The sequence below is a fragment of the Pararge aegeria genome, chromosome 14 (assembly GCF_905163445.1).
Source record: "Pararge aegeria chromosome 14, ilParAegt1.1, whole genome shotgun sequence".
Classification (NCBI taxonomy): domain Eukaryota; kingdom Metazoa; phylum Arthropoda; class Insecta; order Lepidoptera; family Nymphalidae; genus Pararge; species Pararge aegeria.
In genome coordinates, this window is record NC_053193.1 from 10426881 (window position 1) to 10715238 (window position 288358).

The 288358-nt window shown below is 35.1% G+C and overlaps 15 protein-coding genes across 21 annotated transcripts; 10 read left to right on the plus strand and 5 right to left on the minus strand.

The window, feature by feature from the left end:
* The first annotated feature begins 21166 nt into the window (after positions 1–21166).
* LOC120629238 (ribosomal L1 domain-containing protein CG13096) lies at positions 21167–23696 on the plus strand. The gene is made up of 5 exons (XM_039898108.1): positions 21167–21663; positions 22281–22419; positions 22547–22973; positions 23078–23246; positions 23522–23696. The coding sequence occupies exons 1-5, from the start codon at positions 21308–21310 to the stop codon at positions 23583–23585; spliced, it is 1155 nt and encodes a 384-aa protein (XP_039754042.1). The 5' UTR covers positions 21167–21307; the 3' UTR covers positions 23586–23696.
* LOC120629237 (nibrin) lies at positions 23597–25761 on the minus strand. The gene has a single exon (XM_039898107.1). The coding sequence runs from the start codon at positions 25626–25628 to the stop codon at positions 23748–23750; it is 1881 nt and encodes a 626-aa protein (XP_039754041.1). The 5' UTR covers positions 25629–25761; the 3' UTR covers positions 23597–23747.
* Positions 25762–26131: 370 nt separating this feature from the next.
* On the plus strand, positions 26132–37204 carry LOC120629322 (intraflagellar transport protein 140 homolog). The gene is made up of 12 exons (XM_039898234.1): positions 26132–26149; positions 26377–26534; positions 27031–28251; positions 29161–30720; positions 31476–31650; positions 32077–32255; positions 33383–33568; positions 34279–34521; positions 35002–35074; positions 35571–35663; positions 36528–36644; positions 37080–37204. The coding sequence occupies exons 2-12, from the start codon at positions 26388–26390 to the stop codon at positions 37172–37174; spliced, it is 4089 nt and encodes a 1362-aa protein (XP_039754168.1). The 5' UTR covers positions 26132–26149; positions 26377–26387; the 3' UTR covers positions 37175–37204.
* A 403-nt stretch (positions 37205–37607) lies between these two features.
* On the plus strand, positions 37608–40007 carry LOC120629345 (protein SDA1 homolog). Its single transcript, XM_039898268.1, has one exon. It carries the CDS (start codon positions 37743–37745, stop codon positions 39945–39947), a length of 2205 nt encoding a protein of 734 aa, XP_039754202.1. The 5' UTR covers positions 37608–37742; the 3' UTR covers positions 39948–40007.
* A 2852-nt stretch (positions 40008–42859) lies between these two features.
* Positions 42860–43474, plus strand: LOC120629257 (ragulator complex protein LAMTOR2 homolog). Its single transcript, XM_039898137.1, has 2 exons — positions 42860–43022; positions 43110–43474. The coding sequence occupies exons 1-2, from the start codon at positions 42955–42957 to the stop codon at positions 43417–43419; spliced, it is 378 nt and encodes a 125-aa protein (XP_039754071.1). The 5' UTR covers positions 42860–42954; the 3' UTR covers positions 43420–43474.
* Positions 43475–50645: 7171 nt separating this feature from the next.
* On the minus strand, positions 50646–69837 carry LOC120629528 (ubiquitin carboxyl-terminal hydrolase 7-like). Of its 4 annotated transcripts, none has more exons than XM_039898483.1 (23): positions 69619–69837; positions 69409–69538; positions 67442–67554; positions 66159–66487; positions 65794–65957; positions 64871–64988; positions 64328–64469; positions 63982–64156; positions 62863–63055; positions 62151–62304; positions 60555–60691; positions 59545–59641; positions 58592–58828; positions 57518–57791; positions 56579–56670; positions 55622–55779; positions 55043–55150; positions 53969–54131; positions 53714–53835; positions 52938–53073; positions 52204–52362; positions 51868–51961; positions 50646–51549 (listed from the first exon to the last, which is right to left on the minus strand). In XM_039898483.1, the coding sequence occupies exons 2-23, from the start codon at positions 69485–69487 to the stop codon at positions 51449–51451; spliced, it is 3345 nt and encodes a 1114-aa protein (XP_039754417.1). In that variant the 5' UTR covers positions 69488–69538; positions 69619–69837; the 3' UTR covers positions 50646–51448. The 4 variants fall into 4 exon arrangements, with proteins under 4 accessions (XP_039754417.1, XP_039754416.1, XP_039754413.1 ...); XM_039898482.1 differs by having other exon boundaries at positions 50646–51564; XM_039898479.1 differs by having other exon boundaries at positions 50646–51564; positions 55622–55767; positions 69619–69704.
* Positions 69838–71225: 1388 nt separating this feature from the next.
* LOC120629604 (protein asunder) lies at positions 71226–87580 on the plus strand. Its single transcript, XM_039898581.1, has 13 exons — positions 71226–71570; positions 71922–71996; positions 72582–72727; positions 73225–73371; positions 74083–74173; positions 75301–75429; positions 75899–76009; positions 77322–77482; positions 80099–80239; positions 82606–82756; positions 83748–83890; positions 85227–85378; positions 87222–87580. Exons 1-13 carry the CDS (start codon positions 71355–71357, stop codon positions 87455–87457), a joined length of 1899 nt encoding a protein of 632 aa, XP_039754515.1. The 5' UTR covers positions 71226–71354; the 3' UTR covers positions 87458–87580.
* Positions 87581–91567: 3987 nt separating this feature from the next.
* On the minus strand, positions 91568–101034 carry LOC120629359. 2 transcript variants are annotated; one of them, XM_039898287.1, is made up of 6 exons: positions 100749–101034; positions 98071–98167; positions 96917–97228; positions 96124–96313; positions 94855–95005; positions 91568–92527 (listed from the first exon to the last, which is right to left on the minus strand). In XM_039898287.1, the coding sequence occupies exons 2-6, from the start codon at positions 98113–98115 to the stop codon at positions 92413–92415; spliced, it is 813 nt and encodes a 270-aa protein (XP_039754221.1). In that variant the 5' UTR covers positions 98116–98167; positions 100749–101034; the 3' UTR covers positions 91568–92412. The 2 variants fall into 2 exon arrangements, with proteins under 2 accessions (XP_039754221.1, XP_039754220.1); XM_039898286.1 differs by lacking the exon at positions 100749–101034 and adding an exon at positions 100285–100539.
* A 13866-nt stretch (positions 101035–114900) lies between these two features.
* Positions 114901–135872, plus strand: LOC120629391 (mitochondrial uncoupling protein 4). Of its 3 annotated transcripts, none has more exons than XM_039898322.1 (7): positions 114901–115207; positions 123416–123565; positions 128303–128379; positions 130487–130682; positions 133009–133185; positions 133669–133891; positions 135062–135871. In XM_039898322.1, exons 2-7 carry the CDS (start codon positions 123463–123465, stop codon positions 135234–135236), a joined length of 951 nt encoding a protein of 316 aa, XP_039754256.1. In that variant the 5' UTR covers positions 114901–115207; positions 123416–123462; the 3' UTR covers positions 135237–135871. The 3 variants fall into 3 exon arrangements, with proteins under 3 accessions (XP_039754256.1, XP_039754258.1, XP_039754257.1); XM_039898324.1 differs by lacking the exon at positions 114901–115207 and adding an exon at positions 115356–115375 and having other exon boundaries at positions 135062–135872; XM_039898323.1 differs by lacking the exon at positions 114901–115207 and adding an exon at positions 117073–117141 and having other exon boundaries at positions 135062–135872.
* A 1055-nt stretch (positions 135873–136927) lies between these two features.
* Positions 136928–160515, minus strand: LOC120629274 (growth factor receptor-bound protein 2). The gene is made up of 6 exons (XM_039898165.1): positions 160210–160515; positions 160027–160124; positions 159600–159719; positions 150546–150711; positions 143016–143126; positions 136928–139413 (listed from the first exon to the last, which is right to left on the minus strand). Exons 1-6 carry the CDS (start codon positions 160285–160287, stop codon positions 139351–139353), a joined length of 636 nt encoding a protein of 211 aa, XP_039754099.1. The 5' UTR covers positions 160288–160515; the 3' UTR covers positions 136928–139350.
* Positions 160516–161391: 876 nt separating this feature from the next.
* On the plus strand, positions 161392–165274 carry LOC120629530 (40S ribosomal protein SA). Its single transcript, XM_039898488.1, has 7 exons — positions 161392–161548; positions 161741–161868; positions 162166–162399; positions 162956–163120; positions 163430–163591; positions 163887–164048; positions 165132–165274. The coding sequence occupies exons 2-7, from the start codon at positions 161770–161772 to the stop codon at positions 165222–165224; spliced, it is 915 nt and encodes a 304-aa protein (XP_039754422.1). The 5' UTR covers positions 161392–161548; positions 161741–161769; the 3' UTR covers positions 165225–165274.
* A 1071-nt stretch (positions 165275–166345) lies between these two features.
* Positions 166346–179746, minus strand: LOC120629469 (SUN domain-containing protein 5-like). The gene is made up of 7 exons (XM_039898410.1): positions 179656–179746; positions 175152–175379; positions 171737–171827; positions 169333–169385; positions 167772–167961; positions 166727–166844; positions 166346–166537 (listed from the first exon to the last, which is right to left on the minus strand). Exons 1-7 carry the CDS (start codon positions 179744–179746, stop codon positions 166346–166348), a joined length of 963 nt encoding a protein of 320 aa, XP_039754344.1.
* A 720-nt stretch (positions 179747–180466) lies between these two features.
* On the plus strand, positions 180467–181093 carry LOC120629102. The gene has a single exon (XM_039897864.1). The coding sequence runs from the start codon at positions 180467–180469 to the stop codon at positions 181091–181093; it is 627 nt and encodes a 208-aa protein (XP_039753798.1).
* Positions 181094–181582: 489 nt separating this feature from the next.
* Positions 181583–182794, plus strand: LOC120629635. The gene has a single exon (XM_039898628.1). It carries the CDS (start codon positions 181624–181626, stop codon positions 182470–182472), a length of 849 nt encoding a protein of 282 aa, XP_039754562.1. The 5' UTR covers positions 181583–181623; the 3' UTR covers positions 182473–182794.
* Positions 182795–197306: 14512 nt separating this feature from the next.
* Positions 197307–198431, plus strand: LOC120629537 (formin-like protein 5). The gene has a single exon (XM_039898494.1). The coding sequence runs from the start codon at positions 197922–197924 to the stop codon at positions 198429–198431; it is 510 nt and encodes a 169-aa protein (XP_039754428.1). The 5' UTR covers positions 197307–197921.
* Positions 198432–288358: the final 89927 nt, after the last annotated feature.

The window sequence follows — 288358 nt, forward strand, 5'->3', positions numbered from 1 at the left end:
AAACAATCAAATCTTTATTCAGTTTAGGCTATAGTTACAGCACTTATGAACGTCATACATTTTTTTGTTTTATAATTATAATAATAACATTTATATTAAAAAAAACTATAATGATCACTAGTAAATAATTTAAATAAAGTATAGTTTATGTTACAGATGATGATTATGTTACAGATATAATACATAATAGATGTTTAATACAATTTAGTTCTTAATCATTAATTAATTATTTGTTAATATGATAACGTTATCATAGTAAGGCGTAAGTAATACTATAATTATATATAATAAAAACCTAGTTATCTAAGGTATCCTAAATTTTTACAAGCTTTAAGGGAACTTAAAGGTGGACTCATCATTTTAGTGAAAATGGGAGAAAAACATTAGAGCATCCGTGACTATTCCGTCGTCTAAGATGTTTGTTCAAAACACAGGTATGCTCGCACAGACTTTACTCCATCCTATTCTTGATTATGCTGACACAAGGTATATTGACATAACTCGAGACTAGTTAAATTAGTTTCAGAGACTTGAAAAAATTCAGTTCATATTTGGGTTACACAAATATGACCGTATTTCAATATTTCGGTCTCGTCTCAAGTGGTTACCTATCCGAGTTTGCCAAAACGTGCACATCACCTCTATTCTGTACTGATTTTTATATCACCTGCACTTATTCAATGAAGACATTTGAATCAAACTTGTAAAACTCCAACGAATTCTACAAGAAATTTTAATCTTAAATGTGGATGGGATTAGACCCTTTTTCTTCAACAGATCTTTTTCGGTTCAGACTATTAAACTCTGGAATGATCAGTCATTAGATATCGGCGAGCACCTTTAAAAAATAGTAACGGGTCGCAATTTGTCACAATCAATCGGGCACTGAACGGAAGCATCGCTGTTGGACTACTGGTTGGACTTTGATATCGGTGAAAGACGTTAGACATGGTTTGCTAGAGACAGAGAGGGCTCACATATGCAACGTAAGCTTGCTGTTGCTTGTGTGCACTGCTGTGTCCACTTGTCCCGTGTATGCAACTTAAATTGACGCTAATGTAATTATTTCAGAAGTCTATTTACTAGTAACAACGTGCTACATCTAAATCCTAGAAACACATTGATCACACGCGTGGGCGTATCAGGGCTATCACTATAGAAACATCGTATCTCATCATCTATCATTGTATGGTTGCAATATAAATGATGTTTCTATTGTATAGATTTTCATACGAAATAAAGTTTCTAAGTAATGCGCTGTATGCGTTGCGTGCGTGCGATCAATTTATCTAGTGTTGTGTGTCTTATGAGTTAACTTGAAAGAAAGAAATTAAAATATTCAGTGTAATAAAAATTTGTTACATAAAAGCCTCCTCAGTATGTCTAACTGCACAGTTAAAATCGCAGCCTACTTACAGCTTGCACCTTATCTTTAATATCGCCGAATCCTCGTACACTAAAATTGTTCCTTTTTTTCTTTTTTTTTTCTTTATAAAAATTTATGCATTCAAATGGAGCGTATTCTTAGTGACATCTTTATGATACAAAGTCAATTTTGACGGCCGATTGGCGCAGTGACCCTGCTTTCTGAGTCCAAGGCCGTGGGTTCGATTCCCACAACTGGAAAATGTTTCTGTGATGAACATGAATGTTTTTCAGTGTCTGGATGTTTATTTGTATTTTATAAGTATTTATGTATATTATTCTTAAAATTATTCATCAGTCATCTTAGTACCCATAACACAAGCTACGCTTACTTTGGGGCTTAATGACGATGTGTGTATTGTCGTACTATATTTATATTTATATTTATTTAATTTTGTAACCTCAGGTTTGACATCTCTTTAACTTCGATGGCATTTGTGATTTGTGTATAAAGAATAAAGAGTCGTAACCACCGGTTCGTATGAATTTAATCACGAAGCCGTGGCAAATAAACTTTGAATAGTGCAGGTAACATTTACACGATGCTATAAAAGACACCCTCGGTCACCTTATATTTATAGCTCATCGATTCAGGTCGCTTTTATAGCCTCACTGCGGTCTAGATTAAACCTCTGACTCCGTTCTTTGTACGTCCTTTATATGCCGTTGCAAAACCTGGGATCTGTCTAGATATTTGAAATGATCTACAAGTTTCATTCATGAATATAGTGTATTCACGAACTATATGAAATTTCAAAGTGCAGACCTCAAGTACTGTACATAGAGTTTTGGTCTTGTGTCACCTGTACACAGCGGCTTCCTGCGACTCGTTTGGTGTCGTCCGTCCAAGTAGTTGGAGGAGCCTACAAACCCAGTGTTATTTATTGTAGGATTTTCATATAAGCACCTTTAAAACTATAGACCTCATTCTTAATTTAAGCCTTAAGTATAAAAAATATCATTTGCTTTAACGGTGATAGAAAACATCGTGAGGAAACCTTCATGTCTGAGAGTTCTCAATAATGTTCTCAAAAGCGTGGGAAGTCAAACAATCCGCACTTGACCAGCGCGGTGGACTAGGCCTACACCCGTCTCGTTCTGTGAAGAGAGTTGATACCCGTGCCCTTTAGTGGGCTGGTGATGGGTAACGATGATGATGAAAATGATGATTTCGATTCTTCGCCAACTCAGTGGTCCGAGCATAACATATTTTAAGTCATATTGTAAGTATTTAATGAATTTAAATGAACTGAAACTGTACTTTTTCCGTCAAACTCATGTAACTATAAGTTTTGCACGCTTTTACTACAAATATCTCGCAGTCAAAGTATACATAATAACCTAATTTTACATTTTATATTTCATCTGTTGGTTTGAGTTATGTTTATTCTATCGGGTTGTAGGTATGTGTTGCGATTTTGAAACAAGCTCTCTGATATAAAGGTTTCAGCTTGTTTGATATCCGGGTAAAGTAATACACGAGGCGCTCTTGCCTGGAGCTACTCGTATTACGGCATCTCACACTGCTGCCACTTTATTATATTATAAACGACAAAAATTTGATGTCTAAGTAAGTAAGTAAGGTCTAATTATGAAAACATGGTAATTTTGATTCATTATTACGATTGTATATAATATTATCACATACAAAAAAATACAAGTGCGAGTGAGGCTCACGCACAAATGGTTCGGTACCTTGGAAGGAAAACCTCAAACCGCATAAATAAGTTTGTTTGTAAAAAGATTTCTAGAAATACTATGGCATTAAGACGTGATATCAATTTTAGGGTATATTTTGGTAATTTTTTGTGATTATGCCAAAACTACACAGCTAATAATATAATAATGGAGTATGATAGTGGGAGTTAAGTCGTAGCGTTCGTTATTACCATTTTTGTAAGGAATCCCTAACAAATACTATTTTATAGGATGCAATTTTAACGAAATAATTTAAAATCATCGAGTACTAAGTAAAAATTGACCTCGAGTATATAGAAAGTTTTATTTAATTTAATGTTATACCTGAATGAAGTTTGTATGTGTACCAACACCCGTAAACTTTACGGTCGTCCATAAACGTACATTAAGCATACATATTATATTTCACCTGTCTGCTTGGGTCATATTATTTATTGTGTTCATATTCCGTGATGTTGGGGATATTGATAAATGTTAAACTTCTAATTGGTAGACTGAACTGATTTCATCAGTTCATTTGTTTATGTTGTATAAACCAGTGATCGAAAAAGTTCTAACAGTTCTACGATTGTAAGACTTAATGTTCCAATACATACAAGTTTACAACGTGCCTCCTTTTCGGGGGGCCGAATTCGAGCCCGAGCAAGCACCTCTAATTGTTCCGAGTAATGTGCGTTTCAAGCAATCAAATATAACTTACATAAACTGTGAAAGATAACTCCGTGGGGAAACCTGCAAGCCTGAGAGTTCTTCAGAATGATTTTAAAGGCCTGTGAAGTCCAGCAATGCGCACTTGGTCAGCGTATGTTTCTGGTAGTACGAATTTACATAGTTCAATTAAATCAGTTACTTACCTTAATAAATATTACCTACTTTGTAAGATACCGTAATATGATTTACAAATTTTCATATACATCACTTATTACCGATCCATGTTCCAAATGTCCGTAATGGCGGCGATGAGAACTTATGTATATCCGTGCTAGCCGTTCTCCGCAGTTTTACCCGCGTAAGTTTCGATTCCCTGAGAATATCGGGAAGAAAGAAACACGTTAATTAATAAAACTACGCATTTGAATAAGAATTATTACGACGATACCAACATTTCTAAGTTTAGTTTTTACCGGCGCGCGATCTTATTAAATAGAACACAAAACTGCTATTGTGATTTAACTATGTCAGTTATATAACTACCAGTTTATTAAAAAAAAATATAAATATTCAGCCTATTTATTCTGAAACATAAACTATAGACTATAAAAGTCAAGCCTGAACCACAGTTCATACGGTTGAAAGAAATCGTGTCATAGCTAGCTTATAATACATTCCTCAGGGCCGTAAAGGGGGTGATACCTGTTTCTATGTATATAAAACATATGTATATATACATATAAAACTACAATGAAACATGGTTTGTACAGGTGAGATTATTTAAACTATTTGCGATCTTGTATAGAAGCAGGCGTTACTTTGCGGAAATCCATGATATATTATGAAAATTAAGCTTAATTAGCTATAATCCGCGAAAAGCAGGAAAATCTGTGTGGTGTAATTTATAATTTCTTTAATCCTTATTCACCAAACCGACACTTAAGTCAACATAGTAAAGACAAAATCTCCTGAGGATGCTCCGGTTTCGGAGCGAAACGTGCGTAGAGGGTACATTGCCGAAGATCTGTTTGGTGTGGAGTATAAGGATTGAAGAAATTATAAATTACACCATACAGATTATCCTGCTTTTCGCGAAGTATAGCAAATTAAGTTTAATTTTCATAATATATTTGTGATCTTACATCTTTTTAAAAGAGCTACGAGCTGCTTAACAGCACCTTTTTGAATCTATATAATATGTTCCTATGTTTAAATATTACAGCATTATAAAAAAAACACTACTACTTTTTAATAGATTATTGATAACTATGATTCTTAGCATATTAACTAGTTTATTATACTTGTCTAGTTTGACATGTAAATATTAATATTAACACAATAGCTATAGAGCAACTGCATCAATTGTGTTTTTTATTTACAGTCGAAGTTAGCTTCGGTAAAATCGTTAATAGCTCCATAGCCGTTTCAAAAAAATCTGTAATACATTTATTTAAATTAGCTAAAGTTAAGTTACAAAAACGACACTTATTCAATGGTTACCTATAAATATAAAAAAACAGTGTTCTTTTATGCCCCTTCAAGACACGCACGTTTTTGTCGGTAAACAAACTTTGTAATTAGCCACAGCCGTAGCCTCCCACTAAGACAAAAAAAATGTGGAAGCTATCTTTAATTCGACATCAATTTCAGGGAATCTTATAGGATGATATGGGTATAATTGCCGAGTGCTTTATATACGGAATGCTTTATGAAGGTCCAATAAATAATACTCGATGCTTGTCCTATATTGTTTTATAAAACGGGGTAGCCACGATTCGTATGCGCAGTTCTACAAATGTAAGGCAAATGGAACACACCCCCGACGAAGACCCTAACAAATCTATATCTGCCCTAGAACAAGTAGGTACCTGTCCTCAGCGTTCAAAGGAAAATTGAAATTCAAAAATTCCTTATTCATATAGGCCTATCCCTGGCGTAGATGGAGCGCTCATACATATTTCTCTAGTTATTGCACGATGATGATGATAATTACATTAGCTAAGAGTATTCTAAACGCTATCTGGGTCTAAGAATATGGGTTTCGCAGCCAGTTACATTTTGTTGCAGAGGGACGGTTTTCTACTAAGTATGTGTTAGATATGACAAAACACTTATCATGGACTATTGAATAATTGAAGTATTGGTGAGGTGAGATAGAGACCAAATAATATTAATAAATAAGAAGCTAGTATTTTTTTATAGTGGGTATAGTGGTCGTAGCCATTTTCGACATCGGAACACTAAGTCCTGGCTTCCATTTCCGAAAGTTTATCTGTCAAGAAATTGTCAGTGTCAGTTCAGAGTTCTACTAAAAACAATTTTCGGCACCAGCACGGAGTTAGGAAGATGGCAGTTTCAGCCCCTGCGCCCGTGTTATCACTCAATTGTGTTGAAAGTCGTTTTAGCCCACCAACCTGCATTGGAGCAGCGTGGTGGCTCTGCTGTTTCCTGTGAGACAAGAGGCCTGTGCCCAGAAGTGGGATATTGATAGGCTGCTGCGGTGCGGTTAAACCATGTAATTAATCTCATCTCTCTACAAAAATAATATATTTATAATCATTCGAATTACCTATTTGTTCCCTACTGGATATAGCGTAGAAGGTCTAGACCCAAAAGCCCACTGTCCTATAAGAATCGAGGCCAAGTCCAGCCGTGGAACAATAATAGGCTAAGAATGATCATGATGTAGCCATATTATAATATATCTCATCTCACTATATTTATAATCATTCGAATTACCAAGAATATTTGTCCTCCTTAGATGTTGAAAACTAAATATTCAAGAAGAAACACGAATATCACTGTAATTAATCCGTTGACACTGGAGTTCCTTTCAACTTAATCTCGGCGTCCACTCGTCCACTGTTGAGTGGACCAGGTCGCCAGCATTAATTGATATTCTTTTTTATCGCAGGTAATATTCAATATGATTGTGTCTTTGTGAATTATTTATTTGTGTCTTTTCCAAAAAAGATATATAACGAGGAACGACGTCTTGGCTCGGATGTATAGGGGTTTAATTAAAGCATTTGAAATTCATTATTGTCTTTGGTTTTTTACTCGCATCTATGGCAGTTTTTTTTTCTTATAACATGTGTATTTGAGAATGTACTCTGTAACATCTAGCCCACTTATTTTTTAAAGTCATGGCTCTTCCAAAAGGAATAATAAACAAGAAGGGACGTGAATGGGATATACCGGGGTTTAAAAGCGTAGAAATAAGTAAATTAGGTCTATGGTTTAACAACACACCACCTTTCACAAAAATAAAGGGCGAGATAAAATAATATATAACGAGCTGCGATACAACAAACCCCAGAAATAATGTAAAGCAAATATAAAAATTACTTGTTATTAACGTCGACGTACGTAGCAAAAGCTCTGTTATTTTTGTTTCTGTAGGTACATTTTCTAATTCAAATTCTAAATCATCAGTTCAGTATAAGACAATTAATTTAAAAAATTACAGCACTTCTTTTTTCATATTTCCTAATTCAAATTGGATATACACAATCATCTGGTGTTCATGTAACCACCCTATATCGAACTAATTGTTCTCATAAATTACAAATATTCAACTTCCGTATTCAGACTTAATATAAAATTACTACAAATTTTCCAGCTTACTCGTAGTCTAAGAGCTAACGTCCTAAGATATTTTGATCCATCTATTACCTGCAGAACTATTTTTCGGCAAGTGAACTCCGATCAATTATAAATAGATTCCCGATAAGCGCTGTAAAACAGCCCGAAGAATGAGAGCACAAATACTTTTGCCTTATTACAAACTAAATACTAGTGTCAAATTATAGCCAAAGTTATTAGTTATTCTAATTAGATAAAGTTCAATTTCAAATAAATATTTTTGATCTGGGAAATTAATTAATAATCTCTATCTACATAGCCATAATATCTTAAATACGAATATTTCGCATTCGTTATTTTTCATCATATCCTTGTGAATGTGTTCGCTACCTGAAGGTGTTCTTTTGATAAAACTTTTTTCACATTCCGAGGAGCAGTCCGAATTATAAATATGTAAGTGTGAAAACTTGACCACTTGACTCCATTTCGTGGGCTGAGTTCCAACTTCATAAGTTATCTGCGTTTTTAATTTAATCTAAGCAATTATCACTTTCTTCAACGGTTAAAGAACATAGTGGGTAAACCTGCGATTCTAAGAGGCTTCCGCAAAGTGCTCAAAGGCGTGTGATGTCTACCAATCCGCACTTGGCCAGCGTGGTGTACTACGGTCTACGCCCTGAATCCTTTTCTGACCCGTGTTCTGTAGTCCGGTTGTGTGGCTATGTTTACTATTTCGTATAAACGAGAGTGAACGACATCAAGAGTTATTGCAATCCACATAGAAGATCGTCGATGCAATCAGCATCGAGATAATTAATCTGTCACTTCAGTGCCCTTTGTTTTCACGTAAGCAAATGTCAGATTCAAGATTAGAGAAATCTGACATTTTATACGAAGGAACAGACTTGGAACTAACATGGGATTACGTAAATTCAAATCAATTCCAAGCTCAGGTTCCATGGGACCAATTGACATAATTTGAAAACTGCATTGTTTGGCTGATTAACGTTACTAGGATGTTTCATTTTACTTACAAAAATGATTCTTAAAAATGTTTGTTTGTTTGTCACATTTGTTTGTCAGAATAATGCAAAATATATTAAGTATGAATGATTCATATGAGTATGTGATAAATAGACACAAATTTTTTTGATTTGATTTTTAAATTACATAAGAACGTTTAGTTCGTTTCAATTTTTTTTTAAACATTGGTTTGAACGCCAAAGATAACAGTATTCTTGCACTTTCTCTTATAGCTTCTTGCGTGTTAAAAGTATGAACTCATAGTCCGTCATACACAGTTTTATAGACACTGCTCCTAGATATCTTGGCATAACAAATTAGTCTTGGGAACGGAGCAATTTTGTTCTACACATCCGGCCCGATTTTTAAAGGTAGTAAAAGCTCCTCGCACTTAAATATTTAAAACATGAATACTGATCCAAAAGGTTGGCTCATAAAATATATAATGAAACAGTTTTTTAGGAGTAAGATAATATTTTTGTATAATATTGTATGGCGAATGATGTGACACATTTATTTACGAGTATTTTCTATTGTTCTATATTAATATTATAAATACGAAAGTTTATCTGGTTATTTATGTTTCTGGGTGTTTGTTGTTGTTTCTTAACTATAATTGTCTTACCCAAAGCAGTCTCCTCACTCCCTATACAAAAGACCAGCAGTGGACGTCTATCCGTTGAGGTGAGACAGGATGATGATAACACAACTTCAACTTTTATCTTTAAAGAATTTTTTTTTCGTCCAATTTTGCCATGCAACACGTACGGCAGGCAAAAAATTAGCATAGAAGTGGTTAATGAAATGATCGTGATATATTAGTGGTGAATAAAACACGAGTGTGAGTTAAGAGAAAAGTACTAACTTTTCACTTGAGTGTTTTAATATCCAGTACTGTGCAGTTTCCTACATTAAGTATAATCTAAGCTAGTGCATTAGATAGGTCAATTCACTTAGATAACGTTTGCCTCTGTGAGAATTTTTCGATTTTCCTAGTAAAAGATTGCTCGTCTTTAAGAAATACTTTCTGTAAGGTGTAGTTACATTCGCATCAATATTACCGTCTATCAAACATATTTACCTACCTAGAATTCAACTTTTCGCGTATATTCCATAGCAACATATTCCTCTTCTGACATTTCAATATTATTATAATGTTGTTGACGTTCTTGTTTCATCATAATTATTGTAATCCTATTTGGGTCATTAAAAATTGTCCTTGAAAATTGCCCCATAACCCATGCAATTGGTACTAAACGTTTAAAGAGCAAAAAGCAGGTTCACGAGATAACCTGGTATTACTAACTTGACCGGAGCATTAAACTGATTACAATAAGCGATTATCCTCACCTGTTGGTAGGTAAACTAATAAACAGATATTCGTAAATAGTCTAATACGTTTTGAAATATGAATTTCATAGACAAGTTTATTGTGATAGATCCTCACCTGTTGGTTGGTTTACTGGTAAATAGTCATTGGTAAACAATAAAATAAATTTTAGAATATTAATTTCCTTGACGAGGAATTAAAAATATTCTTTTCGCAGGACTATAACAAAGATCCACCGGTTATATAAAAACGACTTATGAATGATAGAAACTGCTACGTCTAACACTGATCCATGTATTCTAGCGAAAAAAATATTTGAACAGGTACTTAATTCGATCAACCTTTTTCAAACCTTCATTCTCTATTGACAGCAGCCTGCGTAAGTAAAGTCTAGCTGGAAAGGTGCCAAGATTCACAAAAAGGGCGTTAAAACGCCGACTCTTTACATTGCGGTTTCCCTGACTATTCGTTTGTTTGGAACCACAAATATTTTTTGCAACGTTTTTATTATTCGGATTACATTACTTATGGATAAGTAATGCAACCAAAATCCTCAGACAATTCTTGTCAAAATACGCAAATTAAAATCAACCAGAAGCGACGCTTGTTAAAAGCGTAGTTTATATTCTTATTTTCACAGACCTTATATCATCAGGCCAGTATTAAAATAATTGAACTGTGATAGTATATTGTATTTTAGTAGTATATTGCTTTTTTTCTAAATTCTAAATTCTGTGGCTGCGTATTACTTAAACCAAACCGAATGATATCTGATTCATTTAAATATTGCAACCCATTTTGACAATTGTATGTAATATGAGTTGCAATTCCTTTAACAAATAAAAATGCAAAGTCTAATATAAAAAAAAAACTTAAAATCTTAATCAGGCCAATGTAAATGAAAATTATATAAGTTTCTTCAAATTACTTCTCTTTTATTATTTTCTCAAAAAAAACTCTCCGTGTGAGTCTTTACCGACGAAATAAGTGAATTGATGTCGCGTATATTGAGAAATATAACTTTAGTCACGTAGTTACAAAGTAATATGTTACGTTTCTGATCCGAACTTCTATTAACAATCTAGCTCTACTTTCGCGTACTATTTATACGTGATCACGTCTCAACATCATTGGTTTCTATCTCTTCTATTTATAGTATATAAGCACTTCACCAACTTCTTTATAGATTATACTTTTTAGAACTTCTCTATAATTAAATACCTAATCAACGAAAAATGTATTTTTCTAGGAAAATAATAATTACAAACTAAAATTAATATTTACAATAAATATAAGCCGTACACTACACGATTTTGGGTATCTTTATTATATATTTCAACAGCATTTATAGAATAAACATTTATTGTAATGGTTTTAATATCAGTAGGTTATAAGTAAGTAAGTAAGTAAGTAAGTAAGTAAGTAAGCTTAGTTATTCAATCTAGGTGTCTTCAAAAAACATTGCTATTATATTTCCAAATAGCTAAACAGCAGGTTTATATTTAGCTCATCTCTGCTCAATCAACATGTCAATTTAACTAAAAAACCATCTGCACTCGCTATATACCTGATAATATTTTATTCTGGGTTCCTAGTATGTGACAGTAGAACTAAAAGCGGTGATAGCCCAGTGAGTAGGACTTCGACTTAACTATCGGGGGAGCGAGTTCGAATCTCGGCACGCACCTCGACTTTTTTCTGAGTAATGTGCGTTTTAAGAATTTATAATATCACTTACTTTAACGGTGAAAGAAAACATCGTGAGGAAACCACTAATCCTCACTGGGCCAGTGTGGTGGACTACGGCTTTAACCCTTCTCATTGTGGGAGGACCCCCGTGCCTTGTAGTGGACCGGTAATAGGTTGGTATGATGACTTAGTAGGTATATGATGTTTAAATTAGTGCTTTTTCATGTGGCATCTAGTATAGGTAGGTTAATCTATTTTCACTCATTCGCTGGAGACAACTCCCAGGAATGAACCACTCTCGAGTGCAAATAAAACCACTCAACAGAAGGGCCTGCGTCTGAGGCAGTAGCACTCAACAGAAAAAACCTTAACTATACATCCTAGTGCAAGCGCTTACGGGGCACTGTGGGCTGCAGGACACAAATCTATGTAGACTCTATAAAGAGGCTGCGGAGACGCCGCTGCACTTAATCTGTACCTGCCCCGCGCTGATGCATAAACGCAGCACTCTTTTGGGGAAGTATATAATACAACCAGAAGATGCTAAACTTCTTCAAGCAAGGAAAGTGCTGCTATTCCTGGCGGCGACCAATGCTTGCTGGGAGATCTAGACAGCGGCGTCACAATAGATCGTAGCCGGTCGACGTGACACCAGCGACCAGGCGAACCTGAGCCGCAAGCAGAAGAAGAAGAAGAAGAATCTAGTATAGTGGGTCAAAGTTTCATTAACAGTATCACAGTCACAATCTCCATCTACTATCTCGCTGCTACATAAATATATGTTATCACTCTTGTAGCTTTATTGCGAGAGAAATTGGATTCCCGCCTTAAGCTTTTACCTTTTGCAGCTGCTACCAAAGTATCGGACTTTTGACAGTATTTAGGTTGCTTCCTAATAAACTTTTGAACCAGTGGTTCACGTTGAAATTATTATTCCTCGTACCTACATAACGTTAAGTAAAATGTATTTGAAGAAGCCTTACCCTAAAATCACTTTTACAACGTCAAGCTTGTTTGTTTTTTTTTGTGATTATATCAGAAAGATAGACAGATAGCATAGACCTTGGGACGGAATAAACTACTTACTTTGTAGCCCCCAATGTGCGTTAAAAAAAATACCTATGCTCAGTTTAAAAATGCTTTCTATTGATACTCAAAAAGATATATGGTTTATATAGAGTACAAGAAAAAATTTAGAAATCATTTATTATGTACTTATGTCCAATAACTATAGGACTTTGATAGACAGACAGACGGACAAAGTGCATATAGACTAAATATCGTTTTATACATCCTGCCAATGGTAGGAACCAATATTAGCAGTCCGTGTGGGATAGGAATTATTTAACAAAATATAATTTGTTTTGCCGGTGTAAACGAATTATCTCGTCTAAAGAGATGCTATTTATGTGGTCCATTATATTTACATCAGTTGAGTGGTAGTCACAACTTGTAGGTGCAATGCAAGGAAAAAAAGAGTGCTTTTTAGATATAAAATTGTTTTACATGACACTATCGATCAAAGAGACGTAGGTACCTATCAAGATATATTTGTAAAGCTCCAATTACATCGCGATAACGATGACAAATTCATAACGATATATTTTAAAGATGAAATATTATCTGCAATTTGTCTATCTACAATCTGAAACTTAAAAACAGTGTTTTTTTTAATTGCAGTTTTCTTCGTTTCGGCTTTTTCGGTTGAACATTTACGAATTACTTCATTTCAAAAAACTTGCATGATAACAAAATAAAGTTCTAAAGGTAAGCTATTAATCATTTTCCTATCTCTGATACAAGAGCACGAGAGATGAGCTAGTTTCTCAAACTTAAATTGCAGTTTAGTTTGAAACTTCATTTTGAAGCTTGGAATTTTTTGGGTAACAAATATTTAAGATTTTAAAGAGTTCACAATTATTAGGCATTAAGTAAGAACTTTGGCTTAAGAAATCCATTATAGTTGCAGAAAAATATTATATTTTGTATTATTTTATTGTACCTAAAGTAGGTACCTAAGGTTGTAGGTACCTAAAGCATAAAAAGTTTAAAGGAACCTTTTAAAAAGAATCTGACTGTTTATTTAATTTTAAGAAACAGCAACCAGAATTTCCTTTATGCCTTGATATGTTGAAAACACAAAGAACAGCGTAGCAAGAAGTGCGTAGCACTGCTACGCGATCATTAACTTGTAATTTATCATAATGTTTCCCTGCACTTAGATGTATATGGATGTGTGGAGGTTTGGATGTGAAATATACTGAATGACTGTGAATGTTAGTTAGGTACTTAATAAACGGCTAATCGGACTTTTGAGGACATCCAGATGAAGCGATGATGGCCTAGTGGATACGGCTTCAGCTTCCCCTTCGGTGGGACGGAGTTCGATCGCCCGGCACGCACCTTTGCCTTAATTTAAAACCACATAACTTTTTCGAGTTATGTGTTTTTGTAATTTAAGCACTAAGCTGATGGAACGCATCGTGAGGAAATCTGTAGGCCTGCAAGTTTTTTATGTTCTCCAGGGTGATTGAAGTCTACCAATCCTGATTTGGCCAGCGTGGTGGACTACGCCTTGAACCCTTCTCATTCTGGAGGAGGTTGTTATGAAACACAATGATTGGTTGAAAAATAGTAAAAGGAAATAAACGGCAAAAAATTTGTGTTTTGCACGCCTCATAAGCGAAGCGTTGAGGTGGGTATTACTGTCAGTTTAAGTACATCGAGTGATTCTCCACCTTAAAATGTCACTTTTTTTATAAGTAAGTGAATATAAATAGACAAATGTTGAGAAAAAAACACTATTTTTAATACTCATGATATTTTTAAATCTCTTTTTATTATTTAAACTAATTAAAAAATTGTTTAAAAAAGTACTGTCTTGGACGTCCATGTGTGTGCCCTTATCTTATGGTCACGATAACCGATAATTATAGGCATCAGTATATTGGGGAATAGAAGCCTATTACTTTTAACGGTATAATAAGGTTTAGTTTAATTATTATTTTATAAATACTTTTAAAAATTTACAAATAATATCAAATTTATTGTAATGAATGAGATTATGAGGCGTGCACTTTTGGATTTTCCAACTATTTAACAATTGCGGAAAACCCGCAACAAAAAAAACATAATCGGATTAAGTGATTGTTTTATACGTAAATACTGTCTAGATCTTCAGAACTAAAACTATTAGAACAGTTCAAAGTAGCAATAGCATGTATCGGCAGGCAGAGCCTTTTAACATTAACTTTTACTGCAAGCAGTAGTGGATAGCGAGTGAGAAGCATATTTTACGACGTATAAAACTGATATAACTGAAAGTGCATTAATGTTTTATATGCAATAAACTGTCCCACCTACCTTTCAGTTATTTCCACGTTATTTAATTTATGGAACATGCAAAATATTCAGGAAATGGCTTTAACAATTTATACAGATCGAGTTTTTGAGACAATTATAGTAGAGCTATCTTAACCAAAAAAGATAAAAAAAAACCCTAAAAACATTTTAATATTTAAAACCATTTTTTCCAATATGATACCTATTTATTTCTATTAATTTCTCAACTTGATGATGTTCTTTTTTCAACGTCTTGGTTTGCTACCATAAGATGCCCCTCCCAACCTCATCTTGTTTGTTTTTATAGTAACATAAGTAGTATAAAAAGCTATTCGATGGAATTCAATTAAGCCGTCAATTTTATCCTTTAATTTGATTATTAGATAAATTACAAATTTTCCTATTAACTTAATATATTAAACACCATGTAATTTTATGATCAACCTTTTAACGTGCTCTGCTGGGAAAGGGCCTCTCTTTCTAGGACAGATGGTTTTTAATGCTTCGCCCTACCACTCTACTCCAATGCGTGTTAGCGGGCTTAACCAACTGTTATATGTATTAGTGAAAATAAACGGGACCGACCAAAAAACTAAATTTCTTGAAATAAAAAACAAATGAAAGTTTCGACCCGAAGCGTGACACGAGAGTCGAATCCAAGACATCGCCAGCCGTAGTCACACAGTAAATGTAGCGGTTTGTAAACCCCTACATTATACACTAACGAGGCGGTTAATTAATGTCAATTTATTTCTTTTCAGAGAATATTTATGTAGAAAGGAATGTAAGAAATATAAATTCTAAAAATTCTGTCCGCTAACGGAGCAAAATCTTCAAGTTTTTCAACGCAATAAAACTTTTTGTTAGGAAAGGGAGTGGTTTGGAGCCGAGACATAAGACGAGTAATAAAAGACTATTGACCATGTTTTGTCTCTAAAAGTTTTGTCACGTACCTCCGCGTATAGTTTTTTAGCTTTCAACTTTTACCGCCTACATACCTACAACTGCATACTAATAAAACTTGTTACTTTTTTATATTGAGAGTTTAGGCAGTTATCAGCGCTGTGGTCTTATAAAGTGGGGGCTCCCAGGTTCGATTCCTAGCAAGAACAATTTGGGAATTTCTATTTTCTTAATTTTCTCTGTTAATTACCACCCTTCCGACTAAGATGTGCAAGAGAAGAAAGCGATAAACGTCTCAATACGATGCTGGGTAGAAACCGTGTAGGGTAGAGTATAACAGCCATATCTCTAACAGTTTAGCGCGCTACCATCTCAGACTGCATAACTTATCAGGTAAGATTGCATTCAAAGGCTAACTGCTAGTCGAATAAAAAATTTAAATGTCCTTCCCTCTACTGAGAAACTCGTGTTAATACTAAGCCAGACCAGACCAGACCAGACCCGAGAAAATTCAGAAATTATAATATTGCTTAGGGTGTTTATTTTGTCCACTCTTTATTTTTAAAATTAATATATCGTCATTTTGATTTTTTTCTTTTTTTTCATTTCCTTTTTCTTGTTATATAAATTACATCTTTATTTAGCGTCGTCGGTTATAGTTATTAACCATGTTGTAACTACCTATAAGTTGAATCATATGTATATCTAGTACCTAAGGCTATTATCATGCCAATGGTGTTTGTGTTGGTGGTGCTTTGAATAAAAAAAAATCCCAAATACCCCTGCGCGGGATCGAACCACATACTTAAAACCATAGCGCTAACCGCTGAGCTAAGGAGGTACTCAAGTAAATATAAGTAACTACTATTGCTTACTTATACGTATACATAAAACCTACTATAGATTAACGACGCCAACACAAGCTACGGCTGTTGAATAAAAATACGGCATGAGCGTGTGTATACCCTCAGCTGAGGCGATTACCTTACCCTTAATAATTTATTTTCTCTAGCTTACAAAGTAACACAAAGGCCAGTTTAATCTCTTAAATAAAACATTTGTCTGTTACAGTTGGGAGAAAATTGCGAACTAAGCATTTTCTTCTTACGTATAAACATATTTTCTATACAGACTTGTGTGAAGTTTTATTTCTCCTTTTATGTAACTACTAATTACGCCGTGTGGTGACGGTAGGTATACAGATATACAATTACCATATTAACAGATTGGAGCGAACTTAAGGATAGGCATTGTAAGAGTTATAAAAAGCATTTATAGCTTTTTTTAATTATTTATAGCTCGTTCTGGGGATTTTCCTTATTTTATATCATCTCCATACCCTGTGCATACCCTCTATGCACGCTACTGGGTACAGCGCTTGAGCCCGAGCAAAGAAAACAAGCAAGCAGACATTTTATAATATTACTACGGATTAATTCTGCCTGCTACTTTGCCTGCGTGTACTTTACACGCAGGCAAAGTAGCAGCAGCATGCGTCTAATATTCCATACTTCGCTAATAATGTTAGAAATGCGAAAGGCGCTGCGGGAAATAATGACAAACCGACAAAGTCACTTAAAATACCTGGTTTATTCGAGAATTTTGGTACAAAAGAATCCTATTCTATGTCCTGCGTACCTTTAAACCAAATTTCATCACAATCTTTTCAGTCACTTTAGCATGAAAATGTAGTTCCAAAATATGATTTTTATATCTATTTCACCCGAACCCCTTTACTTAGAATCCGTTTTATTTTTGCATTAAAAGTAGTTTATGCCAATCTCTAAATATTTAAAAAACCCCAACCACATCTCGATTCCAAAAAAAAACACCAAAATACTTCTCTCGGTTGATGCATCAAAGATGAACATATAAACTAAACATTTTTTCGCAAAAAAATTGTAACTAAACGCACGCAAGTATTTATCTACACAAACAATCCAGAGAGATTTGAAAATACTATAGTGCACAAGTGTGCGCGCAAACACAGGTGTACTAATTTCACCTATTCCCTCACTTTCATAGTCCGATCAGGCGCATTACCGAACGCTTAACGCGCTCTCCGAGACACGGGGGTGACTCACCAAACTTAGTACCACTAAGAATTTCTTCACTGGCCCTGGCATCGAACTAAGTTGATCCGCAGTCGAACATGCTCAGCATTAGACCAACAAGGCAGTAAGATAAACATGTATCACACATATAATATACCTATACACATAAATGATAAAATATGAGGTTGGTCGTATAAGTACTTGCCTACTCATTAAATCAATAACAGTCAAAAGTCAATGTACAGCTAAGAGGTGTTTTAATAAAAAGGCTGAATTTCAAAAAGAATGTCTAGGTTGGTGGCGACATGGATAACAGCTTTGGCAATTAGCAACTCCTTAGCCACCTTTAATTAAAAGCTTTCGCTTATTGCCTCCAGATTCTTTTGAAGAAATCGTACAATCTGCATCCGTAGACGGGTTTTCCGCTATACCACAGTGAACTTGCATTAAAAGGTTCTTATACCGCAAAGCGTAGCTCGAGTTATTTATAATGTTATGCGTAATTTTTAAACCAAGTCATTTAAAAGTCTGGCGTTTTACCAACCCTCGAGTCTGTACAGAATTTCAGACAAAATAAATTTAGCACGTAGTAAGTAGTGTTTTTTTAAAGTGAAGCTTTCTGGTATCACACTTACATAGGTTTAAAAGTGTAAAATAGATAAACCTATCTACAAATTGACCGACCTGATGCATCCAACATTTTTTTTTCTAAATCATATATAATATATTTATTATATAGGGTTGCGCTGATAGCCTAGAGGTCACGACTTTACTTTCGGGCGGACCAAGTTCGAACAACGGTACACACATCTATCTTGTCGGTGCTCTGAGTTCTCGGGCCCCGTTATGGATTGTTAGATGCGTTTTGCGAGTTAGGAAATTGGTGATATACACCTCTGTATCTCGGAGAGCTCGTTAAGCCTACGGTCCTGGTTATAATTACTATCTAAACAATGTAACTGTTTTAAAATAAAACTACTGTTTTAATATAAATATATTTATAATAATATAGTCTTTACTAAACAAAACATAAGTAATTGTAAACAAAAAATAGATATAAACAGTCGACTAACTAGAAACGGACAAAAATTAGTGATATCTGCATATCGTCTGAGAAAAGTACAGAAATCCTTTGTGGGGATGGGTATATGCTTTTATGCCATGATACCGAAGGTATTATTAGATCTACCTTTACCTAAGTTTAAACAATATATTAAAACAAATTTAACAAATCGTGGTTACTACACGATTGATGAATTCCTTAACGACAAGGCTGCTTGGAAGCAAGTCACTCCGCTCTCATCTCTCACAAAACGGAAAAATTCTAAAGATTGTTAAACTTTAAAATTGTGTTGGAAAAGAGCAATATGCTGAGTTTCTTTCCGGCTCTTCTCAGTAGAATCTGCCTTCCGAACCGGTGGTAGAGTCACAACAAACAGACTGACTTGACGTTTCAAAAGTGCTTATTAATTAGGCCTACTTGAAATAAATGAAATTTGAATTTGAATTTTAAACGTTGACCTTATGCCTTAAAGATAAGATAGATATATTGAATATCCTTAGTAGTTATTATGTAGTATATTGTACCTTTATTTGACCTATACCACAATTAAATCATCTTACTCACATCCTGGGGTAGCTGGAAGAGATCTCTTATAGAGATAAGCTTTCCTTTGTACACTTCATGTATCTTATGTTCACAATCACAATTTATGGTACATAAATAATGAATAAAATAAGAAGCCTCGTTTTGGGATGACCACCTTGCATGGTACGATTTACTTGGAAAAGCTATGTACCTATAAATAAAAGTCTTATTCAGTGGTGGACGCTTGATTATAACCTATGTTATGATATCTACGTAGTACTAGTACTTATGGGTCAATTGAGAAGAAGAATAAAAGCAATTTATGCCGGAAAAGTAAAATCAATACACGCCGCAATGTTTTGTTTGCAGCTTTAATTTGATCTTAAAACTTTAAAGCGCTCGTAGTTTAACATGAGAGCAAGCAAAACAGTCCTCTAGCGCGTTTGAAGTAGAGTCAACAAAAAACAGCGGCCCGCCGCAAAGGCCCACTTGCCCTGTGCGGCGGGCGCCCCAATCCCAAACTGTCGTCGCACACTACAAAAACTCAACGAGAAATACTAACATTTTTAGCGTTATGAAGAACGCAACAGGGATGTTGACAGTAATCAAAATGTTCAACATTTACGAGTATGTTCATTACTCATTACATATAATAAGAATGGCATCTATCCAACCGCTGGGCAATTCTCTCTCAATGCGGGTTGGTGGTTATAATGACTTACTTTTTTTTTTTCTTGTTCGACAAGAAAAAAAAAATAAGTTATTATATTATTGTGCTATAGTAGATAAACCAAGATTAAGTTTAAATAAATAATGAATTATCGGTAACAACTTAAAGTGATCTCCGAAGTACGAGGGTTGAAAACGCCTTCAAGTAAATACCAAATGCCATTATTTTATTTAGGTTTATATAATCACTATTTACTATACATATATAAAGTATTTCTGTGTGATTTAGAAATAATAAAATCTTTTTTTTGGTTATAATAGTTGACGGACCATGCAGATGGCCCCGTGAAGATGCCCAAGTAAAAACCATCGCCAACAAAGCAGCACTTCGCAGGGCATGCAAGAAACACATCCTGCAACATGCTGTCACACACATAAAATCACATTAAGGGATAGATACCTCGAACCCTAAAACTCAAATTTAATTTTTTTGCCATAAACTCAATTTTAATTTTGTTGTTCTGGTGGTGTGGGCTATCCTGTTTTCGGAATTCCTTCTTCCCTATGTTTCTTAAGCAGGTTATTTTTAGGATGTAGGCATCCGTTAGTCTCTATTTAATACGATATATTCTATGGAGATTAAGAACTTTGCTTACGATGTCATGCATCGTCGGCAAAATCTCTGTCTTGGTTGTCTCAACATCAAAAGCTGAAAGCAACTAATTTAAAACGCCTTAAAAAAAACTTGAAAAATTTAATTAGCTTTTCTACAAATTTTATGTTATTCATTATAACTAACCTAATTTACGGTCGCGATATAAAATTATTATATGCTCGATTTATAGTATTCCTTATTTTAACGTATTCCGTTTTAAAGCCAAGAAATCCAGAATACAATTTTTTTTATATAGATAAATATAACATGAAAACTCAGGTAAAATTGACGATTTTATGCAAACTTTTGCCTATTTCACCCGTACGTTGTATTTATATTAGTAATATTTTTATTGTTTAGTACGTAAATTTTGTGGGGTATTATTATGTATTATATTATTATGTTTTTCCTCGTAATGATGTTCATAAATCGAATATACGGGAGGAATTCGTGTCATCTTTGCTCTATACTATTTGTTTTGTTTGTGGGCTCAAAAATTGTGGCACCCGGAGCCACATAAAAATTAAATAAAGAAAAAAACAGTACTTTGACGTTTGTGTACCACATTTAGTTGACATTTCGGATTTTAAGGTTATTTTTATTTCGTCTAGTTGTATTTTATCAAAAAAAACGTGATTTCGAGTTCTGAGCTGAAAACCAATTATATATGCGATAATTCATAAATACCAATAAAAATGGTATCTGTTAAAATTCCCCAACATAAACCGGAAAAGGAACAAGTAAAAACTGGAAAGGCCAAAAAAGCTAAAACTTTGAAGAAAAATAAAAAAATATTACAGAAACCACCACCAGCACCGACCATTAATAAAGTAAAAGATAACTCTACCAATATTGTTAAAAGGAAGAAAAAATCCCATTTTAAAATGCCATCGAAAATTATAACAGAGGATCTAGTTACTTCTTGTTTAGTTGCTTTAGAAAAGTTAACTAATCATTATGACAAAAAGAATGCAATTTTCGGTGATGAAACACAAATATTCATAGAGATACGCTGCATTAAAATCCCCAACACCAAGGGCAACATAAGAATGTAAGTAGCTATGCGATTAATATTATACTAAGATCTATTATCTTCAGTCTGTGAAAATTTCACTGCTGGCCTGCTCTCTTAAGAAACAAGAATTTCATGTTCAAAGGCTACTACTACCCTTGCTTAAAGCAGTGTTATTTTAATATTGTTGATAATCTTTTTTAGCATTATGATCCTTTTTTTTAACAATGACAAGGTATATAATATATACCAGTATTATTTTAATACTATTCATTTTAAAATAATACTGGTTCAAGTGTTTTTAGTAAGCATCCAAATCCGTTATTAAAGTAGGTCCAATATAATTTGAAATAAAACCCCCATAGAAAATATATGATGAGGTATTTATGGCAAGATACAAATATGATCATCATCATCATCATCATTAACAAAATGTTAGCGACCCACTACAGGAAATGGGTCCTTCTCTCAAACATACTGTAGTTATGGGGCTGTATTCCACCACACTGACTAAGTATTTGTATGCTTCACATGCCTTTGAGAACATTATAACTCTCAGGTGTGCAGGTTACCTTGATGTTTTCCTTGACTGTCCGAGAGAGTGATACTTCAATTCGGTTTACATAATTAACATGTTTATTAAAACATAATTTCAGTGTTCTACCACACTCTACTTTATCAAAAACTGGTGAAGTGTGTCTGGTGACACCAGATTTAAAGAAAGGAAAGAAGATTGACCATGATCCTACAATAGAACACTGGGAAGATATGTTAAGAGGAGCTGGAGTTACTACTGTAAGTTTCTATAAATTCAGTTGAATAGTTAACTTATTTTAGCTACTGTGTTCTGCTCACATATTTTTTATTTAATTGTGTATATCTTGATATTAATAAATTAAATAAATTATTCTTTTATTTTCAGGTTAAGACTGTGCTGCCTATGCGACAGTTACGAGTAGAATATGATCAGTATGAACTGAAACGTAGATTGCTCACTCAGCATGATTTTATTATGGTAGACAATAGGGTATTGAATCATGTATCACACATTTTAGGAAAAATGTTTTTTGCAAAACATAACATGCTAATACCTGTAAAAATAAATGAAAAAAAAGATTTAAAGAAGAATATTCATAATGGTTTACGCACAGTTATGTTGCGCATTAGTGAGGGGCAGACATCAACTGTTCTTGTGGGTCACACAGCTATGTCACAGAGCAATATAAAAGAAAATATTTTGGCATTAGTACAAAAATTGAAAGATAAATTCCCTGGAGGAGAGGCAAATATAAGATCCCTCTCAATAAAATTGCCACTATCATTGTCACTGCCATTATATCTTACCTTACGTAAGTTCTATTAATTTTGTATATATAACACAGTTTGTTAAACAAGACCAAGATATTTAATTCATAATTATGAGTTTAATTATATACTGTTCAATTTTTTACAGGACCATCAAACTCAATCTCAGCACCTAGAATAAAACAAAATAAGCCTAAGAGCTTTGTTATTTATGAAGATGAACTTACAACCACACCAGGAAATATTGTTCAAGTAGCTCCAGATGGAACAGTTAATTTGAAAAAAATAAATAAGAGAAAAAGGGCAAAGAATGACAGGTAATTAATTTTATGGAACTTAAACATTTATACAAATAAGTCTCAGGATGCTACTACTAAACCTAAAGCTTAACTACCAATATGACTGCTGTTAAGAAAATAGGTATGGTCGCAATAGTATGGGTTTAATTAACATCCATAGGGGAATGCCAGGTTATTGAATTTCCATCAATTGCAACAAATATAATAGTTGGAAGCAAGCAGTAGTAATAGTAAATAAATTTATTTATATTTATTTGTAAGGTTCAATATTAATAACCCTCAATATTTTCCAGTGATATTGAAGAGAATGAAGATACTGAAAATGAAGACATATTCTCTAGTGATGATGATGAATAAAACACAACACATTAAGAAAATTTGTTCCTTTATTTTAACATAAATGAAATATTCTATACATTGTGTCTCTTGATTGTTTATTTTAATAATAATTATAATCATTGCAGAGTACATAACAATTTTTTCATTAATTGCATATTGATATTGTCAGTTTATTTCCTTCTAGGAATTAACTGTAGTTTCCCCTACTACATTTGAATCAGTCTTGTTGATATTAAGGGATGACCGTGGAACAACAGTAACTTGCATTTTGACGGGCCAAACCTTTTTAAATTTCTTGAAATTTTTCAATCCACCCTCAGGAGATATTACCTGTATAGGCTCCTTTTTTACAATCAAATCTGTTTTTATTAAAACTGTTATGGTTCCTAAATCAATGTTGCTAAACTTGCTATCTAATTCAGAAACATCTTCTTTCTTAATATTCTTGTTACATGGTATGTCTGCATTAATTTTCTTTAATTCCTCTAATTTTGATCCCCGTAAGCTATTTATGTCAACTTTATCATCAATTACAGTTTTGGGTTTGTTTATTGGACAGACTTCATCTTCATCATAAGGATCTAAAATATTGCTGCTAGCTTCAACAGCAGCTTTTTTGTTGCCATTATCAACAAAATTAAACAGCTCATCTTCATCCATATCTGTACTATGCTTTCTCTTTAATGGCTTTGATAAGTTTAACTTCTTGTTTTGATTCACTTCATTTGAATCTTTAGCAACAGGTTTTAAGAAATTAAACATATCATCCTCATCATCATTCCCAAGGGCCATTTTCTTAGATGGTTTGTTTTCCAAATTATTCACATCTTCACCACATCTCTTGTTAGAGTTATTTTGCATTGTGACAGTGGTTTCAATTGCCAGTTTTTTTTTCATATTGGATGTAACACTATCATCATCTTCGCTGAGCTTTCTTTTAGAAGCTCCAATACTGTCATCATTTGAGGAATGTTTAATTGTCAAGCTTTCATCAATAATCACATTTTCTTTCTTATATATTGCCTGGGAAGGTTCTTGAGACTCTTGGGCCAATATGTTTTTCTGAATATCTTGATTGGGCACCTGTTTTATAACTTCAGAGGAGAAATTAAACTCAGGATTACAGTATTTCTTTGTAGAACAGAATAATATAGCCAGGCCAATTTCAGCATCAGCCACAACCCTTTTCCCCTTACTTTTAAGATAGTTAGATATTTCCTGAATTTGATCTTTTTGGGACTGAGTGTCTTGACCTGCAAAATTCAAATTATACTGAATAACAATAACATTGTTATCACACAGACCAGACTTTGTCATTTTTGTATCGCTCAATAGCAAAGCTGTTGCAGAACTCTTCATCAATACCATCTTATACATCTCCAATTGCCGTCTAGAAAAGAATATCACTGTTTTTCCAGCAAATAAAGAACTCCTATCTTTATTCGGAAGAAAAGACACATTTTCTTTGTTGAGTGTGGATTCTAATATTTGAGGTGTATAATCACTTGCATTTGGCAGTGGGTTATTGTTAATGGCTGCTTCTAGGCACTTATTCCAATATTTAACTGTAACAATGTTTGAGTTCTGCACTAATGCCAAAACTACTTTAATTGTCAATGTTATTGCAGGCATTGTTAAATATGCACATGTATCATCCCATTCGCCCTTTAGAGTTCCTCCCAATGAAGTTATTAGTGTTTTAAGGTTTTGTAAATTTTCTCCTTTTAATGTGGATGTGCATGTGGTAAAATTTATTTCCTGGACTTTCCAAATGGAACCTATTTTGCCAAACTTGACAACATCGGTTGAATTGAGTTTTAACATAACGTTTTCTTCAATTTTTTCAGAGTTATTGACATAAGTTCCATACTTAGAACCTAAGTCTTTTATATACAGAGCCCGTTCTGATATAAATAAAGTAGCATGTTTTCTACTAATTGATTGGTCATCTGGTATAGCAAAATTGCAATTTTGCGCGTCCACACTCCTTCCAATTATGATATTTTTGTCCGGCAAAACAAATATGACCCTTTTATCACTTTCCGATGTTAGGTACCACATCTTACCACCCTCTGAAGATTGGTCTATATAATACAACTAAATGTTTTCATTAAATTTACGAACAAGCTTTCAAAACCGTAGATATTTAATAATAATTTTAACTTTTCTTTGACGACAGCAGAAAGCATCAATCGCATTTACACACAGACTAAAGATCACAGACCAATAAATAAACTAAAGATAAAGCATAGACTAATAAAATTTCAAAGAGTATGTTTTCATGCATGGGAATACTAAGGCAAGAGAGCCAACTGCCTAGCGGCCAAGCTTCAGCCTATCACTGCCATGACTGGCAATCTCTTAGATGAAGAACATTGAGTTGAAAGCTTTTTTGGACACTTGCTCTTTCTACCTGCTTCCAAGAAGGAAAAGAGGGAAGGAAAAATATTTTTCTCTGGACTCAAAATTGGCTAATATAATCTATGTTCTTTTCCGCCTATGCCTTTTTCTAGTCTATGGTTTGCGCCTGAGTTTCCTAGTTCCTATAGCAACGGAGGAATATCAAAACAAACGGCTTATAGGTCAAAACATTATAATAACTTTTTGATTTTTGCACTATGCAGTAAGCTTAAAAGTTCGTGTCTTATAACATTGAATATTTGCCTGTCCTGAAGGAAACAGACTAGCACTACAAACAACCAATAATATTTGGATATAATAAAGGACTTAATGCTGTTTAAATAAAATTAATTTGTACATTTAAAGTACCTCTACCCTCCATAATTTAAAGTTAGAGATTAATTTTTAGGAATAAGTGACATGACTCTCTACACAGATACAAGACTTAATTTTATTGATAATAATGTCGTCACCACATTAAGCTCTTGGCATCCTGTACTACCATTTTTAGCTGTTGGCTCTTATAACCAGGATAAAGGTGGATTCGTTACCATTTTTGAAGAAACTGTAAGTTAAATGTTATTCTTTACAATCCTAGTTTATTCTTCGATAACTTCTAATTATTTGAGTGTCTTCTGTGAGACAATAGCTTTGGTTTATTTTTGTTTTACCCTCAGAACAGTCCTGCAAACTGAACTGAACTTTTACATGGCTGATGTTCATGAATAAATATGAGTAAACTATCATTAAAAAAATATCAGTGGCTTGTCTGAACTTTTATTGCAAGGAAGAATTACCAGAATATATAAGGTTCATAAGAGATACCTACTCTATTTATTTACTTTTCGGATACTCTTGACCTTGTAAAGTGCAAAATGTATTTTAAAATATACAGCAGTATCAGATGGATTAAGTGAGGTTTTGTTTTATAATTATATTGTTGCAAAATTGGGTGAACAGTCAATGTCATACATTGGGTGTCAAGAAATTATCATATCTTATCCTTCTCTTTGCCAAATTTTACTTCAGAAGCAAAGTAATTATGTTATAACCATTGTTCCAGGGCCATGCTTTAGAGGGTTGTGATTGGCCAGTGCTGTTATCAAACCAAGTGACAGCTTTAGCTTGGCACCCTGTAAGAAAATTGTTAGTTGTGGGTTGGGATGGAGGTGAATTGTATATCTGGCTTGAATACTCATGGGCTAGACTGGAAGCACCACACAATTCAGCCTTAACAACAGTCACTTTTAGTCCTGGAGGTGGTAGGCTCCTGGCTTCAGATGCTGCTGGCTCGTTGTCAGGATGGCAGGCAAGTTCTGGAGCTCCTTTGACAGCTTTTCACCATCAATTGGGTGATATCATAACTCATGTAAAATTCTGTGCTCCTCATCCTACATCAGAATCTTCCATAAGAGGCTTGGCAAGAGCAGCAGTTGCAGGTGATGAAAATGCCCTGGATGCTCTGGCTGCTTGGCGACCTCGTACCACAGCCAAGCTGAGAGAAGGAATTCAACCTGATAACCATGCCTGCTACGCTGCTCAGGATAATGGAGTTATATTATATATTGATCATGCTGGAGCCTGTTCAGAAGTTTTAAATTCCCCAGGCAATATAGTATTTATGGATATTCTAAGCACTGTATATCTGCTTGTTGCTTGGGAGACAGGTGGTGCTCTTAGCCTATCTAGATTTGCTATATCAAATGATGGTTCATTGGCTACAGATACTCATGTTAGAATGACTGCAAGGAATGGTCAATCTATAGTGCTAGCTGGAAACTTTTGTGTAGCTGTCATCACAGGAGACAACTTAATTAGAATTTGGGATAGTGAGACTGGAGACAATGATGTTTTACCTAATGAAGGTGATGAAACTATCCCAGGAGATGTGTTTACAAGTATAAGTTATTGTAATTTAAGTGATACATTATGCTGCGGTACCTCACAAGGAAATTTGTACTTGTGGAGACGGGACCATAGAAGTAAGTGGAAATTAATCAGTAGCACCTCTGTCAAAGGTACAGTAAAAGAAGTAACCTGGGGCTCAGAAGGTTTAATGAACCCATTACTACATGTTAACTGCATTACTAATGCATTTATACTTCGAGAACAAAATGTTTGTTGGGGCTATTCCAATAATACTTGGATGGTACAAAAATCTGCTCAAGAAGTTGCTATTACAGGAAAAACTAATATATCATCAAGCATAAATACATCAATCACGATAAAGGCATTTGCTTTCAAAGATAATTATGTTGTTTTAGGTGATGGTAAAGATGTACAAGTAAGTAAAATGTTATCAACTTAATTTATTATGAAGTAGTTATAGTCGTAAAAATATAATAGGCCCGTTTTGACACTTGTCATCGCGACGTAACTAGTTATGGAACCATAAGACTGTACTCGATACTCACGATAAATCAATTCAAGTTTGTATCAGTACTTGATTGATATTATTAAGTATTGTAAAGTGTTCGTTCGTTCAAAGTATTCCTTTAACTTCACAACCAATACGCGTGACTGGCTGTTGACTATACGTCCACTTTTCAACATGTTGAAACAGAGTTAGTACTATATAACAACAAACACAAAAATCGAGTCAAATCACTATGTTTAAATTAATGTCCAAAATAGAAGAGCCATAGTTAACGTAATAGTAAACAATATATATCAAACTTAAACGAGCGCACAGTCAACTTTACAAGATGAGGAACGAAAAACTGCGCAGTGCGCGCGGGGACGCTTCAGTCATGTGCCGCTTGGTCAGATACATCATCTCAGACTCATTATTTAGAACCCATTTTGAGAACCAAGCTCATTCTTTGCAGTAAAGATAACTACACAATATTTAATTTCGATATTCAGTAAAAAAAATGGTTACAGCTCTATTATAAAAAAAAAAAAGACTGAGAACGTAACTGTTTTTGGAACGTTTCGCAACAATTATAAATTGCATGATACTATGAAGTAAGCGCAAAAAGAATACTCGCGATATATTCTTTCATATTATTTAACGTCCCAAAAAAATTTACTTATTTTTTAAAACACTGTATGTAATTGATTTTAATTTTTTTGTTTCTTTCATTTTTGTTCCAAGTTACATTCTATGGTCTTGCACAAATGTCAAAACGGGCCTATTACATTTTTACGACTATAGGTACTTAATTAACCTGACTTAATAAATATTTTTTAGGTATGGATGCGCAATAAAGATAATGAATACATGTTTTCGTTAATTCGTACATTTGCATGGAAAACAGATGTTCTTATATTATATAATGATCTGATAGTTGGTATTGTAAGTCCTCATATTGAATGCTTCAGCATTACTGGTAATAAAATAGGAATACTTCCTACTACCGAAGGAGAAGGTGAACCAATTGCTATAACAAATACAAATAAATACATAGTTATTGCTACTATTGATGGGACAATTAAATTAGCTGAAATAACAAAAAAGGGCTTAAGAATGCCATTCCCATCCAAAAACTGCTATCAGATGATTGAAGATTTTGGCGAAATCATGAGATCATCAGTTAATGCTTCAGGTGTTTTTATTTGTTTGAGCATTGCAAACGCAGGATTGGCTCCTGATCCCAGGATATATTTATGGGATGTAGCAAATGACGTGATCAGTAGCACCCTATTAGCAGATGCTAATTCAGCTCCATATCACAGTGTGCCTATTGCAATATTATGGGATAATAATGACTCTCGTCTTGTAGGTGTACATATGCGTTCTGCGGATTTAGATCATATTCATCTATTCTTTTGCCATGACAGTAAACTTTTTGAGTACAAAAACTGGTGTCCCATCTCTGAGGATTACTTTTTATCTGATTTTATATTATGTACTGTTTCTACACCTTATGTTATTATTTTAACACAACAAAATATTAAAAGAATATTAATGAACGAGTTCGAAGACTCGAATGGCTATGAACAAGCCAAAGTGAAGCAAGTGATTAATTTTATTTATTACATGACAACAGGGCATTTAGAAAAAGCTGTTGTTATGGGTTCCAATATCACTGGAAGCAAAAACTCCGTAGTATGGGATAGCCTTGCTAAAGTGTGTGTATCTTTAAAACGAGCGGACGTTGGAGCTATTTGTTTAGGTAAAATGGGAAATATAAAAGGAGCCTTAATGATGCGCAAAGTTTTAAGCGACGATAATATGGACGATACATCTAGAGTCGGAGTCCTGGCGGTTCATTTAGGCATGATTGAAGAAGCAGAAAAACTATTTCGTGAAGCTCAGAGGCCGGATTTGATCACACGTCTTGTGTCGGCAAAAGAGGGAGGATTAAATGAAATAATAAATGGAGAAAAAGATGGAGAAAATATGCTTCTAATAAAAAGTGCACAACATAAACTTGCAAAAGTTTTATGGGCAAATGGTGAAACTAGTGCGTCGCTGAAGTTATTCGAAAGTGCTGGTACCATTGTGCCTCACGTGCCTAGAATGCTTATAGCTCAAGGTCAAGCTTCTGTTCTAGCTCAATATGTTGGTTCGTCGACCGATAGCAACTTAATTACGTGGTGGGGACACTATCTTGAGAGTATCGGTGACTTAGACGGTGCGTTAGAAGCCTATACGAGGGCAAATGATTTCGGAGAACAAACTAGATTGCTGTGTCACATGGATAGGATAGATGAAGCGGAAAAATTATGTTTAAAAAATTCGTCATCTTTATACCAAATGGCTCGTTACTTAGAAATGAATGCTAATGAAATGGAAAATGCTGTTAAGGTATGAACTTTCGAAAATTCTAATAGTCTATTAAGTCCTCCCCTAATTGGAGTTTTAGGTTCTTTATTCTAGGTTTCTCTTAATCTTCTGCGTGGATTACGAATTTTACATTTTTATATGTAGATAGATATCTCTATTTTAATTTGTCTCCTCATTGTAATTCTAAGACTCATTGAATACCACTGTGTTTGACTTTGTCTGTCTGAGTCAAGCGACCCAACCAACCCATTCGTCGGTCGGTAACTTTTATGGATTTCCTCCTCATTTCTGATTATGTGATCAAATCCAATTTTTATGTTGTTTTGACAATTATTACTTGAGAGAAAGCTTTCCTAGAAGATGGCCAATCAGTCTTGATTTGAAATTACTCACATTATAGACGGTGGCGAAAAATTAAACAAGAAGGACAGTCCAAATGTAACGTGTGCGCGTATTAGAAACGAAAAACCAATGCATAAATCTTTCATATGGTAGGGCAATCCCAAGATGCGAGCAGTATTCTATGCACCATCGAACATGAGCTTCGCACAAGGTGAAAGGCGAAACTATTCGGGCGTGAATAACGGGTTGTTCAGTTTGAGATTGCAAGGTTTCTTGCCAGCTGTTCTTATCTAAGATTCAATGCATTGTACGAAGTTGAATTTCGACGATATTGTATATATCTAATCTTCTCATAATATCGGTAATTCGAACGGAAATACTTCGCAAGGTCAGAGCCATGGGACTCCTTATGTGAGTTTTCTTATATATTGCAGATGTATATAAAGTGCGGGGCTATATCATCTGCTATACGAGTAGCAGCAGAGGCTGGTGCATGGAATCTCGTTTGGCGTGCTGGTAGTTCATCGGCGAAGCACGCACTGTACGCTGCCTCTATTCTTGAAAACGCTGGCCAAAATGAACAAGCCATTGCTTTATATCAAAAAGCAGGTATAATTAATTAAACGCAATCTTAATCTTTTTTAAAAGAAGCTGAGTGAATAGAAAGGTCTGGGAGTTATGTTCGCAAGAAACAAATTTGTCGCTACTTTAATCTCTAAATCTAACGAATTGACGGATTTTGTTTTCATTGATCCTCATCTAAGATAACACCAGTTATCTTGTTTTTGATAATTTTATAAACAAACTAGTTAAATCAGATCTATTCTCATCTTCTCGAATAACATTCTTCCGCTTTCAAAATAACTTGTATCAACGATTACGGCAATTTGTTATTAGCAATGAATATTATTTCCGTTGTTACCATAACACATCTAGCGGTTTTTATGCACAAATATGCAGGGCACATTGCCTTTACAACAAGCCTCGTATGAGTGTATAGATCAATTGATCGTGCATTAATATTAATATTTTTAGGAAAAGCTCATATGGCGTTGAAATTAGCGCTCAGCAGTGGGGATACGAACGCAATGGTGGCTGCCGTAGAGTCGCTTGGAGATCGAGTTGATCCCGACCTGGCACAAACTTTAGCAGAGCATTTAAGACAAGCCGATCATCATTCGCACGCGGCTGCTCTGCTGGCTACAGCGGGAAATGTAATCTGACCTTTTATATTGATAGGTTATTATTTATAAGTGCTTCGGTCTCGCGTTTAGATCGATCGATCGAGAAAGGGATTTAATCAACTGCCATGCCTCCCTAAGTTAGGCCACTATCATATTAGACTGCATCATCACTTACCAAGGCGAGCCTAGGGGTCACTTTTAGCGGAAAAGGAAAAAATGCAACGAAATTTGTCAAGGACAGGGTATTCCTTCCCCTTGCTTATATCTATCTGCACGTTAGCATAGGCATAAAGAGACAAAAATCATATCACAAATACACACGGGTGTCCAAGTATACAAATAAAATACAAGTGTAAAAGAAATACAAGTGTCCACCTGCCAAATCACGGTAACCGGGAATAGAAGAAGTTTATTATAACACTTATCAATAGACTATAACGGTCCACTGCTGGACTAAATGCCTCTCCTAAAGGGAGAGTTTACCCATATAATCACCACGCCGGGCAGACGATTTGGCGATCGCAGAAGATGGTAGTGATAGCGCAGAGTAGACACTACTGTGCCAACTCTGCTGTCCATTCTCCGTTAAATTCCCTAAGTCGCCTCGTACGAACTCGCGAGAAATGAAGGGATGGTGACAACTGTATGTGGATCTACCGTCACCAAATGGCACCAAAGTATATCTTTTTCACTATGTTCTGCATGGAAAATGATAGCTTTTACATTCGTAAATTAAACCCAGCATCTGTCTAGAATTGAATTGCGTACAAATTAGAAAACTTTAAAGAAAGTTGATAAGATACATTTTTGTCCTTTCCTATTACACTTTTTTATGCTAGCCGTACTGGAGTCTATAATAGTAACGATGCTTGACGTGATTAATATACAATTGATGGATTTGTGAACGACAAGGTTGCTTGGAAATAAGCCACTCCGCTTTCATCTTTCACAAGATAGAAAATTCTAAAGATATTAAACTGTAAAATTATGTTGAAAAAGAGAAATCTGTTGAGTTTTTTGCCGGGCCTATCTGCATTCCGGACCGGTGGTAGTTACTACAAACAGACTGACTTTAGATTTCAAAAGGGTTTATAAACTAGGCCCACTTGAAATAAATGAATTTTGACTTTTGACGATTATTTTGTGCATTTATACAGTACGAAGAAGCGTTGGACATAGTCGAGCAGTCTTCGGCGCCATTGTCCGAGGAGTTGAGTGAGAGGCTCGCGGCGCCGGCGGGCACCTCGGGCAGGGACGCTCTATTGCGGCGACTGGCCGATGTTCTGGGCACGCGCGGCCTATACCACCAGGCGGCTAAGCGACTGGCGCACATTGGAGACAAGGTACTTATGATAAGTCGCAATTTACACTGTATTGTTAAAATTAGTCACCAGTATTTCATGGTGCCATGCAGCAATGTTATTATAATATCGTTTAAGTTTAGTTTCAGAATTATAGTCCTTATTTTAACGAGGTACCAAATAATGGAATGTCAATTATCTTGTATAAGTATATATATATGATCTCAGGAACTACTGGTCCGATTTGAAAAATTATTTCAGTTTTGGATAGCTCGATGGAGACTATAGGCTATATATCATTTTATTATTGTTTACGCTAGGAGCATAGCACCATTGAAGAATGTTTCAAAATCAGGGGTGTTTTTTTTTATATTTTGAAAGATCCCGCTACGTGCGCTACGTAAACGGATAAAGTTTCGGTAAAATCATGTATGACAAAGTTGTTCCTCTTTAAAAGATCTAAAAAAAGTCAGCATATGCCTATCTTTTAAGATTGACTTGCTACCGCGACTATCTCAAAACTTGTAAGATAATACCTACAGTCAGTCCGTTTCAAAATTTCTCCGCGGAAAAGGGGAGCAATATTGTAATGGCGTTTTAGCAAATAAATAATTTAGGTAAATTTGTTGACGCAATGATACCGGAACTGAATAAAGACTTGTACAATGGTCAGGTAACAGAGTTTATTAATAAGTATTCATTAAAGAGAGAGAGAGAGAGAAAGAGTGATCTAGTAGATTAACCTTTTGCAGGCAGGCGCGTTGCGTTGGCTAATGCGTTCTGGCGACGCGGACCGCATCGCAACATTCGCTGCGGCCAGCCGCGATCGCAGCACTCAGCTCTTGGCCGCAGACTACCTGCGCAGGCGCGCCCCTTGGCGCACCCGCCCCGACTTGGCGCGCCACATCCTGCACTTCTACACGAGGGCGAAGGCCTATGGGAAGCTAGCTGCTTTCTATGCTGAGTGCGCCAAAATGGAAATCGACGATTACGAAGTGAGCCGGGGATAACATACAGAGTGCCATTTTTACGTGGACAATCCCCGTGAATGCACAGGTGCACACATGCACACGAACCGCACACGTGGAGGTGCGTTAATTATGTCGGACTCTTACCGACTACACCCACGGTGTTTGAACTCGCCCACGGGAAAGCATTCGCACATATCCGCGACCCAGCCATGGGCATCTGTTTAGTCGGACCCTCCTCCTCTTTTTATCGGTAGGGTGGGTAAGAAAATTTAGAAATTTTAAATCCTTCCTACATATTTCCTGGGATCCCGACACCTCCACAGCGCCAGGGTGGTCGTAGTTGGAAGGCAGCTACTTCCAATCGCCTCCGATGTCGAAAATTTCTAGACAAAGCCTTTGGTTATAATGATGATGATTGAGTTACGAGTTTACTTTCAGATTATCTACACTTTTAATAATGCATTTAAGGATTAAAAAATTTGAAAGCTACTGTTCATTTTTCAGAACTATGAAAAAGCGTTAGAAGCTCTTAAGGAAGCAACCCGATGCGTCGCGAAGTCATCAGATGATGAAACAAGTAACAAGTTATTATTAATACATTGCAATAATTATTGTCGACACCAGAGTTGATTAAGGTGAAATCGACATCTGTCCATTCTTCTTTCACTCATTCTGTCAGAGCTCTATATTCTTAGCATAGAAGAACATAACAACTATGAATTCACAAATCTATATCTATTTTTTAAAAAAGCTAAAATGTTTTTCACAAATCTATATCTATTTTTTAATAAAGCTGAAAGGTTTTTTATTTTTTTAAAGAAAGTCAGGAATTAGAATAAAATTAGGCAGCGTTGCGACGCGGGTGTTCTTGTAATTAAACAACATATTAAGTGTAGGTTCTTTTTGCCAAATTATCAAGTATGTATCAAGTATATTGCCAAATATCTAAAAAGTATGTTAAAATGTACACGATAAATCGAAAAAAATCTTGACCTTTGATACCTTTATGTAATACAAAGTTCACCTGATAATCATAATATTATTTTTTAATTTGTTTAAATTTCTGTTATTAGGCGCACAGACGATCGCACTTCAGGAGCAGAGTACATTTGTCAAACGATTCCTTGACGTGAAGAAAGCATTGCAAAGTGGAGAAATCAATACAGGTTTTAATATGACTACTTTAGAATATTAGGGTTACAGAACCCAATTATGGAATATATATAAATGTATAGTAAAAAAAAATTGCTTTTGCAGGATATATTAGCATTAAGGAGTGTTAGCAAATCTACTAAAATTTTTATTTATAAGTTGAGTTGCGACCCCGCCCTGGAAAGTGCAATGTTTGTAAACCCCCAAGCTGTGTATAGACGAGAAACGAGTCTCAAGGAGTCGCTGAATACAAGCACTATATTACAGTAGAAAATGAAAATCCCTACAAAAGCTCTATGCTCTATGGACGTCTTTTACAAAAAGAGCATTATTTTATTTTTTAAGAATAAACTAATGCCAATTCAGATGGAACCAAATCTCTAGGCATATGGCACGGTCATTTGGTTCGCCTTTGAAGGCTTAGTCTACTTCTTTGCTACTATAGCTGTGTTGTATTATTAAGGAGTATGCTGGCCATATGGTCGGATAGATTCAAGGTCGCACTCCTTTCATTCAAAAGAAACACGTCAAACTGATGGCGTGCAGTTCCGATACTGTTATGGCAACCACACAAAAACTGCTCCAAAAATAACATTTGCAGCTAATATGCAGTTCTAATGAAGGCATTTAAGTACTGTTGTAATTTTTAATGCTTTAACTTGGCCCTTAATTCCTAAAAAAACTTTGCCGTATGAGCTATTATGATCTTCTTCTTTTTACTCTTTTTTACGATATACTTTTAACTCACGTTATGTGGTCAGCGGTCGGCACAACGTTACAACAAACAAAACGGCACAACAATCTTCGAAATAAAAAGGTTGTCGTTTCGGTTTTGGCATAGCTAGGTTTATTAATGTAAACCATTATAATATTTCCAGGAATAACAAGCGGTCAGCAACTCATTCACGCGGTAAGCGGGAGGCCCGGATTGATTTCGGAAGAAAAAGTCCTTAGGCTACTGGTGCAATATTCCGCCGAACATCCTGATGGAGAAAGTATGATGTTTTATATTGTCAGAATTAAATGTTTAATCAGATTCTTTACGTGAAATCATGCATCCCTCTAGTTCGGTTTATCCTTAATGGTTAATTAGACATGGCTCAGGGGAATAGTATATAGGAGAGAACAGAGGAAGAACAGAAAAGAAAAAGAGAGAACACGGAGCATTTTAAGGTATTTAAAAAAAAACTTGCGCGCTTTGATAGCGGCCACCAGTTCATGCTGAAACGCGGGTGTCGGCTATTTAAAACACTCTTCACGTAGGTACTGTTAATCTTCAGTGTACATTATTGGTGGGGCGCGACTCTGAGGATTCATATAACTACTACTTAATAAGTTGATTTTCTTTTAGAATGTATATAATGTACCTACTACAAAGTATATACGTGTATCTATGTTAGGAATAATATAAAGCATTGACTTAATTTCAGAATTGGAAAAACAATTGAATGTTTTGCAGCAACCAACTAAGGAAGATCCTGAGATGACAGATTCACCCGAACAAAGTATTGAAGAAGTTATTTGAATACAATCCTTGGTTAAATATAAATAATAATTTTTTTGGTTTTATTTGTAAAGTAGCGACCCGCCCCTGAAATGCAGGGGTTTAATACTGCAGCAGTGATAAATAATATGATTAGAGACACCTGATTAATAATAATCTAAATATATAAAAGGCAAAGGTAACTTTACGTTCATATTTTCTATTAGCAGCAAGATATTTTTATAAACCTTTGTAGTAAAAATTTACCAAATCAAAAATTGAACTTAACGTCAGCGAAGCCGCGGGCAAAAGCTAGTATAACAATACATCGCTGACTTTTTTATCGTCATTTTTAAGATATACCACTTTTTGGGCCATTGAGGAATAAAGTGTTATACAGTTTAATTATAATTTTTATAATCTGTTTAATTTCCAAAGACAATAATTTTTAGAGATTCATCAAACGTCATTGTCAGTGGCCAATAAATAGTTCGCTCAGTTAAACACACTAACGTCTACCATGATGAACTTTTAGGTTATTGAAAGTTAAACACTTCACATGTGTTAGGTACTTATAATTTATGTTTTTCGTGTAATAGTTCCAATTAAAATGGTGAGACATAATAATCAGTTACCGAACAACCTAACCCAACTCCAAAACTTAATAAAAAGGGATCGTGATTCTTATAAAGATGAATTTCGCCAGCAGCTTGCGCATTTCGAAACTACACTGGAAATATTTAATTTAAATCCCACTGAGTATAACAAGAAGTTGGATGAGCAAGCAATGTTTTTGGCTCAAGTTACACAATGCTACCAGAACGAAATGAAACACTTCCCACAAAAAATAGTAGATATTTTAAAAATACATAATACTGCTATGCACCACGAAATGAGGCTTTCATTATGTAAGTGTTTAATAATGCTTAGAAACAAAAACTTTATCACTGCTTTTGATCTGCTGGAGTTGTTTTTTTCATTGATAAAATGTCAAGACAAAATTCTTAGAGAATATCTTAAGACGCACATTATAAATGACATTAAAACTATGAATATGAAACACAAGGATATGAAACTAAACTCGACGCTTCAAAATTTTATATATTCAATGTTACGTGACTCAAATACTAAAACAGCAAAACTCGCAGTTGATATTTTGATTGAACTTTATCATAAAAATATATGGAATGATCATAAAACTGTTAATATTATTGCTGATGTGGGATGTTTCTCAAAAGTTACCAAAGTAATGGTTGCTTCGTTGAAGTTTTTCTTGAGCCGAGAGGAAGAGGAAAAAGTGGAAACAGATAGTGAAGATGAAGTTGACCCGAAGGATACTATGATTGCAAACAAATTTAATAAGAAAACTAGAAAGAGGGACAAAATGGTTGAGAAAGTAAAGAAAATTGCGAAGAAAATGAAAAAGAAGAAGCAGAAAGCTCCTATATTTAACTTCTCAGCATTACATTTAGTCAATAATCCTCAAGGATTTGCTGAAAAACTTTTCAAGCAAATGGAGTCCTCAAATGAAAGATTTGAAGTTAAGTTGATGGTCTTAGATGTGGTGTCAAGGTTAATTGGTCTACATAATCTGTTTTTGTTTAACTATTATCCTTTTATAGCCCGTTTGCTTATGCCACATCAAAGAGAAGTTACTCGGATATTACAATTTGCAGCACAGTCAGTGCATGAGTTAGTTCCTCCAGAAGTGATTGAACCTGTTATGAAAGCTATTGCAAATAACTTCATTACTGAAAGAAATTCTACAGATGTTATGGCTGTTGGTTTGAATGCAGTCCGTGAAATCTGTGCACGTTGCCCCTTGGCTATTGACGAAGATTTGTTGAGGGATTTAGTCCAATACAAAATGTATAAAGAAAAATCTGTAATGATGGCTGCAAGATCTCTCATTCAGCTGTACAGACAATCTATGCCTACTCTTTTACACAAAAGGGATCGTGGGAGGCCATCAGAAGCATCAATAGAACTCAAAACTAAAAAATATGGTGAGGTGGACACAAAAGATTATGTACCGGGTTCTGAAGTGCTGTTAGAAAAGGAAGAAATTAAAAATAAAGGCAGTAAAAAAGTAAATAAGAAAAATAAAAACAAAGCAGATGATTCTGACGATGATTGGATTGATGTAGGGTCATCAGATTCAGAAATAAATATTTCTACTGATAGTGAAAATGAAGATGATGAAAATGATGAAGAGCAAGAGGAACAAAGTGATGAGGATACTGATGATGAGGATAATGAAGAGTTAAAAGATAAAGATGAATTTAGTAACAGTGTTGATACCCCAGAAGCTGATTCTTTAACAAAAGACAACGAAGCACCAAGAAAAATCCTTAAAGCTAAAAAATCTAAACAAAATGTAGATGAAAAAATAAAAGTAGCCCGAGAGATTGCCATGGACAAAATATTCACTGATGAAGACTTTAAACGTATTGAAGCAGCCCAGATAAAAAAGTCCATAACAGGTGTCAAACGAAACAGAAGTGTAGTAGAGGAAGAAGAAAATGAATCTACCGAATTGGTACAGCTGTCTGCTATTGAAAACATTCATAAGAAAAGAAAGCACGACAAAAATGCTAGACTGGAATCTGTACTCAAAGGAAGGGAGGAAAGAGATAAATATGGCTATAAAGATCGTAGGAAGAATGTCAATTGTTCAAAAACTAATAGAGAAAAAAGAAAGACTAAGTCTTACCAAATGGTAAAACACAAAGCACGAGGAAAAATTAAGAGATCTTTTAAAGAGAAACAAATAGCATTCAGAAATTACCTGGTCAAACAAAAGAAAATGCGCTAAATGCACCAGTAATGTTGTTATATTTTAAAGCTATTGTAATAAATTAATCATTACAATAAGTGTACCTATTTTTTTCAAAAACCATGCATCCAGTTGCAGACGTTTCAAAAAAAATAATTATTAAGTTTCAATCCAATCATGATGATTTATGTAAGATTATGTACAACATGAATACTAAAAACCATAATCTTATATCTTTAAACGACCAATTCTTGTATATATATTCATTTTTATAAAATGTCATTTTATTCGTGTTTTATCAATAATCAACTTAAACATAAACTAACATGCTTCTTTTGATTTAGTATTTTACAGGATGACTCCTTATGAATTATCCTTATGCACCCTTAAACAGTATTTCGTAATTCGGTTACACGTTGTTTTTTTGCCCAGTAGGTACGATTCAAAAAAACTACGTTTTTTATCTGATTTATTGAGGTATGTATATACTACGCAGCGTCGCGTAATTTATGCGGGCAAAGCCGCAGGGCGCATCTAGGATTATTAATATGATGTCAAAAGTGCTACCACACCTGACTGATCGACTTCGTATTGATTACCTTATCTAGCTGATAAAGTCAGACAAATTTGATTTAGGATATGCAACTTGTGTAGTCTACAATTCTTATTACAAAATCAATTTAATTACTCAAATTAATAATATAATAATAACTGTACAATTATGATGCTATAAAAGATTAGTATGGTACCACGGTTTGAGATTAACTGAAAGATGGTAACCAAATAAAATTTTAAAATAATTATAATAATAAAACACCACATCTCCGATAACCTTCCACCTTTTAAAAGCTTGTTTATAATTATGGCTTTAGTTACGAATACAAAATTACAAAGACTACGCAACGAGCGTATAATTTTGCAATCATTGGAGTAAAATTAAAGTTTAATACTTTACTGTATGGACTAAAACTACGGTCTTCACTAAGTTATAACTAACTAGTAACTATATGTTATAATATAACATCATGTCAGTCAGTTTATTTGTTATTATTTTTTTTAAACGAGGTAACTTTTTACATTAAAGAAAAACCAAAAAGGGATTTTACAGAATCAGGAAAGGATGGATAGTTCCATCCTTCCATCCTTATAAAATGATATACTTAAACTAACTACATATTTACTACCTAAATATCATATAATGGGATAAATGAGGAAAAAGTTTATATACACAAGGCTTTTTATAGACAAGAGGATGTCAACGGAAGTAGTTAGTGGGATGTTTAGCTGAATAAGACCCTGGTAAAATGAAACCCGGTTATATTTTGGCCATGATAAAAATATGTGGTTCAGGTCACCTACCTCACCACATTCGCACAACTCACTAACCGCAATTCATCCAAAGCAATAGGTGGTAATTTCTAATTTCCAGACTGACATGCTTGGGCATTTCCCATTCTTACTCCTTCGTATGACGACACCTTGTTTGCGGTTTCGATCGTTTACGTTCTTAGAGCGAACAAGGCCATCCTCAGTGTCCATTGATGGATCATCGATGATAATGTTATATCCTACAGGATGTCTTAGACCGGGTCCGGACCGCCGGGGTTATCCGGGAGATCGACCCCCATATAAAGTAAACAAACTTACCGGATCCCAATAATTAATATCTATACTATATATATAAAATGATAATATAAATATGCAATATTAATTGTTTAACTACTTTTAAACTATGAATTCCTCAACTGATCCATTTATTTCAAAAATTAATAATTATCTAAAGACCATGTCCGCCAAAATCAGTTTGCCGCGCTTTTAATTTGTTCAATTGCTGAATTGTACGCCTGAACAAGTATTGTTATTTCCGTTCAAATTATGGAGGGTAGAGGTAAGGAGGATCATCTGTGTATATGAAAAAGTGTCGTCAAAATGTATTAAATTAGGATGGCGCCACATTTGCATCAGGGTAACTCTTAAAAGAAGCGCCAAATATAAATATTGTTAGAGTAGGCTTGAAAAATAAACAAGGAAGTATGGAGATACAAGGAAGTAAAGTTATATTTACCACAATATTTTGTACAACGTAAGTTGTTGAAATTCTCAATAATTAACTACTTTAGTCGATAATGACATTAAATTTTTTAACTCGGCATACTTCATCTACGATTGCTACATTCATACCATACCCTGTGCATCCACCAGCGCCATTGTGGAGGATTTTTGAACTGTTATTTAGCGCATACAACTGGACACTTTTTCAACTTTTCTCCCATATAAGATGACTCTCCTTACCTCTACCCTCCATAGTTCAAATAGATAAATATTTATAATCTATGGCAAGGGTAACAGAAGAAGCATAAAGGTAGCAAAATATCACCAACTACAATCTGTCTACCAAAGACTATTAGCTCTACTTGACACTGGCAAAGTACATTGTGCTGTTTTGGCACTACGAAAAGCCATAAATCAAAAGAAGAAGTATGGAGGGTAAAGGTAAGGAGAGTCATCTCATATGGGAGAAAAGTTGAAAAAGTGTCCAGTTGTTGCGCTAAATAACAGTTCAAAAATCCTCCACAATGGCGCTGGTGGATGCACAGGGTATGGTATGAACGTAGCAATCGTAGATGAATTGAAGTATGCCGAGTTAAAAAATTTAATGTCATTATCGACTAAAGTAGTTAATTATTGAGAATTTCAACAACTTACGTTGTACAAAATATTGTGGTAAATATAACTTTACTTCCTTGTATCTCCATACTTCCTTGTTTATTTTTCAAGCCTACTCTAACAATATTTATATTTGGCGCTTCTTTTAAGAGTTACCCTGATGCAAATGTGGCGCCATCCTAATTTAATACATTTTGACGACACTTTTTCATATACACAGATGACTCTCCTTGCCTCTATCCTCCATAAGAAGAAGACTATTAACTCGAACTGTCAACTTGATTTGACAGGACAGTATAATTTTTTTAGTGTTATTGTACTGAAACAAAAATCATAATATTTTACAAAACTACCAATAAGTATTAATTTTGGAATCAAAATGTTAAAACCGAAAGCTTTGACGCAAGTATTGAGCCAAGCAAATACTGGCGGAGTGGAAAATACGTTGTAATAATAAAATTTTGTGTTGTTTGATTGTTTTGTAAGTTTCTTGTTTCCTTCGTGCTGTTTTATAATTATTCTTATAATTTACAGATTACTTAATCATCAAGGGGCGCTGTTGGCATATTCTGGATACAACGATAAAGACGCAAGAGTTACTGCAGCTATTGCGAGTAATGTATGGTCTGCATACGAGAAAAATGGCAGAAATGTTTTTAAGGAAGACAAATTACATTTAATATTAGTAGATTGTTTAAATGGTAAAATAGCAGTTACCCAAGTAGCTAATTTGCTGTTGTGTTTATATGCAAAAGAAACTGTGGGGTTTGGAATACTCAAAGAAAAAATAAATGCTATTGCCCAATACTTAGAAGGTCCATTGAAGCAGGTGGCTAGTTCATAATATATTGTATTATTTATGTTATTTGAAATCTAAATAAATTTGATGTTTCAAAACAAAAAGCATATATATTACATTATTACAGTTGTTAAAATTCTCTATAATTTTCATTTATAAGTTTTTTAAGTACATAGGTACCTAAAAATATATACATCTGCAAAAGTGACTATCAATCAATAATATGTCTGTAATAGGTTATGATTTGCATGCTGGTTATATACACTTAACAAAATTGTACATAAATTTGTAAAGATTTGTGATTGTATTATTCAGGTACCTAAGATGTTTGAAGTTCAACTCAGGGTTGCAATGAAGCATTAGAGTAAGTATCTAGTGATCATAGAAGTTGGACAAATTAATAAGTTCTTCATGAAAATAAATATATTTTTGACTTGTGGAACCAATCATCATTTTAGATTGTGATAACTTACCTAACAATTAAAGATACTGTACACAATCTGTTATTTTGCTAGTCTGGTACCCAGAATCTAATGTTATGCTCTGGAGCAGAAAATTAGGTTACCTACCTACCATCATCAGTAGTGTCTGCACCTGTTGTCTTCATCACGCCTGTCTGCAATAGCATGGTGACAATGTCACCTGAGATGTGACACGCATCTATTAGATTAATATTGGATAGTTGTGAAAAAATGTCACTCTTTTTAATAACTTTGATGCCCAAAAAAGAGGTAGGTATAAAGCTCGAACAAATCGCTATTTGCTAGTTGTATACAAGGCTATTTAGGACAGGGAACTAAGGGTATTTTTATAACTTTTTCCTAAAAAAGTATTGATGACTTCCACAATTTTTTTCTGGCTTAATACACCTACACAGTTTAATGTCATATATAATCTAACTATTATAAGTTGTTTTAATAAAAGGCATTGACATCCATAAATTAGCACTTTTCATTCAATGAGGTCAATAGCAAAAAGCTTAAATTATGTCTTAAATTTACGTTCATATGTGTAAAAAGTAGCCAGTGATGACGGCCGATTGGCGCAGTGGGCAGCGAACCCGCTTTCTGAGACAAGGCCGTGGGTTCGATTCCCACAACTGGAAAATGCTTGTGTGAAGAACATGAATGTTGTTCAGTGTCTGGGTGTATATATGTATATTATAAATATTTATGTATATTATTCATAAAAATATTCATCAGTTATCTTAGTACCCATAACACAAGCTACGCTTACTTTGGGACTAGGTGGCGGTGTGTGTATTGTCGTAGAATATTTTACGCTTGGCAAATCTATGTGCCTTGCCCATGCCAATAAAGCTTAGTGACTCATCTCATAGACTCCGAGCTTTCTTAAGAGCTAGCTAGCTAGCTAGCTTTTGCTAACATTGGATGCTTTAAGATGCCTTCGTAGTCATAAGTCAACTACTTTAAAAACTGATTTTACATTAGCTAGTCGAATAGGCAATTCCAGTGACCTTAGCATATGACAAGTAACATCGAATCGAAGGCTTACGCTAAGTCCACCAACGCTCAGCAAAGTGGCTATGGATATGGATATTGTATGGAAGCCTTTTTCATACAACTTTCATGATGGTATACACTAAATAATATACATTTTAAATCATGATAAATAATCATTCGTTAGTAGGGCAAGTAAACAAGAATGTTATTGTAACTTTAAATTTTGCGCCTCTTCAAAGGTCTACGATTCAATCAGGAACGCAATAATTCAACTGCGATTTCTTAAGTTACTTTAATTTGAAGCGGTATATAAAAATTATATTATTATTAAACGCTTTTGTTTGAGGTAAGGGATTGCGCTAGACGTCACCTTCATGCAAGGGTGCACCTTTAAAACAAACCAAATTAAACAAATATAGGATTATATTCAGAGAAAACATTCAAAATCCAACATTACAAACATTGGAGCAAGTCCCAATAGTTTGTGTACAATCTATGTACTCACCTTTACATGGGGTTCTAGATGGATCAATAGGTATTCAGCTAAGTCTATAATCCCATTTGCCCTATTTATTAGGTTCGGCAAGTTATTTAAGCCACTATGTTTCTATTTTGTCTCACAATACCTCAAACCTGGTTAATGAAATAGCGCAACCGACACACATTGTTAAAATAAAAATAATTATAAAGCATCCTTCAAAATGATGCACTAAAAACTGTCTTTGACATGAGACATCTCTTATACAATGTGAATAAGTTACTTGTTTTGTCATAAAAGAAAAAATAAAGGGTATAAATTAATTATTATCGCAAATCACTAAAAATGTCTTAAAACTTCTAAGGCATCTTTACGAAAACTTACTGTATTTTTCTTAATTTATTACATCATATATATACATAATTTCGACATAATCATTTATTAATAACGTAACATTTCTCTGGCAGGTCAAATAAAAAAATTAAATAGTAACATATTAATATACATGTTCCAAAGACGAATGGCGGCTTAAGCCAGGGTTAATGTTACATTCCGTATATTGAGTGAATGTTTGCAGCGATACATCGATTTAATTCCCGACTGTCACACTGCATGATAGTAATTCCTTTGAATGTTTATAATATTATTTGGTAATTCGACAAACAATTTTTTTATATTTTCATATATATGATTCACAATTTTTCTATTTACAACAAAAATATAGGATTGATTAGTGTTAATTACCTGTAAGATTAACTTTTATAAAACATCTACAGAATGATTTAGATTACATAAAACACTGCCGCTATATACAAGCTCCTCTAATTGATATCACAATACAATTATTTTATCAAAGATAAAACAAAATTTAAACTATATTAGGGATGTAACTTATTAAAAGTGATAATCGCTGCTACTTTGATTTTGATTGAAATAATTAAGTGTGTGAAATTTGACTCTTCTAAGTAAATAATAACGAATACTTCGGTCGCGAAGCAAGAACACATTCTGTTTAGAGGCGGAAATATCTATATCTCTTTAAGATTTCGCAACCTGCCCGTATCCCCATATAATTATTATCATCGGGTGGTTACTACTAAGTAGATCGTAAACTAAGCTCATATCGATTTTCCTCTTCATAATGTACAACCCTTAAACCAAACTAAATCATATATGATAACATTATATTTTCTTATGAAAAGGGTCAACTAATAAATTAGAAAATTCTGATAAAACAATAGTTCCTGGGTCTATTCAATTAATGATTTCGAAAGAAAGTTTTAGTCTATATTAATATCAATAATTTTCGCCATAATAAGTTAAGTTTAGTTTAAGCTGCTGAAACATCACCTGTCGCTCTCGAGTATAATATATTCCGCCCAGCAGGGCTAGCACAAGCGGGAGATAAAAATTATATCCCCTGACAAGGGATATAATGAACGTGCCCACCTGCTAAATCAATGAAACATGGAATAGAAGTTTACCCCCGTTTATTAATACACATATGTTATATGGATATTATTTCCACTTGTGCGCCAGTGCTCTGGGAGTTGATAAAGCTGTGGGAGAAGATAAATTCATATACTTTCCCCGGGGATATAATTGTCTCCTGCCCATGCTAGCCGTGCTGAAATGACAAATGAAATTTAGTGGTTCTTAGCTGCACTCACGGGTCTGGCCGTTGAAAGAATGCGTTCTTGATGTAAGTCAGTTGGTGGTAAAAAAAACTACAATAGTGAAATTTGTAAGTTTACATCCTCACCGATTAGTTTTTAACAGACTTAAAGGTAGTTCTCAATTCGACTGTTGTTTTCTATATATTTGTTACTTGATTACTCCCCCAATTATTAATTGACTCTTTTTTTTATTAATTATGATTTCTTTTTTGTTTGCTATGCCCAGAAGTTGTCCCGTTTTTATTTGATGCAAGATTTTTTGAGGGATCCTGGAGAAATCTAGGGAATTCTTCAAATATAATAGGAACACCTATAGCAATTTGAGTATTTTTTGCAGGAACACGTGCATCTTTCGTGGCTATTAAAACTATGATAATAGCTAAAGTATCCACTAAAGAGTAAAAAAAACCCTTAAAGTCACGCTTTTTAGTATGTGGGATAGAACTCTGTCCCCAAAAGTGATGGTTCAAGTTAAATCGCCCGTTCGCTCACTACCTGCCCAGAACGAATTCTTTCAACGGCCAATCCGTAGGAGCTACCGGCTCTTAAAGCGCGACCTGGTTCTTGTTAAAAATACTACGAATTCTTTAAATTCCAGAGTCCGTATACAATAGTGGCTAATTAATGAATAAAAACTTCTGCGCCTTAGTCATGCGACACTAATAAGCATACACATTAAATCAACTGTTACTATTACATATTCACAATTAGATATAAGTATCATATTAAAACTTTTGTTATGAGAGCATGCATACAAACTACGAACGTTTACTTGTCGGACATGACAGGAAGCACACCAGTGGGCCATATGGAAAAAGATCTGAAAGGCCAACGCACACCGGAGGCGGCAGGGCAAAGCATTTTTATCTTACGCAAAAGGAGTTTGTTTGTAACTAGAGATAACAATAAAAAAAATCCAATATTTAGGACCGGCCTGGGAATCCTCTTTTGATGCCTTCAGGTGGTTCTCTAAACATTGTTTTCTTTATCTTGTTTTTACTAGTCACGTATGAACTTACGTAGGGTAACGGAAAAATGCTTGTCCTAAAAAACCTCTGGGGTACGCATGACATAAATGTAACTGTTATTTTTAATCTAATTAATAATGTTTATATTTTAACAATACAAAGAGATTTTACGTTTATTTCAACGACATGATACTTTATTTAATATCCTTTAGCCTTTTGCATTATTTGGCGTATGGTATACGCAAGAAATTGGCAAATCTTACAAGGGATTTCATATTGCGCTAGCCGGCGCAAGATTCTTCTAATGCCTACAATTAGCTGGTCTACGCCGTCAATAATTTAACGTAATTTAATTATAATTAAGTCACAATTTAAAGGCCAAGCATCTAGAGTAAACACTTAAAAAATCTCATAGCACTGCAAAAAATCTCATTAGTTATACAATTAGTATTAAAGCTAACTTTATGAAATAATGCCAGTTTAACAATACTTATCACAAAGTCACAAGTACCGCCGTTACCATGAGAGTCACCTCATCATTAATAATACCATCTTGATTAACCAAACAGCAAATTTTACCCATTTACACTATTACACAAGGTTACAAGAATTAAAAGGTGAAGAGTGCAGTTGTATTAGTTGTATAGTTATTATTATTTGTAATGCTCATCCAAAAAAGTCAGTCGTTTAATCTTGAGAGGGCTAGGCTACATTTACGATTCCATCAAAATTCCAATAACCGTAACGGAAACTATTCAAAGTTATAGGAAAGCCCGTAGTATTTTTTTTTGTTATCCATAATCGTACTTACGGTTAAAATAAATTATTTAGCTGGTTAAAATATTATTTATATTTCCGCCTCCATATCCAGATTTAATATTCATAACATTCCTAATAAAGTTTTAAGTGCATACGATAACGGCGGCATACAAAATCAAACGGGTAATCTCGGAACCATTTTCTGATATTGAACACAGAGCAGACTACAATTTATAGTGGTGGATTTCGCTAAAATCTAAGAACGCCTCCAATTAATCAACCTGATAAGAATAAGACCAATATTTTCGGCATACATTGCCAAGTATAATATTTAAAAATGTTTTTTTGCCGAATTACCATAGCCACCATTGGAAGCATAATATGTAGCCGTTAAAACTTGGCACAGCGTAGCAGCACAATATGTTAATAAATTCCAGTCTCAAAAATTAAAAAGCCTTTTTGGGGGCGTTCATAAAATACGTGAGATGTCAAATCTCGGCAAGTATCACGCATTTTTTTTCTTAATAAAAAATTATACTATTTTGGTCCGATGGTCTAATAAAATCTCACCGGGGGAGTTAGGAGAGGAAAGGACAGAAAATTTAAAAAACACCTCACGTAATTTATGGACGCAAAATTCATTTTTGTATCTTTCTAAAGATCATTGCACAATAAAGCCTTTGCTCATTTATCGACTCAACACCACTTCAGCGCCGGTTAAACTGCAACTTACAACTCACTTGCAACTTGTCGATAACGAGTGGGTAATGCGTCTTTAACGAGTCTACAACTTAGCATCGACTGTCACTCCTAAAGCTCGGTTAACACTTTAGTAACGAGTTGGAAAACGTATTTCCATGCATCCATGAATATTGAGTGAAATAAGTAACTAGTCGAATATGTCAAGCGAAGGCCTTAATACACAGTACAGCCACAGTACAAAAAAAAATACTGGTGGCATTTCCAAAGCTAACCATTTTATTTTTCGTGTGCCTACCTACCTGTATAAAAATGTTCACTGGTTAAGCTTGAAGGCAAACATATTATATAAAAATGAGCAATGTTTAATGACATTTTAGTCACTGATTTCCCAAATGAGGGTACATAAAAAATAATTTTACACAATATTGCTGCAAGTTAGTGAAATTCAATTTAATATTTACTAATAAAACATATGGTTCCTGCTAGCTGGACTATTGTATGGCAATATATAATTAATAAATGGTGCCACACACAAAGAACAAAGCTGTAAAAAAGTCTATTAATGGTGTTACGAAGTACATAATATTATTGTGTATTAATTTAAGGCTATTTTTGTAAATTCATAAGGACCATGACAGTAAAATACATTTTTTTCTTACAATTTCTTCCGCAGTACTTATTATTAAATAACTTGAATTTTATATTACTATAAAAATATTTATAATAATATTTGGGCGTCACCAAATCTTCATGACAATAAAATATTTTCGGAATATTATTTGAAAATAACAAAGAGAACATAGACTTTTCAAGCGGGAGAGTGGTTCGTCCTTCTTTCACGCAGCAACGCGGTTTTTGCCTAGATATAGCTGTAGGAAAGTGACATTTCCACGAAAATTCAATGTACAGCTAATACAAAAAACGTTGTCAGATTTGTTTTTCTTTACCTAAATTTTTCACAATGTTGCTGATTGTTTTCAAGGTTACAAATAATAATCCAAGTACATCGTAATAATAAAAATGGACTTTGCATGGAGCAAGCTAGGATTTAGTTTTCAAACGATATCAATTTGTGATGCAAAAAAGCAAGGGACGCCACGCATTTTGAATCAAATAAAAGTGTTTTGTTAACTTGACAAATTGCAGACTAACAAGATCCTATTTTTTTTTTACTCAGTACGCGTGGCGTTAAATAAGATGAGATCATTAAATGATAAATCATAAATTAATGTTAGTTTCATCATTTATACATTCCACATTATTTAAGATAATTAACAAATCATTTTTCGCATTAAAAGTTAACACTTATCAATTCCTGTACCTAAGCCTAGGTCTTTATTGCTTTTAATCATGATCATTTAATATCCGCGTCAATTTTAGAAACATACAACACTAAAATAGTCTTGGTAAATAAATGTGAAACCTCTCCTGATAAATTCCCTTCAAATAAGTTAAGAATATAAACAAAAATACATTAATTACAATTATAAAAAACTGGATACCCACCTTGCATAACGCATAAACTGCCTAACTAAAAGTATAAATCTTTTCCAATACTTGCTGGGAGCACAATCTAGGATTCAACCTTTGCTCAAACAAAACGAGCTATTAAACGAGTATATTTGCTCGAAGAAAACGAGTGCTCGAACGCAGTGTATGCGTTTGCGCAACGATGGTGTTCGCCGATTTGAACAATTACAGCGCTACGGTAACAGATACGCTTTTGTGTCTTGTGTCGATTACAAGCTACCTTTGCGTATTATAATTTTATGCAACAAATTAGTACCTGCGCTGATGTAGACACGTGGGTGTCCAGTTGTTTTCAGTCGACTCGATTGTAAATTATTAAAGTGTTCAATTGAAGCAACTAGACACTAAAGTGTTTGCTCAAATACTGTGGATAGCCAGCTCTATAAATTGGTCAGTGAAACGACGAAATACTTAATAAATAACTTAGTCGAATGAATGCAGCAAAATGTATTTTACTAGTCGTGCCTATGAGGGTGGTGATGATACGAGGGGGTGTCTTCAATTGTAAATCTTGATTGCCTTCTCGAGGTAGTTGACGCGCGAGCGTTTCGGCGTTTTGTTAATATGCTCGAGGCCGAGCCAAGGCCGCCCCGTTGCGTCTGGAAGGGACAGATCTTTATTAAATTTTAGCGCGAGTTCCGATGTGGATGGAGTCTATACGATAGTTGCGAGGGACTATATTTATGCATCTCCATCTCCTCCGCTTTTAAGATCAAATCAATTTGTATTCATTCTTCTTATCATGGTAGCAAGACACATTAATAACTATTTAACTCGTTATTACGAGAAATTCAGTCAATCATAACTTAAATGAAGTGTAATTTCATGGAATTTGGGTATATTTTTTGGGAAAAAACTTTTAGCGCCCAAAATTTTTCACGGGCTTAGCTTTTTCAATAAGGTGAATAAATACTCACTCGCACTACTGTTTGGCCTGAAGTCCAATATGTTGATCGTCGCTCCTTCGCTTATATAATTAGGTCTGCCATTCGTCACAATAGCAAAATTGTACTGAAACAATAAGGCACAATGATCTATTACAAAAAATTCCTTACTACGTATATGCAATGATTCAGTAGCGCGAATCGACAACGCGCCTATTTATCGCTACTGTTTGACGTTTGCTTCCCCTTTCTATTCCATTCGTCTTCCATTTTACTTTTACACTTCTTTTGTCTTCTTTTTTATCAGGCAAAAGGTAAATTGCAATAAATATAATTGGCTTAAATGTAATTTATTCATTTTAATTGTACCTTTTCCCACTCCTTGTCTGGTATGTCGAGCTTCTGTTGAAGGCGGTCTTTGAGCGCCTGGAAGGGCTCGTGATGTTTTACACGCGCGTAGAACGGAATGCCAAATGTCGCGTACACCTGCTTGTGAAAGTGTGCACACGGCACTAGGATTTCGTCCTCCTGAAAATTTAACTTAGTATGTTACCTCTGCGAATTAAAGCACATTAAGTTTTATTTATTCAACCAGCAGTGGCGTGACATCTAAACGTTTTGAAAAACGTATAGGCACCATCCCAAATTTAACACCTGTAAAATGTATTTGTAATGGTAATGAAAATCAAAGATCCTATTTGGGAGCTTTTGATTGATTTACATTGATTCAACATCATTAGGCCCAATAAATTAAAGTCCCAGTCTCAACTTGTATTAGTTTTATTGTCGTAAATAGTATTACACATTGTAACAATATTCTTAAATAAATTATATACTCATGACCGGAACAGTTTAATACACTGCATCATTGATTTTGTGAATTAACTTCTGGGAAAACCTGCATTGTATTACACAGTGCATTAAATAAAGGACAACCAGTCTTAATCTTACCCACCAATATCTTTGAAATTAGGCTAAACAGGATATTTAAAGTTTACTTATTACTCATAATTTATGGAACTGTCTACTGTTTAGTATTTACACTGGACAGGCCACATCAAACTTAGAAAAAGTGTTGGAAAATAATTCTATATTATACGTACCGATAGGTTGACCTCATCCCGCGGTATCTCCTCTATTCTGTACAGTCGGGGCGGGGATATGGTCACCTGATCCAATGTCAACTCCGGCTCCGGGCCTGGTAATACTTTGTGACACGACACTTCCACGATTCGTAATCTGACGAGATTAAACAATTATAATAATTGTTTAAACAGCCAATTGAACAATATTTGCTAAAGTTATTCAATTCTAGGTAACATAATTCTGGATAGCAAGACTCTTCAAAGAGACTTTGACAACCCCATCACATATCATCTCACTATCCTGCATAAGCATTTTATCTATTAACGAAACCACATTGAAAAGCCGGAAGGGAAGCAATAGGTATAGCTCCCAGCCAAGAAATGTTACTGTTCTAGTGATTTTTTAGACGTGTTTATATATATTGGCACTATAGTTTTTGATAAAATACTCCTCAAGTAAATTTCAACGAGCTACGCTGCAGATCCTAGAATATTTAAGTATCTTAACTATCTTGCTACGTCATTGGAGTTTCAAAGGGAACATTTCCGTGGCTTTTTTGATTTATAATTGATTACTGTAAATAATGACGATCCATTTTGTTACATTTTCCAAATGCAGTTAAACCGAACTTATAATCAATATAAATTAAATTCAACTTTTAGACATTTAAAGCTTATTATAGTCTTACTCCTGAATAAAATCTTCCTCTCTAATGGAGAGGGATCTATAGCATTTGGATACCCATAGTATTTGAGTTTTAAATCTAAAGCCAAAATTGATAAGCATTACATACCTTCCAGAACCTTCTTGGGACATATCCACAACTTTAGCTGCTTCCTCTAATATATCTGCCACTTTGCCACCTTTATTAGGATATAAAATTAATTCTTTATCTTCCTTATAATTAGGACCAACCTAGAAACAATAAAAAAAGTTTAGTTAACAACAAATTATTTCTCAGTTCACATAAATTACGAAATATACGCAAATGTGGTGCTTCAGATGTCGTACTTTTGTGTTCAATAAAAGTAAATGAAAAATAACTTACCCATAAACATTTAAATTGCTTCTTGTTGTCTAATTCGTTAACTTTAATAGATAAAATCTGATAGAACAATTTCTTAGGGCACTTTGGTTTACAGTACACTAGCAAATCCTTAAGTATTCCATCATACGAGTACCTGAGGGGCAAACCTGGAGTATCTTTATAGCTGAAACGAATATGAACTATTTAGTATATTTGTCAATATAATACCGATCCTTAATAAATGATACAATCATATACTACAAATAATACTTAAAGATTATAGGTAGACTACAGGCTGAGATGTATTAATTATGTCATTCTTACTGTTTTTTAAGTGTGAGGTGAGGCTTTGTACCGCTTAATAGATCGCCTCAGCTTAAAAGTTAATTTAGTTCCAGATGCTAAGCGTTTTGAGACTAAAATATAAAATTATGACTACAAGCGTTTATCTTATAACAAAAACAAAGGCTAGCCAGTAGACACATAAGACAATATGAACGATTTGTCAATAACAAGATTACCTGACGATGACCCATAGATGAAATGGGTTAAGCTACATCTAAGAGAGACCAAAGAGTCTCTAGACTAGCTTAAGATAAAACGCGCTTGCCTCATTATCATCATCACTTCAGCCAATTGAAGTCTACTGGGATATATGTCTCTTGTAGGGAGTTCAAAATCCACGGTTCTGAGCCACTAGCTTGATGTCGCCTGGCACACTTCGTTGGGGGCCGCCCACCCGTTTACCTGTGCAGGGTCGCCATTACAGCGCCTTGGAACCCCTAAGTCTTTCGGTTCTCCTCGCTATGTACCCTGCCTATTGCCACTTCAGCTATGCGACTCGCTGTGCTATGTCGATAACTCGGGTTCATATATGGATCTTCACATTTCTAATTTGATCACGTCGAGTAAATCCTACTTACGCTTGCCTCGAAGGTGCCTATTTACTAGTTTTAAAGAGTCTTCACATTTGGAATTATTGTACACAATTTATGGTATCTAGAACCAGTTTTCTGGCCGTCGCACAACTCATTGACTCATTTCCTATAGAAAAGAGAAAGCTATATATTGGGGTTTATACAAGCATATACTTACTTTTGACATTTGAAGAACTGTATTAAGAATGGATCTACATTTAACCTCTGCCCCACCGCTCTCGCCATTTGATCATATCGCATTTGCATTGACAACTCCATTGTGAATCTGAAATATTTAACAAATTTACAGAAAAATATTAGTTTATTCTTGATTGTAAACAGATATTCTTGATTGTCAAGCATTTTCTCAAGATTAGTGTAAAAAAACACATGCAAACACATGTGTTTTTTAAGATTTGGCAAATTGAATGTGAAATTATATCTGCTTAAAGAAATATGTTAATACTTTTTTCACACCGAAGAACTGAATACTGAGAAAGATTAAATCTAAATCAATGGAACTGACCAGTATTTAAATTATTTCATAAATGATAGCCTATTACTACAGTCCACGGCTGGCCTAAAGGCCACTCCCAGACGCACGCTGTAGCACAGAGCACGCTTCTGTCCAATCTCCCTAACATTCGCCTAGTCGGCTTGAACGACACCCTCGGAAAGTGGAAGGATGGTTACAACTGTATTCTGATCTCTGAGAACTTTATCCATCAAAAAAGATTTTTAGGTATTGTAAACTGACCCGGGATCGTTCGGCACTGTCTTATCCACGAATTGGACCTCCACCTTGTAGAAGATGTACTTGAAGTAGTCTTGGCAGGTCGGCAGCTCCATGTCTTCATGGCGGTTGTCAGCTCGCTCGAACACAATGATGTCGCCGTCCATCAGCTCGTCCAATACCTGGCCGCGTGCACACGACTCAACCCAAGGGGCGGTGGCAATATGCGACCGCCGCCAATGTTTCTTTCCCTCTCACACTTACGCGACCAGAGCGAGATAGATACATGACGTAGATGCTACCGGAAATACATCAAACAAGACTACCAATCCTTGGCAAAAAAGTTAAACACTGACAGAGCTTCACAAAGCGGGAAACATGAAGTTTAGATCACATTAAACTGGGTTTTGATATTGAAGTACTAAATTTTCAACTTGTATTGTAGTTATCGCTCTGATTGCGGTAGTATGTATGATAGGGACTGAAATCAGACGGAGAAACAAACTAAAAACAGAACTAACTGACTTTCATTCAACAATTGTTAATCGAAAACAAATATATGTATTTTCATATACTTCCAGAATATTGCCAATATATAAAAAAAAGAACATTTTTTAAAATAAATTTAATCCCTATTCCTTAATTTACTAGATCTGATTAAACTTAGGTATATAAGAAATATTTATGAATTTTAGTATAAAATGGGCCGAAATTAATTGATTTTTTACTTTAAATCTCAAATTATTATTTCGGACAGGCCAAATCCTAAATCCCTATGATTGTTCAGAACCAGAAAAACTTGATGTAGCATATGTTATATGTCAGGTATTTACTGAAAATTGTTTTGATTTCACTAAATGTAAGTGAGTCCCAGCTTACAATATTCATAGTTACACATTAACAAATAGAATTAATAGTAAATTTACTAAGCATAAGTTACTGAATAATTCTAGTTTCCAGAGTAAAGCTGATTAACAATACCTTTTCAAGAGGTTCATTGTAGTTGTTAATCTTCTCCACGAAGTCGGGCTTGATCTCTTCATATAGAACTAGGGGCGTGCCAGGCGGGAAACCTAACAGAAAAATGAACTATAATTTGGAAATCCCACATCTCTTTTTTGGCACAAAATCCCTTTACACAATAATGTGATATTGTGATTTCCCAAAAATATGTGTGTATATATTTATCGTTTCCTTCTACAGCACAACAACAAATTAAAGAAGAGCAGTTCTCACTACTTGTCGAAATGTTGGGTTATATTTCAAAGATATATATTATAATTACGATTCAAGACAACCACTGCAAAAATTTCCAAGATTAAAAAGCAACTCTGTGATAGATTTAATTAAAGCTTAATAGTTGAATTTTCACCGAAAGCGGTGATAGCGTAGTGGGCAGGAACTCGACTTCACTTTCGGGTCGAGTTCGAATCCCAGCACGCACCTCTAACTTTTCTAAGTTATGTGCGTTTTAAGTTAATAAAAATATCGCTTGCTACGATGGTGAAGGAAAACATCGTGAGAAAACCTGCATGCCTGAGAATTCCACATAATGTTCTCAAAGTTATGTGGAGTCCACCAATCCGCACTGGGCCAGCGTTGTGGACTACGGCCTTAACCCCTTCTTATTGTAGGAGACCTGTGCCCTGTAGTGGGTCGGTAATGGGTTGATATGATGATGATGATGAGTTAAATTTTAATCACCGCAAGGTTACGGAACTACTTGTCAGAATTAAATAATCTTTTTTGCATTTGATAGCCTAATTGTTAAGGTAGGTTATAGGTTCACGATTAGGAGCCGAGCAAACGATTGGTAGCAGTATTTTGTTTAGAAATGTACGAAAAAGTTTAGGGAAAGAGGTAAAGTTTGATGTCATAAACAAAACTTAATTAGGCATAAAATAGGTGTGGAATGCTCACCAGCCCGTTTGTTGAGTATTGGTATGAGATCCGCAGGCCTGCTGGCTATAGGAAGGTAGTGGTGCCCGCAGTAGTGTATCCGCTTCTGTTTGGGATCGTAGAACTTGAAGAACAGAACCACGTCATTCTCCTTGTCGAAAGGCGGTAATAAATTAAAGCCGGAGTCAGGAGGTAACATCTCTAGGAATATGTTCCAGGGGTTCATGTTTTCTGATATGTCTGCTACTGTCTTACTTTGATCATTCGTGATATCCAGACAGGTTGGACGACATGTCTGTGGAATAAATAATTATATTCAGAGAAGTTTAAAAAACTATCACTATATCCCTATGCCGTGCTAATCTGAGAAATTTCTGGAGGTCTAAAACAAGAGTATCTAAAGCATCTTTTTTGGCGAGATCTGAAATCGTACGAGAACAATCTACTGTTTAATTGATCCTTTTTAATAGTTACATAAAAAAAATAACCCTGGAATCACTAAAAATTCAGTTTATGCTACCCGCACGAAATAGTCAATCTTCCGACAAATATCTAGACTATGAAAATCTATTTACTACGTGCTACTTTCGCGACGTTATCTGTCTTTTGTGAAATATCAACAGACTGCAAAAATCTTTTTACTTTGCGCTAAGCGCGATTATTAACTACTAGCCATACGCCTTGGATGGCTAGTAGTTAATAAAACGAACTTAAATCCATTTTTTCTTTCACTTTCTGTTTCTTTCGCTGTGTTGCTGTTGTTGATAATTCATCATCATCAACAGTCTATTACAGTCCACTGCCAGACTAGGGGCCTCTCCCTACTGAAGGATTTGCCCATAAGCCCCACGCTGGGCACGCGGGTTGATCGCAGTAGTTGGTAGAAGTAGCACAGAGGACGCTTCTGCCCGCTCTCCGTTATATTCCGTTAGTCGCCTCGTACGATACCAGCGGGAAGAATGAGGTGGGGGTGGTGACAACTTCTTTTCTGCCGTCACCCAACTGACTATGCAATAAGGCATCAATGGTAGATTTCTAGCATAAACACAAACATAATAACGTAACTATAAACATACGATTAATAGTAGTTCTCACCTGATTAGAACGTGCACTGAATGGCCAAGGACGCAAGTGCGATTGTGGATACCGGAAGTTTTCAGCCAACATCTCCATAAGTTCTGTTGCAGTAGCTTGCTTGCGTACGCGGAACACGCGGTAGTGCGCGCGTTCTGGATCGTACAGATCGTTCCCTTGGTGGCCGTCGAACGCTTCTTCAAGAACCACGTTGACGTTCATGTACAGATGCGCTTCATTGCGCTCCTTGCGACGTATCTGTTGAAGTTTTCCAATTAAGTTTGTTTATTATATATTTGTGGAGAAACGGTGATAACATAGTTGTTAGGACTTCGGCCTCCATGTCGGCGTGGTCGTATACCCGGCATGTAACAGAGTATTTTTGAATACCACTTGCTTCACTGTTAGGTTAGGAAATCTGCATATCACCCATACGCAGCAGTCCAGCGTAGTGGACTAAGGCCTTAACCCTTCTCATTCTGAGAAGAGACTGGTGCCTTTAAGGTAAGTGGCCCGGTAATGGGTTGATAATGATATTTTTTGCACTACAATGCAACCACATTGTCGTACGAAGAAAAGGACTTCGGGCGGTAGCGATAAAAAAACGTGCTAATAATACCATCTATATCGAAAGAAATTATTAAAACAATAACTGATCCATTTATTTCGATCGTTAGTGAATCTGAATCCATTTGAACATCATGCGACGTGATAACCGCAACCTTTTTTTGAAACCAAAACAGAAACTTCACTCGTTTTTATTATTATAATAATGTAACAAAACTTATACAGGCTTTAATCTCAGCAATTTAGAAATTATGTTTATTTATTTGCTTTAGTATGTACTACGCGTAAAATATTCTTTATAATTAATGTAACAAAAGAACTTTAAATATTTTAACGATCGACGATAAAAGATCTCTAAATATTTTAACGATATAGACCTAATCGGTTATCCTAATATTACGACATACAGTTTCGATTCTTTTCTCTTCAGCAAGCCGCTCGCTGAGTTCCGTTGGTATGTCTGCTTGAGTCACTTCTTGTAATACAGTCTTCAGCTGGGAGTCTCTGCAAAGTGATATTACCCATTTTATTTAAACGTCTATAAAAAAAAATATATATACACAACATAAATGAGAATTGCTGGAGTCGCCTGTTAGAAATCCAATCAGTAAATTAAGTCAATAGTGTACGCCTAATCTGGGAGAAATGGGATCATGTCATACCGTATACTATTTATGCTCTTCACTATTGCGAAAACAGTTCAAAAGACGCGATTGCGATTGGAACGAAAATTCTTTGTTTTGTTCTAATTCTGCATTTGAATTCTTCCGCAAGTGAAGTATATTCTGTGCCTTCTGGAAGCCCGCATACATCCGTATACCAAATCTCTTTGTTATACATGTCTTTTCAGTCCACCCATCACAGTGAAGGCACGATTAAATTTCATTTAATTATTAAGGTCGCGCGTTTTATCATACGCTATCCCGTTTATTAAAACAATGAAGACTTTAATCAATTAATCAAACAGTCCATAGTAGCTAAAGGTATTGCAATCAATTCAAACAGATTTAACTGCATATTCACTAAAATACAATGTGCGTAAAATTTATTTTAGAAGAAGTATAATGTGACGACTGACGCTGAAAATAGGGACTCTTTTAGGGATTTCCACTCGCTACGGTTTTGTACCGTTTCTATACTGCGAATCCTAATTTTATGTCCTCCGTGCACCCTACACTGCAACACTGCACCTTGGGACCCAAACGTCCATCGGTTTTTTAAGCTATGTTAAAATACGCAGATCAAAAACTATCATTTGAAATGTGGTATGTAGGGCAATATCACATGTCAAAGCCCCTGCATCCCAGACCTGCTGTGTACTTTTATAGCTTTATTAGTTTAGCCCGGCGCCATTTTTATTGCTGGTAATAATCACGTATCTTTCTACTCATGAAGGTTTTTTGTCTATGGCACTAACCTGATATAAACAAGCATGTAAGCATTGGTGCAGTGTCGCACAGTCAGGGAGAGGTCATCGTCGTGACCGCCGTAGTTGTACTCGATCGCCTCCTGCTTCGTACACCGGGACACCACGTCATCGTCGAATTTACACCACTGTACAGAAAGTTATTTGCCTCAAGAATATTTAATTAATGAACGCCCTGGGTAGATAGAGGTACTCGATGGTGCTTTAGTTATGATTCTAGTGTGTTAAGTGTACTTTTATATTATTAAGATGGCGTAGCGCACTTATTGTTTGCGGAATACAATCGTAACATTGTACAACATACGTATTTTTTCGAGAACTTCATTCTGTCCAAGTTATACTCACTAAATTCTCAGCTGTTTTAGTTTGAGTTGTCTAATTATTTGCAAATAATGAAAAAGCGCGTTGTGAAATCAGATGAGAGTCAATTTGAGTCCGAATGAAATAAAAGCGCAGATTTAAAACACCCCGATAGATGATGCAGATTTTAATCACTTTGTTTTTTAGTTCATTATATAAGCACTTTGTGTTACTTAAAATTTTGTTTACGATTTGTATCTAGTTATTTTTATCTTTGTGTATATTTCTTGTGTGCGTGTGTATGTCACTGAACTCCTCCTAGACGGCTGGACTTATTTGAATGAATTTTTCGGTATGCGTTTGGGTGGCACTCTGGATGGTTTAGATTCACAAATAAACCCGACAGATGGCGCTGGGATCAGCTGGTAGGTTTATAATTGTTTTTTCTCGCTCATGGTGTCCTAACCCTAAGGTTGCCTGGCAGAGATCGAAGCGGTCTAAGCAATCTTCTTATTTTCTTCGATATCGATAAATACGTAGTCGTGTACAACAAAAACTCATCAATAGCCTATAATAGTCCACTGCTGGACTAAAGGTCTCTCCTAACAGAAAGGTTAGCCCTCAAGCACCATGTCGGTCATAGTTTGATGATCGCAGTATACAGTAGTAGAAGACCACAGGGGCCGCTAGTCACTGTTCTCCGTTTTGATCCCTTAATCGCCTCGTACGATACCCGCAAAAAGTCACCACATATCACAAATGCAGAGTATAATGTGTTTAAATCCTAACTAATCTTACAAACGCGTCACTGAATTTGTTGGTTTGTCCTTCCTTCACGCCTTAACTAAGCAACCAATCAACTAGATTTTTTGTTGTAAAAAGACGTAAAATAAAATAATAATTGCAAGTAATTGAGTATTATGTAAGTTTATAATAGTATAAATATATATCATAAATATCTATTATAGTATATACATATAAATTTTTATCGGTAGTTTTGTATGTAAATGTAGTATGTATGTTCATGTAAGTTTATTTTATTTTTTGTTACATCCTTTTATGCACCACCCACTTTCCACTTTCTTATCGGTTTCGAATGCTCAGGTTGCCTTTAAAAGATCACTTTTAGTGATAAGGCCGCCTTTGCACCCTGGCACAAAGTACTTTTACTGTTTTCCTTGTTTTTTTCCTATTGTGTTGTGTTGCAATAAAGTTTTTCTATTTTATTCTAATAAACGCGAACGAAGAACGCGGGCAAAAGCTAGTAATAAATAAAATAACCGGTACCTTGCCATCGCCTTTGGGGTTGATGAAGACAACGTAGTGACCGCCGTGGTTGTCACCAGAGTGTACAAGTACGGCGTGGAGCGTGTAATCGGCCGGCGTTTCAGGCTTCTCTTGCAGGTACGCGTCTAGGTTAATGTGCTCGTAGAACTCGAATCTATCCAAATAAAACATTGTTAGGGCAGCGGCAAATATAAAATCCTATTAGGGCCTTATTATTATTAATGAACGAGGCATAACGTCGGAATAGCAAATTTGACTGCTTTTTATCGTCTCAAATGAACTACAATGCAATTTAAAGCCAAATATAACTATATATCGACATGATTTTCAGTATTTTACAAGAAATTCCATAATTTAATTGAAATAAATAAAAATGAGCCAAAAAGCTCGTTTTGGTGGTCACGTGTCTGCAATGGCGACACAAGTCAATAAAAATGTAAAAACTGATAGTAAACTGTAGTTTCGCTTATTAAAATCTATTTTTTAGAGGTTTATTAAGGATAAAAAATGGTTTAAAACAGTTTCTGTCTATATGAGAAATCTTTTAAAAATATAATATAAAAAATATATTTTAAGTATGTTCCGAGAATCCGGTAGACCCTACGTTGTCAAGCACGTTTATGATATTGAATAAAGAACTTAATTACAATAGCAATTCAAAGACTGTAAATAGTGTCAACTAAAGAGTTAGCTACTTATCTATTAGAATTACCTATCATTAAATTTGACTGAGCTATCTGTGATAGGGTCATATTGGAAGCGCATGAGATGCAAATGCAGTACTGGTGGGAATGATGCGAATATAACTCCTTTTTCAGCCTCCTGCAAACCATGTTCGCCTGCATCATATTTGTTTTCGCCGTCAAGAGTCTCCGTGTTTATATAGTCTTTGAACGACTCGTCAACTGAAATCAAACACGATTATTTATATTCCTTTCACTTCATGAAGTTCATATTTAACCAAGGAATTACTGTATCCACGAAAAAAATCTGTTGTTTTAAGTTTGGGGTGTGGAAAGGGCCCTTACTGGGGTTGATAGTAAAGGTTGGACCCTTACTATTAAGCCCGGTAAGTGCCAATAGACTATTGCGATACTGTCTGTCTGTACAGCTACATTTACCACGAGATCAAAAGCGTCAAATTACTTTATCTTTTCTATGTACCGCAATACAAACTTTTTACGATACTTCGACGTCGATGCTAGTTAAGTAGAGAATATACGTAGTACTCATAGCGCATTTGTAGCTTTGGAATATGTCGTTTGTTGCTTATTAATTGTTTAAATAAAAACTTTAAACCACTGGCTCAATATGATAATAGTAAATAGTGCAAGCAGTGTCTACTTGCCAGCTTTAATCAAAGCAAATTCATTACATAGACAGTATTTGTACAAATATCATTCAATAATATTTTATTAATGGAGTTGATATTTTTAGATAATATTGCTTCAAATTGGATCAACTCTATTATTATCAGAATTGGTAAAGTTTGACGACGCGCCAATATTGGGAAAGCTGTCATTTCCTTGGAATTGAAATCAAAAGACGCCTTATTAAACTTTCATTCAAGTCTATAAATATCATTCAATAATAATTACATATTTATGAATGAAATATTTTTTGATAAAATTACTTCAAATTAGATTTGCAATAATTATCGGATATAAGTGATAACATCAGCAACGCGTGGCGGTTTAATATGGCTTATAATATCCCTTAATTAATTGCAACTTACTTAAAACTTTGAAAAGACCTTAAAACTACATATAACTTTACATCCATGTACTAATAGTAACCAGTAATTACACTGTTAGTTATTTGTAATACATACTGTTTTTCTTTCCCTTTATATTAAGTTGTATATCGTAGAAGGTTTCAACCCTGGTGCTGGATACATTGACATTCTTGCACTTGATATATGAAGTCATTTTACCCTCAAACAACCTTGGTACTGTTCCTTCAACACATGTCCCTTTCATCTTACTTTCCAACTTATCCAGAAGTACCTGAATATAAAGCGAAATGAAACCATTTTTGATTACAAAATATTAACAGTCACAGCCTGTTTATAATAGATAATGAAAATAAGGGGACAGATATTTCTGTAGTATATTTTATAGCATCGGCGTAGATTTTCATGTTGTTTTTTAATAATAAGAAAGTTTTATATCATTTACCCGTAAAAATTCCTGAACATCATGCTGCATAAAGGAGTCAAGTGTCTCCCAACCAAAACTCTTCGTAAGTTTCTTAGTGCCTACAGGTTTATCTGAGAACTGTAATTCGTAGAACACTCGTTGCAATGCTAAGGCGACCGACCTAAACAAAAATAACTTGTCAAGTGCATATAAGACAGAGGATGTATAAAAGTCATTTTATAGCTTATATATGAAATTGAATAAGCTAATAAAGGAAGCTAAATATTTTCAAGGTATTTTGATTTTAAAACCAAACTATTAAACCGATTTTGAACTATGCAACCAATCTGAAGTATATTATGTAATGCAGATCAATGGCATTAATGCGCCTATTTGAATTAAGAAATATTTTTGTCTTTGACTTTTACTTTGCAGTTAGCTAACAGATAAGATAGTATATGCAGACAGGACGAAAATATATGAACAACAGAACCACCACAGAGAGTTATGAAATATTCCTATCAGGCACATCTATTGCTTAAAAATAGAAGCTAGGGCCATTATTATTTTAAATATATATACCTGGTTGAGTCATCCGATTCTGTGGGCATTTTATAAACTGCCTTTCTCAATTGATTTGTAAAGTATAACGTTTGTAACAATGAGTTCATATAACATGTTGCACCTTGGTTTTTCAAACCTGAAAATAGATAAATATATGGTATAACTACATAATTAATTAATTTTCTAAGTAGATAATAGTTGTTTAAGCCTTACAAAGCAGGTCTATCCTTATATGATATATTATAACATATAACATTACATGTTATATTATAAAATGTAACATAATACTATCTTGTAAACTCTTACTTTCAACTATGACAGTAGTGGCACGTGAGTACATTTTATTAAAAAGTTATTTTTAGTTGTAAAACCCAAAGCCACATTTTAAGAAGCATTTATGCAATCACGCTTCATACGTAATTGAAAGTCAAAAAAAGAGTTTAACTACTATTGGTCACCAACTTTTGAACTGACCTATGCTATATCGTAGGGACCGTTTTCTGGGTATGTAAGTTTATTAAGTTCCTGAGTTGAACATGATTCTGAAGAATGGGGTAGTTCCAATACAAAAGAAGCAATTATTGCTCATTTTCTATTTGCTACATTTGTTCCATACATTTCTTTTGATTAATTTATGAAGTAGGCGTAAGATGTTGCGTCAATAGGATGAAAATTATTAAATTGAATTGTGACGTTTTAAGACAGGTTTTATTTATATAATTATATTTCTGTGCCTGACGCAAAATTATGTAATACCTTTGTATGTTTCTCTAAAGATATTTGAAAACCAATGATATTGGAAGATACTACCACAACAGCTATTGGGATGGTTTTCATTGTACTGCTGAAAAACTAACAGACTATTCTGCTGACAACATTTAATTATTTATGAAAGCAAAAACGATAGGACTTATTAAAATGGTAAGAAAATGTACACTTACCAACATAGCCTGTGTGCTTCTTGGAGTCCCAAGAGACGCCGTGCGGAGCCTCTGCTGTGACGTGGACTTCGAGGGTGATTGAATCATCCTTTATGTATCCCTTTTCACTGTCTAGCACATCAGACCACGACATGAAGTGTGAGAAACCCCAATCGTTTTCCTTACTGCAAAAATATATTATTTTAAATCACATAGACATCTTCAAATTACTTCACTATGGTGGTATGAAATCTAAAAGTTTCAGAAAGGATTTATAGGCTTATGTATTATGAATAGCCATATAATTGTGATGAGTGAAATTATTTTTTAAGCTTATTTTGAATAGCCATGTAATAATTAAAAAAACAGCAAATTCAAATACATACCTATAAAACAAATGCTGAATTTTTCTATAAAACGGTTCAGTCTCTGGTTTGTGAGAAATGAGCCTAAGCTCAGCCATTGCATAGCAGGACCAGCTTGATGACTCACTCTCACCATTACACTGAAGAAAGAAACCCAAAGACTTCTGCTGCTGACGATCAGGCGATGGAGCTTGTCGTGGCATGACCATAATCTTCCAGGGCAGATTGCGGACATAACATGGTGGTGAAAGTACAGAATCCTTGAGACTTCTGAAGTTAAGTACTGTAAACTGGAAGGTTGCTTCTGAGCGTGCTTCGTCATCTTCCATTTCAGCATCTAAGCAAGCCAACTGCAAGATAATTAAATTAATAAATCCTGACAACCTGTATTTGTTATACTTTTTTGTAATAATTTAAGATTAAAATAAATTCGTATTTACCCATACACCCACTGCGTTAGGGTAGTAATAAAAATTTTAAAATATGTTGATACATCGTATCGATAAATAAAAACGAAATAGTTAAGTTTATAAAATTCACTTTTTAATTTAATTCTAGGTCAAGTTATTGTTAATTTTTAAATTTTTTTATTTAGAATAATGCATGGCCGCTTTTTTTTAAATTGAAAAATAAAAATTTCGGACTGAGGAGACCGCAGGTAAGCTCCGTAAAGGCTCCATACTACTTCCCTTTTTTGGAAAAGTAATGTTTTTTTAACATTTATTATAGGCACACACTTGACCACAAGCAAACATGATGAAAAGTGATCTTATGGCCCAAGATGGAATGTGTTTACCTTCAAGATGCCTATTCTTTGTTCCTCTGGACCTTTCGAAGCTTACGTAAGATACAAAGGATCCAAACGGTATCTGATTATCATCCCTTTACAAAATTTAGTAATAATAGTATATCATAATATGATTTTTCAATAAATTTACGATTTATGAAAACTTTGAACTTGCTAACAGAGATCTCCATTTTCAAGAGCTAATTGTAAAAATAGTTTATCGGGTACATAAACAAGTGCCAAATTAATGAATTGGTAAATTATAGGTTATATTCTTAATAAATATGTTTTTGAACTATTTCATATTTATTTATTATCAACACAATGTATCAATATATTTTTACATTTAATTCCTACCCTAACAGAGTAGGTGTACTTGTAAATATGAATTCTCCTCACACCCACGGGTGGGGGAAGCTAGTAGGTGCAAGGTTAGTGCCCTAAATTTGCTCCGTCAACCAGCAAGATTAAAATTACAGGTCTATTAGATGGCTTTCATAAGAACAAATAAACTTACAGGCATATCAGATGATGAGGTCTCCTGGTTTTTCATAACATCATTCATAACAACACCGCCATTACCCTTCATGAATTCTTCAACCCAAATCTTGTCTGTTTCTACAGTCTCCACTAAAATGAACAATTACTTCTTAGTATGCAAATTAGGTTCCACTTATGCTTAATATAATTTAATGTATTTATATAAAACCTTACTTATACTTATATTAGGATAGTAGTAAATTCATACAATGCTTTTAAATCAATTGATAGAAACTATAGGGTAAACAATATATGCATAATCCAATGACAGTAATTTCAAAAGTTCCAGTCAAATTGACAAGCATTGATAAACTACCTCTTTTTTCACTTGTCCAAAAAACACAAGTTGTGATAAGTTTATATTTGATAATATGTAACATAACATAACTTTCTAATTATTCTGTTATAAGTTATTGCGGGCTTATCCTAGAATAATCATGGATTTAAGAAGCTAATTAGAACTTATTGAGTTAGATAGTTTAGCCATAGATATATATGATAGCTATTGGTTTTGTTATCTGTCTAAGGGCCAATTTTTTAATTCCTATATCTTTATCTGGGGAGTGAATTTCATTCCCCAGATAAAGATATAGTCTACCAAAATCTACCAAATTTATATCTTAATTTCATTATCTAATGACTGAAAACTCAGCCCTGAAATATATTTATTATATTCACCTATTACTAGCTAGGTAATCTCTCTTAGTAGCAATGAGAACATAACATACATATTATAATATACATAATAACAGTCTAAAATAATCATTTTGATGATGATCACATTTCTGTTACTGATTAATGACAAGTGACCAAAAAGCTTCACATGAAATGTATTATATTATTATTTTACCAATCATTGGGAATTTCATATTAAAATACCAAAAATCAAAAATTTAAATAAATTATTAGGTAAAAAAATTGAGGTATAAGAGTTTCAATTCTTAGAAGAAAATACAGCTGAAAAACAGCTGTCAATATTGAAGTTGGTCTGAAGATGTAGTTATTTTTTAAATTTATAAGCACAAATTGTCTTCATTTTTAGATATTGACATTATGGGAACACAACTCTTTGAACACACAAAAAAAACCTTTGTCTCAATCTACAATTCTAAATGCACTAAGAGAATAAGAGAACTTCAAGCTTTATCAAAAATATAAATATACTATGTATTTAATAACCGAAGCATAAGTAAACTGGTTTAAAGATTTTAAAACTGGTTCAGAACAACTATTCCATACAAGTACCTCACTTAGAGTGATGAATTAAGATGTTTCACCGTAGCTGACAATGAACACTAAAGTAGAGTAAATATTAAACTTAAAAAATCAACAATCTTAACAATGACCATAAGGCAAGAACATTCATATTAAAAACTAATAGGATAGTGTCAGTACAGTAAATACCCATAGATATAACAAAATTTTCAGATTCTGACAACCAGGATACACATTCATACAAAAAAATATGAGTACTAGCTAAGTCTCATTTCTCAGGCTTCTTATTTCTATGTTTAAGCTATTCACAATAGATACCTTATCTGATTGTAAATACATCAGTTTTATTCTAAAACAAAGTATTCTAAATATAGATTATGACAACTTGCACTTTCACAACAAAGAAGATGTGAATTTCACTTTACAACCTTCACTTTAAAAACTAATGAATACTTTTCAATTATTGTCAAACTGAAACTGACAATGAAAATCTATTGTCACTTCACAAAAATTGAGGTTAAGTGTAAAAATACCGACAGAATATTTTAAATAAACTGATCACAAAAGACACTAAACACCTGATGTCACGATGTCATAACAAATTTATCAATTACGACTGGTTTCGTGTCAATGAACGAAAAAAAAAAACACATAGATGTAGCACTTGGAACAAAGCTGCCCATATCGTATAATTGATGGACTAATGAAAGATAAGAGGGCTGAACTCACCTTCCTGCGTTTCCATCTCCTCAACTTGGTTTACATTAGGGTCGTGCTGTTGCCTGTCAGGTGCAGGCGTGTGATTCATGTTATCCGGGCGCGCCACCGGGGACTGTCGCCCACAACTCTTAGAAATTTCCTAAATAAATGTTTCACTTTAGCAAATGACCAATAATTGCACAAGTCCTAATAGTCTGACGACTATTGCTCTTCACCTACCTTTATCGCCACGGGATTGCTCCCTCTGGACTTGCTAAATATTCGCTGAACGAATTTCAACGGACCCTTATCATCGACTCGAGCACCCTGCGCAACCGGGCTTTTACTTTTCTTGGAAGACAAGGTGTTAATTTTCAAAGAGTGTTTACTAGCGGCGCGGCCGATGTCTGCAGTTTTCAACACAAGGGCCTGATAGCAGTGTACGCTAATAGCACATTCCTAATCTTATAATCATTGCCAGAAGTACATAATTGACGTGATATAACGGCGAAGTACAAAATTTCACGATCGTATCCGACTTATAAAATATTTTCGCAAAAATAAACAAAATGGTGGATGTCTAATTTAATTTCTGGCTTCGAACTTCGAATGTGTGGCCCGGTTTTGAGGATCGACGAATGCACCATTTTATCCACAGACTACATATACGTTCTCTATAATTTCTATAGTTGGAGTACCAAAGAGGATACTAACACGAGATGACTCTGATATAAATTACTCATATCAGAGTCATCTCGTGATACCTATTTCTATAACCTTAAATTGGTTTCCACGAAGATATTAGTTCCAATCGTTATCAAGCGTTACGGCTGCCAAATTGTGCACGCTACTTTGTGTTGTTTTTCTTCTTATTTTTTGGACATTTCTTTGGTTTGCGTGTATTCATTCACAATTGATTTATTTAAATATCGAAAACAACATCTGTTTTAAAAAATATTTTGTTTATACTGTATATCTGTGTATAAGATATCTTACAGATATACAAAGACATATAGTCCCAACTCGCGTGACTACTATAGTTTTTCTCGCTCAGATGTTAAGGGCTGCCAGACCTTATTTGAGGATATAAAAAAATATATTCTTGTCTAACGTTTTTTTGAATAAATATAAGTAAAATAAAATACCTTGTGGTAGAGTCACTACACACAGACAGACTTGACGTTTCAAAAGTGCTTATATTAGGCCTACTTGAAATGAATGAATTTTGAATTCCACACAAGACATTTATAACAATTACAACCAACTACGTGATCAAATGTTCAGAAATGAGGAGAACCATAGTTCAAGGCAATCATTGGACGGGACACAGCTCGGAGAACCGATGGACGTTGGGGTCTCAAGGTGTTGGAATGGCGACCCCGCACCGGTAAACATAGCGTTGGTCGACCCCCAAAAAGGTGGACAGGCGTTGGTACGCCCTACAGAAGACCTATGTCCAGCAGACCACGTTAATCGGTTGAAGTGATGGTGATGAAGTTTACAACGGTTGATTATTTTCGTTAACGAATCTGAACCTAACTATTTAATTGTGCAAGTATGTTTAGGTACAATAATACCTCATCGATATTAATAGTCATTTTACTTGACGTCGCGCGCAAATCTCTTTCTTAAAGGTCCTAAAAGACCGAAACCGCAAACAGAGCTACCGAGTTCATAGACTACAGAATTGATAATTTTGATTTTCGACTCTGTGTTTTCTAATCTGTGCCCTGTGGTACCATGACTCAGATAAAGGACCTATAATCATGAGTTTGAATCTGATTAAACTGCTATATACAATCTGTTAACCCTGATCTGTCAAAACAATGCAGCTTTCAAATGTGTTCATGAGCTCAAGACCGCAAGTTTATTTTCAGTTCTTCTGTTGAGTTTAAGTTTTTTGAAGACTGAATTGCTTAGTACGATAGTAGTATCACTATTAGTTTATATATTTTAAGTCAAACTGTAGGATAAACATGTTCCCAACTAATCATAAAACTATATTTGTGTTAGACCATACTCCATACTTTGGGATATCTTCAGACAATCCCATTGATTTTGATGTCTCAAAAAGCCGTGGTCCAGGTTATGTGCCATTGCCGTCAGTATGTAAATCTTTGTGGACCTGCAGTGTTGAGGCAGCTGTTGAGTACTGTCGTATAGTTTGGGATTTGTTTCCTGAAGGCAAATTAGTAAGTGCTATTTAATGTTTTATCAGGGTACCTAACAAGAATAATAACTTCAAATAATTTTAAACGTTAAAAAATCGCTTGCTGTAACAGTGAACAAAAACATTGTGAGGAAACCTGCATGCCTAGGTCTCCAATCAACACTTGGCCAGCATCTTGAACTAATGCTTAAACCCTTCTCAGAATGAGAAGAGTGTCATTCTGAGGTGCCCTGTAGTGGGCCACTAGTTTTGATAAAGATGATGGTGATGATGATGATGATGATGAGCTAATTATATTATTTAAAATATTCCGTAACTTTGATCTTTTGATATGATTATGACCTTATTTATTTCAATAACTATTATGTTTCAGGTTAGATTTGTTGTAAGCGATTCAGCTGCTCATATATTAAATACTTGGGCAATAGCGCAGCAAAATCTTACACATGTAAGTATTATATATTAACATTTATAAAAAAAATCTTGTTTTAGATCAAAAGTATACATAAATATGTACACTTTTGATCTTGGAAAAGTACCCCGTTCCTGGGTTTAAAAAATCACCTTTTTCTGCTGTGTGCTGATAGCAGAAATAATCATCTTTAAATTTTGCTGAGGGAACCTGGTAGGAGGCATAACATGTTATCAAGGAAGATAAATTGTTCTAGTGGAAGTTTTCTAAAGATAGTGAAGTCACTGGCTTCATTATTTCACTATATAGTAGGAATAAAAGTGAATATTTATGATTTTAATACTTGGGTACACCATTAGGTGCTTGGAAGAGGGCCAAATAGTATATGCTGTCTTGAGTTGGTTTCTAATTGTCTTGTACTTTTGTTTGTGTGTATTAAGAGTATATTCTTTCATTAATACATTCCATCATTCATTCATTAAGTTAAAGTTTGATATAACACTGCATAAGTATTCCAACATTTATTGATAAGGAAAAGGGGAGTAGAATTTAGGAAACTGACTGTTTCTTTGCTATTCGACATAAATATCTAATACTCTAATAATGTTGTTACATTTTTAGGTTCTGAATGGTTTATGTCTAGTTGGTCCTGTTCGTCGTGGGGCTGGTGGAGATGTGGTAGGATTGTGTGCAGCTATTGAAGCTCTTGCTGAACCTTCCCCTACACAAGCAGCTCAAAGACCTACAGACATGCTCTTTCAGAATCGGTAAAATACTTGCACATCAAGTCTAAATATTTGAAAGATCTGAAAAGGGCTATCCATTTCACATTATTAGCATGTCACTATTTATTGAGCTCATTTAAAGTTAACTACTTCCTGTATTTGAGCTCTGAGGAATCTTAATGAAAGTTTGGTGCCTCAGAACTTGGTTCCTTAAAGCTCGAGAGCAAGACTAGATCTTTCAATTAGTATTAGGTCTTATCATAATGTACTTATTATTTCTTTCTCAAGATTGTTTTGTGTACAGAGAATTTACCACCATCATTTCTAAATTGGGAAATAAATACTAATTTGAAGAACACAATACAATCATACTTCATAGAATTTATGCCTTTTATGTCGGTTCAATTATTCTTACCTATTTATTTCCAATATTTTACTATTGTAAAGTTTAGCCTTTGTGATGTCAGCATAATATTGTATCATAATTTAATACTATCTAACATTTTTGTAAATAATAAGGGTTTTTTATTTGTTGCCAGTGGTCGAATAATTTGTATAACAAGTGCCAGAGATGATGATTCGATTCGAAGTCTTGCAGAGATAGCACTTAATACATTGATCCCACAAAACAAAAAGGCATCTACAGTACAGCCACCAACTACCACTGATGCATCAACTAGCACACAGTATGTACTATTTTTTTTTATGTTTGCAGGTTAAACATTGCATCTTTCATTTAAGTTTTTATGTTGAATATCTACAATTTGTACTTACGTCCAGCTAGATGTAGAGAGTTCCAAACCATGGTCCTAGGCCACTTGATACCAGCACCTCCCAGCGATTATCTTGATGATGTATGGCCAAGCTATGTGGCCTGCTCATTGCCATTCAGTTTCGCGATATCTATCATGTGAACTTTTGAAATGCTTTATTCTAAATATCTTCTATGAGTATGAGCACTCAGTTGTATTGTATATAACTGTATGGAGCGTGTCACACCGATTGCATTCCGAGCCCAGCGCATGCTATATTGTACAACTGGTTATGACACTCACAAGTGCTGCATACATACTCAGTGTGTTGTGTCCTTTAGGGTCCTCAAATATCAGCCAATCCATGCTTGTTATTACACTAATGCAATATCATTTCTTGTGTTTTTTGTCTTTCTGATGTTTGTCCAGTCTATTCTTAAACTTATTCAGTGATACTGCATAAGAAACTATTTTAATAAAAAAAAAATTACATTATTAATTTTAAGTTTAGTGTAGTTATCGCCATCATCTTACTACCATGCACAATTTTTTTATGTAATGACATCAAAAGTGCCATATATGAGCAGGTTGATACAATTAACGAACTAAAAGAGTCACTTATAATTTGAAATTTTTTTCTTGCAGATCTTTAGTAGTACACTATTGTCACTTAGTAATAATTAATGTTACACCAGAAAAAGCAGATACAAGAGTAAACAATCAGCCAGTTATTGAGGTAAATAAACAAAATATAATAATTACATTTTTGATAGGTACCCCCACAAAGATTGTGACCATAACTGTGTGAAAATAAGATTTACTTAAATACCTCCTCAAAATAAATATTAAAGTTCTGACAGAAAACATCAACAATATTAACATAAGGCCAAAAGTACATCATAATCAACAACCCATGACCAACCCGCTACAGGGCATCTTCGGGTCATCCTCAAGTGGGTCACCTTTCAGACTGAGAAGGGTTTAGTAATGATCTGTAATCCCCCACGCTGGCCAAGTGCGGAACACGCATCTTCGAGAAAATTATAGAGAACTCTCAAGCATACAGGTTTCCTCACGATGATTTTTTTCACGGTTGAAGTAAGTATTATTTAATTGCTTAAAACGCACATAACTCCGAAAAGTTGAGATGCTTGCCGGGGATCAAATTCAGTACCAGCCTAAGGTAAGCCCAAGCTCTAACCACTAGGCTATTACCACTTGTACATACAAGTACATATAAGCTAGTAATCCGGATTATAAAGATATTATTTATATTAAATGCTAGCGGTCCCTCGTAACGTCTAATCGTACGTAAAATAGTACGCCGTACGTCGTTAATCTTAGACATATGTTGTCGCCGATTTTTGGGGAACCACTTTGTCAAACATGATTTTATCGAAATTTTAACCGTTTACGCAGCGCACTCAGCAGAAGCTCTCAAAAAAAGAAAAAAACCCCGATTTTGAAACATTCTTCATTGGTGCTATGCTCGTATTGGGCTCATGATGATATATAGCCGATAGCTTTCCTCGATAAAAGAGATATCCAACACTCGAATAATTTTTCTAGTCGGACCAGTAATTCCTGAGATCATCGGGTTCAAGTAAACAAACGAACAAACAAACATTTTTTTTTTAGAACTACCCATCATATTTTGTATGTAGCTTTAAAAATACTTACGTGTATTATAATTCCGCGCGCTGAACGATAAATACCGATTAGGTTTTTGTTACGCCGTAATAGATGTTATTATTATTTTAACATAAAAATGTATATTTTTCATTAAATAAATAAATAAACTCTTCGGCTTTATATATTACTAATAAGATATGAAATAAGAGATAACTTTATTCCTTATTGTAGATGGGCGGAGGTCTGATGGGAGTTGAGGTTATTGTCTGTCGTGCAAGTGCGTTAGCCAATCTATTGGGTCGTCTTGTATTACCACATTATAGACTGGTCACCACCACCGTCACTGGAATACCTATGAAGGTACATCAACAACAACGTTTCTAGTTAACTTACAACTAAGTTTCTGTTAACTGTTAAAAAGAGGCGTGATATTTCAAATCTTTGCCTGTCTGTAGGTTACTTTTAAACCACCCTTAAAAATAAATAAATAAATATACTACGACAATACACACATTGCCATCTAGCCCAAAGTAGCGAAGCTTGTGTTATGGATACCAAGATGACTGATGAATATTTTTATGAATAATATACATATTAACTTTGAATATACATATAAACACCATTTTCCAGTAGTGTTTACATTGGTTTGATGTTTCACAGTGTCTGGGTGTTTATCTGTATATTATAAGCAAATATGTCTATTAAATTCATAAAAATATTTACCAGCTATCTTAGTATTTATTACACAAGCTACGCTTACTTGGGGGCTAGATGGCGGTGTGTGTATTGTCGTAGTATATTTTTTTAATGCATAAAAAACGTTTTACAGGAAGAACAAAACGCAAGTTCGAGTGCCAATTATGACGTGGAAATAATACATTCTGCTGAAGCTCATGCCGGTCTCAGAGCGCTGCAAACAGCCGCAGAATCCACTGAATCTGTAAGTATGAAAAAAAAAACTTTTACAAGTACCGCTATGCCCGTTTACACTAACGATGCATAAGGCGATGTCTTTGTAAGTAACGCCTGCTCAAAGAATATTCCTAGACATACATGTACCTTTCACCAATCGACTTTTACTTATAATAATTTAATTTTAAAACGGAACATTTTTCATATGTCAAGTGTCCGTTAAGAGTCCCCTTAATATCAGATTGAGCTGCATTAAATGCGTTTTTCCAATTGTTGGCCTTAAAGAACTGTATCATCGGCAAAAGTTATTATTTTTCCTTTTTCCAGTTGTAGGTCGCATAGGTCATTAATGAATGTAAAAAATAGGGTAGGTCCAAGGAGGCTTCCCTGAGGAATTCCAAAATCATTATTTAAGTCATTACTTATTGTATTACCGATTATATTTGTTAAATAGTCACGAAACAGACTAAGCTGAGCATCTCGAGTACCGAGCCTTTCCAATTTGTGTGCTAAATGATCTCCGGAAACCGTGTCAAAAACCTTGGCCAAGTCTAAAAAGACGGCAATAACCTTTTGCTTTCCATCTAGGGCTTCTGCATCAGAAGTGGACCGGCCGTGTCGCAAACCAAACTGATTATTCGAGAGTAGATTTTTTGATTCCAGATAATTGATTAGTTTCTAACATTGTGCTGACGTGCGGAGTTGGCTACGTAACATATGTTAGTGATAATAACAGTGCCCCCCGAGGCACGGGTGGCCAGTTTTGAAACTACAAATAGATATAGAAATAAGCACAGAATTAAGAACGTACAGTAACCGTTCACAATAAAATGGTTTTTTTTTGACCTACTAACATTCCTCGAGTGTAAAGTGAGAGGGGCGCGGGGCGTTTTCTTTGTGTTTGGACACATGCATACAATAATGGCAGAATGAGTATTCTGTATGTTCTTAACTCAAAGGACATAAGTACCTACTCACACAGTACACAGTACATTAGATTAGAGTCTAGTCAAGGCCAAATGCATGGATAAAGGCGTGCATAGAGGGTATGCACAGGGTATGCACATGATAAAATTAAGAAAAACTCCAGTACGCGTTATATAAAACTTAAGGATAGCCATTGTAAGAGTTATAAAAGCCTTAAGTATTTATAACTCGTACTGGAGTTTTTCTTCTTCATTTTATATCATCTGCATACACTGTGCATACCCTCTTTACAGACTTGACGTTTCATAAGTGCTTATTAATTAGGCCTACTTGAAATAAATTAATTTTGAATTTGAATTTTATGCACGCCACTGGATAATGGTAAGGTTTTATTATCTTGGTAATCTATTTAGGTAGTTCTACGATGGTGGACCCCCAGGGGAGCTGAGGGCGGTGCGGGGGGCTGCAATGGCCCCCTGTGGCGAGTGACGCCAGCCGATGTTGCCTCTCGACCCTCCGCCTGTCTCGTCAATTTCCTGCTCAACGGTCGGTCCGTAACGCTAGAGGTGCCCAGGTAAATCTTACAACTTACTAGCAGTTATGTACAGTTCATGTCATGTGTGTTCAGTTATGTGCAGTTAGTTCAGTTATGTACTACCTTCGACAGGATTGACGTAAGAGTTCCCGGGTTCGATTCCCGGCAGGGGAATGTTGGGAATTTATAATTTCTGAACTTTCTCTGGTCTGGTGGTGGCTTTGGCCGCTAAGCGATTAAGTGTTCCTGTGCGATGTCGCGTAGAAACCGATAGTAGGGGAGCCCACGATGCTAAATGGGGATTAACTCGAGCGTCGCAGAGACCTATTGGGATGCAAAGCTTAGATGATAAGAAGAAAAAAATGTTATATGATATATACCTTTACATCGGTGGGGGAAGCGGCTATAGATTTTTAAATATGTAAAAAAAAAATGTTGCATGGACATCCTCGAGCGCGTCAGATATTGATAGCATCAATGTCTTACGTATTTTTAATAATGTACGTATGTTAATCGTTTGCATGATGCGGGTATTAAAGGGTTGAAAATGAAAAAAAAAAATTTAATCGAGCGCGTCAGATTTTCTAAGGAAGTGTTAAGTTAACCAAAAAAAAGCTCTCATTCACTAATCTGACGATTTCGATGGGACGCAAACTCGCGGCCATTTTCATAATGTGCAAAAAAAATTCGCCATTTTGAAATACTCAAGCGCGTCAGATTAAGATATATATCGTTCATCTTTAATTTCTAAACGTACTGTCTCATTATCTGACGATTATCTAGAGGGATTCGCCTGATCTGACAAAAAAATATTAGAAAAACGGTTCACCTTAAAGGCCATTCCTGCAACTTCCCGCTAATTCCATTTCTGGGCGCTTAAAATTGTACTTATGACATTTTTGAGCTCAAAATATAATTTATGTGATATTTTGAGCTCGCTGAGTTGAAAGAAATAATATTTCTATGCATTTGAGCTCTCCCAGCTCGAAAGTCTGATAGAAGTTTCATAGAACACTATTTTTGGAATTTTCGAACCACAATAACTACTTAATAACCTCAGTAGACAAAGAATCAGCAGTACCATATGCTTCGGAACACTCTCCAGAATCAGGAGCACGTGTTTCGGAGCTATTTCCCGAAACTTCCGGTGTATTGTCATGTTCCATTACACTTTGTAAATACTGAAAGCCTCGCGGTATTTTAATTGCAGTAAATAATTTATAACACTGTGCGTGATATAAATCATTTAATGATGATTCCATTGACAATTCGAGGTTATCATATGTTTCTCGAGACTTTCGGATAACCGGCTTGCTCCGATGATATTCCAAAATATTTACACATTTTTTTAATGTTTCTACCGTAAATTTAATTGTTTTTTGTAAGGTACTTTCACCACAAAATACACATTTCAAATTAATATCACTCATATTAAATATTTATAAACATTAATTTACACAAATAATATTAAACTAGCATAAAAAGCCAAAACGTTGGAAACACGTTGTAAACGTCGACGTCGTCGTTGTACACGTCGTTTATGATCAGCTGTGATGGCGTCATGGCAGCAGAAACCAGAGTGGGGACGGAGTGAGAGAGTAATAGATAGAGAAAGAGTGAGAGAGGAATAGAAAAGCGGAGAAGGAAATGTAGGCATCACGCTGCACCCATTTAACTTTATCGACGAAAATTTGTTATTTCGGCTTGCAGAAATCGTCAGATTATATATTTTTCATTATTCTTGAATTATTTCCTTCAAAATAAAAAAATATTTAGCTACGCTAGAGAATGTCGAGATGACTTTTTTTTTTTTTACAATTTTGTTGCTCTCCCCTTTTTTTACGTCACTCTCAAATTGTCAGATTAGTGGAATATACACTTGTTAGGATGTAATTTACTCGCCCTACCTTAATCTGACGCGCTCGAGAATTTCTGATGGTCAATTTTTTTTTACTAGTCTGATCCTGTATCCTTCACGGGCGGCCTTATATATGGGCCTCATGTTTTGTGGAGGTACTTAACCGGGTATAAGGTATCCCCCTGTATATTAATCTGCCGCGCTTTAGTAAATCCCGAAATCCCCGCTTGGGCTCCCCTACTACGATCAGGGGTATGACTACCGTACTACCGTAATAGGTTAGCCCGCTACCATCTTAGACTGCATCTTCGCTTACCACCAGGTGAGAATGCAATAAAAAAAATAAGAAGTATCTTTGACCGCGTTTCTTTCTTTCTGTTTTTTAATCCGGCCCTAGATAAGGATGCATACCATTACTACGGAAAATGATGTTTCGATTAGTTTAGCTGGTATAGAATTAAACTACGCCCATACATCATTAGACAGCCGGTTGGCGGTTTGGCGGTTTGCGTCCAAGGCGGTGGGCGATTCCCACATCTGGAAAGATGTTTGTGTGATGAACATTAATGTTCTTCAGTGTCTGGGTGTACATCTGTATATCATAAGTATTTGTATTATATTCATAAAAATATTCATCAGCTATCTTAGTACACATAACACAAGCTACGCTTACTTTGGGGCTAGGTGGCGATGTGCGTATTGTCGTAGTATATTTATTTATATATATTTATTCATGACTTTCCTGTTTACGAAATAGGATTGTTTGGATTAAATTGATTGAATTTAACGTATATAAGGAAAGGCGGGGGTCGATCAGCGTCACATGTGTTAGCGGCGCAGGGCGGTGAGCTGTGGATTGGTGCTTTGGGCGGCCGGACTCCGTATGAGGACCCGCCAGCTCTTTCGGAAGGTGCCGGCGGACGGGTAACGGATTACAGGTAACATATAACTGAGTATATTTATTCGTAGAGTATCAATATAGTACACTATATTGATATCATGTCTTTTATAATGTTTAATGTCATCTTTCATTTATTTGTCTTATAGTTATCCATACATTATGTAGATCACTTACACTGACTAGATTAGTTAAACAGCAGGAAAATTGCATAAATGGCAAAAATCCTCCTACAAGAGCTATATATAAATTTTAGGGTATGAAGTGCTTTTGTGCATGTATAAAGTGCACGCCACTGGTCGTACTAACAAGATGTAAAATAAATAAATCAATAATAATTAACTTGCCACAGGCAGACCTCTGTCACTCCGTTAACTATTATTGCAAAAATAACCATTTGTTTGTTGAATCCTCGTTTTGCATTCAGTGCATTTTTTCCAAAAACAATGAAAACGCACCACGCACGTCTCACTTCACACCCGCAGACGTTTGCTAGCTCACAAACTTTCTCCATTTTATGGTAAACGTTTCGAACATTAGAGGTAAAATAATTACTATTGACTGCTAAGTGGAATGAGGTCACTAGCTGTGACCAGTGGCGTGCATAGATGGTATGCACAGGGTATGCAGAGATGAAGAAAATCTCCAGTACGAGTTATAAATACTTAAGGGAAGGCATTGTTATAGTCATAAAAAATGACTATAACAATGCCTAACCATATTTAATATTTATACATAAATTATGTCGTTCTATTTAATTAGTGTAAGTAGCCCTGCCGTACTAAACAGATGTAAAATAAATAAATAAATAATACCATTAACTAGGTATGATTCGTATTAGATTATTGCCAAAATAACAATTTCCATAGAACTTAGAATGTACAGAACGTTCAGCCATTATTGCATGCACAGCATTGTGCATGCAATGATGAAAATATTGGAAAGATAAGGCACTATTTAAAATAAATTTACAGATATAAAGTTATGAAAGATACGGAACTGGAATAAGTTCATTTATAACGCTACTTAAGAGGTGGCTTTAGTAATTTAAATTAACAAAATTACTTCGGACAGATGACATCAATACATCATCGTCGTCATCATCAATCGTGAATTTGGAACTCATAACAAAATTCATCTTGAATTTGGCACCATATATGTCTAGCAGTGGGTGCCCGCCCATTTGTTGACGTGATAATTACTTAAGCACTACCTTATGAAATTTTAGGTTAGGTGCTTCCGAATGAGCGCAGTCGAGAAGTCTAAGAACTAGGCAATACCTAATATACTTGTGAAAAAGGAAATATCAGATATCACTGCTGTGTCCCCTCTGTGGATAAGGAAATCAGAAATCATTGCATTAGAGTACAGATTTATGTACGACAAAATTGTTTGATTATTAGCGTAATTTTCATGAAAAGGTTGTTAAGGATTTATCTGAAGTGCATTATACGTCTTTACTATTTTATTAAATCAATGTATTCCCATTTCATTCATAAAAAAATCTAAAAGTGCGCGCCTCATAGCGGTCATTCACATTTAAAAAAAAATCTTAAACCAAAAACTCAAGTTTTAAAAATGAAATAACAAATAAAATTAATATTTTTATGTCTCACGCGATTTTATGAGACGAAATTTACACAGCGCATGCGCGAATCTTGATTTTCCACATACTCTTGCATATAGAAAAATACAGTCATATTTTTTTTTACTTTCTTATAAATAATAAAAAAAAATAGTGGCGCCATAATTCTAAGGTGGGAAAAAAATATACTAAAAAAAAATACAACGCAGTCGTATTTTTTTAGTTTTTGATAAATTATAATTAAACGATAGTACTTAGAACGCTAATATTAACTAGGAATCAGCACAGTGCATTACTTTATATAATAAAAAAATAATATTCCGGTAAGATAATTTTTTCGTCCAATTTCTCTGCCACATACACGGATCCGTAAACACATACACACGGACGTCCAAGAATGATTAGTTTATATATATTATATATTAGTTTATTAGTTTACTATATTGAACAAGAATAATTGCTTATAAAATATATATCATATGTGCTAGACAGATTATTTAACTTGATGTTAGTGCACTCATATTATCGTGTAAGTGTTATACTAATAAAAAAAAACATCATTTAAGTTTTGAAAGACTGGGTTTATTGACATGTCGAGAGTAGAGCATCACCTCACGCTCCGCTTATGAGGCGTGCAAAATATAAATGTTACCTGAGAAAAATATGGTGGCAGTACTGCCCTCTAGTCGTCAAGCCTAGAGCATTGCACTCGTTCAAGTCTACCTGTCGTCGTGGAGCTACTCCATGGCGTCGAAACGTGCTGGCGGCTGTCGCCTCTATTACTGAGGTTACTTATTGTTTTTTTTTTCGTTTTCGTTCAGAATAAAGGAGTTCGGCGCACTGATGCAGCAGAACAAGTTGCTCCCACTTCGCGGACCAGGTTCAAACACGAAATCTCGGGCGCGTTTGCAGAGGCATACGACTTACTGGCCACTCACCATATCTTCCACACTCATATTTAATTTGGGCTCGGTGAGTTATAAAAAGGCGGTGAAACGGTTGAAGAGGTGATAGCTCAGCGGTTAGGAGCTTCGCGGGGCCGAGTTCGAATCCTAGCGCACCTCTAACTTTTCAAGTTATGTATTTTTCAAGTAATTAAAATATCACTTGCTTCAACGCTGAAGGAAGACATCGCGACGAAACCTGCATGCCTTACAGTTCTTCAATATATTCCCAAAGACATGTGAAGTCCACTAATCTGCACTGAGCCAGCCGTAGTCCACCACGCTGGCCCAGTGCGGTTTGGTGGCCTCGACACACCTTTGAGAACATTACGGAGAACTCTCAGGCTTGCAGGTTTCCTCACGATGGTTTCTTCACGGGCCGAGTTCGAATCCCAGTAAGTGTTGTTATTACACACACATATTGTACACCAGTTTATGTAATAGTATGTAGTTATTCGCATGTATGTGTTTTAATAATTTGTACCACCAGCAGTCTATTCTCCTCTTCTTTTTTTTCCTAATTCAAAGGTTGCCTAGCAGAGATCGCTATTAAGCGATAAGGCCGCCTTTTGTATTCTACTTTATGTTTCTGTTTTTATTATATTTTGTATATGTTAATGTTGTGGTATACAAATAAAGACTTTAATAAATAATAATAATAAAGTAAAAAGAAGAAGAAGAAACACTTTATTGCATGTATAATATACATGTAGGAAAAGAAACATTAATGAAACAGTAAACAATGTAGACATGCAAAGGCGGCCTTATTGCTGCAAGCAATCTCTTACAGGCAACCTTTGTAGAAAGGACTTAGAGCAAGAGAGCGGAATAAACAACAAACGCGGAAAGCGGAAAACATAAATACCAAAATGTATAGATACTAATACATAGATAATTTAAATACATCTAATTAATATATAAGTATAAAATATACATAATATATATAAATATATAATATACATAATATATAAAAGTAGATTTTAATAGTTAGATATATATGCTATAAAAAAAATTCACAGGTAATTGAGCCGTTGACCCGCTTAGTAGTCCAGGAGACGTTAACAGAAGATGAAGTGGACTCGTGCAGGGGTGTGCTGTTGTCCCTTCTAGGAATGGAGTCGCGTCACGAATTCCCGACTTCGCAATTGCCTTCTAATTTCAGGTAAGTTTTATAAAATAAAAAAACATATTTTGTTTCACATAGGATATGCAGATGATGAAGAAAACCTGCAGTACGATTTATAAAAAACTTAAGGTTAGGAATTGTAAGAGTTCTAAAAAGCCTACACTCAAGTATTTATAACTCAACTTCGACGGCCGATTGGCGCAGTGGGCAGCGACCCTGCTTTTTGAGTCAAGGGCCGTGGGTTCGATTCCCACAGCTGGAAAATGTTTGTGTGATGAACAGGAATGTTTTTCAGTGTCTGGGTGTTTATATGTATTTTATAAGTATTTATGTATATTATTCATAAAAAAATATTCACCAGTCATCTTAGTCTCATACTGGATATTTTCTTCATTTGATATCATCTGCATACCCTGTGCATACCATCTATGCACGGTACTGGGTCGAAGGGCCGAGTATAAGATTCATTACCTACGTTTTATTAATTCGCGTTAAAGTTAACCTAGAATTATATGGTATCGATAGAGCGCCGATTCTAAACACTAGATGGCGCTCTATCGATATCATATAAGCCCTAGTTAGGTTTCACGCGAACGTATAAGTAGACGTAGGTAGAGAATTTCACATTTCGCACTCTGTACTAAAATGGGAATTACGTTGTCAACACAAATCGACTACTGCCCGATGCTAATAATTAATCTAATCCATTATCTACAGGGATTAGTATGAAAAGGATAGCAATACTAAATTGGGGTTATGTTATGCAGTGGGGTTTTTGTGACAGAGCTCCTATAGGAAAGTTTAATAATAATATAATAATCATTTATTTGCAAAAAACATGTGAAATTATAGATGTTACAAAAAATGTTTCTGGGTGTGCATTTGTATATTATAAGTATTATGTGTAATATATTCATAAAAAACAAAAAAAAATATTAACAATAGGCCAGCGGTTGACGACAATCATGCCCGTTAGAAAGCAATTCTGAGGTTTAGGTTGGAGCACGCTTGCCTAGAGTGAATAGACTCTTTCTAGAGCCTATTCACTCTAGCTTTGAAGGTACTCAATTTATACGTGGCAGGAAACACAGTTGCCGCGAGGGCTTTCCACATCTTAGCGACAACAGCTATCTTCTTGTTTTTCTTCTTCTTCTTTTTCTGTTCCTGGGCCTTGTCCGCACTTGGTTGGTCTGGGACCGTCCGTTTTCAACAGCTATCTTAGTACCCATAAGACAAGCTACGCTTACTTTGGGGCTAGATGGCGATGTGTCTCGTAGTATACTTATTTATTATTATGGTTATTATTTCAAAAAATCATTATTGAGAACTCTTTCTTTGTAGTACTATGTAATGATTAAAGAAATCTTTGCAGAGGCAAGTCGTCCGGACGTCGCGATGAGCAATGGCGACAAGTGTGGGGGGAACTAGAAGCACTGATACGCGCGCATTCCGCTTCGCCCGCACACCGTGCTTTATTGCGTACGCTGCTCGAATGCCGGTCGCACAATAATCACAACACTGAGGGTAAGATACGCTTTTTTTTTTATTTTACTAAGTACAAGTTAGCCTTCGACTGAAATCTCACCTTTTGTTTAGTGATGATGCAGTCTAAGACGGTAACGGGCTAACCTGTTAGTACGGGTATGGAAGTTATATTAAACTCATAACTCTAATCGGTTTCTGCGCGACTTCGAACCACAAGTCTGAATCGCTTAGCAGCATGTTTTTGTCATGGTAAGTAGCCATGGCAGAGGCATCCCACCAGATCAGCATAGAAGATAAGAGATATTTATATTTATAATTTCTCAAGTTTTCCTTGCCGGGAATCGAACCCGGGACCTCCCACTTAAATTTACAGCGCTCACAGCTGCGCCAGGGAGGTCGTCAGAATATATCTTAATTTTATTTACTATAGTTTTAAAATATAGGCGAACCTTTTAAATAAGTCTTAAAACTCTCGATCCGATAATACCTGATAAATGCTAATGCAGTAGTCTAAGGTGGTATAGGATTAGCTTGTTGGTGGTATGGCAGTAATATAAACCCATACCCTTTCTCCGTTTCTGAAATCACCGCAAATATCTGAAATGCCCTTACGCCTTTCCTATTATCTGCATCGATCGTTTCTAAAATTCTCTCAATATTATTATTGCCGAATATATTTTCTTTATATTATATGCTTGTGGATTGCAATTACATGAAGTGCTAAAAGTTTGTTTGTTGAACATTTGTTTTATAAAGTGCATATTATGTCTCAATGTATGTCGTGGAATATTGTCATCTTAATTAATTTAAAAAGGCCCATTAAGAATATTTTAGATGACCAAAATCTTCTAAAAAATTAAAAAAAGGAGATTTAAAGAACACCCTTACACTGAAATCTTACAAGTTGTGTAATTGATATTGAGTCATTAACGGATGTATGTTTTAATGTTGGAAAATCCGTCGACATTAATTAGTGTACTTTACAAAACTTCATTAAAGCTTTTAATGTAAGTGGCCCATTATCATAAGAAATTTAAAGGTCTCAATAAAACATGTTATTTCACCTCAAGGCTATAGAAAGTTTATATTAAGAAATTATTGCAAATCGCAAACTTAATGGCAACCTGGGTAGGAGAACTATAAAGCTGTTGATAAATAACTTTTTATTAGGTCTTTTAAGATACATTTAGTAGTAATACTGATTTTTTGTGTAGTGCTAAAATTATATAAGAAGCAATAAAATTAAAGCTGTGATTACACTAGTATTTTGTCAATTGCAATCGTTCCCTAATAGTTCCCTTGATGAAGCTTCTAAAAATATGAGATACTTAGCTCTAATCTCTCTACATAGCTCTAGATAGCTTATTCAATGCGTAATAAATAGAAAAAATATCGAAAGTATATATTAGCACATATAAAAAATGCAATTGTTATTAACAAATTAAGAAAAAAAAAGATAGCATTTCGTTTCTTGTTAAAAGTCAAAAATTATTATAGTTTAGAAATTTAAATGTGCTAATATAACACTGACCTCTATTATACTATAAAATATATTATAGTATAATAGAGGTCATCATTCTATAGAGGTCAGGTTATAGTGTATATATTCTTTCAATAATTTTTCTTGACAGAATTCCGCGTCTATAACAATGATTGAATTAAATATAGAAAGAAGTTAATCTGTATTATCACATGTTATATTTGCGATTCCTATAATTGAACTATATTATAGAATTTTAAAATAGATAGATGCATTCTTTAAAAAAAAATAGAAGTTAATCCCCGTAAAAACAGTATTAAATCAAAGTTTGTAGTAGTAATTGCAGAAATCGTATCAAATGGACTTTAATCTTACGATTGCTTTACGTTTAATTAATTTTAGGAGAATCATCGCGGGCGAGTGTCATAAGGGCAACGACAGACTCGCCCCTTTCACCAGTCGGGGCCGGTAACGGTAACAGCAGTAGCGACGTATGGGCGCCTCGGAATGTTCTAGACACTCTCTTAGGAGCCCCGAGGCCACCTCGTAGGCCGGACTTCGCGGGACGTATGGTAGCCGGAAGTCGCGTGGCCACACTTTATCAACATTTACAGCAGGATGTGGAAACTCCACATTGATTTAATTAACCATGTGGGAACAATTTTAAATAATAATAAAAGTATTTGTACATATTATTGTGTCTAAACTAATAGGTATTACGAAATAGAGTTCTGTTATGAATAAATAATTTTTTTCTAATATCTCTCTTTTCTTTTATTAGTTTTGATTGTAAAGATACTTTCTTACTTACCTATATGTTATGTTATGCTTCACAGTTGGGTGTTTCTTTTATTTTCGTATTAAGGAGGTTCCGCTGAAGCGGAGCGAGTGGAGCAGAGCAAAAACGGGAAGGTCTTAACAATCGGATAATTGACTAATGATGATGAATGTCAAAAAGCATCAAATTATAAGATGCATTGATAAATTACTAGCTTTACATAGTAAAACTCAATGTAAATTCGTTATGTGTGCCTTTCCTTACTGTGGCACATTTAGTTCAAAGCAGAATGAACATATTTATAATTTAAATTTATTAATTTATAACCTGACATGCCGTCATAGTGACGCAGTTTTTTATTTTGACATCAATAAATCCATGTCATCCCTATTGTCTAGAGATAGTTTAATTTTATCTAAGAAAAGTAAGCATCACTTGGCATCTTTACTAGCTTACAACTTAAATGATACTGTTACAAGTATTGTAACTAAGTCTATTGACACCTCTACATATTGTACTTCAAGTACCACCAATATTTCTAATATTGACCCTAGTACTTGTTCTAGTACTATAATAAATAGTTATTTAAACTAGACAGTGAGACAACGGGGAAGCTCTGTAATATGAACATTGTACATCAAAACATACAGAGCTTCACCGGCAAAGAATTAGAAATAGAACTGTTTGTTGAAAAATTCAATATACACATATTGTGTATAACTGAGCATTGGCTCACTGGAGCACAAATAGCAGTTAACATCAATAACTTCAAAATGTCAAGTGTGTTCTTTAGAAAGACTGCTATTCATGGTGGATCCTTAATTTTTGTACGCAATAATATAACATGTAAGGAGCGAAAAGATATAGTTAGTCTTTCTGTGGAGCGCATAATTGAACTGTCTTGTGTGGAGCTGGAGCGTTTTATAATAGTGTGTGTGTACCATCCCCCCTCAGGTGATTTCAACCAATTCGAGGATGTAATGGAAGATGTCCTTAAGCGATTGTGTATGTCTACTAAAAATGTAATAGTATGCGGGGATTTCAATGTTGATATCTTATTACATAATACTACTACGACTAGGTTGTTAAACTTATTTAAATGCTTTAATTTGAATAATGCTTTCGATGAACCTACTAGAATCACAGCAACTTCAGCATCTTGTTTAGATAATATTTTTTTTAACTGTGATATCTTAGGTAAATCGATATTAAACAATTTAAGGTCAGATCATTGTGGCCAACAAATTACTGTTGTTGGTACAAATAGAAATAAACATATTGTTAAGTACAGGCCGATAACTCAGAGTAAACTGACGCGATTTGAAGGTGAAATATCAGCCAAAATTCCTGCTCTCTTTTTTGAAAACTGTCATCCCGACAATCTTTATCGTACGCTTTTCAATGAAATAGAAAGTGCATTTAATAAAGTATTTACTTTTAAATACATAGATTCTAATAAAAAAATGAGGTTTAGTGATTGGGCGACAATAGGCATTTACAAAAGCAGGGATAAGTTGTATGAGCTATATGATGAAAAACAATACAATCAGACTCCAACTTTCCTTGAATATGTAAAAAGTTACTCCAAAACATTTAAAAATGTTTGTAGACAAGCTAAGTCGCTATACATTAAAGATCGGATAGTAAAATCTGAAAACAAAATACAAACAACCTGGAAAATTGTTAATAATGAATCTGGGAAAACTAAATCTCGAGACGGAAATTTTGAATTAATTATTAATAATAATATGGTAACTACTGATACAGAAGTTGCTAGTACTTTTGAAAACTTTTTTCAGAATGTTCCTATTTTGTTAACAGATTCACTAAATTCCTCACCTACTGCAGCTCAGAATTTATTAAGAGGCAACATTAATGAGTGCAAAGTTTTATTTCATTTCAAACATATAGATGCATCGGATATCAGTAAAAACTTCAAGTTGTTAAAATTAAAGAAAACAGGTGATATATGGGGAATGTCGGTAAAGGTAATATCTCAAATTATTGACGTCATTGCTCCTCTTTTAGCCATAATTTTCAATGAATGTGTTGATTTAGGTACTTTCCCGAACCTAATGAAACATAGTAAACTCATTCCTCTATTTAAATCTGGTAATAAAAATGATATAAACAATTACAGACCTATCTCAATCTTACCAGCTCTTAGTAAGATATTTGAAAAAATTATATTAAATCAACTCTTATATCATTTTAATGTAAATAACTTACTACACCCTGAGCAGTATGGCTTCACTAAAGGTCGTAGCACAACGGACGCAGGCGCTAAACTTATAAAACATGTTTATGATGCCTGGGAATGTTCACAGAACGCCATGGGTGTTTTTTGTGATCTATCTAAAGCTTTCGATTGTGTTGATCATAAAACCTTGCTTCTTAAGCTAAGCCACTATGGTATCCAAAACGTTGCACTAAATTTGGTTGCCTCTTATCTCAGCAATAGAACCCAAAGAGTTTGCATAAATGATGCAAAGTCTCAGGGTTCAAATACCTCAATGGGTGTCCCACAAGGCTCGATTTTGGGTCCTTTTCTATTTTTAGTGTATATAAATGATCTACCGTACCATGTCAGTGGAACATGCGACATTGTATTGTTTGCAGATGATACATCTCTAATTTTTAAGACTGATAGGAGTAAAGATAACTCTGACGAAGTAAACCGTGTTATGTCGCATGTGTCGCACTGGTTTACAGTTAACAACTTACTTTTAAATGCAAAAAAAACAAAGTGTGTCGAATTTATCTTACCAAATGTAAAGAAAATTGTTAAAAATATAATGATAAATGGTGAATCACTAAAAATAGAGACTTCCACAGTTTTTCTGGGCGTGACCTTGGATAATAAGCTACAGTGGGGTGCCCATATAGATTCACTAGCGGGTAAACTAAGCTCGGCTGCCTACGCAGTCAGAAAAATTAGACAGATTACTGACGTTGAAATAGCTAGGCTAGTTTATTTTGCGTACTTTCATAGTGTTATGTCCTATGGAATCTTGTTATGGGGTAAAGCAGCTGATATCGAAACTATATTTATATTGCAGAAAAGAGCTGTACGGTCAATATATAAACTTAAATCACGCGAATCCCTCCGTGAGAAGTTTAAAGAAATAGGCATACTTACTGTAGCTTCACAATATATTTATAACAATATAGTATTTGTAAGACAACATATTAGTCTTTATAAACAAAAAGTGGACATAAACAGTCGACTTACAAGAAATGGTCATAAATTAGTGTCATCTGCATATCGTCTGCGTAAGGTACAGGGATCATTTGTGGGATTAAGTATACGCTTTTATAATATGATTCCTAAGGTGATTTTGGACCTGCCAATGCACAAGTTTAAAGAATTTGTTAAAACACATTTATTAGAGCGAGGTTACTATACAATTGATGAATTTTTTAATGATAAGGTTGCTTGGAAGCATCCGGCTCCGCTTTCAGCTCTCACAAGATAGAAAAATGAATGTTAAAATACAAAATGTAAATTGTTGATGTTGGAAAAGAGCAACTTTCTTGCCGGCTTCTTCTCGGTAGAATCTGCCTTCCGAACCGGTGGTAGAATCACTACAAACAGACAGACTTGACGTTTCAAAAGTGCTTATATTAGGCCTACTTGAAATAAATGAATTTTGAATTTGAATTTGAATTTGAATATAATTTTACTACGTTATCTTCTTAATAATATGATTGGATGCCCGGACACCCGGACGGAGTTAATATTTATTGACAATATTCTGCATATTTTTAATAATATTGACGGTGGACTTATTAAAGTATTTAGGTATTGGTAAAAAATTCTGTCAATAATATTAACTGTGTGCGGGGAGCCATTATGATTACTCTGTCTTGACATAAATTTCAGGGTCCACTGAAGCAACGACGAGTGATTAAAACTGCGATATTATAAAATTGGGAAAGGAATAAGGCGGAGGTAATTAAAAATGCGACATTATAAAATTAATATCTTATATTTGTTCAATAAAAACTACATTGTGGGCCCGTGTGCCCGGCGCCCGGGTAACACGACCTTTGTATTATCTTGTTGCATATAAACTCTGCGGGCAGACTGTGTCATAAGGCAATGGAGTGACGGCCTGTTCGGCCACGTCAAGGCATCTGGTCTGGAGCTTGCGGCGACCCCCCCCTGTCCAAAAAACCCCCCTCCCCCCTCGCCGCCTAACTTTACACTTATTGGAATGTCACGCGGGATGCGAACTTTCAAACATTAAACATTACAAACGAAATCTAACACTAGGCCCTGTCGCGAGCCGCTCCGTGATTACGCTCATGCCAATATTGTAAAATCTCATACTCCTGTAGCCTTAGTACAAAATTTGCTCGCAATCGAGAGTAGTTTTTGCATATCAATCTCTGTATCGTCGAAGTAAAACAGATCCCATATAACTCGTATTAGAGTCGGAAATCCTGTACTTCTGATTTTCGTTTTTCAAACGTTCCGTCAAAAGCCAGAGCTAAAGAATTGTAGGCAAATTTGAGCTTTAACTCAGTGAATAAGATCCATATTTTTATTTTACTGAGTATTTCTATGATCGAAAACAACTCGATTGCAAGCAAGCAATTCCTGTACTTAGGCCACCGGTGAGTCCGTCGAAGTCGAAACGCATCCGAAATATTAATAATAATACCCTATAAAAACTTACAAAATCGACCGGTCTTAAAAACTTAACGCTAACATTTAAAATTAAACGGAATTGAAAATAAATTACCTAGGTACAATATTTTAGACTAAGAGCTATTTATAGGCGCACGAGGGTTGGGTGGGGTGCGCGGGTGTCAGTGGGTGGCTTCTCTCAGCTTCTTGGCGACCGGCGGTGCGACCGCCGCAACCGCAGCGTCTGCCGTCTCTCCTAGCGAACTCTCCTCAGCTGAACTCGCTTCTTCTATTTGTCTGTAGCAAGAGAAACATTTATTAACGAACTTTATTTATTTGTAGACTTCTTTTTATTTCTTTACTAGCCGTAGCCCGCGTACCTAGTTCGCGTTTAATACGAACCCCGTCGGAACCGTTTCTTACAAATAACTGTGCCAAAATTGAAGTCAAATTGTTGCATAGATAGGGCGTTAAGGAAGAACAAACAATTACACTTTCGCATTTATTACATTAGTATGTAGTTTTTAGATGCCATCTGTCGGGCTGATTTGGGAATCTAAACCATCCAGGGTGCCACCCAAACGCATACCAATATAATTCATTCAAATCGGTCCATCCGTTTAGGAGGAGTTCAGTGACATACATACGCACACGACAAATATACATATAAAGATTATATCATGCTTATTATTTGTACAATTCTTTCTTCTTTTTGGCATGTTTTTTTTATTTAGTACATCATATAGTATGTAGTTTTAGTATGTAGCATTGATTAAACTACAAGACAGCCCTTGAAAGCAATCTGTGGTGGTTAGTGACGATGCAAACTAAGATGGTAGCGGGCTAATCTTTGGGGGGGGCTAATCTTTGAGGGGCATTTAAGGCATATGAATAGACTTTTTAGAACTGCAATATTAAATTTTATGTTGACTTATAGAGGATGATGTTTGTTCCAAGAAAAATATCTTCAGATTTTTTTTATTATTCCACTGCGTTTGACTGTATCTTACCTCTCTTCCCTTATTCTATCAACTTATACTGCATAATCATTTATTATCGGATGAGAATTCAGTCAAGGGCTCCCTTGTTATGTTATGGAGTTACTTTTATTGCAAGATAACATCTGCATCAAGTTATATAAAATTTAATAATACAGTCCAAAAATGTTTGTTCACGTCCCACGTTATACTTGAAATAAAATATAATAACTTTGTACCCTAGGACGTCGTTTTCGTGATCGAACTATATAACGATAAAGTAAAATAGAAGTAATGGCAATCCTATTAGAGAAGCTAATCCTGTAATGGTGATTTTCATTTTACCAAAAAGTCCTAGCCGAAGAATAGTGGGCAAATTTGAAGCTCTAGCTTAAACATTGTAGAAATTTGAGCTTTAAGAGTATAAAAATAAGTTTTACTCTGATGTTCAAGTGTTCCTACTGTCGAAACGAAAACGATCAAATCTTTTACTAATGGTAATGAAAGCAGGTGCGACGAAACTCGCGGCCGAGCTCGAAATTTCTCACGTGACATGAATACACAAAATTAAGGTCTGTATTGCGAATCGCGCATAGTTGTTCATGGATGGTTAATTTAATACAACTGGTCGTGGATCTTTACAAGCAAATTCGTAGTGTATCACTGTCAATGAAGACTTAAAACTGGCCGGTGGTTTAAAAAAGTATCGCTAAGGTGTGGTTTGACAAAGGAAACCATACGTTTTAAGCTGTCTTTAACGATTTTCTTACAAAATTGCAAATTTCGAGTTCCAAGTGATTTTTTTACTGCTTATTGACTGAGATAGATGTGTCAATGCTGGGCACGGGCCTCCTCACTCATGTAAAGGAAGGATTAGATCCATAACTCAGGTTTTATGTATATATTTATAGTTTATATATATATATTACTCCTATCAAACTCATAAGGGTTTTTTACTTTTCAATTGGTTTCGTTACTATAAAGGCTTACCCTTTATTACTACTCGCATGGTATCATCTAAAAGGGTAAGTATATAAATACTTACCCTTTTAGATGATACCATGCGAGTCGCTGGGAGGGTAACAGGTGGCATAACATTGCAGTGCAGAAATCCCTACGAAAGACCTATATCCAGCTGCTGACGTCCATCGGTTGAAATTTTCATAATGATTCTATTCAAGTCAAGGTAGTAGAGTACTAGTAATTAACTGTACTACCGATTCTTACGGGCTGACGGGGTTAAATATGGCATGAAAGCTTGTATTAAATCCCTCAAAAATTTTAAGTTATATCAGGGATACTTGGTATCAGGATTTACAAAAATATTCCAAACCCAAAAAGGTTATTAAAGGATGTAAGTTTATTTGTTAGAACAACGTCAACGCAGGAAATATCAGCCAGATTTCAGAAAATCTTGTTTGCATTTGCTAGTCCAACACTTGAGGCAGGCTGGATGACGAGGCGACGCGGTTGCTCGGGGCTTTATTGTATAGGAAAGCGGAAGAAAGTTTGTATAGGCCACTTAACAGAAGCTGTACAAGGACGAAGTCGTGACCGCTAGTTACATAGGCTTACAACTATCGACAGCTTTTCTTCTGCTGAAGATGAGCATACCCTATTATTTAATGCACAAAATCGTTTAATTACCGCTTGGCGCGTGGCGTACTGAGAGCGGAGTCAGAGTTATCGGAGGGTGAGGCAGGCGTGGCTGGGGTTGCAGGTGACGTTCCTTTCGCGTCCATCGAGTCTTCTGTGCATGACGTTGTGTCATCGGTAACTGATTCCACACCTAGTTTTCCTGTAACAAATGTTTTAATATGTACTTACTGTACTACCAAATATCCAAATCCCGGCCCAAGGTCACTCATATAACAGTTTTCAGTGCACATGTAAAAATAAACATCAGCCAAGACTTCTAGCCTAGCATAAGTGCTATTTATTGCAAATAAAGGAGGTAAAGAAATTAACAATGTTAGGTGATCATTTATTATTTTAATTTTTTATGTGTAGGTACAATATGTACCTATTATATTAGGTAGTTATAAGTTTTAGTGTGGAAATCTTGTTTACTTTAAAATTAAATTGTCATCACAAATTCCTTGTTAAAGTTTGGTACTTTCTATAAAAAAATGTTGGTAAAGATTGAAGATTGGACAATCTTGTGACATTCCTATTAATATACAGGCAATGACACTCAACTTATATTCTCGACTGTTGAGGTGCAATGAATGTCATCCTTTGCGCATTATTTCATAGCGGTAATAAAAGAATAAGTATGTTGAAAAAACCGTGAGGTTTTTCAACATTATCTTTTTTGGACTCGAAGGGATATTTTAAGATTAATATATTCGATTTGTTAAGCATGGCATCGATTAAGCGTTGTTTGACAAAAAGTATGATCATATAATTCATCAGGCGAATCACGCAATGTAATTAAAATAACAGATTTATAGGTGCGTCGCATGTAGGTTTAACGATATTTGGTCATATGACTCTACATTTTTTGTTTTTTGCGGTATTTGAAAGAAACAATAAGTGATATTCAGGTATATCCGGTTTAGATTTTGTTGAATCGTAAATTCTTATGCTCCGGATTCTCAAGACAGAGTCTCAAGACTGATACTTGCAAGATGAATAGAAAAGAATTCAAGATTTTTTTCTTTACTCGCTGATGAAATTTTTAAGCTACGTGTTTGTATTGACCAACAGTGTTTATTGGAAGCATCTATTGATAATTTGAGATGGCAGATCGAAATATATTTCAACTGTTTTTGATGTCAACTTGCATTTAATCTAGTCGAATGCATTTCAAATAATCCTTCTTTTATGACTTAATAAACTTCATTCAGACATGAATTTAGTATCGCAGTAACTATGAAATATTTTACCGTTAGTAATTAAATATATCTTACTTACCGTTACCATTCGTCGAGGGTGGTTCAAGATTGCTCTCGTCGCTGGGCAGTGGGGATCCTCCGTTTATAGGTGCAGTAATTTTAGACTCCTTGCCGAGTAACTCTGGCTGAAGATCCGAGAGTATATTGTGTGTCCATAGCGAGAGTTCGACCATGTGCGGTGACCATTTTTTTCCACAGCCATTTTGTTCCTGTTAATAACATCATTTGAACTTAGTATATATTTTTTGACACAAGACCGCTAAATTCTTAACGTGCATTTTTCGAAGTGGCACATCAAAATTAAGGAATAACTGGGGATGGCATTCATAAAAGGAAATATTTCTAATGAATTTATCTTATTATTTTTCATTCTTCGGAAAGGAGATTTAATCACGAATACTGATTTTGCTTTGCAATATAAATGAAATGCCTTATGTTTAATGAAAATTCTTTGTTATTGACGTGCTCTACAAGTATCCATAAGTCGTTAACGGCAGGAAAAAGTAAACTGCAAAGTTTGATTCATCGCTTTGTAAATATTCTTCACAGTGTAGCTAAAGCTACCCAATGAAACCTATTTTTGGAGTCTAGATAACACATTATCTAGCATTTTTGGATTTTTAGTGGTTATACAATTAGCACATTACAACCTCTTTTTTGATGATGAAATACTCTATTCCACCCAAAGTAAAGCAGTGTAGTTTATTGAAGAAACATTTACCTCATATGACGGAAACTCATTGTCAAGTGTTGCTATCTATGACAATTAAACAAGTTAAAAAAAAAATTGTTTGTTTTATTTTGATATCTACCTTATTTAATCTATCACAGACGTTTTGAATATGTTTAACAAAATTGAGGTATTCCTTGGCAGTGTAATCGCTTCCTTCCATTTCTGGGATTGCTTGTATACATTCGTCAGCCATGAACGGTGCAATTTCTGGGCTAGCAGCAGCAAGGAGAGCTGATGCTGTGGCTGTTCCCACTCCCTTTAAGCTACTGAGAGCTGTCATCGCTGATTCAATGTTGGGCAACTTCTTGAACGCCTTCTTTGTCACTTGCATTACCGCTCTTGGAGTATTCACTTTTATGAGGAATGATAATTGGGGATAAAATTTCCCCCTCTGGAAAAAATATTTCAAATTTTACCTATGCATAATGAATATTTTCTGTAACTTTGAATATAAGCTAAAATAACTATGCAAGATTATTATAAACCTTACTACAATTTTTTCTGGTATATTTTTTTGTGCGAAAGGGTCAATCGCTACTATACCTACGATACGTCGGTAAGGTCATGAAACTTCTAAAGAATGTCATTAATCCATGCGTTTATTGCATTACGTAATATGGAATAGTTAATTCCATATTTGAAATTATTTAATATTTTTTTAACTTAATGGTTTTCACTAAACTTTTGTCCAGTTTTAATAAGGCTGTTGATAATGAACGTTAGATTAGATTTTTTTTTGTATTGTAATTTTGTACTGCAATAATGTCAAACAGAAAATAGTTTTTCCGCCAGTTATATAATTCGAAATACAAAAACATAAATGTTTGAAGCTAATGAAGTTTGTAAATTACTGTAAAGTCACAAAGAAAAAAATTGTTGTATCTGAAGTGTATGACCAAGAGGTAAGTTATTTGGTCATTTTAGACGCCTAAATATTATTACTACTAAGTAAATTTTAGTTTTATCGGATCGACAAACATCGGATTTGGCATAACACCTGCATCTTTTCAAATTCTCGCGTTCCACGTTTATATTTCTTCCCGCATACTGCTCAAGTTATTTTGTCTGTCAATTATTAAAGAGTTCCCCTTGCCTTGAAGTTTGATGAAATAGTCTAGATAAGTGAAGTAAATAATACAGTCCCGAACCTTTGTCAACAGAAGAGTAGACATCTTCTACTTACTAAGTTATTTACATAATATCCAAATTAATGTACTTGTACTCATTACTTACACCTTGTTTCCATTTCATGAGTTGCACCAACTCCTCGTGCACCATATGCGCTTCCTTGCCCCTTGATTTGATTTTCTTTGGTAATTCATTCTGGTACCTGCAATGTCAAGAAAAATATGTTATTGAAGCGATCACTTAAACATGTGTATCGTATATAATAATAAAAAAAAAATATGTTTTTTTTCAAATTCCACTACAGCACGGTTAGCATGGGCATGGAGACAATTATATCCCCGGGGATAAAAATGTATCTTCTTCCACAGCTTTATCAACTCTCAAAGCACTGGCGAACAAGTGCCACTAATATCCAAATAATAAATGTGTAATAATAAATGGGGGTAAACTTCTCCTATTCCATGTTCCCGTACTTTAGCAGGTAGACACGTTAATTATATCCCTTATTAGGGGATGTAATGTGGGGCATATAATTTTTATCTCTTCCCCGTGCTAGCCCTGCTGGATGGCCCTTGGCTGCAATCTCACCTGGTGGTAAGCGAGTCTAAGATGGAAGCGGGTTAACCTGTTGGGAGTATGGCAGTCATACCCTCTAATCTGCTTCTACACGACATCGCACCGGAACACTTAATCGCTTAGCGGTACGACTTTTTCGGTAGGGTGGTAACTAGCCACGGCCAGAGCCTCTCACAAAAAAAAGTTATAGTAGCTACAGATAAAAATAATTTTAATCTCTCCGAAAGTTAGAACTAACGATTATTTTATCGATTTTTAAATGTTAGTATTCATTTTCAGCAAAATGCTAAAAATATAATATATTTTTTTATTTACTATTTTCTCTATATTTTAATGTTTTTCTTTTTAATTTATGTAATTGTTATATCAAGTGTATTTATTTAAAATAACCGAAATATTATTCTTTATTATATGTGGGGATTTTTTTTTTCCGAAATACCTAGGTACTGAAACAATGTTAAAAATGAGTCGTTGATTTAAATAAATTATGCTTACATGCAAAATTGCAATATGCAATTTATTTATGAAAATAGATTGCCGAACAACTTATATTAATATGGTAATCAGGACCATATAAAAATATTTCATGATAATCAAAGTCCACAAAATTAACAAACTTGCCATTTACATTAACGCAGTTGCAACATACCTAAATAAATAAATAATGTATAACAAGCTATTTCTTGTTTCTTGTATTTTAAAATAAAAATGTTATATAATTTCTTACAAAAACTAGGTACCTATGTTCTGAAGATAAAAAAATAAACCTCATTTAAAAAGATATACCTAGGTACGAACATTTTTTCGTCAATTATAAAAGAATTTAGAAAACTGAATTTTAGTAATCTTCTGTGTATAAATCTTTCATTCATTACTATGAGACTAGACGCGACGTAAGCACATGGAACAAAACACGCGTGAAAATAACCGTCGTTTTACTCAAAACAGATGATGTAAAATTAATTTGAGTAAATTGCAGAAGCCCTTAAAATATATCTTGACCTTGAAAATTGTTATTTAGTAAAAAAAAGTATTTAATTGAAAATGAAATAGTACCTAGTATAATATTTCAAATAAACAGAATTGTACGATCAAATATACGGTTATAAGCCATAACTAGTAGTTGAATTGCGACAAGTGTCAAGTACCAGCTTGATGACTCATTGTTTTTTTAAACATTATGAAAGAAACTGTGTATGTTCATGCAATAAATGCATACATAAGGGATACCACTAACGTTCTACATAAGAATAAAAAAGATTTAAGACGATGTAAAAATAATATTTAAACGCTAAATGGCAAGTCACCATTTTGAACGGATGTGAGTTGTATTCAACAAAGCATTGTATTATCTAGCCTCAAATAGTTAGTAATACAATAACGTTTTAAGTGCATTATTAAGAATAACATTTAGTAATGGAATCCTAGGAGTTTGTGAGGGAACGCTGTAAAACGAGTACATAATAAATGCATTTTACGACCGATGATACGTAAAGGACAGCCACCATTTTATAACGCCTAAGCGCGGCGATATTTTCCCTTACACTGGCTTCAGGAAAACGATAGTGTCAATTTGACATCGATCCCACGTGACGCAGTGATTTTAATGAGCAGTCCGCGGACTAGAGATGCAGTCCGCGAGGGGAGGTAGCTATCAAATCAGTTTGCACGGATACACACACAATACAAGTTCATTGACACGCCACGGCCGCATTTTCTCCTCTGAAAGACGTTCGCACTTACCAGTTGTCCAATTTTATGAGTTCCTCGGGTTTCTTTGTTTTCTGTTCAGCTTTCAATTTAATCGCTTGTGGGTATAACTTTAATACGCTGTCGAATTGTTCTGCGTCTGCCTCCAGAAAGAAAGTAGACGTGTCTTTCGCAGTAGCCATTGTGAACGTTCTAAATGTACAACACTGTGCTCTGCGTACCTATTTAGTTAGCTATAGCGCCGAACTCGACGCGGCGGCAGCACCTGGGCAACTGGGCGCCCTCTCCCCACTAGTCGCCATCTTGTCGACTGAGCCTCGTTATGACGTTCGATATTATTACAACGAACATCCATGTTATTTTTTGGCCTATTTTAAGTTAATATCTCGTATTGTCTTACATGTAGAATGAAATGAGTATCTAACATAATAATTCATATAGATTTGTGGACTTATAACGTAATTTTGCTACGTGCTTGAAATAAAAAGTATACTCACCTAACGTAGCAAGGTTATAGCGGACACACTTCGAGTCGTGGCATTGTACTGTAATCAGGTCTCCACAAATGTTATCGGGATGGGGAGAAATTGATCCCATTTTGTAAAACCACACAACTGCACTGATAAATAACTAGGAGATTTATATAATTCGCAACAAATAAACGTAAAGTCACAATTATGTTAGTCACGTCGACCTCGGCGCACTATCAATTTCCTTAAACGTGACGCAACACACGACACCGTTCTACCGAAACGACTTTGGTAAACACGCATATTTTCCGTTGCAATGCAGTACACACTGAGCTCGGAGTAGTCATGAAGTAGTAACTAGTGGTGTACATAAGGCATTTAGGTAGTACGACGTACATATCACCGGGGTGGAACGTCACCACACCAATCGGCTTTGTTGTTTTGATAGATCGCCACGTGCTTTGCTCCCTCTTTTTTTAATTTTCGCTTATCCGTTTCGTTAAGATAAGCCGCTGAGCCATTGTTAAGCGCACTTGTTAGTTGTAATTATATCTTCAAGCCACTGTCGTGTTACGTCTTTCTGATGAACGATTCCCGTTTCTTATGTTACTTTCAATGTTAATGCCATTGTAAGATGTTTTAATTTTTTTACTGATTCTAATAAGACCGCATTCATTCAACTCGAAACTACAGAATATGCTGTTTCAGATTAACAATTTGTGCGAATATCAATAATTATGTTCTGATAATAATTAGTAACTGAAATTTTATTACCTATCAAATTAAATAAATAAATACCTTGTCTTTTAACTAATTCGTAGGAAGCATGATTTCGGCTTGTTAACTGCCTTTTATATCTGCAAAAAATGACTATTCCCAGCATCAGATTCGCGATATGTTCATCAAAATTGGTTTAGGTTTATAATTTATGGATTACATATATCAAATTATAGAATGGATACTATTTAACTTTAAACTCAACACAAGGTCTTTGTGCCGATATATTTTTAATGCCTTTTTGTGTAAAGATTTTTACCTAGTCAATTTAATAGATGAAGCGGTGATAGCCCAGTGGGTAGGACTTCGACTTTACTTTAGGGGGGGCCGAGTTCGAATCCCAGCTTGATTCTGAGCGAACGCACCTCTAACTTTTCTAAGATATGTGCGTTTTGAGAAATTAAAATATCATAAGTATTCTTCAACGGTGAAGGAAAACATCGTAAGGAAACCTGCATCCCTGCGAGTTCTCAATAATGTTCTTAAAGGTGCGTGGAGTCCACCAATCCGCACTGGGCCAGCGTGGTGGACTAAGGCCCTAACCTCTTCCCATTACAGGAGAAGACTTTCTCATTACCCAGGGCCCCGTGCCCGATATAGTGATAATGATGATTACGTTCAGAAGAATCAAGATACTCTGTTGCCCGCGTTCTTCGTCCACAGTTTTGTTGTTCTGGGATCAAAGTAGCCTATGATACTCTCCGACCGTTCAACTAACTCTCTGCCAAAAATTAAGTTAAGTTAAGGCAAACAAACAATTTGGCATTTATAATATTAGTGAGGATGAATAATCTATCAATAATGCAAATAAGCTATGAGTTAATGCGTACGTACAAATAAAAGCGCTTTCATAGAAACCATTAGTATTTTAGCTAGATTCATATCTTAGGTCTAGATTGTGGGAAGCTGTTCGGGCGAATGTTTCGCGCGGCTGCTCGTCTGGAAAGCGCCTCGCTCGAGGCAAGCACGAATCCTGCATTTAAACCCAGTTAATCTGTTTTTCTTTGACAAGACTGTCTACAGCTACATTAAGCGAGCAACCTCGAGAGAATGGGCTCGCAGATGTTCGGGTGGTTTAAACGTGATTTGATTGCTATCGAAATCCAGACTGCAGGGATCGGAAATGAATTTGGCGTAGAAGCGCATGCGTTGCGCTAACTAGAACCGAGTTAAATCTCATTTTCCTTACCGAGACACTCACCAAGCGAGCAAAATGGCGATGCAATGTGCTAGTAGCCTAGCTGGATCGGCCGGTTTAGACGTAACTTAGCCCGAGGCAGTCTATACTTCTTTGTTATTAAAAATGCGAAAGTGTGTCTGCAATACAATATTTTGAAAAAAAAACCTTTTCATAGAAACTGACTTTATTCCGGAAAAACATACAGCAACCGTATACTTGCGGGATTTTCTAATTTTCGGCTTAAATAACCAAGCCGATATGACGGAGCTTTGATTAGCGAAAGCTTGTAGTTTTTTGAAAAACGGAAGTTGGGTTATAAAAATCTTGTGATGTAATAAACCTTTTATTATACCCTAGAACTGTTCAGAATTTAGATACTTTTTTTTGGTTAATCTCTTAATGCTTTATAACAATAATTAAGTCATTAACGATACTGATTGATTACAATAAAGATCTGCACCAAATTAAAATGGGGCCACCTCTGAAGTATATGACATACCAAACCAAAAAGGAATCATCAAAATCGGAGAATGATTGGCGGAGTAATCGCGTAAAAATATACAAAAAAAAAACAGTCAAATTGAGAATGTCTTCCTTTTCTTTTTCAAGTTGTTTGAAAATCTGAAGTATCGTTAATTTGAATACCTGTTTGCTGAGAAATAGCCTAACTCGAATGACCCTTCAAAAATTTTCCAGCTTTTAAATAAAACAACGCTGCAGCAAATTAATATTTATTCAAAAATTTTAACTGTAAAATAAACATGGAATTTATAAACGTACCATTAAATGCATGAATGTAATAAACTTTCCATTAGTATGTAGCTTGATTACTTTCGAGGTTATTAGGTATGTATGTAAATTTCAGCTGAATTGCACGCCGGCATGGCAGGTGATTGAAAAACAGATTATCAATTGCGAACTGGAAAGCACATGTGAAAAGAATGTTAAATTAAAGGTCGTAAACCAGCGAACGAAAAAAGCTTTTTTCGTTCGCTGTCGTAAACAAATTGCCATCTGAATTTTTTTTTCGCTCTCTTAAATAATTGCGATATATCCATGTTAAACCTGCAAGAGGAATTTATGTTCCAGAACCTAAACCTGGTTACTTTTTTAAAATTCTACCTATCTTTTGATTTTCAACTCTATTCAGCGTTTGTTCTGATCGTTAAGTCCTTGGAGCCTTACTTTAATCGCTTAGCTTCACAAGCAGTAATATTATTATATTAATTTTCGTTTTGTTTCAGAAATATAATTCGTATGTTTAGGAAGGAATGTGAAGGAATGTCAAATAGCACGAACGACTGACGAACGAAGAACGACTTTTACAAGCGATGATAATAAGGCCATTGATGGTTTTAGTTTAGTTTTAGATGTGTGTATGTTTGTTTTGTAAAATCCGCCATAAAATGTAATTCACATGGCGTCATATTCGTACGTTAATTACCTCGTCGACGGTTAGTCTAAAGCGATCGAACATTAAATCGCTATTACCTACCTAGTTCAGTGAGTTAAGACGAAGTACGCCGTAAGTTAAGACAATATGATAGTATAAATTAACTTAAACGCAACTTAAATCATAATCCTCTACTTTATTATGATAAAAATAACATTTTCTTTACTTTTAATGTGAATAAGGCTTTTGTCTAGAAGACGTTGCTTTAAAATACTTAAACTGTTTACTTTTGACCAAAACAGACAATCTTTCTCATATCATTCAAATATTCGTTCCAAGAGTAATTTTTAAACTGAACATAACAAGAAGGACCTATATTCAATTGGGACCTCTAAGTATCTTATTGTTGTTGCAAACTCATAAAATATAATATTTTAAAAATCTTTATACCTGTACCTGACTTTAATTGCCTACTAGACCCAAAACCTTTATGCCGTTTAATTTAGGTCCGAGAACAAAAGACAAATGCCCTTAATGTTTCGTCAGCTTATAAACTTGCTAGCTTGTAAGATATTATGGTATTGCAAATAATATTATTCTGCCGAAAGCGCTTCTTTATACCTGTACTTGACCTAAAATTGCTTACTAGACCCACCAACCCTTTATGCAGTTTAATTTAGGTACTGGGAACAAAAGACAAATGCCAACAAGGTTTTGTTAGCTAGCTTGTTAGATATTATTGTCTTGCAAAGAATATTATTCCGTCGAAAGCGATTAAGCATCCCTGCTGTCCCCTTTACGCTTTACAAAGTGCCATTTCTATGGTAAGGGGTGAGACTAACAGGCACGGATGTGGCGGTACAAAAACGGGTCCCAAAAGAAGTAAACTAACGTTCGAGGGTTGCTACACAAAAAGTATGAAGGGACGAGCGAACGCGTCGAGGGCTCGGTATTCGGGGTTTAATTTTTTATGGATTCTTATCATGTGCAACGGAAAACGTGTTGGTCTCGTTTAACTTTGAACTCTATTTGAAGTACGTTAAGATTTAAATTTATGTCATAAATTTCGGTCACTGAGCAGACTGCACGCTGAGAAACCGTTTATATGAAAATGGGTTTGCCTAAATTAATGGTAGCAATATGTTTCATGTTGAAGCTATTATTCAAAAAAAAATATTACATAATATAACAATTTTGGTTTGGTTTAGTTAAAGGTTTTCGGTGAATTGTGAAATGATTAAACTTTTATTTTCCAAAAAGAGTTTTTTTAGGTTTATTATAAGATCGATCGAAGATTAGCTATGGCGATTAGGGGTAAAGGCGATTTGTGAGCATTTTTGTACAATTATTATTAGTTCTATATTTTTTTCATCAGAGTGGAAGGCAAATTTGTACAAAGGCAATATTTAACAATTCTGAATCTCTAAAATACTTTTCGTATTCTTTTGCTTGTACATTCAAATTATCAAGTTCTCAGAATTTGATCTCGCCTTATTAATATTCTCTTGGTTAATAAAAACGCCGCATTGGGAATTAAGATTGTTTCTACTTCTTGCGCCAAGGTCGGTGAGTTGACTTGACTGGCTATAATCATGACGCCTGGCGAGGCGAATGCGATAGCGTTCCAAGTTGTACTAATTTGCTAAATTCGTTTTTATCCGACTGGCATAAAGTCGAAAATTCAATGATCCAACGATATTGGTGTGCGACGAGATGTTGGTACAGTCCGCGACACATAATACAAATGGGTCATATATATATCTTAGTCATATCTATAGTACCTCGCGGTGACAGATCGTTGTCGATATTAACTAAACCGCAGACACTTACCAGTTTTACTGCGGACTAAATATGTGAATTGATAATCTGGAATCAAAAAATTCTCAAATAAGCACTATATCATTATAGGAATTAAATCGAACCGATTTGATTCCGATGATATTGCTATGAAAACTATTCATAAATCAATTATGTATTAAATTTTTGATTTTTTTTAAGCTTCTTTGAATTTTTGTTTAAATTATCCGAAGCAAGAATAGTGCGTTGTATGTGCAAAACAACCATTTAATGTGCTACAAATGGAGTTTAATATTAAATGATAGGTATGCCTGAATATATTATACAGATTCCGAAAATAAATGTACCTTTACTTAAATCATTAATACCAGGGAATCTATTTGTTTGTTTTTTTATTTGCCACCAATGCCCGGCTCTACAGCTGAACAGACCTTGGCGAACATAATATTATGATGATACTTTACATCTCCAAAGATTAGAGTCTATCAAAGAGAATATCATTATTCAAATAAATGACTATTCAAACTTGATACCTTTTTTTTAGTACTACCATATATACTGTAGAGTAATATGTACTGCGGGGGATAGACCATGATGAATTGGCGCTCTTTATTGCTGGTGGAGTAGACTTCGGTCTGCTTATATCAAGATAATATATAGTCCTGTAATATATTAGTAAGTGCTTTAAGTAATTTTCGATATGAAATGTTGTTAACTGTCCGTTAACAGTGGATAGGTGTAGCTTTAGATTTCATTACTGCATAAGATCGGCTTTTATTTAGATATGTAGATTATGTTATGTGATAAGCTTCATACATTTAACTTCAACGACTTCAGTTTTTTATTTCATTCAGTCTAATGATACGCTTTAATCGGATACTAACTGTACCGAGACAAAGATAATAATATTTTATCTTTACGGCACACAGCGCCACCTAGTTTGTGATTCCAAAGACTGTTATTTGTTAAAAGAAATTCTACAATCCCTTAATATGTTTACTTCCTAAAACCACAGCGGTAAATAGGTCTGTTGTCTTTTTTACGGCTGACTCTTTGTCCTTTCAGATCCCGCAATGTGCGTTTTAACGTATAAGGCATATTTATATATTTTAAATTACATGCTTGGTATAATATCAGTTAAAGTTTTATTCTCGGTTAAAGCTTTTGAATTTCCGCTGCTTTAAAATTTTCAAAGTTTGTGGTTTGAGGACAATAGGTCATTAAGGCACCATAAGCGTACCTAATGATGATGGAGGTGGGAGTGGAATAGCAAAGCCGTAAAACCAAGGTAAATTATTTGCAACAAATCAACGAAAATTATAGTATTATTTTTTTGTACATAGACATATAATATCATCATCATCATCATCTCAACCAATTGACGTCCACTGCTGGACATAGGTCTTTTGTAGGGAGTTCCACAATGCACGGTCCTGGGCCGCTTGCCTCCAACGGTTCCCAGCTACTCGCCTGATGTCATCTGTCCACCTCGTTTGGGGCCGACCTACGCTGCGTTTACCGGTGCGGGGTCGCCATTCCAGCACCTTAAGACCCCAACGTCCATCGGTTCTCCGAGCTATGTGCCCCGCCCATTGCCACTTCAGCTTCGCAACTCGCTGAGCTATGTCGGTAACTCTAGTTCTTCTACGGATCTCCTCATATCTGATTAGATCACGTAGATACACTCCTAACACAGCTCTCTCCATCGCCCGCTGAGTGACTCTGAGCCTTCTTATGAGGCCCATAGTTAGCGACCATGTCTCTAACTATGGGCCTCATGGGGGGGGTGTAAGGGGGAGGCTAGTACCAGTCAGCCTCCCAAAATGCCAACCTCACCTGCACGTGGTGCACCCTGCCGTCTAACCGACGAGGCTCTGGCGACCGACAAGTGGCGGTATAACTACTTCAAATTGGCTAGACTGAATAAATGGCACAGACCGGTGCCGGGCAGCAGCGACGCCGGTGCGATCAGTCTAGCCCTGCGATGACCAACCCGCCTGCCCAGCGTGGTCATTACCGGGCAAATCTTTGTATGAATGGAGACATATAATATATCAAATATTAAATGAGTTCTACTATAGGTATAAGATAACTTAACTAGAATGTAAAATAGTTTGTATAAATTCAAAAATTATTAGTATTTCACACGAATGTTGTTGTTACTTTCGGTTATTAGTTTTTTTTAACTTTCTCCTTCAGGGATTTAGGTTCCTTGAAATAATTGTTATTATCGATAAAAAACACACGTTTTAGAAGAAACATAGTGTATAAATTACGTATAGGCAGTTTTCGGAAAATTTTACAATCAATTATTTGGTAGCAACGAGGTATATTGGTAGCGAGTACCGCTATAAAAACTATTGAAAAGTAAGGAAAATTTGGAAGGCGACCGTACACCGAAAGTCTATAAGTATCAACTCATTCCGGCTTTATAAAGTCGGAGAGTTTCGTGCTTTCATCTTATAAATAACTGAGGCAAAGGCAGATGAAAAGGACATGAGAAATATATTATATGCTGCCAATAGGTTAACATACTTACTAAAACTATAGGGGGGTAAAACTTATATGGAATAATGTAAAAGTTGTAGCTTTATTGGTTCGCTGTGTCATGGTTTAATGCCTTAAAGAATTAATAGAAGACTGCAGTAGTTTAGTATTGTGCAATAATTCCATGGTCAGTGTTTGATGTTGCCACATAACTGAGCTCTCGAAATAATAGAAGATTTCTGCATAACGAACGCAAGTTTTCAAAAGTTCACCCTCTGTTGTCGGAGTTCCATTCAGTTTTGGTCATTCATTAATTATTGTAAAGTCGTCGAAGTTTAGCTTATAGGTAGGCGCCCTTGGGCTTGCGACCCATTTTGCTTCCACGATCCCTTAAATACTGCCCTGGGGCTCAATTTTGGCAGCTCTCGCAGCTATCTACCCCGATTTTGTTTACGCTGTAGAAACCCTTAGGGACAATATTAATGTTATCTCTAAGGGTTCCTACAGCGAGTAGCATACCGAATAAAAAGGCTTGTAGAGTTGGTCCCAAGAAGCATACCGGATAAGGCTTTTTGACTTTGTTAAGACGCATGACGACGACTATTTTTTGTCTTTTATAAACTAAACAGAAGATTTCCTTTGCCAAAATAATTGCTAATCGAGAGGATTTCAGAGATAACAGTCGCTTCCACCATATTAGTGATATGATTGCTATAAGTTTTGATTAGAATGCTTTACTTTACTAGCGGTTCCCAGCTACTTCTGATAAATAGATGTGGCCCATAGAAACTTATTCTACGACCCACTGCGTTGCATCGTTGACTCATAAGGATCGCAGCGGGATGTTAAATAAACTCGTACATAACTTTCCTCAACAATACAGGGTTATTAAATGACGATTTTTTAAATTCGTCTGTTAGTTCCAGAGATTAGCGCGTTTTAACAAATAAATAAGCACTTTTAGGGAGAAAGCCAAAATACGAAGTTCTCAGAATTTAACTAAAAAATGCAGGATTCAATTATAAAGTTTCATGCCCTATTTAACAACAGCGATAATTTGTATTCATGTGAAAATCCCCACTTAACGCTCTAAAACGTGATCGTGATCGTGACGTGACAAGATTTATAAAACTTAAAAAATTAATCAAAAGCGAATCCACAAAGCGAGAGCGAAAAATACAGGACAGAATATTAAGGGTAGTTTAATTTCCAATTTCATATTAAATGGACCTCATTTAAAATAAAATTGGTTATATTATGGTTCAAAAAGTAATACATATTTAAATTTTTATAGTGAACTTTGACATCCATAATTTAAAATAAAATCTATAAATCTGACTTAATGTTCATTTAACGTATTAATACGAGTACGGGTACGATACGTCTACACTACAAGGAATTATAATCAAGGATACGAAATACATTTAAAGTGTCGGAAAAATAACAAGTTTTACTGAAACTCAACATGAAAATATTAGGTCGGAGAAAGATTTTTACGTCTCCTTAAATATGAAGTATGTTAGGTAGGAAGGTGCTTTTCTGAAAATAAATCAGATTATTCAACTAGGTATGATAACTTGTCATACGATACTATATTAAGATAACACGTACGTAGTTCCGTGGAAGGTCCGTAGCTACTGAGGAAGCCGGTGCTGACAGGGAGCCGGTCTACTTCCCAGTCGCCTGACGAAACGCTATTAGATATAACTATTTAAGCTGAGTAGTAAATCATATGAAATGGGATTAACTTAATTGTCGCATATACGCATATACGCAGATATGCAGATACGCAAGTTCTAAAATAGTTGCTCCGGCTACTTTTTGAAGTATAAGTACTTAATATAAGATAACTGCCAAAACAACTTGATTCTTTGAAAATTCTTGGTTTACGGTTGTCCCGTTTTATCTTATATCTTTAAACGGGCAATTCTTGTATATATACGAGTATATAATTGGAATCTCGGAATCGGCTCCAACAATTTTCATGAAATTTAGTATACAGAGGGTTTCGGGGGCGATAAATCGATCTAGCTAGGATTCATTTTTAGAAAATGTCATTTTATTTGTGTTTTATTTAGAAGTTGCACGGGTCAGCTAGTGTGTGTTAAACATCAAACATTTGCCTGACTGTGTGCTTCTTCCTTTGACTTATAAATTAATAATGCTAATGCTTTGAATACCTATGATAAAATGATTTCCTATGGGTATTAACCTATAGAGCGAACATTCCATTTTATTAGTAAAATTATTCGATATTATTATAGATCGTTATTTATCGTTCTATAACACGTGAAGCAATTTATAAGAACGATTGTTAGGTGATATGTGATAACCTTCGCTGGTTAGTATCAGACTGTTAAAACTGTCAATAGAACCGTGCGACCCGTTATCATGTCTTGGTATGCATTCAATGAACTGTGTGAATCTTCATGCAGGGGTCGTGGCCCAACTAGTTAATTTAGGGGCATACTGTAGAGGCAGTATACCAACTATTTTTTTAACTGATTTACTGTGGATGGATGGAGCAAGAAGATGATAGCTGGTACCTACTGGTATTGGTGGAGAGGATGACGATCTCTACGTTACCATGAGTGATTTTTGTTTGGAAGCACACTCAAGACTGCAAAGTCATTTTCATCTTTATAGAAACCCTTAATGTTTTTGGTCTATCTTTATCACTATCTTGTTTCCACTACGTACGTATGAATTTTCTTCAAATAACTGTGAAGTGGTAATAGCCCAGTGGGTAGGACTTCGACTTCACTTTCGGAAGAGGCGAGTTCGAATCCCTTCTCTAAATTTCTAAGTTATATGCGTTTTAAGTAATAATAATAATAATATTTTTATTCGTTTCGTGAAGAAAAAATTTTCAGCTCTACCTTCTAATTTTGAACATAGGGAGAGGCCCTATGTTCAAAATTGTCAAATACATCGTTTTTTTTAGTTTCTGCGTGTAAAAGTTAGATTGAAAATTTTACTATTTAAATTCGCGTTGAGGTTGACTTCATACAATTGCGAAGTGGAGCGAAAGCAATGGAACGTTGTGATTCATAACATGAGAAGTCATCGTCAACAAACAACAAACTGAGCTGTGTGCGAATAAAGGTATCGCACGTGCGTATATTCTTGACTTAGAGTTTAAAACGCCCGCTATTTGAAACCTTCAATCACGTAAATAATGGCAATCCCCCTGGGACCTACTCTAGTTTACCTCCTATCTCATTCAAAAATCACGTGGATCCGTTTATCTTTTGCTGCGTGAACGATGACAAACAATAAAACACAAGTTTACATTAATATTATTTAAAAGGATGAGAAAAGCATAATCATTAAAGGTTGTCTGAAGGAGATCGCTTAAAGACCGCCTTTGGGCATTTTTATTTTTCTAGTATTTATGTTTTCAATATATATTATCTTTATCATTTAATTGTGTGCAATAAAGAATTTATCTATCTATCTATATATCTTTGTACTACAAAAATATTTATCAATATTAATATAAACCCAGTATAAAGATTATCATCGTCATCACTATTACAAACATCACCGGACCCACTAGAGGCCCTTCTCTCAGACTGGGAAGGGTTTACGCCGTAGTCCACCATGCTGGCCAAGAGCGGATTGATAGACATGCCTTTTCGATTTTTACCGTTAAAGCAAGTGATATTTAATTGCTTAAAACGCACATAACTCCGAAAAGTTAAAGGTCCGTGCCGAGGAACGAACTCGAGTTCTCTGCAAGGCAAGTCGAGCCCCTAACCTCTAAGCTATCACCACTCAAAGTCTATAAAATCGATTAATTAACTTGCAAACGGATGCAGCTTGCCCCATCTGGCGCTGGCAGACGCGTAACGATATAGTTATACATTATACAATAACCTTATTCGCTTCGACTACCAACATGTATTCCCACTATAATATAGAATTATATTAACTTTATATTATTTATGTTATTCTTTGATCCCTGAACCACAATTAGGCAAAAAACATGTCGATCTCCTGATCTGGAAATAACTAGAGAGAGCTATGCTACGAGTATCTCTACGTGATCAAATCAGTAATGAGGAGATCCGTAGGAGAACTAGAGTTACCGACATAGCTCAGCGAGTCGCGAAGCTGAAGTGGCAATAGGCAGGGCGCATAGGTCGGAGAACCAATGGACGTTGGGGACTTAAGGTACTGGAACGGCGACCCTGCACCGGAAAATGCAGCGTAGGTCGGCCCCCAACGCGGTGGACAGATGACATCAGGCGAGTCGCTGGGACCCGCTGGAGGCAAGCGGCCCAAGACCGTGGATTGTGGAACTCCCTACAAAAGACCTATGTCCAGCAGTGGACGTCCATTGGTTAAAATGATCATGATGATGATGAATCTATCTAACGGGAACCAGTTTTTGAAATAATTATTTTAGGGATAAAAAAATGTTAAATAATTATTTTCGGGAATAATTTCTTAAATAGCCTATGTGCTATTTAAGACTCTAATCTATCTCTTTGCCAAATTTCATCCAGATCCGATTAACTGTTTTGGAGTAATTCAATAAAAACATCATTACAAACTTACGCATGTTTAATATGTATAAATAACGTAGCAATTGGCATCATGCATTTCACGAAATAATTAGAGCAGCGTCTATGCTCTAAAACCGTCTTTGCTATGAGAGACAAGGCTTTTGCCCAGCGGTGGGACGTTAATAGGCAGCTAATGATGCTGTTGATTTTACGAATGGAAGGATCGATGTAAGTATTAAGTAAGTACTCTTCTTTAATGTTATACATTACATTGGTCTGACTTATTCTTATTATAATTAAGGCTCTAGATGGGCATTAGCTAATTTAATCAATTTCTCAATCGGATACCGATGTGATGGCAGTAAGAGGGGGAACGTTTAAAGAATGAGGATCGCATACAAATAAGAGAATCTACAAATAAGCACTATCCAGTCCGATGCACCGATGACGATAAAAATAGTTGGCGAGAGTTGACTGGATCAGTAAAGCTGTGGCTGGTTCCGGTAGCGCTAGTTGAAAAAACTGATAAATCGTAGACGTCCGCAAACTGCAATTATGATGAAAGCATGTGCTTTTTAGCCGTAATTGTCGGCTTTCAGCTAATAAACTCTTAATTGGGCTGCCGATGCAATATTTATAGTACATTTGACCTTGGGAAAATGTCCTATGTTGACGGCAGATAAGAATATAGTTGCCACTACTCCACTTCCCCTAGGTGTCGCACGAGACGACTAAGGGAATATAACAGAAGGGGAAGCAGAGTTCTGTGTGTTCTTACTATACCATTTACTGCGATCACCAACCCGTCTGCCCAGGTTGTTATGGGAAAAAATTCCTGTTGGCAGAGGCCTTTAGTTCGGCAATGTACTGTGATAGGCTATTGAAGATATTGATTATAACAGAGAGGTTATAGGTTGTGACCGCTGTGACTGGACGTCTGAGTATTTGTGTTACGATCATCGCTTCTAGGATTGGAACGATTTCTGTTCAACAGTTTGAGAATTATGAGTTAGCTCGTTTCGTCGTTAGTGTATATACTCATACATTTGATATTTAAACTAGATTGTTCCACTGATAATTAGTACACTATGTAATTATATTATTACCCTGCAATCATATCATTACCGGGTTATTACGGGGCACCTCTTTCAAACTGAGAAGGGTTTAGGGTCTTGTGGCCAAGTGCAGATTGGTAGATTTCACAAACCTTTAAGAACATTATGGAGTACTCTCAGGCATGCAGGTTTACACACGATGGTTTTCTTCATTGTTAAAGCAAGTGATATTTCATTGTTTAGTTTTAAAACGCACATAATTCCGATAAATAAGGGTTCGTGCTGAGGATCGAACTCGGTCCCCCAGAAGTGGACGCCGAAGTGATACGTCTAGTCTATCATCGCCTCATCTGGTAACAATCTATGGTAGAAATAATGGACAGTCATCCGGAGTATGCAACTCTTTAACAACGTATAGCAAAAGGTTTTGTGTTTGGGCTCTTTAAAGTTGTCTTAATAGGCAGAAATATTTAAGATTTAAAAACACCAGGGGAGTTGCAGAAATTTGTATTTGTTTGTATATTTAATTCTTTACTTCATTTCTCGTTACTGTATAAAATATTATTTAAATGTTAGACGAGTTAACACAATACTTTTGTCATTCAAACAAATGTGTCGTGGGCCGCAGCATCACGCGGTTCCAATTAATGACTGAAATTTATTTTAAGCTCACATGGTACACAAGATTTAATTACAATTTTAGATATGTGATGTTAGTTTTATAATTGCTAAAATTTTATTATGAAATAAATATTTTATCAATAACTTTTACCTACTCAGATCTCGTTTACAGCATCGCTAATAATAATCTTTACCGTTTACGCACAGAGGTGAGCGTCATCAATGAAAGTTTTGCGGGAGTTTTCTTGAATGGAATGACGTCATTGCATAGTACGGAGGTATTCTATATAGGAGGATTGTACATGTAGATAATTATTGAGGTCTTTCTTTTGGCGTCGGATATTCTGCGGTGCTGAATAGAATAGTCACAAGTCGGTAGCGATGTGAGTCGGACGGCAGCAGCTGTTCGGTTCTCGTCTACGCGCTCTTTCGCGCCGCGCGGCAGGTTACCACGAAATTGGACCAAACGCGTACTTTGCACCCTTTCTAACTCGCTCTTGCCCGCATCATTTATCCTTCTCCGATATTTTCCTTCGTGATAATATAATATAGCTTGTCATTGATGCAATCAGTTCAATGTTTACATTGTGCCGTATCAAGCGATGAAAATTCATAACGAGTTTGTAAATCGTTAACACCGCCGGCTGAGATAGTGTTTTTACGAGGTTGGTGACAAAAAATATATTTCATTAAAAGCAACATTGTGTTTATTGTTTTGAACTTTTTTCAATTCATTTTAGCAAGAAAGCTGTTATTGACCTGTTATGAATAATGAAAACGTTTTTTCTGAAAATATTATTCAAACATTTGTCCACACCATTTTTGCAATATAGGTAGGTAATTAACTTTTAGTTTATTCATTACATACTAGTGTAGCTATCCTCGTTGGGTCCATACAAACATATTATAGAACAAAATTGATTTGAGTTTCGCGCCGCTTTTTTTTTTTATCACTGATATCTATACCAATCCACCTTAAATGTAATGTCTTGTTTGTTTTAATAGGTTTATTTCAACTACAAGCTTTAGTTGTTCTGGTCACGTACTTTTCTTCGTACTTCATAATATTTCCAAACTTGTATAAAGAGAGATTTCTGATTTCACAATTTTTTCGTTACATTCTAGAGTACAGTTTATTTACAAATATTAAAAATAATTAACTAAACATTCATGAGGATATCTCATACTCATTTATTTGAACTTTTTTTACGAACTGAACATTTAACGACACTGATAACACAAAAACAGATCATAGACAATCCAAGACCGTACCGTTCTCGTTATCAAAAACAAATAGTATGCCGTATGTTTTAACAGCTTCTGTCGTAAACAGATTCCTTTTTATGGCTTAGTTTCACGCCCATTAAATTTTAATAGGCAATTTCAGTATGTTAAGTCCTTTAATAATTGTTTTATATTTATGGAATAATAACACAATTATTCATACCAATTGCAGTTTCGATTAATTCCACAAGTACGTTTTATTAATGGATGTAGGCAATGGCTGTGTACAAGTAATTTAAGTGAATGAGAGACAGTCGGGGCCAAATTATTGAACTTCAGATTTCAGAGCGTCTGCGCGCGAAAAGTATATTGTTGGGATGTAAGAGTATGTATGTAAAGAGGCTTTCTTGCGATGGAGTTTTAAAAGACGGAAGTTTATGTTCGTCATAGATTGAAATAAGGAACTGTTGATCATTATTTCAAACTGATATACCGAATAAAACCCATAGAAGGCAATAGCTATTTGGAATTGAAGTTAACTGATCCAATTAATCGAAACTATGTAAACCTTTAAACACTAACCTATTAAACTTATAAACACTAATATTAATGAGAAAACGTGTCTGTTTGTTTGTTACTTATGTTCGGCTCAAAACAGCCTCTTAAAGTTGGGATTGGATTTAAAATAAATAGCCTTGTTACTTATTCACAGGTTTAAGTGTAACCGATCTTGGCGAAATTATGCGTAGATATGCGTTGGAAACTGCTTCATCAGGGATAAGGAAAGTTAATGTTTCCGGTGAATTTTTAGAATACTGAAGAAGACAGGTGCGAAGTCGTTACAGCTAGTTTGATATAACATGGCAACTTATAAATCGTGCAGAATTTTATTACAATTAAATAGAAAAAAATCAATAGGTTAGTTACGGAGGAGATATAGAGACTAGGTTCAAAGAGGTAATGAAAAGGCTGAGTTCGTTTCAAATTTATTCTATACATTATAATAATGTTAAGAATTAATTCTGAATTCATTCTTCTAATTGTTGAAAACGTTCATAATAATGTATGTCATTCACTAAAAAGAAGGTGCAAGGTTATTTAAATCGGGCAATTCCTATTTAGTACAAAGTGTTTCGTCATTTTCTGACAGTTTAATGTATTTTTAGCACGTTTCAATTAGCAATCATTTAAACTAGGCAAATTTAACTGCATAGTCTGTCGTACAAAATTCAGTTTTGTTGTAAAAAGACGTTTTCTGTTTCGTTATGTGTTTTAAAAATAAGCTCAATAAACGGTCAAATCTTCAATAAGACAAACGTATGGGTACGATACTCAAAACCTATTAAGATTTAAGACTTACCCAATAATTACCGACGTAAGTATTTGATATATATCCACACTATACCTACTCTAAATAAGCTTAGCCTTATTAGTCCATAAACGCTTCATAATAATTATTTAATAGAATATGGCGAAAAAAAAACTCATCCTAATTTTAATTAGTTTCTTTGTATGATAATGCTATGAGAGTCTAAAATTTAAATTCTCGTGATAATTCAAAATAACAAGTCTAACGCTGAATACCTATAACATAGTTGAAAGTTACGGAAAACTCGTGTGAAAAATACCTGAAAACCTATGAAATATTTAATGACTAATGATTGGAGATTTGCCAAAGGCGCATGTACTCGAATGTTCAGGGACTGTTATTTTATAATATTTCATAGTTTTGTATGAAACTAGGCAACCAACCAAGTGAAGATGAATATTTTTTTGTATTTTTTCGACAGTGAGGTGAAAAGTTGTAATGTGTCACATGAGATTAAAGTATTTGTTTTGTGCATTTGAATCCCTCACCATTCTAAGGATTCTGAACCGCTACGCTCGTGATTTGAATGCAGGATCCTTCGTTTCTTCTCGTCATTCAAACTCTGAACAACTTAGCTTTCTTGTTGAACATTTAACTATTTGCATTTTATTAATCTACATAGTTTATTATAACTATAAGTATAAACGATATAGATATAACCCCCAAAATTATATTATATTTAAATACATATATACAAATCCTATAGGCTTTGAAGATTATAAGTATTTTAAATTTGGACTATTTCCTGAGATTACTTAAAAAAAAAAATAGGAAATAATATTAACATTGCAAGTATAAGCAGGTTCCTACCACCTACGTGCTTTATCCGAGAAAGTTGTTACTGTTTATGAATAAGTGATCTAATTGACTCTCTATATTATATCATATCGTTATTAGCTACTTACATCGTAAATTATAAGGGAATAAATAATTATTGTAATTATTATTATTATAATTATTAATTATTATATACAAACTTACATATATATATATAAAAGTTGTAGAGTTTGTAGGCAGGTATGTTTTAACATGTGCATGAAATTCTATTCCGATTTCAAAACTAATTCTCGTTACAAGTAAGTTTTATGGGTGACAAACTTGATTTTGAGTGCAATTAGGTATTCTATGAGTTTATAAAATTAGCTGAATCATACTTTTAATTTAAAAAAATATTTTTTAAGGCAGGGTGCCTTAAAAATGCACTCAAAATCTAGCTTGTCACCCATAAAACTTCACTGTCGATTATTATTGAATATAGACTCGGTCTTAAAACGTCATTGTCGTTACTTTCAGATCATATAAATTAAAACAATATGGCGTGAGTAGATAAAGTATTATCAGTTGTTTCTTTGTAGGAACCAGTCTTTCTCGTGTTTTGCAATCTTATTAAAAGGTATCTTCATTCTTATATTATACTTAATTGTGAAATTAGCTAATAAATAATTACTTAGTTAATTTACATTACCTAATTGTTAGGGTATTAGGTAAAAAGTTTAAGTTAAATATGCCTTCGTTATGTTGAGTTTTTTTGGCTCTAGATTCTTTAGTTAATATAAATATTACATGGGAAAACGAAATTTACATGATAAAAGCTAAACAAACACCAGCGTCTGGCTAGCTTCCAAAATGTTCAGGGTTCAAGACACCCTTTTGGTATGAGCCAAATCTCCATGGGACTGGATGACAAACGCTTTGACTACAAGCCGATAACATTAACAATATACGAAATATATAACCGCGATTCAGGCAAATCTCTTATGATATAGCGTGAAGTGTCAACGTAACAAAACATTTAAAACCGTTTCTATCAAGTCACTAATCGGATAATATATGTCGAATATAGGTATCTCTGTATATAATATAAACCTACTTAAATTTTACATACCGAAGCGACACACCGTTTTATTTAAGTATTGACTTGGATAAAGTATTGTATCATCAATACATTGATATCTGTAAGCCTATTTATTGAACTACTTGCGATAATGATATTATCATAATGATAAAGGTGGTTGAATGTGCTGTTATATCTTGATATAAAAACGCAGTGGTACTGAGTAATAATTATAACATAATGTCAACATTTCTGAGGAAGCCGAACGCGAGGTAAGACGCGCTCAGACCTAAAAATCGATGATGCCCATCGCATGATAAAAAGTATCCTTTATTACTTCTAACACTTCCAAGAATATGTGTACAAAGTTTCATGAGGATCGGTTGAGTAATTTTGCCTGAAAGCGTAACAAACAAACTTACATTGACATTTATAATATTAGTAGGAATGTAGGTACCTGTGTAAGGCACCTTTCCTTCAAACCAAATTCATCAAAATTCGTAGAGGTAAAACCAGAACGCGCTTTAGGTAGTTTTATGCGCTATAGCGCATAGCTATAATATACCTATGCAAAGAATTAAAGTGAGCCCGATGCTCCGTTTCTGCCTAAAATAAGGACAAACAAACAAACGACAATCTTTCACATTTTTAATACTAGGGAATTATACTTTTTTTGAGATATTATGCTTAGAACCAGGTTAGAACATGTTTCAAACCTTAATTCCAGCATTGACAAAGTAAATGACGAATCGTTAAAACAAAATCATTCGCAAACAAAGAAAACGTACTATTATATATTAGGTATACAATGTAACGTTTTCTTCCACACCCCATTTCTTCCAATAAATAAATACTTATTGTGAATGAGACTAACCAAATATATCTACACGACCGCATGAGCATTGAGCATGACTTGGAAAACTTGGAGTGCCATTGGACTTTGGTTCCGATCGATATGTCCTTTATTTTCCTATTCCACCGTATGGTACTCTATGATAAAATGATTGAAAATACAGTGTGAATTATTGCGACGACATTGTATATCAGTTACCGTTAGAGATTGAGAAAGATTTGAGGTTCTCTAGAAAAATTTGGGAAATTATTCGGGAAATATAGATCGATAAAACGTCGATAGACGCTTTTTTTAAAAACCAAATTTGCTGCTTGCAATTGTACTTTATTGCTAAACAAAAGTTGCTACAGGTGAATAAAAGCTAATTTTTCCTGTATACAATATATACCGCCAAAGATCGCCGCAAAGTCAAATTCTCTCTCAAGTCAAATAGGAATTGCGGACATCCCGAAAGTAAGGTGAGATAGGACCTGAGAGGTCCTATCCTCACCCCGTACTTACAGCCAGTGGTAGCTCACTCTAGATGGCTTCGTCCGGCATCTGCAGGCCAAACTTTCCCGACTTTGTGGCGTTGCTGTAACTCGAACGATAGTTTTAAAATGAATCTTACATAATGATAGTAACAAACAAGCTTAACAATCTTCTTAAATCCTCCGCCATCGTATTTCATTAATGGCGCATTAATGGCGTGCACTGGGTTTGAGACCAAGACGTAAACAAGGAAGAGGGCTAAAAAAGAAAACTCCGCCTTCTATACGAGTTATATACGCTCTTTAGGGTAGGCATTGCTTTTTGGCACGCCACTGTGATTAGTAAAACTGATCATTGCGAAATTTTGCATATCGAAAGTTCGCGTCCTGGAGCCCACATTGGATACTTACTATCCCGGGGAAATAAATGATTCCCGCGGAATATTGATAAAAAAACATATCAAACGTGGAAACAAGGTCCCGGGTGATGGAATGTTTTGGTATGTACCAACGATGAATACATGTTTTTTATCATGATAACTAAAAGTATACCTATCTATCGTCATTTAAAACCGTAATAATAATATATGTATTTGTTTACCTATAAATATCGAGGTTAAGTGACTTCGACCCGTATCAGTTATTGGCTGTGGAAAATGAACATGACAGGGTTGCACATTGGACGATCAATTGATGTGACCTCGGTTTTCAATTCCGCGTGACGGAATGTTTTGATAATTGATTGATACATAAATGATAAAATATGATATCAATTTACACTATTTATATTACTTCGGCACCTAATGCTTATAAGTGGGAGGTCCCTGGTTCGTTACCCCTAAACTTATAGTTTCTGTATTGTCTAGTCTGGTGGGAGTCTTCGTCCGTGACGATAAAGACAAGCGGTTTAGCGGTTCCACTACGCGTATTAACCGATTAGGGGTATGAGTTTAATATAACTGACATAGGTACGCCTAACCTGCTACAATCTTAGACTGTACTTACAATCAGGTGAGACTTCAGATAACGCCTGAACCGTTTCCCGAAAATATCATCATTATATCAACCCATTACCGGCCCACTACAGGGCACGGGTCTCCTCCCACAATGAGAAGGGGTTAAGGCCGTTGTCCACCACGCTGGCCCCATGCGGTTTGGTGGACTCCATACACCTTTAAAACGCACATAACTTAGAAAAGTTAAACTAGGATTCGAACTCGGTGACCCCAAAAGTGAAGTCGAGCTCCTCCCCACTGCGCTATCACCGCTTCTGTCATATAGCACAACCCCGTTTTTAATCTATCTGAAGTAACGTAAGTCGGATAATCTTTAATAAGGCAGGATTTTCACAGGCCGGTAGAGGGATATACACAATTAGATGATAAATAGCAGTGAATAGTTAACTATCTACATTAAAGATAACGAAGATTCATAAATTTTTCATATCCACCTCTAAGGAGATGAAATTATTTGTAGGGACGTTATTATTTCACTCAAGAATAATACCTTGTTGGTAGGTAAGATAATATTTTACGGTAATAATATAACGATTGTAATTCGAGTGATTTGTGGTTAGCGTTAGCGTTAGTTACTATAAAGAACGTTGTTAATTTATGTGATGAAATTTCAAGTGCTCTAACGGTGAAGAGAAACCTGCAAGCCTGAGTGTTCTCCATAATGTTCTCAAAGTGAAGTTTACCAATCTTCATTTGGCCAGCGTGTGTGAATACCAACGACCTAAAGCTTTCTTATTCGAAGAGAAGACATGCCCTGCCGTTGATAATAAAAATAATTATAATAAAATTAATTATCTTTGGATAATAACTACATCCTTTCCTTTGTTATATCTGCGAGCGTTTCATTTGGAAAAAAAATCTTCTCATCTGATTTTCATAACGAAATTCAAAAGAAGAATAATTTCAATTCTACATCAACAACTCTCTCACAGATCATACTCGTATTGAAGAATAGGGTTGACATAAGACCGTAAGACGCGTTCAATACACAATGTTCCTGAGTTAGTCTACTCATGAATGGCCAGAATGCCATTGTTAAAGAAATTGTATGGAGCTACGAGTAAATGTACGTGTTTTCGGAATTATACTGCGTATTTTATGCTCATAACTTAAGTTTGTAATACGTACCTACTTAGTACGTTGATCAATTAGGTATTTATTCTGTCCTTACTAGTCCATACCAGGTATATACTATCCTTATCAATATTATAAATACGAAAGTGAGTTTGTTGGTTTGTATTTCCTTCTTTCACGCCCTAACTAAGCAACAAATTGACTTTATTTTTGTCATAGAGTTAGTTGAAAGGACGGAGAGTAACATAGGGTACTGTTTATCCCAGGAAAATAAACTGGATTTGTATAAAAATTAAACGTGGACGGAAAAAGTGGGCAACAACTAGTAATATATAATTAAGTAAATACTTTATTCATTTCAGAGAGTTCCGTATTCATAAGTAACGAGCAAACTTACCCAAAAGGTAGTCCAGTCGATCGATTAAGTATATGTATCGAGTCGCCTTGACTCTCAGATATCGATGATAGGTCAAACTAACACAGATCAATAGTACTTACCTATTCTTATTCTGACCATGTCAGCATTGTCGGCTAACGGCAATTTACTCCGCTAATACATTGTGTACATCAAACATTCTTGACAAAATAAAGCACCTGAGAACATCCAGGGTCAAATAAAAATCAATCAAAGTGAAGTTACATTCACAGTATTTTTTATCTGTTTTTAAAATACCACTCCTACCTGCAAAATTAATATTTTAGGGTGAAAAGTATCGGGAACGGATGAAGATATATTTTTTAATGGAAAATTTTAATAAAAATGGTTAGCGTTATGTAATTTTTAACAAAACAACTATATTTTATTTTATCTCAAAGTCTTTATAAATAAATAAGATTAAAAATATCATTAGAGGTAACTTTGTAATTTTTTTACTATAGAGAAAATTGTACTGAATCGTGGAAAGTGGACAAAAATTAAGTCAGATATGCTCAAGATTAACGGTTAGGTAGATTATGATTAATAGTTTAAGTTCTTTCAACGTCATTTAGCAGCAAACGGTACATTCAATTCATTTTTTTTTTCATTCGGCAGGTATTATGGGCAATAAAGAGCTGATAGCGAGGTGATAAAATAAGAAGATGCCCGTACTCCGCAACGCCGACCACCCCGCGTCGAAGGCCACCGACTCCGTGGCCGCTCGATACGGTGTGGCCGTTTTAGGGTCCTGGGCGGCCGAGACAGGTATAGCGATAACAACGCGAAAATAATATGTCATATAAGTAACCTAAGCCCTATTACAGTATAAGGGACTAACTAATAAATAAAAATGCTTTCGTGTGAATTGTTGCTCTAACCAGGTTGCTCTTCCAATAAATTTACACCTTCCTTTGATAACATAAAAAAAACACCCGGCTAAGTTCTTTGTGGGCTTCTTCTTCGACCAGGACGCGTTTGGAACACTCGTAGCTTTAGTTTTAAGTTTACGAATGTACGCATCAAAAGTGCCACCTATGGACATGGGTACTTTAATAAAGATTTTTTTGACTTTGACTTTTATCTTGAACCTAAGTGGGACCGAGAAAATATGGTACTTACAGATGAATAAGTGCTCCTCTAGTGTTTTGAGAAACTAGGCTAGGCATTTAATGACAAGGCTCCAAGGAAGCATACCGCTCCCTTTTCATCTCTCACAAGAAATTTTAAAATGGTGTTGGAAAAATGCAAGTACCGAGTTTCTTGTCAGCTACTGCTCGGTAGAATCTGCCTTGCGAACCGGAGTCAATACAAACAGACATAGGTACTTGACGTTTCAAAAGTGCCTAATGGCCTACTTTAATATTTTTTTAATCTGCAGGTCAGAGATTATTACAGTTTACTAGTTTTGTCTGCGGCTTGTGGTGCCACAGCTGGGCAAAGGCCATCTTTCTCAAAGACGGAATTAGAGCTGTTACACAACGCTGTTTTAATGCGAGTTAGCGGGCTTCTTAGATGCTAGTATTTATAAACACGATCGAAGGCTTACTGTGCTCTTCGAGGCACGGAAATGAACAACGCCAATTACCTATAAATAAATAATAATAAATAAATAAATAAACTACGACAACACACACATCGCCATCTAGCCCCAAAGTAAACGTAGTTTGTGTTATGGGTACCAAGATGTCTGATAAATATGTTTATGAATAATATACATAAATACTTTGAATATACATTTAAACACCCAGACACTGAAAAACATTCGTGCTCATCACACAAAAAATTTACAGTAGTGGGAATCGAACCCACGGCCTTGGGCTCAGAAAGCAGGGTCGCTGCAACCTGCGCCAATCGGCCGTCAAAAACTCGAAGTGAAAAACTAATTACCGTTTATTTACCTTACCCGAGAATCGTACCAAGGACCTCGTCATCCTTAGTTACCGTTTGGCTTTCACATAACAATGATAGAATCAAAATAAAAATTAGCCTGGGTGTGATTAAAAAATTTAAGTCGATAAATCGAATAGAAACGAGTCAGCCATTTTATTTCAAAAAGGGAATAACAGAATTACGTTTTAGATAGGTAATATATCCTATAGGAACTGAGCATTGTTTCGTATCTAATACAAATAAATTAAATTGAAATGCTTGTCTGTGATTATTCCTAATATACTTCGGTGAATGTGCTCAGGAACTTAACAAACTTGTTCCTCCTTCCCCGTTCTACTACTCACAGAACAGCAAGATACCGTGAGCGGTGGCATTCTTATGTGGTTGATATTCCATCAACACGCACGAAACGTTTTTATCCACCTTTCTGATATGTACCGCTAGGATGTGAAACGCCCTCCCGGCAACTGTTTCCTGCCACGTATAATTTGAGTACCATCAAGGCAAGAGTGAATAAGCTTTTTCTAGGCAAGCGTGCTCCAACCTAGACCTATCTTTATCTATCTATTAACTGCCTCTTATTTAACGTAAATGCATGAACGTTAGCATAACCCAAACAAACGTTACAATTTTTTGTCCGTCTATGTGAATGGGACAATAATTGAATCGGATTGGACCTTCACAGGCTGGTTGTGGATTACAACGCCGAAAGCTTTCAGCCTCCACTGCGATTTTTAAATTAGATCAGAAATATGAGCTGCTTAGCTAGATTACTCGTTTTCTTTATATCAGAATATCTCTGTTACCTTTTTTCGAAAATCAGGTGTGGAATTTCGTAAGGCAAAATTTTACTCATTAGAAATAGTACGAGGCTTATTGTAATTTGCGGTAAACGTTAGCTTGTGATATCTACTAGTACATATATTACAGCCAGAACTCCAGGTATTAGCAGTATGTATTTGATTATCGCACATGCAACGCTTACACGCTGACTTCTTTTCGAACCCTTCAGTGTTTTCTTAACCTTATATTTAGGATAGCGTAAGCTTAGTTTACGGACTATAAGTATTTTTACTACATGACGAAGTCGGGGGCAAGCACTAGTCCTGCAGCGATAAGTCCACAGACGCGAACGAACGTCTATACATAAAAGAGCTTCACTTATCGCACAAAAGCATTACTCTGCTTTCAGTAGGTATTTCAGTTTTATATCGCCTTCTTATACTTTAAAAGCCTCTTATTCGTCTTTTACTGAGATGATGGTAAATATTCTGGAAATATTACACATAAGTGGAACAGTCCGCTATAAAGGTATTGACTTAAGAAAAAAGATTTAAGATTTCGACTATAATTTTGCGCGAAAAAATATTATGTTCCACCGCTGGCCAATGGCCATACGCATTCTCTCTTTTATGAAGGAGAAGAGAAGATAAATTTTACACATCGTTTATAGCCCTCCTATTAAGTTTACGATTGTAGTCATCGCGATCACCACAATACTTAACGTGTGCACATTTTTAATGTAATGTACTCGTACCAGAAAAAAATGGTATATAATCTATCTATACGCCTATTTACATAGCGAAATATTTGACTTGACTTGACTCAGACTTTGAATGATATATCTTAATATTTTGGTATCATCATTATATGAGTACTAACAACATGAGTACCTTCAAATCAAGAGTGAATAGGCATCTTCTAGGCAAGCCCCTAGCGATCTTCTCCACCTTAGGCTGCATCATCGCTTACCATCAGGTGTTAATGCAGTCAAGCGCTCGTCTATAAACAAAAAAAAATATATATCAACCCATTACCGCCTGACTACAGGGCACGAGTTTCCTCCCACAATGAGTAGGGGTTAAGGCTGTAGTCCACCACGCTGGTCCAATTCGGACAATTCAGTATTGTTTACTGACTGAAGTAAGATCTGAGATGCTTACCGTTTTCATCTCATGCAAGGCCAATATACAACTAAGTACGTTGATGGCATTTCATGTCCTTCCACACATATTTCGGGCTAAAATCCATTCTAATATCATAAACGTGAAAGTGTGTCAGTTTGTTTGTTTATATTTTCGTGTGTTACTTATGTTCAGCTCGACCGTTGGACTTATCTTGATGAATTTCGGCACACATGTAGCTTGCATCTTTGAGATAGACCAAGGATAATATTTATCCCGGTAAAGCTGCTGGCAGAAGTTACCCGCGGGATTTAAAAAAAGCATTTGTTACCTATGCATGGCTTAATCGATTAACTAGTCTTGATGGAATTTGCATGGATATAGTTTGCATACTAGAGACGACAATCGAGACGTCTTACCCAGAAAAATATACAGTTCCTGCGGCATTAAAAATGTCGTGGGCATAAGCTAGAAAGGTGTATGAACCACATCAGATGTGACCGAAACCCTCATATAATTTAACCTGTATAAAATAAGACAGAACCAGAAACAACGTATTGCGCAATATCTACGTTATATATTTACATACATATCTAAATATGTTATTATAGGCTTTTGTAATCTCGAAACGGGAAAAGGTGTGGTTTGTGTTCCCCTCCATACGTTCCGAGAAGCCTTGCACGTTTTGTTCTCGATGATAAGTTTATTAAATAGTTCCTGCATTACAAAGGCTTCGCGAAAATTATTGCCTTCTGTTAATCGCTTTTTGTTCTTTCGTCGTTATTTTATTTTACAACTAAAAACGGCTATGTGGGAGTTGCACTTGCACGCAAACGGTTCCGTACCAAGGTTCAATATCCAATAACTCATATAATTATAATATTAAATTAACTGCGACTATTTTATGTATTAGCTACCATAACACACTGTTTTTGTATGGCCAATGGCCACGTTTCATGTTATGTCATAGCTTTCAAATTTTTACGTATCACGGTTTTGAGATACAGCTTGCTGACAGACAGATAGAACGACTGGCAGATGGATGGCGAGGGCCTAGTTATAGGGTTACTTCGGGTACGGAATCCTAAAAAGCGATTATAATTTCTGTACTTACCTAAATAATTATAAATATTTTTATCAGGGTGTATGAACTAGGTATTTAGGAAAACGGCTTGGCGGTATAGCTTACTGATAAGGTATTAAACGAAATTGCGTACATACAGCCGATTGGCGCAGAGGGCAGCGACCGTATTTGCAGAGTCCGAGGCCGTGGGTTCGATTCCCACAGCTAGAAAATGTTTGTGTGATGAACATGAATGTTTTTCAGTGTCTGGGTATCTGTATACTATAAATAGTGTTCATAACACAAGTAACGCTTACTTTGGAGCTGCATGGCGCTGTGTGTATTGTCGTAGTATATATTAATTAACATAAGAGCGTTGCAGAATAACATTACAGCACAAAGTTAATAATAAAGAGATGGAACGTAGGTATAACGTCACGTATGGGAAGAATACATCGTATTCGAATAATGCCAAGCTCTCTACAATGTATAGTGCTTATGCCAACCCCAAATTCCAAATAACTCGACTTTATTTCTGAAAAAGATACATTTTCATCGCGCCGCCATGTTTTAATAATTAAATTGGTCGACCGTTTTCAATTTCTTGCTTTTATAATTATAATTTCCATTTATATTTTATTCCAGCTACTTACCCGTTTGACCTAACAAAAACAAGGCTACAAATACAGTCGGAAGTGGCCTCCGCTAAACATGGATATAAGGTAAACACCCTCCTATTTTCCATTAAACTTATAAATGGCTTGAGTTACATTGTCTATTACAGAGGTTCCAAAACTTTTTTCCTAGTATCACTTTAAAAAAATCTTGTTTCAGTAATGTAGTGTGCGGTTGTTCATTCAATACCGTGATCGAATCTTGCATTTAAACGATCATAAAAATTTAAGCAAAAAAAAAGAGGATACATTAGAAGCATTACGAGCATTTGTAGACGAAATACAGGCTTACAAATATCACCGAAAAATTTAACTTCACTTAATTTTTTTTGAAGTATTATCTACCTATAGCTAAAGCCAAGCCATCATTTCTGTTCTTTACTATCGAAACTATAGAAAATGTCACACCATTCTTATTGCACGCCAACAAAGACCCCCGCCAAGCATACGTGGACGCCATTGCTCTGCATAGCTAGCACAGGCCGGAGGCCGAAATTATATACCCCGATTATATTCCCTGACTAGGGATATATTTAACATGGAATAGGAGAAGTTTACCCTGTACACATGTATTATTAGAATAATATTTCCACTTGTGCGCCAGTGCTCTGAAGAGTTGATAGAGCTGTGGGAAAGAATAAACTTTTACCCTTTCCCCGGGGAGATAATTATCTGCTGCCCATAGACAAAAATAAATCCCCCGAATTTATCCCCTGACAAGGGATATAATTAACATGTCCACAGCACGGGAACATTGAATCGGAGAAGTTTACCCCCGTTTATTATCACATATTTTATTTGGATATTATTTCCACTTGTGCGCCAGTGCTCTGAGAGCTGATAGAGCTGTGGGAGAAGATAAATTTTTATCCTTTCCCCGGGGAGATAATTATCTCCTGCCCATGCTAGCCGTACTGGGGTCCGTTAGCACGGCTAGAATGGGCTGGAGTCATTTTTCGAGGAAAAGACCAATGTTTATCCTCTCCGATAATTTTATGAACTGTCCGAGTGGAAATAATATACGTATAATAAACGGGGGATTATTCTCCTATTCCCTGTTGCCATGTTTTAGTAGGTGGACTATATTTTTTGTCTCCGGCCTTTGCTAGCCGTGCTGAGCCACTTTTGGTATCACTGTATTCAATACTAACTATTTCAAAGTGTACATTTTATTCATGAATACAATGTTGAAGCAATTGTATGTAACATCGGAGCTGCATGCATTTCCTTTGTGACCTTTACACTTGATACATTAAGTGTATCGTTTATCATACGTGTGGCTTGCCAGCGGCAATTTCCACATATTAACATGAGCAACAGATTAAATATCTCAATTATTTTTTCATTATGTTTTAACATATCGTTTTGATTACTTCTAAATGACGAAGTAATTTAAAATGTTATCTATAATATGTTACATACATAGTATATAAAGATGCAAAATCGAATATTTACTTAGGATTAGCGATTCGATTTGGGCTGAATGAATGAATTTAATACAACTGCCATACCTGTAAACCGCCAGGTAAGAATACATCAGTCAAGGGATAACTTGAAGTGGATAAAAAGAGTTAGGTATTAAGAAGAAGCTGCAAGTTTGGTATAAGTAGTACCTACCTAAATAAATCCGCATTGGAGCAGCGTAGTGGGTCTATGCTCAAAAACCATTTCTCCTATTGGAGAGCATTCCTAGCAGTTGGTCATTAATAGGCTGCGGATAATGACGCATTTTTTATCAACCCTTAAGTGTGTAGTTAGTATTGCGGTTAAATGTGTAAATTTTACTTATCAGCACGGTTGTTCGCGACTTTATTCGCTACTAATACTGATAAGTAAGATTTAATTATACAATGTAAAAATGAAAACCGAAAAAATACTTCAGAGGCTGCTGAAAGATATCAGAAAAAGCCTAACTAACAAAACATGTAAAAATAAAATCGTCGCGTAGCGTAGGGACTACGCTCCTTTATCTTCAATAGGGTTGTCATAAGTAAACACTTTGATGGTATGGAAAAACAAATATGCTTCTTTGGATTTCATATTTTTACAGGGTGACTCCTTATGAAATTTACTTATGCACCCTGCAACAGTATTTCGTTATTCCGTTACACGTTGTATAGTGAATAATAAAATAAAACACGAAAAATACTCACAGTTGGAGAATCTCGGGATGATAAAAACCGCAGTTGGCATCGCGAAACAGGAAGGCGTGCTGAAGCTATGGACGGGTCTGATGCCAATGTTCCAACGTCACGCAATCTACTCGGGTTGTCGGCTCATCTTGTACGAACACTTCCGTGACGCCTTGAAAGATGAAGATGGTAAAATGTCTTTGGGGGCCGCATCTATAGGTAAAAATATAGTGCTATAATATTTTTTTTTGTAGACTTCCCTGGCACAGTGGTGAGCCCTGTAGTTTTATAGGTGAGACATCCCGGGTTCGATCCCCGGCGAGGACAACTCGGGACTTTATAATTTCAGAATTTTCTCTTGTTTGGCCTGGTGGGAGGCATCGTCCGGGGCTGTCACAGTACAGTTACCACACTGTACCTCTATGATGTCACGTAGAACTTGCTATGTGCGATCAAGTTGAAACTTGATCGCACATAGCAAGTTCTGCAAGTTAAACTTATGGAGAAATTTCAGGCGTGCAGGTTTCCTCACCATGTTTTCCTTCATCGTTAAAGTTATATAAATAGCAAGTTATTTTCAATTTCATTAATAAAAATGCACATAAACCCAGCTCATTCTGAGAGGCGACCCGTTCCCAGGAATTGGCCGGTAATGGGTTGATAATCTGATAGAAGTAACACAAGTAAGTCATCATCAGATTTACTAGTGTTAGGCACTTCTAGCAGACAGGTTGTAAATGATAATTAAAGATTTTTAAACTAAGATTTTCGTGGTTAATCAACATGCAACTGGGATATCGACAAATCCAAAATATTATCGTGGTATATGTGGATATGTACCCGTTGAACTATATTTAAGAAATATAAATGATAAATTAAAGAAGTTTGTTCACCTCAATAATTAGAAGGTCAAGTTAACGCAAGGTTACACGCGCCGAAACGAATCTCGGAATTATTACATAAAGGTCTTCTATTCTTATTGTTTCCTTATATAATTTTGTCAATACGTACAGAATGCCAAATTTGTCATGCTGTAGCTAATCCTAAAGCAATTTTGATCGATAAACTATTTCTTATTATAGCCGACCTTGTGACAAGGAAAAATCAAGTGGTCAACCATTAGTTGCCAAAGTTTCTATTATATGGTGTCACTTGGTTGTGGAAATATTGCGGTCGTACGACCGACATAGATTGGCTAGACAATGACTGCGTGACAAAATGTTTCTATAGCAGCAGAGGTAAGAAAGTATGCCGACAACTAGTATGAAGGAATGTTTGTTTAATCTTTGTTTTAAAAGTATTAACTTTGGGTTCTAGCATATACGTATTTTTTTTAAACTTGCTCAATAAACACCCAGACTTTTTATATTATAGAACTTTGAGTTGTTTGTAGTTGTTATGATTAAGTACAGTTTTCTATTTTTGGTTTAACTTTTTTTCTAATATTTTCTAAAAACCTCATATTTTGTATGAGGTTCTAATCTACTTTTTAAATATGTTAATAGGTAGGTATATAGGTATACTTTAAAATACTTAATTTGTCGATATTGAGTTTCGTCGTGACCGAAGTCCATCATGTAACTGGGTCGACATATTGACAAGTTAAAAAGAAATAATAATTATAGGTAGATAGATGTGTCGATCATTACCATTATTTTTAGGAAAAACAAGTTATGGTGCCTATCTATACCCTTATTTGATTAATAAAGTTGTGTTGCTTGCGTCCAGCTTTCTGCGACGCGCTTGATGTCGTCTACCTCGTTAGGGGTCGACCAATGCTGCCCTTACCAGTGCGAAGCTGCTATTTCAGCACTTTGGGACCCCAATGTCCATCTGTGCTCCGAGCTATGTGCCCCACCCATTGCCACTTCAGCTTCACGATTCGTTGAGCTATGTCTGTAACTCTGGTTCTTCTACGGATTCCTCATTCCTTATTCGATCACGTGGAGATGCTCCGAGAATAGCTCTCTACATCGCCGGCCGAGTGACTCCGAGCCTTCTTATGAGGCCTATAGTTAGCGACCATGTTTCGGAACAAAGGTCATCGCTGGCAACACGCACCGCGCGTAGACTTTTTATCTTTAGGCACTGAGGGGTTGGGAACGAAAAGTCACGAAGTTTCCCGAACACTGCCCATCCGAGTTGGTTTCGGCGGTTCACCGCTTTCTCGAAATTGGACCTACCTAACTGGATCCTGTTTATAATCTGTCCTATTTATAACGTATTCGTCGACAATTTTGAGTGCAGTGCTCTCAACGATAACTGCTTGAAGCGGATATCAAAGTGTAATGTTTGCTTTTTCTGTATTTTTCAAATAAAGAAAAAGGTTTGGGCTTGGTTTAAAATTTCAGTTGTTTTAAGATTTGTTAAAACAGAAAATCTTGCAATGCAGTGCTTCTTTCCTCCAAAATCGACGTTATAGTATTCCTTAAACCCTTTATAACCGATTCCATAAACTATTGCACAAATTTTCGACTCCATAAACGTTTTCAAAAGGGAAACCTGCATACTTAGATGAAGTGAGTAATTTGAAGGAGATCTTCAGGCGGGCTGGCGGCGGGTTCTCTGGCGCAGCTGATCGCGTCTCCCACTGACCTGGTGAAGGTCCAGATGCAGGCAGAAGGGCGACGGGTCCTGCAGGGCAAACCTCCACGTTTCACCAATTGCCGACAGGCCTATAAGCTATTGTATTCTGAAGCTGGCTTATTAGGCTTTTGGAGAGGTAAGTGAGCGATTATACACCATCTATACATACTATATACACTATAAAGTGACTTATTTTATCGTGGATCATACAATCTCTTCTATCTACTCGATATACTGTAACTCTAAAGCGTTATTCAAAATAATTGAAAACGACACCTATAATAATAAAATAAAATTTGGAAGCAGGTTCTAGAGTCAAATATTGTTTTTAATTTTTAGATTGTTATTATATTAGATTTATAGATAATAATTAATTGAATTGATCCCGACACTACACCTCCAAAACTCGATATAGGGTGCTTTTTTACACCAAACTATCGTTAAAAATGAAAAAAAAAAAAAAAATAGTAAGTAAATATGTAGTTATTCGCATGTATGTATTTTAAAAATAAGGCCGCCTCTTATATTCTACTTCTTTCTTTATGTTTCTGTTTTTATTTTATTTTCGTGTATGTTAATGATGTGGTAAACAAATAAAGAGTAACGATGATTATTTCAGGTGCTATACCTAACGTACAGCGTGCGGCATTGGTCAACATGGGAGATCTAGCAGCCTATGACTACAGTAAGCAGTTCCTGATACGGGAGTTCGGTATGGCAGACACCCTGTTGGTACACGCGATGTCCGCCTTTGCCGCCGGTTTCGTGGCCGCAGTTGTGGGAACACCTGCTGACGTGCTAAAGACTCGGCTAATGAACCAACCCGTGGGACCAGATGGAAGGTAAAAGCTTTATTGGCTAGGATTTTGATCACTGTGTTCTTATAAGAGTTCCATCCCGGGCGGAGACTATTAGAGATTTTATGATTTTTTATATTTGCTCTACTCTGGGAGGCTATGGCCGTGGTTACTAACCCTTCCGACGGAAACGTGCCGCTAAGCGATTTAGCTTTCCGGTGCGATGTCGCGTAGAAACTATACTCCTAAAAGGCTATAGCCTAAGAGCCCACGACGGCCAGACCTTCGTTATTTAATAAAAGCTGAAAGTTCTTGTGTTCGTGTACTCTTACTTGCTTTTATTTTATTACTTAATATGTTTTTATAAAAAAAAATGGAACTTCATAACAGATAGTTTCGTTTCGTAGAAAGTTTTGTGATCGCTAAACATTTTAAGGATGTTAATATTTTGACGCAACTGCCAGCTGTACGCCGCCGTACGTAGCCAATAAGTAGGTTGTGTGTTCGAAGTGCGGTCGAGGTCAAACAATGAGGTCAAAGTCGGGACCCGCGCACGCTCGATGAAATGAATCCTTTCCCTTTCTATACAAATTCAAATAGGTACCTACAGCAAAGCTTGCAATTAGAAGTCCTTATTAACTTCTATGACATCATTATTTCCTAGTCATTAATAATAGCCAAGTATTTAAGTATAGTTTAAAGAAATACTACATACGTTTTAAATAAGCAAACTAAACAAAACGAATTTATATTCAACAACAAAATTAATCAAACAGTTCGTTTGAAGTTTTTTTTTGTCTTTTTTTACACATCAGTCTTTTAATTCAGAAAACATTCCAACAGTAAGACTTAACTTAGAGCGGGCGTTTTTAAATTTCTGCAACCTCACCAACAAAAACAAACCTTATGAGAGGGTTTTTAAATATAGTAACTGTGTACACATATACTAAGGTACTTTATACTTATTTTTGACAAATATTTGCTCAGTTTCACCAGTTTATCGTTATCTAGTCACTAATAAAAAACCTGCATGAGATGAGAAATGAGTTTGCATTTTTGATTGCTTGATTGCAATTAATATTTGAAGTTACCGGTTAAACTTTAAAAACCTTTTTTTTTCCCAGATATTATAAACAAAAAGAAAAAGTCAGTCTTGCACAAAATAATTCTATACATTTGCACGTGCAACGGGAAATAACATACTTTATTTTTCAGAGGCACTCTATATCGTGGCATGATCGACTGCGTCCAACAATCCGTGAAAAATGAAGGTATACTATCGCTGTACAAAGGTTTCCTCCCGCTTTGGATGAGGCTGGGTCCGTGGGCTTTGATCAACTGGATAGCTTTTGAGAACATCATGCTGGCCATCGGAGGACATACATTTTGATTTCCATATTTTATTATCCTGGAATATTTTGAACAGGGCCATAATTTATTCAATTTAGATGGAATTGGGATAATGTACAGGGGAATATGTGCAGTTTAAGTGTGAGTTATATCAGGACTTCCTGATTTTTCTTGCTTTTAAAAATATAATTTCCTGTATAGAGAAACACCAAAACTTTCACGAGTAAAAGACGTAAGTTTTAATGTGATATGTTATCTGCATTATTGTATGTTTAGTAATATAGAAATATATTATGGCAATGTTACATTTAATAGCATATACATATTATGACATTTTATTATAGTTATTATTACAAATGGATGGGTATAAAAACGACAATACTTTAATACAATTAGTATTTTTTATATATACAAAAATAACAGTTCAAATGAAGGAAGGATGTTTTTACCCCAAATTAATAATAAAATTATTAATGTTGCTCTACTTTATATCTTGTAAAGAAAACGTGCTTTCATTATTAGTGTAAGAAGCAGTAAGCACAAAATATGTTTTTTGAATGTGTTAATTTAGTGAGACGGTATTTAAAATACTCAATAGCACAAGTTTGATGTATTTCATAAGTATAATCGCAGCTATAGTGAATTTAATACATTGACTTAATAAAATTTCACTTATTTTAAATAACAGAAGACTTTTTATATATTTCAATATTATATTTTTATTTGCTTTAGTTTGTGTAGATTATGAAAATGTTGATGTTGCTAATTTTAAATTTGAAAAAATTGTGATGTTATTGTAGTATTTTATAGGCATATTAAATAATTTATTGTTGAATTAAATGATTTTATTTGTTAGTCTCTAGTTAACTTGTCCTATAACCACAAAATGCAGTGTATCAGATAGCTTGAACTGACAAAGGCTTCCCGCAATAATATGCACAATATTTTTAAAAATAGCGTATTGAAGAGTTGAACTCATCTCATCATCTTTACGAGTCTTACGGCCCACTACGAGAAGGGTGTAGGCCGTAGTCCACCACGCTGGCCCAGTGCAGATTGGTGGGCTTCAAACGCCTTTGAGAACATTTTGGAGATCTCTCAGGCATGCAGGTTTTGCTCACATTGTGTTTTCCTTAACCGGGAATCACACTTAAAAGTGATATTTCAATTGCTTAAAGGGTACATAAATTAGAAAAGGTAGGTAGGTAGCTGGGATTCGAACTCCGCCCCCCGAAAGTAAAACCGAAGACCACCAGGCTATCACCACTTCCAGCTACCATAATTTTAGTAAATAATGTAGCGAGCGAGATATTTATTTAGGTGATCCATGAGTCTGCGTGCTTGCTCATTCAGCTGTCAAAAAGAAGAGCCAAAGTCAACTGTCATTATTCGATAGTCTTTCTACACCATTCAACACCAACTCAAAACAAAATAACAACATTATCAATCTATCCTGTACAATATAGCCTGAAATAACAGCGGTCAAGCTCTGTCACAAAAAACTCCCTCAGTAGATCCCTCGTGAGGAGATAAGCGTCCAGAGTTGTCTGTGCTACTACGGCGGTTCGTAGAGACTACTGAGCAGAATGTCCGGGAGATTCTGCTTTGGCGAGAGTGGCTGAGTGACACTGGACGCTGGACGAGAACAAAAGGTGTATCTAGACCGTCTATAGACAAATCGCGTAATATACTTACGTAAACTAGGCTAAGGATACAAATCAAACTCCAGAATTACAATATTAAATTTATTAGTAAAAAATATTATACATCTTCCACAATATTGGAGAATCATAACTTAACTATTTAAATATTTGATTATTATAGATTATAGCACTAAAATGATTTATGGATAGTTATCTCATGACAAACGCAATTGTCACAGCTTATAGCGAGTTGGGATCTCTAACCGACTTTACAGATCGTGAAAATCACATGTGCGTTGCGATACCAACTTATCTCCTATAATACACACAGTTAAATGCTTCGCTGAAAGGGAATAACTCTCATTAGAAATTATTTTTCCATTAGAAATATTATTTATTATTTATTGACGCCCTACGTTTTTTTTTCTATTAAGTTTCAATTACGATTAATTCCTATTACGTTTCGATTAATAAAGGGCTATTTTCGATTACATTACAATAACAAAAATAAATATCTACATTGGATTAACGAGCACTCAAAGTTATTAATTCCAAAGTCTTGACTATAATTGTTAAACGCTAACTAAGTACAATGACACTCGGGTGCCACGGTGCGAACGCTTCCAAGGTAAAAATTCTCCGATTAGTTTCGTAGTTACGAACTACGCCGTCCTTATGATTATTCACGTTAAACAACAATTGTTATTCACGACACTTCGATTGTCATATTTGTAAAACACTAAAACGGGTAACAAATTCCATTCAAATAAACACATCAAAAGCCTTTCCACTAAGCACAATGTAATTAATATACATGGATCGTAAATATTGTTCTAAAACACCTCTGTACACTCGTTCTATAAAAACATTGCCAATATAAAAAGGATCACTGATTATAAAATATATAATATTACAAACGAGTTTCTTTTTCGCTTTGTGCGCAACACAAATCGTCGATCTAGGCCTACGACTAAGGAAAGCTAAGCTTAAGAGGACGTTACGATTGATATGACTACCGTACCAGATTATATGATTGTTTATCGAATATGCATAATGAAACCAAACGAACTTAAAACTAGCGCTTAACTAACAAGTAAAATGGTAAATATTTAAAAAAATGAGCATTATACACTATAAACGGATAAATATTCGTCATATATATAATAAAAAAAAAACAATCACATTATTTTGAAATCTGTTTCAGGGAATATCAGCGATATCGATGTACCGATCGACCCCTTTCGTAATTTTTATTACTAAGCATATATTAATTAATAAAAAAAAACTCTAAAATAATATTCTGGCACGTTTAAGCGAACGATTATAACGTTCATCCGTCGAATTGACATGACTACAAATAAAATAAATTCGTCACAAATTTCAATAATGATGGACGCGGCATGTATAATTTCTTTTTGTACTGCATAAATTGGTGTTGCACTCGCAATGAGCTAAGGCGGCTTAGCCATTATAACAGATAGCTGGGCCAAGGCTGAGTTTACAACTGTTTGTCTGTGGTCGATCAAAGACAAATAGTACTAATGAAAAAATAAATTAAAACATTTATTAATATTAACTGTGGCCATGTAGTGACAACTGAACAGAATACAGCAGTACAAGATTTACGAATCGAGGAGCCGTTTTCGAGTATCAAACTCTGTACCGTCAAAGTAAAATGGACCTGATGACAAGCATTTTGGAGTCGCAAACCCAACTTCTAATTCTTGTTTTTCAAACGTTGTGCGAAAAGTCCTACCTAAAGAAATGAAGGCAAATTTGAGCTTCAATGCAATGCATATAAGATCGATTTTAAAGCGATTTTCGAGGTTGTTATAAGCGAACATCGACTCTTTGATTGCGGATTGGACCCTCCCCTTCGAGAATGGGCAGGAGCGTCCTTTGTGCTACTACTAACATCTACTGCGATTACAAACCCGTCTGCCCAGCGTCGTTATTATTGACACACCCGCCAGTTCGGAGAGGCCTTTAGTCCAGCAGCTGAACTTTTATCGATGAATATTAAACAATTTGTCAATAAATACAATTTCCGTTTCAACACTAGATAGACAGCAATGCGTGTTTACTTTGCGCTCGTCCATTCAATTATTTAAGTAAAAATGGGTGCATAGCTTTTCGGAAACATGCTGCAAACAAATTTCTTTGTTTATCTGTTGCAAATAATAATTAATTTTTTTTATTATGTTATTCGGTTCATAAGTACTTTTTTGTGATCGATCGAGCACTGAGACACAATTATTGTAACAGCAGACTTAAGCATCTGGTCATAAAGCACCATAAAACATGTAAGGCGATCCCTCGACTGCGGGCCGTTTTTTTTTATAATTATTGCTATAAGTTTAATAGTTTATCGTCATAATCTAATACAAGTGAATATAGGTTTACCGATTTGTATGTGAGGTTGATGGGTGAAGGTGGGTGTCAGGAGCGAGTGGGGCGGGAGGGGATAACGGGCGCGTTTGTTGGCGGTGCGTCGCATCGCACGCGCGGGCACTATGAATGGTACGCAGTCACGTACGAGGCCGGGAACAGTCCGCGGCGGTGCGCTATCTCCCCCTGGAACAACAGATAGGAAGAATGAGAGAGGTAAACATGAGAATCGTCTTCAAATTCAAATTCAAATTCAAATTCATTTATTTCAAGTAGGCCTACTTTATAAGCACTTTTGAAACGTCAAGTATGCATGATTGTGTGACTCTACCACCGGTTCGGAAAGCAGATTCTACCGAGAAGAGCCGGCAAGAAACTCAGTAGTTGCTCTTTTCCAACATCAACATTTACAATCATTTTGCTATCTTGCGGGAGATGAGAGCGAGGCTGGCTGCTTCCATTCTACCTTGTCATTGAGGAATTCATCAAATGTATAGTAACCTCGCTGTACTAGATGCGTTTTTACACATTTTTTAAATGTATGCATTGGTAGGTCAAGAATTTCCTTAGGAATCATGTTGTAAAAGCGTATACTCAACCCAAGAAAGGAGTTCTGCACCTTTCGCAGACGATATGCAGATATCACCAATTTATGACCGTTTCTGGTAAGTCGATTGTTAATTTCAGCTTTTGATTTATAAAGAGTAATATTTTGCCTCACAAAGACTATATTACTATAAATGTATTGCGAAGCTACTGTAAGAATACCTATTTGTTTAAATTTTTCACGAAGCGATTCGCGTGATCCAAGTTTATATATTGATCGTACGGCTCTTTTCTGTAGTATAAATATACTTTCAATATCTGCAGCTTTTCCCCACAGCAAGATCCCATAGGACATAATACTGTGAAAGTATGCGAAATAAACAAGCCTAGCTGTTTCAACATCGGTAAGCTGTCTAATTTTCCTGATTGCATATGCAGCTGAGCTGAGTTTACTCGCTAGGCTTTCTATATGGGTACCCCACTGTAGCTTACAATCTAAGGTCACTCCTAGAAAAACAGTGGAGTTTTCTATTTCAAGTGTTTCTCCATTTATTATGATGTTTTTATCAATTTTTTTTACGTTAGGCAAAACAAATTCCAAACACTTAGTTTTTTTTGCATTTAAAAGTAAGTTATTAACAGTAAACCAGTCTGACACATGTGACAAAGCACGGTTTACATCGTCAAAATTATCTTTGTTTCTATCAGTCTTAAAAATGAGAGATGTATCATCTGCGAACAGTACAATCTCACAAGTGCCCCTGACATGGTGTGGCAGATCATTTATATACACCAGAAACAATAAGGGACCCAAAATTGAGCCTTGTGGGACACCCATTAAGGCAGATGATCCCTTAGACTTTATGTCTTTTACGCATACCCTTTGAACTCTATTACTTAGATAAGAGGCAATTAAATTGAGTGCAACGTTTTTGATGCCATAGTGGCTTAGTTTTAATAACAACGTTTTGTGTTCAACGCAATCGAATGCTTTGGACAGATCACAGAAAACACCAATGGCATTCTGCGAACGTTCCCAGGCATCGTAAATATGCTTTATGAGTCTTGCGCCTGCATCCGTTGTACTACGACCTTTAGTGAAGCCGTACTGCTCCGGATGAAGTAAGTTATTTACATTAAAATGATTTAAAAGTTGATAAAGTATAATTTTTTCAAAGACCTTACTAAGAGTTGGCAAGATTGAAATAGGCCTGTAATTGTTAAGGTCATTTTTCTGACCGGATTTAAAAAGGGGTATTAATTTACTACATTTCATTAGGTTCGGAAAAATACCCATATCAACACATTCATTAAAAATTACAGCTAGATAAGGGGCAATAACGTCAATAATGTTAGAAATGACCATCACCGACATACCCCACAGATCACCGGTTTTTTTCAACTTTAATAACCTGAAATTCTTTACAATATCTATTGCAGATATATGTTTAAAATTAAATAAAACATTGCACTCTTTAACATTATCTCTCAATATACGCTGAGCTGCTATTGTTGAAGAGCTTAGAGAATCTGTTAACAAAATGGGAACATTCTGAAAGAAGTTTTCGAAAGTATTAGCAACCTCCCTGTCAGACGTCACTTTATTGTTATCAACAATAAGTTCAAAATCCACATCACGAGATTTAGTTTTTCCTGACTCGTAATTAACTATTTTCCAGGTTGTTTGTATTTTGTTATCAGATTTCATTATACTATATTTAATGTGTAGCGATTTCGCATTAGTGCAAACATTCTTAAATATTTTAGAGTATTTTTTTACGTGTTCTACGAAAGTTGGAGTATGATTAAATTGTTTTTCATCATACAGCTCATACAACTTCTCCCTACTTTTATATATACCTACAGTAGCCCAGTCACTAAATTTTAATTTATTACTGACATTGATGTGCTTAAAGTTGAATACTCTATTAAATTCGTTGTTTATAGTATTAAATAGTGCACTATAAAGACTGTCCGGATGAAAATGTTCGCACGCAATACCAGGGATTTTCGCAGTAATTTCACGTTTGAATCGCATTAATTTAGTCTTAGTTATTGGCCTACACTTTATAATTTGTCTGCTTTTATTGATAGTATTTAAAACAGTAATAAGTTGACCACAATGATCTGACCTTAAATTATTAATTATTCTTTTATCTAAAATGTCACAATTGAAAAAAATATTATCTAAAAAATATAATCTTGTGCTGTATATGCGGCATCAGAAAGAAACGAACTCTTATGTGATGTCTATCAATGTTAGGCGCGATATAAAGTAACGACACCGATCCGGCGGATCTGTGAGTGTGAACTGACACTTGACAGATGAAAAAAACACAAATTAGTTTTTTTTTTTTTTAATAACGTTAAATCCATACGAAAAATATGATAATACAAACACAAAATATCACACCTTGTGGCAACAACCGTAGATAAGTAAGGTTATATGAGTTGCCTAGTGAAAATCGATTGGTGAAAGGTAAATGTATGCCTAGCTATCTACTTTGTTTAGGCGTTGCTTAGGTATTACTTTGTCCGTCTTTACTGAAAACAAGCAGAGAAGAAGCACCTAGCAATACCGATCTGGCACAGCGGTGAGCGCGGTGGTTCTAGAGGTCCCAGGTTCAATGACACGGGGGGATGGGCAATGAGACAAGCCCAAAACAATCTCATCCGGAATCTTCAGATGAAAGAAGAAAGCGTGACATGACCTGATCCGTTTAAAATTTACCTTTTTTATTGGCAATTTCCGATTATTTCCATGAGTAATCGAGTTTGGTATAAATTTATGTGAGTTCTTCTCGTCCGGGGAAGTAGTACCGTTTTGCCGCCAAGCAGTATTGTTGTGTTCCGGACTAAAGACACGAATATATATATACTACGACAATACACACATCGCCATCGAGCCCCAAAGTAAGCGTAGCTTGTGTTATGGGGGGTACCAAGATAGCTGATGAATATTTTTTTATGAATATAATACACATAAATACTTATAATATACAGATAAACACCCAGATACTTAAAAACATTCATGTTCAACATATAAACATTTTCCAGTTGTGGGAATCGAACCCACGACCCCACGATCTCAGAAAGCAGGGTCGCTGCCCACTGCGCCACTCGGCCGTCAAATGGACATATGACGGCATTTTATAGGACGCGTTCTTTGCATGTCCCGCGAATAGTTACTAAACACTCCAGCTAACTACTAACTAACAACCAGTATAATATTCATCACTCACCTGCCACCAGTGCTGGTCGGAGCGGTCGGTAACGGTGATAACATCACCGCGCCTGAATTCTAGCTCACCCGCCTCTTGAGGAGTAAAGTCGTACAGCGCTTGTACCAGCATCTGAAAACCACGTAACATTTCGGAATTATTTTTGCGAATTGTTTTAGCTGGTTACTAAAGGGTCCCTTTCAGCGAGTTGGGAGACTGTTAGATCCAGAATGTAGCTGCATCAGCAAACTTACGTACAACATAAATATATAGATCAAGTGCAAAAACCGACCGCAGGAAAAGGATCTTTTATTTAATCATATACTATTACTCGAACAATATTTTTTTGTATCTGTAGATCGCGCGGAAAGTTGCATTTTTCATACGAATGTTTTTTAGTTCTCCCTTTTTAAATAATTTACTGTTATCCCAGCCATACATCTATCCAAAGGGATAAGCTATAAGCACTAATTAATATCTTTTATAGTTTCAACAACTAAAAATATGTTAAAAAGTGCATTTGTTTAAAATATTAAAATTGCATAATTACTTTGCTTATTAAAGGATTATTTTTCGTTAAAATTGGTTGGAGTATGGAGGCTGGAGGACGAGTATTACGAATGAGTAGGCATTATGCAAGACCGCGAGCTGAAGAAGCTTAGTACTTCTTTAGCCTATGGTCTTTCATATTACTTTATGGCATTGACCGTTTTTCGCAAATGTATTAAAAAAATCATCGTTTGATACATTTGGCGAACTATAATTTCACACGGGTCCCGTTGAACCAGGACGAGTGCTACTTTCCGCATTTACATCAAAATGAACTAAATTTCCTTACTTTTTGGACTAAAGTAGGTTTTGAATATAGAAAAAAACAAGTACGTTAAAATCAGAATAATAATTTAATTTTATATATTTATTTTATTATAATAACATCAAAAGAGATTTGTTTAGTGAGTATTGTGTTTTTTTTTATTTTTAAATAAAAAAAAACTCAATACACACAGAACGGGTTATGTCCTTTACACGGGAGCAAAATATTTTTTCTTTTTGTAGAGCTAAGGTGCACGAGATAATTTTGTTTATCAATTACCTAGAACTTTCTGATACAAATAGGACGAGAAAAAACTAAACAATTATCTCGTAGCGCGCACTTTAGCTCTACTGATCCAAACCAACTCCTATATCTGTCTGTGAAAGTCTCGTTAGAAAACAGTTCAGCCGTTGCAAAAATAAAACATATAAACGGATTCGGGGTTTAACATGCAAAAACTATAAGGGGTAAAAACAGTGCAGTGGGGTTTCGATATAACAGACAGATAACAGAATCTTAACGATTGTGACGTCAAACATGTACGAAGCGACACACAGCCCGCATCATCGTAGGCTACAACATCACTTACCACCAGGAGTATGCAGTCAAGGGCTAACTTGTATTGGAATCAAAATAAATAAAATTAGTAAAAGAGTTGACCATTCCTAGTACTCTTAGAAGAAAAGCTGTATCTTATAATAAAAAAAAAAAAAAAAAAAAAAAAAAATCTCATTAGGTTCATGCGTATTTGTTTCGAGGTATTTTTCTCATGAAATAACTATTGAACTTCCGGTTATTAAATACGCCGTTTTATATATTTGTATTACTACGTGTGCTTGTCTACTGTTTTCGGATAGTGCCATGACAACAGCTAACAGAAAATGTCGTAACTCTCATTGACTTAACTACACTAATACGCGAAGATTTATGCAAGATTTTATGTGCTACAGGATGATATTAATTCTCATCACTTAACTTTATTAAACTAAAGTATAACAGAAGTCAGCATGTTTATTTAGTGATATTAGAGTCTGCAACCACAAAATTATAATGATATAAGTGTTCCAGCTGATATATAGATCGTATATTCCTCAACAAATTAGTTTTACTTTTTGAATACATATTTACGAAATACGGTAACAAATTTCGCTAAAATTTTCGAACAAATATAACATCATTTCAAAAATGTTCAAGAGGGTACATTTGTTCATATTAGAATGGACAATGTACTTCCTAAAAAATACATTACGCGCATAGTCAAAATTTCCGTGACCAGTACAAAATATACTAAGATATCAGCCGAAAAATACGATGTGCTAGCTCACTGGAATATATATGTTACAAAAGTGCGGTGATCTAGAAAAGCAGACTGGTTGCTTCACTGATCCTACAAACTATCGTTATAAATAGAACAAACTATACTCGATCAAACAATTTGTATTCCATAGCCGCGTATACGACTGCGTATATTTGCTTAGTAACCAGAGATTATAGGAACTCATATACTGAATGCAAGCTGACCGAGTTATTTTCGCTTCGTTATCACGGTCACAAGGTATTTACACAACGGTGCGGTTATCAGGGATAATATATTGAACCTGTACATTTGACCTGACGGAAATTGGACGGGAGGGACTCCACTCCACCCCAATTTAACCGCAATTGGCTTCAAACCAATTTATCACAGTGCATTAATAGGGTATTTCACTCTAATCAAAATGTTGATACTGATGTTCATTCCCGAACACAGACAACTATATATCTATATATATTTTTATGGTAATAATTGACGGTCGGACGGATATGCCTCAGAGGAACACTTCGCAGAGCATGAAAAAAAATGAAATTTTCATTTATTTTCATTTTCAAAGGAACTAGCCTGAAACGTGCCTCTGTGTCCATAAGCCTGAGGAAAATATGCCTCATGTGCCTATAATTACACCGGCAGCCACGCCCTCCAGACCGGAATGTACAACGCAACAATGCTGCTTGGCGGCACAAATAAGCATGGCTATAGTACTTCCTAGGTCGAGCTCTGCTACACAAAACTCTCTACTACTACCACAATTCGGATATAAGAGTAAAATGAGAATTAAATAAATATATAGTTTTGGAGTCCGTAAAAAACTAACCTTTCTGATTAATTGGTAAACATAATCGATTAAATAAGATGCTATTTAACCACATTCAAAATAAAAGCTAAAGTTGACAGAACAAATTCTTTTAACTGTCGTAAAACAAGTGCAAGGCGTAAACTTAAACAAAATAGTTTTGACAAAAAATCCAACAAACAAAAGGCGATCTAAAAAAATTACAAATATTTCGAAGTTGTTAATTCCCCAGTTTCTTATGTCCACACGTCTTCAAACTACTTATTTTCACTTTTTAGTTACTTTTGAATTCGACAAAGCTAATTTTCTTTAATTTATGTCTGCCATGCAACTTAATCACTTCTCAGTCTGCATGTTAATAATAATAATAAATAATAAATAAATATACTACGACAATACACACATAGCCACCTAGCCCCAAAGTAAGCGTAGCTTGTGTTATGGGTACTAAGATGACTGATGAATATTTTTATGAATTATATATACATAAATACTTAGAAAATACATATAAACACCCAGACACTGAAAAACACTTATTGCTCATCACACAAACATTTTCCAGTTGTGGGAATCGAACCCACGGCCTTGGACTCAGAAAGCAGGGTCGCTGCCCACTGCGCCAGTCGGTCTGTTAATCATAATATTTAAAAAAAATATATGAATCAACACTCATTTAGGAATGGCGAAATTGTGTATGAAACCAGTTTCTAATGAATTCGGATCAATAATCGGTTGTAATACCTTCGAAAGGAATTTAATTTTTGTCTTGTGGCAATGACGTTTACAACATTAGTGACGGTTTAAGGGTATTCCCGATGTTTCAGTAGGCGCATTGCGAATAGGTATAATTATAGCATGAATTTGGGAAAGAATATTAAGGAAAACGGGAGTGTAGTTGTTGCTGTATGAACGCTTCATAAGTGCCTGTGATAGGAATGAATAAAGAATTGTAGAATTGGTTTATTCAGGATGAAATTCTAAATTTGAATTTGATGTTAGTTTATATGTATAGCTACCTGTATATTAGTGTCTTTTTTCAATTTCAAGAAATTTTCATCTGTACTGTTCCCATATCTACTCATTATTACCTACATGTACAATGGATGCACGGTCCAAATTATCAAGAACGATATCTTTTCTTATATTATTGAAAATAGAGACATTAAATACTCTTATCGCGGTTTCAATTAAAAATAAAATCAATTCAATTTTAAAATTCAATCAATATTAATAATAACAAATCTATTTGTCCAGAGTGAATCACATTGATTCTTTTCTAAACATCATTATTCAGTTTAACGACAGTGAAGGGCAGAGGTTGAAGTTAATGCAGTGGCGCTAACAGATAACAGTTCATTTATTCATTATTATCAATCCATAACCAGCCAACTACAGGGCACGGGTCTAATCTCAAATTGAGAAATTTTTAGGCAAAGTTCACAAAGCTGGACGAATGCGGATTGTTAGACTACACATGCCTTTGTTAACGTTATGGGGAACTCTTAGGCATCTCGCGATGCTTTCTTTCACGGTTAAGCAGGTGATATTTAATTTTTTAAACCACACATAACGCTGAAACGTCTCACGCTCTTGTACGTACCGGGATACCTTCCTGGGGACCGAACCCCCTGATAACAAGGCTATCAACACTTCGTCTATATACATATATACAATACTAGTTACAAAGGGGTAATAAATATGTACTAGGGCGTAATAAAATGTAAGACTGAAGCTAGATTAAGAAAATTATTAATTTCTAATACAGCATGTTTCGATTTTCGTATAAAAGTAACAATCACAATAGCTAAATCAGTGATTGATCGTTGGAATCCTAGTGGTTAGGACTATGGGATCTTTTGGAGTGACCGAGTTCGATCACCGGTATGCAACTATAACTGACGGCCGATTGGCGCAGTGGCCTGCTTTCCGAGTCCAAGGCCGAGGGTTCGATTCTTACTGGAAAAATGTGTGTTATGAACATGAATGTATTTCAGTGTCTGGATGTGTATCTGTATATTTTACAAAATTATGTATGTCATTCATAAAAATATTCAGCAGTCACCTTAGTACCCATAACACAAGCTAAGCTTACTTTGGGGCTAGATGGCGATGTGTGTATTGTCGTATTGTGTTGTTTAGTTATTTTTTTATTATTTAACATTCCGAAGTTATGTGCGTTTTAGAAAGATCAATATCACTTGCATGAACGGTGAAGAAAGGACGTATCAATGATGATGATGATACTATTAGTCATAAAAAACCTAGCATACTTACTCATCGAAGCACGGCGGTATTATTTACTAAATGTACTTAATCACAATAATTATTTATAGGAAAATAATAGAAACCGGATATATCGGATCAAAATGTACGGAAACATCTAGTAGTAATCAATAAGTTTGCATATAATAATTAATAATATAAACTCGGTAATTTTTCCGTCGGATGGAAATCATTTTAGTGACAGTTTTATTCTATGAAAATAAAATTGTCAATTTTTTGTGTTCGCATTGGAGTGAAACAGGTATATTTGGTTTTGTTTTTCTTTGATGGATTTTTATCCCCCGTTTGACCCCAATATGGGAACATTACGGAACAGAATAATTCTATTCTTAATTGGAAATAGCTTTGACATCAATGGGTCCAGATAGTAATATATTAAATCTATGATTTGGACAGAAACGTGTAATGTCTGAAATCTAATAATAATATATTTAACCTTATTTAACTTATTAATGACAAAATTGTATTTGCCATTACATAATATTAAACATTAAACATTATGGAAAACATTTTCCGGCTGCGGTTTTGATATATTTACAAACAATACAAAAATATCATTATACGTTTGACGTTTCAGATTATAGTTAATGAATAGAACGAGGCTGAGATAATGAATCAACTGCTTTCATCAAATATAATAAGCCGTGCCAGCTGAGATCGCAATTTAACCCGACGGAGGTCACAGCAACGTTTTAATTATATCGACTTCATGAACTTAATACCTGAGTAGAGTACACTACACTACAAGTAATGCAATAAAAAAAAACATGGTGAAAACCAACTTTAAGATATTACATATATATATATATATATATATTTATACATAATTTTAAACGAAATCTCGAAATTAAAAAAAAAACGCATCAAAATAGTTTTTTAAGGAAGTGGAAAACTAAAAAAAAAAAAACGATTGCAGTGCCCCCTTGTGGTCTACAGCCGTAAAACATACCTAAAGAACCTGCGACAAGTAGAAAGTGCAAAAAGTCGCATTAGAATCTGTCCGTCAGATAGACAGACACACAGATAGACAGGCAGAGAAAGCGGACATTTAAACAACACCGCTCTTTTTAAGTCTGTTCCAACCTAACTTAACTTTATGACATGAGGCACTATTCTACATCTCCTCATTGAGGTTACTCAGCTTAATAATAGCAATGAAATCGAAAAGACACAGGAAGTGCTGAAACTTCGCCAAGAAAAAAAGGGGTATTTTTGCGTGGTAAACAAAATAAAGGAATTATGGTATATTTATACTCCATATATATATATATATACATAGAGTCCATGGTTTACCTGCTTAGAGGCCACCAAATAACACCAGTTTGGATCGTAGCAATATGCTTTCCCTCGAACTTGTAGGCCCATAAAAGAGGCAATATATTACTTTCTAGTGCAGGAATGCTAAATAATACGAAGCGAGGGATGTATGTCAACTTACCAATACCGCATCGCACAGACAAGAACATAAAGTGTGGGGGGGGGGTTTGGTTTGTTGTTACAAATATATAAAGCTATGTGACCAAAGTTATTATTAGGGTGAGTAACCTCCGGACATTAGGCACTGTTTAAGTTGAAACAGACTTAAAACAATCATGAGATAAAGCTCTGAATAAAATTAAAAGCAACCTGCATCCTGGCCTCGCCCGGCGGCATCGACCGGGCGGATTAGGCCGCCGCCTTTGGTATATGCAATCATAATTAATTAATTAGTCTACATTTAAAACATAATGCAGTTTTATTAATATATAAAATATTATCACGAATGGAAATAAATACCTAGGCCCGCCGCTTGCACACATTGCATAGAATCAATTGTGCAAAGAATGTAAAAGTGATTGTGCTAAGTATAATTAAATTTGTACAGACAGGCCGGACAACTCAGAAGAATAAGTATAGTTTCCAAGTCATTTTATTTCGTTTCAGAAGTTTATATGGACTTTTTCTATCAGCTTAACTTTTGGATAACTTAATATAGGGTTTACGTTACGATTGAATGCGTCACACGTAAAGTTGACGTCACCAGCTGTTTGCTAAATATATTGCATGGAAGCAATTGTGCAGATAATAGAAAATAGTGATTATGCTAAATATATTAAAAAAAATAACTTGGTACGAGACCCGCAGGACGATTCAGAAGAATCAGAATAATTGCCAAGTCATATCATTTCAGAAGTCGTATTTACATAAGCTTAACTTTATGATATCTTAAAATAAGGTTTGCATTACACAGAGTGCGTAACGATTGAATATGACGCCACTTTTTAGCGTTTATACGTTGTACTCTGAAAGAATATATTAGACATATTTTACGTAGTTTTGCTTATTGCTAGCACTGGTACTCACCTCTTCAGGCACCACATCTCTAAGTTTGACATCTTGGAGGCGGCTAACAGAGGCCGTGCGGTGGTAATCGACGAGTTCGTTTAACGAGTTGAACTTCACCACCCATAGGAAGAATTTGCTTGACGCGTCGCGGAGCACCTTGAAGTGTTGCACACCATCAGGACATCTGGAGACAAAAAATATTGCCTTATGAAGAGAAAAAAAAAAAAAAAATGTTACTAGTAATTTTGTTGTTTGCAGCAAAATAATTTTCAGACTGCTTGAAAATCAGGAATCTTGTCATTGAGACATTTAGTTCTAGGGCGCAATCCACACTTTATTTTTCGAATGGTGCAATATTTTAAAATTAGGCCCAGACCAGTTTATTGGTACGTTATTAATATTATTACCTGCAGAAGTTTTTGACAGCATATCGCCTAGAAACTTCCCAAAAACAAATACATATTTATGAAAGTACAAGGCCAGTCGCTCGCTGCATTTAATACGTAAGTTGATTGACCTATTCATGGGGATAGCTTTTGACAATGTATTTTAACGTGGTGCCCACACATTATGTGTTTTAGTGTGGGAATGACATCAACAAATTAAATAAAATATATTTTTCAAAGACTATTCTGAACAATTTCTGAAAAATTCTCATCGTTCGAAAAGTAGCCCCTATATGATGACGCCTAGCGCCGACGCCATGGAGTTTCATTCATATTTTATACAAAACATATGGAAATAAGGCTAATTTAAAACACTTAGATTCGCATGTTGATAAACCCTCTCCGCGTTAAAAACGTTTGTGGTTCGCGTGCATTAATAATTAACATCACACACAATGATCAGAACCAACGACTTACCTCCGCAACACGGGGGTAGGTAATTCTTGAGGGAGGGTGTAAGCTCGTAAACATCAAACTACTAAAATCGCAAAAATCAGTATTATTTCAAACTTAGTTTTAGTTGTTATTAAACTGTCCTATGAATAAGACATTACCTCGAAATCCTAAAATAAGGATTACTTCGGAAACAAAATGGTAACACTATTTATATATTATCTACTGCTTTTAACGGTGATGGTATTTCACAGTACCTACGTGCTTGAATGCTTTTCATTTTATGGTTCCTTTTAACTTTCGTGAACATCGCCTTTAAAATTAGGGTTATGTAAAGGTATCTGCTGAAATTATTTATTCTGAAAACTACAAATTTAGAAAAAAGGTTTATTTTCAAGCCGGTGGGATTGATAATAGTTATTCGTTGTGTTTCTAATTAAGTCATGAAAACGGTGTTTAATAGTTTTTAAACAAACAGATAAGATAATACCATCTGATTTTATGAGGTATATTTTAATTAAACTTATTTTTAGTTATAAGTTATAAAAATAATAAATTAAAAAAAATCCCTGTCAGTGTATTCTGTCTGAAAACGTAGGATAAAAATATACGATTTTGAGGTAAAGCATTTGCCTGGAGCTTGCTGGAGATACGTACGCGATCCCAGTTTTTATTATTTATTTCATGGGAAATCAATAATTCATTACGGACGGGGACGGTCGGGGCAACAGCTGGTATTATTATTAGCTGACCGTCCAGTCCGTCATAGTGAGACTTCACACGCGTTATAACCACAACCGCACAGAAACAGGTTGATATGAAAAATGTAACGTCCTGTTTTTGTAACGTAATTAATATAAATTAATTATTTTCTGTACTATATCCATTGTACTGCCTCGTTGGTGATGTAGATAGTAAAAATTCTAAATTCATTTATTTCAAGTAGCCCTACTTTATAAGCACTTTTGAAATATTATGTATGTTTGTTTGTTGTGACTCTACCACCGGTTCGGAAAGCAGAGTCTACCTAGAAGAGCCAGCAAGAAACTCCGCAAGAAACTAGCCGGCCGGTAGGTTCGACCGGCCGGCTAGTTTCTTATTCATTAAAATATCCCTATCCCTACTAATATTATAAATGTGAATGTAAGTTTGTTTGTTACGCTTTCTCGCAAAAACTACTCAACCGATCATCATGAAACTTTGTACACATATTCCTGAAGGTATAAGAGGTAATATTGGATGCTTTTTATCCCGAAATTAAGCTCAGTTCTTTTGGGAGAGGCGACGAAAGTGTTTGACGATTTTACACCATACCGCAGTCAAATGATAACCGATTTAAAAACCTAACCTAAATTGAATGCCAAATGTCTTTCGAAAAACAAAAAACAAACGCAGACGAAGTCGCGGGCAACAGCTAGTCTATCATAAAAATATCTTAAAACCAGAGAATCAAGAACATCCAGAATCTTCATTCAGCCGTTATTGCATGCAGTGCATTGTGTCAAAAACAGTGAAAACGCACTGCGCAGGTCTCACTTTAAACCCGCGGAATATTGCTAGCTCACAAACTTTTCCCATTTTCCTCATTCTATGGTAATCGTTTAAAATATAAGAGGTACAACAATTGCTGTCAACTGCTAAATGAGATGAAGTGATTAACTGCCTGTTCGAGAAACACTACTAAAGTGGAGTGGTTTTTGATTATTTTATATTAGCCGTGTACACGGTTTATGTATGTTCTTAATTCTGTGCTTGAAACCATAATAGCGGCATTCGGGTTCGGTTTCTTTTCAAAGAATAAGTGAACAATCAATCTCTAATGCAATGCGAATGGAGCCAAGAAATAAAATGAGTTAAAATTTAAAAAGCAAGACCGTAACAACCATCGTGTTTTTAACTGATGACATTTGGTATGTGCATACCGCAGAACAAGAATAGATTATCCAGCTTGATTTGTTTGTTTGCCGATCTAAAATAATAACGATTTAACGCCGCGTAAGATGATGTAAGTAAAAAAAACACCTCTATATAGTCATCGATTTTTTAAAGATTGTATCCAATTTACAGTAATTTATTTGTTTATCCGTTGACACAGCCCAAACAGAACATTCGGGTAGATTGATTCTGAATGTTTGGAAAAAAATACGTTTACAATAACGTGTGGAATCATTACATATAAAAAAAACACCAAACAGATTTCTATGTGCATATTATAAACAAAATTATTTGTTTAAACAAAATTACAGCCGCCCATACCGTTGCTTAAATTTTTAACTTACTTTAATATTTTTAATTTAAAACTAGCTTCTGTCCATGACTACATATTTGATGATTTAAAAAAAACTTATCGAAAGTTTTTTTTTTATTCCACTACAAGTTAGCCCTTGATTACAATCTCACATGGTGGTAAGTGATGATGCAGTCTAAGATGGTAGCGGGCTAACCTGTTAAAGAGTATGGTAGTCATACCCCTAATTGGTTTCTACGTGACATCGCACGGAAACATTAAAACGCTTAGCGGCATTTTTCGATATGGTGGTAACTAGCCACGGCCGAAACCTCCCATACCAGACCAGAAATAACCATAAAGTTTTATATGTACCTACGAAGAAAAAACACGGATATGACATACTAACCTTAACGGTTCCATAAATGGTAACATAAATAGTTACTTCAAAGATTCAAAGCTTAACATTCACAATTAAATAGCTTTTGATTAAATTGTTCGTGGTACTTATCGATAAAAAATGGTATGTCAAAAAATATTTTTTTCTGTCTAAAAGGAAGTAATTAAAAGGCGCACCTAATGTTAACGGACAGACGGCGGACGGGCGGCTAACGTGACACATCTTTTTTAGTTTTATTTTAATTCTACTATAAGTTTGTCCTTGACTTCTCCCCTGTACGGCTAGCACGGACAGGAGACAGAAATTATATCCCTTGACAAGTGATAAAATAACGTATCCACGTGCCAACAAGAAATAGAAGAAGTTTATTATTTGGATATTATTTCCACTTGGGCGTCAATGCCAATACCATACCGCAATGGGCCAGCGTGGTAGACTACGGCCCTAACGTTGTGGGAGGAGACCCAGGATAAAGCTGTGGGAGATGATAAATTTTTATTCTTTCCCCGGGGAGAAAAATGTCTCCTGCCCACGCTAGCCGTGCTGGTGGTAAGCGACGTTGCAGTCTAACGCTCGCAGTTAAAAATCAATCTTAACAAAAATCTACAGCTAGCACAATAAATTTAGTACTCCTATCCGGAACTACAAAAAGAGTAGGGCAAGGATAGCACTAGTCAATTCAATCCGTGCTCTGAAGATCGTTAAAATCAGAAACAAAACTACGTAGTTTCATGTATCGCTTAGTGGAAATGCACCTAAATTGGACCATCGCTAAATGCTGATCTGCCGTTAAGGTTCCTGAGATAAGCGCGTTCAATCGAACTTACAAATAAACTCTTTAGCTTTACTAGATTTGCATAAGTAATATAGATATCAGTTACGCGGTCTGGATGTATCATCGACGATAAGTAAGTAATTTGGAAAATGTGTAATTTGCATATTAAGGCCGCCACGCCCAGCTGTGAGGGAATAATGATATTAAAAGTTTGTTGTTCTACAATTTGTCCTTGTAAAAAATCGCTGGTCTAAGTACTCTTTTTAAAATAAATATAAGGCCTCAACATAAATCGATACTGGTAAAGCGAAATTACGTATGAATCACCAATAGACGAAAACTGGTTTCAGCTCTCACGTAGGCTGATTCACGTAGAGCGATACAGAACGGGTTGAATTCGTACTGAGAAAATTGTATGAAGAAAATACTCCTCTTAAAAAATGCGCACCCGATGATTCACAAAGCTGAATGCTTCCTTATGAGTATTTAAAAGCTTTTCTACAATATATTTATTTTAATAAAATACCGCAGAAAAACGACTTTATTGAGGAAATTTCCGAACTGTTAAGATTACTAAGCCAGTATTGCTGTACGGGAGGATGGCGAAGGTTTCCTATAGTTAAGTGTTAGTTTGTGAAAGCGGGGATATCCATGTTTGGTTATTTCGTAAATATAATACATATATTATCAAGTCAATTTTAGAATTGTCGAGAGTCGAGACACCTTATACTTCTTTATCCTTATCTTCAATATCAAAAGATGATATTAGAAAATAGTAGCGCATTGATTTATCTCTCAGAAAATAACGTCTTATTTTATCCGAGAACATTATTCCAATAACTTCTTTGGACTTACAGATTATAACGTCTTTTATTTTCTGTGATATATATTTTCTAACATTACCTGTGCTTTTATATATGAACGCGCAATCTCAATCTACCTACTTGTATAACGACTGATTTGTAAATTTATTTTTCATTGCTCGTTATTGGGGCGACCGATCATTGTCCTTTGTTAATTATCGCGTGTGAAACCGCGGAGCACAGGTAGTTATTCATATAAAAACTTAGAAATTCAATCATCACAAAGAAATAATATTGCAACAAATTGGTGTGACTCACATAAAAGCGTAGACGTCAACTTTTTATCTGCTAATTTAACGGCCGATAGAATTGTCTGCGAGGCGGCGTACTGCCGGGGAAGATAAAGTCTTTTTTCAACCTACTTTTACGCCCGTTGTTAAATGGTTTTCAGGGCTGAATATGTTATGTATACTACATTTCCCTTATTTTAAGGCCTTTGGTAAAAAAACATCCTAAGAATAATCTCCATGTACCTATATTATATTTTCCAGACCATTTTAATAAACATAGTCAGAAATTCAGAAACTGTAATAGGTAACTTTAGACCTACAGGGGATAGTAGGAAAAGGATACAACTATTAAATTCTATCTGCCACCATAAGATTATGGATTAGATTATTAATAATTTCGGTGGTAGTGGTCACTTGCTGCCCTACATGCTTTCTTATGGCCATTCAAATAGATTTTTTCTCCTGATATGTTTTCCTTAATCAAACAATTTTTACATTCGTCAATAGTTTTACGAGAAATGCCCTTCTAGATACATCGTATTTTTTTAGCTGAGTCATTATCGATTATGCGCCGCAGCCAGTCTTATCAGCAAAGATCCTAACTCGATGCAAATAGGAATCCAACTCGATAGTCGTGGCTTCAGATATTTTTTTCCTCTTACATTGCCGTAGGTTTCTATAATGTTCTCTTATACTATTGCTATAAATATGTCAATTCCATGTATTGTTTATGAACGCATAATAATCATTTGATTCTTTGAGACGAAACTTACGAAGTTCAGACATAATAGCATAGTCGAGGAATCTACTACAATCACTAAAAGCAGTATTATTTTATTATTGTTAACTTTTCGCTCTGGAATTCAAATACGTATTCAAATAAACTCTCATTTTCAAATAATACTGTTTTAAGCAATGGTGATAAACTACTAGGACCTAAATATTGCTCGAACTTAGATGGACCATTAGAACCCAATCTCACAGAATGCATTAACTTCATGCCATACTAAGCAAGTTACATAATATACTCAGTGCAAACATTTTATAAGAGAATCTATATAGGTAATGAATTAATAAATACAATGCATTATGAAATTAAAATAACAATGCTCATTGAAGTAAAAACGTGGGAACATTTAGCTGTCGGACAGTTGTAGTAGCTATGTATAAAAGTGAAGGTCTACTAAAAAGAAAAGAGAAATTAAAAATTCCATTGTATTGTCATATTAAGCCAGTTACATTAGGTAATCTAATTTGTTTTTAATTCCAGAACATCTTCGGCTTAACTACTGTATATATGATGAGAGATACCTATATGAAGTACTATTTGACAGTAATATGCTTGTGGTGACGGCAGATCAGAGTACAGTTGTCACCAACCCCCCTTTTCCCGCGGGTGTCATACGAGGCGACTAAGCGAACACCAACCCGGAGGGCTAGCACTGGCAGGAGAAAAGAATATATCCCCCCGTTATATCCCCTAATAAGGTATATAATTAACGTGTCTACCTACTAAATCACGGGAACATGGAATAGGAGAAGTTTACTCTCGTTAATTATTATCACACATATATTATTTGGATATTATTGCCACCTGTGCGCCAGTGCTTTGAGAGTTGATGAAGCTGTGGGAGAAGATCAATTTTTATCCTTACCCCGGGGATATAACAATCTCCATGCCCATGCTATCATGCAGAGGTTTATTTTTAACTAGCGGTCTGTATCCGCATACAGCTTTTGATAAAATTCCCATGCAAACTTTCACAATACAATATACCCGGGACATCCGCGTCACGTTGCCGGTCTTCACTGTTATTTTGATTGCTCAGCTCCGAAAGTGCTTAGTTTGATATTAAACTAAGATTTTAAACTAAGATTTTCGTGGTTAATCAACATTTATTAAATATTGTTCAACGGGTACATAGGTACTACGATAATATTTTGGATTTGTTGATATTTCGACCCTGTTGCGTCAGTTGCGACCCAGGTAGTCACGACGGGACTCCCGACGACGTAAGTCCCGTCGTGCAGGGCTGGAAAATTAAAATGTACAACATTTTAATTTTCCAGCTATACGCCAAAATCCAGTTGTTCAATTTGATTATGTTTTCAGTTTGATTCAAAAGAAAAAATGCATAATTATCAATCAAAAAAAAATCAATCAAAAATTGTATTATTTAAGTGTGAAGTGTGATTGTTAATTGTACAATATCTTTATTTGGTATACTAACTTGGTGTATATAGTTCATTTTTAGGGTTTTGTGAGCTGTCTCATAAAACGATATTTAGATAGTTGAAATGTTAATACTTATAAAGTTTGAAATAAAAAACAGAATGAGATAAATATTTAAGGGGGCTGCCCTACAACAAATTAGCAATGCCAATTTTTAGGCGTTTTTATAGATGATACGGAACCCTTCATGCTTGCTGCTTTGTTACTGACAGTAGAGCAAATAGATTTGTCATATTTGTGTAATTCCTATGTCTCTTTTGATTCAAAAGCCATATGATTTTATCATTGTTGCTTAAAATTTGATGAGTTTAGATAATAAAGCATGTGAAACGGAACATAAATTTGTATTCAAACAGCTGTGTGATACCATAAAAACCTATGTACGAGGGTTTGAAGATTACACTTTGTTAATAGATTTTTTTCCTTAAATTACCAGGAAATCCTAATATTCACATTTTAATAACAACTCTTAAAGTATTTACTGCAATACTATACACATCACTAGGAAATTGATGAATGCAGCGGACGTTAATCACACAAATATAACTTCACTATTAATGTAATTTTATGATTCTAACAGTGTATCTTGAATGAATGTATGCTATCATGTTTGTTCAAATAAATGTTTTTGTTCACAATCCTAAAACAGATTACATTATATGTTTGGTAGGTACTGCATCCTTTAGGTGAAAACATAAAACATTACAGTATATCCAAGTATACTGAAATCAGTATACAAAGCCAAAAGCTTAAGGAAGTCTTACTTTTCACACTGTGCTGTTTGGTTACTGTTACTGTACTGGTTAAGGGTCAATTTTAAGTTTGTTTTTATTGCCTTGCTGAAATCCTTAGTTCTGTATATTTATTTATATGCAAGACAACATTGCTTGTGAATATACTTCGGATTTCGAATATAATCGGTGCAAACCTCCTTCAAATATGCACATAGACAAGTTGTTTTTTATAGCACCAATATATTATCAGGCACCCTGTAAAACAGAATATACAATCTTTCATGTAGAATTTAAAATTCATTTATGCAAACATCAAGTCTGTTTGTAGTGACTCTAGCACCAGTTTGAAAAGCAGACTCTACGCAGAAACTCAGCAGTGGCTCTTTCCCAACAGTAACATATTATTGCAATTTAACATTAATTTTCCAATCTTGTGAGAGATGAAAGTGTAAACTGATGTTTCCAAGCAACCTTGTCATCACAAAATTCTCTTCATCAATAGTATACCGTGTAATTCTTATGTACGCATCAAAAGTGCCACCTGTGGGCCTACTTGAATAAAGATATTTTTGACTTTTGACTTTGACTTTGACTATAGTAAGCCTAGTAACTAAGTAAGTATAGTAGCCTTTAACACATTGTTAAAATGTATGCATTGTGAGGTCCAAAATTACCTTAGGAATTGTATTATAAAAGCATTCTGTACCTTTTGCAGGCAATCCGAAGATGTCACTAATAATGGGTAACTTATAATATATATAATAAACTTACTTGACTGATAATGAGAAGTCACCAGGGCTTGATTCACTGATCCTTATAAGGAAGCCTCCTTCAGGTTTATTTGCTAACAATTTTTCTGCATCTGCTCTTGTGATTCTGCCATAATACCAACTGCAAGGCAAAAAACATTGTTAAATTTTTTGTCCGATTACTAAGAGGAAAACTTTGTACTATTTTCATTCAAAGTATTTACATGAGTGGAAATCTAATTGGGGTACATTAAATAACCTTAAATCCAATATACTAGATCATGTACAATAATTTTTAATATATCTCATTAGTAAATGATATTCGAAACAAATGTTGGGTGAGATTTAAAGTTCGAAAAAAGTTAACTTTTAAAACTTTCTGTCAAGTTTATTTTAATAATTACTGTCATGAGCCAACATTATGAGTTTGATGAAAGTATACTACTTACCTATGACTTTTCATTTGAATATAATTACTAGGAATAAGTCCCTCTTTTCCGTCTAATTCAGCTCTGTACCAATTCATATCGTCCTCCATGTTAAGTATCTGGAAAAACAAAAATTGTAGAAGGCACCTCTCATCTTTGAGAATTGCTGTGTTACAAATAGATGTAAGCGAACTGTAAACTTACTTTGAGTACTTGGTTCTTCTTAAAACTCAGTTCATCATCAGCAGTTGCAGTGAAATCGTGTTTTGCTATAGCCTCCATGTTCAAATTAGGCACTTCACTCTAATGTCACTGAATACCGAAATAACTCACAAAGTATACAATTTTATAACATCACTTGGGGTCAGGGCATTAAAGTAATCATAATGCATGTATTTATCGACAATAAAATATAATATTATTTATGATAAACGCAATTATGCGAAACAATTTTATCCGATCTAGGGCTGCACAATACACATCAGTCATTCACACTTCACAGTACCTACATTTTTTTTTTACTTTGATATATGAATGTTGCTGGGTTAAAAAAATGTTTTCTAATGCCTGTTTTAGACTCCCGGCGTGCTGGTTCATTTTGCTTAAATAGGCTCGTAGATCAGGTCTGAGCACAGGTCGTTCGTATTTAACGAACCTACCTTACCTTTCAGTCCTGAGGGTTTAAAAATACCAAATTCCCTTCTTAGATTTACTTATTTTTATATTTATATTTAGTATCTTAGGATTGTTTTTTACCATGGGCCTAAATCAAATAACTAAAATAAATAAAGCGAATATAATCACCATCACTACATTTTACAAAGTGATGGTTTTTTACGGGATTATTAAATTTCATTAAAATATTTATAATAATATCGGTCAAAACAAAAAAAATACTTATTAATTTTTTTTAGATTATTATAATTAAACAACGAAAATTCCACTTCATTGGGTAGTACTAATTGATGTGATAGAACGTAGTTCTTTCTCCCTTAAAACCTAATTGATGCCATTTCTGTTGTAACCAAGTCTATTATCTAAACTAAAATATCTGTTATAAAAATAGGAAAAAATAAGGAAAGAAAATTTTTTTTTGGCCTTCTGCAATCCTTGGAAAAGGATACTAATTCAAAACTTAGAGATATGGGTACAACAGAATTTATAACATTGTCAATACCAAAATTTTTTGTACATATTCTGTAAACGAAACTTATTAGTATAAAATTAAGTGCCATCCTTGCCCACGTTGTAGGAGAAACTATATCGACGCTAATTTTTTATTGGTGTGTGTGTTACTGTGATAAGCGTTAAATTTAATTCAAAATTATCTCAATTAATTTTAAACAAATTTTAATGCATTCTAAGTTTGCTACTACATAAAGTAATATATGCACTGCTACATGTATCGTATAAAAGCATTTTCACTAAAAATGTAAGAGGCTGCGGTGCTGCTTTCAATAAAAAAAATAAAAGTTTACTAATTCCACTGTCAAATTAGACAGTTCTTTTCAAAGTCGAATTGTCTCCCAGTGGCATTATACGCGTAAGTTATTGTAAAATCTTGAATTATTTTAATAATCTTTGGTGCTTATAATTGTTTTAAAATGCAAATGGTGGGAGGATTTCGTTTGCTAAGACAAATGTAGTGTATTTTCCGTAATTTTGTTTATTTTGTCGGAAACAGTCGGTGTCCATACACATGCCCACTAGCCATAATATCACTTGTTTATTTCAGGTTTAGTCGTAACTCTAATAAACGCAACGATGTCGGGAGGATTAGATATATTGACGCTCAACGAGGAAGATGTAACTAAGATGCTTGCAGCCACAACCCATCTTGGGGCAGAAAATGTTCATTTTCAGGTTAGTTGTATACAGTTTTGCACGATCTTGCTTTTAGAGAGATTACCATGTAATATATAACCATGTATACCACCATTAAATACCTGAACAATATTTGTACTCGTGGCTCAATTCACACTGGCCAACTTGGATCTCTCGATCAGAATTTTCTATGAATATTAATGATGATTATAGAATCCGTTCCATATTTTTCATCTGATAACTTGATGATCGATTCTCCCAACTGACATGTTACATTTCCAAAAAAATCTTAGTATTTCCTATAATCATGTTCTAAGGTTTGTTGATTTTTGCTAGATGGAAACTTACGTGTACAAGCGCCGAGCTGATGGTACTCACGTGATCAACCTCCGCCGCACGTGGGAGAAGCTGGTGTTGGCAGCTCGTGCTGTGGTCGCGATTGAGAACCCTGCTGATATTTTCGTCATCTCATCACGTCCATTCGGACAGCGGGCAGTACTCAAGTTCGCGGCACACACTGGAGCTACTCCTATTGCTGGACGTTTCACACCTGGTGCATTCACTAATCAGGTATGTTAAATTATTTTAACCATATTACATGCCATGGCATAAAGAAATAGACATGTTCTTAAAATCATATAATAAGTTTGCTGTCACTTGAGATGCAAATTGTCAAAACACATTCCACAAATAACTGTTGATGAAAATGGCAATTTTCTGCTATAAGCAATGTTTGCTTTGTTGTCCATCTAGACTGACAGTCAAATTGTCTGTGGTCGCCATTCCCATTGTACTAAAACATGCTGGCCGGATTTCTTTTGGATGTCTGAATGCTAATGGACATTAAAATCGGATAGTTTGCAAAGATCAGTTCTTCCTGTTCACATTTAGTATACAAGTCCTTCTGTCAGCCTTTTCCAACAGTTTTGTTTCTGCCTACATTTATATGAATTTCATTCAGGTACATTAATTTAATCATAGAGTATCTTAATGATGACAATTTTAACTAAGGAACCACTTACTGCATTTAATGCAGAAATGATTACAACAAATTCTGATAATATTTGAATTGATTTTTTATAAATGTATATATCTGTAGATTACTACAAGTATAACTATGTTACAGATTCAAGCTGCATTCAGGGAGCCTCGCCTCTTGATTGTGCTAGATCCCGCACAAGACCACCAGCCTATCACTGAAGCTTCATATGTCAATATACCAGTAATTGCATTCTGCAATACTGATTCACCACTCAGATTTGTTGACATTGCCATCCCCTGCAACACCAAGGTAAAATTTATAATATATTGTTTTATACTTTCTTGCTATGATAGAATACACTAATTATTATGAAATGTCCAGAAAGAAGATAGTTGCAGATCTTCTTATGTACTTAGCCTGAAATGAAGATTGCTTTTGGAGACCATCATTCAATTGCAGATTCTCACTGGTGACTTATATTTTTAGTCTGGCCAACGGTTAGATTTACTGAAATAATCTTGTTCTCAGCCAATGCATGCCATATTGATTATCCATTTATATCAAGTTGTAAAAAAATTATTCTCTTGTTAAATAATTTTGATTTTTGATTGATTGCAGTCATCCCACTCTATTGGTCTTATGTGGTGGCTCCTTGCACGTGAGGTTCTACGTTTAAGGGGTGTTCTCCCTCGTGATCAGAGATGGGATGTGGTGGTTGATTTGTTCTTCTACAGAGATCCAGAAGAGAGTGAAAAGGAAGAACAACAAGCTAAGGAACAGGTATGAGTTTGTATCAATTGTTTGAATTGTCTTTTTAAGAGAAAAGTAACACATATATATGTTGTCTACAGGAGTAGATGCTTATAGTGATTGATACAAATGTATGGAAATATAATGGCCATGTTGTGGTGCAACACATACATTTATTTACATTTAGAAAATTTGTTTGCGCAAATGTCTTGCAGCCAGCCAGCTAACATGCTGTTATGCTAGACCAGATAGTTTTAAGCCAATTTAGAAACCAAACTGGAACTTTTAGCCAAACCATTAAAATGTTTGATGGGTTTCCTTCTAGGCTGTTATTCCTGCTAAGCCTGAAGTGGCTCCACCACCAGTCCATGAAGACTGGATCGAGCCTCCTGAGCCTGTCACCTCCTGGACTGAAGATGCGGCACCACCTCCACCGGCCGCAGCCTTCGGCGCGCCTCCAGCCGCACAGGAAGATTGGGCTGCTCAGGTAATTATGTTGTTTCTACGTAACATAATTGAAAGAAAGATTTTTTTTCTTTCTATTAATCATTCTATTACAATTAATTATTACCATAGAGTGTCTAGAATGAAAAAAAGAAATTATAATTTCCAAAAATATTAACCTTAATGTGAACTGACCTAAAAATGATTCTAATGTATGCAACCCAATACAGAACTTGTCTGATTTGCATTGTTTGTGTGTCAATGCTAAGATCTCTCAGATTATAGAGGTAGTAAGGTGTTAAGCTGACACATGCTAAAGTATTTGCTAGCAAGGGATATTTATATGAACTGGTCAAAGCAAAATCAATTGCAACACAAAACATGCTATAAAAGCTCAAAAACTCCTATAAATTTTATAGTAATTTTTGAGCTCATTATTTATATATAGTACGTTCTTTACCAGTAATATTTAAATGTGCTGTTTTGCTCTAAAGTAGTATATTTCTATGCTAATAATAATGTACATGCATGTACTTGTAGCTGTAGAAACGTTTCAAACTCTTAACTTACCTGAAGACAATTTATGAGTGAAGCTCTTTTTGTAGGTTGTTCTGAAACACTGGTCAATACCAAACACCCATCACTATAACTACGTCGGGTATTGATAATAATGCGCTTGAACTAAGTTATATAGGATTAAAATTACATGTATTGTACACATCAAAATTGCCATCTATGTGCCTATTTGAATAAAGAAATATTCGACTTGACTCGACTTAAATCCATTATTTAGTCTTAATAGAGGAAAACAAGACATAGATATGGAGAACGCATGGGCTATAGTTCTATTATGCTGGTTCCAAAAGGAAACTTAATTTTACCAATTTACTCCAATTTTGGCCACATTGTACTATGTGGAACATTGTTAAAAATAGCTAGTATGTATAGTCTTAGGCCTGAAGGAGACATTTTTACCTATGTGCAAACATCTCGGAGAACTAGTTTCAGCTCCTGCAGGGGGCTGAAATCTAGCACATGCGGGAGACAAAAATTATATCTTAGTAGTGGAATATAATTTAATTATTAATAGTTGGAAAATAGCTCATAATTGTGTTTTTGTTATAAGGTTCAAGAAGAGTGGGGTGCACCCGCGCCTGCCGCCGCCCCCGCCGCGGCTCCCTCATGGGGTGGCTCTGCCCAGGACTGGACCGCTTCGTAAATCGCCTGTCTCAGTTATCATCGTTGATAAATAAATAACTGAAAGTTTTATCTTTTTTTTATTGAACATCATCAAAAACGTACCATTTCTAAATATATCTGTTCAAAGTTAAATTGTTGTACACACAAACGTGTAAAAATTTGCGTGAAACCCCTTGTGGTCGATTGCCATTTCCCATTGACGCGGCCATTTCTCCAAGCGGCTACTAGAGCGTGATGGGCCTATCCTAGTAGAGAATGGTAGTAATTTGTAAAACTGCTGACTTGATAATTAGTGAAAGCGATAAGTATCCCGAGATCACTTCCCTTAAGTATCACTTCGTCTCCGTTGACCAACTCCAAAACTGGACTCCTTAGCTCTGGGTACAAAGTCCATCTCAGGATGTAAGCTATCTCTGCCAAAATTTTATCAAATTATACACAAATTGTGCCAAACAAATTTGCAAACGGGCAGACGTGCAACTCGTTAATTATTGCAAATGTGTAAATAAACAAAATCCACCCTTATTCCGAAGCAACTGTTGTTTTCGGGATAAAGAATAACCTAAATACTAACCCAGATTATCAGCTACTTGTTTAGTTCTTAAATATATGTACCAAATTGAACGTAATTCGTATATTAGTTTCCGCAGGATGCGCAATCAGCTGTTTTACATTTTTTGAAAATTGCTTTATACCTTGATTTGCTCTATACTACTTTACTCTATATTCATAGACTCAACTATGGGTCGTAAAACTAAGATTATTTCTGTAGCCTTCGTACAAGATTAGCTCCAATCGAGTGGTTTTCGCATATCAAACTGCGCATATCAAAGTGAGTTTTCCCTAATGACACTGGATTTGGATTCACAAATCCTGCACTTCTGACTTTGTTTCAAACGTTCTATCAAAAGCCAATACTAAATAATTGTATGTTTATTTTACTCTGATGCTCCAACATTCCCATTCTCTAAAAAGACTAAACTAACGAGCGAATCTTGTAATAAGGCTGAAGGAATTTGAATTGAGACTTATCTATAAAGCAGCAAGGCCCTAAACACTAACCATGCGAACGGTACAGAATTTGCTTATTAAAAATTTCTATAGTGTACTATAAATAAATTAACTGTTTAATTAAATAGATTATATGCTACAATATAGATGAATTCTGTATATACAGGTGTACTTCGGGTTGCCCTGGTTTGACAAAACTCTGAAAACAACTTGTTGCAATGGACTGTTTCTGGGATCTAAGTGATAGTATTGTTTCGCTGCTTTGTTGTTTTGATACATTCCGTCTGCTACTTTTATCCATGTTCCATTTACTAGAATGCCCTAAAAAAGACCAACTTTTATTTTTTCATATCTTATGTTCGGAAAATTGGCGTTCTTTATATAAACTGCGGGTGGAAAACACCTCATTACTTAACTGCGGGTGGTAAAGTATTCAGAAAGAGAAGTCAGAATAGCCAAGGCTTTAGCCAAGGCTTTAGGTTTAGCTTTTTAGCCTTTTGCAATACTTACGTAAACTGTAAAGTTTTTAGGCGCACTGTGGGCTGTATCAGGGCGGATATGTTCCAGACTTAAAATATCCACTCGCAAGTTCCTCGGAAGTTCTATAATTACTTCTCCGTATGATCCTCTACAAATACAACAATAATAACGTACGTATAACAAATATTATAGTTTAAAGTTCGGGCCCAATCCTCGGGAAGCGTTTGTAAACTAAAATCAGTATGTACGATTTTATTACGAAGAACATTAGGTTTATTCTACTTGTTATTGTACTACGATTTAAAATAATCGTCCTCAGCAGATTAACGTCCCATTGCTGTACATAGGGGTCAGTGGCGTGCACGGGTTTTATTACCAGGGTACGCATACAGCAGGAAAATTGCATAAAATGGTAAAAATCCTCCTCTTATACGGGCTATATTTCAATTTTAGGGTATGCAGTGCTTTTTTGCATGTATGAAGTGCACGCCACTGATAGGGGTGTTAAAGCATAGACCAACAACGCTGCGCTTTGGGTTGGCGCGAACTTAAGGCTTATAGGTGGGACTCTCGAAATAAATGCATTCCCCTATTTCCTCCTAGGATAATGCCTCTTGAGCAATCAGTAGACATCTCGCTATTATTTCTTCTTGAAAAGCTAATGGACTTTAGCTGACTTACTATTTTTTGGTCATGATTACTTTCGAAAATCTGACCTTCTAAAATGAACAAAAATTCAACTTTTCTTTTATAGTCACGTTCTAAGTTCTCGAAGACATATGAAACATAACATCATGAGAGAAAGAAAGTAATCTATCTTAATAATTTTATGCCAAAAATAATTGAATCGGTTCAGTTTTGGCTGAGAAAACAGGGGAATACGAAATCTCGATCTCGTAAAATTCTTACAGGTAAATCGTTATGAGCTATAGCTGTCTCTATTGCACTACTGGGAAAGACATGAGGTTCGGGCCCAGCGTGACGGCAATAGTTTTTTCAAACACCTATTAATCCATAGATTCTTTAGCATAATCTTAAGGTCCATTAAAATACTTGATACATTTTAAGTATTTACCTAATAGACCAGCAATCTGAAGGTATAGGTCTTCTCAACGATAGTATTATATCAGGTGGTGGAGTTGCTCGGTACAGAGGGACCACACCCCATAGGGCGGCTTGAGCCCCCCACTCAACCGTGTTCGAACCCCTGAACGCTCTAGCACCCTCTATGTACACTTTGTTACTTGGTATTGTTTGTGTGGATACTAAAATAAATAATACGGGTAACGTAAGTGTTCCGGTCTGCAGTCGGCTCAATCTGGTTAGAATTAATAATTGGTACTTCGATAAACAAAGAGAACAATTAAAATAAAATTGGAATCATCAGTTTTCGTATCCAGACTGTCAAACATAATTGTCCCTCCGTAAATATTTTAGTACAAACTAAATATTTGAATTTGGTTTCACAAAATGATGTCACCGTGAATTATCTTTGCATCGTCTGAGTCTCATACAAGACTGAAGTGTTTCGAAAATACACCCGTATTTATATCAAAATACCACGGACACAATGTTATGAACATGAACAACAAATTTTAACGAATTTCGAATTGCTCCTGCCGGAAATCGAACCCGGGACGTTCGCTCATAGAGCTCACTACTGTGCCAGGGAGGATGTCAACATCGTCATTATTAATAACATTTTTCTTGACTGGCACTAGATACTATACCTATCTATTTCGAACAACATCATAATGTATTCAAATGTAGGTATCCACTATCTTGTAACCTTTTACCTCGCGCCATACGTAACATCAGAGTATAGGTACAATAAGTTATGTAGGCGTATAAATAATAAAACAGGTTTCTAGCATGGATCTCTCCAAGGGATGCGCCACTTCAGATCATGAATTATCTTTTTAATCTTATTTTTTACGGTTTTGTTACTATACTTATAATTACAAAGTAATACTTATTTCATAAGGATAACTTTAGGGCATTATCTCATTAATAACCTATAACAGTTCATTGCTGGACAAAAGGCTTTTCCCAACCGGAGGTTTTGCCCATAATCACCACGCTGGGCAGACGGGTTAGTGATCGCAGTAGATGGTGGTAGTACCTAACACAAATGATAAAGTCAAAGTCAAAGTCAAATATTTCTTTATTCAAATAGGCACATAGATGGCACTTTTGATGCGTTACTTAGTAAGTAGATATATAGAATATTTTTCTTAAGATAGTTCGTTAATTAATGAATTTTGAACAGGTAAAACCGCATAGCAAAATTAGTATTATAGGTAGGTTACATTCGTGTGAAAATAATAAATTTTGATCCGAACTTAGTATTATGAATGCGAATGATTGTTTGACTTTCCTTCACGCTTTAACTAAGCAATAAATAGACTTGATTTTTGGTATAGAGATTGAAAAAACGTAGACTAACATAGGCTACTTTTGGTCCTGGAAAAACAGATTTCCCAAGGGTGGTATATAAAGGAACATTCGTATTTTAACATCAAATATCGTCATTCCTTCACTTACCGCGTGGAATGAGTCTATATAAAGTCTGTAATTTCTTTTAATTGCAATTTTACATATTTATTTCCGCAGCTAATAATTAGTAAATTTCATACCTGTATCCAAGTGTTGTGATATTAGCACCGTTTTGCGAATTTTGAGTGCTTCGCTGTAACATAAGTCGGAAAGTAATTTTAATGCAAGTAAGTTTAGAAAAGTCTAAATTCAAAGATCCATTTTTCAATCGTCAGCTGAACTCATAATTCATAACTGAGGAATAAAATTTACTTTTAAGAAGTGTAAGGTGTATGTATATAATTATTCCTTAGTTTAACGACGATGGAAAAATTAGTTCTATAAAACTAATCTAAAAGGTTAGGGCATAGGTCATCTTCTATAAAAATTACATCATCATCAATGTATTTAAAATGTTCGATGCGGTAGCAAAACTATTTAGTGATAAATATTAAACCACTGACGTAATATTAGGTCAGTGTATTACACCAACAGATGTGGCAAGTATGTGATGAATTCAACCCCTGTGAGTATAATTTTTACCTTGGAGAGCTTTCCTGGCCTACCGGATATCTATTTAATAATACTGCTATAAGCGATCAAAAATATCATCATCATCAAATATATTATCAACCCGTAATCGTCCCTAATGTAAATAGCCGTAGTCCACCAAGCTGATACTAAAGAACTCTTTGTAGGTTTCCTTATGATGTTTTCCTTCACCGTTAAAAAATCAAGCAAGTGTACCAACCAAAGATAAAAAAACAATCAATTGATACCAAATATATTGCTCGTCGATCAACAATATATTCTCGCAATCAAATTATTTATATAACACGATTAACAGAAAACTTAAAATGTATCCGCAAAAATTGCATGCTTGCAAAGAAATATTAAATAAATTTCTATTAACATTAAATTATAATGAAGTGGAATCGTTATTAAAACGCATAATTTAATATTAAGTTTAATTATAGAGGTTGACACACACATTTTTTAGTTAACTTATCTTCTGCTATGTAACATGTCTATTATTTCTAATATCAACACAAATATATTTGTTTGTACACCTACCCTCGTTTTTATGTTTATTTCGTGTCTTCTGACACAGGGGTAGTAATACTACCCTTAACAGAAGGCTCCAGCCATTAGTGTTTACAGTAATTTTATTTACCCAAATAAACTTTTTTTTTTTATATAGTAAAATAGATAGAAGCTATCGTGTAAAGTACGATGTCACCTACGATATTTCCATTAGTTTGCTTTTGTGAAAATCAATATAAGTGTGCCTAGCATCAAAAACAATTAAAGAGGAAATATTTTAAAGAAACGGATTGCACACCTAGTATATTATTGATCGAAAGTTGGAGGAGTACAAAATGTCCCCTGAGTCTTAAACGCTTGGCAAAGATTGTATTTTTACTACAACAGAAACTATCATATTCTATCTTTCACCTGCTTAAAACTAAGGTAAGTAGGTTTTACAAGCTCCGCACCGAGATGTAAAACTGAACGCTCCTTGCAACGGGCACTTCGATGGGGCTCGGGGGTAAAGATAAGCCTGCCGCATCCAACGTGTTAGTGGTCCACAGCAGGGAACAAGCATTCTCTATCTTACAGAAGAGAGATATTGAGCTTCGACCTACCATGCACTAATGTAGGTTTTGGTGAACTTAGGAACCGCACTGAAACTACACAACTAAATAGTAAGAAGAGTCTACAAACAGACATACTTGTCGTTTCCAAAGTGCTTATAAGGTAGTCAGTCTGAAAATCCTTACTAATATTATAAATGCGAAAACCTTATCCTAGGAAAACAAATAGCGACGGTACCTATTTGTAAAAAACCGTGAAAACGTTATGAATTCTTCCAATGCTGGGCACAAACGGAGGATCGTAAGCCATAATTCCTTCTTTCATTAAAGATATATGAAGCTTGTGCTCTGTAGTGGGACATAAATAGGCTAAGAATGATGACAGTGAGTTAGTAATGGCAGATGGCTAATGATGCTCTTCGAGACCAAATTCGAACATACGTTTAAGTGATTTTATTTAATAGTTTAACAACACCGACCAGCAACTTGCTTTGAAACATGAAAATCATAAAGTCATATTATCCTTCCCTTTTATGTACGAGTATAATAAAAATGTTCGTTTGGTATGCAATAGTTGAAATCACCGAACGACAGCGCAGCAAATTCAACTACTAACGACATCTGTTGATGATGTTAAAAACCACGAAACTAGTATTAAATGTCCTAGCCACCAGTTTTTTACAAACAGTTATACGCATACTGGAGTTTGTTCATTTATTTCATCAGCAGATGTGGACCAGCGACTAATAACTTCTGACGTTATAATGAAATGATATCAGGATTTTCAGAAAGAGATTTACAGAGCACGAATAATTTTCCGCATATTATCGCTGCGGCGAGAGTGTGGTAAAGTATTAAAGTTATTCTAAAGCTAAACAAAGGCGTGCTTATGATTATTTCCACTGAATACCTCAATGCCTGCTCAGCTCGCCTTAATGCCAGCGCTAAATGCCTCATTCGGTGGCAGCATTCCTCGCCCACTGACGTTGTATCTATGCCCACTGAATAATTAAATGCGTGTTAGGTATTTTCTTTAGTTTCAATATACGTATATAATACAAGCTGTGTTTATGTTACTGCATATTTAGAATATAATATGTTTATTTACTAGAACATACGTATAGGTAACTTGTAAATGTTATTATTTTAATATTTATTAGGTAGGTAGGTATATCGTGCGTGTAAAAAAGTTATTATTCAGCTAAACGTCATGGATAGTTACTAATGTATCTGTGTAAAGCTGGTGTGTTGTTAGGGCTCTGTTTAGCCTCGAAAATTACATAATATTAAAATAAAACACAAAAAAGATAGTTCTGGTGTAGTTACTCTCTACTAATTGCTGCAGGAGAAAACTATGTAAATCAAATATTTATTTAGCTCTACGTAATTGTTATTTGTAAAAACTAGTTAATGTAAAAAACATTTGAAAATGTGATAAAAACAAGCTCATTGAAGTATAACAATGAATGATGACAATGTAGTTTTAAAAAGTTTTTCAACCCTTGTGACAAAAAACATTTCATTAGGTATTTTACATTTTTAGTTTAAAATTGATCTTATACATACGACTGAATGATTTCGAGTAATTTTCTAGTTCTTTCAGAATAGTTGCCATATAAAAGGCTGTTTCTTTTTGATAATGCAATGCATAAGTAAAGCGGGAAACATTTTATATAATAAGGTAAAATTCGACGGGAATGAAACCGTGGAAAAATCTCAATAAGGTTGTAACATGAAATTGACTTTACCGAGAAATGACAAATAATTTTCTACTTATCTCATTTGAAAAAAAACACTAATATTTATTTTGTTCCTTAATTAAGATATTCCGTAACTTTTGTTGTGTTCTCAGACATATTGGTTTTTTATTTCGAAGTAACTGCCTCAATTCGAGAGTGAATTCTTGATTTTGCGAGTTGGTTTTTTTGTTTAATTTAATTGTACCTACGCCATCAGTCTGTTTTCCTCGTGATTTACTTAGGAAAAGGTAAATAGTCCGACAGAGATCACTAGTTAGCAATAAGGAAGTTTTTTTTCTGCTTCTATCTTTTTATTTCTAACGTTTCTATTCATCTTATTTCCTTGACTTTAGTAGTATGCAGATTTTTATTAATTTGATGGTTTCGTCAATATAGAAATAAATTTTTTATAGCTGATAACGATTTTGAGAAGTTTGTTTCTTTGAAAAATGACACTGAGCGCTTTGGTATACTTACGAAAGGATATGATGTTTGATGTGGGAAGAATCTTCGCTATTAAATCCATTTGAGTAACGTTATTAGGCGTTAAATATGTAACTAGAATGACAACAAATGCAAATTAAGGTGATTGTCTATGTGATTATGATTGGTCCAGTACCAAAACTAGCAGGGCATCAGACATTTCACTTAACCTATTATCAAAACGTCTATCCACTTTGTTTATTGACGACCTCCATTACTCAGTGGTAAGCACTGTCGTCGGGGGCAATATGGGACTTAATTTTTAATTTATTATCTCTGGTATGGTCTGGTGGGAGGCTTCGGCCGTGGCTAGTTACCACTCTACTGACAAAGACGCCTCCAAGCGATATAACGTTCCAATATTGTAGAACCCAATTAATGGTATATAACTTTACCACTTATCCACCATATTAGACCACATCATCACTTACCACCTAGTGAGTTTGCAGTCAATGATTATCTTGTGGAGGAATAGGCAACAAAGTTGTATATTTTTGATAGAATTTTACATTTCAACAAGTTAAACAATTTTTCTTAATTTAACTAAACCCAACTGACAGGCCCAGTTTTTATACGGAGCGATTACCATCTGACCTACTCGACCTATTTAGAATGAACCAACCACTAGTACCTCCTCGTACCTAACGAAATAGGTTAAATTAATATTTCGCTTGAAATACTGAAAAAAATGCGTATATTCACATATTATGTGATAGAGTGAAATAAATGAAACTTCTTCTGTTTATTTTCATACTATCGTTTACAAGGTCAGATAGTCTAAACTCCGTTTCTAATTCGACCCCGGATCACGCCAAACCACTGGGAGAAACTTTTGCAGTTTAAAAACATATAGTCAGACTTAAAATATATTGCTCAAACTTTGACCAAAATCGCTCCATTAAAGCTCGCTTAAACAGTTAGAACGCGTACGCCGAACGTTCCGAAAGCTAACATCTTGACATAATATATACCCAAAATCAATAGTTTTGTAGAAATAATGTTTTCAAACTGAGAAAAAGTTACGTCATCCACTGATACAAAATATTTTAGCCTATACGTTGTGTACCAGTTTCTTTTAAACAAATTAGACTTTGACTCCAGTCTTACCTAGGTAAGTGATGATACAATCTAAGATGGAAGCAAGCTAACGCGTTAGGAGTATTGAATTTTTTATCAGTTCCCACGCAAAAATGTACTGGAACTCTTTATCTAGCGAGGGCCTAAGAGCCTCCCACGAGACAAGACCAGAGTAAGTTCAGAACTTATAAATTCCCAAATTTCCGCTCCTGGAAATCAAACCCCGGAGCTCCCACTTATAATACCAAAGTGCTCACGGAGGTGGTCAATTAACACTGTGGATGTGCATTTCGGTTAGAGGTACAAAACAAATTTCACATATCGGTTAGGTATAGGTACTTCGGTGAGTGCGCTCAGAAACCTCACAATCCTCCTTCCCCGTTCTACCACAGCGAGACACCGTGAGCGGTGGCATCCTTATGTGGTTGATATTCCATCAACACGCACGAAACGTTTTTATCCACGTTTCTGATACGTACCCCTAGGATTTGGAACGCCCTACCGGCAAATGTTGTTCCTGCCACGTATAACTTGAGTACCTTCAAGGCAATAGTGAATAGGCTTTTTCTAGACAAGCGTGCTCCAACCTACACCTCATCATGGCTTTTTAACGGGCATGATTGTCGTCAAGTGCTGGCCTATCGTAAATAAAAAAAAATCATTTAGTTCAATAGGCCTACTTATAAGCACTTTTGAAACGTGACGAAACGTATGTCTCTTTTTAGGGAATCTACCACCTGTTTGGAAAGCAGATTCTGATAAGAATATGCGGCGGTCGTCGAAAGCACAAGACTTTTTGACATAGTTCGATATGTCACAAATTTTCACTTAGAATAGTCACGTGATAAACGCAGAGTGCCTAGCTCTACTTTAATCCAATTTCAATAATTTCACATACTCTAAAGGCATTTTCACATAGGTATTTACTGTCTGGTTTCCCGATAGATAGCATAAGCTGAAGTTACCTTGTGCGAGGCCAAGAGTATAATTTCCTGAAAACATAATAAAAAAATAACGAATACTCACCCATTAATCCCAAAGCGAGTAATAAAAATATAAGTAGCTTAGCGTTTCCGCTTTTGAAACGCTTTACTTTTATTTGTGTTTTTAATCTCTTTTTGTTCTTCCGCTCTGCGATGTCAAGGTCTCCAAGCTTGTCACTATTAAGGTACTCCCATATGTTTTCCCGTAGAGGGTATAATGATTTCATGCAGGTAACAACTTTCCTCGGTTTCCTCCTTTCGTAAACTCTTCCTGCGAAAATTTTGTCCAAATGGACTACGGTTACCTGAGAGCTGTAATTTACTTAGCGTCTGTGGGATTTTGCATAATTAATGCCCGAAAGTTTTAACTTCGTGCCAGTTATTTAGCACGTACTCGGCGTCAAAGACATACTGTGCTTAACTAGTGGACTAGGGGATTTTGTTTTTGTTCTCTGTTTTGTTACGTAGGAAATTTTATCTATTTTATTTATTGAAAAAAGGATAGCAGTTCATTTTAATTATATAAACGATGAGATCTTCAACCTCAGTAGGTACATTATTGTTCTACAGCTGGACAATGGCTCCTACTGTCTCAGAAGAGAGAGTTTAATAATCATCAGACTTGGTTGACATTACATCAATAGCCTACGGCTGGACTGGAGGCATTCCTCAACGGGAGGGTTGGCCCATAAATACCACGATGAGCAGACGGGTTGGTGATCGCAGTAGATGGTAGTAGTATCAAAGAGGACGCTGCTACCCGTTCTCCGTTATATTCTCTTAGTCGCCTCGTACGACAACCGCAGGTAGAGGACGGGAGGTGACACCTGTATTCTGACCTGCCGTCACCACACGGTTGACATGATTGTCACATATTAGAGATTTGAAGGCAGTGGGCAGCGAACCTGCTTTCTGAGTTCAAGACGTGACAATGTTTGTGTCATGAACATGAATGCTTTTCAGTGCCTGGGCGTTTATCTGTATTTTATAAGTATTTATGTACATTGTTAATAAAAAATATTCCTCCGTCACCTTAGTACCCATAACACAAACTACGCTTTGGAACTAGATGACGATGTGTGTAGTGTCACAGTATATACTATATATATTAATTTATTTATTATTATTAATCAACAAAACCTATGTTATTACGTGCTCTCAAAGTCACGGATAACGTCAACTTTCTATTTTATGATTTTCTGGCCCAACCTCGAACATGCTATCCATTTAACCAACTAGAGAATTAGCAGTTTATATTCGTGCCTACTATTCCAATTTTATTTCTGAACGTGTTCATCCCAAAAAACTACCAGTCCAATTAGAAAAATATTGTTTGCGTTATTAAGTTTATTGAGGTATGTGTACCTAGTGGTTCAATATGAAAGGCAAGTATTCAATGTAATTAATTATGTTTACTTTGATATTTTAATTTAATTTTGTATTAAGAACATTGAAAGGCAAAAAGAAACTTAAAAAAGAAACTTGGAAAATACAAAAGCCGGCCTTATCGCTTAGTAGCGATCTCTGCCAAGTAACTATATTACGCAAACAAGTATTGTATAAGGTAGCGGCTTATAACTGAAACTGTCAGGTCAGGCTTTTTACGGATTTATCATCATCAATTGGCTCAAAAATATGCCTCCTTTCTCGTTTCCGGGTTTTAGGGCGGCTTCACTTTTTCTCACCATATAAATTTCTAACTAAAGTATTGATAATTTTTAACAGAAAACCTTATTCCCATAATATACCGGGCCCGACTCGGGAATCAAACCTAGAACCAGCGTACGAGGCAGTTTTTTTATTGGCAGAGGTAAATAATTAAAAACTAACTTCAAAATATGTCAGCGCCTATGTGTTTTTCAAATGTCGGTTGTCAATATTATAAAAAAAATTTACTTACTGGCTACTTACAATAATATATCTAAGTCTAAGTAAGAATGCAGGTATTTTTATTTTTCAGTAATCATGAAAACAAAGCTAAATAGCAAAAATTTATTGTATATACGGTTAAAAGAGAAAATTCAACATACAGTGTGTAAAAAACGAACGAGATTTTGTATTCAAATCGTGTTTACTCGAAAATTACTTTGGAGCGGCGTCAAAAATACTAAAATCAAGCGTATTTAGCTAACCCCTTGTCTACCTAAGCTTGCTAGTTTAATTAGAATTTATGTCGTTGCAGTTTTAACATGGCAATGAAGTTCATTTAATATTTTGCTCGTCACTGCAGGTGGCACGCTCCAATTGCATTATGCAAGCTATTCGGTTTTTGGGTCGCTCGAATTAGGGACGGGCTGGGCTATAATATCCATCAAAAGTATTTAAAAGCCCAGCGAATGACCTAAAAATTCTATCAAGAATCAGTACTTTTTGTAAGGGTTTTTTAATTTTACTACAAGTTAGTTTTTGATTGCAGTATCAGATTGCAGGTACTGATGATGCACTCTAAGATGAAGCGAGTCCGGCTTATTCTCTATCTGGGTCCTTACAAACACAGCAAAATGGCTTAGTGAAGACCTTTTTGGGATCACATTGAACCTAATTAAAGATTTTAAACTAAGATTTTCGTGGTTAATCAACATTTCTTAAGCATAGGTCAACGGGTAGATACCACTACTATACTATACTATTGAATTTGTTGATATTTCGACCCAGTTGCATGGATTGTGGTCACGACGGGACTCCCAGTAGTCTTACGAAAATTGTAGAATTTCATTGATTTCAAATAACCTGCCCAGGACTTGTAGGTACGACAGAGAAAGCCTCAATAAAAGTAGTTTACCATGCTTAGGCCCGATCCGGAACACAATCTCAGCGCCTCGCAATCTATAGTTAAACGTGTTAACCACTATACCGACAGGGCAGTTAGCATTCGAATGACTCATGTAATATGCTCAGCTCTTGTTTATTCAGTATTCGCAAACATGTCACTAGGTCAGCAGTTGTGCTGACCAAGCGTCAGGCGTCAGGCTCATATAATTTCATAATTTAATCATATCTAAGCTAGCTACCTACATCAAAATTATACGTACTGTACAACAATATTCCTTCTGAAACGGTAGTTAATATGTCTGTTTGTATTATTCCATAACGTGATTATTCTACGTCTATAGATTTTTTTACAGTTATGATAGACGGACCAAATATATGGCTTTTTTACGTACAACGGGAGGTTCCGTCCGACCAACTACGGAGACAAGCCCAGTGAAAGAAGAAGGATATGGCTCTGTTGGAAAGATATCCTTTTAAAACAAAAGAACGCGTCCTACAAAGTGCCGCTCTGTGTCCATCAACCTTAGGCGTAAGTGATAAGCCCCAAGTAAGTGGCTGTAATTACACCGGCAACCACTCCCTTCAGACCGGAACACAGTAATGCTGCTTGACGGCTGAAATAAGAATGGCGGTAGCACTTCTGTGGAACAACATTGTCACAAAAAGCTCTACTTTTAGTTACTACTCAAAATTCGAACGCTTTATTCAAAATTACTTTATAAGCACTTTATTAAATAAAAATATATCCCATTAATCCTTTTTCTTTTATCATCACTAACCTATAAACACCTCACTGCTGGGTAAGGGCTTGGGCGAGAAAGGGATTTATGGTTGTTTTCAGTAACTACGAACAAGGCACTGCCTAAATAAGTAGCGCCTAATCTAAGGAGATTCCTAGACATACATCTACGTTCACCAATAGTTATCACCTAAGAGTTGGTGAAACGTTAATTTTTATAGGAATCGCCTTAATCATTAGGCATTCGATTTAGGCGACGTCTAGGATAAGTAAACAGGCATTATGCGTTTATCGGAACATTTCGCGTGAATAGGAGGTACGAGAAAGTTTTACTACAAATAGTAACTAATGCCGGTTTTAACTAACGACGAACAAGGCAATGAAGCCTAATCAAAGAAGATTATATACTTACATTTACCTTTCACCAATATTTTTTTCACTAGGCAACTTATACAAACTAATATTTGTTTTTACGTATGGATTTAAGGTTATTAAAAGAAACCGAATTTATATTTTTTTCATCCGTTAAGTGACAGTTTACTAATTCCTTAAACATCACGCACTGTTGACTTGGTGTCGTTAGCATAGATGGTGTCGTCGTTAGACATCGTCTAAGAGTTGGTGAAACGTTATTTTTCAATACGCATCACCCAAACCATTAGGCATCCGATTTAAAGCGTTTCCTAGGTTTAGTGAACCGGGACATTAAGAGTTTCCCCTCATCATTTCCTATGCGGGACGGGCTTTCAACGATTACTAAACCTGTAAGTGATAACAACCTCCATGATAATAAAAAAAGGAAAATAACAGACAGAAGAAGACGGATACTTTTATCAAGATACCGTTTCTTAGTTCAACACTAAACCGTAAAAAGATTCCTGTTTCGCCTTATGCCTTATGCCTTCATGTCTATGTTAAAAATGTACGAGTTTTCAGTCTACATTGTAGAAGAAGACTATTCCCCGTAAAAAACCCAGTTTGCTTATTTATGTTATTCAGAAAGTAAAAGTACAATAATAAATTAAAAGGTACTAACTTGAGGAGCACCATGGCGGAATAATATTCTTTTCGGATATTTCACTGCTCAAACTCTCCGATGATCTTCTGGAGCTACTTCTAGTAACCATTACCATTTATAAAGTTTTTAATAAATTAAGTTTAGCTGCTTAAATACCTTTTCAATAAGCCTACTCGATTTTTAAACTTTCCCGCCATTTTGTGGAACGCTCTACATTGACAACTTGTTTATGGCTTCGTAAGTTATTGTTTTTGTTGCTAAGATGCCAAGGTTTTATTATGTACAGCCTCTATTATTACCACTAAAAGTCAGTAAATCACTAGCTGATTCTAAATATTGATACATATATGTATCTATTACTATTCCAAAAAAGCTTGTCAATTAGTAGCGTTTTTCATCCAAAGCTAAATATTATGTATATATCTGTTAATGTATGCATAATTATATTGATAAAAATGTATAAACAAAAACTTTTTTTATTAAAAAGTCTTAATTAAGATTTTAATGTTTTTTATACAATTATACCTATATAAATAAAGTATACGCAACTGAGTCGGTTTTGTTCGTGTGGACACCAAGGTGGAGGTAGACCGTACTACAACGAACTTAAATATTTATATTTTATTTATTCTTAGAGGTACCTTCTTACTATTTACGATCTTATTTATTTCGGCTTTCATTTTTGTGATATTGTACCGAATCAAAGCAACCTAAATAGGCTCAGTTAAGTAGTTAGTCATTTGATTTCCCACATTAAACATGAAATTCCAATTTCATAGCAACGTTTTAAATGAGATGAATGTTCTGATGCGTAACAGTTGATTTAGTCATGTTCGTGATTGTTGTCGTTATTTATCTTGTGACAAAAGTGATTGCTCAGGACCAATCTCTGAGCACTGGAACTCCTCAATCACCAACTTTACCTTTCCTAGATTTATTTACTGGAGCTTCAAATTACTATTCCGAACCTATACGGAAAACATACTCCGATGGCTATTATCACACTTCATGTCCAAAACCTGATACCTTAGCCTCCTTCGCCAGCATGCTAGGAAGCGCTGCTAAGATTATGATGTCAGCTGCAATAATAGCATTTTTAAAGATACTTGGTGGAAAACTCTTTTTACTACCTATAACAGTGATGGTGCTTGCGAAAATGGGTTTGAAAGCGCTCTTATTGTGGCCTGTGATTTCGAAGATGATGAAGTATTTTAGAAAGAAAAAGAAGAATAAATCGCGAGTCATAATGGATTGCTCGGAGCGCCTTGCGTGTGTGCTGCAGAGGTCTTCAGACAGTGGATGGGGCAGTAATTTTGGATCGGCTATAACTTTCTCTATGATTGATGATCTGGATGAAGATGACTTTGTCGCTAAAACTCTATTGAGGACCCTCGCTGGTGACAAGGTTGCGGAATGTATGTCACTGGACTGTAACTCAGGCAGCGATATAAACTAACATCGCTACATAATACATAATTGCAAAAAATATGTTACCTGTGGTTTTCGAAGATTTGGTAATTTTAATTAATCTCATTATTCTGCTAATTTCCTGATTCTACTATAGATTCTGGGGATACAGAAATCTTGGGCTATATCTTCATGGCAAATTGATCATTTAATAGGTATCAGATTTTTATACTAAAATATACCTACTACACAATATATATGTATCAATAAGATCTCGTTTTTTTAATAAAATTTAACAGTGAAGAGTAACAGACAGAAGCTAGACAGGCACATCACATATATCTATAAAAATAGTAGGCAAGAACCTACTCATTTTTATCAAACTACGCGCGACGGTAAATATTCAGCTTTATTCGTAAATTTCTTATTATTATAATTGCGAAAACATAAATTTATCTGTAAGCATTTTACATGTAGGTCAATCAAATTTTCACATACGTGCAAATTCACAAACTAACTAACGTTGCTTTTTATTTAAACAAGTAATCTCATAATTAAAAATATCTTCAAAGCATCAACATGAAAGTGGAAAAGAAGTTGCAAGTGTTAATTATGTATTGTTATCTGTGCTTATATTCTACAGCGGGAGACCCAGTGTATCCGCCTTTTGAATTTCGAAGAGATCCTCGAGAAATGGGAGCGAATAAATTATCGCTTCCAAATTCAAATTTTCCTCCGCGCGCGTATCATGTGCCTCAGCAACAGATAATTCACACTGGCGCGATGCAATCACAACCGGTGCCAACTGCAGAAAAAGTTGAAACGGAAAATTCCAGTTTCTCATTCAACGGTTTTCTCAACGCAATGAATGAATTTTCTGGTTTAAATGAAGGGGAAAATCAAAAATCGCGGGCGGCCAATCAAGTCGACGATGTAAATAAGTATAAACTTCCATCCCCTAATGGTTACCCGCGGCAAAATTTCGATTCCTGGACGCCAACGATTCATGATTCAGCTTCGATATACACACCGCCTACACTGATTCAACATCAATCAACAAGCAAAGCTTCGCCCAAATTCAATTTATTAGAGCCGGTTACAACAAAGATGTCAAGTAAAATGAGTGGCCTAATGGGGTTGGTACTCGCACTCCTCGGGTCCGGTTCAGATAATTTACTAATGAAAGGGTTTAAAGAGGTACTTATTGATGGCATAATACGACCTCTGCTGGTCGCTAAGGGGGGGCTAAAAGTGTTGATAAGTAAATTATCGATTCCCTTGTTTTCGTTGGTATTGATAAACTTGGAAGTCTTGATAACCGTGTGGTGGTTGTGGGACGACTGTCCGCAACCACAACCGATGCCATATCAACCAGCTTATCTACAACCAGTGACTGACAACTATAGTTATAACTCGACCTATAAATAGGTTATTTTTAAAGTGGTAAAAAAATATATTTATTGAACCTTCTGAAGAATGTTTACTTCCTAATTAATTTTTGGTATATATGAACTTACGCAGTGATTAGTATATAATAAATGTTGTATTTTCTAATAAAAAATATTTTTCTTAACGCACTTATTCTTTAATACACATAATAGTCTCTACTTGGACTATTTTTTTATGTTTATTAAAGAATAATTAAGGAAATACTAAATGTAAGGTAAAATAACTTTTCAATTTATCATTTATAACTAATGGATTTAAGCAAAAGTTGTTGTTTGTTTTCGTATTAAAATATGTTAAAACAGTAATGTTTAGTTTTTATGATTGTTAATAAATATACCTATACCACCATCCAATCATTGTGATCTCAATTAATATTATGCACTGATTATACCTTAGTATAATCGAGGTCAGTGATATAATAGTATTAAACCTAATATTAAACCATAAACACAAATCCGATTATCAGATTTGTCTTTTAACCAGCAACCTGTGCTATGCGATTGAGTTCATTTTAATTATCATACACATCCTTAATACCACCTTAACTGGTTAGGGTTTTTTATTTTCGTAGCTTAGTTTGACTAAACGCTGATGTTTTTTTGTATAGATACGTGCAAAGGAGGAGGAGATGAGTATGTGAGAGCTAGGGATACGCTCTAGAGAGTTCTACACACCCTAGCATTAGAGAAAACGGTCACACAGTTTCGTAGCTTAGCTCTCTAGTCTGTACTTAGTTTCGTAGCCTAGCTCTCTGTTTAGTCGTTAACCTACTCATGTTATCATATTATTGAATAACGCAATTATTATTTTCGACTTTATTATAAGTGCAGGCAGTGGCGTGCATAAAGGTTATGCAAAGGGTATGCAGATGAAATAAATTGAAGAAAATCTCCATAGTTATAAAAAAAATAAGGATAGGCATTGTAAGAGTTATAAAAAGCCTACCCTTAACTAATATAACTCGCACTGGAGATTGTCTTCAATTTATATTATCTGCATACCTTGTGCATACCCTCTATGCACGCCACTGAGTGCAGGTCACCCGAACCCGATCCCAATCAATGTAATCCAATATATATAGGTGGCAGATTTGTTTTATTTTTTAATTATTATTTCGTATAAAAATAATAAATAAAAATTAGGATTGCACTCTGTTACTCACTTGAGTTTATTTAGACTGCTCATTTCTCTAATATTTAAATAGTTTTGTATATTGAAAGAACATACATTTACACACAGTATACAAAATCCCGTCTGTTAGGTACGAATTTAGTAGTACAATTATTATCTAGGAAAAAGTAGGAAATAATAAATATCACTATTAAATTCATCTGCCATAATATGTAGATTTTGGATTCGATTGGTTTTAATTATTGAATTATTGAATAGCCTTCGTATTTGGATGACATCGTATTATGTTCTGTAATGCATTAAGGATAAAATTCTCGTATCCTTGAAGTTCTACTTTAAGGTGATAGAGGATAGAGGCGTGGCCCATAATATTATTTTCAATACCAACAGTATCACTATTCGGCTTCAAAGGGAGGAAAGAAGGTGTAAATTTACGTAAGTTATGTTACAATGATATAAAGCCAAATTGAGCTAAAAATATCCTGTTATAGAAAATAGTGGGAGAAAAATGCCAGGCCGGATGTTAAAAAGCATGTTCATATTATATTCTCATCATTCTCAAACTCACTAGCCTGTTTAGTGGTAAGTTAGTTCGACTGAGGATCAAGAAGTCTTGGGGTCGAATCCCGGGTTTTGTAAATAATTGTTAAGTAGGGCTTGAATTGAAAAAAAACAAAATTAATTTATTTCAAGTCGGCCCAGTTTATAAGCACTGTTGAAACGTCAAGTCATTATGTTTGTAGTGACTACCACCGGATCGGAAGGCAGATTCCACCAAGAAGAGCCGGCAAAAAACTCAGCAGATTGCTCTTTTTCAACATCATTTTACAGTTTACAATCATCTAAATGCACTATCTTTTTAGAGATGAGAGCTGAGCCTGCTTCCAAGCAGCCTTGTAGTTAAGAAATTCATCAATCGTACAGTACCCACGATCTATTGAATAAGTTTTAACACGGAGATAGAATTTTGAGCACTCGAAGCTATCGGTCGCTTATTATCTGGTTATTATCACTTATATTAGTAATAATGGCCCGCATTAGAATAGCGTGGGTCAATTAGGCACTTTAGTAAAAGTTTTGGGTGCGAACGACTTGGCTTTATTATCGGCTTAATCATACTGTTCTAGTTAAAATTGGAAACTTGAGTACTCTACTTACTTTTAAAATTCTACAGGATTACAATTTAAAGTTTTAAAAAGGTCGTGCTACGTATTAGCTAAGGAATAACTTATCTCAGAATTTTCGCTAAGTCGCAGTGATGCATACCGTCCTGTACATTTTTAGATTAGCATCTGTTCTTGGATTATTTAAATTCAGTAGATGGAAATAGATGTACCTACGATCTGAATAAATTTATTATCCCGCTACTCTTCTCTGTATTCTGCATTTGTTTATATAATCTAAACTGGCACAACACTCGCTGTGTTGCGCTTTGTATGCAGTTACTTAAATTTGATTTCGCAGCGTTTGTGTACTCTGCAAATGTATTTCAAGTGAGTTTCAAGTAAGTATATTATTATGGCACTAATAGTCCTAGTTACATTTGACAACCCATATTTCCAGTGAAAGCAAAATAAAGGTAGATACGGATTAGGTAAATGATGTAAGGAACTTTATTTTATTCTTATGTACTTTTCTTTTATTTTCTTTTCCTGGGCCTGTCTCCGTACTTGGTTGGACCGTCCGTTGTACGTGTGTACTTATACATTGCGTTCATGTCCATCATACCAGTATCAATGTTAGGTAGGTATATGATGGCTTTAAACAAGATGAACTTTAAGCATTGTGGCCATGTTAGGGCATTGCAATTTTGTGTAATTATTTTAAAACAGATTTATTTTAATGTTAATTATAAGTTTAAACCAGATTAAGATGTCGTTTACAGTTATAATCTCTTATAATTTTGATGACCCTGCTATTTGAGTTCAAGGCCGTGGGTTCGATTCCCACAACTGGAAAATTTTTGTGTGATGAACATGAATGTTTTTTTCAGTGTCTCGATGTTTCTCGTAATATTATAAGTATTTATGTATATTATTTAAAAAAATCGTATTCATCAGTCATCTTAGTACCCATAACACAAGTTACGCTTACTTTGGGGCTAGATGGCGATGTGTGTATTGTCGTAGTATATTTATTCAAAAAAATAGTCGTTGAACTCCTCCAACCCGCATTGGAGCAGCGCGGTGGGTCCACCCTTTAAAAGCGTCTCTCCTATGAGAGTCTAGAGTCTAGTAGTGCGACGTTAATAGGCTGCAGATGATTACTGATTGCCGCCGTACATAAAATCATGTTGGTTAGAAAAAAAAAATGTGAAAAATATGCTCAATGTTAGTGGAACAACGTTTGAGCATTTTTTTTGCTTTCTCTCTCGACGAAGGCTGACCTATTTTACCTTAATTGAACAAAAGCAAATACAATTTTTAAATTGTGACTATAAACCAAGACTTAAAATGAGTAGTAAATCTCCGGAGAATATTTTGTATTTTACTTTTTTGTACATTCTTGGAGTTACTGAGAGTTCCGTGCTGAACTGAAACTGACTTTATGAAAACATTTGAGAATTCACATGTTCTCTAAATTTTCTACCCATAAAAAGTTATGTGATGTTTATGACACTTAAAGTGTAAACTTTAACAAGCATTGTGTAAACATTATATTATCTACTTTCTTTACCTTCCTATTCAAGTAAAAAATTGTTGACCGCATGTTTTATGCGGTCAAATAACATTTAAAAAAAAAACAATCGGTACATACACGTATACTTCGGTATATTTTTATTTTACCAGTATACAAGTATTTCATATTCGTTTTTCTATCAGTACATGTATTTCCTCGCATTTTTCAAAAAGTACTCATTAGATTTTAATAAATGGGGTGTCATTATTCTTTTTCCGCGTTCCGTGTGTTGCGATTCTAAGTATAGCCTCAACGAGGGAGGACGTAGCAACGAAAGACTCATATAAAATAGCTTATAGGCAGTTATATTCATTTATAAAAGACAATAGCATCCAAGCAAAGCATTCTAATAAATCCCATTTCGCGGTTATCCTACTAATATTATAAATGTGAAAGTGTAGATGTTCGTTACTCAATCACGCAAAAACGGCTGAACGGATATGGATGAAATTAAGCATGCATGTAGCCTTCGACACGGAAAAGAACATAGGCTACCTTTTATCCCGGTTCCTTAAGCAGTTTCCTAAGGAAACTTGAATATTGTTTACGAGCTAAACCTTGGTATTCACGTCTCCTATCGTACCGTATCATACCGATCATACTGACCTCTCAAATAGTTCTCGTGGTAGGATTAAAAACTGTTAACGAGTGAAGCTTGGGACCCAATTCTCTAGTCCACGCAGACGAAGTCGCGGGCAGAAGCTAGTGATAAATAAAGCAAGAATAATAAAATTCAGACATATTTATGAGTGTGATAATTAATGAAAGACTATATTGTGTAGGTAGTTGCCAAAAATATATAATTTAAACATCATTCATCTGCGAACAATTTGTTATACCTAAAATTTACATTCCCCATAAATATTCGCACATTTGCTTTTACAGATTGTTTAAAAAAATACAAAGTAAAACGCCTATATAAACCCCCAGTATAATCCTCTACATGCCTGTGAAAGTCCCTTCAAAAACGGTTCTGCCGGGTTGACGATTAGCCTGCGCAAGGTGACAGATAGACAGACAACTAATTGATTGGAGAAAGTTATTTTCAAACGACAGACACTTCAATTATTACGTTTATTTGTACCTACAGGTAAGAAAGTTTTATCGTCTCTCATTATCATTAAAGAATAAGTAGCAGTAGTAAGGATATCATTCATTAAAAATGATTTTCGAATGAAAGGAAATGAAATTTTAAATACTGATAAAATTATTTAAACTTTAAATGATGCTACTGTTAATATTGATGCTAACTTAAGTTAATAGATTATAGCTCTACCACATACCTACCTGATAAGTTCTTGTTTGTTTTAACAACTTTAATACCTATCCATCGCGATATGCAAAGTGCAAACACACAGTACATATAACTGCTAAGTTAAGTGCAGTTACTAAGTTTGCTAGCGTTTGCAAATTATGTAGATGTATTTCCAAATGGGTCTGCAGTACGCTTTGTAAACAATGAACACGTATTTTCATATATTTGATATATGTATAAAGTATAAGTTATTGCTATGAAAGGAAATTACTACATAGATGTTTAAAGAAATTTTAATCAATGAAACTTGAATGATGAAATCACTTCAGTGTCCATAGTTTATGTGATTAAGTTAAAAGTAAATCTCTCGGATTCCTAAACAGATGAAAAATTTTACTAAGGCTATACACTCAACTCACTAGCATTTCTTACTACTTACTGTAGAAGTACTCAGCGAAATATCAATAAGATGAAATATTTAGTCTTTACAATCACTAATTTCTCCTTATTTACTTAAAAATCATACGAAATATATAATTTCGTTTGTTGGTTTATTTGATTCAATCGGATCAACCCTACGAATAGAAAAATGTACCTACACCTAACTCTAGTGCAAGCTTGTTGTATAAATGCGCTGGGTCCACTTTTACTGACACGTTTTTTAAACACGTATAATAAATAGTGTAATAACTGTGATCATCATCATCTTCATCAAATCAACCGATTGACGTTTACTGCTGGACATAAGTATTTTGTAGTGAGTTCCAAAATCTACAGTCCTGGGCCGGTTTTTTCAGCGACTCCCAGCGACACGTTGAGGGTCAACCAAAGTCGTTGCGGGTTTGCCATTCCAACACCTCGGGACCCCAAACTTAATTGGTACACAGCGCTATGTGTGCCCCACCCATTGCCACTTCACTCTTGATAACTATAACATTGTCAAAATGTTATAGTTATCAAGAGTGAAGTGGCTGATTGGCGCAGTGGGCAGCGACCCTGCTTTTTGAGTCCAGGCCGTAGGTTCGATTACCACAACTGTAAAATGTTTGTGTGATGAAAATAAATGTTTTCAGTGTCTGGGTGTTTATGTGTATATTACAAGCTTTTATATATATTATTCATAAAAGTATTCAGCAGTCATCTACGCTTACGTTAGTAAAAAAAAAAACACTTATATATTGATAGTTTAATTATTTATAGGCTTCATTTTCCAAACTAAAGTAGATTCTCAGGTGAAGCTGACTATTGAGTGGTGATTAAAGGTTTATCGCCGACAATGTAATCTCACGTCCCAATGCTCTATTTGGGATAGCGTGTCCATATACAAGTTTAGTTGGAAAGGCGGATACTAGGACACTACACTTAAAAAGTATGATAAATACAGGATTTAGATTTTTTTTTTTAAAAACGCATAATTTAATTTCATTTTAAAATAACTAAATGACCCTATTTCGTAAATTTAAATACAGCTGGGGTTTGAGGTTTGGATACAAATATTTCTCGAAAAGTATAAATTTCAGAAAAAAGTTGTCAAACAAAAGGTTTTTTTACTAACCCAAAATCTATAAAAAACTGTAACGGGTCGAATTCGCTAGATTTGACTTTATTTTCAAAATATTTTTTAAAGGGCAGTCTGTGTATTCTGTCTGGACCGCGCATCACGCTGAAACTACCGAATTAATTCAAACGAAACTTTGCATGATTTGTGTTCATACTGCAAGGTAGGACATAAAATACTTTTTATCCCGAAATTCAACACCGATTCTTTCAATTTAATGCTTTGGGAGAGGGAAAGAAATCGTGTTACGACTGTATTTCGATTCAAGGTGATCCCATTTATATAAATACCATTCAAAATATTATACTCAGTTGCTTCCCAGTTACGTTTGATTGGATACGAAATTTTTAAATCATCAAACTCTACCCATATATTATCGCCTGCATGTATTATTTCTGTTAAATTTCTCCCTCCGTCGCAACGAGTGTCTGTTTTCCATGGTAAGAAGTGTGTTCTATTTCCTTCCTATTTATCTATCATTTATAGTAAAAAAGTAAAATGTAATGTGGTCGAGGCCCTAAGACTGTGCGGTACAATAAAGAGCGAAGATAATGAGATCAGACCGCAGCTCAGGTGGCATCATTCCTTTGGTAGAGACCCGTTACACCTAATTGGGCAATGCTCTCGAAACTATATACCTACCTGAATAGATTTCTGTTATGTATGGAGATTTTGACAGCCCAGTGGGTAGGACTTCGACTTCACTTTCGGGTGCCCAAGTTCGCACCCAGCACGCACCTCTAACTTTTCTAAGTTATGTACGTTTTAAGCAACTAAAATATTACTTGCTTCATAAGAAACCTGCATGTCTGTGAGTTCTCTATAATGTTCTCAAAGATGCGTGGAGTCCACCAATCCGTACTGGGCCATCGAAGTACTTAAAGTAATGAGGGAGTTATGAAAAAAAAATTGACATTTTGTAGTGGCGGCCATCTTGTATTTGGAATTGTGTCCCAGTGTATAGTATTCTACTGCTCAAGCCCTTTCATTTAATACCCATATTGAGAGACTTGTGAAAAAAAATATGTTATCCGCCATTTTGTGGCGGCGGCCATCTTGGACCGATTTTTATCAAACATATACATAGATATACGAACACTCTCGACTAATTCACCTTTCAAATCAAAAAATACAAAACCAATATCGGTTTATCTTTTCGGGAAATACGATGCCACAGACAATCATACACACACCGACACGTCAAACTTATAACACCCCGTCTTTTTTCCGTTAGGGGAAAAAATTATCCAATACCTAACAATTAATCGGCCCGATCACATTGAATCCAGGCCCCTCTGATCCTTAGTCGAACATGCTTACCACTGGACCTATGAGGCAGATTATAACGTTATATTTAATTTATTAGCTACCTACGCATTCTGCGTAAGCCAGTAACGCTTTTAATGGACTATCCATTAGAATTGTTTCGGCATTTAATCTTCCTTTCTTCGTGTTGAATTGAAAGTTTAAAGCAAAAACTTTGTTAACGTCATACGTCAACCAACGAGGAAGTTAAAAAAAAAGCACTGTAAAGTTTTACGAGATATAGAAAGTCATTGTCAGAAAGTATGATACAGGCATCGTCATCATTATCATCCCATAACCGGCCCATGGGCACTGACCTTCTCTCAAAATTAGAACAATTTAAGCTGTCCACCACGCTGCCAGTGGATAAAAGAATAAAAGAAGGCATGCAGATTTCCTCACGATTTTACTTCCCTTTACGGCGAACAAAGTGATATTTTATTGCGTGAAACGTACATAACTCAGAAAGTTAGAGCCTGGTGATTTAGCTCGGTACCCAGAAGTTCTATATACTAGGCTATCGTCGCTTAGATATATATTATGGTGTAGGACTCATTACCGATCCCTTAAATATATACACGTATCAAAACCCAAAATAATCTAAACTCTACTATGTGTGTTTTGTTTAATGCATACCCATTTAATATTTCATGGGAAGTATGTGTGAATGTTATACGAGGCGTCTCCGAGGGTGTGGGACAATATAGAGGAGACATAATGAGATCAGGCGACAGGTGCCTGCATTCGTTTGCCTGAGCCCTGTTACATCTAATTGGGTAATGGTCCAAAAGATACCGACGTTGTACAATGTACCGTGCTAAGGAGGCTATAGCAATTTTACGAGAAAATATGTGATGTACCGTAGTGAATTAATGGGCTGCGCGGAGAAAAATATATTATTTATTTAGTCGCTTAAAGTAATAATATATCTACCAGCTTTTAGTAACGACTTTGCTCGCGTGATTTGTGCTCCAGGACTACGGTTCAAACCAACATCGATCAATACCCCTGTTGCAGCTTGAAATCATGATAAAAATACCAAAACATTCGCATTATAATATGTTACAGTAATTATATAAAGTGGTTAAACAATTCAACTTTTGATAACTATAAAATCATATTGGCTAGATATTTTATTAAATTTATTAGGATGTTTACAAATGTGTTAATAATTATTATTTTTTTATTAAATATTTTTCAAGAAATAATTTAAAATATATTTAATTAACAACCAATTTTCATGACTTTGAGTTGGTGGGTATTTCGATATTAATACAGTCGCATTTTCTATAAACTTCAGTCTAAAAAATTGTTGTTATCAAATATAGTAGGTATTTTTCGCTGGATTACAAATACTGCTACACCTTTGTCCGCATGGTAATGATTTCTTGCGATTTTAGAATGATTAAAATCGGTTCGGTAATTTCAAAATTATCGATTACAAACGGAAAGATCAGAAAATAAATCTTTTCTCTTTATAATATAGTACAAACATAGTCGACAGAGACGATTCTATCGTTGCAAACTTTTAACTAACTACACAACACTAAATCTGCTTAGACTTTAGAATTAGATTCAGAGAGAAATTATATGTGTGATTGATGTAATTATAGAAGTAGCTATAATTCGTTCACTTGGGATTCAATTATTTTAGTTTTTTTTAGTGTTTTCTTTCCCGGGATAAGATAAAGCCTATGTATTCTAGTAATTTAATAAGCTATTTGAATTCGGTAGCCAACTCGCTTTAGTCATCTTAGCGTGAAGCAGTACCTACATATCAGACATCCGAACATCGAAAATGTAACTCTTTTACTAAATTTAATATGAAGATTGAAATATTAGGTAAAGTAAGTAGGTAAGAGTACGCTGGTTTTGTCAGTATGTAGGTCGAGTTACACAGCGTTCACACATTGCGGTTTACCCAAACGTTTTTCTTAAAACGGTTTCCAATGGCGTACAGAAACGAATGAGTACGTTTGCAAGATACGGTAAACCGAGCGCTTTTTGTTATTACGAGTAAGTATTTTAAAACTGTTCAGCTACAATAATTATGTGTGTATGTATATACTACAGTTTATTAGAAGTAGTATAGAATACCTAGAATAAAATTTAAAGTCTTTATTGCATATATAAAAAGAATACAAGGTTAACAAATCAAATGGTAATATTATATTCGCGAAAGGCGGCCTTATCGCTTGAAGTGATCTCCTCCAGACAACCTTCGGTTAAACCAACATATTGTTAAGAAAAACGGGATAGTGCAACAGACAACTTTGATAATCATATGCATTATATATGCTTAACATTCTAATACTACATTTAAAGTTAATATATGTGTATCAGTATATAAAGTTTAATATTATTATATTTCAACATACACCCATGTTACATGGATAAATTATAATTACATTTTTCGAAAGCATTCTTCAAAACTTATTTGTGTATGTTGAGGTTATCAGTGACGCGGACATCCGCGTCACTGATAACCTCAACACGCTCGTGAGGTATTGCGCCAGAATAGCGCCGCGTAGTATAGCGGCTTTTGCACATGTACACTCATATATAAACGAATACATTGCATAAACTCAATTCTATCACGTGCATTCTGTCTTTGTGGATGGGTAAAATCTTTCTCGCTTCACCGACTGATACTATTTTTGTTATTCCATTTCTGTTGACAGTTTTTATGACTCTCTCTTGTCTATTTTTACCAAATTGTCTTCTGGTAAAAATTAAAATAGATTAGATCGATAACCGAGGGTAGTTTATGAAGGGTAATTTTATTTTAACCCACGCTTTTAACGTAAATAGATCTTTATGCCTCTTGAATGTGGTTATTTTTAATTCTGAATAATAAATTATATACCAATTCCACCCGAATACATAACCTTTATAATAAAATTAGAAGCCAATCCTTTAGAAAACTAAATTTTCAGGTACAGAAAACATCGAAAAAGTAATTTTAATCGAGTTGAAATTCAGAGTGAGACGTAAATGGTTCACATGCTCTCTACGTTCATTAACTCTTATTTGATTGTAGTTGTCGTACCTACTGCCTGCAAACGTTTGCTATGTTTTCACTGATTCAGAATTCGATGACAGCATGCGGAAAAACGTTTATGCTTCGCATTGAGCTGGTTTTGGAATTTCGTAGTAACGTATTTGTAATGCACTATAACAGAAATTAGTATACGATATACAATAGTTTTCGACTCTTAATTATTCAGTAATACCAATATTTTCGTATTTGTTAACCACTGTCGTAGTGCAAAAGTTGAGTCCACGGTGTAGTTTCTGCTAGATAACTTGTGAACGGGTAGACATACTTAACTACGACCGATCGGATTTCAGTCGGGCCTTTGCCGTGTGAACTGTGGTGCGGAAGATCAGAGTACAGTTGCCCTACTAATCAACCTTTCTCTGACCTTGGGTGCCGTACGAGGCACATAGCGAAAACCGACTCATCTGCATAGCGAGGTGATTATGGGCAAATCCACCGGTTGGGAAAGGCTTTAAGTCCAGCTGTGGCCTGTTTATATCGTAACAGTTGCAGATATTTTCTTTTTTTCACAACAGATACGTGGGTTTTAGAAAAACTACAATTCTAAGCTACATTATTTTTAATTATCCTTTATAGTTTAGCGTACGTAAGCCATGTAAATTAGAAGTTAGTGATTTGGTAAAAAAATGTATGAAATGCAAATCTTCATACAAAAAACTTAATTAGGCTTTGTTATATAATAACTCTAAAGTACCTTTTCATTCTTACCTGTATAAGGACATGGACGGAAGAACTTTTAGTTTTTATAAAATAACGAAGGTCTGTCCATCGCGTTGTGGGCTTTAGACTTTAGATAAATCATGAGTGAAAACTAATCTAAACGATGATGATAAACACATCAAAATGGATTTTGTTTTGTACTTCGTAGAGAAAGAGATAAAGAGGAGATAGAATGACACCTAATGCACATACTTTAATAATTTTCAGTTATAGGTACTTTAGAACTTTCTGGCAATGATTAATATCGGGGCGAGCACGGACTATCCTGTTCTTAGCTCGCCCCGCACTTACAGCACGGTTGATCGGCCTAGACGGTTCTGTCGGCCTTCTGTAGTACTCTTTAATTTGAGATTTTATTATAAAATTAATATTTTCTACAACAGATATTTTGTAAGGTGGTGCCAAAGAAAAATGTAAAACACTAAGTATAGATTAACTTTGTATACGGTTTTCTTTATTATAGTAGGTACCTAACGAGGAAAGTACCTAGTAGTTTCTGAATTTTACTTGACACCGACGTAAAAATGTTGCTTGCTTTTTAGTTGTTTAACAAAGTCGGTTCATTTTTGTCAAAAAAAAATATTTTACGCTTTATAGTGGGTAGTTTTGCAATTATCTAACCTATAATAGCCAAATGTTAACTTCTCATAACCCTTTACAAGATATTGCGGCCTCGGCCGGGGTGTTAATGGTGGAGGAGTTCTCCCAGCATTTCACCATCAGCTTATTTATTGTAATTAGCATAAATTGCTTGGCAGCCATTTACCATAATCGAAGCGCAACTCGTGTTATATTAATTATTTTGAAGTTACAGTAGCCATCCATGGTCTTCATTAACAGTTCCACTTGACCATATGGTGCTTTCGAAGGAAGATACGCAAGTTCCTTTAAAAATACTCTAACTGCTACAAGTGTGCCTATAATATTTCTCCGACAAATCTTCACCAAATTTAAAAAGGAACCATTTCTGAGGCATTAAGTAAAATCATCGAAATCGGTTTATAACAAGCGAGTAATCGAGTAACAAATATAAAAAATATCTGTACCATTGTTTTTTAATAAACAATTTCTGTTTTTTTTTAAACGGCGCAACGAAGGTTCCCGATATCTTAAGATGTTTAACTATTTAGTAATTAAGATGTGTGATTTTCAATAAATATCAAAATAGCACATTTTAATTTAATAAACTAGTTTGCTTTGAATTAAAGCGATCAGATATCGAGACCACAATATCTATGAAAATTATTGGAAGCTTATAATTAAAACTTAATCTTAAGGCGACAAGGGATATAGGGAATATTGCAAATGGCGTCCCCCCATTCAACTGGGGTAAATGTCAGTGTAATAATAGGTACAGCGAGCGTGCGTGATTGAACCAAACCCTGTTAGGGTTTACAAGCCTCCGGGGAAGTTTCATTTGGCTTTGATTCTCCGACAAAAATGTATCATTATACAAATAGTATGTCTTTATATTTTTTTTTCAGGGTTTCGATAAGTTAGTTTATGTAAGCGATCAAATCTTTTAAATAAGCTTGTAGGTTGTGTTATCTTATATTCTGTGACAACTTATTGGGATCTAACCTGATTATGGAATAGCGATAATTTCCTTCAGTCTGGTCTGACCGGGTAAAGTTGAAGAGGTATGCTAGTTATTTAATTACTAGATTTTTTTAAATCCACTACAAGTTAGCCCTTGATTGCAATCTCACCTGGTGGTAAGTGATGATGCAGTAAGATGGTAGCGGGCTATCCTGTTAGAGAATATTAATAAAAAAAAATATATATATATATATTACGAGATTACACACATCGCCATCTAGCCCCAAAGTAAGCTCAGCTTGTATTATGGGTACTAAGACAATTGATGAATATTTTTATGAATAAGTTTCCAGTTGTGGGAATCGAACCTACGGCCTTGGACTCAGATAGCAGGGTCGCTGCCTACTGCGCCAATCGGCCGTCAAAGTGGTATGGTATGGTAGTCATACCCCTAATTGGTTTCTTCCGGACTTCGCACCGGAACACTAAATCGCTTAGCGGCACGTCTTTGTCGGTAGGGTGGTAACTAGCCACGGCCAAAGCCTGCCACTAGATGTAGGCTGCGGCTTCGCCATCGTAAATTAGGAGAGGCGGAGATCTGCTACATAGACTATACGTATAAATCAGATACCAAACGTAAGGATAGCATTCGTTAAAGGAAAAGTTTTGCGTAGCTACGTTTATCTATAATAAGTAGTTATCGTTTATATGTCAGGCCAAATTATACAAATAATACTAATAAATTAGCTTTTTAAGTAAGTGTAATGTCCAAATTAAGTTTGTAAGATACAAAAAATCAAAAAATTTATAAAGAGAAGTCGTCGGGTGCGTTTTTAAATCACCTTATTTTACTGGATCCTTTAATAGAAATCGTAACTACACAGGAATATTTTTTGCAGTTTGGACTGTGTCAGAACCTACATAAATCACTAAATAACTTAGTTCGTATACATAATATTACCTAGTAGGTACCACATGTAATTTTTCGAAAAACGTAAAATCCTTTTTATAGTATTACAAATCCGAATAAGTTGGCAAAAAAATTTAAACTGCCCTATCCTAAACTAATGGCTGTTTCTGTAATTATTTATATTTTAGCATTTAATTGTATGAGAATAAAAAACTACATAAAAACTTATATAAACACAAAAAGCTGTAATTAATATACATTCACTTAGCACTTAAACTATAAAAGATTCGACGGCTATACTACATTCGAATTTATTTTTGGTCCATGAAGATAAAAGTAGGGCTTGACTCCTACTTGACCGAATTTTTTGCCGTCGTTGCCACGTAGCAGCGTATTTAGTGGAAAAGTTGCAAGGTGCTAACATAAATAACTACCTAGGGCTTTATATAATATACAAACATCTAAATCTTCTGCATATTCATTAGAATTTTGCATAAGATGACTGCGTCCTAAAAACTTTCGAAATCTAGAAGGATAACATGTGCCCCAGGAAAGCTTATTGGAAAATGTAGTGTTCGTGTTGATACGGAGTGAAGATAGGCGCGGGCTGGCGACACGGCGCAGTTCGTAGCTCCATGGCGTCGATATGCGCACCAGCCTGACGTCGCCGCAGGCTTCGGACACGCGCACTGGTACATTTACTGCTGTTGTTCGGTCACAGAGCGCCTCGCGACGCATGTTCTCGTCCTCTCGGTGACAAGTGACGACCTTTATACACGCGACGCGATATCCTTATCGATCACTCGCCCCCCTGTGAAAAGGACCATCGTTAAAGGATCATTTAGTGTTCACAGATCATTCTTAATAAAAGTTAGTGAAAACAAACATCGGAAAGTGATAATAGCGCAGGCGCGTCGCACGCGGACATGACGAGAGCGGCCATCTTGCTCGAGGACGCAGTTTCGCCTCGCCCTAGTGTGCAAATCTGATCGGAAACCCTAAAATCAGAATAGCTGGAAAGGAAAGATGCGTCGCGGCCCAGGCTCCGCGACGGAGGTCCTCTGAGACCGCACCGCGTCACCGCTATCGATCCGGCGGGGCGCGATGGCGCTCTCGGAGTGAATGCGGATATCGGAACTGTACCGCAGCCTCTGCGAGCCAGCGGGGAGTCGGTCGAGTGAGCGTGCTGGACACACCGTGCGGCATGTGAGACGTCGCGATAGCTGCAGAAGGGCGCGCGGGCGGCGGCGGGTCCGGTTGACCGCGCGCCATGGGCGAGGAGTACGCGCGCTCCCCGTGCGAGCGTTTCCCGGCGGTGGGCGCGTTCAGCGTGGCTCCGCCGGAGCGGCTCAGCCCGCCGCCGCCCGCGCCGCTGCCGGACCGGTTCTCGGCGTCGCCGCGGCGGGTGCGCCGGAGTGCAGAGGCGGAGCGCGCGCGGAGGCCTCGCTACGTGCCGCCCGCGGCGCACGTGCCCGTGGAGCGGTACGTGCCGCGGCCGCCAGCCCCCGTGCGCCCGCCTCCGCCGGTCTACTGCGGGCTGGCGTGCAGGCCTCCACCACCCTCCGCGCGCAAGTGCTGCGGACCTGCGTGTCGGGAGGACATTGCTGGCTCGCCACCCCCGTCTCGCTACGTGGAGTACGTGGGGGCTGCGGCTGCTCGAAGACTCGCCTGCACTCCCCCACCACCACCGCCTCCAGCTCTTCAGCTACCGTGCGAGCCGCAAGAACCTCCTTGTTGTGTGCAGGCTCGCCGGCGCCCGCAACCTCCACATGATTGGTAAGTTGAACAAGCACGGATTTTCTACTTGTAAATTCAAGGTTACCTAAAGAAAATATTTAATGAAATGGTAGGACCATTTAAATTTTCGATAAACGATCTACGATACTATATACGATCTTAAAAATATTAGAATTTCAGAGTGCTATGAGAATTTTTGCCAATGGCATAAATTCCTACTTGAAAATTAAGTTAGGTAATCTTATCGTTATAAAGATGTAATGGTGTAACGATGACGCTTGCCTCAAGGCGAGTTTTGTAATTTGCTAATATTTGGTGGGTGGAATTGATAACGTTTGATTGATGATAGACGGCTACAGCTGCGGTAATGACGATGGGGTCGTTAAGGGTTGCTGTAATAATAATAACAAACTTCTATAATTTTAAACTTACTTAGAAATTCTAGAACACTAATATTGTAACCAATGAATAAAACAAAAATGTTTTCACACCTTCAAAACATCGAACTCTATTTACTTTTAATGCACTGAAGTGATTAATATAATAACAATTGATAACACAATTTCACAGATTATTTTAAAAATAATATACCTACCGACAATTTTTATAAAATAACACGAATCAATAAAATGTATGCAAGTAAAGGTGAGACATTAAACATGCAATATTGATTGAAACGTATTCATAAATCAATTTTCAATTTTTAAGTCTATGTTTACTATAATTAAATAATTATTTGTTTATTAGTCACACGGTTGCGTTCAAGTTGTACGTTGCGATAACTTCTTGAATTAAAGCAATTTCTCCGTCGCGGACATCACATTAATCAAAATTATTTAATGTCTCAAATTAAATCTGCGTAATTCTTGAACTTACAAACAAATTAAAGGACGGGTCGTTGAATTCCTCGCAACTATACCATGGTCATGTTTAGGTACCCGTACACATCGTACCTTATAAAACTTCATTTTATTCTTGAATGTACTGCAAACGCTTTTATAAAAATTTGTCCAAAGACAAAATTGCGGATAAACCTCAAAAAAGCGGACTGTTTATATATTATAATAATTTTCTCAAATAGCCATGTTTATTATTTAATGTGGTGAAAGTCTAGTGGGAAAGACTACGACTTCCCTTTTGTGGGTACCAAGTTCTTTTTATGAGCGTTTTAATCAAATAGAATATGACTTCCGATAACAGCGTAGGAAAACATCGCTAGGAAACCTGCATGCCTGAGTTCCTATAAGCATAGCACGTTGTTAAAGCCCATATCCCCGCACTGAGCAGCGTTGTGGGACATATTATGAATCCCACTTCTGCAAGCGGAGAGGTCTATGCCCAGCTGTGATATCTCTGTAGGCCTCAAAAGTTGTTATGGTTCCGTACCTAAATAAGAAAAAGGGAATCCTTATACGATCAATTCGTTGTCTGTCTGTCAGTCTGTCCATTTTTTAACGTGGTACCTCCACGCGTTCAAGGAAAACGGATCAGTGGTCAAGTTGGAATTAATATAAAATACTTAGATCTGCTATCCCGTAGACCTAAAAAATAAATTTTAAAGGGATAAATCGAATCTTTAATTTTTGGTTATTTCATACCGATACTTCACAATTTTCAACATTTATATTTTGTTTTATCGAGTTTAATAAGATTCATAGTTTAAATCGTCTGAGAATCAAATATATAATAATTATTCGATTCCGTTTGCACATTGCCAGGGTTTCTAAATTTAAGATACATCGTTTGACCAATAATAAACCAGGGTTCAAGCACCCCATCGATTCAACAGTCAGATATGCGATTGTATGACACAATCATATATTGTACATTTCTCTCTCATACTAAAACATCAGATTTTTCCGAGTAGGGTTTCAGGTTCTAATTTTTTTAGTACAGAAGGCTTAAAAGATTATTATCAAATATTGGTGATAGGAACCGAGATTGAGGGCTTAATATACTCTCCGAGGCAGCGGGTTGGACAAATTTTCTAACTAGCTTTTACTTGTACGATACCTTTTTCGTGACAGAGCTCGCCCGAACTTCTTTAGGCGTGACTAGGGTTAGGGGACTCAGATTTTTTTCTGACGGAAATAACCCTTACGTCAGACGTCTGTGTAGTTTCCGCTATTTAAAAATAATATTTTGGATTGGTCGTTATATTGGACTTGTGCTAACCTGTCTTCTCATTTCTACTCTCTATTATTCTATTTAACAAAAATATTTATAAAATGTTGAAGTGATATTAATGAATTTTAAATAAAATGTAAAATGAAATAGTGAATATTAAATGACGTGACTAGGGTTAGGGGACTTTTTTGGATTGGTCGTTTTATTGGACATGTGCTAACCTTCAATTTTCTTCTCTCTATTATTCTATTTAACAAAAATATTTATATTAATGAATTTTAATATTGAATGAAATGAATATTGAATGAAATGGCGAGGTCCCAGGAACATTTCACTCTTTCATCAATAAATAATAATAAAAGTTATACTTGCGCGTAAACGTTACACGCACACACTTTTTTTTATTTACTAGTATTTGAAGTACTATCGCGATGTTTATTTCTGCCGCTAAGCGGCATTGATGCAATGCTGTGTTCTGGTCTGAAGGGCGTTGTTGCCGGTATAATTACAGGCACATGAAGCTAAACACCTACGCCTCAAATTGATGGCGTGCTCCTTGCATTCCTGTGAAGTGTTGCTCTGTTTATAGGCGATGGTTTTCCACTTACCATCAGGCGGACCATCTGCTTGGTCAGTCAATAAAAAAAATAATTAAAATTATTAAATTATTATTAATTCATACATTAAAAAAAAATTTACACAGAATTTCTTAAAAAAAATCTCAATTTTGGCCCAATCCAAGATTCGAGCTCTGGACCTCGTGGTCATTAATCTAAACGCCAGCTACTGGACCTACAAGGCAAATGGTAATAGCAAATTTAATTTATTAGCTACCTACATATTTTGACGGCCCATTGGCGCAGTTTGCAGCGACCCTGCTTTCTGAGTCAAAGGCCGTGGGTTCGATTCCCACGACTGGAAAATGTTTGTGTGATGAACATGAATGTTTTTCAGTGTCTGGGTGTCTATCTATATATTATAAGTATTTTATGTATATTATTCATAAAAATATTCATCAGTCATTGTAGTACCCATAACACAAGCTACGCTTACTTTGGGGCTTGATGGCGATGTGTGTGTTGTCGTAGTATATTTATTATTTATTTATTATTTATAAGCCAGTAACGCTTTTAATGGACTATCCATTAGCAAAAAGCAAAAAGATACTAAATTGTTTCGGCATTCAATCTTCCATTCTTCGCATCGATATAAAATAAGTAACTTCGTGTCGATAGTTTAATGAAAAAAGTTTGTTTTCTGTGTCACGGGTATCTGGAGTGTTTTAGAAGGTTGCACTTTGATATTTGTTAGCTAATGGTCTTCACACACTACAGTGACTGGACTCCACATTCGACCTCGCGCAATGGTGGAGCCTCCCACCATAGCCCAGTACTTTATAAAATTATCAAAATCCTACTTTGAGAAAGCAGTCCGACACCCCAACCCTCTAGTGGTCAAGGCGTACACTTATATCCCCGCACTCGACGTTGAGCCTAGGCAGCGACGTCCGAAGCATGTCCTTTACGACCCTGACGATCAAATTACTACTGACAATGTGTTCCAACAGTACACAAACATAGCCATAGCCAACACAGCGTCTTCGCAGGCGAAGACGAGGGCCCCGATTTCTGACGTCATCCGGACGCGGATCCTTACCACGGTCTCGGGGGTGTTCGGACTAAACAATGATTAGTCCAATAGTCCACCAACACTCAAATTAACGTCGAACCGAGCCGAGATCCGAGCTCTCGCAGGAGGCACCCTCGGGTCGACGTCTCCCACTTTTCCCCCGGGGCTCTTCTCATGGCAAGCTTTCGCGCTCGATCCACTTCCCCGGTGACGCCGTAGCAACCCCTCTGGTGGTTATCGGCAGGTATCCATCCGAAAATCGAATGGTGGAGCCCTAGATGTTAATTAGCATAATCCATACACACATTAGAAATGCTAGAATGTAACTGCCTTTGTTCGGCTCAACAGTTAAAGAAGTATTTTCGACTTTAGGGGTTGGGTAAGTTTGATAGTTTGCCTTGTCTCTCTTGAGGCTAAAAAACTGAGCACTCGCGATCACAATCCACTCCCCGAATTTGCGCAACCAAGACTTGCTTCATGCAAAGAAGTATCGTTAAAGAAGTAAAGGTGTAGTTTTTTTATATTGCTTTTAAGTAATAGGAGAACACTTTATCCCAGAAATATATATTATATATTGTCGTAGTATATTTATTATGTATCACCATCATCAGCCTTTTTAAGTTTACTGTTGGACTAAGGCTTCTTCATTTGCACGCCATCTCGGTCTATTGCTGGTTTGCTGCATCCAGTTTTTCCCTATCATCCCTCCATCGAGCTGGTGGTCGGCCGATGCCGTCTCGAGTGCGCGGTTGCCAATCCAATTATTCGGCCCCACCGCCCATCCCTTCTACGCCAATACTGCCATTTACCTATAATCATTTATATTATTAGTTAAAGAAAACTTTAAATTCATTTTTAAATGTTCTTTTTAAGAAATTTCCATCGCGTTCGTGACGTTAATTGAATAAAGATTGTTTGTCGTGTTACTGCTATATGAAATGGTTCGAAAGGTTGCACGCAGTTCGCTATTAGTTAATGATAGTTTAGTTTTAATTTTTTTTCTATTAAATGAATCGAACTAAAACTTGAAAGCGACGCAATTTTTTAATGTTGTTTCATTTATGTATGATTGGGATTTCAGTTGATGTTGAATATGACCTCGGTTCTAGAACCCGACACAACGACGCTTTGTGTTATTTTACAACGATTTAGTTTAATCAACATGCAACGCGTGTCGTAGCAAATTGGATAAAGTGAAATTAAATGTTTTTACAAGAAAATAAGCGTACGTTTTAAATAAATGTTAGAGGTTGGTTTCACAGTCAAAGCCATAGTTTCAATCCTATAAATATCTTTAGTATCAATCGTCCTACATTTTTCGCATTAAACTTGTACTCATACGAGTAAGACACCGGGAGGTATCTTTGCATCCATGTTCGAGTCCATGTAGGACTGAGGTGCATCGATAATGCAGTCGTATTTATATCAAAAAAACCTACCAACTCAACTTCATGAACATTGGTTGTTAATCAAATATAATTTTATTTTTTTCTTGAAAACTGTTTATTAACTATTTAATAAAATCTCTGGCAAACATGTATTTAAAGTCAACAAAAGTTTAATTATATACCCACTTTATAAATCTACTGTAACACATGTTTTTCCATTAGATGAGTTGATGATGATTATAACTAACTTACTACTTTTGTTAACATAAGCGAAGAAGGAACCCAAAACTCTGTTCTTTAACCGTGGCAGTAAAGTCATCATATTATGTCCTTCTATAGGTACCTACATAATGTTATATCATAGTATAAATAGTTTTTCTCGATCAAGAAATAAGCTTATTCAACATGGTACATTAATAACAGTAACGTAATTGCATTTAATATTCCGTATTTCCTTTTATCGAGCAGAACTAGAAAGGTTTGAGATGCTCTCTTAAAACAGCATTTATATTCATTTCTTTTAACTGTAACGTATGTTACATTTACTAAGTACTTATTTAGAAGTGATCAATACAAATAAAAGGGATATATATGTCAATCATTTAAAAAAGTATTTTCGCCTTAACATCGACCAATTTTCCGTGAAATACCCATAATGGGGCCATTATCGCAAACATTAAGAGAGACTGCGCTAGAAGACTAATCGAAGAATGTTATACTTTAAACTAAGAACTGTACCTAGTATTTCTAGTCTACTGCGAACCTATTATATAAATATTATACATTCAGTTGACTGCACTCTTATTAAGATATTATGAGTGCGTTTGCTAGATTTTTTTCACGCAGCAACGGGATGATGTGTGTTTTATATAGAGGCAATTAAAGAGCCGGAGGATAACTTAGGATGCTTTTATCTTAGGTATACAAATTCACGCGTACTTTGTCGTAGGCTAAACATTAAAGTGAAAGAAAAGTATAACTTATATGGTTGCGTAAATTTCTTTAGGGCTGGTTTTCAATCTAATCTATGTTGGCACTTAACGTATATGTCAAAACATCTGTATTCTCATGGTGCGTTAGGTGCTCGGTAATTTTTGTTTCTATAACAGTCTAAGCTTAAGGTTGCGGTGTCGGGGTACTGAGTGACTCAGTGGGAGTTCAGCTTAGCTATGTAAATTCTTTTATGCATTGGAATAATTTCTATTGAAATAAGTTCATTAAGGATTAATATTATATAATAATATTAATAATTGCATTTTTTAACTTTAAAAAAAAAAAACAATATTATTAGAAGTTATATTATTTCACGTGAGTGAACATTATAAGGAATATTTTTTTTTGATTGCACTTAATATACCTGTCAATACGGCCAATTTTGATATAATTTTACATTTGAAAATCCGGGAAGTTTTAATGTAAAGGAACTGACGTATGAACTACACTATTTATTATCGCAAACGCATCATTCTTATCATTGTATCGTTTGGTGTAGATAAGGAACGGGTGTGCCAGGTTGTTCTAATAAAGAAAAAGAAACTCTTAAATGAAAATTATTCACAATTGACTTGTGCGTGAATTATGCGTGAGGTGTTAGTGAAACGTTTGTGAAAATCTGATAAGATTACTGAATTTAACTTCGATTTCAACGCCAAGCAGTTATAATCTAGGTTATGAGAGAAAAGTAAGTACTTACTCATAAGATTTTGACTCATCGCTCGCTGAAAAATTAGTTCTTGCACGAAAACTCAAGTATAATACTGAAACTTTTATGTATCTATAAAATTACAATTATTTATTCTAATATCTTTTAACATGATTCTGCTAGATACTGTTATACCATCTGGATTTATTAAGCTTAACATACAATCGGTCAAGAGCTTGCCCACAGTTATTTGTGTTTATATTGGTCAGGGCAATCGGCATGAGTGTTTTCAGTATTATTTCGGCGTTCAATTGTTTGTCTAAAGATGGTACCCATAAAACGGATAGCAGTTACAGGCCGTACGCCTTTCAGAGCATGCTCGAGTATCCAACAAACATCACATTGACAGTCGCTAGATAAATTAAAAATACAACCGAATTCAGGACCTTATCCTTTTTTGTAAGTCGGTTAAAAATTCTGTTAAGGCTCATTATTTTCCACACTATAAACGACGATTAATTGTTTATTCGTACTCATATTTGAGAAGGTATTCGTGTTACATACAAATATAATTATTAGTTTATTTATTGCTTATATTTATTACTAGCATTGTTCTATGTTTGCAGTCTGATTTACCTATTAGTATGTATTTATTCGTAATTATATTTTTAATAGTATTACCTTTCTGTTTTCTTTTTACTTTGCCTAATCCTAAGGCAGTTTGGCAGAGATCGCTACTAAAAGATATGGCCGCCTTTGTTTTGCTGTCCTAACTTGTTTTGGTGTATGTAGTAAGGACTACAAAATAAATAATTATGCATTGAATTATTGAAGGAATATAGGAACTCATGTTATGTTATTGTATTCCAAGTTCATTGTTAGTAATATCATAGTTCTACGTTTGAAAACTCTGGAGTAAAAAGTGAGAGTGACACGGAAAAGTATTAACTAATAACCAATCCATCCTTAAATTAAGTTCACTTTTCGATAAATCTGCCTTTAACATTGTATTGTGTAGAATTAGTAAGTTTTTTTTCAAATTACTTTGTTCTGTCTCTAACGTTGCATTGTCGAGATTTTTTTGTGCTTAAAACCTAACACTAAAGAGATTTATGTTCTAAGGCGTTCTCGCTTTGACGTTGTCTTAAGGATTTAAAAATACGAAAGTTTTGAGACGGTTCACTAGTTTTTATCCCAAGTTAATATAAGTTATTTCAAAACTTTGCGAAAGAATAATTTATAAAGTGTTCACCCGCTCAAAGGTTGCCTTCAGTTAGTGAAGTTGTTATAACCGAATATAAAAATACCTATCTACTTAGTAACGAAAATAATTTCTCATCGTATTCATAAATCAACAGCAGAATTTTATGTGTACGTAGGTTTTGAATTTGCAGTGTTATAAAAAATATTCTTATATTGAATTATTTAGTTGAAATTTAGTTGTTATAAATTCCAATTCGTTAAGTTATTGGAATTTATCTTAGTTGTAACAAAATACATATAACTAGAATTCGAAATTAAAATGAATTTACTCATTAGCCATTTAAATAGGCTAGATCGTAAACATGCTTTATAAAGAAACAATAAAACTAAGGGGTTTCGTGTCCGAAGGGTGTCAACGGGGCCTTCGCTGTCCTTCCGTCCGTCTATCTGTAAGCGGGCTGTAATCTCATGTAACGCAGTAGGTAGATAGTCAAACTTTTCCCACAATGTGTTTTCTATTGCAGTTATAACATCAAATTGAAGACAACCGGTACAAGAAACGATTTTTTTTTGTTTTTCTTTGCCCGATACTGTTTATTTACTTTGTGGCGCGACAAAGTATTCCGCGGCATATGGGCGTAATTAATAGCTTAAGTTGTAAGTTAATTTTTTTTAAACTTTTTATTCCTACCTTTTTTATTTATAAATTACTTCTGTTTAATGTTCATGTTGAATGTCTGATCAGTAAAATGTGTTCTTTTTTATTCTTTCCTATTTCTTGTGACCTGAACTTGTTCACGTCCAGATCCTACTCGCGCTTAGCTGGTATATTTACATTTTAATGCCACCTCTCTTATTGAAAAGAGGGATTTATCTCATAACCTCAACATACCAAATGTGAGTTGGTCTGTTTTAGTAACGATTATTATACTTATCAGGTGTTTGGCATAATCAGCTTGACGGCTTAACATGCAGGCATAGAAGAATAGGGATAAGAATATCTAAAGCCAAAAACACATCCATTTATCATTTCATAATGTTAGTTATATATATACAAGCCAGGCCAAGTCGACGTTGTATACTTATACTTTATATTTTATTTTATTTTATTTTATTTATTTATTTAGGAAAACCAACCGCTAATACATTTTATCTTGTCCAAGTTTTTACGTTGCGAGCTAAGTGAATGTTCAGCTTATTACAGGTTTTCACAACGTTTACAAATAATTTCAAAATTAATTACATTTTATGTATAACTGCATTACAAAATATATATCTGTTCCACAACTTTTTTTGAGATCAATTCTTTTATTAATCAATTCAGCGTTAACAGCTGTACAAAGTTGTCATCAAATACGATAAGATAAGCTATGTTTACATTTAAAGTTGAAGCGGGTCACGGATAAACATACCGTCAATATGAAATAAAAACAATAATTCATGCACACGTTTATATTTACTCACATACACCTAAGTGCGATTTTAAGTCACTATTAAAATAAATATTTACGGTTGTAAATTTTTTCTAGGTTACTCCTATATGATACTCAAATATACGTTATATTTCAGTTTTCATATAAAAGTAGTCCAAGTATTAGTGATTCTGTGATGGATGTCCGAGTACCCCCATTCCAAATCGTGTTATATAGGTTATAGCATAATGAAATATAAAACAGTTGGTAAAGTCGTTGTCATGTTCTAAAGATCAGGAGGTTCTGGATTCGATTTTTAGGTTAGGTGAAATAGAATTAATATATTCTTGTTTTAGTATCCATAATTTCGGAAACAAATCTGAAGAAATTGGCGAGTTCGTGGCGTGCGATAACAGTCGGTCTAGCTCGCCAAATTGCATTGGAGTGGCATGGTGGGTCTATGTCTTAAATCTTCGGTTCCTATGAACGGGGACTCTGCCCAGCTGTGGGACATTAATAAGCGGATGATAATTCATGATTGGATGGTAACCATTTAAACAAGTTAAGATTACTGTCTAAAAGAAATTCCTAAATGAAGAAATAATTTTTCTGTCACTTCATCTTTGTCGCTTTAGTAACGACGACAACAATATTCTTAGAAAGCGTGATTTTCTGTAGAATTTTTATATTAAAGCAAGATGAATCGAACAAATTGTTTACCGGGAGCGTTCTATTTATTATGTAGGCTAAAGACCTGTCCTAACAGAATGGCACCTATGAAGCTTTTATTTGGAGCATAGACCAATTTAGGTATATATATATAATTTCGTCGAAAGAAATATGTATTTCACTAATGTAGTTTGGAGTATTCCTATATCTATACTTACAATAAATTGTAACTTGAAGATTTCTGTACATTTAATATATTTTGAAATTGTGATCGGGGGATGCTTTATAATCGATACTTTGTCCAAAACAGATTTTTATTCATTCCTATCATGATATTAATCCTTATCCATGATATAAATAATTTATATTATTAATTTTTGATTATATACCTGCGAATTCCTAATTCCTTAACCTATCGCTTAGAAGTTGCGACGGGTATAGAAACGCAAAATAATCGCATCGCAACGCATTAATCGATTGTAGATAGTTTAATTTTATAAGAAATCTAATAAAAAATAATTTATCTTGGAAACCAAGACATTTCATTGGTATACAATATATTTATTAGGCTGTAATAGATGGCTCTCATGTATGTTTACGTATCTTATGCGAATATCGTATGCTCACACAATTTAAAGCTTTTTCTTCTAAAATAAAGAGAGCACTGCATTTGCATATCGAACCAATAACCACTGCATAGGAGAAATAGGAGAGATTTAAGTAGCCTAGCACTAAAGTAAAAAGCGTTTTACTCTGGAAGCCGTAAATATTTAAATAAAATTCTCATTAACATCGCGAAAACAACTAAGCTTTTCTTCGGATCACTTAAAGCAAAAACCCGTCCGTTGGATAATGGCAAGAGGTAACATAAATACCTAACTGTGAGGAAGCAAGGTGCGTGATTTATTGATAGCGTTAGTGAAAAAGTATTTGAAGCAAAACAAGCGAATAAGGAAGATAAATGAATTACTTTCATGAGGCTCACTCCTTGGAACCTTCTATGGCGTCTTTAAGTCTAAGTCAATAACCTTCAAAATTTCCTTTTAAAATATATCTTTTTATAGAAATATGTAAGCCCACCAACACGCATTGAAGCAGCGTGATGGACATAGGATTAATGTCCTTCCTATAGTTTGTATATGTTTATAAGGTAGTTTATTCTAATTTCCCACCGTTATATATGTGAGTTAGGTTATTCTAATGTACCATTTGTAATTGCCTTTCTTTTTAACATCACCCACTTATTTGTAGTAAATATTGTATGTTACTCTGAACACATATGTGTTCTTAGGTATATCTCGTATTATGTCAACGTTTTGAGCAAACTCAGTCGTATTTATTTTACCACAGACATTAATTTTCGTGACTTAAACCATTGAATTTCAATGAAAATGAAACCATACGTATAAGGATATTTTCATATGCGATCGATCATCTGGTTCTTGTTGAACACTTATATTTGTTTTTATTACGTGCGAGTATTTTGAATTCCCTAATCTACAAAGATTTTATCTACTTAAATGGTTCGTGCTAAGTCTAGATAAACTTGTATTTCAGGCGTGGCTGGCCACTTCTTAGCAACTAATCTAGCCAGAATTAAGGTCTTGAAATTGAATAAGCTTCTTTACTAGAGGGACTCTATTTTGGGGCGGATTTATTAAATAATTGCTGTTAGTAATTATAAGCCTACAGATTTTAGTGGCCTCTATGAATGTTCACTGCTGGATTTAAGGCCTGTTCCAACGGGAGGGTTTGCCGATAATCACCACGCTGGGCAGACGGGTTGGTGATCGCAGTCAATTGTAGTAGTAGGTACACAGATGACGCTGCAGCTCGTTCTTCGTTAAATTCCCTTGGTCGCCTCGTACGGCACTCGCGGGAAGAGGATGGGTGGTGACAACCTGTTTTATGATCCAAACCGTCACCACACGGCGTCATATCGCAAGCTGAACGTTTAGTCCAATTCACGCGTCAGATTTGGTTCAACCAAAGGAAATTATATCCTTTGGTTGAACGAAATACTCCGGTTCATACATAATTTGAAGCAATTGTCGTCTACTGCTGGGTGCATGGTTGACTGGCCCGATGTCGTCTATCCCAGTGAGGGGTCAAACAAATCTGCACTTGAGGGTGAACGGTCAGTAACTTAGCTTATCCTCGGATTTCTTCGTTTTTCACCGCGATTATGTTTACATAATTTTCGTGTTCTCGTGTGACACTCCACTACTACTAATTACAGCTTCATGAGGCTTGACAACTGCGCCTTAGTTAGCCAGATACCATGTTATCAAAGAAATAGCTGTCAAAGAACTAACTTGCAGTGAAGTAAAAAACGTTCTAGTTCAAGTAATAATTGCGATTTACAAGATTCCTGCTTGAAAGCGCGTGATAACGACTAGACACCGGGAGGTATCTTTGCATCGTTCGAGTCCATGTAGGACTGAAGTGTATCTTCTTTTTGTTGGATTGAAACTTGCCGATAACCACCTGAGGGGTTGCTACGGCGTCACCGAGGGGATGAGAAGAGCCCCAGGGCTTAACGACACCGGGGCGAATTAAGTGTATCGAAAAAGCAGTCGTATTCATATCAAAATTCCAACCTAATGTCATGACAGTTGTTTTCAATCAAATTTGTAAAAATCCTATAAATTTAATTAAATATCTGGCAAATATGAATTTATAGTTACCTAGTTAATTTATTTACCCATTTTATAAATTTACTGTAACACGCGTTTTTAGTGATTGGTCACACGCTGGATGCAAACTTGAGCATCGCTAAGGACGCAGATTTGTAGTATCGGTTTGGCCTTACCTTTACGTACTGCCCACGAGGCATTTAAACGGCGAACGTCTAGTCTCTGAAACAAATTTATGGATATATACCAAGCATGCCACTACAATAAGTTATTGTAGTTCAATAAGACTTTATGTAATCGTAGTGAAAAAAATACTGGCAGCACCACGGTTAGCCCTTCAATGCAATCTTACCTGCTGCTAAGTGATGATGCAGTATAAGAAAGTAGGTACCTGTAAGAGTTTGTCAGTTATTTTAAACCTTTACCTCTGTGGTTTCTTCATGGTAAAGTAACGGCACGTTTCTGTCGGAGATTGGACGACCATGGCCAAAGTCTTCCACCAGACCAGACAAGAGAAAATTCAGAATTTTTACCTAAATACCTCCCATTTATAAGACCACATCGCTCACCACTGCTCCAGAGAGGTTGCCAATTTGGTTTACATTGGTGGCGTCAAAATACGCGCGGGGTGAATGTTCTGGCGCCAGCACGTTACTGATAATATTATAGGCGCGTCATGAGGTCGCACGCAGGACGCAAACTTGTGCGCGACTATGGTAAAGATGGATGCCACGATTTGACCTCGCCTTAATATTCCATTCTATCTATTAGTGCGGTCGTTGAAATTAAAATATCTTGAGAGATATTTATATTTCATTCAAATCTCAGTCTTACGAATAAAAATACAACTTCTTTTTGTTACGGAAAAATGTTGATTAGAAATGGCATTTCAGTTTGTAATAATAATTGTGACGGCACAAAAGCTCGGAAAAGAAAACAATTTAATCAGTGCTCTTTTAGAATTTTTACTGTCAGAACGTCAAAAAAGGTCAAAAGGGTTGATGGTTGACGTTTTCCACAGCCATATTGTATTCTGTAAAACGTTCGTCATTGGGTTCGCCCTCGTAATATATTTTACACATAGAGCAAAATCGTGTTTAATTTCGTCGACTCAAAAGTTTATAAAATGGCACTGTAAACAATAAAACCATCAAAGAAAGAAAAAAGAAAGAAAGAAAAATCGTATTTATTGTCACACATTTGTGTAAAATGTTACATTTGTGAAATAAAATAATTGTTTAAGTATAAAAATTAAAAAAAATAAGGGTGACAAAGGAGCTGGCTCGGTATAGCTGCAAACTAAAACGCGCAGCACTGGTTTTCAGTAGTGTTGCCCAAATGCAAGAACAAGACGAGACTTAGCCAGTCTTGGTCTTGGTCTTGCGCCAATACACCTGGTCTTGGTCTTGGTCTTGGTCTTGCGCTCCCAGTCTTGGTCTTGGTCTTGGTCTTGCAGCAAGAGTCTTGCAAGTCTTGCAATTACCTATTAGTCTATTACTATTTATTAAAGTTTACTTTAAATCTTAGAAAAACGTATTAGAATTGGAACATTGTGAGCTTGAATTAACATAGCCATAGTAAAGATCAAGCAGATTAATAAATAACTGAAGATTTGATAAGAAATTCGAAAAATCAACTGACCTATATGTCGTTTTCCATGGAAGTAACTGTTTCTTAATAAACATTTATGATTTATAAGCTTACATTTGCTAAAACATGTAAAAAAACAAATTAATTACAATAACTTGACTGTATTTTAAAGAACAATACTTATCTGTCTAGAAAGAGATTGAACCCTCAACTTATAAGAAATTTAATAAAAGAGTTTTACGATTTATCATTTATTTGAATAAAAAATAAAATACAACACAAATCAACAGCTTTATCATTAGGTTATGATACTTTATATCAATTCTTTTGACCAAGAATTAATACAAAGTAACCATCTGGCTGACTCATCACTTAACCTATTTCTATGTTTTCTAATTACTAATGATGCTTTAGAAAATAACCTCTCAGCAGGTACTGAAGTTGCAGGTATTGAGAGAAAATCACGGGCCATTTTCGATAAAATCGGATACTCTGTCTCATGCGTCCTCCACCAATCTAAAATCACCAATCTGAAACTTATTTATTCTTTGGAACACCTGTAGGTACTCTTAAAATTCGAAATTATTTTGCATGAATAGTGTCAAATGTTATGATTTCGGCGCGGCGGCAACGATTGTTTTAGATTTCAAAAGAAGCCGCCGGCGCGTGTATCATAACCATGTACTTCCGAAAAGCGGCAAATTTCTTTGAGAAGTAAGTACAAAACCTTTGATGCCGCATTATCAAAGTGCCGATGGTTAAAACATAACTATGCATGCACTCAGTTTGATTTTAATAGATATTTTTTTATTCGCTATGTTTATGGTATTAGTCGTAATGCGCATAGGTCCAGTTTTTCTTATTCTTTGATATAGTTTTTTGCGTCTCATAGAATTCCTAAGCGTACCTACCTACCTATACACCGAACTGTTACACCTAACTACTCCGTGAAATAGCGCTAAGTCCTAGCTGCAAGACGCAAGAGTCTTGCAGGCTATGTCTTGTTCTTGCTCAAGTCTTGCACGGTCAGTCTTGGTCTTGGTCTTGCAAAAACGCAAGAACAAGACCAAGACTGCAAGACCAAGACTGAATTTGGGCAACACTAGTTTTCAGCCAGCATCATTATCTTCGTCGTCTCTGAATCCTCGCAACTAAACAATAACAAAATAATCATAAAAAAGAACAATAACATAGAATATAATATATAAACAAACAACAGATATTTTTCATTAAAACAAACTTATTTACATCGAGAAATACAAAATCATCAAAGAGGTAAATAATAAAAAAAATCAAAAATTATGAAATAAATAAACATGAAAAACTAAAAAAAAAAAAAGAAATCAAGAGGGCAACGTGGTTCGATTGGTAAAAAAGGTTCGTTGCACGTATAATTTATGTAGCATATGAGTTAATGTTGTAAAACTACAGAACAAAATCTACTAAAACAAAGTAAATATAGTAAGGTATATAATGAAACAAAAACATCTCATTTATTTGAATAAACTATAGGGAAAATAACGTGGTAGTATCAGGTGCAAGTTAATTTTTAACAATGTGCCCGTTGGCCTTACTAAATCACAAGGTATATCAAAGTATAACTATCAATGAAATGTAAATCACAAAGAAATTTAACAAGTTTATGTTTAAACATCTTAAATCTTTAGTTTTAAAAATATAGGGCTAACCAAGGTTACCTTTGTCCTCAACAGTTTTAACATTAATGTTTTACTATTTACCGCAATTAATGTAATGCACAGTAAGGCATCTAGCTCTCTTTTAAAGCGACGATATTTAGTGAATACTTATTAAATATAATATCAAGTTAAATTATAAAATCGGATAATAATCGGACGCACCAACGCGACGAAAATAACAGGTCTTCGTCGAACTTAGTTCAGTCACCTTCAGTTTCATGTTTATGGAGAATCGTGTCTGATTTCGCAGAAACAGTTTTAATAATTCTCAGCTTTTATGTCTGACCTTGAGAAATTAACATTAAATCAGTGAAAAGCCTGATCATTTTCGAAATTTACGCTTATTACATTATTCGGTAAATAACACTGTTTATGGAATAAGCCGTGTGTGGTGGCGGCAGATCAGAATGCAGTTGTCACCGCCCCTTCTCTTCCCGCGCGTGTCGTAAGAGGCGACTAAGAGAATATAACGGAGGACGGGTAGCAGCGTCTACTACTATTATCTACTGTGGCCACCAACCCGTCTGCCCAGCGTTGTGATTACGGGCAAACCCTCCCGTTAGAAGATGCCTTTAGTCCAGCTGTGGACTGTCGTAGGTTCTTATTTTACTTCTATGTTGAGTCCATCAATCAATAGCCTAGATGAACTTGGGAACGCTTTTGAGATAATTGTTAACATTTAATAGGGCTTTTGGGCCTTATGTGAACGACGTAATATGTATCATATTTTGTTTAACTTCACTAAAAGTTTGGCGTGATCCCAAATCGCAGGGTGGTCGAGACAGCTGTCATTTAACGTTAATGATAACAGGGGGCCTAATCTGCTCGATGTAAGTGCCTGCTTTAATATTAAATCTATTTATATATAAATTTATTTAAACTCGACGTTATTAAACTTTCAGCAGAGAGAATTTGGAACAAACTAAACGAAACAAAACTTGTTCACCATATAGTTATTCATTTACCGTACCTACCCATGGAATGCTAGTGAAACTCTAGAATATAGAGAACGAGTTTTTTCCTACTTCTTAATTCAAAAAGTCACACACCGACTTGTAAAAAAAATCGGGTAATACTATATCCAGTAAGTTTAGGTCACTTGTTTGTTTAAGTTTACTGTCCTCATAGTGGAAGAACTGCCAATGCTGTTCTTGCATTGTATTTTGACGACCTTCCTGGCACAGCGGTGACCGCGGTAATCTTACATGTGAAAGGTCTCGATTTCGATTCTCAAAAGGGAGCAATTTGGAATTTATAATTGCAGAAATTCCTCAGACCTAGTACGAGTCTTGCGCCGTTATTTACCACCATATCGACAATGATTTAGCGTTCCGGTATGATATCGCGTAGAATCTGATAAGGTGCATGGGTTTATTATAACTGTCGTAGTCCTAACAGGTTAATAATCAAGGCCAAGACTGTTCAATCTGGCACAATTTATTATCTCCAAATGTCATATACCTTATGTAGGGAGTTCCAAAATCCACGCTCCTGGACCGAATCTAGCGACTCATTTGATATCATATCGAGCTCTTTGGGTGTCGACCAACGCTGTGGTTACCGATGCGGGGTCGCCATTCTAGAATAAAAATAGCACTTACTTTAAAGGTTAAGAATTCACCGTAAGGAATGCATGTCTGAGAGATCGTTTTCAAAGGCGTGTTAAGTCTACCACTCCGCACTTGGCCAGTGTGGTGGGCTACGGCCAAAGCCCTACGCATTTTGAGAGCAGAACCCTGTGGGAAGGTAAAAGGTTGATGATGGTTAATGTGTATATTATATTTACCGTCTTTTCCCGTATAATTGCTATACGATTGGCTTAATACTGTTAAATAATTTTCAATTGATTACGGTAAATTAATAAATGACACGCACGTGATGTTTGTGATTGTTAGAGCACTAATGAATGAATGTATGGAAAGTAGTTATGATGATGATGAAAAACGGCTTCGACCGTACAATATTTACGTATGGGGTAAATATAAATAATATAATTTATAAGATAATAATTTATATAATATAATTTTGCGTTTATTTGCGTCTTTATTTGTCAGATTTAAAATAAATACATAGTTTTTTTATAGGTATATAGGCATCGAATTAATTATAATAATATCTGTGCTGTTCTAGATCAGCGTTTATCTAGAACACGATATCAATCTGAATAAAAAAACGGTACATTTAATTAATTTTCCACTTCAGTGACTCAAACAATTCAGTTTTAATTGTGATTTCATTCGCATTCGTTCATGCTTTGTTTATGCGTTTTATATTGAGAATTTTTGAATTTTATTGCTTTGTATAAAAATGTAAGCTCAAAGGTTTCTTTTAACGCAATGCTTTAGTCTTGTACTTAAAAAGAAAACGTTCTGTTAATGAATTAGATGAATTACTCAAATATCTATTATACTTAAAGAAAACTTAGTTTTATGTACCAAAAATCGCGCTAATTCTTTAACTGAACTATTCATTCTCACATTTAATTTCATAGTGGTGTATGTCTGCTAAAATACCTAATGGTTTTTAAGTTCTCACCATTTCATATCTATCTATCTATACGTCAGTGGCGTGCACTTCATACATGCACAAAAGCACTGCATACCCTAAAATTGATATATAACCCGTATAGGAGGAGAATTATAGCCGTTATATTCAATTTTCTAATATTCTTAATTCCTATCTTTAGAAATAGGAAATACATAGCTTCAAGTTGGTTCATGGTTGATTAAATACAATTTGGATTATATTGTTTCCATTAAACACAACACTGACACATTTCGTATTGTCATTTAACTATATAATTGCATCGTTATGAAGAGAGTTTCATAAGAATTTTATGACATCACGAAAAAATTATGGAATGGACTTTATACACAATATTATTCAAAAGATATCTGTAGGTTCCGTTATTAAAATATCCTTTTAAAATTAAAAACTACATCTGAATTTGGTTTATTTAAATAGTTTTAACTCAACTTACGGTATGTTATCGTAACATTCAAATTATACAAATAAAATAATACACTATGTTTGTAGGTTTAACATCATTATCATCTCTCGCAATAAGAAGGTTTTGGACCACGCTGGCTAAGTGCGCGTTGGTAGACTTCACTCGCCCGCGAGAACATTATGGATCACTCCCAAGCATGCAGGTTTCCTCACAATGTTTTTCTTCACCGTTAAAGCATCCAAATTGATTAAATTAAAAACACATATAGCTCCGAGAAGCTAGTAGTAGTAGTAGCAGTAGTAGTGCGTGCCGAGGATCGAACTCCCTAGAAAAGGGAAACCTAAGTAGGTAAGGTAAGGTAGGTAAGTCTTTTACCCTCTAGGCTATCATCCCGTTTGTCTTCTAGTACAAGACACACACTTCAGCGTACTCATGACCGTAATAGAAATACCCGTATAGAGAATTTTAGAGAAAGTGTATTTCTCGTGCCGCTATGACAAAAAACTCATTGTCATCATCATCACGTTAAACGATTGACGTCTACTGCTGGATATTGGCCTTTTGTAGGGGTTTCCAAAATCCACGATCTTGAGCCGCTTATTTCCAGCGGCTCTCAGCGACTCGCTTGCCCGTCTCGTCTGTCCACCTCGTTGTGGGTCGATCAACGCTGCGTTTACCGGTGTGGGGTCGCCATTCTAGCACCTTGGGACCCCTTTGGTAGACCCCCCAAGAAGTGGACAGACGACATCAAATGAGTCACAGGGAAACGCTGGACCCAAGCGGCACAAGATCTTGGTATTTGAAACTCTAGAAGATACTAATGTCCAGCAGTAGACGTCTATTGGTTGTCATGATGATGATGACGATGAATGTTCAATAACAGAAACCTGACTACGGAGAAATCTAATTTTTATAGAATTGGGGCCATAAAAGCCATTAAAACATGTATTCAATTACACCTATAAATTTAAACCCTGATTTAATAACAAAGAGGGGCATAATATTTAACAAAAAGGGGCAGTCGGTGGCCCCATAGTGGTGTTAATTATACGGCGGCTTTTCAACCCTGCCAATTATGACTACGTAAAACCATCCAAATTATTAAAATCGACGCAATAGGGGCTTCGCAAAAGCGAAACATAGACTGTTAAAAACATCACCCTCCTGTAATAACTGAAAAAGTTATTAGTTAACAAACAGTTAATATACAAGAATCGTGTTTTTTGGTGTTTATTGCAATTCTTTTGATTTTAATATTATTATATGTAGTGTTTTATTATTTATTACCGGAATATTAATTCTTTCTTTAATACATTTTCTCAATAAATAATTAATTTACCTTTTTTACTGTTTTATAATTCTGTTCGTTTTTTTTTTCATAAATGCACATTCGGATCTGGTCCGGGGTCCGGGATGGGGACCTCCCCGCCTACAATCTAATTTTAGGATTTATTTATTTGCAAGGTAGAACTAAATTTACTTCTTCGGTTAGTCATTATATCAATGAAAAATATATAATTTCATATACTGAAAAAGCTTTGAATATTGTACCTTGTTGTTTCAAGGAAAATGCCATTTCCGCTGATAAACGTAACATGCGATGACGTTCAACTTAAGTATGCCCTCGAAAACTTACCCTTTGTAACTAAATATGCTAGGGAACTTGTAAAGATATTCAAAAGGATTAGAAATTGGAGTTATTGATATAAATGGTACTTTAAATCAAGACACGATTCTATTTGAATTCTTGGAGTATGCCTACAAGAAATAGCTAGACTTATTTTGATGTGACTTTCATGGGCTGGCAGAGGATTACATAGGCTGCTTTTTATTTTGGGAATCTACCCTTAAATGGGTTAAACGGATGCTGAAAGACTGAATGAGAGTACAATGGTTTTTACAATGGTTTGGAATGCTAGAGGCATAAAATGTTTGAAATTGGGATTGGAAGATTGTATTCGGACGATGTTAAGGACGAGTGGTGGTCTTTGAAATAAATTATTATTACCAGAAGAGTAGGTATAATACCCACCTACCTAGTAATGCAAAAATATTAGAAAATCTACTAATAACTAAATTTTTTAGGGATTATTATAAGTTTGTATAGTCTGTGTGTGGTTGCATCTAAGCTTCCGAACGGACTAACCGATATAGAGTATTTTTTATGATGAAAATCGGTCCAAGATGGCTGCTGCCACTAAATGGCGGATTACATATTTTTTTACAACTCCCTGTCAGTAAAAAAGAAAGAAATTTGACTCGTACAATAATAAACAATGTGACAATTTCAAATCCAACTTACTGTCCTCACAAACTGACAAATTACATTCTTTTTTTATATATTAGTTAGATATGGGTATCTATGAATTTACTGTGTCGCGGGTCTTTTTTAATTTTAGTTGTGTGAAATGTTTAAAGTTATAAATTCTCAGGCGTAGTATAATAGTATATACGTATACAGCTTGAAAGCACGAGTATTAACTCGTGCTACAAAACATTACGCTTTGAACATAAAATGTTGGATGTTATTACTGCACAAACATCAAGTGAATATTATATTCCCATTTGCGGTCATAAACGCTAAAAGCGAGAAAAAGTTTAGTTCTGAGCAAATGGAAACTAACGACTCTATAAATGTACGTATCTTAATAGCTTACAGATTCATTTGTTCTGTTGATGCACTTTTCACGAGTTGTTCACTGTTAAATACTTTAAAATACTCAGTATGATAAAAGAGCGTTGTTTTGAATCGCATCCATCAATGCAAAATACTGCAATTCTACTTTTGTAAAGAGTAATCACCGTTTTCTTGTTGCTTGTTCGATATGGGAGCAATATAGGTAGCAAACCGAAAAAACCGGTCAAAACTATATTAGTTAGTGTCATTATTTTCTATAATACTCACTAAGAAAACATAAATGAAAGAAACCATTTTTTTTTTTTAAACTATTAAACTTCATACGAGTAATATCACTGTAAGCACGTAATTGAATTCCCAACCTCAAACGAAAAACTGTATTGTGAGGAGCTTACTTGAAAGTATCAAGAACCCATAGTTGACCTAAATAACATTGTCATGTCTGGATGTCATTAGGTCATTCAACACGGAAGCCAACTGTATTTTGTTGAAAGATTTTTAGAGGAGAAATTTGAAGAGGCCAAAGGAATGGAACAAAACAAGATATTGATAATTCTTACTTTATTTCAGCGGAATTTACTGGGAATATCTTGTAGAGGTCTCTGCATAAACAAGCCGTTCCTCCCGACTTTTTTTTTACAATTCAGATATAATTTTTTTTACCTTACAAACGTTCATACGCTGGTTATTCGATAAGAGTAGTATTTAAGCTACTAACGAACGAATATAAATGTGTATTAATAATATCAATAACTAGCTTCCGCCCGCGACTTCGTTTGCGTGGACGAGAATTGGGTCTAAAGCTTCGCTCGTAAACAATTTCTAATCCTACCACGGGAACTATTTCAGAGAACTGGAATAGAAAGTACAGTACATGTACTTTTTCATAGCATAGGTGACATGCATACAAATTTTCAAAGCTGTCTGCCCGCGGCTTAGATCGTAAAACATGTTCAATTTTCCCTCGGAAACTATTAAAGGGATCGGGATAAAAGGCAGGTAGATGTTAAATGACACATGCATGCCAAGTTTCATCCAAATCTGTTCAGCCGTTTTTGTGTGATTGAGTAACAAACATCCGCACTTTAACATTAATCTATACTTATAATAAAACTGTAACTGGAAGATTTCTGTACATTTAATTTATTTTACCGGACGATGCTTTATAATCGATTCTGAGTCCAAAACAGATTTTTATTTAAATTTTGTTTGTCTGTCTGTCCGGGCATCACGTGAAATCTAGTCAACGGATTAAAATAAAATTTGGTATAGTGGTAGCTGATATTCCGGGTCAACATATAAGCTACTTTTTATCCCGATAAACAATAAAAATCCGGGAAATGACATGAAAATTTTTAATAATTTTCTTCATAGCTCCGTTAAATTTGAACTTACGAGTATTTAAATAATTCTTTTTTTTATTTGAAAGTGTATACTATCAAGCATGTGTTGTGTAATTTTAATGAAGATCTGATAAATAATGTCGGAGATAAAGGACATAAATCTTCAAAGATAAAAGCGAGTCGCAAGGCATATGGGGCAACGATCGAACGTATGTGTGTATGTATGGATCGATGGACATGTTTAAAGTAATCATTATTACTTAAAAACGTCCGGGAGGCTAAAATATGTCTAACTGTTAAGGCACCATAACCACTTTTTGTTATAATTTGTCAATCAAAACACGGGTACAATCTTAAGATGGTGACGTTCCTATCTGATCTTTATCCAAATAAATAGTTTTATAGTTAAAATTGATTATATAACTGCAAATTCCTCTTTAAAATATTCAAATTGGACCTATAGTTTAGACATTACGACGGATATAGAAATGCTTAAAAATATTTTAATTATATTTGATGCAGACGAAGTAGCGTGGGTCAGTCGGTTACTGGATATGCCTTACTAAAATATTAAGTGAGGAAATATAATGTGGCATATATCAAGGAAGAAGCTCGAGGCATCAACATCATGTCCTTATCCTAAGTCATGTTTATAAAGCTCATAATACGATCGCTAAAGGCGAAAAACGTTTCAGTGTTGCTAACTTCGCACATTACTCCTTAGCGTCGCAGTTATTGGAATGGATGGCGGAACTTCGGGGACGAACTAAGAACTCTGAATAATAAGAACCTGAAGGAAACTACAGCGATTGTATTAAGTAAAATACCATCTACTAGAAACTTCACTGTAATAATAATGTGTAACGATGTTTAGTTCGTGAGGTTAACAGTTTAATTTTAGTGTTGAACTTCTTTGTCTGAGTTTATTGGTTGATTACTTAATCGTAGTTTGTTTCTGAAAAAAATCCATATTTGTTATTTAAATCGAGGAATCGAAATACCGTTGTATAATACCAGCTTTTTTTTGGTGAGCAGATTGATATGAAAGTTTCATAGAGATAGGGTAGTATTTAAACGAGCGAATGAAAATATCGTAATTACGAAATGTGACTTACTAAAATACTTAGAGAGCAATGTTTTATGGCGACTGCAACTATTTATGCACGGGGGCAATGAAACAAATCTTTTTTGGAGCACTTTATTTATCGCTACGGATTTCTTTCGGTCTATTTATTCTATACCTCAGGATAATAGCAAATTAAGTTTATTGGGCATCCAATATACATTATTTTTTAGATTGAAATGAAATGAAATGAAATTTATATGAAATTTGAAATTTATATTTGCCCACAAAATCTCTTACAATTGTATACAAAAATATATGTAACAAAAAGCATGTGGACAAGTAGGATTCCGCCTTAGCACGAAGCCGTAGCGAGCTGCAGCGCTGGTTTTCAGGAGGACCCTGTGTTATCACAGACGTGTTGGCGACTGCTACATCCGTGCCAAAACCTTAAGTCTATACAAAATAAAAATAAAATTAAAAATAAAACACGGTACGGAATATAAAATTTACAGAGCTAAACCAAGAAGCCTACCACAAAGTCGGGCAGTGTCCATGGTAACGCTAGATACGCCGTCTGTACATACGCCAGAAATAAATTACAGCCCTGCGACTATAGTGTTTTTCACACACAAACGCATACGGAAAAATAACTGTTTTAAAAAAAGCCCCATTAATATTGATTTAGGAACTATACATTTTTTGTTTGTGTAGCAAATGTGCTTTGAGTTTTCTTTAAATAGCCGAACAGTTTGTATGGGTGGTGGCAAGTCATTCCAACACTTAGTAGCAGTGAATTTGAAACTGCCGCGAAAGACGGCAGTTTTATGACGAGGCATCGTCAAAACGATTGAGGAGCTTCTTAACCGACCAGTGCAGCGATTTTCTATCCACCTCAACTTTTCGCGTAGGTATTCCGGGACACCGTTATTTATCACCCCAAATAGCAAAGTAGCGAAGTGAAGTTTTCTTCGCTCTTCCATTTTTAAGAGGTTCGCGTTATTAATATAAGGAGTGATATGACTTCTTGGTGGAATGTCATAACAGAAACGGGCGCATGCATTTAGAAACATGCTGTATAAGCTTCTTAGTTCTACCCAGTAATCGTGTTCCAAAGACAGCATCAGCATAATTGAGCTTCGATAGGATCAATGACTCGCACAGTTTATTTCTAAGGTCCACACCAATAAACGCTCTTATTCTATATAATAACCTAAGCCTAAAAAAGCAATTTCGAACGGCTTCCAACACATGGGATTCGAACTGCAGTGAAGAATCAAAGATAACACCCAAATTTCGAGCCTCATTAACTCTTACAATATTCTTATTATCTATATTTATGTTAAAACTGTGTGTACTAATACTAATACAATGCTTAGAGCCCAGAACCATAAACTGAGATTAAGTAAACACATTAAAATAAGCTTTCTAGATAATCAGACTAAACAATAACAGTTATTAATAAGGATTATTGAGGCTACATAACATAGGTTAGTAAAACTTTTTCTCATCATATTGAACATAAAGTTTTACTACCTAAGACTTTAATATATTCAAGAAAGCTCAATTTAAAACATTGGCACATATTCCACAGTTTTTTAAAAATCTGTATTTTTCTGTGGTACGTCAGAACTAGTGTTGCCCAAATTCAGTCTTGGTCTTGCAGTCTTGGTCTTGTTCTTGCGTTTTTGCAAGACCAAGACCAAGAACAAGACCGCGTATTTTTAGCAAGACCAAGACCAAGACTGACCGTGCAAGACTTGAGCAAGAACAAGACATAGCCTGCAAGACTCTTGCGTCTTGCAGCTAGGACTTAGCGCTATTTCACGGAGTAGTTAGGTGTAACAGTTCGGTGTATAGGTAGGTAGGTACGCTTAGGAATTCTATGAGACGCAAAAAACTATATCAAAGAATATGAAAAACTGGACCTATGCGCATTACGACTAATACCATAAACATAGCGAATAAAAAAATATCTATTAAAATCAAACTGAGTGCATGCATAGTTATGTTTTAACCATCGGCACTTTGATAATGCGGCATCAAAGGTTTTGTACTTACTTCTCAAAGAAATTTGCCGCTTTTCGGAAGTACATGGTTATGATACACGCGCCGGCGGCTTCTTTTGAAATCTAAAACAATCGTTGCCGCCGCGCCGAAATCATAACATTTGACACTATTCATGCAAAATAATTTCGAATTTTAAGAGTACCTACAGGTGTTCCAAAGAATAAATAAGTTTCAGAGTGCTTAGAATGAAAATGAATACATTATACTGATCACGCAAGTAGTATTATGATTAGGATAAAATGGTGAGGATAGGTAGTAGATGTCATAATAATTCATTCTAGTAAGTAATTATAATATTGATTACTTATATGGTTTTAAACTAATTACTTAGGTACTATTATTGTACATTTAGTCATTATATTTCTTAAGTTTTTACAAGAAAAAATAGCAAAAAAGTGTTCGAATATCTCTGAGAGAGATGATGAGAGTAAGTATTTACTAGCTGTGCCCGCGACTTCGTCCACGAGGAATAGTAACTTTGGAGGTATAGTGACGTTCAGGATTTATTTATTTATTTTAAAACTTCTGTCATCAAACATACAAACGAACTCTTCAGCTTTATAATATTAGTATAGATGCACGCCAAAACATTCACTTATATGTAAAGAATAGTGATTGGCACTAATTCTTTACATATATTTTATTCACGGGTCGCGTCTGTACAAGTAGGTAATATTTAGTGTGTGTTTGTACGCCGCACGCGGCATCGTTCGATTTGCGGCGGCATCCTTTTCATAGAGCCGGCACGTGGCGAGGCGGCGCGGTAAAAAGCAAGGAAACGTACTATAAATGAAGGAATTATTTTAATTCCAGTCATTTCCAATTGAGCTGTGCTTCGATTCTAACTTAATAATTGTTTTTACTAATTCTCGTTGTTTTCTAAAAACGTATCACGTGTACAATTTAATATGAGTGACGAAGATTCAAATTATTCTAGTCCGAGTAACGAGAGTTTGAGTCACAGATCTAAAAGACCCAAAAGCAAATTTGAGGAGTTTTTCGAAATAATTCATGCATTCCAAACTGCCTTGTGTAAATTGTGCCAACATAAAAAGATTGAAATAAAAATGAAAAACAGAAACACTTCAGGCTTAAGAAAACATCTAATGTCTTTCCACAAAAAGGAATCAGAAATATTTCTTCCTGTTAAACCAAAATTAAGTGGAGATATCACAAGCTTTTTAGTAACCGCTGGAAGAAGTGGACAGGTAAGAATATTTTTTTAACAGTTAAAAGAATTTTAACTCCGCGTAGCTATTCATGCGATACTTTCAAAAACGCCATTAACTTACGTAAGTATTTTTGAGTTAGTGGTGTTTTCATCTAGGGGTGCGACATATTAAGTATGTAATTATCGTCTTAAATATTTTTTATAAACACCCATATTTTCATTTAATCGGCCAGTAACAACTAAGTACTTTATTTTGGTAAATTACAGTACAGTGCAACCTTAATATAACAAATATCAATTTAACGATTTTCTCGATTTAACAACAACAAACCTCCTCCTCTTATACGCTCAAACCTAGTATGTTTTAAATAATAACACAAGATTTATTGTTTTGTTTCAGTCGGAAAACAGCAGTGACAACATCACGACAGCTACAGTTGATTGGGTGGTGAAAAAATATCTTCCCTTCTCATTTTTCGATGACGAAGCTACACAAGTATATTTTCGACGTATTTGCCCTAATATGGTGTTTCCTAAAAGGTCTACACTTAGAAGGAAAGTCAAAGAGCGATTTGAAGAGCTCCAATTGAATCTCAAGGAACGACTTCAACCATTATCATCTAAAATGTCGTTTACCATTGATGGGTGGACGTCAATTGCTGGTAGGAGTTACTACGGGGTTACTATTCATTATATAGACAACGAATGGAAGTATCGATCTGTAGTTCTTGATTTTATACCATCACGCGGTCGACATACTGGGGAAGATATTGCACCGATTTTCCATGAATGTTTATTGGAATATGGCATAATTGATAAAATACAAGGTATCACGGTCGACAACGCAACTGCAAATACCAAATTTATGTATGAACTGGGCAAACAGCTGCCGCCACACTTTGATTCAGACAATCAACATTTCCGGTGCTTTGCTCACATTTTAAACCTTGGTGTACAAGATTTATTAAAGACCTTAGCATTACACTGTGAGTCTGACACTAACGCGCAAGATCAGCAGTACGAAGACTATGCAGACGAAACTGAGGATGAGGAAGATGAAGAATCTGCACCAAATATTGCTGACTCGCGTACATCTGTAACAAAGTTACGCAGTATTTCCAGTAAAATAAAAAGAAGTGAGATAGTGAAGAAGAAGTTTCAGTCTGCTTGTGAAGCAGCTGGTGTGCCATCAAATCTAAATGCCATTCTTGACTGTCCAACGAGATGGAATTCCACACATGATATGATTGGATTTGGTTTAAAAGTGAGAGCGGGCATTGACATATTGTGCAGTTCTGTCACCGAATTGAATGATTTTCAAATCACAGCTAATGAATGGCAGGTACTCGAAAAATTACATAAATTTCTAATAAACTTTAAACTTTTAAGTACAAAACTTGGTGGAGACAAATATGTTACGTTACCGCTAGTCATTGTATCATTTAATCTCTTGCTAGATAAAATTGAATCCATGGTAAAACAGTTAGATGAGAAACCTAATCGATCTGAAGTGGATGAAAGGCTCATTCTAGCTTTCCAAGCAGCTCGAGACAAAATGCTTAAACATTACAAGAAGAGCAACTGGATTTATTGTACTTCTTTAATTTTAGACCCAAGGCATAAGGCTCAGACTTTTGACCTGACAATGTGGGGGAAGCAACTTAAAACAGAAAGTCTGCGCAAGTTCAATGAACTTTATGAAGAATATAAAAGTCTACACTCACTGAACAAATCTCTGGAATTACCAGAAAAAGACAATAAAGTATGTGATGAAGATGAAGACGTAATACTTTGATAAACTCTATGAATGTCCCTCGACGTCATCTGGATCTTGTCTTCAAGGCTTAGTGATAGACGAGTTGGAGGAGTACCTGAGAAAACCAAGAACTGCCAGCTCGGAAGACATTTTAGATTGGTGGAGGACGCATGAGACAGAGTATCCGATTTTATCGAAAATGGCCCGTGATTTTCTCTCAATACCTGCAACTTCAGTACCTGCTGAGAGGTTATTTTCTAAAGCATCATTAGTAATTAGAAAACATAGAAATAGGTTAAGTGATGAGTCAGCCAGATGGTTACTTTGTATTAATTCTTGGTCAAAAGAATTGATATAAAGTATCATAACCTAATGATAAAGCTGTTGATTTGTGTTGTATTTTATTTTTTATTCAAATAAATGATAAATCGTAAAACTCTTTTATTAAATTTCTTATAAGTTGAGGGTTCAATCTCTTTTAGACAGATAAGTTAATATATTCTTTAAAATACAGTCAAGTTATTGTAATTAATTTGTTTTTTTACATGTTTTAGCAAATGTAAGCTTATAAATCATAAATGTTTATTAAGAAACAGTTACTTCCATGGAAAACGACATATAGGTCAGTTGATTTTTCGAATTTCTTATCAAATCTTCAGTTATTTATTAATCTGCTTGATCTTTACTATGGCTATGTTAATTCAAGCTCACAATGTTCCAATTCTAATACGTTTTTCTAAGATTTAAAGTAAACTTTAATAAATAGTAATAGACTAATAGGTAATTGCAAGACTTGCAAGACTCTTGCTGCAAGACCAAGACCAAGACCAAGACTGGGAGCGCAAGACCAAGACCAAGACCAAGACCAGGTGTATTGGCGCAAGACCAAGACCAAGACTGGCTAAGTCTCGTCTTGTTCTTGCATTTGGGCAACACTAGTCAGAACGAGCCACGAGGTATCATTTCATAAGAATTGGTTTTATGCTCAACGGTGGTTTGACTTTGCAATTTTCGTCTTTCAGTCCTTTTCTCACCAAAATCACTGATGTGAACGAATGCCGCATCGTACGGACGGGAACATATATATAGAACCATAAACTAGAAATATGAACCTTATTTTCTGCGTGATACAAACCAATTTGTGTCAACGTCGTTTGCACAAGGGTACGCGTTGAGAGCACCAGTCGACCCAGTTGTCCGCTGCAACCTCGATATGCTGTCACGGCTATGCAAGTAAAATTTCAGTAGTTTAACTACTATCTACGTGCAAAGTGATAAGACTCAAAATCGGGATTGCACGTCCGTCTGACACTAATTCTTATCTAAATTATATGTACCTATTTATGTTATAAAAAATATCAGTTCTTCTGAGAATAGCAAAATGTTGTTTTGTTTACGTTAACCCAATCTCACCCTGGGGCGAAAATTTCTAGAAATCATTTTCACGGAAATATATCCGACTGCTGGTAGGGATCAAAATATTTCATGGATTCCAAAGAATAGATTCATTTTTCCTAAAAATGCCTCTAAAGGCTGTTATGCAACCTAAGAAATGTTTGATATATGATAGAATCTGTTTTTTTTATTACTCTAGTAAACATAGTATCTCGTAGGATACGGAAAGCTCTCGAGCTATCGAAATCACGACAATCTGTGGTGGTAGCTTATGATTCAGAATTGTCAAGCTAATTATTATAATAACTAGATGTGTGCTACATTTTACACATATAAGTCAGATGGCAAACGTAACATACAAACCTATGATATTAAGTACAGTTAGTATATCAATATATTTAAACAAATGACTGAGGTATGGGCGAATAATATATATGTTCTTGCTCTTGGAGCTTTAATCACTCACTTATTTGTAACCTTCAATCACGTAAACATTGCCAATAGCAAATGCCCGTTCCGAGGACCTACTCACGTTTGGCCTAATTGAAAATACTTTGAATTCCCTAAAATAAATGACTGCATTAATAATGTGTGGCTCAACAGCAGCACTAAATATTAGTCTATAGCGCTGGGTAAGCATCGTTACCCCAAGTCAGAAAATGGACCTATCCAGTACAAAAATTATTATTTAAATCGGTTAAAACTTGACGTTGTTATGGTGATAAATTTTCTAACATTTTTATCCCCTCTCCCAAAATAACTGAACTGATAAAAAGTATAATTCGGGATAAAAAGTATCCTATGTCCTACCTTGTATTATGACCTGAAGTCGTGCAAAGTTTAATTTAAATTCATTTAGTAGTTTCAACGAGATACGCGGCCCAGTTACAGACTGACAGACAGACAGACACCACGAAACCACGATTTCAGGATCGTAAAATCAAATCCTTAATACTAACTATAGATGTAATATAGACCGAGAAATTGAAACCTAGGTATGATTCAAGCAGAAATTTTCTTTTCTACATTATTATTTTATTACAAAACTAAATTGTGTCAAGCAACGTGAAGAATAATCTGACAGCCCAACCTTTTTAATCTGTTTATGCTGTTTTTTAGACACATGGAAATAATTCTTTAAAAACAAACAAAATATTGAACTTCTGTTGTTATTTTTTACGCCAGCAAAATTGATAATATAAAAGAATATGAATATTAATAAGTTTGTTTTCTGTATTTCCTTCATTTCAAAATTGCGTTTTAAATATGTTTATTTATGACTGAAAATTTCATAAATCCGTCAAACTTAAACAAAATAACAAAGTTAACCAAAACGCTAGCACATGCCTTTACTTTTGACATGAATTTTATCCTCTATGTTCAGAATTGTTATCCTATAAGAAATATGGGTACTAAATTAATAGTAGTTGCTGATTACTTAGCTTTTTTGAAGTAACTTTAAGATCTTTAAGAAACATTTGTTTCTTATCCTAAATGAATTGAATATTACAGTAAATGAATAAAAGATTATATTGTCAGAGGAAACGCAGTCGTCTTAACTTCAGAGATAAAAATCATTTTCAGTTTTAACATGGCATTATTAAAAAAGTAGTTTCCAAAAGTTCGGGCACGTTGGTATCTTAACTCCGATCGAGATAGGGGGCGTTTAGCGAAGGCACGTCTTGGCCGACGCCCAGCCCGTTTGGCAAAGAAATTCGTTTTGAATTTATCAGATTCTGTTTAAATAGTTTTTATCATATCGATTTAAACAATTTATATGTAAACCACCAATCATTGCTGGAAGTTAATAATTGCGATTAGGTTAATCCTGGATCAGATAAATAAATGAATATGATATGTAAATAAACAATTATTAAAAAATTTGCTCTTCGGGCACACAGCTGTTTAAACAGCGCGTTGCAGTGTGCATTCAAAAAACATCATTATCAATTACCCATTACGGGCCCACTACAGGAAAACGGGTCTCCTCCCTGAAGAATGAGAAGTATTTAGTTATTTCACCGCGCTGACCAAGCGCGAATAGGTGAACTTCACACATCTTTGAATCTTTGATAACATTAGGGACAAGGAAAACATTACATCAACGACACCTAGGTGTTTTCAAATTTTTTTCCTTAACCGTTGAAGCAAGTGATTAAGTAAATGCATTTTAGTAGTAAAAAAATATACCTAAAATAGACTTCGAGAAGCCAGAGGTGCTTGCGTGCTGGAGTTCAAACTCGGCTCCCCGAAAGTGTAACAGAAATCCGAAACACTAGGCTATCACAGCTTCCGCTCTCCAACGCACGGAGCGTAATCATCATCACGGCTCTCCTCCCACAAGGAAGAAGGGGTAGTTAGCAAGTCACTGATATAAAAAAAAACCAGAGTTACTCAGCGGTCGTTCATGACGTTTCGTTTCGTTGACCTTCGTTTTCATCTCTAGAAATGAGTAGGGTCGTAGAGCAACTACACTACAACAGATAGCTAAACATGTTGCGAAGCAAAAGTGGCAATTGGTAAGGCAAATAGATTTTGGTGATTAAGTGGGGGAATGCACTGGAAGTTGCCGGGTATGTAAACCCTTTACTAGGAGGACATACGTCAGACGTCCTTTGGCTAAGAGCGTTGATGTAAACGTGTCAACAGTTTCCTTTATTGAGCCAGTCAGTGCGCTTTGACATTGCATATGGACATTTAAATAAATAATTAAATAATAAATATATTGCGCTAATACACGCATCGCCATCTAGTCCCGAATTACGCGTAGCTTATGTTATGGGTACTAAGATGAATATTGTTATGCATAATGTACATAAATACTTATAATATACAGATAATTTAATTATGTTTAAATTAGTATAACTTATCTGATCTTCTATAATGAGACGATTAATATTAATACTAGTTCACCAAGTAAATGGAGTTCTAATTTACGCTTTTAAATGAAATTTAACATATAGGCTTTCATTAAATGCTATCATCTACGCCCTATAACCTAACTTAAACTAAATACAAAAATGCAAACGAAAGACGGGGAGACACATTGGTGGCAAGTAGGTACATAAACTTCAGGGCAAAAAACAAACACCCGCTTTTCGATGTTCATGTTATTTATTAAATTAAATAAAATGGCAAATATTCTTCATAACGTGCTTCTCTTAAAAATTATATTTTTATGTGAATTCTCCAAGTAGGAGCTTTAAATTGAAGAAGAAGAAACTCTTTATTGCACGTAAACCCACAGGAAAAGAAACATTAAGGAGTACACAGCAAACAATGTAGACATGCAAAGGCGGCCTTATTGCTGTAAGCAATCTCTTACAGGCAACCTTTGTAGAAAGGACTTACATAAAGAAAACGGGATAGTGCCAAAAGTGTTTTAATATAGGTATACATAAATACCAAAAATGTATATTGTATACAAATACATAGATAATTTAAATAAATAAACGGAATATATAAATATAAAATAAACATAATATATATAAATGTATAACATACATAATATATAAAAGTAGATTTTAATACATAATTTACAAACAATAATAAAGCAACAACTTCATATGCCATTACACAAAAAGAGGTAGTAGTCCTTCAGACGACTCTTAAATATAGGAAGGGAATTACTTCCACGGATTTCAGAAGGCAGATTGTTCGATAGATTAATTGCCTTAAAGGTGATAGAAATACCGAAGAACTTCGTTTTACAAAATGGGAGTACCAGACGGTTACCAAGGCGGGATCGAAGGTTGGAATGAGAAGTAGAGTCAGAAATGAAGCGAAAACGATCGCTTAAATAAGAGGGAGATAATTGACTATTGAGAATAGAATAAAAGAAGGACAGTAGATGAAGTTCACGACTCAAACGGATAGGCAACCACTTTTAGCCTTGCTCGGTACTCCGAGATGTGGTAAAATTTACGCAGTCCAAACACAAACCGGATGCATACATTTTGAAGGCGCTCGAGCTTATTAAGAAGTTCTTTGGTAAGGTCAGGATAACACGAGTCAGCATAATCCAGTATACAGTAGAATTGCTTCAAGTGTAGATACTGTGCAGGTCATTATTTAACTTTAAGATTGCCTCAGAAACATTGAGAGCAGGGGCAGCGACATATATTTGTAATTATTGAATGAGGTTAAATTAGATTAAATATAGAATTAAAATAGGGTCCATGAAAGAATAAAAGTTACGTTACGTACACCATGGAAAATTCAATTATACTTATGACCTTATACCTACGAGAATGTTCGAGTGACTCATATCCTAAGCTCTAATTGAAATGGTTAGTACTCTTGAGATATACTGCCATTATAGTTATATTTGCACTAGCTTACTTTGAAGTCACATTTGTTTGCTTTCCCGAGAAACCTATTTTCCGCCTTAAAAGAGGACAGAGAATCGCACTGGGAATAAAACGAGGAGCTAATCAAGCTAATGTGTAGAACTCTAAGTTATGTTTCTAATTACCCGCACTTTGAAATGTTTATTAGAAAGCTTTCTAAACAAGAAAGAGTTGTTATCAACATAGCTATTGTTAATGTGCTAATATCGCTTAGGTGGATTAGGTATCAAGTAGTGTTTATTGCTTGATGGCTTCTTTCATTTTAGAGTTCGTTTAGTTCTTGCAGAAGTTTCTGTTTTGTATTACTCTTTATATACACAAAAATAGTTCTCTTTATAAAGGTTCGGCTATAGCTGATTTAAAGGAAACCGTATTATAAGTTGCGAAGTAAAATGAAGCTTGCGGGCGTGTTAGAATAGAGTAATTTCAATAGAGAGACGACCGTGCGACGATGTTGGGAACATTGGAGTCTTGCATTGACTATCGTCTCGTTGTTGATAACTCTCCCCGCTGAGAAGCACGTAGATCAACGGAATCCAAAGCATCAAGCTGGCACTCGGCAGAACATCCTATATCCTATAATTGGCTGCAATACTCTTAGCACGCGCTTGTGACGTAAAGTACCTACCCTTTGTCCTTGTTCAAATCGTTTGGAAGCAATTATGTCACTTAAATCATTTAAGTAACTAGCTTAGCTATTATCTGAGTGATCAAAATATCACCCACTGCTAATGAGCGAGAATATATTTATAGCCCTAAAGAATTATAATTATTAAATGATATATCAGGCGTCAAATTACTCACGTAATGATTTCTTACAAAGACGTTACTTAGAAAGAGTTACCATTTTAAAGTAAACATTTATCATTTTCTTTTACTCGTGTTACAATAGTGTAAGAATTACGTAATGTCCAACATCCGTCAGGATTCCGCCCGAACTAATCCTTTAACTAGTTACTATAGTAGCTCCTCCATCTGAGGAATAAACGCTACCTTCGCCATGAGTCAGGTTGAACTATTTTTTGTAGAATCATAGGAGATATGCTTACATATAAGTATTAGTGAACCAAATTACTAATATCTAAATATTTTTTTATTTCAAATATAATATTAACATGCTGAATTGCAAATATAAATATTGAATTTAAATGTAAATGATAAAACCACATTTAATATTTCAGGAAACCATTTACAATTAAACTGAGAAACATAAAGTATTAATATTCTTTTTTAATTTAAAAAATTGGCATGGAGTGTTTCTAGGTGCTCAGTGTACTGCTATGATATGTAACTTTTTTACTTCCGTGCGACGTTTTATGTGAAAGAATTATTGTTATCGCAGAGAAATACGAGCTCTAGTTTAAGATTATAGTATTTTGGTAACGTTACACGAAAACTTTTAAAAGTAGGTTTAGTTTAATATTTGACTCTGGCATTTATTTATTATATAAGAATCTATTCCTATTATAAAAGTTTGTGATTTTATTTTGTAAGTTTAACTGAAAATTCAAAACTATTTTTGTATTTGTATAGTATTTGATATTGTTAGATCAATACATTGAGAATAATATTATGAATGCCATATTGGCCAAACCTATTGACATTATATTTTACTGTATTGAGAACTAATATTTTCTATAGAAGCAGAAGCTATTTGAAATCAATTATAAATACTTATTTTATTCGCAAACTTATAACGTAACTAAAAGTAAGTAGAAGGGAAATATGTCCTCCGCGAAAAGTGTAAATAACTTTGTTTTATTGGAAGAAATATCTACGTTTTTTCAAATGATCTCCCAGCTTTTAATTGCTGCACAAAAATATGTTTTCTAGGCCAAATAACAATACACATTACAGGATACACTACGCACGTTCGTATATCTAACATCGGATCATTCTCTGGTGATTTCCACTATTGATTTTTCTTAAATATAGGTATCTACTTGTGATAAGATAACGTAAGTATATGACAAATTGCTTTAAACCGCAGTCAATTTCTGATCATGTTTTGGTAAAATCGAATTCGTCTAAACGGTTCTGGGAGTTCTCCAATCTCAGTGTCAGACAAATTGCCCCGGGCCACCCCACCCTTTGTTTCGGAAAGGAAAGTTCTTTCTTAGCGTTTCCTTTGAACAATGCGGGGATGCCTTAAAGCGGTTTGATTCTACTATGGTAAAATGTCAAATTAAAAATAACTTCGTGTTTTTTAGGGTCTCTGAATGGAAAAAAGGAAATCTTCTGCGTTAGGCTTATAGTTTATCCGTCTGTTTTTCTAAGCGACCATTTCATTCGTCTTCGTATTTAGTTTAATTAAAAAGGTGAAACCGTACTTTCGCAATTTACTGCACACACATTCAATTTACTAACTTCAATAATTATTATATTTTAGTCCCAGCCTTCCTTACGCAATAGATAACCACATCCCTTCTGAATTGTTATTTATTTATACATCGGAAAATTTCGTGATATCTTTTCGTCGAAAATACATCATTGTATAGAAGCAGGCGTTACTTTGCGGAAATCCATGATATATTATCAAAATTAAGCTTAATTTGCTATACTCCGCGAAAAGCAGGAGAATCTGTGTGGTGTAATTTATAATTTCTTCAATCCTTATACTCCACACCACACAGATCAGAACAAATTGAGAATTCTTTGTTATATTATAAATGCGAAAGTGTGTTTGTTTGTTGGTGTGCTTTTTTGTCTATCCTTTACGTCCGAGCTAAGCAATAAATTGAATTGGTTGGATTAGAGTTGGTTTAAAGTACGGAAAATAACATAGGCTACTTTTTATCCCAGAAAGACAAACGGTTCCCATGACAACGGCGATGGTAAATTTAATTAAGAGTTTTGTGTTTTTAATATTAACTACTTTTTAAGGTAATGGACCCCAAAAGGTTAAAATAGATTATAGAAATTATAACATTTACTCAGTATTTATTATAATGTATCTAAGTTACTTAAAATGACACTCACTCACACATTTTCGTTAAAGTACGAGTATAATAACTAGGCCAAAAGTTAAAGCAACCAAAACAGACTCGAGTATTTGTACATTTCTCTTACCTACCTACACGTATCTACCTAAAGCATCAATCACCCGCCGGTATCCGCATTACTTTGCCACTAATTGTGATCTCGCTCACGAAGGAGGCTATCGGCATCTTTGATATCGATCGCTCCCATTTCTTCATCCATCCTGATATCATTCACAACCCTTTTTCCATCGAAGTGTGAGTTTACTCGCCCGCCGACCCGAAGCCTACAAACGGCGCAATAGTCAGGCTGCAAGTTTGTCCCGTCGCGGTAGGGTTGAAAGGGACAAAAGTAGGTCGAAAAGCGACTCGAATAACTCCCTCATGTCGCTTTCACTGGGTCCAACGCTCGGGAATAACCCTAATTTTATTGTGCTCGTTCGATCGTCTTTTCTCGAAGAAAACTCTCTCGATAAAATTATATACAAAATTATATTAAATGTTTTTATGAAATGAAATTACGTTGGATACAAAGGATTTAGGTATTTTATTGTTGAACAATTGCCATTGTGGGATTTCTTTTACATAAATACTATAACAAACTTAATTTTTAGCCTGAGCGCAAAATAACTAATACACATTTGGCCTATATGACATTCTGTGGTGTTCCAAATATACTGCTTTTAGAGATGAGACTTAGCCTGGGCCGATTAAAAACTCGATTTCCTTATATTTCTGGCATTTGATTTTCATCGTTCATAGGCTAAAGGGATCTAGAGCTATTTTTGTTTTTATTTACTGTAATTATTTATTTTACGAAAAAATTAACTCCTAGCTTCGTTTCACTGCTACTTTATTATTCTATTTGGTATTCGCCTCTATACTACACTTAGATATCTAGTTTTGTGATAATGACCGGGACTTGAAAAAGCTTAAGGTATGCTTTCCGTGTTAGGGTATTCTCATATCTTTCGATGCTCAAGCCTTGCTCAATTCCGTATTAAACCGGTCTTACTAAGTTATACACACACGGTATTCTGGATTAAAACTACGTAGGTCGCCATGAAACGGTTGCCCAATGTGACGCTACTGCGACCGTCGGTCTTTGACTGTAGATTCTGTTTTTAATATTTTTTATACCAGCTCAATTTGATTTCACGTTGATTTATGGAAAGAATCTTAAGAAGGAATGGTAAAAGAAAACTATTCATTTCTGCTATGAGGCAGCGTAGCGGGACTATCTCGCTCTCCATCTTTCCTATGAGAGAAGAGGCCTGTTTCCAGCGGCCGTTAAATGTGATAATGATGAAATTATAAGCACGTATACGTAAAAACTTTTTGAATAGCATTTTGGAGCTCTATCACCTTCAGAATTTGCAAGCATCAACTTTTCTTTCCTGCTCTGCCATAAATCATTATTTTTGACAAGGGCATTTTAATTGTACGCGTTGTTTAAAAAAAGGGTAGCTTGAAGATTTATTTTCGACGCACTGCGTTTTTAACCTTTCTCTCATGAAAAAATGGCACAAAATAAAACCATTTCAAGGATTTTCGTTACACGTGGTAATCATGACATAGTACCTAGACTGAAGTAAATGTATTTTGTTATAATCATCATTATCAGCCCAATAGGTAATGCTGGAGGAAAGGCTTGACATGAAAGAACAGAATATAGAGCCAAGACTCGCGTTAGCAGTTGACCGTCAATATGATTTTGATGCGATGGTGCTTCAAAAATACCCACTTACAATTTACAATTTATTTATTGTGCGCTCGAAGATGCAATTTTTTTATAATTACCGTCTTTTTGTAAATTAGCCTGTAAGTTCCATTTAAGTGGAAATTCCTTTATGGAGCAATAAATATCTTAAACCAGAAGACCTGCCATGCTGTACCGTCTTGGGTTGGTGGAAAAGTCATATACTTCGACAAGGACCTACTGACTAACCTGTATCATATGTGCCATAAATGTTAGAATTCCTATTAACCAAAACAGAAGATGTGAAATAAAATGTCAAACAGAAGATAATAAAATTCTTCGAAAAAAAATGTAACAAGGATTAAATATATTTGTCACCGATTCGTGTATCGGTATTTGTCTTCTTACTAAAAGTCACTTATTTAAGTTAAACATTACAAATTGGACCTCTTTTAATTTTGAACGAACTACTAGTTTGTAGTAATTGTTGATGTACCTACAATGTTTCTTCTCAGTAGAATCTGCTTTCCTGGTCTGGTAAAGTCAGTACACACTTTTCATTAAGTGCTTATAAAATAGGCATATTAAAAAGAAGTGAGTTTAGAAACTTAGAAATATCGAAATATGTCTTTTATTAGTTTTTCTTTTACGAGCAGATATGTATTACCATATTGTGAACCTGGAATGGACTAGGTCACCTGAATAAATATCTAACTGCATAATAAATCCTTTATGTTCATAATAAAGTAACACAGAAAGCAACAGATAAGCACTGTGCAGTGGATATAGATGTTTTATCTATTGCTACTTGTTTATGTATATCAGGAGGTAGGTATACGCGAAGTGGCTTGAGAGCTCGTGGAAAATGATAAAAGCTGAAAATTCGTAATATGGTGTCCCTCTAGCCTTATTATGGTAAAGTGGATCTACCAGTTCGGACTCCGTAGTTTGTTTGTTAGTTATGAAAGTTTTTACATTTAATTTTGAGCCCTTTGTCCTACTATTCTCTCTTACAGGCTTAGATAGGTATTTAAAGCGGTAGCATTCAACGCTACCGCAATGTTTGTTGGCAGGTTTTAATTCATTTTCGGTATCTTGGTGGATAATGAGTTACACTAAAGCAATGGTAATAACACACACGAGAGATTTGGTGCCTATGCTGCTTTCTCGGTTGGTAGATGAAGTTATGAAAAGCATAATAATGATTTGTCAGTTGACAGGCACATATTTGATAGTAACTTCCCATGGTTTGTAGCGTGATTTCACATCCACCTTGGGACAGAAAAGGCCAACAACACTACACATGTTTTTATCAAGCACTTCCTCAAAATTGCCAACCATCTCTCCGACTATAATATTTATTTGGGTCACGGTTTGTGTGACACGACACCTAGATATTTACAACTACAACAAAAACAACATTTTGCATGTTGATCTAAACTTTTACGTGTGTTGTAGTACGTAAAAAATTCAATTTACAAAATATAATACGAATGCATGTCCCCTGATAGGCATATAAGTGTAAAATTTCTATGGACCTGCTCTGAGGTATACAATTACTTAGTCCCCGTAGTTCTGATAACAAACAAACTATATGAGTATATAACTTATGTTAGAGGCAGTGGAATTATGTCTAACCACACCTAAGGTACACTGGTAGGTACTTACATAGTATTAGCTGAAATACCTAAAATTAATATTGTGTCAACTATAATAACTAAAACAAAATGCATATATAGGTCTTACTTTATATGCATCTGTAGCTTCACGTTAAGCTGAATCATGATGACCATACTTTTCAACGCAATATTGGGAGACCTTGACTTGACCTTCTTGCAAACAAAAAACGGATAGCTGTCCTAAGTGCATGCATTGTCATACCATTAAAAATGAAACATGTTTCCTTCCTATAACTGCAGAAGATATTAAATTTATACGAGACTGACTATTCCGATGGTCCATATAACACTGTAACGACTTCCTTTAATGTGTCCACTTGCATTCGCTACATTGTAATCGATGTAAAGCATAAAAGCACTTTAGCGTTGCAGGCAAGAATATATGGAGTATGGGAAGCTTTTATGATTTTAAATTGTATTTCTTTCATGCAGTTACTACGGAATTTTGCAATTAAATCGTAAATAATATCATATTTTAAAATAAATGCTGCACTTGGAGTGGAATCTGTATCAGTACCTACAAATATGATAAATGCATAAGTGCCTCTGATTAGTGGTTTCATGATCATATTATAATACTTTTTGGCCCGCAAAAGCGCCTAGAAAATGTTCCCGCGGTTTTAAAAATATAGCTTTTGCAAGGGTAAAAGCTTTTACCCATCATAGCCGAATTTGGTATATCGGTAGCTTGCATAATTGTAGATAAAAACAAAATAAACAGTTCTTAAGGTTTAAAAATAAACGTGGACGAAGTAGTGGGCTACACCGCGCTGCGTTAAGTGATTATTTTTGCCAATTCACATTTACTATACCAGCTTTTACGATTACTTGAATAGCCCAAAATCCTAGTACCAGGGAGCATCGTTGATGAGAGTTGTTTCTACAATTTGCAAGCGCGTGGCATAAGTGATTTGGTAAAATTGGTTGTACAAGTCAGTCATCAAAATGATACGGAGAAAATATATTTGTATAGCTTGATGCCATAGAATAAGAAAACACGATCTGAAAACATAGACGAGAGAGGAGCAACAAATGCCCATTATTTAAAGGTACGTAATTTATAGGACTTTGTTCCTCTGTAACGCCCCCAAGCATTAACCCCATGGGATCTAACAATATGAGTTTCTTACCGAAACCTTTACGTAAAAAAAAGGTTCAAAATTTTAAGCTATTGTTTTTATTATAAGTTCCCCTGCGGAGTTTACTCCAACATTTTAGCTATAATAACTAGAATTATAATTGAGTTCTCCTAACTACTTGCGGAAGTGTCCGAGTCAGAAAGCAGAGCATTTTGAAAAAATAACTTACACGTCATGTGGTGACGGCAAATCAGAATACACTGTAGTAACCATACCTCTTCTCCTTCGGGTTTCGTATGAGGCGACCAAGGGAATATAACAGCGTTCTCTGTGCTACAAATAACATCTACTGCGATCACCAATCCGTCTGCCCAGCGTGGTAAAAATCCTCACAATGCAACTATAAAAATTCTTCAAAAACATAAATACATAACAAAATAACGCACGATCAAAAACGCTGTCGAACCTGTCATCAAGAAAATACTAAGAAATGGATTCCACGATAAAAATAGCATTTGAAATGGAACCGGAAATATCGGAATAACGGAGGAGCCACGCTGCTCTGTTATGAGATACATTAATCGTAGCATACGGTACTTCCCTAACTGGTATTTTAAATATATGCCATTCGGATCAGTTGACGTGTAATTATTTTCGCAACCCAGTTTCCAAACGTGACCGAGGCGCGTTTTATGAAAGTTTTTGTCGCTCAAACACATTTATCCTGTTTTTGCGTTGATTAATTTCCTTCTCTCCCCGCATCTAAATTATTAAATTTTCGTTAGGGACATTTTTGCGGTCATTATTCTCTTAGTTATTATCTTCGGACACTGCTCCGACACATTAATTGGATAGTGCTTTTTAAATACTAATAATAATATGTAAACAGTAAATTAGTTTTAAAACATTGTTTAATAGCCACCCCCACGCACGATAACTGTACTTTTCTCAGACACTATGCAGATATAGCTAACTCAAGATAGAGTTAGTTATATCTGCATAGTGTAGAGATAACGTTATTAACGCTCCGACATGGTCCCGTGGCCCGAAACAATGTTTTAGAAACTTGGCTGCAGTGCTTGATGGCTGTGATTGTTGAAAATTGGCGAACGTTCAGCTTCGATGAATGTAAGCGTGACCGTGATCGAACTGCATTTTTCTATATGAATAATTTGGTAAATATATTCCAGGTTATAAGTTTGTCGTCACTTTCGGGGGGACCGAGAACAATATCCGGCACGCACTTCTAACTTTTCGAAGTTATGTGCGTTTTAAGTCATTGAATTTCATTTGCATAGAGATGAAGGAAAAGCAAGATATTGCGTAATCTAAAACGCATCTTACTCTGAAAAGTTCGAAGGGATCGAACTAAGCTATGGAACTCTAGACTATAACCGATTTCAAAATCGGTTAAGGCCTAGAGGTTTACAATCGCAAACTAACCAGCAAGTTTAAAATTTTAGTGTATCGTGGAAACCTTGATTTCCTTTGAGCGTATAATTGCTTCTAAGTCTCGGTTTTGTTCCAAAAAGTTGCTTAAACTCATAATAAGCTTACTTGGAATAAATGAACTTTGAATATTTTCGAATAATCCAACCGTGTGTTGCAGAAACAAAGTTTGCAAACTTGATTGAGTATTTTTTCTCTTCGTTAAAATATATCATGGCGTAAAAAAATTCAAAAAATTCAAAAATTCAAAATTCATTTATTTCAAGTAGGCCTAATACAAGCACTTTTGAAACGTCAAGTCTGTCCGTGTGTAGTGACTCTACCACCGGTTCGGAAGGCAGATTCTACCGAGAAGAAGCCGGCAAGAAACTCAGCAGTTGCTCTTTTCCAACATCAAAAATTTACATTTTATATTTTAACATTCATTTTTCTATCTTGTGAGAGATGAAAGCGGAGCCGGATGCTTCCACATAAAATATTTAATAGTGGAGATACTTAGCATAACAAGATACCCTGAGCTATTTGGAAGTAGCACTAAAAACGCCAAACAACTTTTTTAAGTCAAATCAAGAAAACAATGCCACTAAGGTTTTATTGATGTTAACAATGTTGTGTGTGACACTTTCATAAACTATTATAATATTCCTATACTAATAGTTATTTATGCAACTGTTTTTTAATAAGTGGTATTACAACAAGAATCATAATAGTAAATAAAATATAAATATAAATAAATATAATACGACAATACACACACCGCCATCTAGTCCCAAAGTAAACGTAGCTTGTGTTATGGGTACTAAGATAACTGATGAATATTTTTATGAATAGTATACATAAATACTTATAATATACTTATAAACACCCAGACAATGAAAAACATTCATGTTCACACAAACATTTTCCAGTTGTGGGAATCGAACCCACGGCCTTGGACTCAGAAAGCAGGGTCGCTGCCCACTGCGCCAATCAGCCGCCATAATAGTATCACATAAGTGTTTTAATACCTAATTATCAATAGTTGTATACAAAACTGTATCTACTCCCATAATATGAAAACTCTATAGAAGATTCTTAAACAGTTAGCTAAACACAAACACAAACGTAAACAGTTAGTTATATGTTACCAGAACATTGACAACAGCCACTCCTAGTAACCTAATATCATACACAATAAACCCACTAACGGGTTTTCATACTCTTTATTAAGCAACAGTTGCATAAATAACCATTAAGTAACGATATTTTTAAAGCTAGAATAGCTGCACCACGTGAACCCTACTTATACAATGATATAGTAGACCAACCCGCACTTGACCAGCGTGGTAGACTACGACCTAAACCTGTTATAGGAGGAGACCCGTGCCCTGAAGTGGGTCAGTAATCGGTTGATAATTTTTATTGTTTCATTATTTTTGTAAATACTTCAGAATGTGACTGCCCTAGTTATTTATCAGATAATACAGATATTTTTATTGCCGTGACATTTGTATACTATTATATTTAATTTTTATTTTGAACTGACAAATATGCGTAAATAAATACAACGGACAACACACATATCCATGTGAAAGTACTAGGGTAATAGGGGGGTAGTGGGTAGGAAGGCGAAAAATAGGACGTTAGTATTTGTAGTAACAATACCAGACTGTTATATATGTGTTTGTGCCAACTCTGCAGACACGATCTAAATTTTTGTTTCCTTTTTAACCAGTTGTCTGAATTCTTGAAAATACAAATTAGTTTCGCTTTGTGAAAAGTTGACTTAGTTTTATTAAGTAGTTGTCTTTTATAAGTAACCAATTCACGAAAAAGAATTCTGATCTTTACCATAACCAAACAGATGTTGCATGTTTCGCAATATCTACAGGGCATCCCGTTACGGCAAACTTTTTTATTATAGGGCTTAGACCCAACACGCTGTTCTAATACGAGTCCGTCAGCTTACCCCGACTTTGCGGTAAATATTTATATCAGGTATTAGTGATAATTACCGCAATGTATTCAATGGCGTAATATATTCCCCAAAGTGCGAAGTAAAGTTAATAGCTTAATCGAACCTCCAAGTTCAGATATGGGTGACCATCATAGACTTAGATTAATAAATAACATCATGTATATCGATAATCTTCGCAATAGCTTATATATTGATTTGTCGCGACCAGATTACTTTCATATTAGCTAAGAAGTAACACTTACAGAACTATAAACAAAAGAATCTACCCTTGTTTCTGGGATTTTGTAGCCGGTCTAAAAATGTTACAATAATTATAATGAAATATTTTCATACAAAGTTTTGCGGTACCAAGTTCTGTTTAATTGTTCAAGGTATTTGCGAGGTTGGCCTTTAAAAAGGCTTCCAAAACTTGAATATACGCGAGTTTCTGTTCCAAATCATAAGCCGTTAAGAGGTTTGAGGGTTGAGGTATGTACCTACTCGGAGCTTTAATACACCGCTGTGCCGGCGTCTCGTGCTAACTTTTATAACGAGGTCAAGCTGTGTTTTTCAAGCTTTTATGTAAGACTTCTATCTAAGACTTAGCTTTAAGTCGAAGCCTCAAAAGTTCGGCGGTAATAGGGTAGACTGCATGGTATCGAATAAAACGTGGGTTCGAGCCGAAGCCATTATACTGAAAAGGACACTAAGTTCTTTTTACTTTATCATCAAATAAAAAAAAACACTCAAACGGAGATTTATGGTTAATTAGCTGACTTTTACATTTTATTGTTTGCGACTTCGTTTGCGCTTTTTCCGGGTTTTCAAAGCCCGTGTAGTTCCGGGAAGGCTAAATCGCTTGGTTGCAGGGTGCCACAGCCGAAGCTTCCCACTAGACCAGACTAGAGAAAATTAAAAAATTATAAACTTTGCCGCTGCTGGCGATCGAACCCGAAACGTCCATTCATAAGACCACGGCTATAACCGCTGCCATCAAAATAGTTACGAAAGAGTTTTATAGTAGAAGTCAAGATAGAATACTGTTAATAAACTGTTAAGATTTGTAACACGCGGTTTCTTTAAGAAATAAAATAACAACTATGTAATTCATAAAAATAAATGCTAAACGCTGTTCGAATTTTCACATTTGAAAATAGCGCCATAGAACCCTTATAAATAAATTACTAGACTACGACAATACGCATATCGCCATCTAGCCAAAGTGAGCGTAGCAGTTGTGGGAATTGTACCCACAGCCATGAACTCCGAAAGCAGGGTCGCTGCGCACTGAGCCAATTGATTGTCAATTTATATACATTCAAGTCTACTTAAACATTTTTAAGTAATGGTTGTAGACAGAAACACACACACATATATATATATATATATATATATATATATATATATATGTGTAGCACAAGCATAGAGTGCCTCCCAATTCCCATGTATGGGAAAGGAGAAGTGTAACAATATTAGACTAAGGATGATGACTTTGTCCCATAATTGTATGTCCTTTTATGGAATAATTCTAATTGGTATGATTTTTAGTTAAAATCTTACTGGTAGCTCTTGAGAAGAATGCCAACGTATAAACTTTTCAGTTTTATAATATTTTTGTTAAGGAAGGCTAATTTGAATATAATGTGGGTAAAACTGCGTGTCATGGCTAGTATCATTGTAAGAGTAGGTTTTATAATTTTTTATCTTATTATGTTTGCCTCGTGCCCTACCCTTGTCAAATCCCTGTGCGAGTCCTGTACCCTTAGTTTAATATTTGTACGCTCAAAATCGAAGATTTTTTTTCGAGTACCAAAACACTGTAACTTCAGAATATAATGAAACTTATACACCTGATTTTAAGGCTCAAATTCGAACCAAACTGAGCACGCAGTACTACAATATTCTCCTTACTACTTCGAATAGCATTGGGATCCTTAGTGTCAACATCTCGAACGAAGTCCAATTCCGCGCTCACTTGGAAGGGAAGCTAAAGCATCCAAATAGATTGGAGTGCTTAATAGAGCTAAACGCTACTTTGAGCCCTAGCACAGACTTTAGCTCTTTAAAGCGTAAGTTACGCAGATGGAGTACTGCTTACAACTTTAGGCTAGGGCTCCTCAACTCTTTCTCAGAATTTATGAACTAAATGTACTCCTTCTATATCGAAGTGTGTCCGTTCCGTCCGTCCGTACAGCAAGAAGTTTAACTTGTGGTCATTCCCAAATTGACTTACACCTTAGAATCGAGTGAGGACATGTTAACTTTTATGTTAGTCCTTTGTGTGTTGTAAATGTCTTATAATGGCTCTTTAAAGAATTACAGAACTATTGAGAACTCAAGTGCAGTTTACATTAATACCTAATATTGTAGATCTTAGACTATATAAATATATAAATATATAAATATATAAATATACTACGACGATACACACATCGCCATCTAGCCCCAAAGTAAGCGTAGCTTGTGTTATGGGTACTGAGACAGCTGATGAATATTTTTTTATGAATATAATACACATAAATACTTATAATATACAGATAAACACCCAGACACTGAAAAACATTCATGTTCATCACACAAACACTCTCCAGTTGTGGGAATCGAACCCACGGCCTTGGACTCAGAAAGCAGGGTCGCTGCCCACTGCGCCACTCGGCCGTCAAGACTGATTTTATACTCTTCATTTGTACTTCACATTAAGTTTAGAAAATCAAAGAAAAAGAACATAAACTTCAAGTACGTAGTAGGATACTACATACTATATATACAACGTGTTACAGAATTACTAAATAACATAGAAGAATAAGTAAGTTTATTTCATAAGCAAGTAAAAATATTTAATCAAAAGAAGCATATTTATTTGTCCACAAAACGAATTCAAAACGTTCTAAGTGTTTAATAATGACAACCCTATTTAAAATAAAAGACCGACACGAGCATAGTATCTACGAAACGCGAAGCGTACCGTATAATGTACCTTGCATTAAGTCTGTATCTAATTTCTTTCAGTAAAAACTATGGCAATGGTTTACTCAAAAACTATTAGGTTTTCGGTTTCACAGATAAGTCTCAAAGAGAGTAAATACGGTACACGTTTTATAGTTGCAATATAGTATTTTGTTATGGTAAATGACAACAATATTTCTTATTTAGATTGCAAATCTTATACTGTTGCTACATTTCAATAGCTCTGAATAGAAAAAATATCATTATATTTATATATCGCAATACTTTTCCCGATTTCTAACGTCATCCGGACGTGGGTCCCATCCAAAGTCACCGGGGCGTAGGGACTAATACCTAGTCCAACTAACTCTATGCGAGGTCCGAACCTCTCAGGAGGTTCTTTTACAGACAGACAGCGAATAAACACCGCCGCGCCAGTTGAATTGTTTGGAATGTTGCCATACATTTTTTATAATCGCTAGATTAGGCTACATTTTTTATCGCTTAGATGTCTGAGGCCTCACTCCTTGAGAGTTTTGGGATCGACTCTCCTTTGATGAGGCTGAAAAAAGCAGCTGATTATCGGCTACAGTACATACGCAACCCGTTTTTCTTTTTATCAATAAACCTAAAAAGGATAAAGAGATTATGTGAAAGAAAACGATAAAGAATGTCACCGATATCTAGTTGTCTTATTAAAGCCATGTAGTTGTGTTTCAAGGGGTCGTCCGGAACGGTAGGGTGCGGAGGGCGTCGACCTCCACAGTGGGGAAGGGGGGATTCACTTGAATACAGAAGTGTTCTCGCAAAACTCTATCGCCGGCGAATATGAAGATGGGATGTAGATTGTAATTAGGTTTTATTGCAGTAAGTGAGAGTACGTCGATTCGTTATATGATATTCATTTAATTTTATGACGTTGGAAGTAAGTCGTACGAAGCCTTTTAATATTCCATTACTGGGTACAGGACTGGGCTCTTTCATAAGTGAGTGGGTTTTAGAGTTTTAGCTCTCCACGCTGCTACAATACTGGATATTGGGCTCTTACGATAGTTATAGTCCATCCATACTAATAATAAACCTGAAAGTAGTACAAGTCAGATCTGTATTTTTGCATTTTGTAGCCCAATCTCTAAGAAAGGCTTACTTACTTGTATATATTATTTATAATATATATATTAAATATTATATATTATATATTATTCTGACCTGAGGTTATATATATGTATATTTATATATATATTTAAAACTTTAAAATTTCTGCACCAACCCGTCCCTTAGTCTTTCCTAACGTCAAAGGTTGTCTGGAAGAGATCGCTTTAGTGATAAGACCGCCTATGCACGCTCTATTTTATATTCTAAGTTTCTTTTGTACATGGTTAACATTGTATAAAATGTGTGTGTGCAATAAAACTTTCAAACAAACAAAGGCTATAGTATAACCTAAAGGTGTTTAACTCAAAAGGTTTAAATATTGCATGAAGATTTTTAGAAAAGTATGTAATTTTTCAATGGCGTGTGATATTGTCCAATTCGTACTTTGCCAGTGTGGGTGACTATAGCCTAAACCTTTCTCAGTACCAGAGGAGACAGAAGTTGACCGGTAATGGAAAAATCCACAAGGGGTGAAATAGGGGATGAAATTGTATCATTGGTATGCGATAAACTAAAAAATACCATATTATTTAATGATTATTGCCAATTCCTAAGAAACGTAATGTGCTATGTTATTAATGTTTATTTGTGGTGCGTTATAACAGTGTTGAAAGTACATCAAATCTAACCAATTCACCCACCATTTCATCAATTGATATTATTAAGATATGTGAGGGGGACGAGTCAGCCCGACGACATATATAGTATTCTCGTAACTCGTAAGGGTCCAAGGCCTTTGGCAAATTACCTCTTTCGTAAATTCGTCACGTGAAAAGAGCGTTTCGTTTATATGTGAACATTGCGACAGTAGGAAATTTTCTAAAAAATTCCAGTTTCAAGGAAAAGGCAAACGATATTTTCAGGGGTTGTTTGATTTCTTTTTTCTAATATGGTTGCCTGCCTTACTTGCTTATGACATTTTTAGTTTTCGGGCCATGCATTGCATTCAGCTATGAACAGTTTTTTTTAATTAAATGTTCAGTGATTAAATTGCACTCTGTTAAACGAATTCATATAAGAATCTATGGCTTTTAAAAGCATATTTTACTTTTATTTGAAGTTGGCATTACACTGGCATTAGGTTTAACACTGCAACATGCCGCCCTGTGTCCATCAATATGAAGCGTAGTTTTTAAACCTTATGTAATTAAATTCGTATCTTATTCTTATTCTGACGGACCAAAATGAGATCCACCTGATTAAAATTAATTTAAAAATAATTATTTCGTTTCGTACAGCAAAGTAATACATTAAAATTGGGTTCATCCTAGTAAGTTACTAGTATTAATACTATCACTTGTGGCATATATGATGCCACAAGTGATAGTATTAATAAGTTGTAATAAATAAGTAGATCATAGTTATATAAATCAAAATTGAGTATAATTTAAAGTTTATAGGTTAACCAAAGTTAATTACAATATGTATGTATACTTGAGGTGCATTTGAGTGAGTGTGTGTGTGTATGTGTCCGTGCGCGTTTGTTTGTGTGCGTATGTCTGTAAGTGAGTGTATGTGTAACCTGATGGTTACTGGAAAACCATTGCCTACAAACAAAGCGACTCTTTTCAAGAGATACACCTTACAAAGTGCCGTCAAGTGTTCTCCAAACTAAGGCTTAGGTGTTAAGTCTCATGTGCCTGCAATAACACCGGCAACCACTACCATCGCACCGGAAATTAGCAATGCTGCTTGGCGGCAGATATAAGCATGGCAGTAGTACTAGTTCTGTCACAAAAAGCTCTAATACTAGCCTTTTACATTATAATGAGTAGAAAAAAGAATAGAATAGAATAGAATAGAAAAACTTTATTGCAACACAACACAATAGGAAAAAAACAAGGAAAACTGTAATAGTACTTAGTGATAGGGTGCAAAGGTGGCCTTATCACTAAAAGTGATATTTTTGATGCAGTTTATTTTATTTTATTTTATTTATTAGGTTTACTTACAAACACTTACGCTAATACAACCGTTTTTAAAATTTTAACTATTCTATTTAAGTGTAATGTTTTCTTAAAAGTAAAATTAAGTAAGTTAAAGATTAATTTTAAGTTGAAGATTAATCAATATAGCCAAATAAGTTGCAAAACTTAATTGGCTATACTGATGGATGTTAGATTACCATTGTGCTGAGATGACAAACCCACAAAGCATAGAAGGGTTCTCCAAAGGACTTTGTCCCAAATGTCCAAAATTGTTGTTGTGGAGACCCAACGTCCAATGAGTCGTGGAAAGTATTAACATGATCGTCGAGTTTCGAAATCTCAACAAAAACTATCCCCAGCAGTAGAGGTCCATATATCGTCGTTGACGTTTAAATAATCAGGTATTATGCGGATTAGTAAACTTTGAGTCGGCAATAACTCACGAGAAATAGTATTTTTCTTTTGATGATAACCAATTGGAATTACCAACGGCAAATAGCCCTCTATATATAAAAAATGTATCCTCCTAATGTAAAGGAAATAATAATGTCAACCCCATTTCTCCGCAGAACGCACAAAGAGAAATGTACGAAAGATATTACCTAATATATGGGTACCGGTTGGCTTAAACGAACTTCTATTAGCTACTTAGGTGTTGAGTTTTGACAGTTTACATTAAACATGATATTTTGCACCCCGAGGAGAGTCTTCGTATCAGTGGGCTCCTGGGTACGGAAATGTCTAATTTTTGAATTTTCTCTGAAATTATTTGGTGGGAGGCTGTGGCCGTGGCTGGATCACGACCTTAACAACAAAGATGTGCCGTTTTACAAGATTTAGCGTTTCGCTTAAATGTCGCGTACCAACACAACTAAAAACATTGAATCCATACCGGGTTCAATATTTTTAGTTGCCTTAACACCCTAGCAGTTTCGCGAAACTACCATCCTAGACAGCATCATCATATCATCAGGTGATATCAGAGATCATCATCACGTCAAAAGCAAACTTGTATTGGAATAAAAAATAACAGTGAAAATAAAAACGAGAGAATAATTTACTTATTTTTAGTATGAGATTTTTAATCTGTTTTTTGTGTAGGCTTTTTGCGTCATTAAGTGCGGCTGTTAACCAAAGAAACGCTTGGGCATAAAGTTTTTTTATGTTACCTAATAAAACTGAGATAGAGAATGAACGGTTTAATTATTATGACGAACATATATCACCGGCACGGCACTAGTATAAGTATAAAAAGTATCATATACCTTTTATATTTAAGGCAAGCGGTAAAAGCCTAGTGGTAAGAGCTTTAGGCTCCCATTCGGGATTACAGAGTTCGATTCCCGTCACGCACCTCAAATATTTTAAACGGTGAAGGAAAACTACATGAAAATACTGCACACCGCAGAATTCTCCACAAATTTCTAAAAGGTGTGTAAAATCTAGGGCAGCTTGGTGGACTACGACCTAAAACCTAAACCCTTTTCTTCCTGACTGGAGACCAGTGCCCTGTAGTTGGCCCGTAATGGGTTGATAAGATGATGATGGAAAGATAGAAAAATGTAACATCCGGATTAGTTAGTTACGGGCTCTTCATATCCCAGGATGTATCGCGAATCCCTCGTAGCTTTGGTTTTAAGTGTGAATAAAGTTAACACTTAACACATCTTCGCACTACCATGTAAAAAGTATGTGAGCATTAAAATGGCCTTCTATAGCCTATTTGAATAAATAGATTTGACTCCGACTTATGAAGCACTGCAAAGTGGAAAGTATATCCCTACGAGTGATTAGATTCCTGATTTTAATCTTTTAAGATAGAGTCGAAATTTGAAAAAGCCACGGCAAATGGATCAACAGAAATATCATTACGCCCATTCGGGGATAACTATACATAATAATGTGACCGTATAATAATGTCAACCCTTTTTCTCCAAAGAACGCGAAAAGATATTAATGTATTTTGATGTTAAATCGGAAAACTATTTGATCGTAAATTCCCATTTGAATTATGTAAAGCTTTTGGTAGCGTATAAAGATATGAAGGCAGATATGTTATGGATACGATTGTTGTACTTCGATTTTTATTTATTTTAATAAAGTAACAAAGTTAAAATCCTCCTCCTTAGTCGTTCACTCTTGACAGAGTAGTCGTGGTTGACGGTGATACATTTTCTTTGGCTACAGCAGCCCCCGCGATGCGCCTCCACTTGTTACGGTCTTCAGCGTTTCTGGAACATTGGACTATGGAGATTTGTGTTGCAGCTTTTATTGTCTGTCCAACGCGTGACTGATCGACCGCGTGACCGTTTGCCTTCCAAAAATAAAACAAAAAATTATAATTAAGTTAAAATAAAACGCCAAAAATATCTTAATTCAAGTAGGCCCACAGATGGCACCTATGATTCGTACATTACATGAAAAATATGTATACATGGTAGTGAGATCATTATAAGGCCGCCTTTGTTATACAAATTTAAATGACTGTACCTTTGTTCTTTTTTATTTATTTCAGTTTTTTTCTTGTGTGCGCTAAAGTATTTTTAATTGATTGATTGATTGAGATAATGGCGATAACCATATTCGTAAACTTAAATCTACGAGGGTTCCAAACGCGCCAAGGTCTAAGAAGAAGCCCGCTACAAATATAGCCGGGTGTTCTTTTTTGTTATCACCATCTCACATTGACATTGGAAATTATTAAATGAGCAACCAGGTTAGAGCAATAATTCACACCCAAGCTTTTTTATCGGTTACTTTATCAAATATTGGATAGAAGCAGGCGTTACTTTGCGGAAAACCATAATATATTATGAAAATTAAGCTTAATTTGCTATACTCCGCGAACAGCAGGAGAATCTGTATGGTTTAATTTATAATTTATTCAATCCTTATACTCCACACCAAACAGATCTTCGGCAATGTACCTGGAGATGCTGACTTTACAATGAATAATTGTTAAGTGAAAAATTAGCCAAATGCTCTTAAATGATTCTGATGCTCGCTCTCCATTTCGCCTTCTTGGATGACTGCAGGAAGCGGAAGGTTGATGACTGTATTCTGAGCTAGCGTCACCACACGGCGTAAAAATAAAACATAATACTTATGTGTACAGTTCGCTAAGGTAAAGGCCTAATAGAATAAAATATAAATTTTGACGAGCTCCCTGGCGCAACGATGTCGATTCGATTCCTGACAGTGGTCTTTAGGAATTTATAATTTCTGAATTTTCTCTGGTCTGGTCTGTCGGGAGGTTATGGCTGTGGCTAGTTACCACCCTACCGACAAAGACGTGCCGCTTATCGATTTAGTGTTCCGGTGCGATGTCGCGTAGAAACCGATAAGGGATACCATACTCCCTAACAGGTTAGCCTGCTACCATCTTAGACTGCATCATCACTTACCACCAGGGAAAATTGCAGTTAAGGGCTAAATTGTAGGGGAATTAAAATAAAAAAAAAAATAAACCCTACCTATTGACCTTTTGTTCATAAGCTTTTTTTGGTAGGAAAAGGGTCCTGCATCTATTTAAAATTTTAGCTAAAATCTAACGTCTTCAGAAAGTTTAACAGTTTTAAAGTAGGTACCTACATCAATAAATGTCGCTTAGTGGCATTGTGGGTAACTCACTAGGATTTATTGATGTTTTCTTTATTTTTGCGTAATACGATTAGGTACTATGTTCCGTCAAGGGTAAGATGGATTGTCCTAATAACGCCCTTACCTAAAAATAGTTTATTTGGTGTTTTGTGATAAAGATTTATTATTTTTCCGATTTATTATTTCACCTACACATATATTTAATACGTATATGGCCTCTACCATGATCTTAATGTATTTAAACCCTTCAGGTAGTTCTTTGGATTACCTGAAGGGTTTCAATGGTACTTACAAACTTAAACTTAATGGTATTTTGTGTAAATAAGTGAGGACACCCTCAACGTATAATGCAGTTAGACCAGCTAACCAAAATCCTAAACCATTATTCTCAATGTATCATGTCCAATATAAGATAAATTTAGAAATACTACTTAGACCAGGGTTGCGTTGACGGTTGATGTGCGATTAGTTAGAAGAAATCTTTTTAAGTTCGTTATGAATACGTGAGAAAAGTGTTACTGGCAAGTAACACTGTAAGTATGTTTTGTTTTTTTATTAACAATAGGCCAGCGCTTGACGACAATCATGCCCGTTAAAAAGCAATGATGAGGTCTAGGTTGGAGCACGCTTGCCTTGAAGAAGCCTATTCACTCTAGCCTTGAAGGTACCCAAATCATACTTGGCAGGAAATACAGTTGCCGGGAGGGCGTTCCATATCTTAGTGGTGCGTATCAGAAACGTGGATAAAAAACGTTTCGTGCGTGTTGATGGAATATCAACCACATAAGAATGCGACTGCTCACGGTGTCTCGTTGTTCTGTGGTAGAACGAGGAAGGATGTCATATGAACATTCTTGACTGTACAACCGCAATCATCATACAATGAATAGCTTAAGAATATGAAATTATCTTCTCAGCGTGGGCTAGAAGACTTCTTTCATTCCTCCCTTTGTTAGTTTTAACTACTTTTTTAACTACTTGAATATTTTTAAGCTCCGAATTCTTCATTTCGCATTACATCCGAGACATCCTTTCAGCTTTGCACTTTTCAAAAAATTAGTTAAGACAGAGTAACTATGAAGGGCTGAATCTTGGAGGTCATCGCGCACCACCGTAGGCTGCATCATCACTTACCGTAAGGTGTGATTTCAGTTAGTCTATAACATATATACAAAATAAAAAATAATTGTTCCAGACTACTACCGGGTATACTTAGGATTTAGAAAACTTATTAGGATTTTGTATAGGCTTAAAGAATTAAAACTCGTAAATGAAAAATAACTACGTATAGAAATAGAATATAACTATGTATGTATAGAAATACATAGTTATTTTTCATATACTAAGGTACGTTTTTATTTTGCAGTATTAATCGTTGTCTTCCACGAAACGCGAAATATAATAAGAAGAATGAATTATCCGTCGTTTACTTTCTCTAAAAATACAATATTTACTATGTAGTGATGAAGATTTATGACTTAGGCCGAGGACCCTTCAGTTATCAGCGAAGTTAGGCTATGATTTAAGACTTTCTTGGTCGTAAATGATAATAATTTGCAAGAGGATGGCGATTTTTCCTAAGTTTGCAGATTTATAGAGAACATTTACCTTTTTTCTGATATTTCAGCTTTTATTCTAAAGCTTATTTGAAATTATAGTAACAACGAACGAGCTTACTACAACGTGTACTTACTTATTTATACTTGATTATTAAAAACGTTGAATTTAAATTCCAAAATGTAAAAACAAAATCATTTAAAAATTCGTAATCATATAATGTTAATTAAAATAATGAAAACTTTTTTATTCAAATAACCCTGTAAGCATTTCTGATACATCACCATCTAGTAACAACAACACGTTTATAACATCATATGAGAGGTAGGCTTACGTACAATGCCTGAGCTACTTGCATGACCGCTCAGGTACCGAAGCAACAGGTACCAGGTAGATAAACAAGGAGTAAAATCTTTTCTTAATACTTACCTTAATCCAAATATTCTACAGTTTATATTACCGCAGTAAAATCGTCATCACTTTAAACAATTGACGTCCACTGCTGGACGTACTCCTTTGTAGGGAGTTTTGTAGCGGCTCCCAGCGACTCGTTTAATGTTGTCTGTCCACCTCGTTGGCTGACGAACGCTGCGTTAACCTGTGCAGGGTCACTATTCTAAATAGTACTTATAGTAGGTTTGGCTGATTGGCGCAGTGGGCATTGACCCTGCTTTCTGAGTCCAAGTCTGTTGAATCGATTCCTACAACTGGAAAATGTTTGTGTGTCAAACATGAATGTTTTTCAGTGTTTGGGTGTTTATCTGTATGTATTTTATCTGTAGATTAATGTATATTATTTATAAACCTCATCAGTCATCTTAGTATTCATAACACAAGCTACGCTTACTTTAGGCTAGATGACGTAGTAGATTATTTATTTATTATTAAGTTTTTTTTAAATTCTTAAGTATGACTATAACTAGTTACTGATCACTTACTTAAGTTTTAGCTTGATATACTGTGACGAAGATTTATGACTTCTTCGAGCTAAGCTACGATCCCTTCAGTTATCAATAAACAACGGTCACAATCTTAAATCTTTAGACATTAAATGGTTCACAAGTTCAATGATTCAAAAGGATTTATCATAATTTTTCTATACTCACTAATTTGTATATGTGTGATTCTGGATTATGAGCTTGGTTAGAATTTTGCGGAGTATCTTTTGATACTACCTTAGTGGATGCTTTTGTATGTAGGTTATAAAAATGTGCGGCTTTACTTAGTCAAATTCTTCTGAGATAGGTTAAATCCATGCTTTTCTTAGTTTATTCTTACAGACTTCAAGAAATGAACAATCAGTTATATACAATTTTAAAATCACATACACATTTCAGAACCGGAACGATTCAAAGCCGTTTTTCATTCGACAATTGCGGCCTGAGTGCTTTGCTAATTAAGCTCGATTCTCGTACCTCCGACGCCGAAGCTATCTATAATTTTTTATCAGTATTATAGTAAACGTTCTAATTTATATTTGATGTTTCCTTTAAGTGTAGGAAATCACACTTCATATTTTTGCCCGTCCAGCAGTACTGCTGTATGTCACTTGTAAAAAGCTAAGATATAATAAATAGTATAACGTGTACTGCTTTTACGTCTTATAGATGGCGCTGTTTATAAAATAACACGCGCGTATTCATATACAACATTAAAACAAAGTTTTCAAGAGATTGGTAAAAAGCACTCAGAGATTGGATATTGTTAAAAGAATCTAACATTTTGGTATTATTCAATTTATATAGTTGTCGATAAAGTCGACATTAAATTAGCCCATTAAGTGTTCTCAGTATATACAAGTCAACACGTTACGTACGTATATAAATTTTGTAGATTTTGATAATATATACTTAGTAATGTAATAACGTATCGTATAATATAATAGCGTTCTATACGTGAGGATATTTTTTATTTGTCGTAAGCGTGGTAACTTTAAAATTATCGTCAACGTCATATCGAGCAGCATAATAAATTATTGTCCTCAGGCTTCCTTTTAATAATAATAAATAAATAATAAATAAATATACTACGACAATACACACACCGCCATCTAGCCCCAAAGTAAGCGTAGCTTGTGTTATGGGTACTAAGACGACTGATTTTTATGAATAATATACATAAATTCTTAGAATATACTTATAAACACCCAGAACTGACATTCATGCTCATCACACAAACATTATCCAGTTGTGGGAATCGAACCCACGGCCCTGGGCTCAGAAAGCAGGGTTGCTGCAAACTGCGCCAATCGGCCTTTTTGAATGCAGTGGCGGATTATGCGATCTTAGCCGCCCTAGGACTCAGGTCATATAGTGACAACCAGCCGCCCCTTTCTCTGCAGCTATCATATTAGACTTCACAAGAAATGGTTCATCATCATCATCATCACCATCACAACTACCAATCCGTCATGACGTCCACTGCTGAACGTAGGTCATTTGTAGGGAGTTCGTAGCTCCCTACGAAACGCTTGATGTCATTCGGTATAGCTCTTTCCATCGCCCGCTTAGTGTACCTGAACCTTCTTAGAAGACCCATAGTTAGCGACCTCGTTACATAAGTCATCACTCGTTCGTAACTCCCTTCGAAATGCTTGATGTCATTTGGTATAGCTCTGTCTATCCTGAGCCTTCTTAGGAGACCCATAGTTAGCGACCACGTGTAGTACAGTCATCATGTACAGTGCCACAAGTCATCACAGTCAATACGCACTGTTCGAAGAAATAATTACTGTACATTAAGTTTTTTAAATATTATGTTATGTATATTTTAAACATAAAAGGTACGAAAGAGGTTTAAGAAGATTATTGTAATACTATGTTGTGCAGTGTGGCGCGTTATATTGTTCGCGAATATTTGAGTTATTTCTTGTTATTATCAGTGACTTCATTATCACGATTGGTCTTCTCTAATATTTGACCTCCTTAGACCTACTGGGTGTTAGGGCAAATCCTCATGAATACGCAAGTGAATCCCGTACTCTCACTTATAGGTTATACGCACAGAGTTTTTATTGGGTGCAAGTCGCCCATCGGAGCAGTATGTATCACGCATTTTCTCTGTATACAAATTAAAAAAGGGGTAAATCCTCATTATTTTTATTAAGGTGGCATGCAATCGGTCGCGTGGATACGCTATGTTAAACTAAGTCGATCAGAACGACTTTCAAGGCTCCTTCTACTTAAAGACCACGATAGGCCTGTGTTGTTCCAAAGTTACTAATCGTTAGTTAAGAGTTGGAGTACATCACCTAAGCCTGTTAAATGTTATTAAAGCGATGGGCCAATTTCTTTTATACTCCACTCTAAGTGATAAGACTACACTTTGCATTCCCTTCTATTCAAATGCAAATTGTTCATTTTGCAGAAACATTTTACATAAGGTATTTTAGAGTCTATCGTGACACTTCTTGATATATCTCGGCCTATATTTGAGTTAGTGGTCAGGAAAACAAAAGAAGGTGTACATGGTGAATGTAAATATGTTCTTTTTACTCTATACAATATCAAACCTGCGTCAAATAAGCGATTTCGATGTCATGATATCATTTGTTAAAGTTAAAACTATGTTACATGATATCTACGGTGTACTTGTGCATGAAGCCCTGAAAGTATATTTTAACCAAGCGGTGCTTACGAAAACTCAAGTAACGATTAGGTACGTTTTAATCAAGTGCCGATTATTTTTAGGCACTTTTAAAAAGTTGTCCCTGAATGTCTACTGGTAGTTTCAGAGATGAGAGCGTTCAAATATTAAAATAAGGCTTTGCTATTTATATTTTTATTTGCGTTTACGTTTGGGCAGGTGCAGGAAGTCGAAATATTTTGTGTTCAAAAATATCGCGTTTATTCCTTCTTGAATTTTAACAATGCGTTGAAAAATTAAATCGTAACGTCCTTTTATCCTTTTCTTAAGTGTCTAGAATTGACACTGACGTATCACTGATGCTAGAATACGGAATTGTCAAAGTCACAGCGCTGTCACTCTACTATTGCGTTCCGTTTCGCGTAAACAATAACAAATCAGCTTTGTGAATAGTAGGTATAGGATGCGTCGTTGCCATCGTAGCACTAAAACTTATGGACTAAATTATTTGAGTAATTATTTTACTTTTAAATCACAATAAGTTATCAAAAGGAAAAGTATAAACTGAATGTTCTTATTAGGATAACAAAGGCGATCTTGACGCTAAGTAGAGAATTAGGATTAGGAAATTAAAAACAAACAGAAAGATATTTACAGAAACCAGAATACACAGATAGAGCAAAACTAATATGCTATATTTTAACTCATTGTTTTGTTCTTGCTATGAAATGATGGTCATGCAGTTAGGGATCAGGTTTCGATGAGAAGGTCACAGGTTAGTAGGGGTTTGGGTGTTTAGTTTTAAATCTTTTGTAGTTTTTGTGTTCCCATAGAATTTAATAAACATTACGTAACGGTTAAGTTACTTTGCGGAAGTAATTCACGTTACACCATAAATAACATACATACTCGTACTTTGCCATGTAAATAATTTGCAGTAAAAACTTTTTGCGGATTCTACCAAAGGAAGCTTGTTGTTCATTGTGGAAGAAACTTTTATAGGGGTTTTAAAAAAATAACTTACGTAACGAGTAAAACTTGTATTGTTTTAGTTTAAAAAAGTTATTATACCTACCTACTTTCCATTTCGCAACGAGACCGCTGCACTCAAGTCGGGAGTGTCGACCGCAACTCGCATCTGTAGCCTTAGTACAAGATTTGCCCGCATGCAATCGAAGAGTCGTTTTCGAGTAAGTTAATACTTGAACATTGGAGTAAAATGTATCTTATTTGGTTTGCAGGAATGCTCAAATTTGCCTACAATACTTTGGCTCGGACAGTGATTAGAACGTTTAGTAATAATAAATAATAATAATAAAAGTAACATTGTAAAGGGATAGAACAATATCGTTTATGCGTCCAAAGATGTTTCTTCTACAGAGTGCAATATTAATGTGTAGATAAATTTCGATACACATTGATAAGAGTATAAAACACTAAATTTCATATTATTTGTTACATATTAGGTTACATAATACCTAATATTAGCTTAGCTTATTTTGTTTATAAATAGTAGGAAAATAATATGGTCGATTTTCAAATGAAGACGAAACATCATTAATATTTCAAATTGAACACATCATTTCATTATTAATAATATAAAACTTAAATAATGTAATATATTCGATACTAATATGTCCATAACATTTAATGTTAAAAATTGTAAAATTATATATAAATTTTATATACATTTGTAAAAATTTTATTCAAGAAATTATATAAAGTCTATTAAGACTTAATGATATGAAGTCTATTACAGTTTATTACCCTTTAAAAGCAAAATCGTATATAAAACAAATATAAGAAGTACAGGATTTGCGACTTTTAAAGGAGTGGCTTTAGGTCCTTTTTACTTTAACGATACAGAGCTTGGTATGCGAAAACGACTCCTCGAGTGCGATCGAGCGAATCTTGTACTAAGGCTACCCCTTGAATAGCATTAAGAATTCGTGAAATTGCTTTAATGACGTCCTTGGGCTATGTGAAAATAGTATTTCAACATTTCATTTTAGAAAAGGATTATAAAGTGGAAAAAATATGTACTTATGTTATAATGAATGTTATCACGTTCTTTACTAGCATTTACCCAAAAGCGGTGATATCTTAGTAGTTAACACCTCTCTTTCGGTGCAACCGAGTTCGATCTCCAGCACGCATCTCAAACTTTTCGGAGTTATAGAAGTAATTCAATATCGCTTACTTCTAGCCTTTAAGTAACGGGTCGTGAGGAAACTTGCATGTCTGAGAGTCCTCCCTACTGTACTCAAAGGCGTGTAAAGTCTAGTCCAGTCCTAACTGGCCATTGTCGTGAACTGCAACGTAAACCCTTCTCATTCTGACACGAGACCCGTGCCCTGTAGTGGGCTGGTAATGGGATATGATGATGGTATTCAATTATATACTTTTAGTAACTAAATGAGTTAAAAGAAGATATTTTAGATATATAAAAAAATCTTGAGTCCTTAGTATAAGATTAATTTAGTTATTTTGGACATAGGATGGTTTGAATATCAGCCTTTCTTTGGGGAAGACCGAGTTCGAAACCCGGCACACACTTTTTACTTTGACAATGTGAGATGGTGATAACAAAGACACCCGGCTAAGTTTGTTGTGGGCTTCTTCTTCAGCTTCAGGTCGCATTTGGAACCCTCATCGCTTTAGTTTGGTGTTTACGAATATGGTTATCGCCATCATCTCTCGACCGTGTACACATTTCTCATGCACCTAATGAACGCATCAAATGTGCCATCTATAGGCCCACTTAAATACACATATTTTTGACTTTGAATTTAACAGAATTATATACGCTGTAGTGGGTCTGCAATCGGTTGATAATTATAATTTACCGACGAGTTATTCCCTGCACTGAATTAAAAATTTTCTGTTTCCAGCCGTATTACGTAGTTTAGAAAACTTGTAGGTATGAGTAACACAAACCATGTTAAAATTTGTTGTAGTTAAGTCTTTCCAAAAATCAGATATATATATTTTTTCAAGCGCACGTTTGGACTACCGAGCTTTGCATGGAGCCTTTCCTTCTATACAAACTTGCAAAGTTTAACAACATTATCTGAATACAAAGTTTCATCAAAGTTTTTTTTAAAAATTAGAGCCGTATTGTACTCGGTTAAAGTAATAGGAAAGGTAAAAGCTTAAAGAGTTATATCGAAGTTACAGACATTCAAATTTAATTTATTTATATATAGGTATATATATTCAATTATGTTCTTGTAGTAACTTCATGACTTAAAAGTAGATATTAGATCAGATAAATAAAAATAAACTTATTTACTTTGTATTAGAGTATCTTAGTTATTTTGTACATAGGATAACTTTCCAGTGGTTAGAAATGCAGCCTCTCTTTAGGGGAAACCGCGTTCGAACCCGGGCATACACATTTTAATTAACATAATTATGTGCGTTTCTAGTTTATGCAATATCTCGCATCTGCATAAACGGTATATAGGAAAACATCGTGAGGAAACATACACGCCTGATAGTTCTGCATACTGTTCCCAAAGGCATGTGAAGTCTATTATTCTCTACTCGGCCAGCGCGGTGGACTATGGTCTAAATTCTTTCGATCTGAGAGAATAAATAAATAAATAATAAATAAATATACTACGACAATACACACACTCTAATCTAGTCCCAAAGTAAGCGTAGCTTGTGTTATGGGTACTAAGATAACTGATGAATATTTTTTTGAATCATATACATAAATACTTATAATATACATATAAACACCCAGACACTGAACAACATTCATGTTCTTCACATAAACATTTTCCAGTTGTGGGAATCGAACCCACGGCCTTGGACTCAGAAAGCAGGGTCGCTGCCCACTGTGCCAATGTGCCGTCAACTCGTTCTTTGCTTGTCCAATACAAGGCACGAACGAGTCTTCGCCGGCAATGCGTTTACAATGATGATGGTGATAATGTACATAGGAAAGCATACCTGCATCGAGCTTTACCTCCAATCATCAACACAAAAACTTAATAATCGTTATCCATATAATAAGCCCATCTGCCCATATAGGATCCGTATGGTAAGTTTATTTATTTATTTAGTTATTTATTCCCATCTTACATTTTTGTCATTACAGGAAAAAGGTATCCTAATGCAGCGTGTTATGTAAATTTTAATAATATATATAACTACTAGCTGTTGCCCGCGACTTCGTCTGCGTTTGATATTGTTTTTAAAGTATTCAGTAACGCTAAGCCTTAAATGAGTATAGTAGTATATATATAACATGTGACTGTCAATTAATTATAGACAAATAATTTGCAATAAAATAAAATTGCGACTATAATTAAAGATCTAAGCTATCCTATCTCTTAAGTTGGACCAGACTGCTCACGGTGTGTCAATTTAATTTAAAATCGGTTAAGTAGTTTAGGAGTCCATCGCGGACAAACATCGTGACAGGAGATTTATATATATTAAGAATAGTGTATATGATAAAATCCAAATCGCTATATTTGTGAGTTCACTCAGAGTGCAACAAAATAAATCCGTCTTCTCGGCTATCACATTGAGGGTACGGAGTGCGCGCGTCAGTGGCGCCTCCTTCAGTAGCTTGGTGCGCCCGTTTGTTTAAAACTTAAAAAACTGTTCTCTACCGTTAACCACTAATTTAACATTATGTCGAAGTTTGACTAATTGTTTTTGCTTTTGGTTATCCCGACAACTTCGATCATTTAGTGGGTACATTATTGTTCGAAGGCCTCCGCCGATTAATTACGGATTATCTTAATCCTCGTAATCCGGTAGAGGCACCGCCATGCCTTTGACAGTCTCAAAGCATCCTCTGTTTGGGCTAGCTGGTAGTTTGTAGATATTTTAAAAACACATTATCGTGAATACATCGTTAAGCTTCGATTGTAGAGCCACGACATAAACCTTGCCTTTATAGGTTTTAAATAATCATACGTTGAGAAGGATTACCTGCAAGGACACTCCTAAGCAAAAAGATACGGCCTTGAGCCTACACTCCTACTGACCCAAGAGTAGGTCAGTCGATAATAAGACCGCACGAAATGTAGAGGCTCTTTGATACAGGTGCTAAATGAACATCGCGATTTCATATTGCCATTTACTTGATATATACCTACTCTTCCTACCATTTAGTTGATTTATGTCTTGATAGTTAAAATGTTATATGTGTATGTATAGAACAGTATCGTTTATTTTTTATTCATTATTCATTTTATCTATCAATTGTCATTTTGGTAATAAGCGGGTCAAAATAAGGTGTTTGTAATTATTGCTGAAATTAGACAGCTTACTTACTCCGTATTTTATGTTTTGGACATAAAGGTATTTGGACGTAAAGATTTTTATGTCATTAGGTATTGCCTAAAACGATAGAAAACGTAAAACATGACAGCTCTGGTATAACACCCCTTTATGCTTGTACAGATTTTGAGTATTATTTTAAAATGACAGTTTATATTGTTCCTTACCTTGACGGCCTAAAAAAGGATAATGATTTAGAAACAAAATAGCAAGAATATTAATATTATTCTATGTTATAACTCGGAGAAAAATAAATTTTCAAACAAGAAATTTTCTTTTTGTCTTTCAATTTTGATAAAATAAACCAAAAAACTTATATTTTTTTAGTTCAAAAAGTTATTACACTTACCACTTCGCAACGTAACCGCATCACTTAAACTAGGAGTATCGACCGAGGAATACAGCATGAAGTGTTCACGGCTTACCTCGTTCTGAAAATGTAGCCCTTGGTTTTATTTCTATCAAGCAAGCAAGTTCAGAGGTGCATTGTGAGTTTGAATGAACACAAGTACAAAAAAATGTGTGAATAAACTGTGAGTTATTTCAAATCCTAAACTAATTATCCAACGCATCATAACAGTGCGAAAATATGAATGTTTGTTTGGTTTTCACCTATGATCAGCTTAACTATTGCACCAATTTTGATGAACTTTAGCCCATATATAGTTTGCATCTCGGAAATGGACACAGGAAACTTTTTATCTCGCGAAACATTCCCGCAGGATTAAGAAAAGTACCTACAGGGTTTAGGAAACCACCCTACTTTACTCTTGTATAAAGATATTTGGGTGATGAGGACACGGATTATTTTATATACACAAAAGATCACGCAACAAAAAAACAAACACTTAAAAATCTTTTTAGTGCTTTGTGTTTCGAATTATAAATGTGAAGTTGCGTTTGTGTATTTCAGGTGATAAATTATTACAACGCTTCAAAATCAAATGAGATTATATGTCTTGTTGAACCTCTTTCATAATATAGTGCACGTTCTTTGACTACGGCTATCTTTGGTCACGGTTTTAGCACTAGGTACAAGCTCTACAAATGGTTATGTACCTCATATTGACAATGCATACCACGATCGTTGATGTGCAGCATAAAAAGTGTAGTGAAGAAAACATATCCGTGGGGAACGGCGGCAGTCATCTATATATAGGTAGTAGAAAATATTGTTCACTTAGAAAGTCAGATTTCCCGTTTCATAGGCTTTCAACTGTAGTAGTAGAGTTTTGTGAGACAGAACTTGTCCGGGGAAGCATTTCCGCCATGCTTATTTCTGCCGCAAAGAAGCTTGATTGCAAGTTTAAATTTCGGTCTGAAGAGCGCGGTTGCCGATGTAATTATAGGCAATAAGGCTTAACACGTATGTCTAAGGCTGGTTGTAACACTCTACTAAGGGGCCATTCAAATATTACGTAAGCAGATTTATTACAATTATGTACTCCACCTCCCCCTCGTCAAAAGTAAGCAAAGCTTTTACCACCTCTTCCCCTACTTACAAAAACATTGGTAAATGCATTTTTCTTTAAAAGTTATGAAATAATATTATAAAAAATCTAACCCGGAAAACCCCACGGTTCCAGCGTGATTCCGTAAGCTTGCGTGCTTGATGAAAAGGCTGCCGTGCTAAGTTTTCTTATAAACTTTTGACATTGTTATACGTCTTTAGTAAAAAAAACTCGCACATCTGTATTCGAGGTTGAAGAACGCAGGCAGAGTAGGTACATAACTCTAGACTATAATTAATATTGTTAGGATCACAGACATTTAAATCATGTATCTAATGGATTTCGTACGCATTATTAAAGGACCTGATGCCTATAGAATATCGATATAAAAAATAGCAGATCGGTTTCGCAAGGTTATAGCAGAGGTAGTTCTACTTCAATTTCCAATTATTATTCATAAGATTGAAAATTATTTTCGTTAAAAAATCAGTTTATTCAATAAAAGTTACGCTTGAACCGTGCCGAAGTATATGTTCCTAGACGATGATAAAGACACGCAACTAGACTGTCCCTGTATATCTGTAACTAGAACTACTGTATTCCCTATCAAAATAGAATGAGGTAATTGTATACACACCTTATTTTTTGGTGTAATTCAAGCACACTTACATAAATAAATAAATATACTACGACGATACACACATCGCCACCTAGCCCCAAAGTAAGCGTAGCTTGTGTTATGGGTACTAAGATGACTGATGAATATTTTTATGAATCACATACATAAATACTTATAATATACATATAAACACGCAGACACTGAAAAACATTCATATTCATCACACCAACATTTTCCCTGTTGTGGAATCGAACCCACGGTCTTGGACTTTAAAAGAAGGCTCGCTGCCCACTGCGCCAATCGACACATGGTAGTGCATTTCAGGTACAATACCAACAGTTCCAGTGAATCTAAATAAGGTATTCATATACGAGTAGGTATAGGGATGCAACGTTAGTATTTTTTACAAAATGAGTGCAAAGTACAGCTCTTAATAATCTTCGTACTCGTATGTCGGAAGCAAAAAAAGCATGCATTATTTTCTGTTTTTAAGTTACTTAATTTTAATTAAGTATGTACTTAATTATAATTTTTGCAACGTAATTAAACCGAACCACTGTAGCGCACTTTGAATTACTACTATTGTAGAAATGCGACAACGATGTTTCTGCCTTATCTCATTTTAATAACATAATTATCGTGTGTGTATTTTTTATTATAGTTTTAATGAGGCGTAATAGCAATCAAACAAATCAGCAAATCCTTCCTATGATCTATGTTGAAATAGAAGTCTACAATCAAATCTCAAACTATTAATAACAATACCGAATAAACAATAAATATTTACACAAATATATTATGTAAATTATTCATTTATATAAGGCTTCTAATGACTATTAACCGTTTGTTGTTTCAGGTATGTGCCTACTCACTGGTTTGATTTATCTTGCGGTATGTATGTCGTTTTATGTATTGCCGTAACAACTCTTCGTGGTAGTTGGAGGTTCAATTATTTTAAAATGGTCAGGATCAACGCATAATTAGGAAGACCTCTCTGGCGCAACGGTGAGCGCTGTGAATTTAAGTAGGAGTTCGATTCCCTTCGGTGCAATTTGAGATTTTGTAATTTCTGAATTTTCTCTCGTCTGGTTCGGTGGGAGGCTTTGCCTGTTGCTAGCCGAAATAGACGTGCCGCTAAGCGATTTAGTGTTCCGGTGCAATGTCGCGGAGAAACCGATCAGGGGTATGACTACTAAACTCCCTTACAGGTAAGCCAGCTACCATCTTTGACTACATAATCACTTACCACCAGGTGAGATTGCAGTCAAGGGCTAACTTGTAGTGGAATAAAAAATTATAATTTTTAGACTGCTGGAGTATTGAATTGAACCTACGAGCATAATTAATATATCCTATCCTAAATAAAACTTCTCCGAAAACTAGGATGATGAGTATGATTTCAAAATACTTTTCGATTTAATATTGAAGTTCGTTTGAACGAAAATATGTAAAAACTTAAAAGTCGTTATAAAAGATGACAGGATAGTCTAAAGCTTGATTGACACTTTGTTAAGTAAAACCCGCATTTAAACAGCTTGAAAGGCAAAATTCTAATTCCTCTCTCCCACGAAAGAAAGGGCTCGTACCCAGCATTGGGTATTTAATGAACTGAAGATGACAAGTGCTTAGTTAGAACATGAGCTTGCGGTGTCAAGTGTCAATATACACAAGAATGGAAACAGCATGTCCAATTACACTCGCAACTAAAATTGTACTTGACACTTACACATGCTACTTAATTAAGTGTAAATAAGCCTTAAAACTGTTGAGAGCGATATACTGTATATATCAGCCCATATAAGAATGGGTTCCTGACAGATCGTAATTAAAGCAGCGTTGCTTTATAAAAAATATTTTTATTTGTTTACGTGCTAACGAATGAGTATCATTAAAAATTATATCATGAAATAAACTTTTTTTCAACGGCCGGATTGAAAGTGTATTGTATTTTTATCGTATGTCGTCACGATTTTGAGTTGTTGTTCAAGAGTATGGCCATCATAATCAGCCAATATACATCCACTGCTGAAAATAGGCCTTGTTCAGGCAGTGCCAACTCTGTTTCTCGTCCAGTCGATGCCTTCTATTTCTTGGAGGTCGTCGCTCCACCTAGTTGGGAGCGCCCGACACTGTGTTTGCAGAGACACGGTCTCAACTCGATTACGTTTCGACTTCTACGTCCATCAGTCCTTCGACACAAGTGACACGTGCTAAACTTTCACTGCCATAGCCCTAATGGCTATGTCTACTTTAGATCTTTGGCAAGTCACTTCGCTACGGACCTTATCACTCACAGAAATACCAAGCCTAGATCTTGCCATAGCACGCTAAATGTACACTTTATTGCAAATATAATAAGTGTATTATATGTGCAACATAACTAATTCGCTGCCATCGAAAAAAGACTCCTTAAAAAATATATTTTCACTACATATCTAGTAGATAAATTATTGATCATTGAGCAAAACTGATGATCATGGTATCTTTAATCGAAAGTCGAAAAATAAAACCATGAAAGAAAGAGATACGCCTCACGAAAATGATACAAATGTGGACCCTGTCGAATATAATAAAAATTAAGAGCAACTCATAAAACTGGGCACGCTAAAATATAGATGCTTGCAATTGGAAGGAAATGAATATTTTATATATCATTTCGCAGTCCAAAGAATTCATCTCGTTTGAAAGATTTATACCGAGCGCAATCTCGAGTTACGGCTGTGCACTTAAATCTTGATATTGCACGGAAATAGTGCTTGCAAATATTCAGCAACTAGATGTAGGGATTTAGGCGATTAAATAATATTGATTTGTGTAAATTTTTGTTGGCCAATAATCGTTACGAATATACCCGATGTAAAATATATAGTGAGTAAAAAGGATTATAGAAAACCTTAGGTATATAGTAACCCGCCCAATTTCGAAATTAGGAATAGAAGTTGTACCGTTGACAAAATGCATTGGATTTTTCAACATTCTTTCAAATAATTTTTATATTTTTTTTATTAGTGTTTTTACCTAAACTACTTTACTTACTACATAATACCTCCAGTATTATCAATTTTTATAAATTTAAAATGCATATAAAAATTTTCGGAAACGACAGTCGCTATAAGACTGATGTGAAAACTGAAATGCATATACTAATTTCGGCATCGACGGTAGGAGAGCCGTAACTTAATCGGAGAAAGCGCTCAGGCCGCGATTGCCAGAGAGTGGCAGGTTCAAATCCTGTCGGTTCCGAAAAATTTTATATGCATTTTAAATTTATAAAAATTATTTCAAATGTTTAATTAAATAAGACAGAAATAAATTTAACATTTGTATGACTATTCCCGCTTTACAAATAGTTGCATTCATCTAGTTTTCAATTTAAATTCTAAACTCATCTATTTCAACTTTTAAAACATCAAGTCTGTCAGTTTATAGCGACTATCACCGGACTTAACAGTCAGTTATTTTTTTTGTCTTGTGACAGATAAAAGCGGGCAAAGTTTTATTCTTTATCAAAATTGTTTCATTCTGCTAAATTTGCTATACCTATTCTTAGGGCTGCCTAACCTGGGCGCCGTAGAAAGTACAGAGGAGTTACGCGGGCTGCGCCATCTCCTTCTGTACTCAAAAACACAGAGAACTGACGTTTTTATGGTGTGCCAAAGTATCCAGCCTGTTGAAAAGTTTGGAAATGTCCACAAGTCGAATTGCTTCATTCTGAATCCGATCAAAAATGGTGGACGGAGTTGTGATTGCGGTCCTCCAGCCCAGAGGTGTGAGGAATTGCTTTAGGTACATACGAGAATCTTGTCACAGTATTACGAAACAGCATTGTATACTATATGACGCTCTTTCGATTCCATACAAATCGTAATTAACTTACACGCGATTAAATAGGTAAAAAATTTCACTCTAGATACTCAGGACATACGAGTAAGTAGTATATATTATATATCAGTGCCATTTCTTCAAGATCAGTGTAGCGGTTGAGTTAAACATAGGAAAAACAAACAGACACATTTTCGCATTTATAATATTAAGTAGGGATTTAACATGAATGGACGTATGTACATATTGAGAATCTAATAAATGTAGAGTGCTTCACCTCGTATCAGAAGTAAGTGTAGCGTATTTATCGCTGGAAAATCAAGGATAATGTTGCCCCCAATCGGATGAGCGAATTCTCTCAATTGGTCGTATAGGATAGGATTTTATTTGTGAGAAAATGGCTGCGTGGATCTATTAGGATGGGTAGAAGCTGGATAAACCTCTAGCTGAATAAAAAAAAAAAAATCCCACCTAATTTCGATAAATGTAACTATTCGAATTAATTCAGGGGTTATCAATTTCTTTTATCTCGTAGATCAGTGACGATAATTTTCAATTTTAAGTCGACCGCCTGACCACAGTAGGTAAATAAATAAGCTAATGTTTATTGTACCTACCAAATAATTTGTTTCCAGCTGCTGTTCTTTAAAAATAAAGATTAGTATATTTAAAAACCAAAATTTGAATCCTCTGCCGTTTAACCCCATTTATATATTTTGGACCCGCTTCATTTTGCCCCTTTGTGTAATTATATTTACCCCTGTATAAATTTTATATTCATTTTTGTAAATAATAAAAGGGATAAATTAAAACGAATTTATATCTGTAAGTTGTCATTCAATTCTGGGGGTGTTAGAGAACTTGAGTAGCGACTATAGTTATATAATATTATCTTGTTTTATTTAAAATATGTGATCAACAAATACTGTAGCACCTATACGCAAATTATATAATATAAAAGCCTTTGGCAAGCTCCAATGGCCTCTGATGCTTAGCGTTCTAAACTAACATACAAATATTGATAGTACTACGTAGCTAATGCTACAAGATCTTATGATTTTATGACCCAAGAGCTGGCGCTTATTTAGACCAACGGCTAAGTCTAGCAATTCAAAGGGCCAATAGCGCCAGCATTTTGGATACTATGCCCATAAGTGAACAGTTAGACGGCTTATATATATTGTAAATATTAATTTTAGTTTGTAATTATTATTTCCCTAGAAAAATATATTTTTCTTTGGTTCATTAATAATTAAACTAGCTGATTGGTGCAGACGAAGTTGCACGAGTTGCAAGAGCATCGGTTAAAATCGGAAAACACGAAAATATTTACATTTTCTAAAAATGAATCCTAAACCCCCATAAGTGAACCCCCTGTATACTAAATTTCATGAAAATCGTTGGAGCCGATTCCGAGATTTCAATTATATATATGCAAGAATTGCTCGTTTAAAGATATAAGATAAAGAGATTATGTATTTACTAGCAGACCCCAGCGCCATCTGTCGGGCTGATATGTGAATCTAAACCATCCAGGGTGCCACCCAAACGCATACCAAAAAATTCATTCAAATCTGTCCAACCGTTTAGGATTAGTTCAGTGACATACACACGCACCCAAGAAATATATATATAAAGATAAAATTGCATTATAGAAGCTAGCTGAAGAGCTTATAGTAGTAGTAGTAGCGCGTTTTCTTTTCCTGACAGAGTTCGTCCACGGAAGTAACATCGTGCTACCATGCTTATTTCTGCCGCTAAGCAGCATTGTTGTTGTGCTGCGTTCCGATCTGAAGGGCCTGGTTGCTGGTGTAATAACAGTTACATGAGGCTTTACACCTCCGCCTCAAGTTGATGGCCACAAGGCGCCATGTTGCAGGACGTGCTACTTGCATGGTCATCCACTTACGATCAGGTGGGTCATCTGCTTTTTCCGTCAACTATTACTATAAAAAAAGCAGAGATGGTTAACAGGCTGGTTATAATTTTTATAAAAAGGTTATCATACACTAGTGCAATTTATATAAGTATATAACTTAATTCTTTGGTTAGGCGGGCGATAAGGTGCGGTCAGATATGGTGTAGCGGATGAAAGGTTTTAAAAAAAAACTTTGGTTTTTAAAAACATGTAAGAAGTTGTACGAGGTCGAGAATTTGTAGGGAACCACAAGTATGTTATATAAGATCATGCTACATATACCTCGTACGTAGCTGAACAGTTAGCAACACGATGGAATAAAGAAATGTTGAATATCTTGGAACGTAATGATTAAGTCCTTCCATATAAAACACCGCTTGATATCTTTTTTTTTTCCTAATATTTAAAAGTGTGTGCCTTTTTTGGAATGAAACTTTATTTATATTCAAATGAAACGTATAATCAATAACAAAGTTATTTTCGTTTAATAATTTTTTCACTTATTCGAAATCACCGAACGCCACAAATAAGTTTGTTTTAACCAACATCATTTGATAATTTCGATTCTGCCATTTCAGCTTTCTTCGAAAAAAACTGTTGGTTAGAGCATATATAATATATTATTGTATGTTAATTTCTAAAAACACAATTCATTCGCATCAAGATAAGCATTATCCATAGCTTGTTTATAACTATTCCAAAACTTCAAGTTTCCATACAAAATATTGCACAAGGGTTAACAGAGTTAACAGACGTAAACCATAAGATTTCTCTTCTCGGTTCCCTAAAGAGAGTGTTTCTAAAGTCGCAATGCAGATAAAAATAAAACTAAAAGTCAACAATCCCTTTAAAAGATCATTTTCCGGTATTTTACGAGCCAAACATTCAAACTACGCGTTAGCTACGCGATTCCCGCATTTCTTGCGTAATAAAGGCAATTATTTTTCGATCCATTCCGCAGTTTACGATTGATGACTGCACAACAATTTCCTATAGCCTGGGTTGCTGTATTTAAGGACCCATCAAACGTAACTGTGCGACTTTTGTAATCTTATAAATAGAATTTAAGACGCAAGACTTATAACAAAGGGCTAAATCTTTGAAGCTTTTTATTTTTTAAAGTACGTTAAGTAACCATCGGTAAAGTATATGTCATTATATAAAGATATATTTTTTATTATTAAAACTAATACAGTTTCGATCACATCGATGACATAAAGTCAATTTCTTTCTCAATATACGAATACAATAGGGATAATACTATCGTTCTTAAATTTCACCTCAAAGATAGCCCTTAAGTAGTTACGCTTTAATATATTATATTAGAACTAGATGTTAAAACGTAAATGTCCACGTTTCTCGTGGTAACGGTTCTTTTCCTGACATAAAAAGTAAACTATGTTACTCTACTTTCTTTTAACTAACTCCATGCCAAAAATCAAGTTGATTGGTTGCGTAGTTAGGGCGTAAAGGAAGGACAAACAAATAAACTCTCGCATTTACAATATTAGTAAGGATTACAGAGCTCAATTAACCATGAACTTCTGAACGCGTAATGACTGACTATCATGATATTGAGCGTAAGGCCGTAGGTAAGTGGGAAGTATCAAACCGTGTAAGTATGTTTTGTCGCTCAGGCTCATTCGCACAGAATTCTGCGGCGCTCGCTGTGCTATCGATTTTCCACAGACGGGGAGAGCCAAAGCGAGGCGGCGCGGGAAGGGTGGGGGAGCCAAGGGGGTACTCAGCTGGGCGCCTCTCCCCTTGTAAACATAAACACAGACTCCGTACTTCACAGGATCGGCAGCCGAGGTGAAATAACGACTCTGAATATTTATGGAAACCTCGTATCATGGATTAAGATTTGACTTTTCTAGGTCATAAGGTTTAACAGTATTAATAACTACGCTTCGCTGCTTGAAACCCTTGAGTACTGTTTCCCTTTTTTTAGGGTTACTTTATAAAAAGGTTACGAGCGAACTCTTATGTAGGTCATTATAAATGATATAGGTAAAAAAAACAATTTATCGGGCTTTATTACTTTTTTGCCAGTTCATGACCACCACTTCTAATAACCGACTTTGGACAACGTTGCTTCTCCAACGCAATCTACTGAAATGCGGTTTTTGCACTGGTTTGAAATGGTTTTCGATGAATCTTTGCTAAATTTAAATAAAGTAAAGTATATGTTGACAATCTTCTTGTTAATTTTTAGTCCAAAATATGTTTTAAAATATATAAATACCTGTGTAGAAATAAATTATTTGTTGTTTTCCGTGATTTTGTCAATCTATTTATAAGTAAGGATACAAACACAAACAGATACAAACCGTCATACATATTCTATACAATAAAATACCTTGACCCTATACTACGTCCTGTAGCCCGCCTGCACTGTTATTTCGACTGTTCGGTTGTTAATAATTTGCCTATCGTTATGTTAAATAGCCTATAGCCTTCCTCGAGAGTTAATCTTTTTAAATCTAAGAGTTCCAAAGCGTTGTAACAGTTAAACTTAAATTCCCTATTACCCCCTAGGCGTAGAATTTTACTATTTTAATTGTCAACCTATTAATATTCATTGAAATAACGTGATAAGGCGCTCATGAAAAGTTTAAACAAATCTAGGGGATTTTATTGATATATGATTAGGGGTGAAATGTAAATAATGCAGTTGTTATTAATTGTATCATCATTATTTTTCGCATTCAAATATATATATTGACGGCCGATTGGCGCAGTTTGCAGCGACCCTGCTTTCTGAGCCCAAGGCCGTGGGTTCGATTCCCACTACTGGAAAAAGTTTGTGCGGTGAGCATGAATGTTTTTCAGTGTCTGGGTGTTTATATGTATTTTCTGAGTATTTATGTATATAATTCATAAAAATATTCATCATTCATCATAGGACCCATAACACAAGCTACGCTTACTTTGGGACTAGATGGCGGTGTGTGTATTGTGGTAGTATAGTTATTTACATTTTATTTTAATTCCCATTAAAATTTATTTCGTAAAATAAAATACGTATCGCTTCTTTACCAGTAAAAGGTATTAAAATATAATCAGAGGGCTTATTACCATCGCTTAAATCAGCAATAAACATAATTTGACGTCTTTACTGTAAGGATTAAAATTCTCAAACAAGAGCGTCAACAATATTAAAGTAATACTGCTTTATGCGATGTTAGATACAAGTAGTAAGCCTCCAAATGGTTGATATACCGTTTATATTCAATAATAAGTATTGAATATATAAACGGAAATAAAATAAAATGAAAATTTTTAATGACTTTTGGCAAAATAAAGAGTTGTCGATAATTCTTATTTTAGGATTCCTTACCCAAAGGAGAAAACGGGACCCTATTATAACGACTTCACTGTCTGTCCGTCTCTCTGTCTGTCCGTCTGTCACCAGGCTTTATCTCATGAACCGTGATAGTTAGACTGTTAATATTTTATTTCTGTTGCCGGCTTAATTACAAATACTTAAAAACAGAATAAAATACATATTTAAGAGGGTCCCTAACAACATACATTATTTTATTGCCTTTTATAGAGATAATGGTACAGAACCCTTCGACAAAATCCCACTCGCCTGATGACGATGGAAGCTCCATAGTATAAGAAAAAACTAGCCAAATGGTTTTTTTCTTATATATCTGCTCTGGGGTATCCCGTAGATCCGTAAAACTTCGTTAGACCCTTTTCTCAAGTAAAACAGGTAATCATAATATATTAAAGCTAAAAACCATTTTGAACAAGCAGCTTTTAAACAGGAAGAAATGCATCAAAATCGGTCCATTTCTTTGGGGGGTAAAATGCCATGGACCAACACACGTTTAAATAATAACAGCCACTGCGTAGGGGGTAAAAAACAATTTTTCGGGCTTTATTACTTTTTTGCCAGTACACGAATCCACTTCTAATAACCGACTTTGGACAACGTTGCTTCTCCATCGCAATCGACTGAAATGCGGTGTTTGTAATTATACCACATCAGTATCACCCTCATATCATAATCCTATTATTGTCAAACTACTGGGCAATGAGCTCCTCACTCATAGGAAATAGGTATTTAGAGCGTAGATACATAACGCCGATCCAGGGCATTTACGGTTATTGTCACAATAATTTATTAATAAAAGAGGGACCGAGGGCGAAACAAAGCACGTGCATGCATTTAAAAAAAATCTAAATACCAATGTGGTAATTAGATTCTGGCTTTACTATAAATTTCTTGAAAAAAAGGCCTCACCTCGTGATCTGTTGAGCATGCTAGCTACTAGACAAACGAGGTAGTAAATTTCATATACATTGAAGTACCTGAGAAAAAAAGTTACTGTGAAATTCACGTGAGCCCGTTAGTGTGTGTACTTTCGAAAATTAATAAAGCTCAGCCACACCAGAGTTCCCGCGCGGCGCCGTAAATTATACGTATTACGTCGTTATTAACGTGCGAGCCTATAGATGCCTATTGTTTTCGTTACGATGATGTACAAAATGAATTATTAAACACATCCATTTACATCGTGTAAAAATAAAATGCGTCGGCTTTAAGTAATAATTAATGGAATATTCGGGTATCTTGTTTAGTTAGCACTTTATTTCTATTTCACTTGACATCAATTAAGATGAAAATTCATTTTATGTATTTTCATTTAATGTTATTTGGACACTTTATTTGTACACCACACGAAGAAAAATTAATGGACACAACAAGAGGAAACTTAAAAATTAGGATACAAAAGGCGTCCTTATCGCTTAGTAGCGATCTCTTCTAGGCAACTTTATGATTAGCTAAACCATGAGAAACTGATTGGTTGGGTGTATTAATAATACATATATGCTTACGAAAAATTACACACTAATACTTTTTAGTTTTAGTGTAATGCTAAGCGAAAAATATTAAGTGTGGAATTTTTGACACCTCTGCATGTTAGAACAGTTAATTTTATCGTCACGAACTGCTATTAGAAATATTATCTTGGAATACTACAAAGGACTATAAAGAGTTTTAGGGTAAATATGATAATTATTTACCCTACAACTCATTAACAAAGAAATTATATGCATATTTTAAAGTAGTATTTCAAAAGCAGCTACATACATCTACAGCTACTAATACATGTGACAAAGTTACGTGTACTTCCTCCGTGAATACGTGAACTAATAATGCTAAGTCGCACCAGTTTATAGTTAAGCATTACGTCGTTATTAACGCGCTAGCCTATATATGCCTATTGCTTTCGTTACGATGATGTATAAAATCAATTATTTAATACATCCATTTAGAACGTGTAATAATAAATGGCGTTTGCCTAAACTACATAGTAAATTCTCGGGAATCTTGTTAAGTTAGTGGTATAATACGATATCACTTCACATCAACAGTCTAAAGTACAATCACAAGTGCATCGTATTAACATTGGCACTTGTTTCAATAAAATCGTCATAGTGCGCAAAAAAAAAATTGAGTGCCTTAAATTTTGACACCTCTGCATTCTAATTATTAGTGTTGATTTTTGCGTCTTGAATTGTGATTAGGATTGTGTTGTCGTAAATAAGTTTTATGAGAATAACATAAAATCAAACTTATCTTTCGAAGTAGTATTAAATGATGCCGCTGTAAAATGTTTTTCCAAACTGATAACGTACCTATACGTTTACTTAAAACTACATTATTAATGCTCAAGCCTATAGAGAATTATTGTTTACGTAATGTATGAATTGAATTATTAAACACATAAATTTATAAAGTATTTTAAAAGTTGCTGCGAAATACATGTGAAAAATTATCCGTCCACCTCGTTGGGGCTCGACCTACGCTGTCTAACGGGGTGTGTCTAACTCACCATGACAGCACCTTAGGGCTCCAACATCAATCGGTTCTCCGAGGTAGCTCTAGTTCTTGTACTGATCTTTTCATTTGTGACTTGATCAAATAGAGATACTACACTTAGCACAGCTCTCTAACACAATACGATCGACGCATTATGATCGATTTCTTTTTAGCAAGCTAACTTGACACCTCAAAGACCTAATCTTACAGTTAGGTAGGTAGGTATTCAAATAAACCAATCGCATTTGTCATTCCGATGTTAACCCATCTCCCAAAGGACAGGCGCCGTCAAACCTTTGAGCGATCTCAGAGGTGTTAAACTCGACATTAACATACGGACGAGCATTGATTAATCCGAGGAGTTGGGAGTAAATCAATTGCAATCAATAGGCATGTTTTGTCCGACCCTAGGCTGTAGACTGTACCCTAGGCTAGCGGTGATGGCCTGATGGGAGGAATAGTTCAATCCAGTTCCAACATCTAAATTTTCGGAGCTATTGTGGAATTTTTTACATAATCCATTTGCTTTAACTGTGAAGGATAGGATAGGCCTATGGTTGCCTGGAAGAGATCGCTATGTAGCGATAAGGCCGCCAAATTGTATACTTTTTATTTTAAATTTTTCCTTAAATTTGTTATGTTTATGTGGTGTACAGTAAAAGTGTATTCATTCTTTCATTCAAGGATATCATCGTGAGGGAACCTGCATGCCGAGAGTTCTCTCGTGCCGAGAGTTCTGGCGGGTGAAGTCTACCAATCCGCATTTGGCTAGCGTGGTGCACTACGGCCTAAACGTTCTGTGTTCTTGATTTCGGTATAATTAGTTAACCTACCTTTAGGTTTAAGAAGTTGCCTTTTTGCTAGAGTTGTTGACATTTCGGCGTGACGTATTCGGATTCAGAACATTTGTTTCAGAACTTTGCAATCTAAAAGGTGACTTCAAATGGCAATGGAAGCAATATGACGCGTTACAGCAGACAAGTATGTAATTTTTTTCAGTGGAGAAAATTTTATTCAATCGTGTAGGGCTAATAATTAAACCCACATCGGACTAACATTAAGTCAGAAATACGGTACGCAGATTCAATAACAATTTGATAATTTTTTTTACGTTATGTTGTTATGTTTTTTTTTTAGTGCAGGTGTTTACCTGCGCACCGAGACCGTAACGTGACATATACAAAACTTAGTATAAATTTTTTTTAAACTTTTGTAACGCTATCATATTTACCGTATTTGTCGGGCAAAGAGCCGATAGATGGGCGCCATCGTCCCAGCGAAGTGAATAATGGAGTATATAATGACGTCATTACATAGCACAAAAACCTTCACAAGTAGTTTTGTTTGAAACAGCGGGGCTGTAAACTGTAATAGTCGCAAAAAGCGGGTCTTTTTTGTCCTACATACCTTTTAAAATGCCGTTACACTTTTCATTCCCACGTATTAAATGTGATTTAAAAGGTTACCGAAACGTTCGCTGGTGAAATGTAAAGGGTCGTAACTTTTTTATAACAGGAATCGTTACTGTTATAGTATCGCACTTCGGTAGGTCGTGAATGTTGGACAATGTTGCATTGTTACTTACGTTCATACTATTTAACATAACGTTCATAATATTTAAGATACGTAACTACTTAGAAAATTTAAGAATAAGGGATCTTCAGTATCATCCCAATAACGTTTCAATACTGGGTCTCCGCACACAGAACTTGTTGCATACGCCCAACTTGCTGTTCCTATGCGGGTTAGTGGGATGAGGGATCTTATCACATCATATGCTAGTGACAAAATCCGGTAGGACCGACGGGACAGCTTAACAAGCTCAATTTCATAACTCTATGATGATAAACTTAGTACCCACTCCATGTATCTTAGTTTATAGAGTGTTTCCAGTGGCTCCAGTGGTTTACAGAGAGATAAAAGCGAAGAGGTATGATTCCTAAGATTAAATCAATGTTTGATTCCAAGCAACCTTTTCATTAAAAATTGATTAATCGTTTAGTAACCTTTACATTGCATATTTATACAATTGGGTAGAGAATCGAGTTAATTATCTTTTTTGATAGCTCTTTATCTCTCTCTCTCTTACTTTCAACACAGTACACCTATTTAATCAGTACGCCATCAAGTTGAAGCGCAAAACAATAAACTTTTAAACTCCCGCATAATATTTTTAAAACTCCTTCGCAAAGTGCTTTTCTTAAGCGTGGTTCAATCAACGCCATTCCAACAAACGTTTTTATATCAAACTTCATATTATTTTCTTTATTTCGCCGGACGAAAATTTTGCTTGATTTTAAATTGTCCGCCATTCCAAATGGTAGGTTGAAATAGGAATAAGACAAATGGATTTCCGATGAAAGCAATTATCGAAATAATGGCGATACAAATTGATACAGTATTCGAAGTGGAGTGTGCAGCGGTTAAGTAAATGTTTTTTTTTGTTATTTCTTGCTCAATTTCGTTTCGGAATATGATGAACAACTTCCCCTTATGATTTAATTAAAATTATGACTCAACTAGCAATGTACGCAGTACGATGTCCTATTTATTTTTAAGACAATAAATTTACTCTGCTATACTATAAACATTCAGCCTTCTTCTTTCTCTTGGCTTTGTACCGCTGGTACAGCTCCCCGCTGGATCACTCCAGCCAGCCGAGCTCATTCGAGAAGCCGTGCATGCCAGGTCCATCAAAATGCCGCCATTTCCAAAAATCTGAGCCGTAAGTGATAAGTCTCAGGTGCCTCTAATTACACTGGCGACCATGCCTTTCAAATCGGAACACAATAATGCTGCTTTTTGACCAGGGTATGCATAAAGAAGGAAAATGGCATAAAATGGAAAAATCCTTCCCCTTTATGAGTATTAATTTTTTTTCAGGGTATGCAGTGCTTTCGTGCATGTATGGAGTGCACGAGACTGCTTGGCGGTATAAATAAGCATGGCGGTAGTACTTCCCCTGACGAGCTCTGTCACAAAAACCTCTACTTTTATCCTTTTATACTTTAGTCCTTTTTCAATGGAAATATTGTGCAAGGGACCATACTATTTTTAGTCCTATTAAATAATGTAGTTAACAAAGTGTGCAACAGAATTGACACCATTGTCTCCATTTTTAAAGGTTTCAATGATGCTTGTTGTGAAGCCAACATCTCCTGACTATGTTTTCTTTTCGTTTTCATTCGTGAATAACAAAGTTCAAAAGACCACACTTTCAAGCCTGTCGAACTTTTAAACTTTTAACAAAGAGACTTAGTATCCGAGACGAGCTTATAATATAAAAGCTGATGGTGTAAATATAATAAAGACGAACAAAAACATGTTTAATTAATAAGACAAGACTAAGAAGATAATTAGAGTGATAGTATATAGCTCTCCAATAAGAGATTAACTAGGATTATGGCTTATTAGTACTATTAAACTTCTTACTTTGATCCAATCGCTCATATCTACCTATTTGAATTATTGCTACTTCTTTGTAAAGTGTATACCTAAATGAATTTACCTTCTCCACTCGACTTCTATATCTGTTTATTTATTTAATGGACAATCAACAGGTTACAATAACTCTTATAAAACTAAACAAAAATAAAAAACATGTATGTATGTAACATTGTAATGTAACATTTGGAGACTGCCACAACTTGCGAATAAAAAACTAGAATGTCAGTTAGAATGGGAAAAAAAGAAATTAGAAGAGTGACAAGAGAGTATAAGCTGTAAGATCCATCAAGCTGTGACATAAACTAGTCGGAAGATCCCCGGAAAGTGAGGCTGAAGGATTTTAACTACGACAAAACAAAGAAAGACTTATTAGTTTTGTATTAAAATAGTTTAAATTACCTTCGCTAATTAAGCAAGAAGAACAATGGCCATTTCGGACTAGGCAATAATAAAATAGTTACCATGATAAGATTCACGAAAGTAACTTAAAACACAAAAAATTTACATTTCACGTACCTAGAATATCATAAACATTTATAATATTGTATTTAACGATTTTTTCATAAGTACTTACATTACTCGTAGCTAACAATAAATTCATATACCTAAACATAAACAGTCTTCACTTCACGCAAGATTAACGTTTTTTATAAAGAAAATTTATTGACCCTTGCAACACAATAGAGTAGGTACCCACTTACATAATATAAGGGATTGTTAGTGTAATGATCCGTTGGTTAATATGCTGACTAATGGGTTGACATGATCTGCGTGGGTGTGAAATGTGTTCGTAATTGATTGAGTAGTTTAATATAGCTTTGATGTTTGTATGGTATCTTTATCAAAGTAGGTAGAGGCGTGCACTGGTTGTAATAGCCCTTTTCTACGGATTTGTCTCTGTTTATTTATCTGCTGCACTGCAGATGAAATGAATTTGAAAACTCTTGTCTAATAAACAACATCATACATTTCTTATAGAATATTTTTTATAGGTATATATAGTCGTGCACTTCTTTCAATGTATATGCGGGTGAAATAATGGTTTACAAACATTACAGCAGGTATGCCAGTTTGATTACTTGGCACATACCTATATGATTTGTATCGTATTTGTATATAAGCGATACATTTTATGCCAGAACAGTACCACGGTAAAGTTGCTGGGGATTTAAAAAAAATATATGTTTCCTTTACACGTTTGCACAGCTACACCGTTGCTAGCGAAATTTTGCATAGTAATATCATGTATCTTGGAGAAGGGAATAGGATACCTTTTAATCGACGGCCGACTGGCGCAGTGGGCCGCGGCCCTGCTTTCTGAGCCCAAGGCCGTGGGTTCGTTTCATGGAAAATCTTTGTGTGATTAACATGAATGTTTTTCTGTGTCTGGATGTTTGTATGTATATATTATAAGTATCAAAATATCTGTCAGTCATCTTATTTATTTTTATTGGTTTACTTATTTAACTCTTTATTTGTACACCACTATGAAGTTAGGAAAATAAAAAAAAAATAATAATAGAGATACAAAGACAGAAGTAGAAAAGGCGGCCTTAACGCTTAGTACCCATAACACAAGCCGCGCTTACTTTGGGGCAAGATGGCGATGTGTGTATTGTCGTATATTTATTTATTTATATTTATATCCCGGGAAAATAAACAGAGGATTTCAAAAACGCTGTACCTAATCAATAGCTTAATCGTCAAGCGCTGGCGTATCTTTAAATAAAAAAAGAATACAATAGGAATATTCCATATTTCGGAATTAGTCTAAATTCCGAAATATGGTCTTGTTTATATAAAAATACCCCAGTTCATTACTCTACCGTCCCTCGAGATTACTCGTATATGTAATAGGAGCCTTTGAAGCCGTTTACCCTATACTTACTTTGGCATTCCTAAGCCTACAAAGAAAGAGATGACAGGGCGGGATTAGCATGTATTTTATTAAAGCCATGTTTTCGTAGGGACGAATAACCCAGTTAAGTCAGATTAAAGTTGTTTTCCTAGGGTTGAATAACTTAATTTCTAATTTCACCTGACTATTTTATTCGCATCCCAAAAACATCTTTATTCTAAATTCTAACTTCTAATTGTTCTACGTAAAAGTACTACTTATGTTCTCCACCTCATATACTCCACTTTGATGGATATTAATAAGGGAAGACCCTTATTAACATTATCTATCATTAATATGTTTTTTTTTCTTTCAAGCCTATATTCTAAAGTTTCATAACTAAGTTATAAGTTTGCTGTCAATTTTAATGTATTCGTTCGATTTATTAGCGGCTACTTAATTGGTGTATGTTTTATTTTCTTTGTACTAATTTTAAGTATTAAGTATACTGTTTGGGCCTTAATATATAAAAAAAAAAATCTTTCTAACTATTTTGTTACTCAATTTAAATTTATTTATGGCCAATTATTTTATTTGTGTAATAGCTATATATTTTGTTTATTTTACTTCAAGTTAGACTTTGACTGCAATCTCAATTGGTGGTAAGTAATGATACAATGTATGATGGTAACTAGGCTCACTTGATAGTAGATGTGGTAGCTATATTAAGCCTATACCGCTCATTGGTTACTATAGTACATCGTACTGGATTGCTACATGAGAGGATACGACCTTTATTTTTAATTTTATGTACTTTGGTAGGTTGCCTGGTAGAGATTTTAAGCGATAAAGCCACAATTGAAAGAAAGAAAGAAGCTTTTCTTTCTTTCTTTCAATTGTGTTTTTTATTGCTTTGTCTTTGGTGTACAATAAAGTGTATTTGATTGATAATGTGGTAAATTAAACTTTAGTAGCGTGGTTAAAAGATAAGTAATCTTTCTAGCGTTACTCATAAATTGTAACTAGTATAAGTAATACACTTACTACTTATTTATACATGAAAAAAAAAAACATAACTCCCGTATTCTTAAGATTATGAATTAATAGTTAAAACTATTTATAGCCCTTTGTTTTCTATTAATATATATAATAAATGTATAATATCTAAATTAGGAATATTACAATATACTTAATTTAAAAAATATAAATTCCCAAATTTTCTGCCGAGGATCGACCGATCAACCCGGGACATTACATACATATTCTTATGTATACGCTGCGCAAAGTAGATCCACAAACTAGATCTTCTTGCTATGTCATTACAGTGCAAGGAGATTAACATACAAATCGGAGATAGGAAACCTGCAACGGTGGATGCCAGCTTTTAGTACTATTGCAAAGTCAGGGATAATGCAATGTAGACGGCGCACCGTTAGCGTTTGCGTGGATCTGTTTCAACATCCTTTTATTCACATACTAGCTGTGTCCCGCGATTTGTAGTGAATAACTAGTTTAGTTGTCATCTTGGTTGTTGGACCAAGATGAGGCCGCATGCACTGCATGCATTGCATATTTGAGCACGGTGCATGCACGCAGCATTGTGGATCAATGTTTTAATAATTTATATCGGAGAGAGGATGTCTGTGCTTAACAGTGGGACTTTAATGGGCTGTTGATAATGATAATATACATAAAATAACTCTGCGCCCTAGGGTAATTGGGCGTGTTTATCCTAGGGCCAGTGGCGTGCATAAAGGGTATGCACAGTGTATGCAAATGATATAGAATAAAGAAAATCTCCAGTACGAATTATAAAAAACTTAAGGATAGGCCTTGTAAGCGTTATAAAAAGGCTACCCTTAACTATTTATAGCTCGTACTGAAAATTTTCTTCATTTTATATTATGCATACCCTGTGCATACCCTCTATGCACGCCACTGCCTAGGGCCAAAAGTTCTATGGTCCCTGGGCCAAGTTAGAAGGAAATGTACTTTTTATCCTTAAAAATGCATAGTTCCCATGCGACAGAGGTAAAGCATGAAGCTGTTTTTATGACCAGAAGAGCGAGACACCGTGAGCGGTGGCATCCTTATGTGGTTGATATTCCATCAACACGCACGAAACGTTTTTTATCCACGTTTCTGATACGTGCCACTAAAATGTGGAACGCTCTCCCGGCAACTGTCTTCCTGCCACGTATAATTTGAGTACCTTCAAGGCTAGAGTGAATAGGCTTTTTCTAGGCAAGCGTGCTCCAACCTAGACCTCATCATTGCTTTCTAACGGGCATGATTGTCGTCAAGCGCTGGCCTATCGTTAATAAAATAAAAAAAAAGCTGTAAACAAAATTTTAGTATTGAATAAATGGGTTTTCAGTTTCTTTATTTGCCTTTATAGTTTCTTCATTCATTATCTTTTTCGATAAATTTATGGGGCGGCCAATCTTAAAATACACCACTTAGGTAGATACACTTTTGCACGGCAATGAAGTTAAGCTATCACAATATAAGCTGAATAACAGTTTCCGTTTATTTATTGCCCATATCGCGAGCACCGCTTGGAATAAAGTGTGATGTACATATTATGTAGATATACCTACTTATTTGCATCGGCTACGGGTTCATATAATCCTCTCGCCCTCGTGTAATCGGACTGAAAGCTGGCATCTACCTCACAGGTTTCCCAACTGCGATTTGTATGTTAATTCCGTATTTGATAACGGAATAGAATGGAAATATCGTTTATTTGTGCATGGAATCGATTGTTTTATGTGTTAATTTTTTATGATTTAATTAGATTAACGTAGGTTACTTTTTAATGATCCATTTTCTGTTGTTTGTTTTTTATTTCTATACATGTTATCCCTTTACTGCAATCTCTTGCTGTTAAGTGTAGTCTCAGATCATTTAATATTAAGCCCATACCCCTAATCCGTTTCTACGCAGGTAGGTATTTTGCGGGAGACGATAAATCGCTCGGCAGTCTTTGTCGATAGAGTGATCAACATATCTGACGCACAACAGACCAGACCAGACCAGAGAACCTTCAGAAATAATATTTTTTATCTAAAATGTTTTTTTACCAGCCACTTCTACATAAATAATCCGTTACAACAACACTACACTATAAAAGTCTTTTTTGCGGTAAGTTCATAGATTTCACTATGTCTATATCCTTTTTTGTACTCTACTTATTACTATCTACTATCTTCCACGGCCATATTGAACAATCGCGATTTTTGTTGTAATGTGTTTATATCACGTGAAACAATTAAAAATTTCAATTCCCAATTCCCTAGATGAAAGTCCAGAAACTGTCTCAAAGCTGAGTCAATTGCATAGGATTAAGTAATACGGGGGTCGCGGAGTTTCGACACTTTGGTACGACAAGTTCCTATTGTATCTATACAAAGCAAGGATATGGCTTATAATAGTTATTTCAGTGCCTCAGCCAAGCTTCTCGCATTGCGGCTATTGCAGTAAATTGTACCGGCGGCTGAGAGGATTCGCTTGTGTGAGACGATAGCGTTTATTTAAGTTGCGCCAAAGTCCAGCGATGTCACTATACAGATTATAATGTAAAATATATAGCGTTTCGTTAAAATAAGGGTAAACGATAATAAAATTAATGATAGATTGAACTTACTATAACGAGTCATTCACTGTTAAAGCTGTAACACTGTGGAACTCGCTCCCCTGGGAAATACGTCATTCCGAAACCATTCACCTGTTTAAACATCGCTTAAAGAATTATTACTTATCTATGTAATTGAGTAGTATGTAAGTTTATAATAGCATAAATATATATCACATATATCTATCATAGTATATATAAATTTATGTTGGTATTTGTGTAGTTAATATGTAAATGTAGTATGTATGTTCATGTAAGTTTATATTACATTTCTTTTTTTTTTTGTTTTTTTTGTAACTTACTTTATGCACCATCCATTTTCCACTCTTTTATCGGCTTCGTACGCTCAGGTTGCCTTTAAAAGATCACTTTTAGTGATAAGGCCGCCTTTGCACCCTAGCACTAAGTACTATTACTGTTTTCCTTGTATTTTCCTTTTTTTGTTGTGTTGCAATAAAGTTTTTCTATTTTATTCTATTCAAAGTCTTTAAATATCTTCTATATAATAATTTCGTAGAAAACCAATGAAATTACCTACCACTAATTAATTAGGAAATCACAAATCACAACGTTTTCAAATATCCTAAAGACAAAGAAATAATGTATAACGCGGAACGAAGGTGATTTGTTGAATAGGTACAACTTCTTCACTATAACTTACCTATATAGTATAGTGAAATATATAAGGAAGGGGGCAAGTGTATGGTGAATGGACAGACGTAAAGCTGGTTCTAGTGTAATTGAAAAGATAATGCGAGCGAATCGCCGTCTTATACAATACATTGGTGCAATTTCGTTTGTGAATACGTCTCTAAACTAAATTTTGTGGATTTTATTCACAAAAAAGAGATGCCTTTGCAAACCGATCACACATCAGACTCGGTATGCAGTTTTGTGTAGAGAGATGTCTAGTTTATCTTTTTTTATGAGTTAGTATTCGTTAGGAATTTATATCACATGCCCATCTCCAGACCGCAAGCTATCTCTATACAGAATGTAGCTGAGATAAATTTAACTGTGAAGCCGCTTAGGTAGCAAACATTTTTTTTAAATCCCCGGGAACGATTTCGGGGTTAAAACGTGTCTCATATTACTTTTCAGGGTGCAATAATGCTATATATAATATACAAAAAAATAGACACATTTTAGCATTGATGATGAGATAGTTATGTCTACTTTTTATACTAGTCAAATACACGGTTAGTATGGGGATGAATATAAAACGCAATTTTTTATCCTCAGGCGGAAGGCTTCGGCCGTAGCAAGTTACCACACTATCAACACAGACGTGCCGCCAAGCGTTAGCGTTCGGCAGGGTGATAACACGTATCTTTCGACAGGCTTGAGACCGGCGTAAATCTTGCAATCATTGCTGTCTGAAATTTGACACTTTTTATTCGAAGAAGTTTCGTATTTATTACATTAGTGTGGAAGTCGGATACAGTACACGTAGTCGGAGTCGTAGGCAGATAGTGCATAACATACTTATAAGGTAGACGAAAGAATCTTAAACATGTAGTGCAGCACAAGCGAAAACGCTTGTACTATTTCTCTACTAATGCAAAAGTTACAGCGTTAAAGGAGGACATATAAACTTATGCGTATAAACGTGTACAAATAAATACATATGATTATATGATTCTAGTGACATAAAATCTCTCGCATTATTTCAAGAAACCCTTACATCAAATTCCTTATACCATTAAAATATTACAGGTGTATATATTTTATACCTATTATAATAACTGAATTACGATTTAGATCTTTCTCATAGGTGTTG

What these genes read in the sequence shown, in the direction of transcription:
- LOC120629102 (XM_039897864.1), top strand. Translation starts at nt 180,467, where the DNA reads ATGTTCGTGATTGTTGTCGTTATTTATCTTGTGACAAAAGTGATTGCT.
- LOC120629238 (XM_039898108.1), top strand. Translation starts at nt 21,308, where the DNA reads ATGGTATCTGTTAAAATTCCCCAACATAAACCGGAAAAGGAACAAGTA. An exon ending in GAGGAGCTGGAGTTACTACT is followed by an intron (nt 22,420 to 22,546) that starts GTAAGTTTCTAT and finishes TTTTATTTTCAG; the next exon opens with GTTAAGACTGTGCTGCCTAT. An exon ending in GCCATTATATCTTACCTTAC is followed by an intron (nt 22,974 to 23,077) that starts GTAAGTTCTATT and finishes AATTTTTTACAG; the next exon opens with GACCATCAAACTCAATCTCA.
- LOC120629537 (XM_039898494.1), top strand. Translation starts at nt 197,922, where the DNA reads ATGGGCGAGGAGTACGCGCGCTCCCCGTGCGAGCGTTTCCCGGCGGTG.
- LOC120629237 (XM_039898107.1), bottom strand. Translation starts at nt 25,628, where the DNA reads ATGTGGTACCTAACATCGGAAAGTGATAAAAGGGTCATATTTGTTTTG.
- LOC120629274 (XM_039898165.1), bottom strand. Translation starts at nt 160,287, where the DNA reads ATGGAGGCTATAGCAAAACACGATTTCACTGCAACTGCTGATGATGAA. An exon ending in AGAAGAACCAAGTACTCAAA is followed by an intron (nt 160,125 to 160,209) that starts GTAAGTTTACAG and finishes TTGTTTTTCCAG; the next exon opens with ATACTTAACATGGAGGACGA. An exon ending in GAGATGTGGTGCCTGAAGAG is followed by an intron (nt 143,127 to 150,545) that starts GTGAGTACCAGT and finishes CGTGGTTTTCAG; the next exon opens with ATGCTGGTACAAGCGCTGTA.
- LOC120629469 (XM_039898410.1), bottom strand. Translation starts at nt 179,746, where the DNA reads ATGGTTACTAGAAGTAGCTCCAGAAGATCATCGGAGAGTTTGAGCAGT. An exon ending in ACTCGCTTTGGGATTAATGG is followed by an intron (nt 171,828 to 175,151) that starts GTGAGTATTCGT and finishes TTAATTATTCAG; the next exon opens with TGGGCATAGATACAACGTCA. An exon ending in TCAGATTGCTGGTCTATTAG is followed by an intron (nt 166,845 to 167,771) that starts GTAAATACTTAA and finishes TTGTATTTGTAG; the next exon opens with AGGATCATACGGAGAAGTAA.
- LOC120629345 (XM_039898268.1), top strand. Translation starts at nt 37,743, where the DNA reads ATGGTGAGACATAATAATCAGTTACCGAACAACCTAACCCAACTCCAA.
- LOC120629604 (XM_039898581.1), top strand. Translation starts at nt 71,355, where the DNA reads ATGTTCCCAACTAATCATAAAACTATATTTGTGTTAGACCATACTCCA. An exon ending in GATGCATCAACTAGCACACA is followed by an intron (nt 73,372 to 74,082) that starts GTATGTACTATT and finishes TTTTTCTTGCAG; the next exon opens with ATCTTTAGTAGTACACTATT. An exon ending in GTAACGCTAGAGGTGCCCAG is followed by an intron (nt 77,483 to 80,098) that starts GTAAATCTTACA and finishes AACGTATATAAG; the next exon opens with GAAAGGCGGGGGTCGATCAG.
- LOC120629322 (XM_039898234.1), top strand. Translation starts at nt 26,388, where the DNA reads ATGACTCTCTACACAGATACAAGACTTAATTTTATTGATAATAATGTC. An exon ending in AAATGGAAAATGCTGTTAAG is followed by an intron (nt 30,721 to 31,475) that starts GTATGAACTTTC and finishes TATATATTGCAG; the next exon opens with ATGTATATAAAGTGCGGGGC. An exon ending in TGGAAATCGACGATTACGAA is followed by an intron (nt 34,522 to 35,001) that starts GTGAGCCGGGGA and finishes TTCATTTTTCAG; the next exon opens with AACTATGAAAAAGCGTTAGA.
- LOC120629391 (XM_039898322.1), top strand. Translation starts at nt 123,463, where the DNA reads ATGCCCGTACTCCGCAACGCCGACCACCCCGCGTCGAAGGCCACCGAC. An exon ending in CCGCTAAACATGGATATAAG is followed by an intron (nt 128,380 to 130,486) that starts GTAAACACCCTC and finishes AAATACTCACAG; the next exon opens with TTGGAGAATCTCGGGATGAT. An exon ending in CTTATTAGGCTTTTGGAGAG is followed by an intron (nt 133,186 to 133,668) that starts GTAAGTGAGCGA and finishes TGATTATTTCAG; the next exon opens with GTGCTATACCTAACGTACAG.
- LOC120629528 (XM_039898482.1), bottom strand. Translation starts at nt 69,487, where the DNA reads ATGAATCACACGCCTGCACCTGACAGGCAACAGCACGACCCTAATGTA. An exon ending in AGCAATTTAAATGTTTATGG is followed by an intron (nt 53,836 to 53,968) that starts GTAAGTTATTTT and finishes TATTGTTTCTAG; the next exon opens with GTTGGTCCTAATTATAAGGA. An exon ending in TCCCAAGAAGGTTCTGGAAG is followed by an intron (nt 53,074 to 53,713) that starts GTATGTAATGCT and finishes TAATCTCGTCAG; the next exon opens with ATTACGAATCGTGGAAGTGT.
- LOC120629359 (XM_039898286.1), bottom strand. Translation starts at nt 100,433, where the DNA reads ATGGCTACTGCGAAAGACACGTCTACTTTCTTTCTGGAGGCAGACGCA. An exon ending in CTCATAAAATTGGACAACTG is followed by an intron (nt 98,168 to 100,284) that starts GTAAGTGCGAAC and finishes TTGACATTGCAG; the next exon opens with GTACCAGAATGAATTACCAA. An exon ending in TCTGTGATAGATTAAATAAG is followed by an intron (nt 96,314 to 96,916) that starts GTAGATATCAAA and finishes TGTTATTAACAG; the next exon opens with GAACAAAATGGCTGTGGAAA.
- LOC120629530 (XM_039898488.1), top strand. Translation starts at nt 161,770, where the DNA reads ATGTCGGGAGGATTAGATATATTGACGCTCAACGAGGAAGATGTAACT. An exon ending in CAGAAAATGTTCATTTTCAG is followed by an intron (nt 161,869 to 162,165) that starts GTTAGTTGTATA and finishes GATTTTTGCTAG; the next exon opens with ATGGAAACTTACGTGTACAA. An exon ending in CTGGTGCATTCACTAATCAG is followed by an intron (nt 162,400 to 162,955) that starts GTATGTTAAATT and finishes ACTATGTTACAG; the next exon opens with ATTCAAGCTGCATTCAGGGA.
- LOC120629635 (XM_039898628.1), top strand. Translation starts at nt 181,624, where the DNA reads ATGAAAGTGGAAAAGAAGTTGCAAGTGTTAATTATGTATTGTTATCTG.
- LOC120629257 (XM_039898137.1), top strand. Translation starts at nt 42,955, where the DNA reads ATGTTAAAACCGAAAGCTTTGACGCAAGTATTGAGCCAAGCAAATACT. An exon ending in GGCGGAGTGGAAAATACGTT is followed by an intron (nt 43,023 to 43,109) that starts GTAATAATAAAA and finishes TATAATTTACAG; the next exon opens with ATTACTTAATCATCAAGGGG.